The sequence below is a fragment of the Anser brachyrhynchus genome (genome assembly GCF_964034855.1).
Source record: "Anser brachyrhynchus genome assembly, chromosome: 2".
NCBI classification, from domain to species: domain Eukaryota; kingdom Metazoa; phylum Chordata; class Aves; order Anseriformes; family Anatidae; genus Anser; species Anser brachyrhynchus.
Window position 1 is genome coordinate 69,696,689 of NC_137695.1, and position 288,358 is coordinate 69,985,046.

General features: G+C 38.1%; 2 long non-coding RNA genes across 2 annotated transcripts; both read right to left on the bottom strand.

Annotated features, from left to right (window-relative positions):
• Positions 1 to 19,324: 19,324 nt before the first annotated feature.
• On the bottom strand, positions 19,325 to 175,031 carry LOC308189335. The gene is made up of 4 exons (XR_013946300.1): positions 173,138 to 175,031; positions 172,875 to 173,005; positions 34,549 to 34,642; positions 19,325 to 22,472 (listed from the first exon to the last, which is right to left on the bottom strand). It is a non-coding gene; the product is annotated as an uncharacterized lncRNA (long non-coding RNA).
• A 15,687-nt stretch (positions 175,032 to 190,718) lies between these two features.
• Positions 190,719 to 193,943, bottom strand: LOC308191048. The gene is made up of 3 exons (XR_013947675.1): positions 193,846 to 193,943; positions 193,239 to 193,343; positions 190,719 to 192,967 (listed from the first exon to the last, which is right to left on the bottom strand). It is a non-coding gene; the product is annotated as an uncharacterized lncRNA (long non-coding RNA).
• Positions 193,944 to 288,358: the final 94,415 nt, after the last annotated feature.

Consider the following 288,358-nt stretch of genomic DNA (forward strand, 5'->3'; position numbering starts at 1 on the left):
GAAAATATTGGTGAGAGTTGTTGTCATACCAAAAGCCTATTGGTGCTTTTCTGTGATGCTTATTGCCATCCAGTTATGAGGAAGTCCTGGGCGGGGCCCTTGTTGTAAGGAGTATGAGGGGACCAGATGACAGCTCTGAACCTGAAGTTCATGGTTGTCTTCACAAGACTGGTCACTGCAGACCCTGACAGAACATGTTGTTGGCTCCTTCTGCTCTGAGGGCTGCAGGGTGGTCACCGTCATCTGGCTGTGGTTGGAGAATGTGGCAGGCATCTCTCTGGGTACCAGCAGCCATGGTAGCAGTGCTGCTCACAGCCATGTACCAGGGATAACCCTGAAGTGGTCTACAAACTGTTACTACCAACTTGGCCAGCATTTATGTACGTCGTGGTTTGCAAATCTCGGGTGTTGTGAATTCCTTGAATGTTATGGGTAAAATCCAGCTGTGAGCCAGAGCTAAAGCATGGAGAAGGGGTATCTGTCAGGCTTGATTACCAGGAAAGAGATCCAAAGTAAGAACAAGCATGATCAACTACTACTGGTATTGCAGTCATGTGCCAGGTTCTTTCTGTGATACATGTGAAAAGCCCGTACAAACCCCAGACTTTCACTGATTTGATTTAATTCCTGAGGACTTGAAATGTTTATTTTAAATAGGATTTAAATCATCAAGAAGGTTAACTTGGTTTAAGTTGGCTGTTACTTTTGTTTGCATTTGTCCTTTTTTTCCCCCTTTAGAAAGCTTGACTTTTGTTGGTTGGTAAGCAGTAAAATATGTGGCTTACTTCACAGTAAGTTGCCCACTTCATGTGTTTGTCACTTATCAGAAAGATGCATTATATCTTTACCCATTTTCTTGTCAGCTTTTTAGTTTAATATAATTTAAGATTATTATTTTTTTTAACCTTTATATAATACTAGAATGTGGTGAGTGCAGTACCTCCTTTTTATTAGGTGAATAAAATTTTTATTTTGGTTGTGTTATAATTTATTTCTGTAGAACTTGCAACATCTTTACTACTGTAGGGAAAAATAATTTTAAAATAGTTCTCATTAAGCAAATCTATCTTAAACTTGATGAGCATGCAGAGTGAAAAACTAAATTCACTTGAACAGATTTTTTTCATTTAAAACAAGGATATTAAATAAAAGAAATAGTGTAATGACATACTTAAGCTAACTGTTCCTGTTCATAATATCCATCAAAGCCTTCAAACTGGTAGAGCTCAAGCTTTTAAATCTACTATGTACATCAGAGTTGAAAGACAAAACAAGCTCTTTTTTTTTTTTTTAAGTTTCTGATTGGTTTCTCAGTGTTGACCGAAGTATATATTGAACAGAACTGAGTTCATTGAAACAGAAAAAAAAATCCTGAAAACAAAATTACTGCACATTGTACAAAAGTACATTGGTGTTAAAACCAACTTTAGTTTATAGTCCTTTACCAGTGATTCCCCAAGACTGGTGTTTTGACTTGTTTTTAAAACCTAGAGTAAAACTAGCAGTGCTTATAATCACGTGGCATTGCAATGCTAAATGATAGAGAAAAGACAAGGCCCAACTGATAAAAACATAAGGTTTGTTTTTTTTTCTTTAGTTTGAAGTCTGCAGATCTGCAGTCTGGAAGTTTAAATCAGTGAAAATGGAGGATTACTGAATTTATCAAACGAAAGCAGAATTTACATTAGTTTGTGCTATTGCAGTCTTTCTTTAAATCAAAAGAAAAATGAAGAGATGGCACAGAATAAAGCAAATAGGAAATAAAGCAAATAGGAAATGGCTGGATTCAATGCTTCCCTCTCAGGAAAACATACCATTTATTACATTTGGTTTAAAATCTGAAAGCTAAAAGGTGTTCTGCCAGATATATGAATTATCAGTATGATAAAAGTTTGAATTGGTATTATATCAACAACTCTGTTGTTCCACAAGATGAAAACAGTGAAGCTACATCCACAAGATAACTGAAATGGGATGTGAAGAAATATATGAATATATTTGAACACGCAGGGATCAAGTAAACCTGTGTAGCATTAAGATGGTATTTTTGACAGATGGTTTATGATTACATGATATTGGAGGAGGTAAAGTGATCTGATTATTTTTTGTTAGGTTTTGAGATCACAAGTTCTTCTGGAAGGAAGGTAAAGGAAACAACCATGGGGTCTAAAATCTAAAGAAAGCTCATTCTTAAATTTTATTTTGCCACTAGATCACACCTCTGTTTTAATCTCTCTAGCCAGCTTCCTTGTTTATTTATGAACAGTCTGTGAACTTTTCCATACCTTAATTAGATAATTATCATAAACTCTCCTCCAAATGCAAGTGTATAGAGGACAGCAAACAGATTTCAGCTGCTTAAGCAAGCTGCCATGACCTCTGTGGATATTTTGCTGCAGGGAATTACACAGCCTTTCAGATGATGTCACAAGGAAGGTTGAAACGTGGCAAAACTTTATGCTTGGCATGTGCTTGAGAAATCTAGCTAGATACTTTTCTTTTGTTCCAAATCACAAACCACGCAAGCATCATAAACAAGAATGAGTCAGTCTTTCTGTTCCCAAACTCCAAATGTGTTAATCTTTTCCTTACTCTGTCGGTTTTGATTTACTTCTGGAGGAAAAGGAAGGTAAGAAAGCAGCCTGGATGAGGTTAGCTGTGTTCTCCTGTGAACCTCAAGAACAAAGGTACCTCTGTTTTCTAGCACTTTAGGTCTTGCCCACAAGGAAAGCAAAAGCAGATCAGCCTTTGCTCTAGCGTTCAGAAATGGTTGTTCCCACAAAGCCTGGGTGCCAGGCAAACTGCTGCTATATTAGCATGCTTTGACAACAGTTTGTCCAGCTGAGGGAAGGCATCAGAAATAAAATCACTCTACAGGCAACCTGGGACAAGCATGTAGCCAACTTTTTTTCTTTTTTTTTTTCCATGGTTGATAATCGTGTTCTGCTTGAACGCAAAATTTGTTACAACCCCAGTTGGTCAGAAGAGTGTTTAAAAACTGTTCTAAATACAGTTCCCTGTCCTAGATTTCAGCAGGATTATTCATATAGTTAAAGCTATGTGCTTGTTTAAGTACTAGACTGTGTTTATAGGTAAATTTTAGCTTTTAAACCCACCTTAATCTTTTGGATTTTTTTTTCCTTTTATTTTGTTTAATTAAGTAATTCTTATTTGTTGTATAAAAATCTTCACTTATATGTTAAAGGCTTACAGAGAAAACCACAGCCATGCTTGACAAATACATTAAAAACCCTAATAAAAAGAAACATCAAAATAAAAATAATACAGAAAGAGGTAAATCTAAGCTATGAAAAAGAAAAAGTAAGCTATGAAAAGCAAAGGTGTCTTACCTACATGCACATAGTTCAGGACAATGTTTTCTTTTTCTGAAAGAAAAATCTTAATATAGAGTATATGACATAATTCAAGTAAATATTGCCTGGAAGAAGAAATGTTATGTATTTTCAGCAGATTCACTTGAGAAAGTAAGGGTAAAAAGAAGATTAGCAAAGTGTGTCAGAAGTGCAAGTGTGAAAGCAGAAGGAAAAAAGAAAAGTTTTGTGAAGAATTAAAGGAAGGGATTGTACTGTCATTTTCTTCCTTATATGTAGCGATGGCTTGAAGGAGGAAAGGAAGATAGAAGCATGGATGTCCCTTGTGAAAGGCTTCTAATGTCATGAATTGATTCATTTATCGCTTCACATTTGTTGTTACAAGAGAAGCCATAAGTACAGGGAAATAAACCAGTCTGCATTCTGGAATAAGGGGAGAAACCCCCAAAATTCTGAGTTCCTACCATTAGCAACAGAAGAGATGCCTCATATAGTAAATCGACTGGAAGGATTAAATAACACTTTGGTCTTTGCATTATGAAAAGTAAAATGCCATCAGCTATGAGTTTGCTTCGTGTTTACAAATGACTTAGTTTGAATGAAGAATAGAATAAAGAGCTATCACGCATTCCGTTGAGCTAATGGAAAGCCCAACTGATGACGGTCCTCCATTGTAGGCAGGTCAGCAGTATGGCATTTATAAATGGCCATGGATACACTATTGATGTCTCTAAAGATAGCCCCATATATAGACATGCAGTTGGCCATCCCCAAGTTTTTCTGGTGATGTGAACTCCCTTCAAATATATATTTCCTTTTGCTGCATTCTGTCACGGTGATATAGTCTATCAGTTCATCATCAAATGATATTAGGACACATGACAATAGCCACCCAACTGGATAACCTCACTGTCAGCCTACTTTGATCTAGTTTAATAATTTCTGGTGATTCAGATGTATAAAGCAATTTCCAGGTAATGGCTGAGAAAATTGCTGATTGCATAGGTTACGTATGCATTTGGGAATACCAACTGCAGTGAACAACTGGCCAGCATGAGTCCATGTTGCAAAAAAGATTTAAATCATGCACCAGAAAATAAATTTTCTAAGACTATACTGCCTCTAATTACAAGTTTAAACATTTATTTTTCTCCAAGCTGTCTTGCTAAGGGGTCAAATTTGAAAATGTAACTCACAATTAAAGCATTAAAGGTAATAAGAGATCAGTCTAGCATCTTTCTTGTAATCAATGAGAAGGAAAGCTACCTGTGTACACATAATGAAGAGACAGAAATATAGTAATTATAGCCATGCTAACCTAAATTCTTCTGTGTTAGGACCTATGTACCTGTAATGTCAATAGATGTACGTGCACATTTACGACCATATGAATGAGAGCAAAATTTGTACTATTAAGACAAAGGAGGTAACAAGTGAGTAGTATTAGTTTTATATTTGGGTCTATATTATTTAAGCTATCTTCAGGAGTAGTTTGAGAGCAGAGGGACAGATTTGTATTTATACTAATAACATAATAACGTAAAATAAACTTAAGTAAGGATGTAAATTACATTTAACCTGCCCAACATGATACAAAAGGGACAGCAGTATAAATGAGAAGTTGTCTCAGAAGCTCTCCCCCTGCAAATTGATTAATATATCAATGCTAGCTGCAATCTAGTTATCCTCTAAACAAAAATGACCCAGTGTTGTAACAGAATGGGAGTTTCTTCTAAACTGCTTGACTTGAATACAGGGAAAAATAGTACATCTGTATTTCTTCTTCTCTTTATTTTTTATTTTATTTTTTATTTTATTTTTATTTTTCCAGTTGGTCAAATGGGAGGCATTGGTTTTCTCAACATACCTTCCTTCTGTTCTGTCTCTTTACACCAGCACAGCAACAAGATAAAAGTATCTATTCCATTTCAAAAATGTAGCAAAGGAGAAGGGAAAAATTTTAAAGTCATTTTTCCTTCCCTCTCTCTCTGTGATCCTCAAGTTCTTCTGTATTGCCCCTTTTTTCTGCCCTGCTTATAGGGAGGTTTATTTCTGCTACAGCAATACATTTTGGAGGTGGGTGGATCACAGTTGTGTGTTAAATCAAGAACAAAACCAATCTCTCTCCCTCTCCCTTTCTCCCCCTTTCTTGTTGTCTGTTCTTTTTACTTAAACATAGCTGGTAGGTTAATGATTCATTCTTCTAAAAGGCTGCTGTGCCTACCAGATTATACTGTAAAATCTGTCATTCTGTTTATGTTTAAAATACATGATTAAAGCAGTGGTCATGCTGAGGGAAATGGTTCTCACACAGAACAAGAAAGGATCAATCCATGTCTGCTGAATCCAGGCTGTTTTAGTAAAGGCTGCTGTTTTGGTGTGCTGCCAGACCCCAAAGAAATATGTGTGAGCTTTGAAACTTGGTAGCTGTTCTCACATTGAGCACAGCAAGGACCTAAAATAAGGCTTATCACATGTTAATGCACCTTTGAAAGTTACAGCAACCTAGCTGTCTGTAAATTGCAAGGAAAGCATGAGAAATAAATTATTCAGTCCTAATGGGAAGTGAAAAGGTAAAAAAATTTATTACCAGGTGGCCTGTATGGCACCTTTTAAAGTATTTGGGATCACTTTGGAATCATATATAGCCAAATTATCAGTGACACTAATGCCTCTTTATAGTGTCATGCATTATCATAAAGGAAAATCAGAGGCAATGTTAGTATATTCTTTTTGTTAACACAGTGTGACTTATTCACCAGATCAAATAGGTTGATCCATAAAAACTAGTTGGGTATGTAATGCCACTCAGATATTAGATATTAGATTTGAGACTTGCATACACTTGAAAATTTACAAAAATAGCTCATTTGAAATAATTGCTCTGGAACAGCTATTTGGGCATAAAGCTGTAGGGATATTTCTCAACCATTTTAGATTAGTTATCTCAGTAAATTTCTAAGTATAGTCACCCTCATGATGTGTCCTGCCAAATGAAGGTAGTTCTATTCAATTAGATCTCATTAAGACAAGCAGAGAAGGGTAAAAGAAGATTCTCATTAAGTATAAATTTTCATATTTATTAAACAGAAGTGAGAATATACAAATTCAATTTAACATTTAATTTTTACTCATTGAGTGAAGCGGACCTTCTAAAAAAGCGAGGAGTCTACTCACTTGAGACTTAAGAGTGTCTGAAAATGTTGCTAGGTGTTTGAGGGACCCACGATGTTGGGGACACTGCAGTTCTAGATGGGGGTTTGAATTATGCCTTTGAATCACAATTACAAATAGCTATTATTTGCAAGAAAGGTGGCAGTGGAAGCCTTTTTTTTTTTTTTTTTCCTTCTCAAAATTCCTAGCTCAATTTTTGAAGCCGATAAGAAGTATGTTTTAAATAAAAGGCAATCTTTTAAGAGGCAGGGAGTGATAGAACTGAAAAGGCTGTATATCAGATGTCAAATTCTCCATAAAAGCCAGAGTTGCTCCTGAAAACCTAACATCTTGTCTAACTGCAGGGTTTCAAGCAGTAGTGCATTTAAGCACCAAGCAAGTAGAGTTTAAGAAACTCAGACTTTCACCACTTAGACCTGTGATTAGAAAATGCCACTGTTATGTTTATAATACATACGCTTTTATTTTAGTCATTGGGGATAACCAGTGCAGTCCTCAGCATTCAAGCTGCTCTCTGTGTTTGCATTGCTGCCCATGACCTTTTGCTATTTCAGTATACTCTGTCTTAGAGGAAAAACTTCATAATTCCTTCTAAAATCCCATGACTAAAGAAATTGCTATATGCATATGGATTAAAAGCTAGACTGTTTATTATACATATTTAGATCCTAATTGGGCATAGATTACTACCCAGGTCAGACTAAACACTTTTAATTTACCAAACCACGGCTGACTATAAAGAGAAGGTGAAATAAATGTTTAATATATCCTATATCATCTTTCCCAAAATGGTTTCTATTTATCATTCAAGTACCTAATCAATGCAACTACATATAAAATCCACATATTTTATAGTGCAGTAATAAGTACATGCAAATTATGTTGTCATATAAGCATAAAGACTCAAAAAAGATGTATAATACCTATCAGACTAGTTAGCCATTATCTTAATTTTGAAAGGATTATCCTTATACAGGCAAGGCCACAATATAATAGGAGTTCTGAAATATGAGCAATTAATTGAGAATGCACTCACATTCTCATTTCACCTTTTCTACTTTTGTTGTTGTTGTTGTTGTTTGTTTGTTTTGTTAATGTTTATGTTTCCCTTTGTAAGCAGCAATATGGTACAGCATCACATCAAATGCACTATGAAAGCTCTGAAGAGCCATCCTAAGTATATCAATCCTCCATAAAAATAAATAAGCTATATGAGAGAGAGCATTTCTATAAGGCTAGAATGTTAGTACTGGCAGCTGGAGCATGAGGTGCTGAGATTGTGCGTGCCAACTCTGAGATTCATGCAAGAGAAAACTCTTTGTAGTATTTTTTCTGAGACAGGTTTTGTTGATGGATTTTATGTTATTTAAATTTTTTAATACTCTTAGTAAAGACTTTTCTGTAGTAAGGTTACTGTCTTTATCCCTCTTTCTGTGGGTGTTAAAAATGCCTTCTGAAGCTCGGGTAGAAGATGGTGAAGTCTGAAAGGGATCAGGTCACACAAGAAAGATATTTCACAGTTGGGACTTTGCAAATAAAAAATAGAAAAAGCAACAAATATAAGAAGCAAACACCCATCTCTTCCTAACATTACATTTTTTTCTGGTGTATTTTCTGAAAGCCGCCCAAGTATAACTATTTATTTTAACTAAAGTAATCAAGATTAATGTCAGCAGTTATGACACACGCTGTTTGCTAAAGAACACATAGAACAATTGCTCAAGGCAAGCTTCATTAAGAAATCAGATAAAATTAGTAAAACTGATTATATTTCAAAACTCAGCAGCGGCAGCAGCTCAAATTGCCATTCAGGAGTCTCCAATTAACACAATTGGTCTTGCTCACAATCAGCTTTGTAATCTCATTAGTTTATTATATTTTAATCATTGGGATAACTGCACAACAAAACTTATTTTATTTTTGCACTTACTGTAGCTGGCATAAGTGATCATGCAACATACTTTTTTGTTCTTCCCCCCCCCCCTCCCCTTTTTTCCTTCCCAGAGAACAATGCAGACTCCTTGGAGCATTAGGAGTTATCCTGGTTACAGGTTATTACCACACACTCCATCAGTGCTAGGGAATGCTGACAGCAGGCATCTAATTTGACATTAATTGGCATGGGACTAATTGCATAACTGACATTGCTAGTGATACTTAGAGAGTATGTAAGGTAGGGATGGTGCAAAGTATCAGAAAGGAGAGAGGGGAGAAAGAGAGAGCAAGCAAATGCCTGCAGACAGCTCTGTGGACACATGCATATAACTCGTTTGCCTCCTTGGTGTGCTGCCTTGTTTCATAAATGTGTTCCAGAGATATTGGCCCTTGTAAAAACACTAAGTCTTTTTGTCCTTTAGGTACTGGCAGTCTGCAAATACCTACAATACCAGTGTTTCATTGATATTGAGTATTGCCTGCTGCAATGAGATTATGTTCTATTGATGGGAACTGGGGTGTAACATAGCCATCTACAGAAAGCAATAGGTTGCCCTATTTTCAAGCTGAAAATGCTATGTATTTTATGAACTGCCTCTATCTTGCACACCAGGGATGTCTCTGTGGCTAAAGCCATAATAGGATTTTCCTAAATGATACAGAAATACAAATATTCTGACTGAGCACTTTTCTGGGCTCGTCTTATTTACCAGCAAGCTTTGATACAGTATTTTGCTTTCATCTTTTAAAGGACATTTTCAATTCCACTTTTCCCTTATGAGTGCTTCCTGTAAAGGTGTCAATAACCACTAATTGCGTTCTGCTTGGCCAGTCTGCAAATCAAAACAGCAGAGGCAGCAAGCCAATATGCATTCAAATACCGTTACTTGGCTGCCTCATTCTCAACTGGAAAGATATGAGAAGGCAAATATTCATACAATTGTGTGATGGGAAATTCAGAGTTGTTCCTGTGATCTCCAAAGATACCTATGCAGCTTCTCTTAATTTTCAGACTTTTATTTTAAGTGGGTTACTGCTAGGGATGCCTCAATGCTGTTTCTTTTATTTTCAGTCCAGGAAATTACATGTCTTAGACCAAAGCAAATGTAAAAGGAAATAGTCCTGCAATAAGAGCAGAGGGTATGTAATGATTAAATTAGGTGCCTGCTTGTACTGGCAGAGCAGTAGTAGAACATGGCAATTTTAATGTATTGGTGGCCTAAACTAATGATGGGATTTAGTTGCATTGAACATTGTACTGCAAAGTCATTGCTTTGATTAATTCTGCTCCTGTTTCTTGACTAATATGTCAGTAGAGTGCTGATTTTCTTAAATTGATTGTTCATGACAAAGTATTAGCTGACTAATATCTGTTTGTAATATTTTGCCTGGTGTTTGGTTGAGAGCAGTTTGTTGTCATCATTTGCTATTGCAGTTCCAACTGCTTTGATTTCAGACGTTTGAGTGGGCTATTTGCCTTTCCTGTTTTGAGGAATAAGCTTTCTGGGGTGGCTGTCCATGAGTGGAGATTTCAGAAACACTTTGTACAGATGTTTTCCCAATTTCACTTAAAATTTCAGCTTGGGCAAAAGTTTCCACCAGAGAAATTCATATACATAGGAAGGATCTCCAAGAGAGCTTGCTCAAGCAAGTAAGTGCCTACATGCAGGACAACACATTTACAAGTCTACTTGGTTCTTTGGGCAGCATCCCTAGAGGTATGGTCCCTGATACTTCTAACCACCACAGCCCAGCTTCAACCACACTTAGCTTGGATACCAGGTGGCCACAGGTCTTATATTCCTGGTAACTATAGGGATGACTCTTTCTGATGATGACGGAGGATCCCTGAATCATATTTTTTTTTTCTCTTGTGCCGACAGATCCAAAAGCAGCAATTTGTCCCTCTTCCATAAAACAGGTAATCAGGTGTATAGCTAGGTGGAGGAAGATTAGCATTGAAAGAGAGCATAGGAGGATCTTTCTTTCCATCTGCTAACTAGCATACCTGACTGCACTGATAATAAGCAGACATTTATAAAAGAAAAAAAAATCACCTTTTTGCGGAAGGCAGTAGTTGAATAGACAATGGATTGCATTATCGTTTTTACTTGAATAACCTCCACTGTTTGTTGCTTTTAGTTTAGTAAGCAATTTGTGACCATCTACCCTATTCTGCTTGTTTTCTAAGAAGGACAAAACACACAGAGAGGATGAGCAAGTGATACGATGCTTTTTCTCAAACTGAAAATTGTAAGGAGAGGGACATAAAATACCAGCTCAAGCTCTTTCTGAAAATCACAGACAGAATACAGTGGTACAGCAGCTAAAGGTGAGGCAAATCTGGCAGAATTTTGTTGTTGTGAGATATCAGTGAGATATTCATTGACATTTCGTTTGTTGTCATCCCACGTTTAAGAGTTGTTGTTGGCTTCTTTCTTCACACTGTGTTTTGCCGAGATCTTTGGATGGAAGCAGTTTCAGAAGGGCACTGATCTCTAGACTGTTGTGGCACATGGATGTAACTATTTCCCCCCCACCCCATATCCTGTGTGTTCTGCATTATTACTTGATTGCACAAACTGGTTGATGAGTTTTCTGCTTTCCTGTAAAGTTTTGCTAGGAGGGGAGCTGAGGCTGGCTCATTCCTCATTCTCAGTATTGAGTGATGCTGTTCTACGTAGATACTGCAGAGTGTCAGCCAAATCAAACTGATGCTATTTAATGCTATAAGTCATGGTTTCTGACAACTGCTGGCTTATTGGTGTATTTTGTTCACCAAGCATATTTTGCATGAGTTACAAAGGTGATGATATCAGTGGAAGTATGTAGAACTGCAATGGCAGGCAGAAATACACAGGCTGGCAGTAGATGCCAGGGCAGTGGAAAAGGTTTGGGTGAGGAAGAGTTGTTACAGTGTTTAGATGGAGCCGTGTTTTGCTTCAGAATCTGTAATTGAGCATTTCTGACCTGTAAAGGAGAGCTGCTGCTTCTGTCACTTACTCTGACCGTGCTCTTCCTTTGCTCTTGAAGCTTAACCTTGTTGACTTCAGTGCACCTTGGAGCAAGCTGCTTGCTAGCAGCTGCAGTCACAATGTGTGTGAATATACTCCCTCGCTGCATTGGGAGGGTGTGTGGGAAAATTGATGAGGTTATGCTTCCAACTCCTACATCCACCTACGAGACAAGTAAGCTCCTCCTGGGCAGTAGAATGAAGTACTCAAAGCAGTGCCTTCTTACAAACACATGCACCGTGACATGATGTTAAAAGTCACTGTGGAGTTAAAGGAGTTAAAGTGCATTTGCTATTTAGGTATTTTCTTAAGAAGATATTTGTGGCAATTATGAAAGGCTAGCACAGCTTTCTAAATATACTCAAAAACAATCATTCATAACACTAAAGAAAGAAGCATCTTTTTCCTTCATGATCAGGAATATTTATTAATTTGTTTCTTTGCCCCATAGTGAGGTGGTTCTCATTTTCTCTGTATCAGGTTCTTTGCAGCACCAGACAGGCATTTTAAGCCTAGGAACACAGTTAGTACATCGTGTATGGTCAAAGCCAGCTTTTAAAATGCTGCTCACACCTAGGGAGGATCTCCAGGTCTCTCCCTTACAGAGCATCTTCTCCCTTCAGACCTGTGGTGGTGGGGTGCAGTGCACCCTGCAGGCATGAGAAGCCATACGTGCGGTCTACCGTGCAAGCCTGGCTCTCCCACTGTGGTTGAGCCGCATGTGCTGTTCTTTGTGTCTGCCATTTTCCAGCCTTTCCCTAGCAGTCCAGGCACACAGTGACTCCAGAAGACCATACGCAAAGCAAATTAAAATGATGGGTCTTGGATTGTGCGCTGTTGGGTCTCAGTTCAGCTTCAGAAGTTCATTGTTAGTCTTTTGGTGCGATATCAGCTCCCTCAGCAGCTCAGACAACAGCAGCAGATGGGCCTTAGAGTTATGCTCCTGAGCATGCCTGCCCCTCCTTGCTTTTCCTGCCTGTCTGTGTGCTCATATTTTGTGTTGTAAAATCACACAGCATGTACCCCAACACCACCCCCAACAGCAACAACAGCAAAACACTGGGACTAGCAGAAAAGGCATCTGTGGGACTGAAAGATACCTCAGAATCCCAGGATCCTGCTTTCCACAGTCCCAGGTTGCATTCCCTAGTTAAGCACCATCAATATCAATACTTAATGGTATTCTCTAAGCTCAGGCAGTGAAGAAAATAGGGTTGTTATCTATCAAAGCACATTTTAGTTTTTGACAAGTAAAAAGCAGCATGGGGAATGCAGTAAGTCTGAAATGAAAGCCTAAAAGAAAACTCATATAACATCTGGTGTCATTTATCCCCTGTTGGCCTTTCATAGTGTGATATGATGAGCTTGTTCCGATTTAAGATCAGATGATGTGGTTTGAAAGAGGGGAGTGGGGGATGCAGCCAGTCTGGCAGCAAATTGGGATACAAAATCTGCTCAAATAATTGGAAACACGACAGATTTTCCTTAACTGATGCCAGTGGCATCTTAGTTTATCCATCTCTCTCAGCTGAATTTGTTAAGTGCATTATCTTATTGGTTTTAAAGTTTTCATCTCACTTATTTGCAGGGGAAAATGTGAGCAAATCAGTCATGATGGATTGCCTAATTTTCTGGGCTGAATAAACTGGTTTTATAAGACTGTTGATTCCTGGGTTATTAGTTAATAGAAACATTTATCAATTTCTTGATAGAGAAGGGAAAAAAAAAACTTTAACCAATGATTGCATTTTAAAACTTTCATTAATGTTTCCACATAATGGTTAGTGTTGGACATGAATATGATAATCATAGATTTAGGGTTGGCTTGAAGCAGAATTTTTTTGTCCTTCCTCCCTTCTCTCTCTCTCTTTTTTTTTTTTTTTTTCCTAGAGAAATGTAAAAAACTATAGTCAAAAGGATGTCATTAGCCTGGTAATTATTTTGAGTGTTCTTTGATCAAGAAAAGGGGAGAGGAAGAGAAAGATAATTTCCTAGATGGCAAATGTTGTTCCTGTTTCTATTACCAATTTCCTTCACAAAAATGGGGCCTGATTCTGTGCATTTGAACCCTAGTGACTTAGCAGTCTCTGTCTCCTTGGTGTACTCAAACGGCAGTCAGGGATCAACTTTGGCTTCCGTGTGACTTAAGGACATGCCTGAAGTTACCAGTTACCTATGGTTCCTTCAGTCCTTTAGGGTTCCTTAATCCTTAAAACAAACAAACAAACAAACAAACAAAAAAACTGCTTGTGTGGTTCACACACAACAGTGGAACCTCTGAAAATGTTGGTTTGTTGATAAAAATCCAAGTGACATAATCTATGAGGTGACCCTGTTAAAAAATAATAATAATAATACTGAAACAAACAACAACAACAGAAAAAAACCAAACACCTACACCCCAAAACTCAAATATTTTGCCTCTTAAAGACAAGGGTTCTCTTTTCAGTTTCAAAGTGTCAGGTCTGAGTCTTATCATGATTCATTTTAAAAACAAGATTTCCAAGCAGACAAAATGATATTGTAAAGGGAAGGGGGATGTGGCACTATTCACTGCCCCGTATGATGCACGCAGGGAAGAAAAAGGTCCTCTTCCCCTCATCCAGGGTGTATCTGTTCCCGTTATCAAGATGTTATAAAGCCCTTTGTGTAAAGGGTTTTAATGTAACTAAGGATCCTAGCACATTGATCAAACCAAAGTATCTTCAGCCTTAAAAAAGATATCAAGTTCAGAGCAAGAATGCATCATGTGTGAGCTGGTGAAAAATGAACTCATGATCTAGATGAGATGTAGTATGTCCATTAATTGTTTTAACAGCTCTATTTCAGACTCCATCTCCTTTTTAACATCTATGATACCTGTGTCTTGGTTCCAGAAGTGCAAAAGACACTTCCTTCAGAATAAGAAAGAAGGGAGTTAAAAAACTTTTATGCAAGTAGACTTTGCTGTGAAATGTTATCTTTTGTTAGTTCAAAGGTTTCTGAAGATATAAATTCTTCACAACTGCCCTGAGGTACTGAGAATGTAAATTGAATACTTTACAATTTGTAGACTGTTCCTGCAGTAATGTGTATCTCCTCTGTGAGTGAGTGTTTGGGGATTTTTCAATTACTGTAGTCTGAAAACTCCCTGAGATTCTTTAGGGTAGAAAAAGGCTTCCTTCTCCAAGTTGAGTCACTGATGTTCAAATTAGCTGCCAAAAGCATTATAATGATCTGTGTTCCAGATTTTGCTAAACAGGGGAAAAAAATGGCCCATTTCACCAGGGGAAAGAAAAAAAAAATCCCCCACTGTAAGTGTTCAAGGGTGGTTAGGCATCTTGCCAGGGTCAAGAGTGAGATGAATTATTGACAAGACGTGAACCTTTTTCAATAGGTCAAGGTCATTATTAAGGGATTCAAGGGAACTTCTTTACATTTCCAGGGCTGTAGCATATGTGTGGCCTCCAGGCTCACAGCGTTTAATAGCTTTTGTGAAACCATAAATTAAATGATAAATTGATTGAATATGTCTTTAAACTTAGTACATTTCAAAATCATGTACAGGACTTTCATGTTTTTATATACTGTGATCAAATGTATTTTACAGAGCATAGTGCAAATGGTGAGAAATACCCACATAGTACCAGCTGATTATGATTTAGCAGTGTTTACTGTAGACTACTCCCGCTACAGTTTATTGCTGCTAAGGTCAATAACTAATACAATTTAACAGCTATTGCATTTCTAATAAGTAAAACATCCTAGTGTATTTCTAAATGTGATGTGCACTGAAAATAGTGTGGTTAAAACCACCCAGATACTAAGGGCAAGGGAACTCCATAATATTAAGTAACTCCTTAGGACATCAGCAGTGCCTTCTGTGACAGCTAGTGGAGATGACCATCTTGCACCACCCGATTGCCCAGTGTTGAGCTGCTTTCTGGTGTAAGAGTGGGTGTCTGGGGTGTCTGTCCAGGCTGGATAATCTGCAGGATCTTCCCTTCACCAGTGTATCAGTCATCTGTCTCCAGATGCAGCGCTAACAGAATTAATTCCCAGATGAGTGGATGTGATTTGCTTGCCACGATTTGGGTTGCTTCCAGCATGCTGTTTTGGTATTGCAACTGGTCCCTTTGAGCCACTGCTGACTTCCAAAACAGGGAATGTTTTCTGAAATAAAAGGCAGCAGATGGAAATGTGATGAGAGGATGGTTGTGCTACAGGTAACTTGTGGAATTCATTGCTGCAGGGTAACATATTGTGAGAGCTGGGAAGTTAGAAATGAATGAGAAACTCAGTGATACTGGAAGACTGCTTCATTCTGCTGGTACCCTGGGGTACGTTCAGCCTGTCTGCTATCCTGACGTTGTTTGAAGCATAGCATTGTAGAAACAAGTATTTATCTCCAAAACAGTCTTTTTTCTAGCCCCTGAGAAAGTTGCTCTCTGGCAAACCTTGTTTTTATTCAGATCCTGCCTATCACAATCACTGTAGTGTCCTCAGAAGAGGAGATCTACTGAACAAGAGACCTACCAAAGATTCACCCTATTTCATTACAAACTAACACCAACACCAGTTTGCACCATCACTTGCACCACCACAAAGTCACCTTCGTGTGACTTCCTAGGGCATCCCAGAGACATTGTAGGCCATTTAAATTAAGCAAACCATGTTTGCTTTTCAAAAACAGTACACAGCCTCACCTTCTCGCCAGCTTCTGAAAGACTATAATTGTAAATGAGAATTGTGTCTTTACAGTGGGTAAATTCAGTTCACTGTTACCAGTAAACTTTGTCGCCCAATATGTGCTTCTCCTCTCCCTAACCCCAGTTCTGCAGGCAGCCCCTTTCTGCCCCGTTAGTGGGCCAGTGTGTTTTTGGCAATGCCAGAACTGACACCCACCCTTCTCAGCAGCTCTGCCAAGGGTCAGAAGGCACACAGTGCACACTTCTCAGCCCATCTGCACAATGCCTGGTTTTCAAGCTTGTGGTCCAGCAGGGTGGAGATTTGTCAGCACAGGAATTCTTCATGTGATGCAATGAATGCATAATTAAAGGAGATTTTAATTTTAAGTATCAGAAACATAACTTTGACCACCACGGCAGGGCTAAGGCATAACAGAAGCCTTTTGATGACTTAAAAAAAAAAGTCACAATTTATGAGCTTTCCCTAACTGATCACTTCTTAAACTCCTTGGATAATTCTCCATCAATAACATGGGTTTAAAGCAGGGAAATAAGGATGCTGACAATTAGGTTGTATGCTACAGGTGAATCCTGTGAGACTTAGGAAATATGGTGTCAAGAGCAGCTGGGTGAAGGCACTGCAGGCACAGCAATAATTTCTACAGGGGGTTCTCTGCAACCCAACTTTTTAACCTCAGCTCTTTGACTTTTCTCTAGCACTGTTTATTTGCACAAATTACCCTGGATACATGGAGCGACTGGGACAGATTATGCAGTTTGATGTGTTTATTTCTTGACAAGCTGTTTTTGGGTCCTGTTAACATCTACCAGCCGGGCTGTGGAAGCGCCAACTTTCTCCATCTCCTGAGCATGCCACTGTTTTTCCCGACTGGTCCCTCACCTGTGAGGAGGACATAAGTTGTCATTGGGCCTGTTTCCTGGCAACCATCCCATTTCTCAGCTCTTTCAGCTCCAGCTGAAAGCCCTGTCGAGTTGCCCTGAACATTTTCAGTGCATCAAACAGACACAGGCTAGAGTTAATCTTGTTAGCACAATGAGGCAGTTTTCAAACATCGCAGCAAATCAAATCATCCCTAAGGACCAGGAAGGAGGAGAGGGTGGAGGATAACCATCCAAGGTAGCATTAACACAGAGGGAGCCTGGGTGCTGCCAGAGAGCTCCTTGGCCAGGCACTACCAGGTCCCCAGTGCCACCTCCCTCTCTGCCCGTCCCCGCATGTGTGTCATGCTCTGTGCGAAGGCAGCAGTGGGCAGTGAGAGCGAGGGAGCTCATCTATCTGCAAGGAAAGAAGCAGCTTTGATGGTTCCCCAGTGGATGTAATTGTGCTCATTACTGCCCATTTACATTTCATCACTCGATTATTGCAAATGCCTCATTACTGTTGATAAGGGTTTGCTGTTGAACCACTTGCTAACTATTCATTCTTGAGCTTTGCTGTCATCAAGCAGACCCATGCAGAGCTGGGAGAGAGGGGGGAGCATGGGTTAGGCATGGCGGGGAGGAGAGACAGGAGGTGAGAAAGGTCTTCTATTGGATTTGATTAAAGGCTGTGATTTAAATCGATATTTAATAAAGTGGCTGCTGCCACATAATGTGTGCAATTCCCCATGCAGGCAGAATCATGAATCCGAGGTCCTTGCCGCCTGCTACATAACTCAATTGCGTTTTGTGCACTGGTCTGGCACCTGTGTCCCTGAGCACAGTGCCTCCGAGGTAATGGGTTTATGAGCCGATGAACAGAGCTGATAGGTTCTAAATGGATTAACTAGGTGTCTGCAGCCTAGTGATGAATACATCAGGAAAAAAAAAAAAGAGAGAGAGAGAGAGCAAGAGAGAGAGGGGAAAAAAATACGTCTGCATAAGTAGAGAGTGATAGAACATGTTGGCAGACACTCTGGCTACTGTGAGCCCCACAGGGTGAAATACTGCTCAGCTCCCGTTAGTCAAGTGCCCTCCAAATTACGGGTGCAGATATCAGGCAGTGCAGCTTTACAAGCCTGCAGGTGCCAGGTAGCATCACCCTGCTGCTCTGACAGCTGCTGCAAAAGGCTAAAGCAGGGCACGGCTCATCTCACAGCCATGGCTGGCTTGCAAGTTTGTTGAAGGCATTGCACATCTCTTCAGCTTGTGGGCCTGTCTTCCATGGCAGCTGAAACGCATGCTCAGGCCAACCTGTGTGTATATTTATATTGCTGGAAATAGATTATTGTTGCTATAACTGTGGTCTTGCAGTGGTTCCTCAAGCAGGGTTGGATTTCTGCAGTGCTGATCCCTGTGCACAGACATCCACTGTAGGGCACTTCCTGCCCTTAAGTGCTTTTTAAATGAATAAACCACAAGAGTGACAAAAGAAGTATTAACATCTTCCCAGTTAGGGGATAGGAACAGACAGATTAAATAATTTGCCCAAGATTCCATAGGAGAGCTGGAAATTGAACCAAAATCTCTTAAACTCAAGTCTAATACCCTAACTGTGAAGTCATCCTTCCTCCTGTGGAAAGGGCCATGAAGTCTCATCATCCGTGACTGATGTACAGAATATGTGGTAAGTGGAAAATGAAATCAGATAGACTTTAATGCTGACCTCTGTTTACTACTATTAAGCTACCAACAGTACAGTAGTAGGTTGGAGAATTTAGTGGAGTCTTACGTCTTGCCTACAGTGTTTCATATCGGATAACAAGATACGTGTTTTCCAAGTGCCATAATGTGCCATAGCACTACACAAAAAATATAAGTCATGCTATTATATGCAGACATTAAATAGGGATCATCTACTGTCACAGTTACACAGGAGTTAACTAGACTGGATTGAAGTAGGCAGCTGTTCTGTAGAATATGTTGACTCTTGACCAAAAATTGAAAACTGAACATTTTTTTCAAAAAATACTTCCACAGTGCTCATGGGAGTTACATTTTGGATCTTTATTCCACCATTGTTATTGCTGTGTGATGCTCCCTAAAAAGATTACCTAGTTTTCATAGTTTTCATCTCTTACTGAGCTGCTGCAATGAATTGCAGAATCCATTCATTTCCAGTGGGAACTGGAGTCTGAAATATCAGTATCCCAGATATTTCCAAATTGAAATTCTTAGTTTTAAAACAAACAAACAAAAACACAGACAGGCTCCTTTTGTGAGAAACATCAGATTTTCATTTTTATTGAAAAACTGAGTCCTTTTTAGCCTTACATATGTGTAACACAGAAGAGGGTAGGCATACCATTTAGCTATGCAAGATGTCGTTGCATATAAACCACAGTTTAAAACCATTGTCTGTTCATCTTAAGCCATGATTTCAAGAGTCTGCTCAATCTAGATGCCTTCAGGAGAGCAGATTCTCTGAGGATGCTGAACACCACCTGTTTATTTCTGGTATTGCCCAGCACTCACTGCTTGCTTTTGAAATTCTTGTCCTAAATTTTACTAAGTCTATTTCTAATCAGTGATATGAATTACTTTTTTCTACAACACAACATCTACAATGAAATTGCTTGCATTTAGAGTGGCTGAAATCACTCAGTATTATTCAGACCGTCTGTGTGAACTATAATGCCATTCTGCCTTTAGTAAACTGCATTCACAAGTACTAAGAAAAGAAGCAGGTTTTTCTGTAAGGGTGCATTTTGGGAAAGGAAAAGAAAGTTATGTGCATGAAGGCAAAAATATCCACCAGTGGTTGATCAAAAAATGGTTAGCTGTGCACAATATAATGCAAACAAGCCCCTTTCCTCCAATCATAATACTTATCTGACACACTGAATTTCCAGGGAATTACCTTCTCATTCTAAGTTCACCATGTGTAATTCAGTCAGTTGATCTCAGCCATACAGGCACCTTAAGACCTGGGACACAAACATTAATGAGTTCAGAAGTCTCTAAATGATGTCTGTGACTATTAATGACACAGTAGGTGCCATGGTTATATTTAATTTCATAGAAGGTTGCCTTAAATGGACAGCCATTAATTGCATCTTATTATGTCTGTATCTGTTATGAGTTTCTTCACATTGGTTAGTTCATTGCTATGAAAGCAGATTAAACTATAGAATTTCCAATTACTGTTTGGGGATTTTTCCCCCTGAAAGGAAAGTTGAGACAAAAAAGGGTGAACTATCCACTGGAAACAAAAGTTTGACCCATCAAAATGAAAAAGTACTTTTATATTGGAAATACCAGTGTGACAAACATGCAAGACATGGTAATGGACTCAACATGGAGGGATGTGGTGTGTCATGGCTCATAAACTGGCTGGGGAGCAAAGGCCTCAACATGAAAGTCTGAGGTTAACCTACAGTTTACAGTTCTCATCAGGTAAAGAGGTAATTTTGAAAGAAAGAGAGGCTTTGACTGGCCTCAAGGCCACCTTTTATTGAGACTTTCCTCAGGGAAAATGTCGTGAAAATTGATCATTTTTAATGGAAATTTTAAATTCTTGAAAATTCTGTTTGTTTTGCTTAAAATTCTACTTTCCTATTTGCTGTTATTCTCCTTCTTACTGATGAAGTTTCCTGCTTAATAATTATTCTCTTGAGATGTAATTTAATTCTGTAGATAGGTCACATGTACCAGCCTTAAAAAATGACCACTGCCAATGCTTAGGACATCAGTTCCTTAGTGGAAACTTCAGTACAGATAGAGTTGGAAAGATGGACACACTCAGGTCTGTGTACTCAGTGTGAGAAGAAAGTGTAGCTACTCCTGCTCAGCTAATTGGGAGAAACTGAAGTAAAACCTTAGAAACAAAATGAATCTTTTTGTTTCCTGACGCAATGTTGAAAATGTACAGAAATGCATTCTTAGTATTTTCATATTAGAATGATTAATTTAATTAAAACATCAGTGAAATATTCTTGTCCTGCCCCTTTGCCCCTTAAGAATAAAATTACCCTTCAGAATAAAAATACTTTTATGGAGGAAGAATAGTTGCCTCCTGGCATCAAAACATGGGCTCTGTGCACTCATCTGTTCAATGGAAATTAAAGAGCCTTGAGTTACACTTAGAGACTCAGAATTAGAGTGAGATGACCTTGAGAAACTCTCTGACAAGCCAACTCTGATGCTTTTGTTATGGTTTGTGATCCCTGATCACACCTCATCGTGCCTCCTGAAGGGCTTAATCTTTGTCCTCTGGAAAGTGCAGTCAGAAATAATTTCTTTGGGCACACCAGGTGGTAACGTACCATAGGGTGCACTTTGATTCTTCTTATTAAAGGTTCCTTTCCTTCTGTTTGCTGCTCTCTTTGGAGAGGGAGTTTTCCTTGGTCATCCTTGTATCATGATCACACCAGCTCAAGCTTACAAAGTTCTCTCAGATGTCTTAGCCAGCACTAGTTTCCTTTTGCTCTCCCATTCCTGCCAGGAGCATTCAAGACATGTCCTGTCTGGTCTCACCCCATGAAAAATGAGGGGCACATGTATATATATATGTGCACTGAGGAGTGGTTCACAAGCATTTCCTCTTTAGAAAAATTTTGCAACACTGAGATAAGAAAAATTGCAATAAAATGGTTTAAGGGGTACAACTGCCTATAAAATGGTTTAGGGTGCTGAGCTCTCACAGTCCTTATTGCAGGAAGAACAGTTCTCTGATTCTTGGCCACATGGTCAAATCATAGGAAAGATTTAGTCATACCTCAGCTGAGAAATATTTTGCAGATGCAGCTCAATGAAGGCATCTGGATCAAGGAAGATAATTAAACCAGGACAGAAACAAAGACAAACTCCTTTCATAACCTAAAGAATATTTGACCAATTGAGTTCTTTTGTTTGCATCAGCTAAACACTCATGCGCAGAAATCCAATGGTTAGAATAAACATTTTGTGCCTACTTGGTAATATTCACAAAATGCATTTACTTGTTTAGATTTTTCCAAATCTGCATACCTAAACTTCAAGCATATGTGCAATCAGCTTCAAATTTTCCAAACAAAAATAGATCAAGAAAGGGGGGCATCTGCTCCTGAGTTAATCAAACCACCCAGGGAGATTGTCCGTAAACACTGCAACTACCAGGTCCTCATGCTGCTTCTTATTCCTTACATGTCACACTGTGTAATGGTTTTTAACTGAAAGCAGATCATTGGAGATAGTTAAAAAGTATTTTCCAACCCTGGTTGGTACAGCAAACCCAGGTTTCGCTGTAGAGTCTCATACAGCTTAGTTTTCCAGCTAAGGCGGTTTGGACCAGACCAGAAGTCAATGTGAATGAGTTTAGCTCCTTTGAAATAACAGAAGTTATTCCTGATTACCGTAGGTGTGGTAGGAATGGCACTCATTTCCTTAGGATCAGTACAGCTGAGAATCTGGTTCAGAAGTAGTTTCTCCCCCTACAAAAAAAAAATAAAAAATAAAAAAGTACATCTGCACAAGGGTGAGCCCCTTCCAGTCTCACTGTTTGATCATCTCTAGACTTCTGTGCCACCACAGGACATGGCTGGGCCTGTTGTGGTGGGACACTGTTTCATTTTTTTCCTTTGCTTCTCACTGTCCAACTTTACTTTCACTGGTGATAAACTAAATTAACTTTCCCCAATTTGAGTCTGTTATGCCCAAGAGGGTAACTGATAAACAATCTCTCTGTCTTTATCTTGACCCATATACGTTCTCCCCGTCCTGTTGAGGAGGGAGAGTGACAGAGCTGCTGGGTGAGGCCAAGGTCAGCTCACCAGAGGAGGAAAGTCCTGACAGAAGGCAACGAGAGGATTTTGTTAGCAAGCAGAGCTTTAGTATTTTTGAATAGCAGGGTGCAATCTGTAAGCATATAACATAGTTTATAATAAAATAACTGGAACAAACTATCCAGTGTGTGTGTGCAAACTATTGTGTTGTGCTGAACAGAATGCCATCTCTTCCTGGCATACCTGCATATCGGCTAATAAGAGTTATCTGCCATCTTGTTTAATGAGTGCTTGTGCATTGTGAAAAAAAGGGGACTTCCATCTTTGTGCTGTTAGTGTGTAAGTACATGTTCAATGTTATTTTCTACTTAGAACAGTATTCCATATGGGACTAATGGGAAATTGACATTAAGAAACATGCCAACAGAGATAAAGATAAGGAAGAAGGGTGATGCAAAGGCTAGCTGTTTTATCTATTACAATTTCATATTACCGACAGCGATTTGTTAATTTTTGGTGTTTTGCTCCTTGCTTGTCTCTCAGATGGGGATCTCTCATGGCCTCATATAATACATAACAGTCTTTCAGCTGCATATATATATATTTTTATTTTATTTTTTCCCATCGAGTGGTCTTTCTGGCAGACATGTTACCATGTTAAAACCAGCAGAGGGAAAGGAATAGTCCTACATTGGAAAAGACTTAGCATAAGCAGGATGGAAAGTGGTTGGGGTAGGGCTAATGTGCATTTCACGATTGTAAATGCTGTTGGATCTGCTAGTGTGGTGGTTTTAATCGGGTGGGCAGCCGAGTTCCACCATGGCCACTCTCTCACTCCCCCTCCTCAAAGGGGAAGGGAGAAAATACAACACAAAGGGCTCAAGGGTTGAGGTTAGGACAGGGAGATAGCTCAACAATTATCGTAACGGGCAAAACAGACTCAGAGTAAGGAGACAGTAAGATTTATTGCCTATTACTTACAAACTAGAGAAGTGAGAAACAAAGGAAAGAAACCAAAAACACCTTCCCCCCCATCCACCCTTTTCCACCTCCTCCCCCCGAGCAGTGCAAGGGAACGGGGGAACAGGGGCTATGGTCAGTCTATAGCACTTTGTCTCTGCTGCTCCTTATCGGTTGCTCTCTGCCTCTGCTCCAGCTTGGGGTCGCTCCCACAGGATGCTGTCCTTCCCAAACTGATCCTGCAGGGGCTGCCCACAGGCAGCAGCTCGTCAAGAACCACTCCAGATATGGGTCCGTACCATGGGGTCCATCCTTCAGGAGCAAACTGCTCCAACCTGGGTCCCCCATGGGTGGCAGCTCCCCCCAGATCCCTTGCTCCTGCGTGGGCTCCTCTCCACGGGCTGCAGCTCCAGCCTGGGGCCTGCTCCTGCGGGGGCTCTCCATGGGCCGCAGCCTCCTCCAGGCCACATCCACTTGCTCCAACCGGGGGCTCCTCCACGGGCTGCAGTGTGGAACCCTGCTCCACCGTGGTACTCTGTGGGTTGCAGGGGGACAGCCTGCTTCACCATCATCCTCACCACAGGCCGCAGGGGACTTCTGCTCTGGTGTCTGGAGCACCTCTCCCCCTCCTCCTTCTTCACTGACCTTGGCACCGGCAAGGCTGTTTCTCACTCCTCTCTCTCCCAGCTGCTGTGTAAGAGCAGTGTTTTTTTTTTGTTTTTTTTTTTTTTTTTTTTTCCCCCTTTCTTAAATATGCTCTCATAGAGGTGCAAACAACATTGCCTACTGGCTTGGCTCTGGCCAGCAGCAGGGCCCTTACCTAACATGGGTCAGCTTCTGGATTCTTCTCGCAGAAGCCACCCCGATTGGCCACCCCACTACTAAAACATTGCCATGTAAATCCACTACAGCTAATCAGAAGAAAGCTTGTGCCAGTAAGCAAACAGTGATGGGGGGCAAGAACTACCACCTGTGGAGGCAAGGAGTTGCTTCCCTTCCTTGTACCGAAGGTGGTGCCAGCCATGTTGCAGCAGCCTTGAAACTGTGCACAGGAGTATTGCGTCACTTCACAGATTCTTCTTCTACATGATTGGGATGGGCCATTTTGCACTTTTTAATATGTGGGCTGCAAGGGGAGTTTGTTACTAAACAAGGCATTTTAGAGTGGAACCATCAAGTCACTCCTACCTTGAGCTGCAATATGCTGTAACACACAGTGGAGGTAGCTATATGTGTTTGTTTTTTTTTTTCCTCTGTTAATGCCATGCCACCTCCTGACTGTGAGCAGAGCTTAAAGCAGTAGCTAAGATGTGTAGAGAAATTACTTCAGATTTATTTACAGAGACTTATTTGCGTTGAACTAGCGGTTTCCTATTGTGTCAGCAATTCTCTATTTCATTTATTCATTACCGTGACATCAGGCAAGAGTACAATCCTATTAGACCTGTACATTACATTTCACAGAATTGTAAGCCTTTTCTGGTTCATGGAATGAAAAGAAATATGAATTCTTAGTGCTGAAAATTCCTGATACAGCACTCGAGAATAAAAATACAGTCACTCTTGGAGCAGAAGTTTTATTATTCTTTCATTTTATTGTTGTTTTATAAACCTGTGTGTTCTATAATAACTTCTAAAATACATTTTACTGTTCTGGTCCACATATCCAGATGATAAGGAAGACCCTGAGACTATTGTCAGTGAGGAATTATCACTCCATTCTTTTCAGCTGGCTTTATATTTAACAAGGGGTTTCTTTGTTTTTAGTTTACCTTCTGTCATTTGTTCTGCAGTTAGACTATTGATACAAGATTCCAAAAATCATCTGTTAAGAATTTGAGTTTAAAATCAGAATATCACTCTATCAACAATTTATATCTTATCTGCAACACATACCAGTACAATAAGTTATATCTATGTCCTTCGAAAAGTTATTTCTTTTCCCCTTAGTATGCTATGTAAGAAAGGAAGGAAAAGAAAAAGAGTTCTGATGAGTATTAGTTTTTTATTTTATTTTTTTTAATAAAATAAGTGTCTGCTCTAAATCTATACTTTGACATCTGAATGCAAAATTGTTTTACAGACATATGAATTGTCTGAGGCAAGTTCTCAGTTGTCACAGAGCTACATACTTCTATGAGAATGCAACAAGTTCCACCCATTAAAGATTTGGCCTGTTGTGTTTGTGTTAATAAAACTTTTACCTAAAAATACATTAATGTTAAATATTAGCAACAAGTCAATTTATTTTCTGTCATGCAGTTATCTAGTAACCTAGTTATCTAGTGATATTAAACTTACCAGCCTGAATATTTACATCTTTTTCTCAAGGGGTTTACTGTGACAAAATTATGTTTTGTACAGAATTGTTGAGTTGATTTGGTTGTCATTTTCTATTCCTTTATGAATGGATCATTATGCAAACTTAAATAAGTGAATATGTTTTCCCTATTATTCATTTTAATATTTTTCAAATGCTTAGACAGTTTGGAATTTCAGATCCCATATGGAATAAATAGTTATATCAACATGTAGATTATTTGCAAACTTGTCTGCTCTGAATCGTGTGCTAACATGATAATTGTTTCCATGTATTTGAATGGTTGGGATATTAAATGACTTTTGAAATCTTACCTGGTGACAAAGTTGAGGTTTGGGGAATTTTTGTCCTGTAAGAGCTAAACCAGGCTTATCAGATCTTAATGTGAAAGTCTAAGAAGACTCACAATTATTTGTTGGCTCTTCTTGAGGTAGCCAATATTTTTTGCTTTGGGCAACTATTCACATAAGGATTTACCTGTTTCTCTGCTTCTAATAGGGAGACTTTTATCCATCCTAACTCTCTAATGTGATGTATAAAGGTCTGGAGTAATGCTTTGAGTCCAGTTTCAGTGGATTTCCTTGGATGAAATTTCCCTGTGCAAGTGTAGATAGAGTCTAGAGGCAGCAGAAAGGAGGGCCAAGCAAAAAGTGGTTCCCCAGGGCAGAACCACTGACTTCTGAGGTGTCGAAAGCTCAGGCAATTCTGCAGCAGCCCAGTGAGACTTCCACAGCTGAGACAGGGTGAAGAGACTTGTCTAAAGCAAGGAAGGATTTTTGAGGCTCTTAAGCAATACACCAAGATCAGAAGGCCAGTTTTGACCGCTTTCTCCAGTGCGAGTTCAGAAAGACAGGGCAGAGTTTCCTGCTGGTACTTCAGAGTTCAGACTGAGGTTGGAAAGTGCTTCACATCTCAGCACGTTTTAAAAAAGTGAGTCATGGTTGCATATGCACAGCATGAGATGGCCAAAAGATGCCAGACTCACCAAGACTGAGCGTTTGGTTTTTTCAGCTGCAGCTGTGTCAAGCTAGTCAAGGAGCTTGAGTCTCAAGGACTCAAAGTCTCTAACCATGTTTGAAAGGGTAAAATTCATAATCTATAATCTGTATTATAATCTGTAGAAAAACAGGCATACTTTTCCAACCCATGATATACGTATCATGGCATCCTCAATTCCTTGCATAATACTCTGCATAGCCACCTTATTTTTCATGCATAGGAATATCTTCTTGAAGGAAGATATACTTAATGGTAGGTGACATTGTCAGGTTTCAGTTTATTAAGAAATGTTTTTAAGACTACTTTCTGTCATCTACATTTTTTGATTTGAAGAGGTGTTTAACTATTTTGCATTGCAGTATTTTACCACAGATGTCCTGGGTATTAATGCAAGTTACTTTGACTGTATTGTGTGTGTCTGTGAATAAACCTATACCATTCATCTATGGTCTGTTTGAAAATGCAAGCCTATATCACAGCAGCATACTTTCCCTTCATAGTAGAGCATATGAGTATTTCCATCAGTATTTGATACCATACATAGACAGCAGCTCACAGAAATGAGACACCCTAATACAGCCTTTTGTGAAATGGATCCTTACTCTTTTTCTTTCATGATTTAGCATGATTAAGCACTTGTACTTTTGTTAGGAAAAGTACAGGACAAGTTCATTGACTTCTACTGATGGTGAATCAGGAAGATATAGTGAAAGTTATATCTAGCATAAATCCATTAATATTTAAAATGTGACATAAGCTTATGATTTAGTTGTTTTTTGTTTGTTTGTTTGTTTGCTGGAGAGAGAGTTGGAGACCAGATGCAAATCTGTGTTTGCCTGATCTGTCATCTACCTCTCTCCACCAAATGTTGGGCTTATTTTTTTGAAGGGGTAGTTTTTTGTTTGTTTATAAATATGCTTGTTGTAATTTAAATGCTAAACATCATTCATCTGGGAAAATACCTAAAGAAAAAAATGTGTTACTTTCCAAGGAAAACCTGGTATTTTCTAGAAAGTCAAATTTGTTAGTTAAATGCTGATGAACAGAGAAATATAATGCAAAGTGTAGGGGGCCCTTGGGAAGACTGAGATGGCTGTAGTCTATGATTTTAATACAATAACCGATGTAATATAATTTTAAAATGTTTTGCAGAATTTCATAGCTGAGAGAAAAAAGAAATCAGGTCTCAGGGAAGACAGAATGTATCTTGTGGTACTGCAAAGTGTAATAAATCCAATTAATATACATGAATGTTAGAAATTCTGTTAACAAGTATTTTGTTTCCATTGGTAAAGAAGGGATAGCAGATCAGTTTTCTGAGATTTATAAAATAAAAAGACTTCTTAATTTTTTTTTCAGTACAAAATAATCTGTTAGAAGAAAAGCTAGAATTAAGAAATTTCCCAGACTTTCCTCTGATCCTTAGTATGTATTGGTCATCTGTAAAAGATCAGCTTTTACTAATAATTTTTTATGCAATAGCACTTGAGATCCAGAAATAACGCAACAGTTCAGAAACCACTCTGTGGTGACAGCTGGCAAACACCTCCTTTCTTAGTGGCAGTTCCAGTGATACATATTGAAACATATGCTGGAAGATGAAACAAATACTGTGAGGACAGCTCAGAAAACTCCCAGTTTATAATTTATTTTCCAAGATGAATTCAATTTGTTTGCTACATCAAAAATCGCCAAAAAGAATAGCATGAAACATAAAAGAAGTGGCCAACAATTGCAGTTTGGAAACAGCATAATTCCCCTGTGTATTGCTCTGAAAATTGTTCTTTTGAGAAAACAGTGTTTTATCAGCAGTCTCTATGGCATCACTGTAAAGTTTCTGAGACAAATGATACAGAGTGACTGTAGTTCAAAAGAGAGAATAAATGAGGTTATTGTAACGATGAGGCAGCATCAAAAAGACCCAGAAGGTTAAAATGATCTGTTGTATAATCACAGATCAACTCATCCTAAACTACCTCTTATAAGGTAATGTCAGCATTCTTTTTTTTCTTTACAGCATATCAGCCTTCCTATTTGTCAAAAAAGCCATGTGGAAACTGTATAAATATTGACATGTTTAAAGAATTTTCCAAAACTATGTCACAAAGGAAGGTATATAGCTGATAATTGGAATAATTTCTGTGCTGCAGACAATGCATCTCTCACTTATTTGTCCTGTGGATCTGAACAAAGGACATCAAAGGATTTCCTATGCTTATCACCTTTGTCCAGAGATATTTCTTTTTAGGGCACTTTGGACTATCTTTCAAGATCTGCATTAAATGGTATTTAATTCTTAGATGTATTTTCCCTACTCTATTTATTTTAATCCAAAATAGATACATGCATATATATATAAAGTTAAATATTATTAGCATATATATATAAACTTAAATATTATTAATTATAAACTAGTCTTTGTAGATGCATTTCAAAGTTTAGAATTCCCAAATAAAATAATATTCCCAGCAGTATTTTCCTAGTTTAAAATTATTCATACGCATTCTCCAGAGTACTGGGAAAGCAGATAGCAGAAGCTTTTTATATACAGCATATAATTGATGAAATCAGGTTCCTGGCATCCAGATGAAGAGGTGTCCCATTTCTGCTAGACACACTTTTTGAAAACTTATGTGGTGTTCTTTGATTCACCGTGGGCTGAATAAAGCAATGGCTTGTGAAGAGTTGGGATAATTCTGTGGAGGGAAGAGACTGGTATTTCAGGAAAAGTGATTACTTGGTGTCCAGAGATCTTCTGGGAATGAAGCAACAGAGAATGTGTGTGGTCTGAGTTCAAGTGTCCCCATTGTTCCATATAGTTTGTCTCTCAACAAGGAACTAGTCTTTCTGCAAGCTCTGCCTTTTTAACAGAGCCAAGAATAGGGAAAGGTTTTAAGAATGCATCTCACTGATGCTCACATTTGCCCTCTTTGAATTTCATATATGTTTTAGCATTGTTTTTGAAATGTTACCCACTTATTCTTACTGCTTTTGCCCTCTGAGAGACAGGCAAACCAGGGGAGGGACAAGTGCTTGCTGGGGAAGTACTGGCACATCCAGATCTTTAAATCTGAGGAAAGTATAGACTACTGAGCGTGATTTGCATGGTACTGTAAATAATAACTGCTCATTCTACTTCTGAGGCAACAGACACTATTTATCTGTTGTTGAATTAGGCTATGTGTAGGTTATCTTAAGATGATATTGTTAAAATTTTAATCTTCTAACATTATTTGCTGCTTTGGAGACACAGTGGGCTGTGGGTAGAATTATTTAACACTTTTTGCCAGACAATTTGGAACCACAATGGCTAGTTGGCTTAAATAGTTGGGGTATTTGAGGAGGTTTATTTATTTATTTATTTAATTTTCTGGAAAATGTTTAAAATCCAAAGTTAATGCTATTTCATAAATATTTTCCTTTCCTGAACAGTACTCTTAGAGGCTAGGTTCAGTTTCAAACATTACTTCGGGCAGTTCTCATAAATAAACGTTGGGACATGGTGGATGGGCTGATTTTCTTGGAATTGTTTCCTTTTGGGGAGACTTAATTCTAAAATTTTAATTTGAATATTAGAACTTGTCACCCTAAGGTCCTTGGACACATACACGCCTTCCAGAAGCAAAGAGGATAGCACATCTTTGTGTTTAATAGTTCTAATAGAATTTTCTTCTAGATAACAATCTAATTGCTCTTTTAACCCCTTTATTCTCTCTGGATCCATTATTTCCTGTAGTGATAAGCTCCATAGTTTAATTAAATGAAAAAGTATTTCCTCCTGTTTGCTTTAAACTGGCTGTAATAATTTCATGTTCTTATATATAGAGAACTAATGATAATCATTACCTATTCATTCTCTCTGTGCCATTGGCATTATGGTTTACTTTTCCGGTATCCTCATTTATTTCTTTCTGAAGCAGTGGAGTCCTAATCTGGTCTGACACAGAATGTCTACTACATTGCTGATTCACTGCATGCATTGTCCCTCTCTTTCTTGGAGAGAGAATGCCATGGTGAAATTCACTTACATGATCTTTGCATTGCCCTGGTCTGTGTTAACCTTGGAGTGGGGAGCAGAAGCATCCCATTTGATTTCAAGTGCTTTGATGCTACATAAGAATAAGGATAGTCCTGTATGTACTTTCTCCATACCTTTTAAGTTTTAATGCATTAGTGGAGTAAAATATTTGCGGTTTTCCAAAAAGAGTAGAGGTCTGATTCATACACGCCTGTCTGAACAGTGAGAGAGCAGCCACCTTCTGCAACCACAGCAGTTTTCCAGTCAGCTTCAAGGGAATCCTGACGATGAGCTAATTGTAATAATCTTGTCTGTGGAGAGTGTACGTAAGCAAGTGTAGGTTTATATTGCATATTTTATGCCAGATTCTGCTTAGTTTTAAGTGATGTCTGAGTAAAGGTGCATGAAAGGAGAGGGAGATCAGTATCAAGGAAGAGTGAAAACCTGGAGAAGTTTTTCCCTGTACCATGTTTCCCTGTGCAGGGACTGGGCTAGAGGTCCATTTGGGTCAGGCTGCCTGCTGAAGTACCTAGGCTTTGGTGGTGCACCCCTGATGTCTTGTACCCTGTTAAGACTTTGTATTAAGCAGACTGAAAGAGTAGGCAAGAGCTGAGTGATGAGCGGTAGGCTTCAACAGCAAGAACCACACACAGAAAAAGAAAGAGAAATACGACCTGGCAAACACCAATTTCACTACCGGTACAACCTGCTTCAGAACAGAATTTATGCTTGTATTAAAGCAAAAAAAAATAATAATAATAATAATAATGGTGTCTTTTTTTCATAGTTGCGTCTCTGAGTTAAACAGAAGGTAAAAATGCTTGGAACCTAAGAAAGCTTATTCAGTACTTCTTCTTAAGCAGGTGTTTTTAAGAACTGGATTCATAGTGATGTTATTTTCTCTTTGTACATTATTCAGGGTCATCATAGCTAATTGATATTACTAACTAGGTCCAACTGGTCAAGAATTCGTTGTATTCTCTGCTATGCACTTTAAGTGAAATAGAACCATCCATTCAAATATTTCTTTTGGAGAGTTAGATATTCTTTAAAATATAATACATGAATCATCTCTCATTCAGGTCTTTTCTCGATCATTTTCTTTTGGGGAAGCAGAAGGAGGTGAAGAGAGAAAGAAGAGGGAAAAATAATCAGAAGTTGAAAGTCAGTTTTCATTTTAATTAGGGAGGTGAAACAAGAACTTTAATAAAATTAAATTCTTCTGTCTTAAGGTTTAGTTTTAATTTGGGGCAGGACATTTTGCCTTTTGTCTTGATCTAAAGCAGTGAAATGGACCTAGTTCAAATCTCCTTACTTGACCACACTGATCATTAGGCAGATAGAAAATTGTACCTTGCCTGAAACCTTTGCCTGACTGAAAAAGTAAAGGATTGATCCCATTGACTGAGACAACTGTCTGAGTTTTTCTAGAGTTGTGGTTATTTGTAGTTTTGCATTGTATTTAATTTCTCCAGGCCATGCAGCAGACTAGACAGAACACAAGTAGCTCTGCTGGAATGCCACTATCTAAGGAAAAACACTGTAGGTCTGCCCCCTTCTGGGCAAGAGGGCTCCAGAGCCTCCTGTGACAACAGGTTTTTTGGTTTCCCTCATATCCTGTCACAGCCAGCTGTGTAAGATTTGAGAGTCAGTGCACTGCTATTGAGTAATCATGGTTACCACCAACCAGACCCCGTGCATTCTGCCACCTCCTCCTGTTTGTTTTCCCTATTGTCTCAAACTGTGATACAGCCATTCTCAAATCTATTACAAAATCACAGAATTCAGGAACTGAAGTGATACAAGAGGTCATCAGCTGTTAAGCTTGCTGGGAAAAATAATCTCTGCCCTTCTCCCTTGCGTGCTCCTGTGCTATGTGGAGTGCTCATCAGCAAATGCTTTGGGATATGGCTAACACAAATCCCAATCTCTCTGTGTTGAGTGTCCTGCACTGTAAACCTGATCCTGAATACCATAATACAGCAATTGGCAGATGTCTTCTCAAAGGTAACATGCATTTCTACATTAATCCTGGATCAGGATCAGAACGAAGAAAAAAAAAATCCAGAGAAGGAAATCTCAATTTAAAGACAACATATGGCAATAGTCTGTCTAATTATGAGGTGCAGTTTCACTGGACTATACACAACAGCATCCTGAAATCCAAAATGAGCATTTGCTCAGAGCCAATTAAAATTACTCTTCCTTTCTGTTCCATGGGTAAATGAACATGAAAATATTTCACTGTGTTGTTATTTCAGATCTTTCATTCAGTTGCTTTACACATTTGGATTCTCAATTGCAGCCATCTAAATCCTCAGTAGTTTCCTAAATATAAGGGGATATTTATGAACATTTTTCCTGCCTGGGACCACCAGACACTGGTACCACCTGGACCCAGTTGCATTTGTGTGGCTCTGCAGTTGATTTAGGGCACGTCCCATGCTGTGAAATGACATGGTCAGCCTCCCCGGGTTTGCTCGGAGGCACATTGTTTGGGGCCTGATTGCCGGATTATCCCAGCGTCTGTGAGGGATGTTGGGCATTCCAAATCATGGTCTCACATCTTGTTATAATCTACCTTACTTCTGCATGTGTCGTCAACATTTGGCAGTTTTCTTCTCGCAGAGGCAGTGTTTGTGTATCAGACCTCTGACTTAGTCTGGAACTAAGAACATTCCCACCCCTCATTTTGCTTTTGTGAAGCTCAGCTTTCATGGTCACTTTCCAGAAAGACAATTTGCATATTTCATCCATTGTTAGTAAACAGATTATAAGGCACTCGTTTGTGTGCTAAATCACAGCAAACTGTGCTTTGCGAATCTGATTCTCATCTTCCCTTCATTTTAACGTGGCTTAACTCCATTGATTTCAGTGGAATTACTGCTGATTTATGCTGTGAAAGTGAGAGGAGAATCCAATGAGCAAATTTCCCTTTTGCACATGAGCATGCCAAAAGAAGTCCTGATTTACCACCGTGAATTTCATCCAATATTATGCTAACTTAACATCTTTTGAGTTACTTCACTGGTATGCTACTGCAGTGAATCAGGCCCAGGATCCATATAATTCCCTTTTGTATGTTTCTTTTTTCTCTCTCTCTTTTTTTTTTTCTTTTCTCTTTTTTCTTTTTTTTGCCCCCCCCCCCCCCCCCCCCCCCCCACTTCTATGTATGTTTTCCTGCATTAAGACTGAACTTTACTGCCTGGTTTCCTGGTTTGCAGGTGTCTTGCATGTGATTCTACAAGAAAATCCATGTTTAAATCACAATGTCAGTTCAACAGCAAATGACTACTAGAAAGAATTCCAACACAACAAATCTTTCTGTTTCTGGTTATGTCATCTGTTAAGGTATCTCAGTGTGCGGTATAATTGCTGAACATTTTTGCTATAACACACGTTTGGTAATGACATTAAAATATTGTTCTGCCTATCCTTTTATCCTGAGAGGACAACATAATATATTTAAATAAGCGATAACTGCTTACCAGTGGACACTTGTATCCAGCCCTAACTGCACAAAATTTACTGTTCTCAGAAGTCTCCTCTGGTTCTTCTCTCTATATTTTTTGTGAATCCAGTCTGAAAATGAATATACCAATAAATTTAAAAATAAAATACAATAAAAATCAATCCAGCTTTTTAATATCTAAGTGAACTATACACACAAAGTGATTGATGCCATACTGAAATCAATACATGATATTGGTAAGAATAACTGACAGATTCATGTGTTATGAATCTTCTGTAGAATGGAGAATTTTCTGTTAGTATGAACAAATGATACCATTTTAACTCATGCTGTTTGTACTTACTCTAGGCAACTTACAAAAATAATACCTAAAATGAAAATCTTTGCAATAATTGAAGTTTCTTAAGTTTAGTAGTGGTTTTTGCACACTTGGCAGATCAGCAGGATTTGGATCCATAGCTTAGGATTTCACAGAACTGCAGCTTCCAAGGTCCCTCTTACTTCCTGTAAAAAAGGACTAGCTGAAGAATACGATGTTAAATTGGATCTCATTAACTTGATCATTACAACAGAGACACTAATGATTAAGAGGAAATCTGGAAACATGGAAAGCTGAAGACCATGCTCACCATGCGGGGGGGGGGGGGGGGGTGCAGGGTGTAGAGAAAAACGGGGAGGGAGAGAGAGAAAGGAAATGCCTGGATCTTTTATAACTAGACTATGAAAGTATCAGTTCTGTAGAATGTCAATGTTAACATTATTACAATGAAAAATAATTAAACTAGAGCAATTTTAAATCAACATTCTGCCTGAACACCACCTAGTGAGTAACTAAGGTCAGTATTGCACATTCTTAGTCAAGCTCCGCACACTAGAGCTATTGAAATATAATTTTCTTGTACCGCCCTGCAAGAACCACTACACCCCCCCCCCCCCCGCCAATGTTTTGCAGGAGATGGCAATGTGAATACCTTTAAGTTTTGAATCTATAATTGCATATGCTAAGGAGGGAGAATAAAAATATATTTGAAATGTTAAATACTCTTAAACATTTCCTAATTTAATATGTCAACATTATTTTAAATACTGGATCACATTTTCAAAGGAGCAGTAATGTGGTTTGTTGAGTTACACCCAACTTTGTACATTAGTATTTTCTCTCTCATGCACTCATAAATGCATCTGAATTCAAACCGGCATACCATGTTTTTATAGAAATGTGGATGGAGTAATATCTGGCTCCCTAAAAGGCCTGTATAAATAGTATGTTTGGAAAAGGAGTGGAGGAACACAATTAAAATGAAGATCCGATTGTTCCTAAAGAAAATAAACACTGTGGTGAAATTGCAGTATCAGTTGCAAAGTGATGTTAACTGTATGTGTTCAATGCCAGAACAACAACTACAGAAAATGATAAGAAAGAGAAGTACAATTCAGCACCATTTGGAAAAGTCTAGGCTGTCTTATGGTTCATTCCTGGAAGGTGCAGGGCAATGCTGTTCAATTTTGTCTGCTCCAGGACAGCATCTGTCACATTATAGGACTGGGCCATCAGTGCATACAGAGGATAAGCAAGAAGCAGTCCAAGAGAAATGAAATTGGTCTAATGCCAGATTGCAATGATTGAAAAGATTGAGCTACAGTGCAAATACAAAATCAAATACTAGGAACTGCTGTGGGACAACATGCAAAGCTGGAGGGTCAACTTACTCCCTCTTTACTAGAGGGAGTAATAGTACAGATATAGAGTAGGTTGTTAGTTTAACACGGTCACTTTCTGCTTGATATATTTACTAGCAGGAATATCAAATTATATTGTCCCCTAAAGTGTTTGCTGTACTACCCCTTGTGTTCCCTCTGTTCCAAGGCCAGTCATAATCAATCAACGCGATGAACGCAAGCATCTTTTCTCACTGCATCGGAGGCTTTACTGAGTATTTTACAAAGGAGAACAAAGCACGTAACAATAAACATGAAACAAATGACACACAGCAGAGTAAACAGGCAGTGGCATGGCAGGGAATTCATACCACCAACTTCATTCACATACTAAGTTAGGTAGTGAGGAGTCCCAAACTCTTTATGTAGTCAGTGGAGAGGGAGAAGTCCACTATAGGGCAATTCAGAGAAATTCTGAGAAAGTCTTCCGTCAATTCAATTGCTTGTACTAGGTAAATTCATTTAGCTGTCATGAATACTGTCTATAAAGGAGCAACAGGACCACTGCTGCAATGACTGGAACAGGGATCACAGCCCCACATTGTGTTGTTTTCCTTCTAAAGTAGGGAAGAAATACATTTTAGTCAGGGAGTGGTCCTAGATAGAGTAGAAAATTCTGGGAAAAAAATTCCCTAACAATGCTGTCGTAGATTCAGAAACACTGGACAAGTACAAGAAATTTTCAAATTGTTTGTGAACACTATTTCTAGGAAGAAAAGATATGTCTGCAGGAAGTCCATGGTGTTAAAACCAGAGCCTTGTGATAGCTGTAAGAAGAGCTTTAGAAGGCTTTAAGAAGAACAGAATACACCACAAAACTCAAATATTTTTGTAACTTAAATCACTAGTTTATCTTAAACTGAAACAGAAGGAGCCAGTTCCATGTTGGAACAGAATGGGAAAAGGGTTTTTGTTGTGCCCATTATATGCTGTCTTTATCAGACCTGCAATAACATTGTGACGAAAGAGAAAGGGAGGGATAAAAAGCCTGGATTTTAGAACTAATAAAAGGACAAGACAGTAGGAATATTGGTGCTGGCCTTGCAACATGACTGAGGGAATTTTCTCCAGCACTCATGCTTAGACTATAAGAAAAGTAATAAAAAAATAAAAAATAAAATAAAATAAAGGAGAAACTGGGAAAAAAAAAAAAAGCTTGTGCAGAAAGGCATCTAGTTTGGGGATGCAGCAGGAATTATGTAAGGAACAGCTTCAGTTCTTATTGTTAGGAAGTAATATTGGTAATAATCTATGTGACTGCCTATTTCTGCCAACCCTGCCTTCTATTCAGGCTACAATACTGGCCAGTGCTTTAATGGCACAATCTGTCCCAAGATGGGCATTGATTCAAAACAACCAACTCAGAAATGAAACTCAGAATACATGGAAAGGGAAAAAGCAAAACAAAACTCCATGTGAAAGGAAAAAGATCCAAACAACTGATGGTCTTTCTGATCCCTGAATAGATGCCAGTTGTCCTGAGGCACTGAAGTAGCCAGAAAATAATTCCAAACTTTGAAAGGCGTCCATATCACCACTCAGTCAGATAAGGGAAAAAGAAACAGCATATATATATATATATATAAAAAAAAAGGTTAAAAAATACCCCAGTTCCCTGTCAAAAACCTTTATAAAAATGCCACTTAAGATAAAATGGACCTCAGGATAGATTTCTCTTCTGTCTGCCAAAACCACATTTACCCACAAGCTCTGCTCAGCCCAAGTTTACCATCCCACAGCAATCCTCACGATCCAGGAGAGCTAACAACAACTAATGAAACTGCATTTTGGTAAACTGTGACAATGAGCACATGGGGCATACTCCACAGAGGAGTAAGTAGAGAGTTTGTAGTTGGCCACTTTGCATCTGTGTGCTTTTGGGGGAAAGAGGCATAATCATCCACATTTGCAAAAGGAGCAAACAAGCTTTCCAGATCAACTGGCTCCTTCATGACGAGAGCAGGACACGAGCCAGACACGTCACTCTCACTTTCTGCCTCTTTTATCTCTCGCCACAACTAGGGACTGCAGAGAGGAGATTGTTCTGGCTGGAAGCTGAGGGACACAGGTGGTACCAGCAGCTGCAAGCTCTTTAACTCTCGTTGGCTCCACTTATTAGAACATGCATTGTATGTTTAATACATTGCATTTCTTTGTGTGGGAACAAGGGTTGGAGGTTGGTGGTGCTGCACTACAGTCTCTTGTATTGGTGGGGAGGGAAGGGAAGGTGAAGGCTGCTCCTAGTTAGAGATAATTAGAATCTGGGGCTCCTGAAGAGAATTTGGTAACCCTGCAAGAAAACCAGCTGTCCTTGATTACAGTGAGATATTAGTCACTCTAAGATAGCTCTGCCAGTTTGTATTTTGCAAACAGAAAATAATGCAGTGATATTTTCAGGGTGGAAATATGTGGGGATCAAGCTTTATGCATGGTGAAGTCCTGAAATGGGCTAATTTGTATGCTTATTTATTTTTAAATTGCTGGTCATAAAGAACAAAGGATTTCTGGAGGTCTGGGTCAGGCATCTTCTATTTGCATTTTACATGGAAACATCACCATGTTTTTGCTCTTGCTAAACTTACTGTGTGTCACAATGCTATTCAGCTATGATGCTTATGGGGAACTTATTTCCAGAAATGTGATTTGATTCAATAAATTACCATGTGCCCAGATAGCTAACTAAAATTTTATGAACAGCTATTGACACCTGTGGGAAATTTTTCCATGCTGCTTATCTCAGGTAAACTCTTAACTGGAAAATTCTATTTACCCTAAATGGTTTCTTTATTATTATCATTTTAAAAACTAGTGGGCAGTGATTTGTAACTCTTATGCAAGATAGATTTTAAAACAGGAATCATAGAATGGCTCAGGTCGGAAGGGACCTTAAATACCAACTAGTTCCACCCCCCTGACTTGGGTAGGGACACCACCCACTATATCAGGTTGCCCAAAGCCCTATCCAACCTGGCCTTGAACGCTTCTAGGGCTGGGGTATCCACATCTTCTCTAGGCAACCTGTTCCACGGCCTCACCACCCTATGAGTGAAGATTTTCCTTCCAACGTTTAATCTAAATCTCCCCTCATTTAGTTTAAAACCATCCCTCCTTGTTCTATTATTATGTGCCTGAGTAAAAAGCTGCTCTTCCTCTTTTTAATACAAGTACTGAAAGGCTGCAATGAGGTCTTTGCAGAGCCTTCTCTTCTCCAGACTGAACAACCCCAACTCCCTCAGCCTGTCTTCATAGAAGTGCTTCAGCCCCTTGATCATCTTTGTGGCCCTCCTCTGGACTCTAACAGCTCTGCATCCTTCTTGTGCTGGGGTCCCCAGACCGGGATAAAGTACTCCAGGTTGGGATCTGGGTATCTACAAGCCTATTTGATTTTGCAGCACACAAGTCTTTGGAACACATTTTTGGAGAAAAGAATAATAAAGAATGGAAGCAAATGGGAAAAAAAAAAAAAAAGAGAGAGAGAAATGCACCACAGATTTATTGATTTTTATGGTTGTCAGACAGAAGTGATATTATTCTTTGGTAAGATTTTCTTAGACAAAAGAAGTGCAGGAGATTCTGTTTGTCTGTCTGGAATTTTGTGAAGCACTGCTATCATATCGATGGGAAATTACTGAGGCATAAAGGGAGGATTAGGTCAACAACTTTGAGGTAGGGCAGAACAAATCAAAGGGAATACGACAGTACTTTGTGCTGAAAGGACATGTATTTCAGTCACAAGTTCCTGCAGGCTAGGTCTTAGGACAGGTTTTACTTAATACTTTCATGATTGACCATGTCATAAAAAGCAGAAGAGTACTAATGAAACTTGTTGAGGTTTCCCTAACCTTGGGAAAGCCTTGTTAAGGTTGAGGAGAAATAGCATGCATACCAAAGAGGCAGAACTGGAGTCTTAGGCAATGCTGCACGAGAGAACAGCAGTAGCACAAAATGTTTGGTCATTCACACAAGAAGGAATAACAATTTCAGACATTTTGTTAGAGTTCATCATCTAGGAACATCTCAGAGGGGAAAGAGTTGGTTGTGTCACAAGAAGCAATCACATTGACGGCTAAGACCTATTAGGCTGATCCTGTGGAAAAGGGAAATGCAGTTCTAGGATGTATTGGCAGCTAAGTATATTCCAGCCTTTTATGCAGAAAATCCATACCTATGACAAGTATTTGAAAATCATTCCGATCTGTGGCAACATATTAAGCTTCAGTGACAACAAGATAAAATAACATCCAGGTTTCTAAAATGCTTAAAAATACCTATTTTCAAGACACCTTGTCAAAATAATCATTGACAATTTATTGGGATTGTTCTTCAGATTGCTAGATTTTGCTTAATCTTTCATTTTTCTGTTAAACTTGAGTACAGTCTTAAGCACTCCCTCATTTATCTTGCATAATTAGTATGAATTTCCCCCCAAACTGCTTTTTATTATAATTATAATTCTCTCTATATAGTTCTTGGTATATCTAACAGCAATGGTAGGCAGTTGGGCAGTTGAGGGGTGGAAAGGTGTACATAGATACTAAGAAGGAGCTGGTATTTGATATCAAAATGAAAATAAATTTGCCAAATGAAGTAGAACTCTTGATGGGAATTAGGAGAGTTTGTGCAGTGCCACATTACTTCCATGGTCACATAAACAAGACAACACACATCCCCTGAGCTTCTTTAGTCTCCCCACACCTCCCAGTAACAGTCAAACCACTTCTGCACTATACAGCATATCTGATTTTTGAAAGTGATGTGTAATTTTTGTAATTCACTGTGGCATAGTTAACAGTCTTGAGATCTAATGTATGCGTTTCGCTAGGAGACCTTGAGGAAACAGTACTTGAAAATTTACAGTTCACCTTAAATTATCACCATTATGATCCACCCTCATTATTAAATACTTCTGCTGCATTGAGTATCCTCCACAAGCAAAGTATTTTTCTCGTTGCCACAGTATACTAAAATATATACTGTCAGATTAGTGTACTTAAGTACAGCACAATACAAAACTCCCACATAAGTTACATCCAGCTTCGTTTACTTGCTGCAGGGTTTTGTTTGGTGTTTTCTAGTTTGTTTGTTTGTTTGTTTAGTACTGTTCCCATAGTGACCTAGAAGATAAAAATGCACACTTACCAGCTTTTCCATTATCTCTGTTAGCGTTCCCCAAATAGGAAACTAAAATGCAGACCTAACAGAAAAAAAAAAAAAAAAAAAAAAAGACAAGGAAACATGAAGTACTTTTACTTTTTACCCAATGTCAGTGGATCATATGGTCTCTAGAACCAAGCTTTCCATGTGCAGATTAATGTTTCCTGAGACATTAAGTCAAGTAATTCTGAACACAACTTGATTGCTAGATGTAATCAAAGCCAGGCTTGCTCTTTTGGACCAGTTTTTTCCAGCTAGAGTAAGCAGTGTTATTACCAAGTCTTGCTTTTCCTGGTTCTCATCTCGCTTACAGGCTGGAAAAACAGAAATGTCATAAGCAACTGAGGGAAAGCTAGGCTAAGTAGAAACTTGTCGTGAACTTGGCCTCATTGCACTCACACCCTTCCCCAATATTGAAAATAGACTCCCAAGAGCAAGCATCGATGCCATGCAAATCAAATTGGAAAAGTAATAAACAGAAACCTATATGGACAGTTTTCTTGTTGCTTATAACCCAGTAAGCAACCTAAACATCGATTGTGTTTCACTGAATCTCTGTCAACATGTTAAAAAAAAAAAAAAAAAAAAAAAAAAGGAAATATGGGGGGGCTGGGGGGGGTGTAGGAGTCTTGCATTTCTGACACCTCTAATATTCATATTTCCTGTCATTGATGGTAGTAATTAGAGAAACATTAGCTGGTATATGTCTGTAACTTTCTTGCATTTTCCCTTGGTCCTATTCCTGTGCTATTTTATTCCTATGGAAAAAAAAAATAGCAGTCTGTAGATCAAGTAATTATAATCATGAGGCCACAGCTTGATAGGGCCTATGGAGAAATGTCTACCTTTAAAAATGTGAGTATAATTACTACATTATGCCTTGGAATAAATGGGAGAGAGCAGGAGCTGTGGATGTCTGTCATGGCTAGTGAATCAAAATGAGAACAAAAGGAAACTTTATAAGTTAGCATAGAAATTAAGCAAAAATGAAGGTTTAAAATATTTGTGGGCCAGATCCTTTATCAGCTTTGGTTCATTACCTACCTTTAGTATTATTGCTATCATTTATGTCTTGTAGAGTTTTGTAAGAGGTGCAAGGCTAAGTGATTTTGCATCTCCATGTTCCAGCTAAGAAGCTTTACCGTTGCTGCAAAGCATAACAGTGCTGTGGCTTGCCCACAGATCCAAACAATTCAGCATGGGGGTGAAAACTTGTCTCTCTACTCCAATATTCCCCAGCTGTCTGGAGCCACCTGAGGTCTGAGCAAGAGGTTTAAGGTCCAACTCATTTATAGTTGATCCTCAGAAGTCTCTGTAAAGTTGAGACAGTTGGTTTTCTTTCTTCTGTAGATATAGTTATCTATCCTGATTTTCCTTATTTGTCTGAAGCCCTCTTTCTTCTGCTTTCTGTAGAAAAGGGAAATTTTCATGAAGTCTGAGGAATTTTACATCAAGTTGGTCAATTTGTAAGCCATCACTTATTTGTCTCCTCCTGGGGGAGACTTCCCCAAATTTAACTTTATCCCAAGAGGGGACTGTGTATAGATTTTGCTTTTTCATATGTGAAATAGATACAGAGATTTCCTTGCTGTAGATGCTGCTGCAGTTATGAACTCGCTAAAAAGCAGTTGACAACCAGCTGGCATATTTTCAGGCTTTAAAGGCACTCCTTGGAAACCTATACACCCACAAAATTATCCTCCTCTGATACCTGTAGCCTCAGCTGACCCCTCAGAAAAGGGAGGCAACTGAGGAAGCTGAAGTAGTGTAGGGACAGGAGAGACAGCACGGCAAATGAAGAGCAGGGGGAACCTGGAGTAAATACCCTTAGACATGAGTGCAGCCTGAGTTTCTCCTAAATCAAGGCAGAAAGATGGTTAGCCCATGGGTTGTGCATATGAAAATACCATAACTGGGGAAATACAGAAATGCTAGCTGCTGGAAGCGGGGAGGAGAATTTGCATGAAGTCATGCTTGAGATATTTACTGTTACTACTGCTGTTAATTTAATTAGTTCTCTTCCCTTTCTTCTGACTCGTTGGGTAACTTTAGACAAGGCATGTAATATGCTAAGGCCTCTGTTTACTCATTAGTGGAGTGGGTATAGTAGCATTACCTACCTCAGAAGTTAAATGATTGAAGCTTAATTAATGCTTTCTTCTGCAATCTCTATTGAATACTACACAACTGCAATACTCCTACTGCATTATTACAGTTCTTAAGTTTTATTATACCTTCCTAACCTTTAGACTTTGTTGTCGTCATGATCTCTTAGTATTTATTTTGCAAAAGCAACTTGAGAACTCTTTCAAAATAGGAGGGGAAAAAAAAAGTCATGTAGTAATAGAGGCAATAGCATTACAGAGGAAACACTCCCCTGTGGCAAATTCTAGCCAGATGTAGAGCCTTCCAAAGTGGGGCTTATGTGGGATGTGAGCAGTATGTAGCTCCCCGAGATGAGGAGAGGAGCTCCTGCTGTGCTGCCCATTTGTGCAAACACAAGACTAAAATCTCAGCTTTGTCTTGGATGTAAACATTTACAAGAAGGTTCATCTTTGGATACTTGTACAAAATTCCAAGCCATTGACACTCTGAGTCAGTAACTTGAAACCTGTTCTTGTTTTTGTCTTCTTTATATGGAATAGAGCAGAGCAATGGATAAATCTTTCAAGCCTTTGAGGGAGAAAAAAAAAAAAAAAAGACCATACTAGGTGGCTGGACTCAGTGGGATGAAATTTTGGATGTTTGCTTTACAGTCTTAAAAAGGGAAAGGGCTGTACACGACATGATCATTTATTTTCGTTTGTGATGGAATTGGAGGTGTATCTGTGCTGAATCAGCTAGACCTGGGCTTGACCATGCATTTCACTGCCACAAACCCTGTTCACAGGAGTGTCTCAGGACACCTTTGTGTCTTTCATTAGCGAATGAGGCCCATTGTTCCAGCAGGCACGGGACCATGGGCTGAGAGGTGAATGCCAGTAGACACTAGACAGAGAGTTACCTGCTGGAACTGTTTGTGGAGAAAGGTGTCTATAAGCCTTGCCTTTCTCCCACATCTGTGCATGAGCAAAGCTGCACTCTTGCCTGTCTGGCACCTGTAGCACAGCAGACTGCATGTTAGTGAAAGTTTACAGTGAGGAGGATCCATCACATAAAGAGAAAGTAAAATGAACGAGTGAAATCCTTCCTGCTGTACTGAAATTAATAATAATAACTGGCTAAAACCAAGTGGGAAGGAACATTATTATTCTATTAACTGTATTCATATTTATGTATTTTAGAGGATAACTCCATCTTGGAAACTAGATAGCTTGGATTGAACTGAAAAAAAATATTCTTAATTTCAAAGTAGGTTTGGAAAAAATTATGCCTCCAGATTTTGGACAGTGTTTTGCCACCAGTAGGAGCAGGTAAAATTAAAATAAATTTAATTTTTTGTTTTCTTTTATCTGTACCTTTGATTTCTGGAACATTTTTGTAAATGCTTTCTGGTTACTGATGATGCATGAGTCAAAGAATAGAGTGATTTTTCAGTCCTCAGTTGAGTTTGCATTGTGCTGACACTGAGCAAACACCTTCCTTTGAACCACAAATTGAGCAAATTTCATATAAGTAACTGAGACAGAATAAAGAGAGAACCCCACAGGGTCATTTTTCCCAGTCACTTCTCAGAATGTAAATGAACTTAAAGATTTCCAGAAACTAGACATTCATTGCTGCCATTTCTTTCTTTATGTTCCACAGCAATAAATAAATAAATAAATAAAACAAACCTAAAACTTATTCTTTTACAGTGAACCTATGTATTCAGCCTTCTGGTGATTATTTTATGATTAAGGTACTGATCTGAGACATGAGAGATCTATGTCAAATTTCTGGCCCTGCAACAGACTTCCTGTGTGACCTGGGGCAAACCGATTAATACTTCTGTGATTTCATTCTCTGACTGTTAAATGGAGATGATACTGCTTTTGCCTGTCTACAGGACTACATTGCCAACTACCTCTTTCCAGCAGCAGGGTAAAATTTTGGAAGGAAAATTGCTCTCCCCCTCATGTGCCTCCTCTTCCAGCCCTTTAGCTGTGTTAGTACAAGTATTTGCAGGATCTGGGAAAAAAAAATAAAAAATGTGTGTTAAAGCATTTAACCTGGATTAGATTGTTAAATTGATGGACACTGAGCAGAGAGGTCTTGGAAAGCCTCAACTCAGCATCTTTACCGAGAAAAAGATACATGGAGCTGTACTCTGTCTTCTAGTTGTGCATGAACCCCATCAGCACAGTTGTTATTTACATCACAGTAGCTAGACAGCCAAATTGATATTGGATTCAAATTGTGATAGACCCTAGAAATGTGAGCATTTGTTAAATGACTATTGTCCTGAAATGTTACTGTAGAATTAGATATGTTGAACAAAGGAAATATTATCTCTGTTTTCCAATTGGGATAGTGAGTACAGGCTAATGAAGTAATTTGTTGACAGTCAAAATTGCAGCAACACTAGGAAATGAAATCAGGTCCCTGAAATCCCTACTTAGTGTTTTTCTCGCAGGACTCTCTTTCCTCCCCGCCGGCTTAAAGAACGTGTGCATACTTAGAGGGGATTCAGACTCTACCTTTTATGGAATTCATAGCCATTTCTGCCAGATAAATAGATTTTCTGGGGTCCTGTTTTGGTGCACACCTTGTAATCTTACGCAAATCCAAATAGTAGTGATACTAATCAAAGTGTATGAGGTTATACTTAAAAGTCAGTGGAAATAAAGCTTAGCAGACCTATACAAGATAAGCGCTCCCACTCTGCAGGCTAACATGGCTTTTTCCAAGAGAGGGCAATAGCCATAAAGGCAGCTTTATCAGGATGGAAGTTTACAAGTTAAGCAATGAACAGCAGTCCACATTCAGAGGTTCTGGTGCTCCAGACCACGTGCCTCTGCCAAGATGTCTTGGTCCACACCAGGGCTGTGTCAGTCCTCTTGCCGCGCTGCTCAAGGGAACTTCATGGTTTCTGTAGCAGCAGAGGTACCAGCCCTTTCCACGTGTCCCCTTGGCGCTTGTCCTTGTGTGTTGGTCCAGGCAGCAGTAGCATGGTTTTGCAGGGATGCTGAGACCTGCACTTTCCCCCTCAGAGCCTGGCCATGATGATGCTCCTTTTCTTAGGCAGGTTGGCAAAACCCTCTGGGCCCCACCAGCAGCTGGGGAGCCAAGGAGTGGGCGATCGGCACCCTGAGGCACACACACCAAGTTAACTGCTTTGCTCATTGCTATCTGTAATTGAAGAAAGAGCTTTGTCAGTTGATTCCCAACATAATTACAGAGCGAGTGCATGGCACCTTCTCCTCTGGTGAAGAGCTAGAACCTACTCGCAGTGCTATTATTATTCGTGTATGGTTGTTTGCTGTCTTCTGGGGCAATTAGATTGCTTTAATTTAGGTCACTAATGATATTATAAGATAGTTTGGCGATGATGTAATTTCTTTTGATGTTGTTAATGGATATATCAGCTAGTTTTGTTACCGTAAAACACATTTCATGTCCTCCCAGGGAGGGGAAAGGGGAAGAAAGAGGTAGCAGGGAGGCAGTTAAGGAGGAGGAGAGTGGAGGAAAGGTAAGGGAAGTCATTCAGTGCTTGCCTGTTCTGCTATTTGGAGTGAATGATAATTTCTTAGTACAGCTAAGCTGGCAGCAGTGCTTTTGCTATCAGGGTTTTTCCTCTGCTTCTCTGCTTATCTCTCAGCATGACCACTGAAATCTGTGAGATCACACTATGAGCTGTGGCATCCTGTCAGGTTTGAAATTATTTCCGACAGGCTACAAAAACAATTGGGCCCTCACTTTGGCTGCTTTTACATTAGTTGAAGTCTAATTTATAAGATAGATCATTCGCTTCACTGGTTCTGTCCTTCTCTCCTTGATACTTCTCAGGCTGTGGCTGGTGTTGGTGACTTTTGTTTTGTGCTTCTTACAAATTATTATTTTTTTTTTTCCAGCTCATATCCCTATTTGGTAGGGACAACTTCTTCATCCAAACGCATTATTTCTATGCAAGTAGCTAGCTCATTGTTCATATCAGCTTTGACCTTCACAATACATCACAGTCTGCCTGAGCTGAGATTTATTTAATACTCTCTAGAAAGCTCTTGAGTTAGATTTTAATAGTTTTTGTTCTGCCTTTGTGCAGGAAATAAGAGAAAGCTTGTTTTCCCTTTAGACTGCAGGAAAATGTACAATTAAAGCTATGTACAGTTAAAACATTAGGCAGTAGCCATTTAAAGCTATAATATTGCTGAGCCCAGTTAAGCCTATCTAGTTTTTAAATCCCTTTTGGTAATGTAAAATCAAGTATTATATTTAAATCATATTTAATTTCTAGACAAACACATACTGAGAGTGGGCTTTGAAAATCCACTAACTGGAGTACTCTGCTCCCACTAAAATGCCTTTGAAAATCTGACCTTCCATCTCTAGAATGGAAGATGATGATGTTTTCACTAATAAATGAAAAGTTAAAACTTGCACCATGTTCAAGTTCCTTTTTGAATCAAAAATGTGTTAGATTTCTATGACTACGGAAACATAGCTATACTTATAAAATGTTCTCACTGCAGTGTGCAACGTTCTTGTTTTGCTGGTGATATTATCAACACTTGTCATGTCAGATAGTTGAGGAGTGACAACTGTTTGGGTAAAACAACTTTGATGAAATTAATATTCTATCTTCTTTGTACATATTATCATCTTCTGCTTTCTAAAAATCCAGGAGCCCATCCAAAATCCACAGGTCTGAATTCTTTGTACTTTGCGTCTTTCAAATGTTGTGCAGTCATGGCATCATTTTGGCTTCTGATCTTGCAAGCACTGAACCCTGCATTTAAATGAAACATCCCAGCAGCCTCCTCACAGCTCTTGGTATATGGAAGACTTGGTGGAAACAGCATTGTAGTCAGACTCAGAAGATGTAGGTTTCTTCCCTGATCCTGTGTTTGTTTTGTGGTTTTGTTGCATAGAAGACTGCTCCTCAAAGTGCCTTGTTATGTTTAATGGATTACTGCTATACCCCGATACTGTTCTAGAGTTTCTGATTTCTGTTCCATAAAACAAAGAAAATATTACTTAGCATTTTAGCAAAGTGCATGGACAATTTTTTGATGAACAGCATCACATAGTAGGTAGCTATTACTAAATGTTGGATAGATCACTGTGTACTACATAAAATACTCTGTATTGGCCTGCCTAAAATCAATGACAAAACACAGGACCTTGAATTTATTCTCTGCTAAAGAACTTTGCTTTAACATGGCCAGAATTTCTAGTGTTTAATGGGATGTAATCCAAAGTGTAGAAGATTCCATGAAGATACTGTTTACTACTTTTGCAAATATAACACAGATACCCAGAGACCATTCCTCTCACAGACAAAATTGTTCAGCATGACAGACATGAAATTTTTGTTTCTAGTCTTCTCTGTCTATAATATCTCAGGTTCCAAGGTGACAGACGACTGGGTGGCAGAATGTATGATGAATAGCTTGATTATTTTAACAATTAAATATGTAATGAAGAACTGGAAAGGTTCCATGTAAGTCTCATTTTCACCCTGGTTGAATATGGTGTGCATAATTAATTTTCAAATATGAAAGGGCTCCAGCAAGAAAAGAAATGAAAGAAAGCTGAAGAGATAGTGAATATTTTATTAAATGTCACTCATTCAAAACTCATTAATATACATAGTCCAAGAGTAATCATCTCATATAAAGTTAAACACAGTAGTGCTTATTTTCCTGGCAGATTATCTGGTTTATTGGTGAGTGTAATAGTTTAATAGGGGACACAAATCTCACCATTGGCCTTTTCCTAGCTAAAAACACCATCTCCTGTGTTTGTTCTTCAAACTGGATGTATCTGGAGACAGTGATTTCCTCATTTGCTTTCTGAGACCATGATTCATTCATGTAGCAACTGGTTAGAGGAGAGAGGGAAATGGTACAACACTCTGTCACACAGTTTTGGACTTAAAAGAGTTGATGAAAACTTCGATGTTAATCTTGAAGGAAATTCCATTACTTCAAAATTTATGTGTTCCAAATTACAATATTAAAAAAGCCTCTCCATGTTTTTTTTCACTATTTAGCCGAAGTTCTATGTTTTTAAAATTATTTTTACAGATTTTTCAGACAGTTTTTAATAATAAATGACTAAACATTCTATTTCAACTTGTTTGAACCAAATTTACACATTCCTTTTTGTTATTGTTCAATATTAATATGAATAACTCTGAGCTGTTTAGATGCTACAGGTGGACATACTGTGGTCCTCATCTGTTCCTGCAAGAACCAGGCTATTTTTTAAGCCCAAGTCCCCCAGATATTTAGATTCAAACATGAGCTAGTAGGAGCTATACCTCTCCACCCCATAAAATTGTAAAAAAATGTTTTCCTTTCAAAAAAAAAACAGAAGAGAAATTCTGGCTAGTTCTATAACCTAACTCATGAGCAAGGTGATTCATGATTAGAGAATGCTTTGAAGATGTAAAGTGTTATGCAAATGCAAAGACATTATTATTATTATAATTAGAATATTATTAACTATGGGAGGAGAGAAGATTAAACAATGAGGCTTCCTTACGAAATCCATTTGAATGAACTAAGGCTAAGGACACTTATTAAATGCAGTGCCATTCCACTGCAAAAGAATCCTTGCTCTTGCATGCAGCTTTCTGATCTTAGTGCACATCCTTACCCTTTTAACATGAAACAGATATGAGCAAGAAACCTAACATAAGGAGAAAAAAAAAAAAGAATGTAATAACAGAGGCACTATTGAAGTCTTGCTGCCAAAAAGAGCCTGTTTTTAGTCTCAATTACCCAATCATGGCTGGCTACCTACTTGCTAGATGCATTATACAAAAGATTCTGAGCTTCTCAGTTCAGCCGAAAGCAACATCCCGGTCCATCTGAAATATCAAGTGTAACTCTGCATGTTGAATTTTCCCTGTGTTATTTCTTCTCACCTGGCACTGCATACAACAACTTAAATTTTTCAAGAATACCTTTCTTTGATTTTCTGAATATTTGATATTGCAAGAGGCACGACTGGTTGTTATAATTGCTGTTTACTGATTTCATTTGCTGTGGTCCCTAGAAGCTCTAATAAAGCTCAGAACACCACTGTGCTATGTGCTGTTACGCTTTTATTTAGCATTTCCCCAAAGCCTAGATTAACTGGGAAGTATCTTTCAGATTGCAAGAAAACTGACCTTTACTACCTTGCTAAAATAGGGTTTCAAATTCAAGTTGGGGGAAGGGGTAATATCTCATTCCTTTGCAGTCACTGTCAGCCTAATTGTTATGGACTCCCTACCTTTGGCAGCTAACCACAGCTGTACAAAGTCACTGTCTGGAATAAGATTTCTTTTACATCTCTGGACACAGCTGACAGAAAAATGCAACTTCACTAAGAAGGTGTGCTGGAAAATACTACACTGACTCCCGCTAGTCAAAATTTACCCTCAGATGCACTGCTGTAGAAGACAGAAGAGTAAAGTAGACGGCCTTAAATGCTACTCCATTTTGTGTGGACAACTGTAACTGCATGAAATATGGCCCCTGTGGTAGTCAATGGCAGCCCTGTCATTGACTTCAATGGGCTATGATTTCGCCACAGTTGCTTATTGTGTCATATAGCCCAGACACTAATTGTCTGTGGCTGATGGACAAAGATCCAGGCTGGGTGTGGTGGGCCCAAAGGAGACAAAACTGGAAGGCAGTGTGTGGAGAGTCTGGTGGCTGGCTGGGCCTTGTAGCTTTTTCTTTTTAGTTTATGACAGTCTGTGGCTCCATACGTAGCGACAATAACTGCATCCAGGAAAGCAAACTGAGGTCTGAGGTTCTTTTGAAGTTGTGTTACTTATGTCATGCTTTAGATGGATAGTTTCCCTGGCATTTGTATGATGGGTTAGGTTCACTCCTTTTTTTTTTTTTTTTTTTTTTTCCTGTCCTTACAGGCCTTTTTATGTTCCTACTGAAGTAAATGGTGAAGCTTGTGTTGACTTCACAGACTGCACGGGCAAACTCCCGTCTAGTAGATGAGCAACTTATACTAGAAATTTGTATTCATTTTTGTCAAATTGTGTTACACAACAAATATTCTGTTGTCTCAGAGCAATTCCTGCTGAGGCGTCTGGCTTTGTATTTCCAGCACATTACTGAATCAGATATAAGGACTGAAGCATTTTGTGATCCTCCATGTATTTATCTAACATTCCTGAGGTGTTTCTCTATAGACCACTATTTTTGGCATACAGTATATTTTATCTAAAATTATGGTTTTATTATTTGGTACCCTGTTATTGTACAGAGAAAAATAAATCTTGTATGCATTTTTTGTTTTTATTCTTAAGAATATTAAGATATTCTTTAGAATAAAGATATTTTTTAAAGAACATCAAAGGATAATATTTAGAATATCTTAATAGGTGCTAAACTCCTCACAGTCAATTGAACACAAACACTTATTTATCTGTTTTCCTAAATGGGAATGAATTTATAGACAGGCTTGCTTGCTTCTTTAAGTTCAGGCCTAGTGAAATGGAAGTTTGGTCTTCCCTTTTTCGTCTTTTCCTCTCATGCAATTCTCCCAATTTTTACTATAAATAACACCAAGGATCATTTTGACTGTATCTGAAATTATGCCGCTTTGCAATATGATCGTAATTTCTGCTTCTCTGAAGTGAAGGGTTTTCCCAAACGTTTAAGTTGTATTTAAAAGTCCTCTCCAGCTCACTTCACATTGAGGATCCTGTACACTATTAAGAACAGAATGTATGATGTTACTTTAATTAGGGACAAAGAACAAAAGCCTTCAAAGACTTTATGTGAATTGATGGATGGGAAGATCTTATCTTTGCATGCCTTATAAACTATATTCCATTTACTGAAGACTTTAGAATTTACTTATCCACATTTGGTGTTTTTTTGTTTGTTTGTTTGATTTGTTTGTTTGTTTTTGCTTTAAACAAACAAAGAAACAAAACCTTCATGAAACTTGAATAAAAAAATATCAATAATACCACTGATCTCCAAGGAACAGCTTTGAACAATTGTTTCCCCACATTTGGTATGTGACAGTGACAACCATAATGAGAACTGTTAGCTTACACTTTCAGTAATATTTTGTTAGTTGTCACCATAGTTGTGTTGGAAAAGTCAGGTTAGGTTCTTTTTGCTTAAAATACTTTCTGGATCTTTGACTGCTCTACTCTAAAACTGATGTAACTTTACCATGCTCAGATAATGCCATTAGTTATGAGCAGGTATGCCTTGGGCTTCTGACATAGTTGCCAAATTGCAGTGGAGGCATAACTGGAGCATAATGAATCTGTTTAGAATTTCTCTAGAAATAAAATTTAGCAAACAGTTCTGTTGACTGAGAGTCTTCACCAACTCCAGCTTGCTCTCCTGGAGCTAAATGGACTTTGTTGTAAAATTAAAATAAAATAAATAAATCTCAATGTTGCCATTAGTTAAAGCAATCTGTAAAAGGAGCTAATTTCTCAAGGAAGATGGCACCATTTTTAAGCAGTATAATGTGCAGTCATAACAGTAAAAGACTGTTCAGCCACTGGCTGTTGATAAAATGGAGATCAGTGGCTTCCTGAGTCAAGGTCACAGATGACAAAATGCCAAAGGCCCAGAAGCAGGGACAGAACGCCTAAATGTCAGATCTGATTCTGTCTTTCAATAGCAAAATAATTTCAATATTTAACTTCCTTTTCTGCCAGAGCCTTTGAGGTCTACAGAGGGTAAAAAGTCACTCAAGTCATTGTCTTCGTCAGTTTTAAATCATTCCAAGAGATGCAAATCACTTCCTAACAGGGACCCCTCCTGAGCTTTGTTTGCATTTTGTGGAATAATAATAAGGATTTTTTAAAGCTTTCCATTTGGCAAGGGGGATAACATCTTCTGTTCTCTTTGTCAAGTGACTTTTGAAAGAATATGTGGTACCTTTTGAGCATTGAAATGAAAGAGAGAATCACTAACTCTGCAGGGATTTTGAAAACAAGATATTGCAGATTAAAAAGAGTGTCTTGAAAAAAATTGCTTATGTGAGACTATTACAAAACATCATCTTTACAGACCTTGGCTCATGTTAGAACCACTTTACAATTATTGATCAATTCCAACAATGTGTCTGGTTAGTTTGGTGGTTTTTCATCATTATTTTAAAAATATTCAGTTTGTGCCCAGTCTTGGCTTGCCAACTTTAGAATTGAATTGCCAATTCAAGTCTTGCCAACTTTGAGAATTCAGTTGGCATTTTTGACTAAACATACATTTTATGATTGTACCAGATAACAATAGGCAAACATTTGGGCTGAAGAAAGAAGTATACCTAGTAGTATGTTGAATGATGTATCTACTCTAGATTGCTTTTAAGTAACTATGTGTTTAATCACAATGACAAAATCCCAACTGTGTACTACTTACATACCTTTACTGAAATTGGCAGTGGAGGGATAGGATCCAATTAGCAAGAGTTTCCTTGTCTAATAGAATAACATAAAAATTCCAATAAAGAGTTTATTTTCCACCAGCATTTATACTAATCATAATAAGCCCTTTCCAACTGCATCCCAAAGACAAGATGGTTTGCCAAGCAGATGGTGGAGAAAAGTTAGGCTGGCCAAAAACCAACAAATTCCATTTAATGACAAATTTTGAGGTTTCAAGATCTGTTTTCATTCCAGTGCAGAATGAAACCAAAACCTTCAGGAAATTTCTCAGACACATACATGAGCACACACACACAAGCACACGCACGTACAAGAAATGACTCCACAGTACACTCTACTTTGCCCTTTAGGACTTTCACCTGAGATATGAGAAATAAAAGAAGTACAGAGTGTTAAAAAAAAGAAAAAAGAAAAAAAAAAAAGAGGAAACAGAAAACAGCGTAGCAATACTACAAAGAAGCAGACAGTGGTATCTCTCCCCATCCTATTCATCTGTCTGAGATTTGGTAGTATGTGACAACTTCTGAAAGAATTCTGGTCTCATACAGTAGTTATGAGCCTGAGGGTTAGTTTTTAAGAACTTGGTCCGGAATTCAGTTTCTATAGATTTTAAGATCTAAGCAGACACACCTGGCTTCACGATCTTGGTCTGTGACAGTATTTTAGTGGTATTTCCATTAAATGTATATTTTCTAATTAAAAATCAGTCTATGGAGCTTGAGGACACATCTAGGTGGCACCTTAGAGCCCACTTTTTAACCCGTGGTCTGCATAATCGTCATAAGCAGCAAGTCATATTTTCAGACATTTCTAATGATGAGCATCCTTGGAAATTCAAACAGAATGTTGCTGATGGCCTGCAAGGCCTAAAAACTTATGAACTATTGACTTAAAAATTTAAGTGCTATTATATATTTGTGCTTTCGTAACATCAGGTAAAAAATAGAATTTTTGGTGTTGTCTTAGAAAAATATACCCTCTAACTAGAAGAAAATAAAAAGGTTTTCTTCCATCACATTATCCATTATTACTATTTTTTGCTATGTATGTTGTAAATACTATGGTGTTGGGATTGTTTTTCCTCTAATCTCTGTAAAATGCTCATCGCAATATAATTCTAATCAAGGTCTAATGCCATAACTGATACCAAATGTGTGCATATAAATTTCTTGCATGAATGAAAATTCCCAAGTGAACATTCAGATTCTCAAATAAATTGTATGTATATAGGTATTGATACATGACTGAATATGCACTTATTTGCATCTGCATGCAAGTTGGAGATTTTTTTGGTACATATTTGGAGAAACAGTTATGCAAAAGAAATGTAGCAACATATTTCTGTCTTTGGTGGGAGCTATGCTGACAATTCAGAGAAGGAAAGGCAGGCACTTGGGTATCTTGCCTAGCTTAGAAGAGAAAAAAGTTTCAAAATAAACCATTGGCTCTGGGAGACTCAAAGGCTGCTGCAAATCAGAGGAATAAAGTGAATTTTAGAACTTGTCTAAAGCAAGACAATTCTCATTTAGTCAAAAGCCTTCTTCAGGATACCTATAATCCAAACATAGTTGTCTGTGGAGGAAGGCATCGTGTAATCTCACTTAGGACACCACCTGTAAAATACAGTTTGCTTGCTCACCACTGCCACTCCATAAACCGGAGGAGCAGAAGAGTGATTTGGCTGAGCAGAATCAAGAGGGTGAAAAAATAACTTAATAAAGTGGTTGACCAGCTGTCTTCACAGCATCTTGGTTTCTGTTGGCCCTGGTAGATTTAGGATACTGCAGTGCTCTACAAAACACTCCTTCATCTCAGTTTTAAAATGCTTCCTTGTGCCTTATCACATCAAAGCAAAGCATCTGCATGTTTCAGTCGTGGGGCATCATGTGTCTGGCTCCCCTCTGGCTCTCACTAATCCCCCGGATTATCACAGCTCTCTAAAGCAGCTCTTAAAAACCTTGTGAAAATAGGACTCCAAGTGGGTGTGTGAGAGGCAAATACTGAAGCAATAAGGCTGCCTGCCTCTGTGGAATTCATATCACCATGTTACTCAAAATAAGGTGTTGAAAAGTCTGCTTCTGCACCAGCTGATCCCAGACAATATTGGCTCCCAGTGAGACAAAACAGGATTGAGTCCAGTCCATTCATTTGCTGTGGCTCATCCAAATGCAGCTGCAAGATATAGCTCATGCTGAGCACACCCATGCATTGCTCCTGAATGATCTTCCGTCATTTAATTTTTTTGCTCTTCTGTCCAAGGAGCAAGGGAGTCCTGCAAGGTGGTGCTCCAGAGGGCTGTGGTGGTTCCCATGGGATGGGGGCCAGCTGGACTTAGTGCAGGCTGTGGAGGGTGAGGAACTGAGAAGACTTTGCCATGGTGCATGGCAAAGGTGGTGCATGACCCTTCCTGATTGTGAGAGGCTGTCCATTCAGTTCGGTAGGGAGGAGGTGGCCTCACAAGGTAGGGCAGCTATCCCAGCAGCTCAAGTACTGTCAGTCCAGCACCCTGCATAAGCCCCAAATTCACATCAGAGGAAAGGAGCAAAGTAAAAAACAGAAGGTGAAGGTTTTAATATGTAAAGAAGACATTTTAAAAGAAGTTTAAAAGAAGTTTATGCAGAGAATGCGGCGCTTCCTCTGCCTTAGTTCTGTTGGCATTCTCAAAGGAAAATGAAAATCCCCATGAAAGTCATGATATTGAGAGCTAAACAGTAGTAATACCTAAAATCTTCAGTAGTCCATGAGGTTTCTTTTTTTCCTTTTCTCTCATTTAAAAATAAAAAAGATTATGCATGTCTGACATTGACATAAAGTCTGGGGAACTGACCTGTAAAGTAATTAGAAGAGGAATTCACCCTCTTCTCTGCCCCCCTCCCCAACCTTTCCCATCTCAAAGCCAGATCAGATGAAAGGCAAGCTCTGTTTACTTCCTGATCTGTCTAATTTCAGTAACAAGGACCATCCCGACTTCATCTTCCTGCAGCTGCTAGAAGTGAAACTCAAGAGGCTGCCCCAGGCACTGCAGCACCTTCTCAGAACTGCTTGACCTTAATGGATTAGCTTTTCCCTGAGCAGGTGGCAGTTTAACAAGAGGAGACAAACTTTTTACACTTAGGAGACTTCTGGTGAATGGCATCAAATATCAGAAGATTGAAACAGAGCAGCGACTTATGATGCCTTCCCACCTTAACCCTGTGCCACCTTAACCCCCTTGCTATGCACATAAGTTACGGCTTTCCAGTTAGGATCCTAAGTCCATTTATTAAGGAATCAAAGTAAAAATGGCCTTATTTTCTTAACATGTCATACTCTCACAAATCCTATTGAATTAAAGGAGAGCAATTGGTGCTTTGATTTCAGTCTGCTTAGGTCTGAGTGTCTGAATAGGGTGTTAGGAGTATTACTTCAGGCTCTTCATTTTGTAAGTATGTGCCATAGTAAATACATCATAGTAAAATCAATAATAATATATTTTTGCTTATGAAGATGTTATGCTTATGAAGTTCTACCAAATAATTCACAATTTAAACCGTCAATGCCAAATGCATTGTAGTATACGCTTTCAGTAGGCATAAAAGTAAAACAAATTGCTGGTTTACATATATATATATATATATATAAAAATAAAAGCATAGTTGTTTATTGATTCCTCTTGCAGAAACATGCTCTAGCAACAGCCAAGTTTCTACATTGTTCGTGTGTTTCCACTGTCTACTATGATCTGTTTGTTTAAGGATTTATCATAATAATTACAAGTCAAAACTGTCAAACAGATGTCTAAAACCTGATAGCCAGGTGTCAGATACCATATCAAAACCTGAAGATAGAGATACTTTTACCAAGGATTCATTGTAGTAGGTCAGCATTTCCAGAGGAGCTTAGTACCTGCAGGTCTCATCGCGATGATTTAGAAGATGAGATTTTGTATATTTTGAAACACAACAGTGCCACATATGACTGCATTTTCTAATCAGCAGCTAAGAGATATGAGATTGGTTAAAAAAGACCAAGTGAAATGCAGTGATAAAATGTCTTGTTTGTTGTAAATGAACCTGCTGCTTTCTGAATAGTTTGTTATTGTCAGCTATAGGACTATTATAGACATATGCATACACATACATTGATGGTCAGACTTGATGATCTAGAAGGTCTTTTCCAACCTAAATGATTCTATGATTCTATATGCATATACATGTTCATATACGTGTTTTTCTATATGCATTTCTGTGTAGCGTTCCATACATTTAATGCATGCACTCAGTAAGTTCACTGATGATACCAGGTAATGATCTGCTTGAGGGTAGAAAGGTTTGCAGAGTGATCTGAATAGACTGGATCAACATTAACATTCAACATTAACAGTCAACAAGTCTAAATGCTGGGTACTGCACTTGGGTCATACCAAACCCATGCAGCGGTGTAAGATTGGGGAAGAGTGGCTGGGAAGTTGCGTAGCCAAAAACTGGGGGTTCTGGTCGATAGGCAGCTGAACATGAGCCCAGGTGTCCAAGAAGGCCAATGGCATCCTGGCCTGCATCAGAAATAGTCTGGCCAGCAGGAGTAGGGGCTTACTGTCCCCGTGTATGTAGCAGTGGTGAGACAGCACCTTGAATATTGTGTTCAGGTTTGGGCCCCTCGCTATATGAAGGATATTAAATTGCTTGAGTGTGTGCAGAAAACAGCAATAAGCTGGTGAAAACAAGACTTATGAGGAACAACTGAGGGAATTTTGGTTGTTTATTCTGTAGAAGAGGAAGCTGAGGGGAAACCTCATCGTTCTCTACAGCTGCCTGAAAAGAGGTTGCAGAGAGTAGGATGTCAGTCTCTTTTCTTAGGTGACAAGTGATAGGACATGAGGAAATGGTCTCAACTTACACCAGAAAGCATTAGAAGGGATATGTGGAAGAATTTCTGCCCAGAGAGGGTGGTCAAGCTGGCTGCCCAGGGAAGTGGTGGATTCTCCATCCCTGGAGGCGTTTAAGACATGTGGATGTGACACTAAGGGACATGGTTTAGTGATGGGACTTGGTAGGTCAAGTTGACGGTTGGACTTGGTGATCCTGAATGTCTTTTCCAACCTAGATGATTCTATGATTCTCTATACCTATACCTATTCGTGTATATACATGCATATTCATGTCTCTGTATATATCTGTAGGGGTGTGTTTGTGTGTGTATATACATACATACTGCTACCAGATATTTATTTCTGGGCTGCACTAGTTTAAGCATCTCTATCAGTGGAATATGTTTTGTGTGTTTTAAAGTTGTCATATGAAATTATTTCAGTGTGAAAGTGTTGACATACTGTTACTCTGCATTTGCTTAAAACCTGTAGTCATTCAAGATCAAGGACATTATCCCTATAAAAAAATAATGTCCTTGAGAAGCATTGCTTCCAGAAACACAGTCACGTGTTTGTCCAGTGATATCCAACTTTTCTGAACACATCTGGCTCTGTATTGTCTTGTCCCTAAAGAGCTGTATAGCTATTATACTGTTCATTAATATTAAAAGCACAGTTATACTTTTCACCCCCAGCATAGTTCATCTATTTTTACAGATCTGTATGTCAGCTGTTTTAACTGAGACTGTCTCCCTGACTAGTACATCACATATTCATATCGTATTTGCATGACTTTCTGGACACATCAAAATTGTAAAGCTGCATGTCCTACTTGCACACATTTGTGAAGATTTTTTTTTTTTTTTTAGTATGGTTGAATTCCCCAGGGCCTGTGCAAAACAACTGAAAGAAAGAAAGATCAGCAAAGATAGGATCAGTGGATTTCTCTCCCAACGTGGTGGGGGCCCCTTAGTCAGCACTTGCTGGTGTTGTGGCCATGCTGGTTTTGTGGGCAGTGATGTATAGCTTTGCAGGTATAACCACATTAAAATACCTCACATCCTCTAGTGCAAGAAAACTACTGTAGAACATACCAATAAAAAGGGCAGTGGATGCTTCATCTTTTCCTCAAATAGCTTTTTTTTTCCTCTCTTCACAGTAGATCTATGCTTGAGGGCTTCATGCCCTTAAAGACTGTTTTTGTGTACAACATAATTATTGCAGCCCCAGCCCAATGGGGTTCTTTTTCACAGAATATCACAGGTACTGCACATCTTGGGAGATGATGGGGGCTTAAAAAAAAAAACAAAACACTTCCTCTCCCACATACTCAGCGAACAAGACATTTTCTCTTTCAAAGTAGAGAAATTAAAAATATCTCTTTTCCTTAATTCAACCTAATTTGCAACAAAGCAGTGGTTTCCTATAAATTAGACAAGTTTCAAAAGTAACAAAATATAAGAAGGTCAAGATTATTTAGTCTTGTGTCACCTGAATAGTAACAAAAAAATACTGCCTTGAAAATACCCTGGAAAAATAAAATAAAATACTGTTTTAAGAAATTAAGGACATATACATAATATACATGCAGTTCTGGAATGAATTTAATTATAAATTTCCCCTGCACCTGTGAATCTGGACAAACCTCAGTCATGACAGACCAAAAAGCAATGCTGGAGTTTGCAATCAGTCAGTTTGCTTCTAACTTACAAGATGTCAAATCAGGCAAATAATCATTCCTTGAAAATTTTCAATGACTAATCCCTAAGATATCAATGATGCAAAACAATAACTTTTTATTTTTATTTTATTTTATTTATTTTATTTTATTTTTTAATTTTGAACGTCCAGCAATCTGAACAAGGGAGAGATTTTGTAGTAAAGTGAGAAGAATATCTTTTGGCTGCATCAGAAATTTCATATATATTCTAGCAAGATGTATTTGAGGAAATCCGGGAAATTTTTGACATTCCCTTAGTTTTTGTGATATATAGACTAATTAATGGGTGACATCATTTCTACAATACAACAGGTAGATTTTTTATTTGTGGCAAATATAATAATGATAGTTTCTTTCATTAACTTTTAGTAATAATCTTTATTTAATAATTAATACAAATATAATTTAATACAGTACAAATTAAAAGTATTATTCATTTCTCCGTAATGTTTCAGAAACCCCTGTCAGAAATGATAGTAATTGCTTACAAAATATATACATTAGTCAGATCATACATAGACATTGGCTTTGCAATACCTAAGGCCCTGATCCTGTCAACATTTTACAACACAGTTTACTATTCTTAATGCTTCCTCTGAATTTGTCAAAAAAAAAAAAGTCAGATTTAGTCCATGTCCTTGATGATTATAGCCTAAAACATCCTGCATTTATTTTTATTTGGTATTTTTCACTGAATTTCATACTAAGCTTTGGTTATATTTTACCCAGCAATCCTTCAACACTCACCATTTAAATGATGGTATTCATTTTACAGACTAAAATAATATATCAATGTTCCATAGTTAAACTATGAGACTTTTCCCATAATGAGCTAGACAGACAGTTCCCACCATCAAAAGCTCCGTTGACTAACACCTCACCATATTAAATTGGGCAGAGGTATTCCCTGAGCATCTCTGCAGTAGTTTTGAATTAACCCTGCACAGTCTTGTGGTACTTACATTAGCACAGTAGATAGCTCATTCTTTTGCTGTGAGACTGCAGCATCTTCCAGAAGTCAACCCTTTGCCAAAATGAAGCTTCTACCTTCAGTTAAAAACCTTCAGTTAAGTCAAAAGCCAATAACATTCAATATATAGTACAGCTGTTCTGACACCACCATTTAGTAAGGTCTATATACCTTTCCTTAAAATATGGTTTGGTACATAACTCATCTTCCAAAATCACTGTGCAATAGCAATTATGCTTTCCCAGTGGTTTATAATTTTAGTAGAGGAAAGATAAGATCATTACATATGGCCAAATCTTAGCATAAAGAAAATTAAATGTAGTTGCAGGTTCATTCCAGAAGTTAAAAAGGAAAATATTAGTACTTTTCCAGTCTTAATTTAAAATTCTCATTGTTCTGTCATATAAAGTTGTCTCAAGAGTAAGGTGTATGACTACACGTATAATATTAAGATGGGTCCTCCAGTGCAAGTGAGTACTTGATGTCTTTAAAAGTGCTAATTATTAAGGTGCACGTGTACTGGAATATTTGTTTTTCTCTGTAACCATTGGAGACCATGGCATTTTCAGTTTAGATGCTTCCTACCCACAGGAAAGGAGTAGCAAAGAGCACTGAGCTTTTAATAAAACAATAACAGCTTTTCATCTTCCTTAGTCAACAGTTGGAAATGACTGAAACATGAAGTATAAGGAAAAGATGAAGAAAGTCTAACAGGAAAAAAAAAAAAAAGTTTCTCTTTTCCTTTAGCTATCCCCTTATCAGGTGTTTTGTTTTCCAGTTTTAACTCCAAATCCACAAGCCCCAAATCTAGCTAGTAAGATGCTGATTTGGTACTAGAATAGAGGACCTTCTGTTGTAAGAGGATCTGCTGCTGGTTATACCCATTGCTTATCAGTGGGTATTAATTTCTCGGGCCTTTTGGATTTCAGTCCACAGGTTTTCACAGTTCTCACATTTCTCTAATGCTTGCTGTTTGGAGCAAATGAGAAAATTACAGAAAAGACTGGGTGCCTGTTATAAAATATCAATTCTGAAGTGGAAAAGAGATTGGTTATTATGACTATTTTTTTTTTCAGGACACTTGACTGTACTGGGTAAACTTCAAATGCTGCAAAGCAAGCTGTTACAATAACTCTCTGTGGGGAAAAGGTCTGAGTTGGAAAAAAAAATCAGAGAGAGAGTAAAAGCTCTGCAGAAAAATGTCTTTCCTCACCTTGGGATAGTTGCTTAATGTTACATAAGCCACTGGTTGCTACTCATACATGTTACACCATATTATGTATGCTTAAAACAAAAAATCCATTTGCATCATGTTGCTAAGAAACTTCATCCCAGGCCTGACAAAGTTAGCAGAATAACTCCTTTGACTCTTGCAGATGCTGTTACAGGGCTTCAAGATGATCAAGCTCGTGAATGCAACTCTCAGAGCTTAAAAATGAAAAAATACTCCTGAACTTTTAATCCTAGAAATCTTCACTCGTGTCAGCAAGAAGCTGAGTATTTTTATAAGGGACTTATCTCTTCAGATGATGGAAAAACCACCTAGTTGAGATATATATAAGAAACAACAACAGCAAAATAAAAATAAAAATAAATAAATAAATAAACAACTCGATAATTTGATATTTATCCAAAATAAACACAAACCCTGAAGGACTTGTCATTGGTGGGTGTATCAGGCATTAAAATACTGCAGCTTAAAATGTTATCTTCTGTAAACCTCATGACATTTTGGGTTGTTTGACATGTTTACAGAAGTAAGATACTCTCTTATGGTTTTGGTATTCCCCCCCCCTCACCACCACCACCATTCTGCTGCTTTTGGAAAACGTTCAAATAACTTCATAATTTTCTGCCTCCCAAAACTCCCTCCAAATTTCCAGTTGCCTGTAATATTCTGCTTTATTTCCTACCTTAACTACTGTATAATTCTGTCATGCTCTGTTGAACAGCCACTGAACTTGCACTTGTTTCTGTTCATTGATAAAGACAACAGTATTCTATACTAGATCTGGTCCTGCAGAGTGCTGATCACATCCTTGCATTTAGACATAGTGATCAAGTTTCTCACTTTCCAAAACATCCGCTGAGAAATTTGTACTGCCTAATAATCTGGTTTTATATATCTCACCTGGCATTTCATTTGTAAAGTGGTTTGAGAAAAAAAAATAATATTGTAGAGAACCTGTCACTTAATGGACTAAAACACCTTCAAGACCCTTTTTCCTCCTCTTTTTAAAAAATAATTCTCTGTTGATTTAAACTCAGCTTGTCTAAGGCTTCTGAGCACATGGCGAAACTTGTTTTAAAGAGATTTTGCTTGCCTTGGGTTTCTCAAACTCTTGACTCCATCTCTGACTCATTCCATGTGGGAGTATTTGCAAAATTCTTAGGCTCACCCAGTCTTTGACTGACATCACCATTGTTTCCTTGCTATTTATATCTACCTTGTCAGGGCTAGCAAGTACAGCACAGCGTGTCAATTTGGAGTCAATTTTTCATCAATGTTATGCAGCTTGAAGGTTTTAGTGATGTCTTTAAAGCTGCTTAGTTGATCTTTATATGGAAGATTAAATAAATGCTACTTGAATTAGAACTGGCAAATCTGAAAGATTTCTAGTCCTCCTTCTTCACCACCTTACCAGCAGTAAGTTGCTTTCCAGAATTTCAGCCAATGCCTACACATCATGTATTCACTGATATTCTCATGATTCACCCCAGAAGAGGGAGGGTGGCAGGGAAATTTTGAGAAAAGTATGGACTAATAGAACTGTACCTTGCCACAGTTTTTATGTATAACCTTGTGCAAATCATTCACTCTTTCCATCCTTGCAGTCCATGTCTGTAGCTGGAGATTCAGAATGCATTTCTCTCTGACTTGCAGAACTCAGTTAATGACTGATGTAGTGGTGGAACAAGAGCAAAGTTCAAACAAATCCTGAGGGAGAACCTGAAAAGTGGAGTTAACCTCTATTCTGTTGCTGTCATCAAAAAGGGACAAGTAAATATATAGGTTACTATTATGTTTAATTAACTCTTGAAGGCTCTAGGCACTATGGCCCAAATCCAGCTTCCACCTCTGCAGGCTTTGAAGTGCTGTAGGAAGCATGTTCTATGGTAGCGTAATCAATTTATTCTCATAAGGTGAGAGTATTTTAATGAAGGAAAGGATGATCAACGGATGTTTGCCAGCGTGCTTGGCTTTGCTTCCCAAATGTTCTCATTGCTGGCTTTAAACCAAGCCAAAATATCCATTTATCCACCCAAATACTCCTTACTCATGGTGGGAGGTAAAAGAAGATGGTAGAATGAGCAATAAAGATCATGTTTCCTCAGTTTTCCATCCCATCTTATGTCCTATTCCATTCCCTAGAGTACAGGTCTCACCAAAACTTCACAATTTGTTGTTGTTGTTGAATTCTCTTTGCTCATTCCACAGCCAAACCTACTTGTGTTCTAGTGCTCTGGCAAGCAGTTGCAGCATTTTGTCCCAAAAATAGAGCTGCTATCACAGTCCGTGGGATCTGATGTATGGAGTAGTCTAAAACAGCTCAGTAACCACTTGTTGAAATTCTTGCTTGGACAGCTGGTTGGTGCCTCAGTCAGCTGCTGATTGCTACTTCAACCCTATTCCCTGCTTATACATGGACGACTTCCTATTAGACAGTTTTATGTTCTTGGCACAAGAACCAAATGCTGGAGCAAATCTCTCCCAACCGATCATACTACACTTAACAACTTCCGCTCCTTGATTACTGAGGAAATTATTAGAAGAAGAAAGTCTGTAGATCTTTCATCATGCCTGCCTTAACTTAAGGGAGGTCAGTAATGGTAAGGGGAGGAGAGGTTTGAACAGCCATTTAACTTTCTTAAAAGCTCTTATTCCACTGTTTTCTCTATCTTGCTTATTGTCTGCTACCTAATTCCATATCAAGTTCTTCAACACAGCATGCAACCTCCCACAGGCTTTTAAAACTTTGTACAAGTCTGCATCTGGAAGCTGCATTTGTTAGACCTCGTTTTCCCCTTTCACAAACCTGGAGTATTTCATTTTCAAAATCAAATGCATTGCTGCTAAGACTTTCATCCGCACTTTATGTTCTCTACTCTTTTCCCACTGATGTGAATGAAACTGCATAGTATGCTCAGGTTTACTACAAACACAACTCTTTTCTGAGTCCACCCTAAAATATATGAAACTACAATTACCAGAGAGGGTTTAGGTCATTTCAGGTACTGTTGTGACTTTGGTATTGGTAGTATACAAAGTGAGAAGTAGTTTAAAAAGTATTGTTTGATAGGGAATGAAGAAGCCCCTAAACTAAAGCAGTGAAAACACCTTTCTCATACCTGCAATAGAACATATTACTTCTATTCTTTGGAGTGGATTTCCGATGCAAAGAAATACAAGTTTCACTTACTATATTTTAAATCAATTACTTAAAAACAACAACAACAACAACAAAAACAACAAACACAACATATGGACAGTGAAGTTGCTGTTACCGTGGAAATAACAAGTCTTAAACTGCACATAGTGGGGAGAAAACCTCTTTGGCAAGGATTCAGATAATCTCTTATTTGGCGCTGAATTTAGACACTAGCATTGAAAGAAACAAATATGGAAACAGTTATAATCAATGCCCATTTCCAATACAGTTAATATTTCACATAAAAGCATTTCTCGGGACAAATAAGTAGGGTTTAGAACCATATTTTAAAATACATTTTGCTTTAGCTTCCCATGCCTCTGTCTTCAACCTGTATATATAGGCAAAGGCTCTGTTTCCGGAAGGCTCTTTCAGGTATCAGAGCCTAATCTTGTACATGCAGTTTTGTGCTCACTATTCAGTGCAGGCACCACCAGGAGATCTAACATTTGGAAGTGAAAAAAATCTTTATACATGCAAATCAAGCAGTTTGATATCTAAATGCCAACAATTGTATTTGTAACTGCTGATACCCACATTCCTTTAGGCTAAGACTGACAGATCAAGCCTTTAGGCTACAATTTTCAAAAGCTTAGGGATTTATATGCATAATTCCCAGCATCAGAAAAGTAAACTAGGCACCCAGGTCCTTTAGTCAACTTCAAAGATACTAGCTTTTCCCAAAATCCACTCAACCTCTTCCTTGTCCTATCAGCATAGAGAATGAGTGGACAAATTTAGGAAACAATTCCTCTGAAAGAATGGCCATTTGAAATAAACAGCATGCTTAGATGAATGAACCTGTCTGGCCAGAGGAAGAAAGAGAAATTGTTCTCAGATCTTAAAGTAAGGAAAAAGGCTGATTCTGAGGAAGAAGAAATGACAGAATAAGGCTGACAGGGTTCTCTCCAACTCCCAAATACAAGCTAAATATGATTATCTGCCTCACGGCCCTAGAGGACTTCCAGTAGTTTCAAGGAGAGTATATCTGTTGTTTCTTTTCTCTGCAGCAAAGTTTTTCAATAGTGTGAATAATGCCCTATCAATGTGGTGTTTTTTTCTCTTTCTTTTTTTTTTTTTTTTTTCTCCTGACTATTGGCTATTGCAATATTCCATTTTATTTCATATTTTCTGTGCCATGTAATTTGGGCCTTGTACACAGTGTTAATACATGCAATAATTATAATTCTCCTTGACTGCATCATATTTAAAGGTGTAAGCTTCTCAATCCATCTCCTTGAGGCAAGATTACCCAGGAGACAACCCGCACATTACAGATGGAGCTGCTCTGATCCCATTAACTGAACAGTGAGGGGAGCATTTGAATCACAGACTCCAGGGCCTAGTGAAACCCTGATCTCATTAAAAGCAAAGCTGGCAAGACTGTACCATTGGGGTGCTACTTTGGGTGTACCTTTGAACTTAAGGCTGCGTCCAATGCGTAAGCTTTGAGTGAAGGTAGGACTGAGACATTGGGGTGGGGTCCCTCACACCATATCCACCTGTGCCTGTGAACTTCTGATGCTTCCTGCCAGACACCTCTCAGCAATTTCTGAAGGTGCCAGGGGGCTCAAACCACCAAAGTAAGGCACAGAAGGAAAATAAAAGAGCAGACAACTTAAAGCCAAGTGGATTAATTAAATAATCTATATATTTACCAGTGATAATTCTACTGCAAAAACCTCTAGGGTTAGACATTTTATAGGGATTTTAATTTCTTAATTTGGAGGATTTGGAGGCCTGGAGATTCCCGTTTTTTTTTGTTTTGTTTTGTTTTTGTTTTGTTATTATTATTATTTTGATGGAATTGTCATGGTGCAGGCTTTGTCTTTTGGGCTGTTTACTGTCAATACAAACATCTGTCAAGGACAAACTGTAAGACAGTCCCATCACGTATACATCCCTCTGCCATATTACATCATGCAGTTCATTGATTTTGGTCGTGCTTAAGAAATTTGGTTTATATCTGTGATTTTACCAATGATACTTCCCTTTTCCATAACTAATACAAGAGACTTTTTTTTTTAGCAAAGTTTGCAATTTGTTGTGTGATCTGCTATGGGGAAAAATATTCTATACAAGAATTATAGAATCATAGAATCATAGAATCATAGAATCATAGAATCATAGAATGGCCTGGGTTGAAAAGGACCTTAAAGACCATCTAGTTTCAACTCCCCTGCTCTAGACAGTGTTGCCAACCACTAGAGCAGGCTGTCCAGAGCTGCATCAAGCCTGGCCTTGAATGCCTCCAGGGAAGGGGCATCCACAAGCTCTCTGGGCAACCCGTTCCAGTGCCTCACCACCCTCTGAGTGGAAAACTTCCTCCTAATATCTAACCTAAATCTCCCGTCTTAGTTTAAAACCATTCCCCCTTGTGCTATCACTATCAACACATATAAACAGGCATTCCCCCTCCTGTTTATACACTCCCTTCAAGTACTGGAAGGCCGCAATGAGGTCTCCCTGGAGCCTTCTCTTCTCCAAGCTGAACAATCCCAGTTCCCTCAGCCTTTCTGCATAGGAGAGGTGCTCCAGCCCTCTGATCATCTTAGTGGCCCTCCTCTGGACCTGTTCTAAGAGCTCCACATCCTTCTTGTGTTGGGGACCCCAGGCCTGCACACTGTATTCCAGGTGGGCTCTCACAAGAGCAGAGTAGAGGGGGACAATCACCTCCCTCTCCCTGCTGGCCATCCCTTTTTTAATGCAGCTCAGGACACAGTTGGCAGTTGGCCTTCCGGGCTGCAAGCATGCACTGCCGGCTCATGTCCAGCTTCTCGTCCATCAGGACCCCCAAGTCCTTCTCCACAGGGCTGCTCTCAAGTTCTCCTTCTCGCAGTCTATATAAATACCTGGGATTGCCCCAGCCCAAGGGCAATACCTTGCACTTGGCCTTGTTGAACCTCATTAGGTTCTCATGGGCCCACTTCTCCAGCTCCCTCTGGATTGCATCTCTTCCCTGTATTGTATCAACTGCACCGCTCAGCTTGGTGTCATCTGTAAACTTGCTGAGGGGGCACTCGATTCCGTCATCTATGTTGTTGATAAAGATGCTGAAGAGCACCGGTTCCAAGACCAACCCCTGAGGGACACCATTTGTGACCGGCCTCCACCCAGACATAGAACCATTGCTCACAACACTTTGACTGCGACCAGTCAACCAATTCTTTATCCACCTAACAGTCCATCCTTCAAATCCATACCTCTCCAATTTAGAAAGAAGAATGTGGTGAGGGACCATATCAAAGGCTTTGCTCAAGTCCAGGTAGATGATATCCATCGCCCTTCCTTTGTCCACCGATGCCGTCACTCCATCATAAAAGGCCACCAGATTGGTTAGACAAGATCTGCCTTTGGTGAAGCTGTGCTGGCTGTCTCTGATCACCTCTTTATCTTGTGCATGCCTTAACATGTCTCCTAGGAGGATCTGCTATTCTCACAACTGCATTTTCCTGGAATTAGACAGAAACTTTTTCCTTACAATTATATTCTCTTTTGACAGAAACAATACAGTGATATCATGTGGGTCAGAAGTAGCAGAACATGTCAGTATGCCTGCATACTTTGAAAATACCTGCTATTTGATTAAATCCAGTTTATTGCAGGGGTAAAAATAATACTTATGGAGGAGTATTTTGAAAAAGGCAAGGATAAGTCATTGCTCACAGCAATGTTTTAGCATTTATCCAGACAGTCAATGTATGTCGGAGAGATCTGAGGCAAAGAAAACATCTCAAATTTCTCTCTACTTAGGTTGCAAAATTTTAGAAAAAGACTGCCTAGATCCACCCTTAGCACATCAGCAACTCTGGGATGTCCATATCTGCATAATGTGTTGTTTTATTTTTTATTTTTATTTTTATTTTTTTTCCTCAGGGAAATACTACAGAGCTAGATGAGAACAATGTATACTGCACTGCTACTCCCCATATCCCAGGCAGTTTCTCAGTTTAGACACAGTCTCAAGAGTCTTTACTGAGATCGTCAATGTTACAGAGCAGAGCTGCTGCAGAGCTGATGACTTCTGTGCATGGGAGGGTTGAGTTTTGTGGAAAGAGGGTACTTCCCTTTATGCAGGAGAATGGACAGTCTGGGCCAGTAATAGCATGCATCCATAGTACAGCATGAAAGAGGTTTCTTGACAAAGAGTATTGCTTGTTTTCCTTTGTGTCTTCTCAGCTGTCAAATGCTGACTTCTGCCTCTTCTCTCTCATCACCAGCTCCCACTCAGTGTGCCTCCTTAACATGCTCTGTGATGGTGACACACACTACATTGAACCCTACTGGAGTCTGAAATTCCCCAACATGAGACAAATAAACAGCCTTTTTTTTTTCTTCTTTTTTTTTTTTTTTTTTGGTCTCATTTCATTTCCCAGACTGACATGCTGTAAAATAAAATAAACAAGAATTTTGAAACTTACGTTGAACAACACTGGTGTGGTATGCAGAAAATATGTTGTGAAACAAATGCTTTGAATTAGGACAAATGCAAAGGCTTAGGGGTGATTAATAGCTACTGCAGTCAAAGACTTCTGAGATATTTTTTTTTGGTGCCGTGGGCCAGAATAAAATTTCAAACATATTAATTAACAATAATGTGCATGTTTGTTGCTGAACCATTAAGCAAAGGAAAGTAAGTGCTAGAACAAGCCAAGAAACACTTTCGGATACTCTGTCACAAAGAAATCAAAGCAAGAGTACCACTGTCAGCCTCTGAATTAATTGGTCTGTAGGAGTGGATAACTTTGAAGATAGGGAGGAATGAAAGACTGATAGACTAAGGATAGATTTCATTTGCTAGTCATGTACCAATATTTGATTGATAAATTGATCCAGCTTGACTGATGAAAAGCTGTATCAGCCCCATGTGGAATCAAGATACAAACATGTCCAATCTGGTAAAAATTTTCATCTGCACAAAATAACCAAGCTAGAAGTATGTGAATAGGATCTCTACAACTGGGAGAATTCCTCTTTGTACAAATAATCACTTCCTTGTGGTGAATTTTTGCACATATATTTGAGATTTTTTTTTAATTTATTTATTTTAATCAGTCTATCTATTAGGAATGGGTTGTACAGTTAGCCTTTTTACCTCCTTGTTGACCTGAAATTTCATACGATGAAGACAGAGATAATAGAAATTTATTGACCTTCTTTTATCATCTGTTCACACAAAGTTCCTTGAAGGTAAGGAATTGGCTACCACCCAGAAAAATCACCTGCCCTTGTGAGCTGGTAATTAAGTAACTGTTTGTTTGACAAAAAAGTCTGGCAATTACCAAGGAAAAGGTCTCTTGTCATCTCATTATTGACAGGAAAAAGTGCTCAGCTACCTCAGTGGTTCCAGGAGAAAGATGGGATGCCAGGTGGTAAAGTGAAATCCATATAAGTTTTTAGACAAGGAGAAAGGCAAGAATCTGAATAGATTCAGATAAATAGGGAGAAAATTCAGGTAAATGAGTGAATATGCTTATTTCGGTATCTGCTTGGGCTCTATTCGTCTTTTATCGTAAACTCTGGGTTAGTGGCATAAAAAGTTTTTGAAAAGCTGTTCTGTTACTTGCTTCACAGCACCTACGAAGAGGAAGAGGTAGATTATACATCAGATCTATTACAAAGGTGGTGAAAAATGATGAGTTTAAAAGCAACTGGGCTATAGAGAGGGAACAGTGCTGATCCCATTGGCCACACTTGGAGTAATATTCTCCTCTTTACTTTGTATATGCCAAAAGACTGGGACCAAAGAGCCCAAATTGAAAGAGTAACAAAACATACTCTAATCAAGAGAAGTAGAAAAGCATGAATGTCCAGTATGGTGAGACCCACCACTATAGACTTGAAAGTGACAAGGGACAGTTAGTTATTAATTAGTCCCTTGTTTCCCTAATGTTGACAGTACCAAGGAGTTTCTCCATCCATTTTCTCTCTTGTATGGAGCAGAAGCAGGTATTTAGATGTCCTCTGAAATTTCTTGAACTCTAATTCAGAGCAGGAGACTCATGCTGGGGAGTGAAAAGGATGCCTATGAAACTGCTCTGCAAGGAAATGGGAAGCCTGAGGAAATATCTTCAGTTCTGTCCCCACATTGTTGCTTGGTCTGGGTAATTCTCTAATAGCTCACAGCAGTAAGAAACCTATCTTTTGCCTTCCCTGGGAGAAAAGAATCCAGGAACAAAGATACTGACTGCTTCAAACCAAGGGTGGTAAGAGAGGCAGAAGTTACTAAAGATACATCCAGAAATTGTATTGTTTAAGTTCCGTCTTTTGGAGTCATTAAATTATGCAAAGCATCCATGGCTTACTTTTTTAGAGCATGTTTGAAGTGACAAGTTGGAAGCGGGATCAGCAGCTATAAAGCACAAGAGAAACAAAGGAAACTCCTGGGTTCATTGGCTGGTGGGATTTAAATCCCCTGATTTGGGTAAGGGGCTAGTGGGGCATTCAGGAATGCTTTTCTTTAGCAATATTGAGCACTTCCTCTAGAGGTCTTCTCTGGCAAGCCCTAGCATCAACTCTGATGATGCTGTTCCCTTGCTATTGTGATACAGTTTTGCTTCGTACCAAGACTGTGTGAATGACTAGGAGGTCATACTTCAGAGATATTATTCCAAAGCCAGTAGAGCCCTGTGGCACAAGACTGAACTTGACCACATGATGCCATTATTGCTGGAAAAAAACGCTGCCCGAGAATTCACCTCTTCACTTCTGGTCCCTTTTGGAAACCAGACGAAGAGCCTTAGCTGTCAAGGCCTTTCCAGCCACAGCCTGCTCCTGGAAAACCTCAGCTATGCAGTATACATGTCCATTACCACCAATGTGATGCTGTCACACAGACCAGCCCTTTGGTTCTAAGTCCCAAGCGCCAAGCATTTTGTGTCACTTAACACCACACCTTTCTTTCAGGAAAGTGGAAGACAACCTGTGATTACTCCAGTGCTTAAAAGATAATGTTGGGTCTCTGTAAGTAAGATCAAAGTGGTAATGAGATCTTAAGTAGCACTTGAGGAAGTTACAGTTTTAAAATAACAATGGAGGTTTCTCATATTCTCTGCTTTAATTGGTATGCGACGTACAGCTGGCTTGTGGCTGTTGGTTTCTTAAAGCTTTCCTTGATAAACAAATGAAATGCTGCATTTTCTTGTTGTCCAGTAACAATTTATAATCAAGAAGCAAGATATCAGCATCCTAATCAGACCCCCGCACACACTTTTTTTTCCATGTTTTTTGAAGGGTGATTGCAAATACAGTGTTTTGCTTTCTAAGCTATAAAAGCATTTTTAAAAGTTCAAATATACTTAATCCATAAAACTAATTTACAGCTGTGCAAGTGTGAAAAACAAAGGTCACCAATTAATGGCTTGAGTTATTTAAAAATAACTGAGGTAGGCACTTTTCCTCATGATTTTTGATGACTTTTCACATGCAAATGTTGGCCTACATTGTACAGGAGCTTACAAAAAGTAGACTCATGCAGATATGGAAATCCTTGCCCAGTGTTGTAAAGAGAAATTTAATATGCACTCTGACTACACTGTAATGCTGTCATAACCTAAAGTACATCTGTTATGCATGAGCATTATCCTAAGCATGTGAATGGCTGTGAAAAGTCTTGAGAAAAATTCTGGAACTAGTGAAATAAATGCCCAAACTTCCCATTGACTTTGGATGAGAAACAGGTTTCTACTGACTTGTAATATTTAACAACTGTTACTACCAATGTTAGATAGACCAAGAGCTGTTTTATTTAATCAAACATTGTTACTTCATCCACCTGAAGTGGTAGTTTGTTTCTTGTTGTTTCATTAAACAGAGTAATTTTTCCCATATGATATCTAATAAACATGTTATTTGTTAAAGACAGTTTAGTACTACACTTACATGCATGCTTAATAGCAAAGCTCACTGAAACCCATTTGCTGAATTGAAAATTCAAAAATATTTTTTATTGAATTAGGCACATACCTTATGATTTGACTGGATCATAGCCTTAGCTATCATATCAGTGACAGGGCATAATAGTGTGTTTATTTGATTATGTTTCCTTGATTGTCACTGAAATTCACCTAAAACGTCTGGTTCTACAGAGATGTACAGAACAACCATGTTGGGGAACACACATTCTGGAAAAAAGTCTAAGGTAGAGCAGTGGTGGGAAAACTGTGCCACCCATGCCCTTCTGGAAGTTGTGTTCATAGAAGGAAGACAGTTACACCACAGAGTAGTCAGCAATAGGACATGTCCTGAAATGGGAAAATAAATGCTTGCTAACAGGGTTTCCTAGACGTACTCGAGAATAACATATGTGGTCCCAGAGAGAAGGTTAAGCCCTGCCCAAGCACCGCATTTTATGTGAATAATATCAAAGACTTTAATCGTGATCTGGTAATACTAGCTCAATTGTATCTGTGCAGATACTATAGCTTTATTAGGTACACTCAACTATAGATCATAGCCCAGGAAAGGGAGGGGGAAAGGGGTGAAGAGCTGCTGATTATTCACATCTTTAAAGGAATCCCTTATGAAAAGTTTAAGACATTATATTAAGGGAGGAGAAATTATCTGTTCCCCAAAAGGTTCAATGCAGAGTAGACGAGCATTTTAATTGGTTGAAATAATGCTTCTTTTTCTTCCTTCCTTCCTTCCTTCCTTCCTTCCTTCCTTCCTTCCTTCCTTCCTTCCTTCCTTCCTTCCTTCCTTCCTTCCTTCCTTCCTTCCTTTCTCTTTCTTGCCTTTCTCCCTTTCTTTCTCTCCTATCTTTTCTCTCTTCTTTCTTTTCTTTCTCTTCTTTCTTTTCTTTCTTCTTTCTTCTTTGCCCTTTTCTCTTTTTATCTCTCCGTTTCTCTCATTCTTTTTTTTTCCTGCCTTCCCCCTTCCCTTTCTTCTTTTTTTTTTTTCCTTTTCTTTATTCTGCCTTTCTGCCTCACACAGGTTTGTTGTTGTTGTTGTTGTTGTTATTTTCCTACACCTCACTAAAAAATCTCAAAATATTCTGGATGGACTGCAGCTTCACAAAGAGAATAATAGGCATAATAACTATCATACAGTTAGAGAGGAAAAGAGGCATTCTGGGTATATCTGTCTCCCTATAGATGTTGTTCCATTTTTATTCAAGTGGAAATTGCAAGAGTTGTGTAGATGGGTCCTCTGAAGATCTCTGAATCAAGCCAATTTTAATTAATCTTATCAATCATTTCAGAATAATCAAATTAATGTAAAAAATGTGGTTGACTGATTCCAGCAGCAGCTCCATTTTATCATATGAAAAAATGGCTTTTTCCTGTGTATTTTAAATGACTAAAAATTGAAAAATAGATTTGTTAACTTCATAAAGGGCAGTAAATGTTATTACAAAAGTGGTTGGTTAACTTGTCACTGTTCTGTTCTGAGGCTTGGAGTAACACCCACAATGGGATTATTGATATAAATAGTGTCTTTTTAGGAGGAGGAAGGCAACATGCTCCTTTGCAGTGGTTCATTTATTAAAACTTCAAGTAATCTTCACCCTTTCAAAAGATGGTAGCTCCCTGAAAATAAAGGGTATATTAATGAGGGGAATATAACTCATTGAGCTTGGAGATAGTATATCACTCTTTAGGATATAACTATGGATTTTTGATGGAGTCAGGTGTGTGGGCAAGAGCCCTGGTAGCTGTGTGGTACTCTGCAAAAGCAATGGGAGTACCTAGACCATCTGCTAACTGCAATTTAATAGCTTGAATTCTGGCACATTGCTGGCAGAAAGTGACAAGCACTGCTTTATACACTGAGCAATGTACACTCTACACTAGTTCCATTTTATTTAGATAGTGAACTCCTTGGGGCAAGGTATCTTTGTGTGCTGTGTGTGTCACGTACTTTGCACGGTGGGGCTCTGCTTTGTGACTAGATTATTTTACATTGTGCAGAGATGCCCAGGCCAGCAGCACCTGAGATCCTGCTGGGAGCAGAGGCAGCCCAGCTACAGCAGCATAATGCTGTGCCTGCATTCCTAAAAAAAACAAGTGCAGGCCTCTTGCAGGCTTCTGGCAAGCACCACCTGCCAGATCGGTGCACTGCCATGTCAGTGCCATCATGCTGCTTTGGGATCCATTCCATTTTGGTGCAGTCATATGGCATGGAACTGTGTCACATGGATTTTGCCAGTTTAGGACTCCACTAGTTCAGGGACCTCTGCACCATGGTTCATAGTCCAGACCAGAAGAGAATACATATCCAAGGCATTGCGGTAATGCTGCTAATAAATACAGCCCTGCAGACAGCTCTCTCTCTGACTGGGATACCGAGCAAGTGTGCATGAGTGGATCCTTCTGCTGGACTTCTCCAAGCCATACCAGATCTCCTGCCTGCTTGGGACTTGGTTCTACCATGTGCCTGATCTTTCTAAACTCTTAGGCATGGAAGTAGCAAGCTATTTCCTAGTAAGCCTTAATGATGTGCTAATACTACAGCAACACTTGTGGCATTAGTCTTGCATCCTGCTCTTTTTCTGGCATTTATGTTTTTCCACCTCTGGCTCTCACCATTCACATTATCTTTGTATTTATTCCTCTGGAGCTGGGACGCTGCTACTTGCACTTCTCCCCAGTGAAAAAAGCAGCAGAGGAGAGGATGGAGACAGGCACATGCTCCTTCTCTCTGAATGGCTCCTCAGCTGTGCCAATTTTGGGCTGTTGATGGCTTGTAGAAATAGAGCAGGTGAGGGAAGAGGGCCATGCTAGGGTGGGAAATCCTGTGCCACAAGGGACTTGGGCAGAGACAAGGGTCCAGGTATCTCCGGTAACAACTTGCTAACATCCTTTCCAGTGAAGGATGCAAGAGCTCAGTACTGAAGTTGAACATTTATTATTTTTTTTTTCTAAAAGGCTCTAATATAGCTTAGAAACAAAATGCCACACAAATATCAAACAAAAGTAAAATAAATATTTTTGCCATTTCCAGTCATCCTAATTGAATGTGAAGTCTGTGTATAGAACTGTAATTCTGTCCAGAGGCTGCTTGTCAAGTCATGTTTTTATTGTAATTACCTGATTTGTTCAGCTTTAATCGTATTTACTTTTGAAGGTCAGCTGTCCTGCTCTGAAATGGTTAGTGAAGGCTGTGAGAATATGCAACACCCATAGGGAGAAAAGCAGAGAGAACATAAGCTCTTTTAATTTGGACTTCACAGCAATGGAGGTAGTATTTCATTTCACTCCTTAGCAGTTCATATTTCCTCATCAATATTATTTGTTATTTGTTTTGTAATAACTCTTAGAAGTGCTGCTTTAGACTGTGCTCCAGTGCACAGTATACATCCATAATAAGTCAACCCATACCTCAAAGACCTTGTAATCTAAAGCAGCAAATCAAAGCATGAGAGAAACAGTATCATTCTCTTCATAACACTGATAAATCACTGAAGCCACAGAAGTTTGCGCTTTAGCCTCCCAACTCTGTTCCACACCGTAATCACGGAGTTGTCTGTTCTGTCTACATCAGAGGAGCACATAGGTGAGTACATCATGTTCAGTCCTCCTGTCCTAGCAAGACACTTAAAAATGCTGAGTCTCCTTACTCCAAAACCATTTCTACAGAATGAAAGAAGACAAGTAAGCCTTAGAAAGGAAATTATAAGCAATCAAATATACACTATGTGTTTCCAAAGATGCTCTGAGATTTATTTCATTTGTTTGCAGTATGGTAATGTCATGAAGTTACCTGTCTGAAAAAACACATATTTTTTTTTATGAAAAATAAAATAGACCTATTTCCCTGGGAAGATAAGAGTTGTTATGCCTCCATCTCAAAAACAGTTTCAGGTTTAGAGTTAAACTCTGAGGCTCAAACCCTTGGTGTTTAGATGCCCTGCAGGGTAGACCTTTGCGACTCAACTTCCACATGGTATGGAGAAGGGAGAGTAGTTTGAACCTTTCTTTCTAAAACAAAACTACAAAAACATAACAAAACAAAACAAACAAACTACAGGCTAGCCAGCTCATTATTTTCTCTGTTCAGCAGTCCTAGTTTCTAAACTTTGGGCATTCAATGGAAGACCACAACTGTGAGGAGGTCTTAGTGGCTCGTAACTTTTTCCATGCAACAGCCATTTTGTGTACAGCCTGCTGATTAACTGTGCTACAACATAAATCCACAAGAGGAAAATCCCCACATAACAAAATAACCTAAATAATAAAAAGAAGAGCAGACTCCTAAGTACACATTATTATTTTTAAAGTCCTCATATTCCTTACAAATTGAGAGGAACATTAATATATTCATAAGGACTAAGCTTAAGTTGGTGCTGCATGCTCAAGCATAAATTCTATTATCAGTGGATCTACTGCAATTCTCAGAAGAGGGGAAGTTGCTGAGTACTAACATTGTTGGCAGCTTCTTGTTGAATATAAACACCTTCCTAGAGCTCACCTAAAGGGAATGTCTTTGTAACTCTTTTCTCTCCTTCGTTACCTAGACTACCCTTTCCTATATCTTAACCATATTGAATATTTGTTTTTAAATTAAAGATTCTAAAAACCTTTATATTTCTACATTATTTATTTAATTTTATTATTTAATTTTATTTCTAATTTCTTTAAAATTAGAGTACAATAATTTTCCCAAGAAAACATTCTGTATTCCATTAGTTTTGCAGTGAGCTTTTTTACCTCCAAAGTATGTCAGATTAGGATAAAATTTCTAGCTGGTCATTCAGCTCATGTAGCTGGACAGTATAGTGGTAAATGAAGAAATGGCAAAAATGGGATTAATCACTCTTCTGCCCATCTTAGTTAGAAACAACTGAAATTTTTTTTTTTTTTTGTGTGTGTGTGTGTTCACCTTTGACTGCACTACTTGTACATTTCTGGAAACTTAAAAAATCCTATTATAGTTTCTCCATTTCTAGGCTTGCAACAGCCTCATGGCCTCTCTGTTCTTGAAGATATGTTTCCAGTTTCTTTTCTAATTAGATTCTTAGAGGACTGGAATAAGGATTTTGTACATCGTCAATTTGCTTTAACAAAGCTGGGCAGAGGAAATGACACCACATCCGCCTATACAAAGTATATTACATATCCATGTAACTGTGGGCACACCTTAACAGCATCAAAGAATAATCTAAAAATGAGAGGAACTGTGTGGACCAGGGAGAATTAGATCCATTAAGGGCTTATCCTGGTTCCCCCAGGTACTGGCAGAGACTCCCTAGAGCATCTCGAGGTCTAGCAGTACAGCGACTCCTGCAGCACAAGCCTTACCACATACTGTTGGCTCAAAATATGACTAAAACAGTCCTAAAGGAGACAATAACAATGGAAAACATGTAAAAGAGGATAGAGTGATTCATCTCAACTGTGGTCTCTCCCCACACAGCCAAAATGTACCCTAGCCAACCACTGGACTCTTACCTTACATGAAATACACATGAAAGGAAAATTTACATAAAATGTAAAGCCTGAATTATTGCTGTTAGCTTTGCTTAGTGTCATTTTATCATCAGCCCAAAGTATTCAGTAAAATGATACCAGTAAGTGATTCCATAATAAACAGAGCTAATCATGACAAATAAGGGCTTTTCCTTTCACCAAAATGAAAGAATAATGCATGACCTACACTAAAAAAAAAAGGAAAAAAAAAAAAGACTTTTCAAATCAGAATAGAGGTTTGTTTGTTTGTTTTTTAATTCATTATCTGATTTTTTTTTTCAGTAAAATCCCTTTGCTAATTTGACCTGTATTTACTAACAGTGCAAATAGTGACAGTGCTACAAACACTCCACTTTCTGACAGGTGTGCCTTTCATCCACAAATCTGACCCATTTGTATGCTTTTACATGTGAATAAACAGGGTCTTCCATGTCAACTGCTCCATAGGTCATCTGTTTTCAACTCTAACTTTTTTTAGAAAGGATACTATGTAATGACATGCTCACGTATGGGATTATAGGGTTAAATTAGGCAAGCCTTTTTTTTTTTTTTTAAAAAAAAAAAGCTATTGTAGACATTTCCACAATTTGTTATCTTCCTTTTAAATTCTAACCTTATATTCTGTTTTCAGGCTTGGAACTCTCACTGTTTGTTATATTATATGGTTAATTTCAGGTTGTACCATGTTTCGTTTCTCATTTAGAAATCTTTTGTTCACTGCTTCATCACTATTTGCATGTAGAGACAGGTAATCATAGTCTGTAGGCTACAGTAATAATATCACACTAGATAAAATCACCAAATCAGTTAAATGCCAAAAACATGTTTAAATTTTCCATGCTTCATTACTATTAGTAAGCTAGGTAATATTACGAGTATTAGGAAACTCTTCTTCATTACAATGGATCTAGATATGCCAAGAAAAAATAGCACATACAACAAATAAATGTGGATGTCTGCTTCTTTTTCTTGCATTTTACACCTTTTAAATAGCATGTTACTTCGTGGCCCCTTATTACTCTCCAAGTATGCCTGCTCTGCATGGAGAACTTAACACATTAAATATTTTAAAAAGGGACTGGAAGAGATAAAACATGGGAGCAGAACAAAGTAGTGGCAACATGAAATTAGGCAAAAAAAAGGAAGGAAGTACGTAGTCATGCTGCTGATCACTTCAGAAGGCAGGATTTTGTGGCTATTTTGGCTTTTTTTTTTTTTTTAAGGTAAGAACTAACTGATTTTTATAGAATGTGAATGGAACCGGATTATTACACAGAATTCATAGGAAGTTCACACAGGCCAAAATTCTGGAGACCTTAAGTCATGTATTCACTGAGTATGAGGTCAGAAAGGTCTCTAGAAAATTGATCCTGATTTCTTCCATTTCCTAGGCTCTTGCAATCCACATGCAATTCTTGTATCAAGATCAATTACTTGTGTTTGATTCAATCAAGCACATCTTCCAAAAAGACATAAGGTCTTGATTTGAAGATCCCCCAAAACATTGCTTTGGTAAGGCAATTTATTTCACCCCTACACTGCTGTTAAAGATGTGCACCTTATTTTCTGTCTGAATGGATGTAGTTTCAGCTATTGATTATAGCTATGCTTCCCCCCCCCTTCTTGTTTAAGTAGCACCAAACATTTCTCAAAAACTTTTTTGACCGAATCAAGTACCATCCTTTTGATAAACAAAACAGCTTGTTCACAAATGTGACACATTTGTTCTCAGATAATTCTTGTGTTTCTTTCTGTACCTTTTCCAATATTTCAGTGTCCTGTTCCCACCCCTCCTTTTTTTTTTTTTTAATCAAAAAGCATGGCCATGAGAACTCTAGGTGTCTCTAAACCCACTTGCCAAAGCCATATGTAAACATGAGATCACTTTCCTATGCGTTTTCACTGTTCCTTTCCCTTATACAAGGATGGCAGTTGTTTCTTCAACCTTCCAGTCATTTTGGAAGTTTGCTGAGAGCTATTTGTCTTGTGTGCTCTATTTTAGTTTCAGTGTTTTCCAGGCTATGGTCTTCCCTTGCTCTCACCCTTGTGTAGTCACCTTGGGCACTATTTTTCTTCTTAGATAAGAATAATTAGCTGTATTCAAAACAGCTCATTTGAATAAGCTTAGCTACGACTGATCCAGATGATTTTGTGTGCCCGCCTCCATGATTTCTCTGTTACCTAGAACATTCTACAGCTGCAATTCATTATTTCCCAATCACAGATGAAAATGCTGAACAATACTGGCCCTGCATTGATCCTTATGGTAACCTCCCACCACAGGGGCACAACTACTCAACAGCAACTCAACATTGATCGTCGACGACTGCAGTTTTGTGAGATGTCATTTGGGCACTTCTTAATACATTTAACATGGTCCTTATTGATGTTGCATAGCATTTACTGTGTGACCAGAGTACTATGCACTACTGATTCAAAAGGTCTTACTAAAATTTGTTACTTTTACAGAACATCCTGTCAATGAAACCTGCAAAGTGAGAATTGAAATCATTCTTTCTCCCCGAAATTTAAAATATGCTTATTTTCTAGGAGCTGTTGTTTCTATTCTACTAGCAATAAAGAAGGCTGGTAACACACCTCAGCATCTTCATCAAACAGAATGATATCATTCCCCTTATTTCCAAATGCAGGAACAGAAACATTTGTTGAACATTTCTGTGCATCAGTTGTTGCACCTTGAACAATACGGCTCCACCCCATTTAGTATGTTTTGTGCTAAGCTTGATGGGAAAAACCTTCCCAAAAATGACAGCTATGCATTTCTTCCTAATGTTTTTAGCTCATTAAGAGACATTACTTTAAAATATTTGTAATTTATTTGTCCTTTATTCTGACATATCTGTTTGCCTTATTTCTAATTCCCATCTTTGCTTAGTATAGCTATATCTACTCTTGCATCAGACCACAATTTCTGGCCATGTATTTTTTTCAGAGAATTCCAAATTGCCATTCATATGTTTCTTTCTAGATTTTATTTAGGATTTTACCAGCTATGGAATTTTCTCCTTTCAATCATGATCTATTTGTGTGCATATAGACATTATCATCATCATTGTCAATGTGAGAGTTAGCGGTGTGATAAACCAAATCTCTTCCAGTTGTCTGTTAATCTTGTTACCTGATTGACTGAATATTGGAAAAATTGGTATGCAAGAGACCTGAAATATATGGAGCATGTAGTTAAAATGACAGTCCCACAAAAGACATTGAGGATGTATGAAAGACAGAAGCACACAAACTGGGCAAGGGACACAGAGGAGCTAACAGACCTAAGGATCATTGTGGCTTTTAATTGCTGCTGTCAAGAGAGTACTTTGAAGTTTTATAGGTTCTCTACCAGACCCTGTTCTTACTTCTGTATATGGCTGTTCTCCATATAATTTCCTCCAGATTTTTTTTTTCCTTATTTGCTTTCAAGCTGAGCCTTCAATTCATAATGAGCCTTGGTCTGACTTCACCATATCTAATATTTTCTGAAAATCTCATTCATGTGAATCATCTTGACTAAGGCTATACACATAAATGAGTTCTTCACTTATTGGAACTTATGTTCCTTCTAGGAATCCTGTGTTATTCTTCCTGTCAGAGACACAGTCCCCTGCCCAAAGCTCGTAATTCCTCTATGAATGAGGCAAGCAGTAGTTGTAATTAATTAACCTCCTGTCAATTTTAATTTCACTTTCTGGTGCCTCCTCATGGTCATTTGTGTTATGATACTAAAGAAATAAAGCAAGAACAAACCTTACCCCTTTCTGGAGTAGAAATCTTTTTTTTTTTTTTTTTTCACACAGTAACATGTCAAGTAAACACGTAAAGTATCAACTAAATATGGTGGACATCCCCTCTAAAGTCAAAATGTTTCCTAGAAATCAAATGATTTAAAATCAACTAAACAAACATACAAGTGGCAATATTCTAGCTTCTCTTGATCTCTTGTGCCCCTTCTAGGTCTGACCAATATGCGTTTGAAAGATGTTTTTTAATTCTGCTTATCTTTGGCCTTCACCGATCTTTTTTTTTTTTTTTTTTTAATGTGATAACTGAAGAAACTCTTGTGCACTCCTCCTAGTTGACTTCCTGTGGTACCAGAATGTCAGAATGTGTATTGATCCTACCTAGTAATCTCATTTCATCATATGTAGTATAACTATGCTTTGGACTGAGGCCACTCTATGTTCCATGTAATCAGATCGGGTTCCCTGATCCTTAGACAACCACTGGTAGTCCCAATCAGCAAAGAATTAATTGCTTTGTTATAATGAAATTTAGATTATAGTTTACAACAAAAGCATTTGGAAATATTTGCAATGAACATCCCTTGACTACAATGGAACCAAGATTTTTTCTCTGACAAACATTTTTGTTTCCATTTGGAAATGCTGAAGAATGGATAATCCATCATTACTGTCTACACAGTTCAAGAACTATTGTCAGGACATATAAAATATGTCTGAAATCTGAAGGCCTGACACAATGCACATTCATGTCAATAACAGAGCATTTTTCTACAGAAGTCATGGACTTTGGATCAGATTTCATCACAAAGGAAATGATAAAATGCTCAAGAACTCAATTCCTGTTCTGTTAAATTAAATGAAGTTGCTCTAGATCAAAGGAAAGCCCAAACAGTTAGCATGGAGAAACAATAGGATCATGCATTCTTAAAGAAAATGGAAAACAGTAATCATATTCAGAAGAAAAATGCAATAAAGAAAACAATTTGACGTAATATTCTGTTGGCAAAAAAGATATCTCAATTTCAATTTAATATTAAAAAATTGCTCACATTAATTCTCTTCAGTTTTCCAATATACATGTATGAGCTGCATATTGAGCTGTGCAATTCATCATAAGTGTTATTTGCCAATATAATGTCCAGAATACTGACTCTGACATAAGAGAACAACTTACTTGATACTTTACATCCTTTGTATTCTGAGTTCCTTACTCCTTATGTATGTTACAGTGTAGTAATGTTATTTAGTTCAATTTTAAAAATACAATAAAAGGTATATAGCACTGCTCATAGTGCCTGCCAGTGTATTTTACAAGCAGTAGTGGAAGAATTTTATATATATAATAAATATATATATATATATGTATATATATGTGTGTGTGTGTATATATATAGCATGGAGAAACATATATATGTATATACTTATATGTTTCTCCATGGATACTGTTTGGACTTTCCTTTGATCTAGAGCAATTTCATTTAATTTAACAGAATAGGCGTTGAGTTCTCAATTTAAGTCCAAAGTGAGGGAATAGGGTAGACTTGAAGTAATGTAAATTAAATGTTACACTATGGATGCATGTCATTCCATGAAATATGTAATATATGTGGTTTTCAGTTAATTTCATATCTTTTATGAAATAGTTCACTTACTAGTATTGTGCAAATAGGATGACAAAGTGGAAATACTGCTTTGAAATAGATTAGACAAACATGTCAGGAATGGTTCAGGTAGATCTGATTCTCTGCCCAGACAGAATAACATGGACAGCAATCTCTTCATCATCTACAGCTGTCCAGGATGTCTTTTATCCTCAGTTTTCATGCAGAATCCAGGATGTCTTTTATCCTCAGTTTTCATGCAGAATCCAGATTCCCATAATCCCAGCTCAACTCCTGATTTTCTGTCTGTATACTTGCAGATGTGGGGGAAAGCTTGAATTGAACATGGATATTAAAAGCACACTGTACAGAGTGCTGAGATCCAATTTCAATGGGAATCCTGCACATTGCCATATGACAAACTCATATTATCGTTCATAATAGGAACAGGATACTTGGTAGAGATGATATTACAAGACCTTTGTTTTCTTTTGGTGTTCTATTGTGTATTTGCTGTTCACAGCCTTGCTGCTTCTCACCTGCCCTCCCCATGTGTTTTTTAAGCTAAAGTGATCACACAAGTTGATGGATGATACTTTAGGGGAGCAAATGCAACAATTTTAAAAAGTATTTTCATTAAAGTGGGAAAGATATTTGAGGCTATGTTTTTGCTGTGGAACAATGTGTAACAAGATCTGAGGCTCCACAGAATGCAAGGTAAATCTAGGGTTGGCCTTGTTTTTTGTTTGCTTTTTTTTTTTTTTTAATTATTATTTTATTTATTCATTTATTTATTTATTCGTTTGTTTGTTTATTTGTTCTGTGTGTGGGTTTTTTTTTTTTTTCAGTCTAGTACAGTCTTTTTTTGGCAGAACCATGTTTTGGGCTTAGCCCACCCATATTACAAGCAATACAGTGGCAACACAAATATTGGCCTGTTGCAGTAAATACCACAATAAATAGTATTAAATGGGGGTACAAAAAGTCTGTTCGATTCCTTAAGTCAAGAAGGAGGACACGTTCTAGACACAGGAAAAAAAAACAAACAGTTTCACAGGGAAGAAGGCTGCTAAGCGTAGCAAAATGACAGAGCCCCACCACCAGTTTTTGCCTGCACCTCTACAGAAAGCCAGGTTGGCTGCTGCTGCCCACTGAGAAGCAGCAGCCCAATTTCTGGAGTGGCACTGTGATCCGCCTGCTTCTTTTGCCCAGGTCTCAGTTTTCCTTTCTTGCAGACAGACTGGTTGCTCCTACTCCTCACTTCTGTGTCAGTGAAACTAATTTTCTGCTTACTCTATTGAGAAGCCTTTAGCTGGCTCTGCCACCATTTTAGTTCTTACCACTTCAAATTATGAATATATGGGCATATAACCCAGGCTAGAGCCTGAATAGCAATTTTTATTATTATTATTATTTTAAAAGTAAGTAAATACCAAAGAGATTTTTTTCTGTCCCTGTTTGTGCCATATGCAGGCTTTTCATACACAAAACAATTTACTGGAAATAGAACTTTTTTTCTTTTTTTTTTTTTAATATATATAAATCTTTTTATTCTTTACATTAGCCATAAATTAATCAGAATAAGTGGGAGTGTACTACGTTACCAGAATAATCCTGGAAAGCACTCAGAAAATGGGAACTACACAGGAGGTCTCCTCTAAAATGTTACCACTACAAGGGAACATTTCCTTTTTGCTAGCTTTTTATTTTTTAACCTGTTTGTTTCTCAGGTCATCTTCATCAGCCAATACTATGTGAGAAGTATTAGAAGCTCAAAATCATAACTATAATACTAAAATAGGCCAATTTTCACATTACATAACTTAGTGGGAAATGAAGGAAAAAAAGATATTGGATGAAATTAATGTAGCTGAAGACCACTGTAGTGAGAATAATTCATTTGCCCTCATCTTGTGTATGATCTAAAAGGAAGAGGGTGTTTTATTTTTTCTTAATGGATCCATCTGCAAGTAATTGTGAAGGAACTATGTGGAATCAGCAATGATGGTCTGGGAAAGAAGTAAATGTTGTTTGTTTCTTTCTTTCTGGAAAGAAATGAAATAACCAAATGTTTCAGAATTTAAGACAGTCAGACTCCGTAAACACAGCATTCTTGCCATGTATTTGCTAAGATTTCATAACCCAGAGGGTCAGTTCTCCTTTAGACCTCTGAAGGTGGACATACAGAAAGGTTAACTCAAGCCTTAGCATGACCGATCACCTCCAGCATCCCCCAAGTCACTGGAAAAAGACAGCTTCTTTCTGAGGGTTGTACAGAATAGGAACCTAATCTGTTTGCTCTGATTCAAATCCTAGGGTATCCCGTGTCTCTCCACTGCTGGCATTTCCCCCATTAGTTTATCTCTGGTGACTATAGCTCCCCCTTCCCCTTCAACTGCTGCGGAAATGAATCCCGATGAACCTCATATAAACCTTCCAGTTTATGCATAAAAACACTCCTGGATTTTAAAGGAACAGATAATAAAATCAGGTAGGAACTTCAAGCAATAGCTACTAAGGCCCAAATCTAGGAACCAAAGCATCTCCTGGCTGAATTTGCAAGCCTGTAAAGAATTGAAATGACCTGTTATTCTAACAGAGATCCCTGGCTATTCAGGCAACTGTTCTCCAGCATATCATTTTCGTGTACCTAAATCCTGTTGGGATCCACAGATTAGGCAATTATCTCCCAGTGTGGGCAGTCTTAGAGGACACTTAACCCGTCCCTCCACAATACATTGACATGGAGAGGGGGAAAAAAAGAAGTTGATTAATTCTCCCCTGAAACTGAAGAACATTGCTCCTTTTACCCCTCCAACATTTCAACATGCATGGAGTGATTTACTGCATCAACCTATCCTTAAGGACCACGGTAATCATGTTGCTCTTTAGTAAAATGGAACTGTTGCCTCTCCTCCACTGTCTTGTAATATAGTGCTAGCTAAAACCTAAATTCTGGAGAGGGTTTATGGCTGCAAACCTCGTGGTGTAGCATTAAGTGCCTAACTCTCAATGAAATAATCAGTTGCTTCTTCAATACACCAGCCACCTCAGAACATTTCTTGCTGATTGTCACTTGCCCTCTTTGTTGCAAGGCAATGATATGACTTTAAGCATGAGTAATCCCACTGATGGCAGGACTGTTCAACTACTTGTTCTGTTCAATCTCTTTGCAGATCTGGGCTTCTTGGAATCCATACAGTAGATCCATGATTTTCTTTTTAAAGTGAAAAGGAGGGAGAGAAAAGGAAAGAAAGGGATAATAATGGCAGATTAATTTCCTACCAAAGAATAAAGATTATAAAGGGTGATGTTCACTGTACCTTTGCAAATGTACCTCTGTGTAGAAGTTTGAATGTAAAGTACCAAGAGGAAATACAAACTATTAAGAAATATTTTTCTGTTCAGTCTGATTGTTCAGAAGGGACATTTTTGATTCTTTAAGAGGAAAAATGTATTCACCTTGGAGATAATTCTTTCTACTCTAAAATTAGAAAATTACAGAAATGAAACCCTGCAGTGTCGCTACAATAGCACTCATCAGTACAGCTTTCATATCTCTTTGTCCATTTTAATCAATAATAGCGCAGAAGAATAAAGAAGTCAGGCATCAATTAGGTATGGCCACATTGAAACTAAATGTGGAGAAAAATAAGTTGTTCAACTGCAATATGTTATGGGTATGTCTAGTTGTATAATCATGTTCTATCCAACATGTAAAGCAGCTGTTTTCCAAATGCTACATTGCTAAAAAGAGTACTGAATGTGTTATTGTGTTCCTGTGATAAAAAGTAGGAATTTCGCTGTATCAAATTCAGTATCCAAATATGAGAAATACAATAAATGGCAAAACAATTTGCAGGTGATTTATTCTGTGAATTGCAACTCTATGTGAGAACTGTCAACTGCTAACTGTCAATACCAGAGTTTTGATTTTCTTTCATATATTACCTATTGGAAACATTCTGATGTCATTTTTAGTCTGCCATTTGGCCAGTATTAGTTCATTACAAATACTCGGTGCTCTAAATTAGAACTGATTTAATTGGACTTCAGCTCATATTTCATGTTTCTTTACAGTAACAGGTTGATTCCAAGTTAAGCTATGGTTTATAATGCAGGTACCTATTACTAGGAATTACTAATTTCACTGCTTTTGCAAATGACCTAAAGTACTTCCTTAAAATTTGGCCAAACATTCCTGCCAATAAATCATTCATTAAAATGATCAGATAAAGTGTACATGAAATACATATGAATGCAGTTGAAATAAGTTTATTTAAAAGCTGGAATGGGTATTTGTAGAAAGCTTTCTGAAGCATTCATCCAACACTATTGAAAATGGCACAATTATTGAATAAAAAGAAATGACACCTGATAAGTGTAGGGCTGACAGCACATTGGAAAAAACTACAGAAGATATTACAGGGATGGCAAAACTTCTCACAGGAGGAAAAAAATAAAACAAACCACCAAACAATTAATTCTTCATTGCATATCCCATGCTGAGAATGTTCGTACTTGTCTGGGCAGACATAAACTTGTGTTTTTAAAAGGGGAGTTAAAATCAGAAGGAAAAACACATGGTGGAGTCATCATAAACGCCAGCAATTCAAAATGGGAAGATGGAAGATTGTTTGATAGAATTGTAAATTACCAGGGTGTGTTCCAAAGAAGATTTATTCAGTCATTGGTTCTTAATACTTACTCTACAGCAGCACTGATTTCACATTCAACTTGTTCACTCTTGCTTCTGGGGGGGGGGGGGAGGATGAGGGTAAAGCTTTTCTATATTTTAAGGCTTTTTACATATGTTATTATTTATATATTTCACCACTGGATTTGTCATATTCCTCCTTTCCAAAAATTACTCAGTATCTTGGTGAGGCTTCAAAATATTTTACAGACATTAGCTAGTTAAATTTTGCAACACTCTGAGGCAGAAAATTAAGTATTAAAGTTCCCATTTGTTGGATAAGGAAACTTAGGGACAAAGGTTAAGTGATTTACTGAGGCCACAGGAAACGCTATAAGCAGTGTAGTAAGGAGCTCCTCCAGCCCATTCCTGTGGCCAGTAAGATACTGGGACATGCATGAGATGAAGTTGAAAAATTTTACACTCTGCATCTATAGTCTATCTATCTTTTTAATTCTTTCTTCTCTCCACACAAATTGCTACTTCCGTCATCATTTTAGTTCAAACTAAACAATGTTCTACAGTCTTGTTTAAAATGCCACACTATCTTATAGGCAAGCTTGTCTTTCTCTCAGGAATATAAAGTGCCAGAGGATACTGAAAACATGGCCACTACTGAAGTGTCCAAGAGCCACACTAACATAGACCACTAGTGATGGCTCCACAGCTTCCTTGGAGCCTTTCGAATAATGCAGACCAGGTAATAAGTTTAAACAAGTGGTATTTTTCAAATGTAAAATGTCATTTCATTGAAAATAGCTTCTGGGGAAAAAAAAATACTATGAATTTTTTTTTCCAAGTATTTTAGATTGCAAAGTGTGAAATTCGATTATAATTCTGTTTTCTATCTGAAAAGGTTTATTATGGATTAAAGAACAACATTAATGTTTCCTTTTATTTTCTCCACTTATCTTTGACAGGATAGCAATAAAATAGGTAAGTCCTGGATATATTTATGTTACTCTTTCTTTCACCTATCTCCCTCCCTTTTTATTTTTATGTGTCCCATTACATTTTCAAATCTTACTTGCCTTTAAAAGACAGAGGAAAAGTAAAATAGTGTCAATATGCTATCACATTATCCTGAAACTTTGAGAAAAACAGGAAAAATGATAAAGATAGAGAGAAGACAAAGTAGTTGACATTTCATAAGTTAAAGAAGAACGTTCTGGGTTACAGTAACTTAAAATAAAAATATCTCTTCTAAGCAAATTTGAAATTAATGACTTATTTTATTTTATTTTATTTTATTTTATTTTATTTTATTTTATTTGGTACTGCAAAGTCACTTTCAAACTTTATTGAATAGGAAGAGGTGAAGGATATTTTGGGTAGCCTTTTCCATACAGAAGCCTGAGATTTTAGTTAAACGTGGTATTACGTGGATTATAAATGAAGAGAAACTTCACAACACCGCTTAGAACACCTTATTCTCACCTCTGATCACTTTCAGTTTTTCTGTATTCAGCTAGCTTAGTTTGTTTATGTACAGCACGTCAAGAAAAAGCAGTTGTCAAGAAGTTAATTGTCCTATAGTCTTTATATAAACTTGCTCTAACAGGCCTAGTACACTTGAAAATTTTTTCCCTTTTCTGGAGGCACCTTTAAAATACAAACTTAGTGTAAGCAATGTGCTTTGTTAGATGATTAAAGCTGCCTGTAAGAAGTTTTTTCTGAGAAGGAGCTCAAGACGGACCATAACTGGATGCAAATTACACCAAGACACTCGAACCACTCTATGAGATAGTGCCATGTGATAAAGCACAGCAAACTCAGGATGCGATTGAGAGGAGCTAAAGACAGAGATCCTGGCAATCCCCAGAAGCACAGTTGGACTTGCACACATTTCAGCAGTAGTCAGAGTTGCCCTCATACATCCAGGGACTTGTTGGGGCCTGACTTCTCTGAGAACATCTCATAGGGACCATAACCCCTCAGCTCCTTCTCCCAGAGCTTCTGAAAGGTACTGGATGCCACTCACATCTGAGGCCATTTCTTCAGTTTGTCTTGGATATACACAGATCTATCAAAAATAAAGAAAAAAAATATCTACCAAGAAAAAGTTTTTTTTTTTTTCACAGAAAATTCCATTTTATTTCAGTTCATTTGAAAAGCTATTTCTTGAATATGCTACCAGTGCAATAAGCCAAATGGGACATAAAACTTTCTGTACTTGATGAAGCTTCTCTGCCATGTGATTCACAACAATGTACTTTAAATAATAGCAAATTTCTGTCAAAAGCAGATTTATTTAGATTATAACACTAACAGAACATCCACACGCAAGAATTACCTGAAGTTCACATAAAGCACTTGCTAATGCATGTGTTGGTTTAATCCAAAGACATAGGTTAGTTTTAAAAGGTAATTGGAACAGCATGCAACAAATACCAGAAAAATGCAGCAGGCTTCCATCCATATTTTCTTCAGTCTGCTAACATTCAATGGACTTTCACATGACCATCCTGACCTATCAAGAACTCCTGATGACTTTCAAGATTGACAGTAATGCCAGGGAGAAGTCAGGGCAAATCTGCTAAGGCACATAAACCTCTTTTTCAATAGTGCTGTAAGCATTTAGGCAGAGATCTCAGACGGAGTATTAGTACTATATTTTTGAAAGGCCACAGCCCCAATGCCTAAATTGCCTGACTTTTGAAATAACCTACCCTGCCAAGGTTGTTAAGAGTCTAAACGATAAACAAGCTTAATGGGCTTTGAGATCCACAGACAGAGTGTGACATATAGGTATAAACCACAAATACACGTTTCCCTGACAGATCACAGAATCACAGAATCACAGAATTGAAGGGATTGGAAGGGACCTCGAAAGATCATCGGGTCCAAGCCCCCTGCCAAAGCAGGTTCCTTAGAGCAGGCTGCCCAGGTAGGCGTCCAGACGGGCCTTGAATCTCTCCAGAGAAGGAGACTCCACAGCCTCCCTGGGCAGCCTGTTCCAGTGCTCCGTCACCATCACCATGAAGAAGTTATTTCGCAGGTTTGTGCGGAACTTCCTGTGCTCTATCTTGTGGCCATTACCCCTTGTCCTGTCTCCAGAAACCACTGAAAAGAGGTTGGCCAAATCCCTCTGTCTCCCACACCTCGGGTATTTATACACATTGATGAGATCCCCTCTCAGCCTTCTCTTCTCAAGGCTGAACAGACCCAGGTCTCAGCCTTTCGTCATAGGGAAGATGCTCCAGGCCCCGTATCATCTTTGTGGCCCTCCGCTGGACTCTTTCCAGGAAATCCCTGTCTTTTTTGTACCAGGGAGCCCAGAACTGGACACAGTACTCCCGGTGAGGCCTGACCAGGGCAGAGTAGAGGGGGAGGATCACCTCCCTTGACCTGCTGGCCACACTCCTTTTAATGCACGCCAGGATCCCATTGGCTCTCTTGGCCAACAGGGCACACTGCTGGCTCATGGTCAACCTGTTGTCCACCAGAACCCCCCAGGTCCTTCTCCTCAGAGCTCCTCTCCAGCAGGTCATCCCCCAGCCTGTACTGATATGTCCGGTTTTTCCTTCCCAGGTGCAGGACTCTACACTTACTCTTATTAAACCTCATTTGGTTTCCTCCTGCCCATCTCTCCAGCCGGTCCAGGTCTCGTTGAATGGCAGCACAGCCTTCTGGCGTGTCGGCCACTCCTCCCAGCTTCGTGTCATCGGCGTACTTGCTGAGGGCAGACACTATTCCCTCATCAAGGTCATCAATGAAGATGTTGAACAAGACCGGATCCAGCACCGACCCCTGGGTAACGCAGCTAGTCACAGGTCTCCAGCCGGACTCTACGCTGCCGATCACCACCCTCTGAGCTTGGCCAGTCAGCCAGTTCTCAAGCCACCTTACTGTCCACTCCTCTATCCCACACTTTCTCAGCTTTGCTATCAGGGTGTCATGGGAGACAGTATTGAAAGCCTTGCTAAAGTAAAGGTAGATGACGTCCACTGCTCTCCCCCCATCTACGCAGCTGGTGATGACATCATAGAAGGCAAGGAGGTTGGTCGAGCACGACTTCCCCTTGGTGAATCCATTCTGACTACTCCTCATAACATTCTTCTCTTCCAATTGCTTGGAGATGGCATCCAGAACAAGCTGTTCCAACACTTTTCCAGGGACAGAGGTGAGACTGACATGTTTCCTTGACGGATCCCAAAAGCATTCTAAAATACTTTATGTAATAAAGTGCAGAAAACTTAGGACTTACTGAGAAGTGCTTATAACTTACAGAAAATGGACAGTGAACATAGGGAGAAGGGAAGCAAAGACTGCAGTAGTAAGGCTGTGGAGCTTTTTGTTTTTGTTGGGGGGGGAGGGGGATTGTAAGCGTAATATTCTTTGTGATGGCCTTCAGCTGAACTGCTTTGTGTCCTTATAGACAAAAAAACAAGTAACTCACTACTGTGGAATTATTATTCCCACGGCATCATGGAGTTAGTGTGGTGAGTCAAGAGCAGTGACCGTGCTACCAAAGCTTTAAAGCTGTCTCTCAGTTGTTCACGCTTCCACTAGACCACTCACAAATGAGTCTTATAATTGGAAGTCTCTAAGAAAAGTCTTAGATGTATTTAATCTGCCATGAATGCATCCCAGGAGCAGGGCCACTATGTTTTAACTAAACATTTCACTTATGAATGCCTCTGCAGTTATCTAAGTTGTTAAGATCATGTTGAGGAGGGAACCCAGGGGAATGAAGTGAGTAGAGAACAAGACAAGAATGCAGAAATAATGGTGAGAGATAAAAAGGAGAATATTAGAACTGAAGAGAGAAATCTAATGGCAGAAGCTAAACAGGGATAAAGTATACCTGGAAAGGGGCAAGTCACACAAAGCTCGAAGAGGGAGGTTATTTTGGAAGAGTGCATTGAACCCACCTCCATTTCTATTTACAAGCTGATTCAGCAGTGCCTGTCATTCAGATCATGTCTCAACTGCAAAGGCACTGTTGTGAGAAGCAAATTGTATAACCAACAGGTGCAGAGAACATGCTGCTGTTGCTACATTTTAAAAAAATAATAAAACAATACAGGCCTTACATTTAACATTAGCTACAAAAAGTTGAGTTGCAAGAAATTGCTTAAGTACAAAAGCAAGTAAGCAAGCAAGCACATATCCCTACAGTTTTTGTTGTTGTTGTTGTTGGAGTTTTTGTTGTTGATGTTGTTTTTTTCCTCAGCACACTTTCTTTCCATGCAGGATCTGTGCATGTGTGTTTGCATTATGTGCACATTTGCTTTATTATTATTTTTTTTTTTCCTGTTATTCTAGCATTCTCCACCCTATTTCTCACTGCTTTCTCTAATGAAAGGTTTACTTCTAAAAGATAGAATCTGCCTTCTTTCTCTCATTATTATAAATTGTATTTCATGAGCTGTCTAGAGACTTCCTGGCCACAAGTGGTCTATTCATTAAAAATATTATTATTTTACATTAATAAAAATATGAATGCTGTGACTGAAAATGCTGAGTGCCTCAGCCCACACATTCAGGGCACATTTGCAACTGTGTGCGAGGGAGAGCAGTTAACCTCGTTAACTAGCACAGCTTTAGCCTTTCCTACTGCAAACCGGTACAGATTTTATGTGAGCTGTGCTTCTCCAGCATCAATAACAGCAGCCAGCAGGTGCCAAAATACCACCACCCCAGGCCTCCCCACCCTTTCCCTGTGCTCCCCAGCAAGCACCCACATGCCCGCCTGTACATGTACCCCTGCAGGCGAGGGGCAGAGGACTCTTGGAAGAGCCCAGGAGCCAGTTCCAGAGGTAACACAGCAAGGGTAAACCTCTCAGGAACTGTAGTTAGCCAATTGCCATATGCCCTGACAAAGCTACCAACAGCAGCAGTGAGCCCAGGGAGTGCTTTTATCATTAGCCCCTCACCCAGCAGTGGAGGAAACTCATTTAGCCCCATGCTGGACTTTCATTAGGAGAGACTTGCATCAGATGGTTGTAGTGTTCTGGCACCAGTGTTGCTTGGTCCATTGCTGGAGACATGACCATATCTCACCCCAGCAGGAATCCCCAGATTGGAGCGCTCTTCATCGACAGATGCCAAGACAGCAGCAGCAGTGACAAAGGCAGCTTGGCTTGATGCTATCTGTCTTTTATGCTGGCAAGTTGCAGCCATGAAACTTTTCCAAGGCGGCTTTTTAAAAAACACCTATTCCTGTTAAATATAAGATAGAAAGGTAGACAGCATGTGTGGATGAGGAGAAATAAAGCAAAATAAAATATTCCTGAAATTATCACTTGAAACTAAAGCAAGCAGCAAAAAAAGCTGTCACTGACAATCTTTATTTCTAACCTTGGGACCGTAATAAAAAATCAATGAAGCAAGAGAGGTAAACACTCTAATAACAAAGATGCAAAACCACTACCTTCCCCTCCTAATATTCTAAGTACCTATGTTAAAAGCATACAAAAGTAGAAGGCTAGGTATGACAAACAAAACATTTTCTTCTTTCCTGAAGTAACCCATCATTTTGGGATGACTGTATTGCTCACAGAAGAGGATTTTTGAGAAGAGGTGGACTGGAGCATAGGTTTTTTTGACACTGAGCTGTGATTCTGTCAAATGTGACTGAAAATGAGCAAACAACAGAGTTAGTAGAGCAGTAATTCTACTGTTATCCTGCCATCTTCTCAAAATGGGTATTTGGTATTTAAATCCCTTACATCTTTTGCAACAGGCTGCACTGTACAGGTCTGCACTGTCCAGATACTTTATAAACTGATATGGGCTACCAAAGAAACCTCTTAAATAAATCTTTTGATTTTATCAATGTGTATGAGTGTGAACTTCTGTGTTTAATAAAAAATAAATACTCAAAAAGTAGAAAGTTAGCTTTTAAAAACATGTTTCCTTCCCTTACTTTTCCTATCACCATAGTAGAAGGTTGTCCCACACTGTTCAGTAGGTTTGCCTTACAACAGTTTTTGGGGAAGTCAAAATAGCAGTAATTCCCTTTTATAGACATGGAAGAAAACAGGTCAGAGCTGAAATTATGTCTCTCTGAGTTAAAACTACAGCCCTTACTTAGGTCCCTTGGTTACACACAGATGTGGATGTATTGTGTGTAAAAGTTGGGTACTGTGGGACACAGGAGGCAGTCAGGAAGCTGAGATGTGATCTGTGGAGAAGGATCTTGCTTGTGTTAGCTAAACTCAGTGCCTAACTCTTCCCCTACTTCAGGTGGGGACCCACAGCCCAGCACACTCTACTGAAGCTACAGCTATTCTCCTTCCCCATACAACTCCCAGCCACTTTGTAGCAAAGTTCATGTGAGTGAGCAGGACTAAATCTGTGGTCGTTTGCATCCAAGGCAGGTGCTCTAACACTGTCATCCGCCTTGCCTTTAGGCTTGGGTGCCACTTTGTGACTGCCACCAGAGCTCTGCACATCCCACTGATATATGGAGCCCTTCCTTTGCTGTGCAGTACAGTGTTGTATGGCCGAAGGGTCAAGAATAAACTTAACAGAATAATGGAGGATGTTTTCTCTTTGTTTTAATGTGCAAGCTGCTTCTTTACCACTTATTTCAAAAAGGGAGAGATTCACCATTCCATTGAACCAGTTTTATGCCAGCATAGCACAACTATGCCTGGCATGTAAACTCAGCTGATGTGAAAATGCGGCACAAGAGCAGCTCTGATGAGAACGCAGCGACCTAAACTGACCAGTGACTGTAGCTGGGCAAACAAGAGTCAGGCCCTGCTGATCAGAGACAAGTCTGCTACATAAAACTAAAACTGAGGTGGAAAAAGGACAGAAAGCTAAACATGATGTAGAGATGTAAGACATTTTTAATTAACTGGTTTTGTTTGTTTGTTTGTTTGTTTTGGCAGCTTTTCTGTAACCAGAAGCCCATTAGGCCAGGGCCAGCAGTGTACAGGCAGCAGTGTACACCAGGGCTGCCTTTCGCAGGCCTTCCTGCAAGGCCTCTCCACTGGCCACTTCTCTTTTCAGAGTATATCTCCCTCAAGTATCAACCAGCATCTCTTCTCATCCTTTTTTAATTTTTATTTATGTTTTTAAGTAAAGGGCAGTCGTGAGTGATGTGGACAACCAGGTGAAGGAGAGCACAATGCCCCACCCCCACCCCTGCAGCCACACTACAGGCTTTTGTTCGATCTGGCTGGCGGCCCCCTGTACCCAAGCGGGATACAAGTGCGAAATGAATGACAACCACGGGAAAATAAATAAATAAATACATACATACATACATAAATACATAAATAAATAAATAATCGACGCCGAAAACGCGGCGATTAACGGCCAACGGTGCCGCCGGTGGGCTCCGCCGCAACCGCCGGCGGCCCCGTGGAGGTGGGCGGTGTTGAGGCGCCACCTACAGGCCTGCAGGCAGCGAGCCTGTGGGGGCGGGCGTGTGAGGGGGACGTGTACAAATACATGTACGTGCACGCATATATAGACAGATATACGGAAGGTTAAATAAAATCACGCTTATTTCCTCAGAAAAGCCTCAGCCCTCCCAAGCCACTGCCTTGCGGCAGGGCAATACCACGCTGCTGTGAGGATTCATGGCCTCCTCTTGGCCTGTCTTCCCCTGGAGCGGGTGAGAGGCCCAGAGCAGATGACGGAATGTGAAATGGCAAAGGTTGGATTATTTTACACCAGCAATGTTGCAGCGTTACAGGCTGGGCAGTGGAGAGGTCTGCGGAAGGATTCCTAGTTTTAATTGCTTCCATTTGTCCTCCGCCTTGATTGAGAACGAAATAGATTTAAGCAAATGTGTCCTGACCACAGGAAGGAACAATGTTAAACATTTTAATTATACAGGGAGTAAAACAAAGTAAAAGCAGAACAATGAAGACAAAATATAAAGAAAAGAAAGCTAATTAATGGAACATTAACATAAGAATTTAATGTAACCAGGCTGGATCTGGTTTGTAGAAACAAAAGAAGGAAAAGAGCGCTATTGTCCTTAAAAGAAGTGAGCGCAACCCTGAACTCAGTGTTTTGTGTACAGCAAAACTGCCATGGCCTTGAAGTGGGTTGCTTCCACTGAAAAGACAGTTTATGATTTGGATTCAACATCTTTAGGAAGCTGTGAAACAACTTATTTAGGCTTGAAACCAGTCGAAATGCCAAGCACACAGTAATTCAACATAATGATTCCAGCTCCATAAGCAAAATGTAGCTATGGATACCTTCAAAACTAATTTTTAAGTAAGAACAATTGCTATGTACCTGAGTGTGAAATATGACATTTTGTCATGGGCCAACCAGTTGCCAAACACATATATTTTTTCCACATATATTTTCCACATATATATTCCACATATATTCCACATTTCCATATATATTCCACATATAGTTTTCCGCATATATTGCCCTGTACCTCAAATGTAATCACTTTGCTCAGTGCAAGGGGTCCAGCTGCCCCCAGGAGGAATTCTTTTGGGTGAATTCTTCCTTATTCGGAGTATAATACCTCTTTGGTTTCCCCACACTAGCAAGAGGAAATATAATGTATGAGCAAAAGAGATAGAGGTCATGTTAAGAATTCTTTGATTGGTTGGCCCGAATGGTGTCTCAGCTTGTGTGATGGTGTTACAATGAAGTTTTCATTACATTCCCTGAACTTTAGCCAAGATTCCGGACGTGTTGATGATGCTTAAGTAAATACAAAGCAATCAATACATTTTCAGGGGAAAGTGTTCACACGTTGTGAGTTATATATTTTAAGCAGGAACTTGTGGGTCTTAGCAGGCTGTCTGGTTTAGTTAAACTTCCATAAATCAAACCAAAATTCAGAGAGTAACTGCCTCAGAAACTTATCAGAATTCCACAGCTAGGTATGCCAGTGTGTGACAGATCTGGCCAAAATTTGCAAAATAGATCAAGAAAAATAGATCACTCAGTATTTAGGACTTAATCTAAGTCATGGTCATCCTAGTGTTTTTTGTTTGTTTATTTATTTTATTTTGTTTTGCTTTGCCATTGCCTATCACAGGAGACAAAGCTTTCTTGAAGAGAGGCAGAAAACAAGAATCACCCTTAGAATAAGAGCAAATAGCAAATACAGGGTATGATAATAAATTGATAATGTAGTGTCTTGAAATCGTATTTTTTTGTTTGTTATTTTTTAAAACAACTAACTACCTAGCCACATTAAGTAGGTATACAAACAAGTCAATAGAGCAAATAATATATTATAGCATGATTGTTTTTTAATCACCTTAATATGTATTTATGCTATGTATGTACATAGTAAAGGCACTACAGATTTGAAAAAGTACTGCTAGTAAACAATGAGATGGTAAATCATAGGTGTATCTGTTTAAAATTATATTGTACTTTTCCATACTTCATTGTGATGTTTAGATCTAAATGTTTCATACAGAATAGTAAAAGCTGTTATTAATGCCACTTCAGGAATAAATGTTAGGGTGTTTCTGCAATGGATAGTCCAAAACCAGAATGATGACCATGAACTATACCTGACTCTTGTTGCATACCTGAATTAGGTCAGGGTCAAACTACTCTCAAATCTACAAGTCTTGCAGCCTAAAAGCTGACTAACACCACACTTTATAAAAATTTAAGTCCAGAAACATACGTAGTTCTGAATCCTTCAGTGTTATCATTCTAATGCAGTGTGTCTTGGAAATGGGAGGAATCTAAGCAGTGGAGACCGATTTCATTATTTTTTTTGTGTCTTCCGTCTTGTAGTTTATTTCATCATAAATACCCGCGTTGTATTGCATTCTATGTAAAACTCAATAAACTTGATTAAAATAAGCCATTGATCAGGCAAACCAGAGGTAACACAGATGGCCAGATTTTTGTGTTTCTACTGGAAATTTTAGTCCACTAATATTAATGCACTTTCACAGAAGGCCTACTGCTCCATATCTTTCAACTCTATCAAAAGGACATTTCAGAAATAAGACTAATTGACATAGCCCATATCTTTTGCTTTCCATTATCTGAATGAATAAGGGAGTGTGTATGAAACTATCTGCAATTTTGGCCATGTCAGGAACATTTCTTTGACTCAGTACTAAGAGGATATGAGTGTGAAAACAGCTTTCAAATGAGCAGAGCTTGGAAACACGTTCTTCAGAGGTCTGCCAGCTTCACCTTCCACTCTCCCATTATCCATAAGCTCTCCCTATAAGCCGCCCAATGGAAGGTTGCACCCTTCTCTTCCAATCACACTAGAGAAGACTCCAGAAGGACAGACTGTCCTGATGGCAGCAGGAGAAAAATCCCACTTCTTCTCGGAGGATCTGGGTCTACTGGATGTTAGCAAATAGCTAATATAAGACAAGCTGTCTTATAAGATCATATGAAAAAATCACACTATGCAACAATGACTAAAAGTCAGAATAGATCAATGTGGCAAGCATATAAAGATGGTGTTCACTGAAGTCCAAATGGGAGCACATCTGTAATTGAAATGCATTCATAGAATCATAGAATCATTAAGGTTGCAAAAGACCTCCAAGACCATCTGGTCCAACCATCACCTTACTACCAATGTCACCCACTAAACCATGTCTCTAAACACCATGTCCAACCTTTCCTTGAACACCCCCAGGGACAGCGACAGTAAAAGAAAGGTACTGAGAAATAGTATAAATACTCAATATCAGGTGTGTGAGTAACTGCAATAAGATTTTTGCAAATCCATTTTACCATCTCACACCTTTTAAAGGTCAGGAAGAAATATAAGCTGTGCACTGAAGACTAACATATTGTTGATACTTTTTATTTTTATGAATGAAGTATAGCAATGAGACGTGTGTGTGTGTATTTGCATGAGGTATCTATAAACTATATGTTCAAAAAGGACTTACTGAATGGGCTTTCCAAAATCTTGAAATAATTCATTACGGTATAAAGCTCCAAAACACCAAGTGATCATCACAGATACAGATTCCAACCTTTTCCTTCCTTCCTTCCTTCCTTCCTTCCTTCCTTCCTTCCTTCCTTCCTTCCTTCCTTCCTTCCTTCCTTCCTTCCTTCCTTCCTTCCTTCCTTCCTTCCTTCCTTCCTTCCTTCCTTCCTTTCTCTTTCTTTCTTTCTTTCTTTCTTTCTTTCTTTCTTTCTTTCTTTCTTTCTTTCTTTCTTTCTTTCTTTCTTTCTTTCTTTCTTTCTTTCTTTCTTTCTTTCTTTCTTTCTTTCTTTCTTTCTTTCTTTCTTTCTTTCTTTCTTTCTCTTTCTTTCTTTCTTTCTTTCTTTCTTTCTTTCTTTCTTTCTTTCTTTCTTTCTTTCTTTCATCATTTAATTTGTGTACTTTACAGATAAATCAGGGTGTAATGAAGACCTTCCCAAAATGGTTCTAATTTAACAGTTCCTGGAATTTATTTATAGAAATCTGGAAGGATTTTGACTGCAATTTGGTTTTGTCAGAGCAAATAAGGGTATATCTTAAGTGATATTTGGCAGCTAGCATCAGCCAAATTTGCCTATGATTAATGATTTAGAGAAGTTGGATGGATGGGAAAAGGGAAGGGAAGGGAAGAATAAACGAAACGAAGAGAAGAGAAGAGAAGAGAAGAGAAGAGAAGAGAAGAGAAGAGAAGAGAAGAGAAGAGAAGAGAAGAGAAGAGAAGAGAAGAGAAGAGAAGAAGAGAAGAGAAGAGAAGAGAAGAGAAGAGAAGAGAAGAGAAGAGAAGAGAAGAGAAGAGAAGAGAAGAGAAGAGAAGAGAAGAGAAGAGAAGAGAAGAGAAGAGAAGAGAAGAGAAGAGAAGAGAAGAGAAGAGAAGAGAAGAGAGAAAAGAAAAGAAAAGAAAAGAAAAGAAAAGAAAAGAAAAGAAAAGAAAAGAAAAGAAAAGAAAAGAAAAGAAAAGAAAAGAAAAGAAAAGAAAAGAAAAGAAAAGAAAAGAAAAGAAAAGAAAAGAAAAGAAAAGAAAAGAAAAGAAAAGAAAAAAGAAAAGAAGAAAAAGAGGAAAGAAAAAAGAGGTAAGAGGAAAAGACAAAGCCTACAAATTTTGGTCATAGTTGAATTTTTTCCTTTATTGTAAAAGTGGTAGGAAAAGGAGAAAGAATGTGGAGAAAAACATGTATAGATTGCATGTAAATTCAGGACACAGTGATGAAAGTATCTCTGCACGATTTTACATGGTTCTAACGAAAAACAGTTGCTAATAAGAAGTGAGTGGTTAAATTGTGCCAATGACCAGTACCATTCTGCATGTTCTGCCAGGCACCCTCTGAGGAGAGCTGGAGCTCAGCCAGAATGAAATGACCATGGTAAGGTCATAGGTCCTCATATGCCAAGTAGTGCAGTCTGGTTCCTAATCTTTACAAACTCCCCTTTTCCATGGGGAAGCAAACTGCAATATACTCAGCTGTACATGTTAGTATTTTTAATCCTTATCTCCTTTTGGTGTAAAAATAAAGCTAGTAGTTATTTTTTTGTTTAGTTATTAAGCCCTTGATTTTTACAAGGATTTCAGAACGTGGCCTAGATTAGAAACAAAAATAGTAAGAGCTCTTTTTCACAAGAAACAAGATTTAAAGGTATTAGGGGGTATATGCCCTCCTTATTAGCAATCAGTACAGGGAGATTTTTTATTTTTTTTTTCTACCCTGAATAAAAAAAAACAAAACACAATACAATAGCTCAAATCATTTTTTCCCCATTTTTCTAAATACTGTTTGTAGTAACATTCCACTAACAGACACAGAAGAGAGTTATGTCCTTTCACGGCTTTTTTTGCTGGCTAAAATTGGACTTACTATGAATAGTTGGTGTGCAGCCCAGTGCAGGGGGATTGGACTGAATGCTGAGACAGGTGTATTTTTGGCTCAGCTTCAGCCCCAGTATGCAATTGTGGTCTCTTTCATTAGTTTTCCCTCCTACCCTAGTTTTTCTGTTCTACTTAAATAAAATCCTTGAATTTTAAAACATGAGATCTTACTATGTATTTATAAGTAACAATACCCAAAATATTGCTTTGTGCTTGAATCCTTCTGTTCTGTTAGGATTAAAATAACAGTGGCCTTTCAATGGTTGCCTCTTCAGAGGAGTTGGGCAGCTTTGACATCATGCTTTATTCTTAAATTGAGCTTTGTTTGGAGCTGTAGCAGTCAGGGACAAACTATTATGTGTGGGCATGTGAATGCAGGAGCAAATGGAAATGGCTACACCAGGAGTCTGGAAATCGTTATGTTACTGCCATCACAGGCAGCCACATTGTACAATTCTTTCCAGAATCAGGGCCTCAGCTTGAACCACCACTAGGCTCTCCAGCTTTTGCAGAAAATGAGACAGAGACAGAGTCAGATAATGAGACAGTGCTATTTTCACTTGGTTCTCCCATCCCCATTGTCTCACCTAACTGACAGTATTTTTGGAAACAGATGAAGTGCCAAAAAACATCAGATCTGCTGCTCAACTACTCTAGCACCTGCTCTCTGGCATTCTGACATGGGTGTAGTTCTCAGTCTATTAGTTAGGAGCATAGAATGGCTTGATTGGAAGGGACCTTAAAGATCACCTAACTAAACGTTCATACCCAGCTTTGTGTTGTTTAATCTGTCTTTCAGAAGAAAAGGGCAATAACTTTGCATATTCTTATTACTGTTCATGAGGCTGGATCATTTCACAGGGAATGCCTCTCTTCTGCTCCTTGTCCTCCTCTGTATTCTGGGAGCAGGGGACAAAGGCAACGAAAGGACTCCTTGTCCCAGACAGCACAAGGCCTGCATGCCCACAAAAGACCAATGAGTTACAAAACAAAACAAAAACAATCAAAACAAAACAAACAAACAAACAAACAAAAACCAAAGAAAACTTGCTTCCAGAAAGGATGCCAGGTGAGCCAGTTATTTAGGAAATAGCCAGCTGTGTCAAGTCAAGGAACCACCATCTATAAACACCAGAGATGGAGTTTCCAATCTGGTCCATGCTATAACTGTAGCATGCATTTGCAAAAATTCCTTTCAGAAGAGCTGGCCAAGTGCACTACCTGTGGCAATACTTGTCATGACCAGCTTTCCTCGATCTAGAGCACATTATATTTTTGGTATCTCTCCCTCATTAGTACCCCTTACAAAATGCAGCTTTTTTAATGAATTCAACCAATCACAGCAAATAAATTCTCTCTCTTCTTTATCCACTCTCATCTCATAGCTCTGCTGATTCACAAGTAAATAAAGTAATTCCAACTACAATGGCTACTGCTGCCTTTTCATTCCTTCCTAGATTTTGACAGCTTAAGGGACCATTTGCTCACCTTACCTTGACATGAAAAAGAGCCATGTAAATTGCCTGAAGTTCACAAAAGACAGTAAAAAAGCAAATATATATATATATAAAATAAAAATAAAAATAAATAAATAACAGAAAGACTAGTTTGTCAGTAAGTTGGAAGAGAAAAGGCAGCTACTTTACTTTTATACCGAAAAAGTGTACCTGCTTTCTGAACAGACAATTTAACCTGCTCTTGAACTTCCCCAAAATCTTCACATGCCCTGCAGACACGTGAAAGATTCTGGTTCCATCAGATTTGAATTCCTGAGAATAAGCTTTGGTCTTCTGGGACAACAATGCTCAAGCCCAGAAGCCTGGCATTCTCTATCTTGCCATGTCGACATAAAAAGCAACTGGGTCTCCAGTCTTGCACTGGAGACTCTTAACTGTTCTGCATTCATGGAAAAGTGAGTCCCAGAAGCCAAGGTGATGGAAAAAACCTACACTGCCAACTGTGCATATGAGCTTAATGCACAGTCAAATGTATGGTGTGGGTGCCTGCCTGTCTACAGAACACGAGCTTGAGAGCTGTAGACCTCAACAATAAAAAGGAAAATAGTTAAACAAGAAAAGTGTTTCAAGCCTCAGTTTTTTTCATAACCTTAATGTAGTTGGTTTCTCTAGAGAAGCAGAGCAATTTGCCTCTGCTTCTCAATGGTTAAAACTACATTTCTTGGGAAAGACTAATAAACTGAACAATAGAACCCCGGAGCCTGCAGAGATTGGGTCCAGTTTGTACAAAGAAAAAAAAAAAAAAAAGGCCTTCTTTTTAAATTCACCATAACAACCTCATGACTAGAACCACAGGAGAAGGCCCACACATAGTTTGGCAGACAGAGTTGTGGACCATTCTGAGTCACTTCTTGCTTTCCCTGTCTCTTTTTAGGGACTGGCAGACCCTGGACTTATTTCTGGAATTTCCTGAGCATTTTCCATTAAGTGCTGACTTGCAGTTGGCAGACTGTATCAGAGCAGTATTCAACATCACAAAGAATCAGATCTCATAGCTGAAATCCAGCCAAGCTGACTTGCAACTTGTCAGCAGTGATCCACTATGAGCAGGGGGACAGAGTACCAGGGATCAGAGTGGCTGGATAGTCTGCATGTGTCCCACATTTTGTGGGCACAAGTATGACCATGTGTCACAGTAACACACTCTGACTTAGTCTGAAGGTAAAAAACTATCAGCCTTATTCAATCCATTCATTGTAGCTGAATGCTCATTGATCATATGTGGGAGTGCAAATCAGCTGTTTGTTAGACATGAGACACTAACTTAGCTCTCTGTATTGTCAAATACAATATTAGCTAATTTACAGTAGAGAATCTTTACGACCAATACGTGCATTGAATCTCATCTGAACCTATTTCACACCCATATCACAACTCAGCTTGCTCTGCATAATAGGTAGTGATGTGTTTTAACTAGAAAGAACTGCTCTTGATTTTCATAAATACGGTTAGCTTCCAAAAGTGGCAATGAAAACAAACAAACAAAAAAACACCTAATTTTAATTTCTTATTGGTAAATGCAATGTATTTCTCATTGATTAATAAAGACACAATACCCACAAAATCATTTTTCAATCGTGTTTCCAAAAATAAATTTGTTTTAGTACTTATTGTTAGAAGAGGATCAAAATCAGACATGAATTCCTAGAAATCTTAAAGCACCAAATCTCAATTTCTCTAAAGGGATTTCATCTCAGTTTCATATTCAGCATTATTTATCACTGGTTTCTTTGGTGCAGATAAAAGTATTAAATCATTGCCATGCTTAATGTAAAGAGTGGTGAGTAGCTGGATTTTAAACCAACTTGTAATTGGTGAAAGCATAAGGGCCACTTCTTCAATAGTCATTGAAATCAGTAGTTAAAAAATGACAGATATATAGCAAACAAGCAGTTGGGAAAAGCATTCCTTATGTCAATGAAACAAGTAATGTCACCTCCCTGTGAGGACAGTGCTTATCACCTTTAAAGTAATCACTCAGATTTTTCAAGATTAAACATAAGACGTGTGAAAGGCTGTATCTTCCCTTTTCCATCTAGGTGCCACAGGATATGGGAACCTACTCAGGCTTCACAGGTAGAGAAAGATTCAGATCAGCTGGAGAGAGGTCAGGCAACCCGAATGGCAAGAAACCCAGAGCTCGTGCACCATAAGGGAAGGCTGAAAATCTAGTAGTGGTCAAAAACAAGTAAGAGAGACTTGGGTTTAGACTTCAGGGAAAATAATTTCTCATGATGCGAGTAATGAAATGCTGGGGTAGATTGCCAGCTGAAATTGTTGATTTACACCTATCAATGGAGAATTTTAAGAACACATTGCGCAGATACCATCATGAATAGTGTACATATTGTTTTTCCCATCAGAAAGGCAGACAGACAGCGTCCTTCTGAAATACAGAATCCTGAGGTGAAACCTATTTCCTTTGCTTCTGTTATGGCCATTGTTTTTATGGTCTAGGAATTAAGTAATCAGCTGTAGACCTTTAGGATTTTGGGGGAACAAATCTTACTTTTTTTTTTTTCCCTTAATTTAATTTTATTTTTTTCTCCTCTCTCTTTCCGTTTTGGTTCACTTGAAATGGAAACACTTTGTCCTACTGCTAGCTCAGCCGTCCATAACCCTTCTTCCAAATCTGTGCAAGGTATGCTCTTATTTTTTTTTTCTTATGTGTTTCCAGAGTGTGTCCCTGCAAAGTTATGTGAAATCCATGCTGGATTCTGCATTAGAATTATCCACCTTGCAGTGGTGGAAACAATTCTCTTCCTGCAGAAGATGTCAAGATTCTTCACCTCTGAGCTTCCGATCCCCAAATTAGCAAAAGCAAAACTTTTATTATATTCAGCCTCAGCCACCATCAACTTGGCAGTTAGTGTATTCTCTCTTCCTGAACTGCTGTAGATCCTATTAAAAATCAGGCATATACCAAAACTTGAAGTTATCTGATACTCCTCCAAAAGACTCCACAAGTTTCATTATACATTTCAGTAGCAGTAGGACTACTTCATTGTACTGGGAAAAGATTATTTAGCTTTTTTTTTCCTTTCTTTTTTTTTTTTTTTTTCCCCTTTGCATGACAGTTCTCATAGAATACTGAATAATGCCAGCAGGATTTTAAATTGAATTCAGAATTATTTTAATTACCTTAAATGTTTTACTTTTTTCAAGCTAAATGCATAAATAGGATCTGCTCAAACATGTCTAGCAGGATGCATTTAAATACTTCATGCAGATAGTCTGTTCCCTGCTTCCTTGTTTGGTTTGTTTTTCCCTTTTTGTTTTTTTTTAAATCTAGTAGTGAATGAATGAAAAATAATTATGCAAATATGCTAAATCCAGTTGACAGGCAGGATGCAGGCAATGCTAAAGCAAAGCTGGTAAGATGAGGGCAACATCTACATTTCATTATTTATCAGGGGTCAGATCTGAAAAGGCATTTAGGCACCCAGGGAGACAGTCAGGCAGTCAGGCAGTAATACTTACAGAAACACATAAGGGAATCAGGTGTGTTATTCCTGTACAATTATAATGATGGCAACGTGGGTGAATTAGTGGGTGAAATTAGTAAGCAGGGGCACTCTACACTAATCTACTACATGATTTAGCAATCCTGTGCCTTTCTCTGAGAGCAAATCACAAGTGCAAAACAAGTGCCATATTTATGCATACACCTACACTTTGTAAGATTATTGCATGCTGTATCAAAGGAAATAACATTTTGTACTGTATATGGAAACTCTACCAATAATGATTTTAACTGTTCTTATTGAAATGCTATGGGAAATTATGGATTGTGAACTATAAATTTAGTTGTAAAAACAAAAACATTTCCAAGCCTCTCTGCAAAGGTGTGTCATAAACCAGGGCAAAAAGAATATGAGAAAGGATTCTGTAGTCAGCATTTTTCTCCTGGAAGAGCCGGAAGAAAAAAGTAAAAAGAACAAGCAATGACATTATTATTTCTGTATACAATTTATGAAAGACATATGGTTTTTGACACAGCTATTTATGGGTGCTGACGTTCATAAAGGGATTTAGACATGAGAATTACACTGTAAGGAAATATGTATTCATGTGTTGAGGTAGGATGGTAATTGTGAATGAATGAAGTAGTTGAAGGATTCCAATCAAAACAGATCCTTAACTCTGTCATTTTCAGTAGTTTGCTATAAAACTCACACAACAAATTTATGCTAGGTCCGGTCTACTGAATAGTCACTTTACTGACTTGGACAATGGATTAAGGACAACACATAACACTGGCAGATGGCATCTTTTTAGGAGGGATTCCAAGCACTTGGGAGGACAAGGTTAACACTTACAGAGATCCTAAAATGTTACTGAAATAATCCAAAACCAACAACATAAAATTCTAAAGAGAGATATCCTTGGGAATGAAGAAAACCAACACAAAATGTAGGAAACCTAACCAGTAAAAAATCTAGCAGTAATAGGGAATTTAAAATCTGATAGGATCAAACACTATGCTGAGTAAAAAGGCCAGTATCATTCTGGAGTGTGTTAAATGGTGGGTCATAAGGAAGGCATGGAGGTCCTTATTCTGTCCTATGCGGCAGTAGTAGTGTTTTGTGCATGGCAACTGAAGAAAAGATGCATACAAATAAGGGTCCAGGCAAGAACAGAAACAGTGCTAAGAAGTTTAAAAACATGACAGAAAATCAAAAGGATTGGATTGTTTAGTTTGGAAAAAAGAATGAGGACAAATTTTGTAAGTATCTCCTAGTATGTAAAAAGTAAGTTATGAAGAGAATGATCATCAGTTACTCTCCATGTTCACCCAATGTAGGAAAGAAATCACTGGTTTAAATTTTGAAAAGGGAGAAAGAGATTATATTCAATTAAATAAGATTAGATTAGATTAGATTAGATTAGATTAGATTAGATTAGACATAAAGAAACTCTTTCCAGCTGTAAGGATTGTTAAAGCTGGAAGAGGCTGCCTACAGAAGTTATTTAACCTCATAATTGAATGCTTCTGTGAACAGATCAGACAAAGATGGGATAGATGGTCAGAGTACATTAGACCTTCTCTCAGAGCAGGAAGACTGAATAGATGACATTTAAAGATGCCTTTCAGTCCCACATTACTATCACTTAAAAACTATATTAACTATGTTCTTAAATTATCTTAAATCCACAGTTAGTTATTTAACTAACTCACTTTGAAAATATTTAATGCATTCAGCAGCTCTTATTGATCATGTCAATATCAGATAACACATTTGATGTTTTGTGTTCCAGTTTGGAAGCCTTCATTTAAAAACAAAAAAAAAAAAAACAAAATACTACATAAACAGAAAAAAAAAAGAGAGAGAGAGAGAGCTCCCTTTGAAATTAAAGGCATGATTTGTGTTGATTGCAAGATGACATTCTGTGTTGTTCAGGATTTAGATTTTTTATGGTCCATCATGGAGAAATGTACTTGAATTCTCATCAGATTTTTGAAAATTTCAAGTCAATGTTAGTGGGACTGGCTAAGGAAATACCTACTACATACATACACCATTATGTGTCTGCCAGTTAAATGTCCATTTTAAATATTGTGCTACACAGGTGGAGTGCTATCAAACTAATTTGTTTGCATATAGAATTTTCAGAGGTATTTCTAGAGGGACTATATATAACCTTGCCATTATATCCTCTTAAAGTCACGCAGTGGAACAGCATTTTCAGCTACACAAATTCTTGGACATGCACTGGTTTTGACTGCTAATGCCTAACATTCTGCTAAGAAAGTAGCCTTATCTGAACCTTCATGCCAGGACAGACACTTTGCTGAGATTAAAGACGGCAATCTACATACAAGACTTTCACTTTGAAAGCAGTAGGATTTACAGAAGTAAACTTTTTCCAGGTGACAACGTGATTTAAATAAACTTTCATAGGTAACGTGTTGTAAATGTTACAATTATGCACATTTCAAAGGGAGAAAAATACCTTTTCATTTTAACACTCAGCCAAGTTAATTCTTCCTAAAATTAAAAACAAATCTGGCTGCTCTTCAGACACCAAAAAGATCCACAATGTGGATACCAATAGGCAGCTACAAATGGATAACAATAGCACCATGCAGATTCCTGGCAAGAGATACAGCAGTCTGCTAAAAAATAGTTTTTATGTCTGTGGCTTTTTTTGGATCAAGAGTTGTCTCTCCCTCCTTTCTCCCTGTCTTCTCCTTCTCATAGCTGCTGCATTCAAATACCTTCTATAATAACGATGCTCTCATTGTGTGCATGTGTTTGAGACCTTACTTATACCTTATAGGCTAATGATTGGCTTTTCCCCTCCGAACATGGAGTTGTCAGTAGGTATTAATAATACTGTAAAAGAGATAACAGTATTTCCATATATTGACCTTCTCTGATGATGACTTCACCCCATTTTCTTCAGTTCGGTTTAATGACTTGAAGAGTGCTCGGTGATGAAACCATTCCCAAGCATGAATTATTCACCGCAGGAAAAAAAAAAAAAAAAAAAAGAAGTTCCATTTCACTCTTTTCCATCAGTAACTGAGCCTCTGTAGGTGAATTTTCTGTAGAGGCAGAACAATCCTTCTGACCCTCATAAACTAATTCACTTAAAAATGAGATAACTAATAAACATAGGAGCAAATTATAGCTTGTATTGCTAAAAGTAAAAATACATCCCATCTACATGTTAATATTTGTATATTTGGTAGTAGCCCTTAAGCTGAATTTCTGAAAGGATGATTTTTCTAATATCTGCCCATTTCTTGTGTTATCAAAACATCAAAATTAGAATTCACTGTAGGGAAAAAATCTCAGTTGTTCACAGGAAGAATTTTCCACCTGCCACAAGTGGGTATCTACTCCTTTTCCCTGGTGTTGCTTTTGACCACTTTGATGACTTCTTGGGTCTGCTGAAGGTGCTGGGGTAGAGCCAGCCTGCTGCTGGAAGGTATTGTCTGCCAGTGTATCATTTTGCTTGCACTGTAAGACGATCTAAATGTGCTCTGTGGTGAGCCACAAATTCTCAGCCAGCAAATGAAAATGTGCACCATACAGGGAAGCCTGTCTGCAGCTCTGAAAGATCTTCGCCACAAAGGGATGTCTGTTTTCTGATTATTATTTTTTTTTTGATATACATCACAGCCTTACCAGATTAAAAGTGTGTGCCTTTGGGGATACTGCAAGGTCTGCTTAAGAGTATATATACACTGCCATGAATGAAAAATAGGTTTGAATTTATACCATGTATGAGGTCAGAAAGCAGAGTTTTGTTTTTATCAGCGCAACTTCTTCTTATGATAATAAACCATTATAGGATGAAAATTTTGCAGAGATTTTTGTAAATTACTTTCCCACTTAGGTACATTAAAACATCAAAACATTTCCTTCCCTTTTAAGATGTATCCTTTCAAAGATATCCTTTTCCCTAGTGTTATTAGGACTCTCACTGTTAAGCCACAAGACAGAAAAAGCCATGACATGCAGAAATAAAAGGAAAGTTGTTGTATATATGCATCATAATCTTCTGATATTGGAGAGAGCATAATCCGATATTAGGAACTACCTGTCTGTTCCAAGAGTTCCCAAATTATGAAGATCTAAATCAAGTCTAGTAGACCATCATATTTTAGCAATTTGATGTATTTCCTCTTGCCTTTTACCATTACTACTGTGTAACCACACAGAAGTTGTAATTCCTGAAGAGTCCCAGAATGGTAAATGCAGTTCAGGTCTGGGCACTTGCTGGTTTCTGCACTTTGAAAAGTAATTGAATAGGAACAAGTACAAGTGCAATTGAATATGTAGGCTAGAGGCACTAAGTTGCAGCCTCAAAGAGGTCATGCTGAAATGAATTTTTAAAAAGGACTATAAAATTGCATCTAAGATAGATGGGGTGCAAAAGCAATATTTAAATGAAATTGTTATGGGTATAAGTCACTTGCCAGGCATTCTAACTATTTCCAACATAAAATATGTTTTCACTTCATGTATAAAACATTGTTATTATTCACATCCCGTGTCATGTTAACATATTAAAACTTAAATGTTTAATGCATATATTAAAATTTTGTGTCATCATTAACACCGCTGATGAATACCCTTTAACAAAAATAATGGAAAAGATATGTCAAGGCAGATAATTTTTACAATTAGAATGAAAATATGTAACTTAAAGTGTGATAAGATAAAACCGTTCAATTCAAAGTTTCACAATCTCCTCTCCTTGCTCGTAGGAATCCAACTGCCATTTGTTTTCCTATTAAATGACATTTCAAATACTTTATTATAAACATAAATCACATCTCCTTTTGAGAAGGAAAATGACAAACTAAATTTGAGGTCTGACTTGCATTTCTATGCTCTACCCCAGACTAAATAGATGAGCAGTTGCTTTATAGATTGTATTTGATAGATAAACAAAGAGAGGCAGTAGGTTATGGAAAACATGTCACTTGGAACTGACATCTGCCCTCATAATTCATGAGTGTCTTACCTGCTGTGTCACCTCAGCAGACGTCAGTTCCCCCATCCTGCCTTGCAACATCCTAGGTGAGAAATTTGGTCTTTTTTAGAGTAAAGCTACCTCTTGTAAAATTCATACATTCCCTTAAGGGGTGAATGTTCTGTTTCATGTGGTCAGGCAGGCAGTGAGAAATGCCCTTGGTACTGGTATGGGGGGGGGGGGGGGAGGGGGTACAGAATGGCATATAGAAGCTTGGTAAAGTGAGTGCATAGGCACAGAGATGCGATCAGAGGAAGTATGCTCAGGGTGTCCTTTGTATGGGAATGCCATCGTCTGGGTGAGACTACTCGAGTGAGTGAGGTACCACTTGGTATGAGGATGCACTACATGTCAGACATTGGAGAGCTGATGTGTGCTGGCTTTGCCTTCCCTTTGACCTACCTTTGGTTGTGCTAGGCAATTTCCCAATCAGAAATAATCAGGCATGGGTGAAACACCACCCAGTCCCAGCTTCTTGGCCATTGGGCTTGTTTAAATTGAACCTTCCAGAGAAAATTTTTTCCATCGCCAGTGATTTCCTTTCCCAGGCAAAGCACACCTGCCTGACACGTGGGAGATGCTGGTGATTGCAGTCCCATCAACATTTCTCCCGTAAACCCACATAGAGTGAATGCACACACACGTGTGTGAATGCAAAAATCAGATTGATCATCTCCAGCTGGGTGATAAATCCAGGCTAGAAATTTTAAAACTTTGACAAGGCTAGGTTTGATTGTGTCATTTTTAGAGATGTTTTTGGGTTCCACTGAATTTACTTGAATTCAAGAAGTGAGTGTTCACAGTAATGATGGCTTTACAAGTGGAGAAAGGAAATCAGTAATCCTGAAATAGTTGAAACTTACATGATGCAACATCTTTACTGGGAAGTCTCTATTGTTTGTACCAAAGAATTTCTAGCTTTTCCATTTTTATTACCAGTTTTATGAGGATTGGTGTGTTTCGGTATTTTTTTAACTTAAAGACAAAATCTGATAGTTGAGTGGTTAAAAGATAATTTCTGCTTTCCTGTTAATGTGGTGCATTTCTTGACCATGCAGCTGCAGAGCAAAATTTAAGGATATGGCTCATAAAATTTCAATCAAAACAATAAACAAATGAAACTTTAAGCATCTATATTTTCTGCTAACTTCTTGGATTTTAATCCAGTTTTAGTATTTTGTGGTCTGACTCAAGATTTTTGAAAGCCTGGTGTGGGCGATATCAATGCTCTTGTGGTGTAAAGATACTGTCAGTACATATTTGGAATGAACTGCATAATTCATTCATGAGTAATACATTCAGCCCAAACACATACTGAGACAAAATATTGTACCACATCATTCATTTTTATTTAGGTGATATGTGCTTGTAAACTGTAATGAAGAAACACTAGTGTCTCTCCATCTTGCAAGAGCATAATATCCCTTAGTGTTTCACCTGTAATTGTGGGTGACAAAATTAGTTTATGCTGATTACTTGCCAAATTAATTGCAATAGTAAGGAGAGTGTCCTGAAATTAATTGCAATTGTAAGGAGAGTGTCCTGATAAAATGGAAAGAACAAACTTAATCTCACTGCTTTTGTGATGCAAAGCAATTAATAGTTATTAAATATTTGCTTTCTGCCTAATGTTTTTCTATCTTTCACTAGCACAAGATGACTTAGGAACAGCTGTTTAATGATACTTGTTTCAGACAAGTGGATCATATTTGTTTCTGAGAGAGGGAGAGACAGAGAGATTTATAGGACTTCAAAAATTCCTATTATACAAATTCACTTTTAAAAAGCTTTCCCTTAATACCTTTTAATCTTTCCTCTATTACTTGAAGACCTTTTTTTTTTTTTTTTCCAATTGCATCTTTCTTAGGAAAGAATCTTGGAATGTATTTGTTGTTGATGTAGGTGGTAGGAACATCAGGAATATTAGATTTGTGCTGGTGATATTGTACTTAAAAATAGGTATTCAAAGTCAGTTGGTGTGATGGTGATGTTCATAGTACCTTAAAAGCCAAGCGACAGCAACAGCTAAACAAAAAGTACATAGGTTTTTCCTCATCTTTTCTGGGATCAGTTGGTTTAGTGGTAGTTAATATGAGGGGAAAAAAAATCCTATTGACCAGAGATGGAAACCATTTTGAAATAAGCTTTCTTCTGAAGGAATTCTGCAATATAGATGAGTGTGCACCAGTAAGTAGGAAAAGAAGAATATTTGTTTCTAATAGCTAATGCCAGGATATGTTTACAACACCCCAATGTAATATAAAATATCAGATTCTAGTGAATCCTGATTACATGTACAGTGTAATACATAATTTTCTGAAACAAACTGTTCATGATAAAAAGCTACTTTCTATAAAAATAGATTTTGTAAATATATTTTTTTAATCAATTATGCATAAATTATTTTTTTAAAAAGAAATTTGTTAGAAAATATTCTTAGGGTTTGCAATACAAGTGTTTTTCCTATAACATTTTTTCTGCAAGTTAGTTAAATCATAGTTGTCTTTTACCCTGTAATATATCTAAAAAACAATGTCTAAAATGTAATGTAAATGTTTACAATATGTAAAAATAATATCTAAGAGAGTTATGCCAGATTAAATCAAGTTATGGTCATACAAAAGAACATGCAGAAAATATGACTGTAATTTTCACTTAAGTATTAGAATCTATATTCTAGAAACAAAAAAAAATGTATTAAAATGCCAATTAAAAAAAAGAAAAAAAAAAGATGGAGCTTATAATCATGATGTCATCATAAAAATTGGGCAATTATATCATAAATAAAAGTTAACTATTACACAATTTCACATCTATTTAGGAAAAAGACCTTTACTTGAAATACAGAGGTACACATCAATAATGTCACGAAATGTTAATAGGGCAACTTTAAAAAGAAATCAGATAATGTTTCATTATAAATATTTTTCTGGAGTGTTTACATACTAAAGCAAAAAAATATTCTAGAAGTTGCCTTACAAGAAGAGCGAGATACAATCACCATATTTTATTGAATTGGGTTATGTATTCCCTTAGATTTATCTTGGAAAATCCCAGTGTACTTGATCAATACAAATTAAAACAACTGCTGTTTTACACATTCCACTATGAACAGATACATGCTGTAGCCAGCACTGACTATCTAAGTTGTCAGTTTGACAAACCAGGGCAATGGAGTTCATGTGTTTTTTTCCTGTTCTCAGGATGCAGCTTTATAGTGTTTCACAAATCACTGCTCTGTAACTGTTTTCTACTGCTGAATTTCAAAACCACCTTCCGCATTCATGTGTATATATCTTTACAGAACCAGGCACATATAAATCAGCACACTACAAATCTGAGCTTCTGTCTCATTACAGCAGCCCTGAGCACCTGGCAGCTTCCACCACTGCTGGTGACAGCGACTGAATCATCTGTGCAACTTCTGAGTCAGCTTGGGTACCGACATGGGCAGCCTCTACACCAGTACTTTTGAAAGACCGGGTACCATTCTCTGGCAACGACATCAACAAACATAAAACAGCCCCTCTCACCTGGTATAATACCTAGACTCTCTTTTCCCCTAAAATGGAATAGCTAAATGCAGACAGCCTACTGGAAATGGTCAATGCCCTCAAAAAGCTCCCAAAGCAAGCCTAGGAATTGCTTGGGACAACACTAACTGATAGTGCTAGCTAGTCCCAGCCATGCCACAGCCTGTGTTGACAATTCAATAGCACACAGGATTTCCCTGACAGTTTTTAGTTCAACAGTATGAACAGTATGAAAACCACCTTTACCTATTTTTATGAAAATATTAATCCTTTTTTTTTTTTTTTTTTTTTTTTTTTTAGCGGCCCAGTAAAGCAAAAAAGAGAAAATATTTAGGTAATGTGAAAAGCTGTCTTTCAGTTCCTGATGATAACATACATCAGACTATCTCAAAGCTGTTTCCAGACTCTACAAATTTTACTTACATTTTAGGCAGGCCAGTGTTTCTATGGCAAAGCTCTAACCAAACACCTGGGAGTAAACTGTCAAATATAGCCATTTGTGTTTATTTATATATGAATGTTCACTCAACTAATGCACTACAAATTATTGTTTAATCATGAAAGCATGCCACAAAGTCCCAAATGCCATCAAAATAGAAAATAAGGAAGGAAAGTCACAGAACACTCTTTCTAATGGGACAGAAAGTAAAATATACAGTAGCTTCAGCTATTTAACAGTAATCAAAGCCAACAGGCTGAGCTGCTGGAAACATCCACAAACTGGGGAGAGAAAAGTGCCTTCATGTGACTTTTGATGTTCCTGAAGCTGATAATCTAATGCCAGTGCTAGAAGAAAGTGTGCCAAAGTATGCCTTTTGCTATATTTTGGTGAACATTAATTCTGGTCATGAGAGTCTCATGTGTTTGGTGTGACTGTTGTTTTAAGAGGTTGAGCTCAGATACTCAATTTCAAAGTTCAGATTGTTTCTGTCATTCCAGAAGAGCAGTCCATGTCCTTTATTTTCTTGGGGGTGGGTGCCAAGCCCTTCTTGGCTGAGTCAGCATTCCTCTCTAGAAGGTTTTGCACTGAAAAGTAGGCTGACCACCCTAATAACTTTCTACTTCTACTTCTACTTCTACTTCTACTTCCATTGCTTGCAGTGAGGAAATTCAGCTTGATTTAGCACAGGGGGCCCTCTCCTGATTTCCACTGATTGCAGTAGTAAGCTATGACATGAATGGGGGAAGTAGAAGACATCCTCAGGCACTAAGGGGAAAGTACTTTGGGGGAGGTTGAAGAAGGCTAAAGGGATGGATCTGAAGGGACTATGAGAAGAGTGCATGAAAATGAGGAATAGGCAACAGTTGTTGAAAAACAAACAGTATGTGAGTGTATAATAAAAGAGAGTTTGAAATGTCCAGGCAGAATATGAGATGCAGCGAGTAGACTGAAAAAGAATTGCACTGCAAAGCCTCAAAAAATCATGAGGTGTTAATGTATATTAATTGCTAATACGTACAGATATATGTAGGCACCCTTATAAAGTGTACTTATAAATGCTATATTACTAGGTAATACATATAAACTGCTTAATGAATAACTTCTTTATATATATTTATAGTTCATGATTTGGACGTTTCAGCAGTACAAGGTGTTAGGACATCAGAACTGATCTACTCTTCCTCCATCACCCCCTAAACAAACATAAAGAAAGCTCTGCACTCTGACTGTCAGAACAACAAAAAAAAAGAGCAACAATGGAGTTAACAAAGTATGTCTTTCTCTAAGCCAAATGGAAATGAAAGTCTCTCCTCTCAAATTTGAAGGGTTTTCAAGGACCTGCTGCAGGTCTTGCAGTAAAAGGTGGAAGATGCCTGTAGCTTAAAAAAGCTGCCTGACCTGGGGACAGGGCAGTCATTTCACCCCAGTACAACCTGGAGTACTGGCTTTTTCACACACAGGAATGTGAGTTGTCTGGAGGTCCCAAAATGTAAAATGCAGTGCAGGCAGGTAAGCATTTTCCTTGTGTCCACAGGCCTTTAATCCAATCATATACCTTTGTATAGCCACAAGCAGCATATAACCACATACAGCATATACGTATAGTTCGCGTAATGCCTGCCAAGCTTGAGTACACATACATATACAAAGTATTTATTGAGGGAACTACTGCCTCTTTTTCTCCTTTCACATTTTAATAATACAAGCCTTTCTTACTGAAGTAACTAATTACATAGAACATATTAGTAAGTCTCACACATTTTACTCTAAATTAACAAAACAGAATACAGATTGCTGTTAGATTGCACTGACCAGGAAGACCTTAAAAATGTTCCCCCAACCACCATCATTTCAATTCGTTTTTATTTTTCTTTGCTAGAAATTGTCTTTGTAACTCACGGTGCTGGGCAACATGCCCTGCTGTGACATGAGACGTCGGGTTCTGTCAGTCACATCAACTGATGTGATGTGATGGAGCCTAATGTGATGTGACCAATGCCCTGCTGAATGTGTACTGTGTCACTCTGGTATTCAGAGCCTGGTTCATCTCGGAAGAAATGCAGTGAAGGAAGCCAGGCTTCTGATGACAAGTAAACTAAACAATTTTGTAAATGAAAGTGCAATCAGGTGATTGCTGCTTATGGATGTACAGATAGCATTTGGGGGTTATTTTTCTATTTTTTGAGATCTAGTCATGAATTTTGCACAAGGTGTCTGTCTCTCCTACTTGAACCCTACCATAGGGTTTATATGAGAGTGGGACTCGTGCCTCCTGGAATGTTGTTCTTCTGACAAATGCAGTTTCTGGAAGGCTTCCTTACTGCTCCCTGGTGGATGCCATGGCACAGATTTGAAGGTCTCCTCCTGCTATCCCTCCATGTTCAGAGCCACCATAGCTGTTTTTACTAGCAGCTTTTCACACCAACCTACCTTACTCCCCCAGACCTCAGCAAAAAAACTGCTTGAGGTAGCTTGTCCTACTTATAATTCCTTTCAGAAGGTAAACAAGAAGCTAGACAAAAGCACCATAAAGTTGACTCTGATCATAAAAATCTTCTCAGAAGAATTCCAAGGAATGAACCTAGTAATCATCCATTAACCCATTAAATTTAACAGAAAGTTTGGCTTTTAGGTCATGGATTTTTCCACTCTCTTGGTGGTGCCAGATCTCAGTACCTTGTTGCTACTAGCAGTCCTCCCACATGAGGTAGCCACAAGGGCTGGTGAAGCCCAGAGAAGAAAGCAAGTCAGTCCTGTCCTCATAACCTGCTAGTGGTACAGCTCTGAGTGAAACTGGACGGATAATTAGAGTAAATTTTCTCAAGATGACGCCAGGTGGTAGCTCAAGCAAGTATTATTTATATCTTTAGGCTAAGTGATCCACTGTGCAAAATGTTGGCCATTCCCACACTGCATTATCGCTGGTTTCACAGTAGCAATCTTAAAGAATTGCTCTGTCATGCAGCTATTTCAGTTTAAGATAAAGTCGATTTTATGACAATTTTTTTAATGGCTTTGTTCACACAGGTCACCTAAATCAAAATGAAATTGCTAATTAACTTTTCATTTTAAAAAGACAGAGTTTCTGTGCATGCTGGTTGTGGTAAAATGTACTGCTGTTTATTATTCTCAGAATGGAGTACCCCAGTAAGTAACTTGCAGCAATAGGTGCAACATTTTTGTTCCAGAGCCCACAAATGTATTGGAAGATGGCATAGGTCTTCTGGCACAATTCCTCAGAAACATGTCAGGCTTGTTGCTGTTACACAAAGGCTTGTTTTCAAAATAAATAAATAAATATAGCCAAACAATCAATTTAATGATTTATTAACTCACAGTTAAATATCTCATAAGTACTCCATTTTCCATCACTATTTATTTATTTATTTATTTATTTATTTATTTATTTCAAAACTACCATCTTAGAGCAATCTGGGCCAGGTATTCTGTAAGAGAAAAGTAACTCCAATAAGCTTGCTTTTCAAACAAACAGCATTAGGCTGGTTGCTAGTACAAAAGCTGTTATCTTGGTAGAAAACAGAAAGAAAGCTGGGTGGAGAAGCAGGGAGTGAAAGAAAGAAATAAGCAAACTTAACAGGAGCTTGGGAAGGGCCTGGAACATATCCATTTCCATGAGCAAAATTCACAAAGCCAAGTCAAGTTCCACATACAGCAAATGGGAAAAGCCACGGGACCAGCAAAGCCAGTCCCAACAGTCCCAACATTGACCTGAGTGGCACAGGGGTTATCAAAACCAAGTTAATAACAAACACTGCATAGAGCATATGCATGAAGCCTTCCTTCACTGCTGTGTGTAGCTGCCAATATGCAGACTTGAATTAAGTAGCTTTTTAAAGCTCTTACTTGAAGCCAAGAAACAATTTCTTGTACTTAGGACCATAAATTGGTCTTTTGAATATAGATGACTGTCTCATTTCTCCTTATGGGAAGATGAGCCAGCGGGAATGGCATTCCTCCTGGGAAGAAAGTTAAAACAGTTTCCAAATGGGGCCAAGGCTCAGGTTTCCTAGTCATGCACAAGAATTCCAACCTATTCATCAAATCTCATTTTCTAAAAGGCAGACTTTCCTTTTTACTCTCCACCCCACCCCTCTCTCCTCAGAACTTCACACCACGTTTCCGAATGACAGTAACTGTGCTCTGGGGTAATGACGGAGCTGCTGGGTGCACACCTACCTCTTGGGGCCCATCACAAGGTTCAGGTGTTGGCATGGTTAGGCTGTGAAGCCCTTGAAGGCTTAGGCTCTGTGATGCTCAGTCCAACTAAGATGAGAGCAACTCTGCATGCATGAAGTAACTTTACTTTAAGGCTATAAAGAAGCTTTGTGGTGTAAATATAGGTTCCCGAACAGCCTCTCCTACCCCTAATTGTTAAGCAAGATAGTTTTTATTTATTTTTTAATCATTCTCTTTGATTTAATTGCCTATATGTTCCCTAGGGTGCATTTTAATTGCCAGACAGCTATTTTGGATCTTGGCTAAGTACTTAAACATAAAAATGAGTCTTGATGTTCAGGAAAAAAATGAGTTCTTCAGTGCTGGACAACAACTGGCAATGGCCCATAATTTACAATTCAGAATTGACAAGGAGGTATAGGAATGAAATGCTCTCTTTCACAAGGTACTGATTTATATGGGGGTGGGAAGAAGTTTAAGAGCGCTACCAACATCTTATGATATCTACCTATTTCCTCCTTCTGCATCAATAAGCACAGATGGATGTGGTGCTCATGCTCTGGCATGCATGACACAGGGTAGCTATGATGCACCAGACAAGGAAGAGAGTGAAGAAAGGCCACTTTCCAGCTGCTTTTCTACATCAGTTCCTGGAAAGAGACCAGCTTACAGGCAGAGACTGGCAGGACAGCACTGTCACTGCTTGCACAAAGGCAGCACAGCTCCTTGCTCTCATACTCCAGCTTTGGAAAGGGAGATGGCAACTCCGTACGCAGATCACCGACAGAGCGTCGTCAGGCTGACTGGAGAGTGAGGCAATATTTCTGCTTTGGTCACCATCTCTGACGAGGTGCAATGCAATCTGCATCATCTGAAATGGCTGAAATAGCTCTGGGAGAGGCCTAGAAGGAGGGTCATTGGAGGGAATGGCTGTGTCTTGGCAAGGAGATGAATTGCATGATCTAATAGGTGTCTTCCACCTCCAGTATTTATGACTCCCTGATTATTGGTAAGGAATGAGGTAGAAGAAGAGACAGCAGTTGATGGATTAGGATGCTACTTAATTTTCATTACATGTCTCTTCAGCCAGAAAATGAGGCCTTTTAGCCATCCCCATGCAAACTCCCCATTAGAAGATCCATTGTGGGTTCAGTAAAAATGATGTTGTTTAGGCACTTAAGCATACTTCCTCACATTTCGCGTGAGTGGCAGTTAAATGGTGCTATTATGTTTATATCTAGCAGTTAAGCAGTTGTATTCTGCTTTTGTCAAGAGATCAGGAGCCTTGATGTGATAGGCTGTACTGCATGCAGGCAGCAGTAAAGATGTTTCTCTCTGTGTAGCTTGACCGATCTCTGTTTACAGCAGGGTGGCAACTATAGCCATAATTTTTGAGGGGCAAATATAAAAAATTACAAGTCAGTTACATTTTTGCAAGGAAAAGGATTCCATAGCTTGACTGGTTAAAAGGCCTTCTCAACTAAAATATAAATATATTTTTTTCTTTTTACTCTTAATTTCTAAGACTCTTGATGCTATGTTACAAGTGATAGAACAACTTCGGGTCTTACTATGATATCCATTCATTCTGAATATTTTTTTCCAGCCTCTTGATATGTGATTCCTTCAATAGTTTCAATCTTGAAGCAATGTGTTACAATAGAATTAAATTTACTTTCTTTAGTCCTTCTGTGTGCATACAGGCCCAAAATGCTTTGAGGAGGAAGTGACAATATTGTTTTGTCTATGACTCCTAACAGGCAAAAGAAAAAGTACAAATGATTATGTTTAAAGTGTGGACATTGTACATAAAATAATTACATTTCATGGCTTTTCCTTTTGGGGGAAAAATTGCTGTTATAAAAGTAGTTTCCATGGGGGTGAAATTTTCAAAAGGGCCAAGCATCCAAAATTGGGACCAGATTTCTAGAAGCCCTTAGCTCTGGCATAGAAATAAATGGCCAGATGTCCAAAGAGCTCTAAACATTAGATTCTGAGCATTTATAAAAATCTGGACTGTATTTAAGACCATAAATGGGAGCTGAGCTCTTTGGAAAATCTAGCTCCCATGCTGGGTGTTGAACTGGCTTGAAAAAAGTCTGGGTCTGAGGCTGTTTTGGTGGGGGGATACTTTTGTTTTGTTTTGTTTTGTTTGGGATTTTTGTCATTTTTGAAAGAAAACTGATCTTGCATGTCATTAAGTTGTTTACTGGTTTTATGGAGCTTTTCACATCTAAGCACATACTTTAGTTTTGCCATCCAAATAATCCAGTTGCCTTTGAGCAATACTGATGGGCTTAAAATTAAGTATGTGCTTTGCTGAGCTGAAGACTAAATTTACCATATGAAATCCCACCCAGTTTAGCTGTGAAATGGAAACTGTCTTTACCAACAGACCACATGCTTGAAGGAGGAGTGATTGAATGGTGGCTTTTCACTGTAAGCAAGAGTTATCTAAATGTCTGTGACTACACCTCTAAAGTTTGGCAGCATTACTGTGATGGTGCCCTTACAATAAGCTCTCCTGATAATTTCTGAATACTGCAGTTGAGACAGAAATAACATGAGGAAGTTCTTTTAGCTAACGTATGTTAGCTAAATCTAACATGTTAGATTATGTTAACTAATCTTCCAGGACTGACTTGAACTACAAGAGGTCAGCAATGAAAATTCAGTTTTACTGATATCATTATTTTTCACACTTTTAGGAAGCATTTGATGGAGGTGGGATTGGACAAAGGTTCTGGGTGGTTCTTTTCATTTCTGAGCAAAGCTCAGCATTACCTGAGATTAGAGTTTAGTGGAAAGCTAGGCTGTGTACTCTATAGCCTGTATTCTGAGAAGGTTTCCAAATTGTTTCATCCCAAAATAAAGTTCCAGCATTTTGCTCTGGGCCTCCTTGGAACATTTGCGTGGCTCTGATGATGATTGTTTGTCTGAAAACTATGGTATTTCTCAGTCTTGGGGAAGATATTCGTATGCATATATGTAGCACAACACTGCTTCAGATGTCATTGGGTTGAGAGAGTATGAGAGTACTATATAATGTATAGTAAACCCCTTTTAAAGATGTGAAGATGAATTCAATCCTTTCAGTAATCATATGTGATAAACGCATTCATCCTGATGAAATGGTCTTCTGGCAATAAAGAAAATTTTACCTGCAGGAAAACTTAGGCACCCCTTCATTATATATGAAGATAAGATCTAGAGAATGTATAGTGTACCGATTTTGCCTAATCCTTTAATATATTAGTCTGAAAACAATCACAAAATAGTTGGAATAAAATAAACTATGTTATAAGTTACAGGCTTCCTTTCTGCTCAACCTCTGGAGGCCAGTTAATATCAGAGATGGACCCAACTCAGGATTCAAGAAGGTTTCTGTTTACATAAAAATATGGATTTCTATCATGGGACACTCTACCACATTGAATCCACATGCCTCCAGATTGCAGAGTTGGATCCATTCATGGATGTGTGCCTTTGAAAGCATTCCCCTTCCATGGCTCCACTGGAGTCACAGGAACAGACAGACTGCCCATCTGCCCATCATTTCCTATTAAGAGAAACTAACGTCCAATACTTGTCCATTGCTTTACCTTGTCACATTATCACACTGCTGCCCATGCCCACCCACAGTGGATCCATACCAAAAGAAACAGGGGTACCCATATCGGAGAAAATTATTATTCAGTCTGTGAAGTCTTTTCAGATAGTTGTTCTAATGAACAATAAAATGGGCAGCCTTCTTCCCCTGTGAAGCAGAAGTGTTGGTTAGAGCTTTGAAGGGTAAGGTAGTATATCTTCTACTTCTTTTGGAGGAATATATATCTACTTTAGATATCAATTCTGCTCCGGAGAATAATTTAATCATACTTGTAAATGGCATTCCAAGAAAAAAAAAGAAAAAAAAAGTCATCAGATCTGACAGCATTGCATTGACTTATGGAAGACTAAGGCTAACTTGCAGGTGTTAAAAAGGTTAATCCTTTTCCAGGAGTTGCAGATGCCAGGAATCTGCTACAAGTTGCCATGAAGCTGGAGGGAGATAGGGACATATAATTGCCTATAGGATAGGCAGTTCTTTCAGAACATCACTGCAAAGTTTGCTTGGAATATTAAATCATGTATAGAAGCCTGAAACTGTTACTATACTGTAAAGCCATGGACAACTCCTAGTGTACAAGACTGAAGGGATTTCAATTCAGGTGATCTCAACGCTAGCCGATGGATAAGATAAACACCTCTCATCACTGTGCTGGATCAATCCTTAGTTAAGTGCTAGATTTATGACTGCTCCATCCATTTTCAGATTCTTGCATTGTTTCTGCTTTGACTCAGGGCCAAATCAAGTGTTTCTACTATAAGTCAAGGTTTAGAGCTCCAGGTCCTGGAGTAGATAGCAATTTCACAACTTCTGCTCTCCATTAAAAGAAAATACTAATTTTGTGAATTCAGTGTTTGTCAGTGTACAGCATATACTGCCTTCACATGTGAAATCCCAGCTCTCATGGCTTTCAAACAATGGATCACTGTAACATGTTACTCCAAATAGAATATTTTCTAGAGCTGACATGACCTGATTTTTAATTCTAATTCCCCTGACCCCCAAATTGTGACAGAAATGCAAGAAAGGGAGAAGTGTGGTTCTGTCACTGGTATCCTGTTATGTGTTCTATGGCTGATGCTACCCATCGCACAGGCTCCATAACATTTGAAAGAGTTTTAGTGTATTCCTTCCACTGAAAAAAATGAAATTTCATAAGGTACCGAGAATCTGAGTCAGTAGGCAGCTACTGTGTCAGAACATCACCCAGCTGGGGCTGTAACCAAGAGATCAGCACCACCAAACTGTTTCAGATATCCCAATCTCAGATCTCTCTTTTTCTATAAAAACAGATTTTTTATTTTTCCAACAGAAAGTTGTTAAGCATTTCCACACAGCTTTATTTTCTGTCTGTCAGTGTCACAGTGCAGTCAGAGTGCCTTGTCAGGCAGCTACCATGAAAGCATTCCTTGGAAGCCCATGAGGGCTTTTTCCCATAGGGAGAGTGTTCAGTTCTGCAGAAGGTATTGAACAACTCAGTAGGTCCTGCCAGAACATTTCCTTGTACATTTATTTAGCAATGCATGAAGTAGCTATTCCTCTAGCATTTATCTATACCTATTCAGAAACTGTCTTATGTTTTTGAAATATATCGTCAGCTGTGAATTAAAATGACTAAAAGTGTTGTTTAGTCTAGCTCCTACTAGAACAGCTTCCAACAGAAAGCATATGCAAAAGTAATCCAGTCCAGCACTGACAGCTGGTCTAATCACCATAAAGTTATTAAGCACATAAGTCTTTTAGTAGATGGGTTAATAGAGCATCTCAACACACTTCTTTTAATGCTGTGTATCACAGAATTTATGTCCATGCTGACCTTCTCTGGCTTGGTATGAAAAAAACATGGAAATTTCACTGGGTGGAACAGCAGAAAACTCCCTGTTTGTACATGTAGGTCCAGTGAACTCCCTCAAAAAAATGTCTGTAATTAGACAGGTAACCGTTACTGTGAGCTCACAGACAGAAACAGAACCTTTTCAAGCAATGCTTTGCAACTCCAAAACATGCATTGAAGTAGGAGAGTTAGTCTTCTCTGCCTCTCTTACTTAATTCCTTGCACAAAACAATTACAGTGGGCAAAGTGAACTGCAATCACTAGTTCTGAATTCAATAGAATTTCCAAATCCAGAGGAAAGTAGTTCTGCTCTCAGGATAAGAGCCTGGTAATCTCCATTAAAGAAAAATCTTGATCCTGCAAAGGTCTGTGAACAGTACAGAAACTGAAAATTGTCCAGAGTTATTAGTTTCCCGTCCAAAACCATAGATTCATTGGTATAAAAATACTTTGAAAGACAACAACATAATGTGTCAACACAATAATGCAAAACAAAATACTTAATTCACCACAATATAAAGGATTTTGATAAGGTCAAATAAATTTCAAAAATGACATTTATAGGAGGTTTCAAAATGGGATTTTAATTTCTGTGAGATTTATCTGGGATCTCAATCAAATGTCCCAATTTGGGTTGAAGGAAAATTTCAAAAGATTAGTCCTGCATGGAATTTTCAGACTAAATTCTTGACACTAAGAATCACTGATGGAAATACAGTTATTTCTATGTGTAGCTTTGCAGCTCTGGGGCCTGCCTTCTACAGCATGCTAGAAAACAACAGAAATGAAACATCTCAATGCTTCTATAGATTACAAGCTCTTTGGAGGGGGGAACTCCCCTCTTTCTCCTGTGGTTTAATCTGCCATTGCCTTTAAAGATGTTTTAAGACTGAATATATATACATAATGATCATGTAATGGACTGAATAGGTAGTCACTTACTAGGTGCAGTCTGTACACACACTTCTAGCTGGGATGCTGGTCCTGAGTATTTGAATTTCCTCTTTTGCCTTTCACCCGCTTCTTCTCTGCCAAGATGTAATTTCCATGTTGGGCTGTGTTAACAGTGGTTGGAATAACGCTTCTAACTGTATCTCCACTTCTATTAAAAACAAACATTTCTACATAAAGCTGCTAATGTAAGGCATGGTATTCCTTACATTTTTTCCCTGTTAATGATGAAAACAAATGAGTAAGATTTATCTCTTTGACAAGTCATGTGGGTGTGAATCTGTAATTAGCATATAACAGGTTTAGACTTCAAGTCCCTATAGGCGTGGGAATCACTTAAAGAAGAAAATCCCACTTGGTAAATCTCTGGCTCAGAAAGCCAAGAACGTTATTTTAAGAGATACCTGTAAAGTTGAAGATTGCAATCTTTGTGCATGTCAAGGTAAAAAAGTAAGCCATTTCATCTCCCAGAAACTCGGTGACCATACTTTGATGACAAGCCAGATGGCAGCTGTTCCCCAAGCCTGGTGCCAAGAAAGATGATTGGAGCTGCAATTTACCTTCCGTGGTGAAGCTCAGTGCTGGAGCATACCACAGCTGTGAATTTGGCTGCTGCCAGTAGGTGTGTGCACAGTTGGTTTCCTCCCAGTTTGGATTCATCAGGTAAGAGGCTGTATCAGTACCCAGCAATTATGAAATTGGCATGCATTGGATTGTTTACTCACAGTAATATTCCTACTGGACTTTATTAAAACACCATCTGTTGTCAGTGCAGACAAAGAATCAAACCAGAAATATCCACGGAGAGAGGGAGTGTGTGTGTGTGTTCAGCCATGTTGCAAGATCAGGTCACATCTCTTTTCTTCCCTCTTTTTGCCCTACAGGTAACATTTCATAATGCGCCTACATTCTTAATCAGTATTGCCCCTCTCTTAATTCCACCTAGAAAAAAAAAATTACAATGGAAAAAAAAAAGTATTCAAATGAAGTTGTGTATGTGTAAGTCATGCTGGAATGGAAACAAATGAGTGTCTGCATATGGGTGGAACTCAACAACATTACTACAAATTAAAGCTGAAATGAATGAAGAAAAAGTCATCTGACTGAATGATGCTCAGTTCGAACAAACTTCTGAGTTAATGCGTAGTATATAGGGTGAGTAATAAAGGGTATCTGCCAATAATAATATCTTTAGGGCTTGAGAAAAAAAGGGACTAGTGTTTACACTCAGCTGTTTTCTCTTTCTTTATTTCCTTTTTTTTTTTAATCTTTCAGATGGAGATCAGATATTCCTAATACACAGCTGGTCTCTACAAATGGCCAAGTATAATTTTTCATATACCAGCATATAATTCCAGATGAAATTAATTAGTTGGAATTCTTCATCAGGTAACACACTAATAAAATATGATGCAAGTAATTAAAAATTCAAATACAGGGAAGAGAGCAGTAAAACTCAGATGTCATTTCAGTTCTACAAAAAGGCATCTGTCAATTTAGAACGTTAGTGCCTGCACTCATACACACACACAAAACAACAACAACAACAACAAACTTTAAAAATAGAAATGTAAACAAGTCCCAGTTCACATCGTAAAATTAAAGCTGTGATAAAGGGAGAGAATACAAGCCAAGAACACCCCCTGGGAGAAGAAGGAAAGTGTGTTAAAATGCCTGGGTTGTTTATGAACTAAGTGTAGATCTCTCAGCACTGAATGAAGGAGTTGGGGTATTTTAGAGGACCCACAGGGAGGTTGTTTACTACTACAGGGAGTCACTAGAGCCTATTTTGTTCAGTATATCCAGCCATCAGAAAGAAAACATTAGTCCTGATATAAGCGATTGCAATGTACCACCTGCAATGGGATTGTGCATAGTCAAGAGAGAGAGGATTTGCCCTAGATATCAGCCTGTCTTTTTCGCATTATTTAATTTCATCTACAAATGAGGCTAAGTTCTTTCCTAAGTTTAATGCACAAAAACTTACATTGCAAAAGTTCAACTTTAGGCACAATTTCTATGACTAAAGTGTAATTTCTTGTCCTCTCTTTTCCTCCACATCATCACTGTTTCTCTACCAAATGACTTAAATTACGAGCCATGCATGTGCACTCTTGTAGTCTACTCTGTCTAGACTTGGATGAACCCAATGCCTTAAAGCAGCAATTTCTCCAACAATGTATCCCCAAAATCTAAGCTCTTGTTCTTTATAAACCATAGATGACTAATGTCTTCAAGTTAATACCAAAGTTCCTCAAATCAAAAGGTTACAGAATTTTACTTTTGTCCTTTGTTTTATTTATTCCCATTATTCTCTTAATGGGAAGAACATAATACAGAAAGACTTACCATAGAATGGTTGAGATGGGAATGTGCTCCAGTCCCTTGATCATCTTGGTGGCCCTACATGAGACTCTTTCCAGTATGCCCATGCCTCTCTTCCAATGGGAGGCCCAGAACTGGACACAGTACCAGGTGTGGCCTCAACAACTCTGAGCAGAGGGGAAAGATTAGTTCTCTCAGTCTGCTGGTGATACTTTGCCTAATGTAGCCAAGAATTCCACAAGCCTTCTTAGAGGCAGGGGCACATTGCTGACTGTTCAACTTGGTATTTAAGTTGATTTGTATCCCGTGAAGAACTTTTTTTTTTTTTTTTTTAATCCTCTTGTTCCTTGCACCCTTTAGCACATCCAAGGAACAGATTTGTATTTTTAATTTTGCACATTTCATCTGGTGTAAATAAGATGTGAGCTTTTCCTCTCTTCTCACGTTGGTAATTTTGGCCAATATAACGTGCTACTCACCATACACATAATCCATTCTACTGTATGGCTTGGAAACATGGAGTTTTGCCTCACATAAGGGCAAGGCTAGCTCCACAGGCGGCATGACCAGCTGCACTAGGAGATATGCAGACATGGACTACCTCTGAGGGACCATCCATTAGAAGGTCAAAGCTCCTCTTCCATGGAGGAGGCCTTCCAAAGAGACAGAGACCAGAATGATTTTGTACGTGTTCAAGCTGAACCACAAGGTAGAGCTCTGATTTAGGTTTCACAGCTCTGATATATGCTTGAAAGGAATACCAAATAGTGACTCATATCGGACTTTCTCACACAAAACAGGTAAAATAAGGAAAAGTGACAGGATTCATATCTATCACCAACACCTTACCCTTCTCAGCCTCAGATATTCAAGGTGTATAAAGTGGCATCACTGAGAAAAAGGAGACACATGGATCAGTACTGCACCAGTTAGACCAGACGGACTCCCACCATCCACTGCATCATGAAACATCCAATATATTTAAGCTACTTCTGTTGAATCTCTTAGAGGGAACGTAGCACTCACAATCTGACCTACCAATGGCTTATTTTTCACAAATACCAACATTTGAAATGTGGTCTTAATTGATTTTGAAGTCTTCAGGTGCTCTGATAACACTTAAAAGCAAAAGGCAAACTTCCCAATAATGCCAACTTCTCTGAAGGAGAAAGATGGTTCCCACTGCAAACTACATTTTTATTCTGTGGATCCATTCAGCCTTCAAGCCTCTTCTGTGTGGGTAGTAGGTTTGGGGGAAAGAGAAAAATAAAATAAATACATAAAAAGAAGCTGCCAACTGTTCCACAATGGAAAGGTTTTTATGATGCCCAAGTCCATGAGGAATTCAACAGAAGCAACTAATTATGTGAATTAAACAATCCCCACCCCAAAATGCAACATACAGAAATGACCTGTTAGACAGACAGATTCCAAAATTGTTTACCAGCAGCAGGGCCAGGGTTTGTCCTATGCTGGAGCTGGAAGGCCACTGCTGGCACAGGCACTGCCTCTCACTCTACCTGTGCATTGACACTTCCAGAATAGTCTGCCACGCTGTGCAATGCAAACATGCTGAGTCTATATAACATCTGTGCCAGCAATTCTGCATCCTTATAAATCATTTCCCAGCTCTTTCTGGGGCAACAAGAAAGTGTTGGCATTTAAATGTAAATCACTGTATGTCCTCTGGAATAGAATAATAATTGTGTTGATTTACCAGCCATGCACTGTTCCTAGGGATGGATTGGAAGTATTGGCAAAGAAAGTTCTTACTTCCAGCAAAAGAACGGAGTTACTGAACTACACAAAAGGGTTTGGAATAATCAGAGTGGCTTCTGAAATTTGTTTCCTGTTAGACTGAGCATGAGGGCTTCACCTCATTGCAGGTTGAAATATAATTACTTAACCTCTGGTCATGTCTAAAATAAAAGTGTACAGGGACATTTTTGAATCAGTTACATGGTGAGCATATAAGGGCATTTTTTTTTCCTCATATGTGGGGATGTGGACACCTCTGAAGTCACTGGTTGCGTTCATTCCCAGGCAGAACTGAAACATTCAGAGATACTGAACAAAATATGCGAATGTTCCAAAATTTCAAAAGCATTGTCCCAAATAAGGAATTCACCACATTGAATAACTTACAGATTACTTACTTTTCCTGCCTTAAAACCCAGGTTGGAATGCTCGGTTGAAGTCAAAGATAAAACCCTCACTGGGACCAAGATTTCTCCCATCAAATGTACTGTCACTTTGTGATTACAGTTGTGAAGCAGATGACCCACTCCACAGGGGGTTGCAATTTTTTTTTCTCTCAAATTTTTATTTAAAACAAGCACACTATCATGTAGTCTCTCGTCACCAACAAATTTATTACCAGAAGAATAGAATTATCCTAGCATACAATAACAGCATAAATCTAAAGCCACACCAGTGGAATGAAGTGCACACCAGTCAATTCATGATTTCTCATTACCTTCCATTGAGAACACTCTGTTTAATTTTTCAGTATCATATTTACAACTATAAAACATGTAGAGTGATTTTACAAATGTCTCAGGATTTTGTGGGACTTCTTCATGCTAATAATTATTATCAAGACATACACTGATATTTCCTAATAATATTGTATTCTTCAATTTTTGTCTTTATTCTGCACCCCTATTTTATGAGCAAACAATCACTCAAACACACAGTCTAGTATGTTTCATCATATTATCTGTTCCAGTTGTACTACTGAAGGTGAAAACCTCTCAAGAGTGACCATACACCAGAGGTTGAATTCACAGTCCTCATATTCTAGCACAAACAGAACTGTATGAAAAATCACAATACCATTGTTTTGTTGTAGTGCATCAAGACTGCAGTTTAAAAATATGTATAAGTACCATCTATGAAATAGCATATTATATTTCAATACTATTATGTATTTCAATACAATATTGTAGCATTAGTCTGAATACTTTGAAAGTATGTTTATTGGTATTACCTGTACATATATGCCAGATATTTTGTAGACTTTTAAGTCCCCCCCCTTTTTTTTTCTGTTTATGTAACCTTTTATTGTAAAAGACCCAGACACTTTGTACCTTTCAAGTGTTTATACTGCAGAAGATAATAATGTACCAGATCAAAATTCCAAATGATATAGAAGTCAATAAGATTTTTTGTCAAATCTACATCAAACAAAACCTGTGAAAGCAGGTATTATGTTTGGTAGCAACATTTCCAGAATTATATACAGAGAACAATATATATGTTATATACTGTTTCATTATTATATATTTCTTTACCCTACATTATTCTACTACCTTATGTATTTTATGATTACATATCTTTATTACATATTATCTTGTAATCAACCAGTACCTTATTGTGAAGAAGATCACTAAAGTCCAATAAAATCAAGGAGAAAAAAAAATAGACAAAGTCAAACATAAGAATCTATTTTTACAAGGAGAAAAGTGCCAGAGTAACTCTAAGTTATAGCATCCTTATTTTTCATACCTCAGGTGACCAATAACCCACAGTAAATTACACAGCAATCAGTGTATTCAGAATGATAAAAAGATTGCCTCATATTTCACAAAGTTAAACCTTAAGCTTTCCAACACATCTCAGACCTAAAAATATTCTTCTTACCTAACAAGGCACTTGAATGCCCATCAACTAGCCTAAGCAAGTTACAGAAGATGAATTGCAGGATGGGGTGAGTCATCTTGTTGCAATGCCAGCTTTCTCTTCAGGAGAACAGGGCAACTTGCTTAGGCTAGAAATTATTACAACCAAAATTTCTCCAGACAGTCTGTTAGGATGCATTTGGGGACATAAGCAAAGGATTCTACAAAAGTAACCGTGCTGTTTACTGGTAAGCTAGCCAAATATGACAAAGTTTGTTTTCAGAAGGCCTGTTCAACATGACAAAGACAATACAGCTTGCAGTTTGCAGATTCATATTCCCAAATTAAGCAGATTTTTTTTTTTTAAGCGTCTGACAGGTACATGTCCATGAACACAGGATCCATGAATTAATTTAGCACAGTCAGAAAAACAGAAGCTAAATATATGGATTTTCACTATTACTACATCACAGAAGATTGAATGACTAATACCAATCAAGGACCATCTTTTCCCAAAGGAAGAAGTATTTCCTGCTTTTCCTGAAGTGCACTTATTGATGGTAACAACTACATCCACCTATCCATCACTCGACAAAAAAAAGGTATTCAGTACAAACAGCTTCACAACTATCACTCAGGCTTCAAACTCTGTTTCCTAATAAGAAACAAGAATAAGAAAAGAAAAACACCAGTGCCGTTTGGCACTTCACTGATGTCTGAAAGCTCTGGCATGCAGATTTGGAACCAGCGCTCAGGGATTTAGCTCCACACATTCTGTGCAACACACTTAACATTGCCTGTCATCTAACAACATTCTTCTGCCTCTAATACTGTCTTCTTCTACGTCCAAAAGAAAACAGAGATGAACAGAAATGAACTTAACAGCCTCATATCTTTCCTACCAGATCAAACTCACCAGCATACTGAAGTCAGATAGGTCTTCATCACCAAGGCAGTCATTAGCAAATTTCCAGTTGAAACTTTCTTCGATACCCTATTACCATTTTATCTTTGACATGAAATCATGACACAAGCTGGTGAGGTAATATATGCAGAAGTTATAGCAGTACACTGTCTTTGTTTTGGATGTAAATAACATCATCTCCCAAAATTCACTTAAAACCATAGCAAAGCAATGCCTAGATGAAGGCCAGCTGGTTAAAGCAATTCTCATATCCACGCAAATAAACTAAACCCTACATATACTCATTAAGATACTTCTCCCAAACTCCATTAAAATAAATAAAAAATGGAATAAAAGAAAGAACGACAGATTATTCTTAGTTGTTGTTATTCTATCTATTAAAAAAAAATCTTGGGATACACTCAGACAAAAAGGTGCTAGGGGACACACAAAAAGAGAAGGCAAGAGAGAGAAAGAAAATACTGCCTTTTTGGAAATAAGAGTTACTTTACTGAATAAAGATTTACTATATAAGGCAAAATGTTAATAACTGCAGTTTACATAAAAGCTCTGCCAACAGAGTCTGAATAAGAGATGCTTCTCTAACTTCTGCTTTTTCCTTGCTCTTTCTTTTCTTTTACTGGTAGGAAAACAAAAATAAAACAAGCAAACAAAAAATAAAGGTGGGCAGTAAGGTAGTTAGGAATTGTAAGCTAAGGAATAAAAGATTTGTCCATATTTAAAATATATATATTTTAAGGCAATCACACAACAAGCCCATCCATTACTTGACCACAATCTCAGCAATTATAAATGTATTTGACTCTGTTGAAAGAACTGTGCTGGGATCTCTCAGTAAAAGACCTAATTCTGAAGTTTAATATTCAGATTTGCTGCAGTTCTTCATGGTGTTCTGATATGGATTCCTGGTGTTATCACTTCCATCTCTATAGGCATAATGTGGTAGACTACCACAATTGCAATGCATTTAGGTTCATTATTTTGGTGGGGAGTTCAGACTTTTGCATTAAAAGACATATTTTGTATTTTAAAAACTATTTTTCAGTACCCCATTTTTTCTTCTGTCAATTCTCATTCTAATCCCTTGTTTTGATCATTTATGGTATCTTGCCTGATGCACTAAGTCTGAGTAGTGGAAGTACTTAATGTTTGTTAATGTTTGTTTGTACAGACCCTAGAATAATGGGAAGCTCGGTTTTACATTCTCTAATTTATAAATATTTAGACAATTATTGTAACAAAATGTGGATGTATGGTATAGCTTAAGGAATGCATCAGTAAATGTTGGAAATGTGGTAGAGGTGTGTACATTCACTCATTAATTATCAACTAAAAATCTAGAAACTTTCACATGAAAATACAACAACAGAGGACAGTTACATTACTCCAGACTTAGTGCTTTCTCTCCTTCAGCATCTTCAATTTTAATTAAAAATCTTTTAATGGGGGGTAAATCCTGGTCAGCATTTGAAAATACTGCTTTGCAGATGATTTATTCTGATTCTGCTACCTCCAGCCATCAATTTTAATTCTGAAGTACAACTGAGTTTAGCAGTGCTACCATGATTCATTTTCTTTGAGGAAAACAAAACATCCTGAACAGAAACAAATAACTGTGCTATTTTGCGGCTTTGTACCAAGCAGGCACCTAAGTTCATCACTTCTGGTGCAAAAAGAGAATTTACCCATACTGTGGATGCAGCATACTGATTGTGAAGCAGACTTTCATATTGGACATTGGTCAGGGAGATTGCAAAGCTGCTTGGATCCTGACATTTAATGATAGGTCCTTTGCCTTGAATAATTACAAATCGTATATGGCTGACATGTCTTAATTCATGAGATCTTGGTGAGTATAATTAGATAGAAGTATGAACTTGATTACATACTAGTGAACTTGCTTTCCAGAGGGGGAAAAAAAAAAAAAAAAGTGATAACAGGCTTCTTTGTCATCAAAGGGTAAAGAAATGTGACAATCTGGGAACCAGTTTTAGGACCCCATCTGCTAAACCAGAGAGAAATCAAGATTTTACAGTTCTATAAATATTTTAGTGTATGCCATCATTTATGAACTCTGGCAGCTATCATAAAATCTCTCTGACTTTTGTTACAACTGCATATAAGGCCAGAAAATTGCATCTCATGGTAAACCATAAAAACCTAAGTAAAAGCACCATTCCTTTCAGTATATTCTAAAAATATACAACCTCCCTGTCAGTACATGGCAGAGTAGTTACCATCCCAAGATGCCTGTTTCTCTCTCTTTTTTTTTTTTTTTTTTAATCTGATCTTACCCTGGTCTTTTCAAACCCTTTTGTATTTCAGTATCCTTTTATGTTCCATAAATAACAGCCATCACAATAAAACAGCTGAAATAGCTTTTACTTTGTCAAAACGTAGTGCAAGCAAGAGACACTTGGGTGATGATAATGCAATGGATACAGGAAGAATTTATGCTGACTTTTTGTCTAATTGTTCCTGAAATGATTTTCATTCAATAGTGAGTTTCTTTCAAGTGCTGAAAGGGAGCTAGCCTCAGAGCAGACTCTGATGCCTTAATCAACAGCAGAAAAACCTCTGTAGAAAAAAAAATATAAAAAGAGTTATTCCAAGATCAACAATGTCCCATTTAAACTTAAACCCTCAGTCCTGTTCTGTGTTAAATGATATCTCTAAAAGACACAGAGATCATGTGTCATTAAGTTTGTGATCACAGGATATTCTGATGTTCTAGATAAGATCTGATCTGCACACCTTGAATTATAAAGCAATACTGGCTGAAATGACCTGCCAGTATGACTAAAAACCATTTATAGTTTACCTCTGCAAAGTTCCTAGAATACATTTCCTTGAACAATTCTTAGGGTGGCTGGAGGTGGGGGGAGAAACAAACAAGCAAAGAGATGATCATTCTATTAAAAATGAACACAGAAGTCAAAAGATTATCAAAGACTCTAAGCTCAGCAAAGAAATTTACCAAATTTAAGGCTATATTTAAGAAGATGTTTAGACAACACAAGATATAAAAATCTCTGTCAACTCATTTGCATCGGCAGCATAGAAAGCCGATCATTAAAGTGATGTTTTGCAACTATTTGCAAAATAAATGCACAGGTCAGGTTTCTGATGTACTGGTTGCACACCTGAGATGGACACATGCCTTTGCAAAGGCAATTGGCTAGAATACTGGACATGTTTTTACCCAGTGTAGGACTTTCTGTTAGTGTTACTGTGTCTTAGGGCTTGCATTTGTGTTTATCAAATATATGGTTTAATCCTTCATTAAAAAATACAGAGACCTCTTGCATATGTATATTATATATATACACACACATTATGTATGATATAAATCAATATATGCAATATTTATAGATGGAAACAAATAAATACTTATTATTTCTTTCTTTCAATTTTTCTTTCTTTTCTAGTACATGCAACTTGATGCTAATTCATTTGTTGTGTCTTCCTTAAAAAAATAAAAATAAAAAATTGAATGCCTGGACAATTCCTGGAAAAATGAATATGGAAAGTCATCCTTGAGATAACAACTCCATTGACCTCACCATATTTACCAGAGAGGTTATTTTAGTGACTGGTGTCTAAGCAAATGTAAGAGATTTCAGTAATTTTTGAAAGGTCATGCTCCATTCAATACCAGTTGTGCTTCTTCCTAAAGAATTATTTTTCCATGATGAGCATACTAATTCCTATATACATTGTGGTCACTTAGGATAACTTTAAAGCATTTTGAAGTCTTTTTTTGAATAAAAATGATCTCTTATCAGCTGTAGGGATGGTTTTGCTCTTTGTGTTACTTTTCCTCGTCTCAGCTCCATTAGCTCATCTAGGTGATAGAGGCAAAAAAGAATGTGCCCCCTCAGACGAATCTTTATCACTGTAGACTTTTTCACACAGAATTGCATTTCAGGTTATTGTCTCCAGCTTTAGATGTTCTAAAACAAACTGATTTGGATTAAAGGATAGATGTGGGTCCTGTTTTGTGCCTGCAATCAAATTCAATCATTGGCTGTTTTGATCTGCTCAAGCTAATGCGCATTTCTCAAAATTTTGTTAATTTCACTTTTAGGCAAGGTTTCCCTGAGAACCCATGTATTGCTTGGAAATGATGTGTGGTTTGCAAAATTCTGAAGATACCAGGTAATGATGTTCTCAGGAAAATAATTAATTCTTAGTTCTTCTTTTACTTCAAAAAGCAAGAAGCAAGCAAAACTTCTGCTACAATAAAACACCTAGGCAGTAAACATAGCCCACATGGGATGTGTAATTGAAGTCTTACTGTGTTACAGTCCTCGAGATGTTGCACCTTCAGACAAACATATAGTTTTTTTCCGTTTCTGGCTTCCAGGTTGCTTCTCTCCCAAGCATTATTATTTTATTTTTTTTTTTACTGAAGCTCTACAGAAATGGCTTTTCTATCAATTTAACATAATGCTTTTTCCCCTGTGTCACTTCCTGAGAATAATAAAAAAGTCTATAACTTAATCCACTTTTTATTTACACCTCTGCAATTTTGTTGATGACACCAGTGTTTAGTCAAATTTATGGTGGTAAATGAAGCCCAGAGTCTCTCAGCCTTTTCAGAAGCAGGATCTGAGCTAAACTCTGTGAAATCATTGGGAACTTTTCCATGGATTTCAATGATCTCTGCATCAGGGTTGTAAGGTGGACTCCGATGGCCTTGATACCAGCAGCAGCTGATTTCAGGAAAAGTTACACAGCAGTGAGAAAAATTATCTCAACGAGTGCACAAGGACCTGTTGAATTTTCATTGGATTTTCTCAGTTGAAATTCATTGAGTGAAATCCTGCCTCCAGAATATGGCAGATCTCCTAACATCAACACAGATGGAATTTCACCCACCATTTGAGTACAAATACACAGCTTAAGTTTCACTTAGTACAAGCATCTGTAGAAACAAAACTCTGTGGCTCTGGGACACACAGGAAGCAAGCACGGAAACCATAAGATTGTGTACATTTTGTAGCATATTTTTACAACATCACAAAAATCTGAAATCTAATGAAAGATAGAGAGGAAAAAGTTAAATGTAGGGGCTAAGAGGAACAACCCTAAGAGGTAAAGAGGCAAACACCATAGCTGTAAAATAGGACGCTGCAACACGTTCCATCTTGCAGGATGGGAGCCTCTGCTCCCTCTTCAGCAAAATGCAACAAACAGTAGCCCCTCCAAGGGCAAATGGCTACAGAGTGCATAAGTAACACTGATAATACATCTTAATGGTGATCAGAAGGAAAATAATTAATAGCTTCACTTAATATTTTCAGGCTTTTTTTATAGGCTGTTAAAGATACAACACTCATTTCTTTAAATGGAAAAATTTCTTAAGAATCAAACTTTCCATCATCTCTCACTCCAGCCTTTAAAATTAAATTCAAACAAATATAATGTGAGCACAAACAAGCTCTCAAATGTACTTTTTTCAGAGGAAAAAAAAAAAAAAAAAACCAGCAAATACCAGTTTTCCAGGTGGAATTGGTTTCTGCAGTTTCCCAGACTGTTGATACATCACGTGTATTCTGCTGAGTGTGTCCAGGGAAGAAAGTGAACTGTTTAGCCCTCCAGTTGTGACTTGTGGTTTTTGCTTAATTGGTTAAAAGGGCATATTTGAGTTTTGTTTGTTTAATTATATGAATTAGTCACACTTGTTTCTACACATGTTTTGGAAAGCCAATGAGAGCATCTTTGGACAGGGAGAAATTTGTTCAGTTGTACTTTAGCAAGACACTCACCTCCCAACTCTCTTCCCTACTGCATTGTCACATCTCTGCAGAAAAAAATGCGGATATATTTTGGAAGAATATAAGAAACAGCAGGCCACGTATCAGCTCAGAGCAACCACTGTTAACAGGCAAGTACTGTTAGGCTTGCATGGAAATATTAGACTGTGAACTGATGCTGAGGCCTAGGAATACCTGCTGGGGGAATATCTGCAACCTCAGCCTGGAAGTGAAGCTGTCACCTCAGTCAGAAACTGTGCACTGGATGGATGTGAGCCAAAGCCTTCCGTACGTGCAAATAGGTCAGTACTGATTTACAGCTGGTGAGGTGCTGCCTTTGATTCTCATCCTTGTTTCTAATGGTACTCCTACACGTGTTTAATATTAGTCCGTGATTAAGTTTTACAGAGCTCACTCAAGCAATTGATTAAAATTAAACAGATATTTCAGGGCTCCCCTCAGTTTCATCCTTCACCTTGCAACAAACAAGTCCAAATTAATAGGTCTGCTGCCAGTCCAGGGATAATCTTCTCACAAAGGGTATCTTCTGTCTTCAGCTTCCCAACAGAGTAACTGCACACACATCTATCACACCACACTCTTCCTTCCCTGTACAAACAGGCAGAGTTGTTACTGATAAGGGGCACAAGATGATAAGTTACTTCCCAAGCAGGAAGCGCAGCTGAGCAGAATCAGACTAAAGCTAGGTGCATTGTCACAAGCAAATTCACAACTGTGTTTACTCAAAGGGCTCTGGTAAGTCATCACCACTCAGAGCACAGCTCACAACACCAGGAGTCAGCAGCAGGATCCCACATCAAAATGTCACAGCAGCGTTTGACTTCCTGTGGTAAACTGCTGTGCAGGTGGTCAGAAATGAAAAGGAGACACAATAACTACAGTTGCTTTTAGGCCTCTCAACTGGACTAAAAGATCTGTAGGTCAGATCTGAATATTCCTGAGAGGCAACATGGTTTGTAGTTAAGGTAATTGATGAAGGCTTAGGACACCTGAGTCCTCTGCTCAGCTGCAGTGCAGGTTCCCTGAGAATCACCAGGCAAGCAGATCAGCACAGATCCTTACAGCTTTCCTGTCCCACAGATATCAGGCACCTCCCCAGCACAGGGATGCAAACTGGCAATGCAAATGTATCTAAGGGCTATGGTTAGCCCCCAGTTGTCAGTGTATTTAGTTGGCTATGTGCACAGATGTAGCCTTTGCCAGGAACAGCTGAGTAGCTTAAGCTTCTCACCCTGCCTCCCTCTGTGTCATGGCTTGGCCATCCAAGCCCATGTAGATCGACTGAGACAACCTACTTGGCAATTGATATCTTGATATGTTCAAGTGTTTACATCATGCTAATAGTGCAGAGTTATGGGAGTGGTCAAGCCTGAAAGGTGTGAAGTGTAATCTCCAGAGGCAGTTAAAAATATCTCAAACAGAAATAAGTAAAAAGATCGAAGTTTTACCAGCTGGGGAGAAGCTATATCAAAGATAACTATACACTTGTGAAGCAGATGCTATACCAAAGCTTGTCTAAAAATGACAAGCATCATCTAAAAAGGCAGAAACCACTATCAGAAGTCCTTCCATACTCACAACAGAGACAAAAGTCAGAGAAAAAAATGATAGAGAGCTCATCCCTTCTGCTCACAGGATGGTATTGAGGAAAAGGGCCAATAGCATTTAGCATCTGTCAATGAAGCCGGCATTGGTGCCAACAGTAGGTGAACTGGGGGTCAGCAGAGACTTTGCTAGGTCTTTAACAATAGGCCACATGTGGCTCATTGTACATATGGCTGTGACGGCTGTGTACACCACAGTACTCCTCAGCCTGGATACTCTGGGTTCTGTGTTGAGGCATCTTATTCACAAGGTTTGTCTGAGACTGTGCTGTGCTTTGTTACGTTCTTTGGTCGACAATCACTCAGTGATACTCTGCTTGATGATCTTTTGCTGGAATGGGAGCTTGTATTGAAATCTCAGAAAGATGTGTATCGCTGTAAGTCGTGTTTCATACTGACAGGCTTTCAAGAGGTTTGGCCTATTCAGACCTGCCTAATTAAAATGTCTCTTTTCAATCATCATTTGACTGTTGACATCAATATACTTTTTTAAAAGACTGATTAATTTTCCTAGTTTTGCTTGGCATGAGTTTTGATTTTTTGTTAATTTATTTCCACACTTTTAGGGACACATCTCCCACTGGTATTAACTTGGTATGCAGAGGAGCTATCCCTTTACAGTAGAAGTTCATTCTATTTTATGTTTTTTTGCAATCCATTCAGCTGAGGACAAAATTCAGTATAAAACTCCATCTTTTTGATCCTTCTGTGGAGACTAAGTATATAGACTTGCAGAGCATTCAGCTGACTGCTGCAACAAGCTCTGTCACGTGAGAATATTGAGATTACAAAACTCAAGCCAGAAAAAAATTGCCCCTTTTTATTGCTAAATCAATGACAGAACTTTTTTTTTTAAAAACAGATTCTATTTAACCATTAAACACACTTTTCACAAGTTTTCATGCTACCATTTTTTATTTGAAATTGTTTCAGAAATTATATTAGAAATAGTTTCAGAAATTAATCTTTTAAACAACACATTTATCAAAATATTTCAGTAAAGATGTAAACATTTCAGTCAGTGTAACTAAATCATTCAACCAGGATGAAGAAAATGTACTTCTAATATTTAAGGTAAAGAAAATTAATATAGCATGTCACCTGATTAATTACAGCTGTTCACAGTTCCTTATAAAGCCACCAAGAATGTCAGTAATCCACATTTTATCATTTCGAAGTATAGATCTAAAAGGCAAAATCTTACCCTGAAATTCAAGAAGACCTCCTAATAAAGCAACAAGAACTGATGAAAATCAAAGACAGATTGCATTTTAGAGAATTATTCACACCGATCTTCCTGAAATTGACAAAAATTTTCCCTAGATGTCTATTCTTCAAGTTAAGCTGAAATTTCCAATCATGACTCCTATTGACTGAAAGCAATGGGAGCCTTCTCATTATTTTGGAGTAGTGGATCAAATCCTCATTTTTTCAAGTCTGTTCTCCACACCAGACCTGAAATCCAACGATTGCATAGATTAAAAAAATAAATAAAAATAAAAAAATACTTTATTCTTGATACTGGCAATATGTGCTTCCATTAACATATGCTGACAGTCTGAAACTACTGGGGAGGGTGTGAGAGTGAAAAGCAGTTTGAAAAAGAGTGTATAGAAAATACTCAAATTTCATCAAAAATGAAAGCTCTTCTTTGCTTAAAACCACAAATGGCCTTGAAACAATTAAAAATTAGACATCTGACATCTCATATTAAACTATTACACTTGGAAGGTACAAAAACACAGTAGTGAAACCTCTCTCAGCAACAGCTTAGAATCACAGACTTACAAAGATTTCCAGCAGGAAGAAATTTCTGTATTCATGTGATCATGAGGCAGGACCTGGCTGAAACAGAGCTGACAGTTTTCCTGGTGGTGTTAAACCCCTTTCCTATACTCCCCACCTCTGTATCACTCATCCAACTTGGTTGTTTGGATTCTTTATTTTTAATATAGAAGCAGAGAGAATCTCTAGACAGGCCCTCACTCTGCACTGCTAGATAGCCTCATCATGTACCCTCAATGTTCAGGTGATTTATAGCCACACAGTACTCCCACCTCAGCTGTTAGTTCCCACCTGAGTCTTATTTCATTTTGTACTGGTTTTACTCTAGGTAGTTACGTCCCATGTCATATACAAGCTGCAACTTGCACCTCTTGGTGCTGTAGCTCCTTTTCATTTCAGTACATCAGTGGTCCTTATGCTGCCCATTTCCTCTTTACACTGTTAATATCTCTAGACCCTCATTACACCCTATGGTTGATATATTGTTATTTAGGGGAATTCTCTACCTTCCTTCTTTTCCAATTTCTATTCACATGTTATCTGTTCCTTCCTCCAGATTGTTAGAAAAGATGCTGAAAAACTGGGCCTTATGCTAATTCCTGCAAAAAATGCTTCAAACTTCCCACATCAGAAACCTGTTGACATTCATCCTAACTTTTCCTTTAGAAAAAAATGGTAATTTTCAGCCAATATACCATGTTCCAGCTCATGATAATCGGTCTTGTTTCTCAAAGGTGATTTTTTTAAGCTATATTCAAAGGTGAAAAGCAAAGGTGATTTTGTTATCGCTATATTCTGCTAGTTTGTGCATTTAATTTTCTCAAGTATTTACTTACCTGCTTTTATCAACAACCATAACAGCTAAGACCTTCATTGCTCCTTACTTGCCCATACTCTTTTATTTCCCTTAGATACAAAATACAGATACAAAAAAAGCTGCTTAGTGGTTCAGTCATTAAAATCATAATTGATTTTGCCTGACTCCTCCTTTATTAATGGACTTACAACTACCTTCTCACTAATAAACTTCCCAGTAATGAGTTTAGTCCACAGAGGATATATTTCCACCTCAACAAACCACCAAGCAATTTAGGACAGTTGGTAGTCTCTGCTTAAGGGAGTCCAAAAACTGGAATAGAAATTTATGCAGGCCATAATTAAAGTACTTTTACAGAGCTGTGTGGGGAGTTTACTGACATTCTCTGCACCGTGCCTATCTGTGGTCAGTGTAATTAATCCTTCACTCCTAATCCAATAAGATCTAATTTTCATTGACAATATTTAACAAAGAGGAAGTTTCAAATACTAATGCTATGATCAAACTCTGGTCATTTTTTTCCTATGAACAGAAAAGGTTTGTGAAGGTGGTGGGGTCCATATTCTGCTTGGAGCTGCTCATTGCTGGGGAAAGTGTGAAGACAACTAAAAAGCCATTCACTGGGATCACTGGTCTTCCATATGTGTGGAAAGCTCAGCACACATAGAATAAATCAGAAGCATGACTTTGCCAATTCACAGTCACTAGTGGAAGAAGATTATCTCACTGAAGTAAACTGCTGGTTATATTTTCTACTGGAGTTACTTAAATGAAAGCACAGTTATATACTTGAGGGAGGGAAGCTTGTTGGTCTGAGTGAAAATAGATTGAGAGACAAGTCAAAACGCTTAGATTGCCAAGGTTCAATCACACCCCTTTCTGCATTTAAGGACAAATCCCACATGGCCTCCTTTTCCTCCAAGACTGTAAGCATTTAGCGGCAAGAAATTTATTTGCCCAGTGCCTGAAACAATAAGGTCACGGTACAGGATGGGGGTTCTCATAAAGCTAAACATTGTAGGACTGCCTAACAAGAAACTCCTGCAACAGTGCTAGTCTCTCCTGTCCTTGCACACAATTACTTAGAGACAAGAGAAAAAGGACACTGAGAGGGCTCTTTCTCCCAGATCTGTCACAGTTCCTTTTGGGGCTGATAGGATGTTGAGGGGAAGAAAATATGCCAAACTGGGGAAGAAGGGGGTCCTTCTGGATCTCTCCTTTGGGGATCTTTAGATTACTCTGGTATAATGAGCAATATTTTTGAGAGCTCTGGGATGGAAAACGTGTATTTCTCCTATTGGCATTTTATTACTGTTTCACACACATAAGTACATACACTAAAGAAAGATTGGTCCAAGGCTTTACAGTCCTTTACATGCAAGTAACCCACATAGAGTTTAACCATAGCAATGCATCACTGATAGATAATTAACACACAAACACAAATGCAGGTGCCAACCAATCAGAATGGCAGCAAATTCAACTCCCTTTGCATTGAGATAAACAATTCTACTAAGTGAAAAGGAATGTAAAATCTGGGAGGGGAACACAGGAAAGTGCAGCTTTTCTAATAACATTTCTATCTGTCATTAAACATGGTCAGGGTTTCCAAAGCTAAAATACATGTTAACACATTCCAAAAGACCTCTATTAAAATATTTTTTCAGTACTTCAGTACAGCAAATGATGCAAAGCCAACATTCCCCAGACAATGCACAGAACATTAGAGAATTAGTTTAACATTCTGACAACCCTGCAATTTTATTTAAACAAGTTCTTCCCTACCCAATTCCCTGCAGAGAAGTATTGTACCCTTTTGTTGATTGTAGTGGACATATTGCAGATCTCCGATTACCTTCCCAAAGGACCACCCACTGCAAGAAGTTTTTGTGTTGCAAGCACAGCTTAGCTCATTCCTCTCCTCCTCCCATTCACTTTCTTTTTTCTTTTCTTCGTTCTTCTTCTTTCTTTTTTTTTTTTTCTTTTTTTTTTTTTTTCTTCCCCCAACCCTTTAATTTTCCTAGCATTCTCATATGCTGTGGATGAGCTGACAGACTAGCCTGCCATCTGTTCTTTCATGACATGGTGCTACCTAACCAATTATCCCCAAACCACTTTGGAGTAAATAAAATGTCTACAATAATAATAATTAGTCAGTTAAAAAGAAAACAATATCATGCACTCCTGGTGGGAATTAGGTGGATTTCAGAACACAGCATTTTATTAACTGAGACTATTAGACCAAGAGATGACAACTTTGGGATTAAAAAAAAAAAAAAAGTCACCTTCATTAATTTACTCTGAGACTTGAGTATAAGGGAGCACCCCTAGATTTTGGGCATCTTTGACCCATTGTAACCAGTGATTCCAGGTTCAGGTAAATTTGCCAGTGATGGGTTTCTAAGATTTTGCTCTTAATAGGCATGTTAGCATAAATGTGAGAATTTACATTATGATTAGGACTGTATTAAAATAACAAGAAATATTAAAAAAGAAGCAATGACCAGTAGATGACATTTATATAGTGTGAAGAGACATATACATCTCTTCAAACATACATAAAAGGCCTGACATTTCTTCAGGGTGAGATTTGTCTACAAAAAAACAGCATGAGTGAAAATACCCCAAGTAAGAGGGGGTTACACATGCACCCACTTCAACAGGCAAAAAGCAGAAATACTAGCTGCTAAAAACAGAAACCAGGTCTGCAATTAGGAATTAAGAAAATTGGGAAGATTGCAATTAGTATTATTGGACACCCGAGATCACACAGAGCTGATACTTACAAAGTTATTCAGACCATTGTTTTACACACTGCAAACAACTTTTTGCTGTTAATTCTATGACATTGATTTAGTCAGATTACAGTAGAAGTTATTGCTGGGCATTTAAAATATATCTTAGCAACTGAGTGACATCTTCAGCATCTTTTACTTTTGCAACATAAAGGAAGCCAAGAATAAATCGGAAAGATTCAGTGTTCCAGTGAGAGCATCAGCAAATAGACAACTAAAATTCTGGTCAAGGGATCGATACAATCTCACTGCATAGATCACACTGACAGAGTAGGGGGAAGAATTTTCTCATCACTCTCTTTATTTTGAATCCAAATGGATGTAATGCACATTCTTTATTTTGTGTCCTGAAAGAAGTTAACATGTATAGCTGTGCTACCAAATAGCACTTTTAACCAGTAAGCTGTAAAAAATGTTTCCGTGCCATGTTTCTCAATATTAAGGACATGGCAGTAAGTAAAATAACTTCATGTGTATAGGTAATGTCACCAGTCTTCTCTAAACTGTACGTACTTCACATTCTTTAATTATTGTCCACTGGATTTACTAGCAATTTAAAAGACAACATAACAACGTGAGTCTGAACTTTCTACACAAAACCCAATTGTCTGATCATCCTGAGACAAAGGAAACTATTTCCTGTGAAGTCTGCAGCAAGAAAAATTGTGTGAACCATCTTAGCAGCTATGACATATAGAAATATTAGACCACCTACTGCAGTATTCTGAAGTCTACATAGTTCTAAAAGATAAGGTAAAATATGGAGTACAATGAATGTGCAGATTCGTTTTCATGGTGACTCATCTTGACTGGTGGGAGACCAAGACAACTACCCATAAAGGATAATGCACAGCAGCAAGAAATCATATACTTTATGATGCTCTTCTTCACAGGCTAGATTGTGTCTGTCCTTAAACTTCTATAGTTAGGCATGAGGCAGACAAGTTTAAGTACTTCTGGCCTTGTTGAAAGTTCGGGTAAAACCATAAACTATCAGGTGGGAACATACAGAGAGGATGGAGAAAAATCTCTACTATGATGCAGGCTAGTGAAGATAAAGCAATGAATCAAATGAGATCTTCATCGGTCCCTCCATTATTGCTCCATTGTGATTTCTGTGACATGTATGTATCAACATATTTGCCTGTTTATGTTCTCATACCACTCCTCCTCCTGCAGTAGCCAAACGCTTCTGGCATCCTGACAATATGTTTCATTTCCAATTATCTAGGTACTTCAAAGAAGTATTCACCTTTCATTGCAGCCACTAACCTCTTGCAACTGTGTGTTTCTCCATGTTTTACTATCCACTTCAAAAAAGGGCTAGCAATTATTTGCCTGATGTTTCTCTAACTTTGACCACCTTGAAATGTGATTTTATGATTTTTGTTGAAATGTAGGACATGGATCCCTTGCAGGCTTTTACAAACATGAGAGTTCCCATGTGTCGTTGACACTGATGAATTGCTAGAACAGTACAGAAGAACTCGGAAGTGGCAACAGAGCTGGCTCTACCAGAGTTAACTTGAGCTCCTGAGAGGAACCGGAGGGGGTTTTGATGTTTTTTATTACATGATATCAATTAAGCATTTAATAAGTAACAATAGAAAGCAACTTTCCAATGGAATTTTTAACACAATGGAAACAAATTACCTTTGAGATGGTTATCATTTGAAATCTTGAGTAGAATAAAAATAAGACAAATGCCAACACATATTCATCCAGATTGCCCAAAACAATTTTCCAGGCATCCCTGTTTCAAATCAAGTAAATCTGTGCAGCTTCTCTTTGACAGCAACACAAAATCCCCCATGAAACATACTGAGTAGCACAGCTGATATAGAAGGCTAGCAGAATATACTGCACCAAGCAGCTTTTGTTTTGAAGTGGGTACTTCTCTTATGCAATTCTCTTAGAATTTGCTTCTTTCAAAGAATGAAAGAAAAAAAAAAAGCCTCAGCAAACAAAACCACAATTCCCATACATTTCTCAACTCAGATTATATTTCCACACTTAGGCACAGTTTATTCAACAACAACACTAAAATTCTAGCGCTGGCACAGAAACTGTATTTGTATCCCTTGGCTGGAGTAAAGGACCAAATGTTGCATGATGAGTGGGGTGAAGGTGTTCAGTAAAAGAGAATTATCCACTCACTAAACAAAAATGATGACAATAATTAAAAAATAGTATAATACCAGCAATGTGCTGATTAGGCATGCTAGTAGCTTTAACAATTCCCTTCTATTTTGAGCCTTTTTATAGTAACCAGGAACTTGATGCAAACTACCGTGAACAATGTTAGTGGTGTAAGACTATGGACCAGACCTAGCTGTACTGAAGGGCAAACACTGAATTACAAGCTTATGACGCTGTCCCTGTACATATAGCCAAGGAGAGACAAATCTAAGCTTAATAATAAAAACTTCTGAGCAATTCAACAAAGACTCATTTGAGTGACAGGTACCAGGGAGAGTGCAAGCGGTCACCCCCTCTTTACACTTCTCACACAAAAGATGTTTTTTTTCGCACTCTCAGGCTATCAGAATGAGCAGCATATTTTGCTCTTTTTGCCACTGAGAGAAGGAGGGACACAGCGGAGAGAAGATGAAGTGTTGGTGTGTTTGCTGTCCAGGCAGGTATGCAAAAACAAACCAGACTACAAGGGAAAGAACAGACAGCATTACTCTGAAGAGCAGTATAGGCCCTACAGGCCACCTGTTCAGAAGGGAGAAATGGTCCCTTACTGAGCTCTCCCACGTTTGTACAATGTCTGACATCACCCCTTTGCAACCTCACTCCGCATATCTCTACATATGTTTTCTCACCAGTGTACACAAAGTTGCGGACACTGTTCCTCCTCCCCCGGGCAAGAAGATCCTTTAATTTTTCCAAGACATGCTGTCACATCCACAGATTCCTGCTGCTTATTTCTGGTGTGATTTCCATATGCACAACACTTCTATTGCTGCGTGGCCTTCTCTACAGTACAGACAGAGAGAATATCATCTTTGTCCCCTCCCATGGCCAGCCCTCCCTCAACACCACATTAGCGCTTACTTTCTTGCTTGTCCCATCTTTTCCCTGAAGTGCTTGCAGAGTGTGTCCAATACAGCACAGACCAAGTGTTTGCTTGGTGCTTCCCCAGACACGTTAGCAGCTTTAACATCTTGCACTCTCCCCTACTTTTTCTGTGATTTTCTCAGCACCTTAGAAACTTTCAGGAGGATATGAAAGAAAACCTCAAGTGCTCCACACTCACATGTGGACTTTCCCTTCCATTGTGCACAAGTTCAGTTACATGCTTTTCAGCCTTTGATTTTCTTTAATCAGAAGAAGGAAGTCGGCTGAGGAAGGAGGATATGAGCTGCCTTTCATGCTTATTCTACTTCTTAGGTCCAATAAAGAGGACAGCACAAGGCTGCTCAGGGAATTAAGTGCAAGATAATCAAATAAATGACTCAGAGGGGTCTGCACCCTGCTAGCTAACCTGAGCTTTCCCCCTCATGTGCCTGAGCTTTGGGGAAGGAGTGTTTCTCGTTAACAGGAGTTAGTGACTTTGCTCGCCTGCCCTCTCCTCTACCACCTCATGCTCATCTTTATTAGCTTTTTCACACTACACAGTCCTCTCATCGATTACAAGGGCCAGCACAAAGCAACCTAATGATGGGTCAGTCTTAATGAGAAAAGCGGCTGCTCTTGAAGTGGTGCGGCTTCGTCCTGCACCCTGCCGAGCAATGGCATGTAGAGCTCTGTCTCCTTTTAGAGAGCAGAGCCATGGAAAATCAACAGTGAACAGCCTGGTGCCTCTGAACAGAGAGGGACATGTGCATGGCTATTTAGTGCTGTAAAGGAGAGAGCATTTGCACAGACAGGAGTGAACATAAGGAGGCCTTCAGAGAAGAATGGGGCCTTGGCAAATTTATAGACTCCCCTGAAAGAAAGTGATTACAGATCATTATCCAATTGAGGCAGATTGATGGGTTAGGGTCAAAGTAATACTGCAGAGCTCACTGGAGGGACAATGCCTGCTTGTCAGTTCTGTCCGAGAAAAGAAAGAGAAGGGAAACTGCCACACAGAGAGGAAAGACTTAAGCTTTTCCAGTCTCTATCTGAAAAATCTTTACTTATTGTGAACATGTGTTCCTAAAAAACAAAAATAAAAAAAAAAATTGCAGGAGCAGTATCACCAAGTTAAAACTGGACTTTCAGAATTGCAAGTAATTGTGCAAATACTGTGCAAACAGTATGCGTAAAAAGCCTTGTGACCGCTACTCTCAGAGATCTCAATGAGTATTAGTATTAACAACATAGAAATCACATCTTTATTTCATTAAAAAAAGAAGCCAAAGACATCTTCTAAAATAAATGTGTGTATATATATATATATGTATATACATTTTGGTGAAAGAAGGACGGTTTTGTTAACAGCTACGGTTGAACAGATTTGAAACCCTGCAACATCTGGTCAAGCAAAACTCAGCAATAGGGACATCAAATAAAACAAGAATAAATGTGCTTCTATTGTTTCTTCTGTATTGATTTTTAGACTGTTTAAAAGTGCTTTGAATTCATACACTTTTCAAACAGCCATAGAAATAGAAACAACATGGCCCAAAAAGCAGCTCACAGCATTTATTGGGCATTTGCCTCCCATTTTCCTGTATGATTTTGGAATGTAAAGAATTTGAGCAAAGAGGGAAGACAATTCATTCATGAGAGACCTGATTTGCCTTTTAATTGTGTTTATTTATTAACTTCTCTGTTGTTCCCAATGTCTCAGAAGCAGAGCACCACACACACTTTAATGGATCTGCTGTCCCAGGGGATAGCAGAGCAGCACTGGCCCTGTTTCAAATAAAGGCTCAGTAGGGCAGTTTGCCTTGGGGCCATTGTCTTGAGAGTTTAGCAGGGGTTCCCTTCAGTTCCATTATACAACCATCACAGATATGGAAGTTACAGTCTCAGCATTAGCTGTGGCTTTCCAGGCACCTTGGTGCATTCTTGCAGAGGCTGTTCAGTCACAAAAGGGTCTATCCTGACTCAGAGCCTGTTGAAAAGCATACAGTAATTCAACTGTATGCTACAAGTGACTTCAACCCAGGCACATGGTAGTCCTGCCAGAGTTACCTGAAAAAACTGTGAGAATACCAGGTACAGATACTGGTTTCTCAACTCCCATTCTCTGATCTTTTACAGCCATAAAAAGATCTGTCCCAAAGCCATTAGATAAACTCGGGCTCAGCCTTGCAAAGAACTCCCGATATACTCAGTCTTGCTTGTTCTCACTTAGTGCAGTAAGGATAACAAAGGAAACACCAACATTTACCAACATTTCTGGCTTCACACTCATCTGCAACTTCTAAAACTGCTAAAAGCTTCAGGATAGACTCCCAGATTCTTACAACATGCAGTACTTCTGTACAGCACACGTTTCTTTACATTTAGTTGGTAACATTGGTAGCATCCTAGATGCAGGATGACCATATTCCTTCTACTGAGTGCTTATAAAAAGGGATCTTTAATACCTTTGCTGGAAAGAAAGAGACCATTCACCAAATTCCTAGTCTGGGTACATCCCCTGGACTCTTAACTTTTTTTTTTTTTTTGTCTCTTATGATTCTCAAAACACTAATTCTCAAAACTCTGTATTTTTGGTGTAACTGAGAGCCCTTCTCCACTGCCCCGAGGCTGTTTGTCATCTCACCTTCCATCTATAAAGAACCCCAAATGACATTCATCCCAGAAAAATGACTAGAAAGAGACGTGGGGGGCTGTTCAATAATATTTCACACAAGCCATTTTCCCCCACCTCAGCATCTAGTGAACTGGGGATACGTTGCATGGTAGAAAACAAGTCTGTGGTTGTTTGCCTACCTCACTCAGTTTGCTAGACTGGAGTTTTAAATTACACATGTATTCCCTGAACTAGACTTGACACTTTGAATCTTTCCATGTTTTCCTCATTCATCATTTCATTATTGGGTGTGACATAGAATCCTCTATGTCACATGACATAGAATTCTCTAAGTCACATATTCTTGAATCTTTTAGCATGCAATAGAGTTGTAACTGAAACAGGATACCAAGTATGAGCCAACACACACTGTGATAACAGTCACTTGAGGTGTTTTTGGGGGGGGGCTTTCCTTCCACCTTTTCTCTGCTTTGGTCCAGCTGCACATGTTAAAAGGCAGCTTGTAGCTACTCGTTACCTTGCTGATTGCACTTGTTTTCACTTGCCTCCCCTAGTTCTGCAGGAGATGTGCATATGTGCAGGACTCCATATGTTTTCAGAGATAGTCTGCTTTTTACTACCAGTAAGAATAATCTTGAGTACATATTGCACTGTCACAACATATTTTCTATATGAATCAGAAGGTAAAACTGGTGCATTGGAAAAGCAGACCATATTTTTAACAGGCAAATTCATAAACCATGCTTTTATGAACAGAGCAAGCTGCGGGGTGGGGGCTGGGGAGATCACAGGAAAACAGATGTGTGCTTATGATCTGAACTTTCTGTCCAACCAACATCATGTTACATTGGGGTTGATCCACGGATCCTCCTTTTAATGGAGTCTGGGTGATAAACTGTCCATACTATTTCAGTGAAATCAGTGTGAGCACACAGACTAGAAATCAGCACAGAGGAAGGTCAAAGGGGCAAAAATGGCTTTCCCTTCCATTTCAGTCAAGAAAACTATCAGCTATCCATGAAAAACACAAGTTCTACAAGCACTCAGCTGGGAATAAGTGAAGGAAAAGAGTGTTTCTCTCAAGGACACTTTCTGCTCTATTTATAGCTATAGTTATATGGCATTTAATGCTTGACCCACAGGGTCATAGGTAAGTAAGAATACACATCTGTGCATTTCTAAGAGTTATATTTCATCCATATGTGCAAAACAGTCACAGGAGAGCTGCAGAAAACTACACACTTGAGGTAGCAACCTTCTTAGTCCAGGGACAATCTCTGAATCATGTTAAGTCTGTCCTCTGGCAAATTTTGAGTTTCTATGACAATTCTGCTTGAGTGAAAACTCAGAGCAAAAATCCTGAGGCATTCAGTGTTGGTGGAAGTTTTGTCACTGAATTCTTAGGATCCAGGAGTTTAGCCTGAGAAAAACCTTGCTTTTGTATTCATTTTATAACGCTGACAAACAACACTACAGTCACAAAGGAATGAAGATGCAATCTTCCCTCAGAGAGTATACTTGTATAGCTTCCTATTCAGGCTTGTGAGAGAGTGAGAAACCAAATCATTTCATGTGTTCCAGTATCCTAGAAAAGTTGCCTTAAAATTAAGTTTTTAAGGCAAAAGAAAAAAAATCTGCCTAATATAGCGTTGTTGTTGTTGTTGATTAGTTTTTTTTTCTTTTTAAACAAGGGAGGCATCTTGACTCCATGGGTGAATTGGACTCACTAAAATATGTTTCCGCCTGCTGAGTTTTATCATAACAGTACACAATGTTCTTTGTGTTGATATACCATCCCCTCTACATAGAGCTGGAAGAACACTGACAAAAATTTCAGATGCGTTATTTATGAGAAAATGCCAAAATTGTTCTGTATTATCCATTACCATTTTCTCAATTCTGCCTACAAACAGTTTGAATTACAAAACAATTTTTATGGTCTAATGCTTTTTTTTTTTTTTTTTTAAACTGGAAGAACACCTTCTCCATGCTCTCAGGTGGGTTCTCTCTCAGGGATGTCTACATAGTGGGCATCACACTCACTATGTAGACAGGGATCACTACACAGTGCAAAGCTCCCTAAAGATCTACTGAAGCCTCCTCCCTACCAACAGAGCCAACTCTGTTACTTCAGTTGTACTGAGCTACTGTTTTTGATTTACCAAAATATATAACCTTGTGTTGCATTACATATGGGTAGCATTACTATTGTAGCTGTAAATCCTAAGAACACGAGCAACATCAGGTTTATATGGCTTACATATACTTTCTATTTAAAACAACATAAGAAAGGCCAATATTTTAGGAGATATTGATCAAATAAAATGTATTACCTTTCTACAGAAACATTAATTTTTGCATAAAACCATGAGTAAAAGGACATTTAATTTTACCAGTGAAGGGAACATGAAGACTCCCATCTGTCTATAAAATCCTTCATATTCTTTATTACTTTTCTGTCCCTAAAGACAGGTTTGACCATTGTGATCATCACTTTATGCACAGTGAAAAGTTGCCAAACCTCTCTGCCCCAGGTCACTCCCTCCAATCAAATCCAGGTCTGAAAGTTGTTACTGCATTCCTGCTGTTCACAGGTCTGCGGAGAGGACAAGGTAGAGAAACTGCAGCAGGTAGACAGGCTATAACAGGCTAATAAAAATACTAAGGAAACAGATTCAGCAAAACAGTACTGAATACAAAGGATGAATTATTCCTGGTGCTTTTCCAAGTGGTCCTGCTCTACTGAGACTGAGGTACATGAGTGATGAAGATACTGAAGGCTGTGCTTTTGAACATATTTTAACTATTCTATGAATAGAACAAGACTCTTGTATTTTGCAAGTCAGTTCAACACAGTGAAAGACTAGGCCCAGTTCCTTAGACCTACCCAAATAAACTGCAGGCAAAAATGTTGCTCAACTGCCCCACAGGGGACCTAGTATATTTTAGTCCACAAATACATGTGGTCTAATCAAAACTGCCATATAACAAGAAGCTAGCCAAGAAACCCAGACAGTTTGGTTAATGAGACAAACAGCAGCTTCGTATTCATTCCCTCCTAAACAAAGATCTGAGGAAGGGGTATGGGCTGAGGGGGGAGAGAGCACAAGGAGTACAGAGAGCCCACAAAGAGCAGCACAAGCAGACGGTCAATTAGGCAATGCTTCCAACTCTGATCTGAAGACCCATGGTAAACAGAGCAGCCATTCATGCACTAAGACATGCAAGTCAATAGAACTGATCACATGCTTGCCTGGTACTTACAGCTATGTTCACGAAACATCACATGGCAACATATGACGAAACTCAGCCTCTCATCACAAACTATAGTGGCAAAATGAAAAATGTCTTTGAATTCTTTTTTTTTTTAATCAACATTGTTTTTTAATTCAAAACATTTTTCTGCTGAAATCTCATCAGTCATTGAAGTGAATTTTAAAGAACTCGCAATATCTCAGGCTCCATTTCTCAAGTGTTTCTTTCTCTGATTATCTGACGATTTTTATCTTCCAGAAAAATATATCAAGCTCGTTCGTGAAAACCATACATGCTACTATTCTTAAACACAAGACAATTACATTGTTTGTTTCAAGACACACATTGATCAAAACAAATGTCAGAAAATAATTTTCATTCCTATTTGGTGTTACTTCCCATTTGGCAAAATGTATTATGTTGTTTGCCTTTGTTGTTTCTAAAGCATCTGCTAGCAGTTACTGCCAGAAATGTGATAATGACCATGGTCGACCAGTAGCTTGGGCTGGTGGATCCTGTGCTCTGAGCCTCAGATTAAGCAAATTGCAGATACTGCTTTCACTTACACAAGCAGTACATGTCAGCAAGCACAGTGGAAATTTGGGCTCTATTTTCCTCCACAAGGAGGAGACCAGGCCCATATATAGCACATCAGAAAGCCACAGAATGGAAGTAATCCAGGCTAACGGTATTGCAGTAAATAATCATACTATGATGGCTTGTATCTCTTTCTTTGAAAGCTGAATTAAGCCGTTCAGCTTGCTAGCAAGTTTGGGCAAGGAGGTTGCTCACAGACCAAGCCCTAAGAGCTTACAAGCAACTCTGTAACCTCCGAGCTGTTTTGCAAGGCTGTGTTAAAAAAATAAAATAAAATTAAAAAAAAAAAAAGTAGCATTCTGCTGGCAGGGTTTTGGAAGCATTTGTATGGCTGGCTGAGCAAGAAGTTGTGGAATTACATAGTTCTCTTTAGAAGGCGAGTCTAACACACAACCTTGAATGTAGAATGAGATTTCTGTTCTTTATTCTGTGCCCACCTCCCAATATGTGGTATGTTTGGCATCAAGAGACAAAACAAAGAAAATGAGAAGAAATTGTAGCATGAATCATCAGTTTTAAATGGGCAAATTTTTCAGTGTTTGTTTTTCCTAGCAATACACCTTGAAGGAAAGACAATGAAACCTTCAACAGATCCCAAGAACTCTATTTCCTGCCAATGGCTTATGAAGGCAAGAGGAATAGATATTAGGAGCATAAATGTGATAGTTGCAAAAGTGAGGCTACTAAACTGTGTTAACAGAAAGGAGGAAAAAAAGAAGGATACAGTGAGACCTAACTTGTTAAATCTACATCAAATCTACATCAAATCTACACCAATCTACATTTTGTACATCAAAAACAGTTCAGTTATATCTGAAGAATAAATGGTCTATCACAGAAAAATTTAGGACTGCTGGTGTAAAAAAAAATCCACAAATAAAATATACCATCAAGTGTGCCTTTCATTTTGGTCTGTAGGACTCCTCAAAAACTGTAAAAGAATTTGCGCATGTCTCTCATCATTCTGAAATACACATGATTAGAAATCTGCTAGAATTAAGCTGCCAGAGGCAGCAGTCCTGTTACATACTGTTGGCCTGTGTGTCTGACATGTGACATTTCCCTAAATCCTGTCAGGGATAATCTATCATGTAACCACCTTTTGGATTATACTTTGAGACTGTGGTCTTTTAGCACAAAGAAATATGCTTCAAATTATGATGCTCCCCATTAGGAAGCTAATCGCTGTCCTTGTGCAAGGGAAAATATTACGATATAGCCAAATACATACTAAACACCAGTGCAAAGTATCAGGAGTGAACAGAAGCATAAGCCAGCCCTAATGCTGAGACGCTGTAGTGCCTATTGCCTAAAAAGATTTTGTCTCCTCTGCTTGTGCTCCAGAAATGAAGGTTTTCTGCATTTGCATCTATTTTAATATCCATAGGTCTGATGGAAGGGCAGTATCCTATGGCATCTGTACTACAAACTGGTCTGTAGGAAATATCCAGATGACAATCTGGAAAGACACAGGTACTCCAGAATGCTATTATTTCCTTTACTATCAAATGAGAAGGTCTTTTACTGAGTTCTTTTCAATCACCTCTCTGTCACCCTATCCTCCCTCAAACCAATTAATCTTCATTGAGTTTTGCATAGTGCCATACATACGGGAAATTTGCCTTGGTTTATTCTGAAGCCCAAAGTCTCCTGATTCTGAACTTCCCTGTGAAAATGAAATAGCAGACAATGAACATATGGTAGATGCACAACAGAATGGCTTGGCATAGAAGAAATTGGTCAACAGGAATATGGCCTGATATTAATGCATTAGGAAAATATGCTGACTGGTACTCTACCCCTCCTGGAATTGTGAGTTGCTCTGGATGAACCAGATGGATAGGAGACACCAAACATACTACTAGGAAAGCTGTCACCACCAGTCAAAAGATAGGAGCTGTGGAAATGAACAAGGAGCTTAGAGCCAACACAGAATGAATAAATATTAAAGATTTAGCAGAATAATTTAAAGTGGAACAACTTGTAAAGTAGACCATTATGGCAATGATGAGTAGTTTATATGCTCTATAGTGAATTATTTAATTTTATTTTATCCTCAGAGAAAATTCATTGTATTTCAGTAGTATGACCACAATACATGGAACTCACCAGGATCCCATTGGTGATATTCTGAGACATCTGTTTTTCAACCTAGTCATGAATGATTTGGAAGACAGGCTGAATGATGAGGTGACTAAGTTTGGTGTTGATACAAAATCATCTGTGGTCAAACTGACTGAGAACAGCTGCAGAAAGATATCATGGTATTCAGTGACTGGGTAAAAATATGGCAGATGGGATGCCCTAGAAATAAGTTCAAAATAATGCACATGCAAAAACCATGTGCCACTGTATATAACTGCTGTGTCCAATACTGCATCTGTTTCTAGATACCCCCACACCTCAGAAGAGATGCAGAAGAGATGGAACAGTGGAGAGAAGAGCAGAAAAGATGATCAGATGTGTGAAAAAGCTTCTTTACATGGAGATATTAAATAATCTAGGGCACTTTGCCTGTGAGAGTCACTTAAAATGGAAAAATATGATCCAAGTCCCTAAGATTATAGATGTTGAGAAGAAAATGAATACAGTGTTTTCCCCTTATGTTAGTTATATGTATGATGTGTGTACCCATTATTTTCCATAACCTAAAAAGTAAGAACCACAACTGAAACCAGCACCTTTAGAAAAAATGAAAGGAAGTGTTTGTTCTCAAGAGACATAGCCTTACCAATGGCATACTTGGTATGTCAAAAGTATAAATGAGTTCAAAACATCATTAAATGCGTTCATGAAGGAAAGGTCTATTGGGACATATTAAACACAAAGACAGAAATACAATACCTAGCTCAGGAAATCCCTGAAGGGCAGGTTTTTAGACCTGGTAGGCTACTCCAGAGGCAATGTCTCTGCACTTGCCCCACTGCCACCCTCATTCCTAGGCTCCTGTTACTGACCACAGTCAGACACAGTTGCACTTACATTACACCAGCGAGGAAAGCCTCATCTATATTTGTACACCTCTGAGGAACTTATATATAATTCTAAGTGCAACTAAAAAGTTAGATATTTTTTACAGTCAACTCCAGATTTCTTACTGTAATGTCAACTAATTATTGTATCCATCAACTTTTAATAATGATATTTGTAGTTTATTCCTCTGCTTTAGTAAATACCTTCCCAAGCTCTCCAAGTCTGTGAATACAGACACATGGCTTACACAAGTAAGCCAGGAGTGGACACGCTTGGTTGCCTGTCTGTTTAATTAGAAACTGAAACGAAAGGCATCCTGCCGCAGGGAGACAACCAGGCTGCAGACTGTGACACTGCCATAGCCTTGCTCTGTCTCTCTTTAGCCTTAAGCAAATCTGATCTTGGGCACCCTGACCCTGACTAATTGCAGACTGTTTCCTGTGATGCTGAGAAGCTCTTTCCACCCATTGCAGGACTATTAAGCTTCTCTTCTCTGGCTGATAATTAAGCAGCAGAATGCCAAACTTTTTTTTGTTGTTGTTCCTGTTGGTTTTTGTTTTTCACATCCGTCTTCCCTCCTCCTTTCCAATCCCCTGCTATACAAAGGCCAGCTGGATGCATTCGTTTGTCATTTTGTCACACTGTTCAGAGACAAAGATGTCATATCACCTTTCAGAAGGTGATAAATGCACTAACTTGAGAGACAAAGTGTCAGGACACTAATGAAAATCTCTAGTGACTAGACAGCAAGGATAACCTCATTTTAAGTGAGTCTGTAAAGAAAAGACAACTTTATCAGCCTATGCAAATGTCAAGCCTGAAGTACACTGGTTTAATGTGGCAGAATATTTTTCTGTCAGGAACAACGTGCATTATACAGAGTTATTTCCAAATAACTATGTAAACAAATTAAAATGTCATGCGTAAAATAAATGAAATACTCGTCTCTTCTAGCTGTTATCTTGATATCTAGCTTTACAAAACAATGTGGAGGATTTGCTTTTCAGATTTTTTTTTTTCATTTTTTAATTGAATACAAATCATGCAGGAGAATTACGTGTATTTTTGATATCCTAATGAAAATGGCAACTAAAATTATTCATCAAAACTTTACCAGCCATAAAGGCTTCACTAGGTCATTATATTAGTTTATTAGGTAAAATTAAATAAAATAAAAAAAAGACTTTAAACAAATTATAACCAGCTTGCAAAATAACAAATATATTGTGTATGAGAAAATTAACTCTGAGTGCACCAGCTACCATATGTAAAATGCCCATTATTTGTCCGTCCCTTTGAAAATCATTTTATTGGAATGTATCAGTTAAACTAAAACACATGACCCTCCTTCTTGTGACATGAAAGAAACCACTGAAGAGAAGTCTTCCCCCTACCCCACCCCAACTCATGTGAACTTTCTGGGGGGAAAAACAGCAGCTTCAAGGATTTTTATCAATGTCTGCATAATGACAAGTGCATCACATGCATCCTGAACTATTAGCTGCCTACATCTGAAAGAATTTGGTCAACATTTAGGAATTCGCTTAATGAAAGGCTGGCCTATTAAAGCTCTGCTAGCTTTGGAAGTTGATTGAGCCTTTCTTTTCAACTTCCTGCATCATTGTAAATGATGTTATGCAGTGCCCTCATGTGATATAGTCTAGACAACAAGCTTGCATTGTAACACCAAAAAAAATCCAAGTACCAGGTGATACGTTTCCGCTTGGAGATGCAACTATGTAATACAAGGCTCTTTACAAATCCCTATGTGAAATCCAGATTGAAAAATTAACAGCTCCAAAAGGCATCTACTTATACTCTAGAGAGATAAAGGGACAACATTTCCCCTCGTATGTTCACATGACGTTTGAATCAACAGTTACAGAAACAAACAGTAAATGAGTAGAAAATTAAAAGCTAATGGGCTATATTTCCTCTGTCAGACCACTGAAATCAACTGAGACCAGTATTAGGCTGCTTAAGCTCTGGCTTTAATTTTTAGCTGAAACATGAATTTGCCTTTTCTACAACTTCCTTTTCTATGACTTTACTCTCTTGATGCTTTGAGACCAGCGTGAAATGGACTGCAAGAGCAGCAGGTGCTGCACTGGGCAGGCATTGCTACTTTGTGATACCTGTTGATGAACATAATGCCTGATGTGGAGGAACACGCAACAGGATGGCATTAAAGGAAGAAGCAGTTAGCATAAGGAGGACATGTCAGCAGGGGATCCCACCAGTTGGTAGAGCACTCACCTTCATCCCAAAGACAGCTATGTTGTCGGGTTTATGTGACAAGAAAGACACGTTTTCTCACAATTGCACAGAAACAGGTTTTCTTTTGATATGACCTCATTTTCTTTCCATGGCTTTTGTGTGTGTCAGCACTACAAAACAATGTCAGATGGGTGGTGGCACTGGAGACTGGAATCATTATCAAAAATGTCTGATCTTGTCAATTTTGGATTCGTAGGCAGAGTGCCCACAAATGAGGATGGGAGTGGACTCCAACTCCATAGGATAGGTAAAGCACAAGGAACAACATGCAAGAGTTATTCACCTTCTGAGGCTTGGGAAAAGAGTTGTGTCACATGCATTTGGCACAGGGTCCCTCAATGAGACACCTGATGAATAGCTTATGAAATTACATTTATGAAATTAAATTTAATTTTAGAACAAAAGTACAGACAGCATGCATTCCAGCTAATTTTTCTTTAGGCTCCAAGAACTGACTTTTTTTCCCCCTCTATTTTGTTTCCCAAACTGATTACCTACTTAACTCTTCAAATAATTACCCCTGTTGACTTTGATCTATAGTTACTAGTGGAATAACACCTTCTTCTGGGAGGGCAGGGTGCCAGCTTCCTTCAAATAAAAGGTCTGGGTTTATGAATTCATTTCTTGATGATCTCACCAATTACCTTCTTGTCTCTGATCTTCCCTTTTGGGTAAGGTTATTGGAAAAGCTGAGCAAGGTAACTAGTCTCAGGACAAATTTATCCTCATCTATTGTAACTTGCCTTCAAAACTGGATGCAGCACAGAGACTTTATTGCTCCCAGTGTGGAAGAGCTCAACATAATGACACACAAGAGACAGGGCAAACATAGATGTTTAAGCACAGGCAAATGACAGCTTTTATATCAATGATCAGAAGATTTCCTCGTGACTTGTACAAGAATTTATGGGGAGGTAATGTCATAGTGTTCTTGATTTGTTCTGCACCTCTCATTCAAAAGAAATCAATAAAATAACTACTAGTATCTGTCTAAACATCACCAGAAGCAGAGCTTCTCCAAGATAAACTCCGTTCAGCACACACAAGACCAATGACAAAGGATTTAAAGCACGCATCATGTTCACAGAATTATGCCCGTATTACCAGAGCTAGGCTGCCAGTGGAATGCAGAAATTGCTACTCATAAAACCCAGCAAACATCCAGCCTGTGATTTGGGGGTGAGAGGGTGTGGTAGCTAAAAATAGTGCAAGCACTAATAATGGCTGGAATTGGACACCGGAGGGAGACACAGCCGCACACACTAAGCCAAAGACACTCTTGTCCTTTCTTGAATGAATATTGAGTGCATGCCCTCAGAAGGAAGCATGGAAGCCCCATTTTATCTGCCCACACCAGTAAGGAAGGAAATACAAAAAGAATGCTTTGGCCAGTTAATGAATCATAAAGCCCTACACTTTGTTGTTGGGGGAGAAGAAGAATGCAATTCCTGAATAAAGCCTGCAGGAATTCAGCATCAATGGTGTGGAACTTTTTTTGAATCAAGCCCTGAGAACCCATCATGATTTGCATTCATGTAAACACCTACATTTTTTCGTTAACTGAACTGATTTAACTGCTAATTAAAACTAGTCAGTAAACACAATGCAAAATTAAACCATTTACTGGGTAGATGCAAATGAGGCAAAGTTACAGCTTGGACACAACCAAAATAAGTAGAAGTACTACTCATCATCTGGCAAAATAGATCTTGAGGTAAATACTTTCCCCAGAGATGATGTAAAGCAATAATAAATAATAAAAAAAAAAATACTGCTGACTACATATGATCTTTTATTGACAAAATATGCTGGAATCCAGCTTCTTCTCTTTGAAAGAGTGACAAATTGAGCTCTGTGGATTTAAAAAACACTCTCCCATACAAGAAACATTTCAGAGGAAAGTCTGGATCTCAATTCACTCCTCTCCTCAGATATGTAGAGTTGCTCCTGTCTGTCAACGTCAATAATTTTGCCTCAGTCTGGACCATATATTTTTGATGGCTGTTTCTATGGCTTTACATTTTTGCGGGGGAAAGTATCTCCTTGGAGAACTACATTGTCTAATGTTAGGTGGAAGTAGTATTTTCTGACAGAAAAGGCCAGAAATGTGTGGCTCTGTCTGCAGTATGCCCATTCTCTACTTCCCCTTTCCACAGTACCCATGTGCTTTACAATCCCGACTGTATTTATTATCCTAAGACTCCCCTAGGACAGGGACACACAGAGTCATCCAAATTGAATTAACTTTGAACTGAAATAGGTAAAATAAGCATCGGACCCTACAAAAGAGCCAAGACAGCCCATGGTGTGGTCCTCCTACACCTATTTTGTGGAAGCCTGGACCCATGGACAAGTCCAGTTCTATTGAGTCACCTGGGCTCCTGGCCTGGTGCTTGGTAGCACTCAGGAGAGTTTCCTTAGGCAGGTTTGGATACGTAACAGGTATCTCATTGAGGCATAACTCAGAGCTAAGTCAGATGCCTCCTATTAGACAGTAAACTGTCCTTCTGCTCTTTACCTTCTTTCACCGCTCCACAGAAATGCACTTGAGGACCCTCAGGCCAACGACAACATCCATCTCTGTGGCTCTGTAGCCCCATCTGAGGCCATTGGGTGAGGAAGGACAGTTCTGAGCTGTGGATCCTGCTCCCAGGACCTGATCCCGAATTTGTTTCCCCAACAGCTATCAAGCTGAGCCCTGGAAGGACTTCCCAAGCAAAACACATAACTCCTGACTTCCCAGCAGTTAGGTGTGGACTGGCCAGGAAGTCCAAGGCATTTCTAACAAAGAGCAAAGCCTGACCTGTCAGCATCTGGAGATAGTTAAGATGAAGTAAAGCACCCATGGAGTTTAGAGACTGCAGGAGCAGACAGTTTGCACTTCAGTCTGATCTAAAGCAACATGCCTGAGGCCTTGCAGAGAAGCAGGAAATGGCCCCCAGGCCTTCTGCCTCACCCACAGCCCCCCAAACCCTCTGCTGTCAGTTTAGCCATCGCTGGTCTCCCCTGAACAGCAAGATGCAGCTGAGCACAGGGGGACTGCAACCTGCCACACCTGAACAAGTGGGGCTGGGTCCCCCACAGATAGGTAGATAACCAGCCCTACTGCTGGCCCTAAAGCACCATGCAAAGCATCATCCAGATCATTTTGCTATCTGTATTACTAAATTGTTTTAACCCAGTAGGAAAAACTGAAAACAATAGCTTATTTATTTTAGCTAAGAAGTCTGCCAGCCCCACAACTGATTGTTAGTTGGTTTGCATTTAATAAGTCTTCTGTTTCAGAGGCTACCACATCCATTCTCGTTACCATCACTTTTATGACCCTCTATCTAAGAAGTCTTTTGTTTTCTTCATATTTTTCTCAGGCACCCTCAGATTCTTTTTGGCCTTTAACTGCTTCCATTCTAACGCAAAAAAAAACACATGTCAAGAGGAGAAAAAGTGAACAAATAAGCACACTCTCCCTTCCTCAGACAATCCTGTAGAGGGACCAGGACCGGGTCAGGTCATTATTTTAATATTCCCCTTGCCTTTCATGGCTTCCATTAATAACACATATACCCCACTCCTCAGGTGTTACAGGCAGTGTGCTGTTCATCATGATATGTTTCTCCTACTTCCACATAAACCACTAGGAGCCATGGGAGACGATATGCTGAAGAGCATGTGGAGCTTCTGCTAGAACAGCAACTCTTACACAAGACACCTGTTATAGCTGTTGTGTACTAGGTTGGCTGACTGTTAGCTTTGAGGCAAACCAAAAGTAGTTATACTGTCAAAGGTATGGTACTTATCTGCATACTAAAAAGATGGAACTAATGCAAGCCAAAATCATTTTTCATTTCTTTCTGTAAGTACCATTACTAATATATTTCACTTGGTTAAAAATGCATTATATCCAGAGCTACTTCTTTAAATGTGTGTGCATAAATTTAGCTTGGATACTGTTAAATATAATTTCAAGCAGCAGAAACAAAATGGCATTTTGAAAAAAAAAAGGCATTTAAGCAGAAACAAAGTCATTACAGTTAAAGTTTCACGAACACTGATAAGATTGCTTGGTAAAGCAGCTTAATAAAAACAAAAACAGAAACAAAGGACTGTATACATAAGCTATGGCTGTGGGAGACAGCTTCAGCCTGTAAATTCCCCACTGTAGGGAATACTTACCTAAGAACTGCCCCTTCTGAATGAAGAGGGCCACAAGGCAGAGCAGAGCTATACAGGTAGAAGAAGTTGGCTAGGGATGCTGAGGTGCAGCTGGTATCCCAGTTGTGGCATGATACAGTGTTCTGGAGAGCTACCTGGAGAGTAAGTGCTGAAAAACCTAGTTCAAATATCAAAAACAAGCTTCCCCCTGGCCCTGCTGCAGCAACAAAGCACATAGCTGTCTAAGGCAGAAGGTTGCTGGAACCAGCCCAGTGGCTGCTTATTTAGCCTGTGTGTCCAGTCTCCAGAAACCCAGGCTGCTGCTGCCACCACCACTGAAGGCAGAATCAGCATGCATGGGGTTTTCAGGACACCAAGATCACCATCCCCATAGCAAATGTTATTTTCTTCACTCTTCCCAACACATCCCACAGGCTGATACAGTAATCCATCCTGGCTCTGCTGTTTTCCCTTCTTTGTGCCTGTTGCCTCTAGATGGCCCCTTCTTGCTTTTGCTTACACAGCTGAGATGGATCTAGGAAGCTGAAGACATTAACTCCGGCTAAATCCCACACCACTGTGGTTGTTCTAGGGTTCAAGCTAATGCAACAGGGCTGCACATCACTGCATTGTGCTATGTAGATATATGCACTGAATTTGTCACATCATTATCTGCGAGGAACAGGGCTGTGACAGCCATTTGAGCAACTGCCTTTCTACCAACCCAAAATATGTATTATTTAGTTCAAAGGTCCTTTGAAGTAAGGATTGTCCTCTATTGTATACCTGCATGGTGCCCTGCTGAATAGAGACTGGCTTTTGGTCACTGCCTCAAGGTAGTTCTGTAACACAAACGATTATTCATAATAAAATAAATATAATGGCTCACATCAAATGTCTTAATGATACTGTTCAGGGGATCCTGGGGTTGTTTCTAAAATGTGTTCTTATCATATTAAAAATGTAGGATCTGGGTATAATTTCATTCCCTTTTACAGTATTTTAGATGACCAAGAGGCTATTTTCTCCTTGTTCTATCCACTTACAATCCTAGGAGTATTGCAGAGGGAACAAATAAAGACCAAAAGCCGTACCTATGATTATATGAATCTACATTTTATTACAAACACCCCTATCTCCATCCCTCTCCCTTTGCCAGAATAGTATTATGTGGCTTGCAAAATCAAGCATTCAGAAATGAGGAAGTTCAGATTGTCTCCACAGATCTAATTCAGTCACACTATTTATATGTATTACAACAGCATGCAAGTAATTACAGACTATTATTATCAAGTGAATTTCACCTTATCCAGAGCAGACTGGATGGTACGCATTTAATGAGTGACTTTGCAATGCTCTTTCTCCTCAGTGTGTGGTCCGCAACTCTATGGTTGGCACCCTATCTAGATCTTCAAATGATTTCTTCAGAGTCTTTCCGGTACCTTCATCATTATTGTACCCCAGTGCTTTACAGGTATCAATGTATTTATTTTCACAGCATCCTGGTGTGATAGCAATTGATTATCTCAATTTTACAAATGAGGAAGTGGGACACAGTATGATTGAAATCAAAAGCGTAACCTCATTCCAGATACCCAGTCTGAGATGCCACTGTTTTTTACAGATCTTTTCAAGTGCAGAGTACTGCCATTTACATGTCTAAGCACAACATGCTTCTTCTTGACCTCTACTCTTGGGTAGACAAAAGAAGAAAGACACTGTGATCAGAAATTGATCAGAAATCATCCCCAAAAACAACTTGCTTGAGGTCGTAAGAAAATCTGGTAGTAAGAGTAGAGAAGAAACCCCCATGATCCAGGCAAAGTTTAAGTGCTTTTACTATGAGAATAATGTCTTCCACCTGCAACACTTGCGTCCTTTAGACCTATCAGACACACTATGGAGCAAGGGTTCCCCAGACAACTGTCTCCTCCATTACACAACCTTGATTCAGTCCCATCCCACTAGGAAGTAACTTAAATAATGAAAAGCCCTACCACCCCACCCATAATTATGAAGCAAACTTCCACATATAGTCTCAAACACAGGGGCTTATGGAATGTTACTGAGGCATACAAAACAAGTTCAAGTTAAAATACTGACAAATTTATTTGCTCCAGAAGAAAAAACAAGCCATGTTCACTAAATTTAATACAAGACAGTAGAAAACAGAAAGGTTGACTATGGAACATATAAAAGGAATAATCACTATATAAGGTTTTCTCACTGGCCCATCTTCTGTGGAAAACAGAAGATGTGCATTAGAGAGAATACAACTCAAAACATCGTCACTTTTCTCATTGTATGTAGCAGTAAGATATTCATATCAAAATCATTTAACATACATTTTGCAGTGAAGCTATGTGTGTTTTTGCTTTGAAATGTGTCTACATCTGCTATTTCTTGGAGTGCAGAGCATTGCATCTGAAAGCTGGTACTGGGTCCCCATGCCATTAGAGAGGCTTGGACCCCCACAAGGCAGGAGCAACAAAGATCTCCAGCAGGGTGGTAAATGTGCCTGAGCTGTGCCATCTGCTGCCAGCACTGCCACCCAGCTCCGTGGTGCCCTGGCACCACAGGGTCTCACTACGGCTGTACACCCACAGCAGTCAATAAGTCTGTCTGCACTACCTGTGTGATAAACTACACTGGCAACTTTTAATTACCTTCATATGGGGTGGGAATGTGTGGGGAAGTTGCTGTCTTATAGAAGAAATCATATCCTCCTCTTCCTTTTTCCCTTTCACGCCTGAGGTGACTAAGTCTGGCTACTGACTACATTAGGTCCAGGATTTCCTAAGCCTACTATTGGGGACCACTCCTGAAAATTATGTACATTTTAGCAATATTTTGGATAGATTTCTTCCAGTTTGGGGCCCTCAACTTCGATCAAACATTCTACATATGTTGGCTCAATGGAAAGTGTTAAATTGATGTGGGATCAGACCCGTCACTAAGCGCAGCAGTGGTTTTCTTCTTCTGCCCACTCAACAATGTATTTTTGTTTAGTCTAATACCATCAGGCTTTCTGAAGAAAAATCTAACTGCCTACTCAATTCAGTGAAAGAAGAATAATAAAAAAATGCACTAAGAGGGAATAGGATTTTTTTTTCCCTAGAGATAGATTTTTTTTTCAGTCTACACAATATTCTAATTTTTTAAAACTTAGAATCACAGACAAATTGCAGCAGTTGACAGAGGACTGAAGAACTATAGAAGCAACAGAGTCCAAGGCCTCATTGTGGACAATGTTAAGTGCACAGGTAACATTTTTTTTAAAGTCAGGATCTCTCCACGATAAGCTATATTGAATGTTCATCTGCATTTATCATTTCAGAAAATTTGAACAGCTAGTCATTGTTAGAAGTATGTGGCTAACTTGCACAATACCAAAAAAAAATCAGTGAAATCTTTAAAAAAATATTTTGGTACCATTAAATTCTATACTGAACCCAAACTTTCTCTTTATGGAAAAAAGTGTATTTTACTAGTACTGCAATTAATGAATGCCAGTTTATCAAGTATACTTCCATTACACACCGGACTGCTGATAGCCCAGTTCTGCCTTGTCATAAAAGTTCAGCCTTTTATGATCCTACCACCTACATGCCTGCCTAACTCAATTTCATGCCCATCTTCCGGATATTTTTCTCTCTCTATTTCCTATCTTCACCCAACCTTATCAGCTAAACAGAGGATGCATGTGGCCTATTTTCTCTGTAAACTGGCCGCCACCTCTTTGCTGGCCAGCTAGTCTCTGTTTCTCAAACAGCCAAATGCATTGAGCTAAATATGCCATGATATTTTTCTGGGTAGAGGACCTGACACAGTTATTCTCTGCTACCTAGCCTCAGTTTTCATAATGCATTGGTTCCTCTCTGCAATTTGGTTGATGTCCTGACTCTCAAGTTCAACAGTCTCTACAGGAGTGATTGATGGATGCAGAGGATTTGGAGCTCCTTAAGGAGCCAAGCCACAAACATAAACTGCCAGGCAAACTACATGTTAATAAGAAGTATTAGGATCAAAAACTTGCAAATATCTGAAACTGGAGAAAATACGTACCCAAAAGCACAGCAGAGCCAGTATACTGAAACAACATATGCAATTGCTGAAGTATATACCAAGAGGAGAGAATTTTGTATACCATTTAGGGTACACCATAAAAAAATAATTAAATAAAAAACTTTCTGAAAAAAAATCCTTTTAGTTTCCATGACACTAAAAATTTGCCATCTGTTATATGGAATTTTGTTTTTCCCTTTCATTGTAATTAACTTTTTATTGAATTAATTACTCCAGGTGAGCTGGAAGCAGCTGTTCTACCTCACCTGGTGTGGTGTACCCACCCCCAGCCTTGCCATTCACCATTCAGATGCAAATTGTCCCACTCCCCACATGAAATCATTGGCGTTCACCCAAAAAAGCCTGCTAGCTACAAAAAACAATAGCATGGCAGGCAGCTGCTGCCACACAGAAGGAAAAAAAGTTTTAGAAAAAAAAAAAAGGACATATTCCCTGCTTGGTCATTTAAAGATGCGTATTCTACTGAATAAAGCAGGTGAGAAGATATCCTAGATAAACACAGAGTGAATTTTAAATAAATTAGACATGGTACCTACAGGTCACTGACCCTTTTCGTACGTGAGAATGAATATTTTAGCTACCTTGATTCATTATACATGCATGCATTTTTCTGAATAGATGTATACATAAATGCACGAACAATGAATCAAACCTATCAGGAAATTAGGATAAAAGTAGTGAGCTGAACTGGATTATCAAGAAGTTCTTATAATCGCTATAACATCATAATCAAGCATACAGAAAAGGTAGGAGTCCTCATTAAAGTATCCTCAATTTGGAGATCATGAATGAATTCCATGCATGTTTTTAAAAAGTAGGACACAAAAAGTAAAAAAAAAAAAAAAATAGATGAAAGCTTCTATAAGATAAAACAACATATTGCATACACTATTCTCTCCCCATAAGAAAGCAAAAAAAGAATAATCTGTTTTTAAGTTTCAGTCACTTAATCTATTTATTAAGTGTTCCATTGGTAAAAGATCAGTAGAATAGAAAAGAAGTGAATCAAATCAAATGGAGTGGTGAGCATGGTAATGGAAGCCAGATCCTTATGGACAGATGATTACCATATCACATCACACAATCTATATTTATTAAGAGTGTATTGAGATACTGTGGCAGCTTTTCACAACAAGGATGGCTTCCACCTCTCAGTGGTACCCAGGTATGTGCAGAGCCCACTACAGCAATGTGGCCTTCATTATCCTTGAGACAGCACACGCTGTTCCTTTTTCTGCAGTACCTACAAAGTCAGTAACTGTTCATGTGTTTTTCCCTTTTATAGCTTTGATGTATTTTTCCCCCTCCTCTTTACAAACCTGTTCAAAGCCTAGGTTAAATCTCACCCTGCTGAGAGACAGATGCAGGGATGAGGTCCCTATTATCTGAAGTACTGAGTTGTTCATAGACAGCAACAGAAGCAACAAAATAGGATTGTGCAGCACAGGCATACGTGTCATTGCTGTTAGTAAAGTAATTACAGATTTGGCACTAGGCAAGCTTTCTGCTTGCCAAGACACTGGATGGAAGTTTAAGAAGCAAATGATTATCCCTACTCAGGGCAAAGCTGGTCAGTCAATCTGATATCAATTCCTCTGATGCAGCAGCACAAGACTGTGGTTGACTTCTGTGAGAGCACGCAGGTTTCACTTAGCTGAAACCCATTTCTGAGCATATCTATCCTGAAACTGCATGACTCTTACAGGCAGTCAGCTCCAGTGACTCACTAGTAACAGTAACTTCATAACAAGATACTTTTCTGGTCAGAATGCAGAAGGCAAAAAAAATCTCAAAATACAGTCACGAGAAGCTCTAATTCAAACAGTCTACATACAGTATTAGTACTGCCAACCACATTTCTGGATAACTTGTATGCTTTTATGAGTGCTGTTGTGGAGCTCAGGTTTTACAAGGTATTGTCCTAGTCACCATTTCCTTTATTTGGTGCTTTGACATTGACAGTAGAACAACAGCTGCCCCAAATTTGCCTTTGGGAAAAGAGTTTTATATTGATCCCATTATATTTCAGAACATCAGTAAATCCACATATAGTAATAAGATGTTGTTTTTATTGCTGCTATTATTTGTACTACAGTAGGACCTGAGACGAGTGTCAATCATGGGCCAGGAGTCAGCCATTCTCAGTAGGCTAAGAGCAAGAAAATATGTTCTTATACCTAAAAACTTACAGTTACTCTCACTTCCTGCATATGACAATAGTACTACAGTGTATTTTGAAAGTTCTTGTTACTGACTAGAAGGTTCTTTCTTGTTACTGGCTGGAACTTTTTTACATTTTTGAGGCATTTAACATGTGATCAGAAATCAGAAACATACATGAGTAACGAAGACCAAATCTGTGACAGAAAATATATTGAAGAGATATCAGATATGAAGTAGAACTGTAGACAGCTTGACTGTGGAATAACACTAATGCAATATACTGTTGCTGGAAGCCAAGCCAGTATCTCAAACACTGTAATGCGCAGTGTGGACATAGCAGCTCAGGGCAGAAGCAATTGCACCACATCAGTTACTCACGTGAGCTGTCCTTTGCCTCCTGTCCGTTACTGTTGTGGTTTAACCCGGCTGGCAGCTAAACACCACACAGCCGTTCGCTCACCCTCCCAACTCCCTCTCTGGGATGGGGGAGAGAAACGGGAAAGTGAAGCCTGTGAGTTGAGATAAAGACAGTTTATTAAGACAGGAATATAATAATAACAATAACAACAATAGTGATAATGATAATAGTATTAATAATAATAATGTGTAAGAAACAAGTGATGCACAGTGCAATTGCTCACCACCCGCTGACCGATGCCCAGCCTATCCCCGAGCAGCCAGCCCCCCACCCCGGCCAGCCACCCCTATATATTGTTTAGCATGACGTCAGATGGTATGGAATACCCCTTTGGCCAGTTTGGGTCAGCTGTCCTGCGTCTGTCCCCTCCCAGCTCCTGCTGCACCCCTAGCCTGCTCGCTGGCAGGACAGAGCGAGAAGCCGAAAAGTCCTTGGCCTGGTGTAAACACTGCTCTGCAACAATTAAAACATCAGCATGTTATCAGCGCTCTTCTCATCCTAATCCAAAACATAGTACCCTACCAGCTACTAGGAGGAAAATTAACTCTGTCCTAACTGGAACCAGGACAGTTACCATATGCAATTTAGTGATGTACAGAGTGTAGTGGGTTTACTTGGCAAGGTTTTGGTAGCGGGGGGCTGTGGGGTTGGCTTCTGCAAGAAGAATCCAGAAGCTGACCCATGTTAGATAAGGGCCCTGCTGCTGACCAGAGCCGAGCCAATAAGCGGTATTGTTCGCACCTCTGTGAGAGCATATTTAAGAAAAAGAAAAAAAGAAGAAAAAAACACCAAACTGCTGCTACACAGCAGCTGGGAGAGTGAGAGGAGTGAGAAACAGCCTTGCAGGCACCAAGGTCAGTGCAGAAGGAGGGGGAGAGGTGCGCCAGGCGCCAGAGCAGAAGTCCCCTGTGGCCTGTGGTGAGGACCATGGTGAAGCAGGCTGTCCCCCTGCAGCCCATGGAGTACCAAGGCAGAGTAGATCTCCATGCTGCAGCCCGTGGAGGAGCCCCTGGTGGAGCAGGTGGATGTGGCCTGGAGGAGGCTGCTGCCCGTGGAGAAACCCCGGAGGAGCAGTCCCCGGGCCAGAGCTACAGCCTGTGGAGAGGAGCCCATGCAGGAGCAGGGGGTCTGAAGGGAGCTGCTGCCTGTGGGGGACCCATGCTGGAGCAGTTTGCTCCTGGGGGATGGACCCCATGGTACGGAACCATGTGGGAGCAGTTCTTGACGAGCTGCTGCCTGTGGGTAGTCCACGCAGGATCAGTTCGGGAAGGACTGCATCCCGTGCGAGGGATGCCACGTTGGAGCAGGGGAAGAGAGTGACTGAGAAGGAACAGCGGTGACAAAGTGGTATAGACTGACTGCAAGCCCCATTCCCCCATCCCTCGGTGCCACTCGGGGGGAGGAGGTGGAAGAGGGTGGATGGGGGGAAGGTGTTTTTGGTTTCTTTCCTTTGTTTCTCACTTCTCTAGTTTGTAAGTAATAGGCAATAAATCTTACTGTCTCCTTACTCTGAGTCTGTTTTGCCCGTTACGATAATTGTTGAATAATCTCCATTATCTCTACCCTTGAGCCCTTTGTGTCATATTTTCTCCCCCTTCCCCTTTGAGGAGGGGGAGGGAGAGAGCGGCCGTGGTGGAACTTGGCTGCCCATCCAAGTAAAACCATCACACAGAGTTGTTTGATAAGTTTCAGGTGGCCCATAAATTATATCACAGTGATAAATGTAAGGCACACATACAGTAAGGATAACTGAAATGCTCTTTTTGAAGAGCAAAGTGTACAGACTGTAAAGAAATATTGTTCTTCTCAAATCTTACCTTCTAGAAATTTCTGCTAATTTTAACTACTAGCTCTAGCTGAAAAGCAGAGAGTAAAGAGGAGCAGGGCTATGATGAGCACAACTGCACGTTTAAATGAGCATTATTTTTTTCCAGTTATTAAAAACACATACATGCTTACAGTAGTCTTCATTCATATAGAGGGATCTCAATGAAATGTGTTTACATATTATTTCCCTAGTGACATACTTCAAAAAAAACAAAAACACAGCAATGACCCTTTAAGTAAATAAACGATTTGCTAGAACTGCACATGAACAGTATTATTACTGTGGCAAAATCCACTGATCCCTGGAAAGCCACTAGAGATGATTTCTGATATGCAGGGTTTATGGGAGTAGATGCAGGTATATCCCAGAAGGTTGCTAAGGAACTAGTCAGATCTGCAGAAAATGCATGTATCTGCGTATAAAATATACCCCTATTTTTTGGATTAGGCAAACTAAGAAAGCTATGTGAAATGAGATATTCACATCAAGTTCTCCTTACTTTCCTTAATCGAGAAACCCCTGAGAACTGTAACTACGAATAATTCAATCTTTCACTAACATTTGGTGCAATTAATAACAGTATTTTAAAGCTGCTAGCTTTGTATATCTTTCCATGCATAATTAAATGGTGTTGATAAATAAGTTTTCAGCCAAGGAGCAAGCTAGGTTTGGTTTTAATGGCAGCAGCTTCTCCTGGCTTCACTACAATATGATAACCTGACATTGCCCCATCTCCATACACCCAGCAGTTAGCTTTCTTTTCTGCCACCACTCCCGCACTTTCTTAATTGTGCTGGAATTTTATGCTCTGTCTGAATCAGTAGCAGCCTGTCTGCTTCCTTCTCCCTGCCACACGTGTTAGCTGTTTGAAGCTGCGGTCAGAACACCTCATTTTCTTACAAGTACTAGTCACATAAGGCATGGTTTTTGCAATGCGATTTTCTGTTTCATGCTTTCAAACAATTCCAAATGGAAATGCAAAATAAAGAAATCTAAAAAACAGAGAGGTACTAATGCATTAGATTTTCTGCTCCTGTGACTAAACGAGCCCCAGCTTTGAAGTCACAAAAGAAGTCCAGAGAAATTCCCCTTCTTAAACACATGCTCCAAATTTCTGTGGTGGCACTACATGCTTTGTCATTTCAGTTTCCTTTTATCTCATTAGAGAGTTCCTCTAGCACATTACTTTATTGCATTTGCCAAAAAGAAACCCTATGACAAGGGCTCTTGTTATGGATTTCACGTAATTTTCCACTTTTTCTAATGTTTTTATTAAAAAAAAAGATTTAATTTCCAGCACTTTCTGGTAAATAGGAAAAATTTTAAGTTATGAACCAAAAAATTTGTATGAGTGATTTGTATTTCTCAATTAGATCATAAATAAAAATACTGAACTCCAGGTTTTAAAGAACACAAAGACATCCATTTTTTTTGGCGTGTGTGTGTGTAATTTAGCTGGATTTTTAACACAGGGCCCTTTACATATTTTGAAGTGGCATACATGGATGCATCACCATTTTAAGTCCCACCTATCTATCTATCTCTCTATATATGAAAACTATTATCTCTTATAGTTTTTCAGACTTTTAAATTCAGCTGAAGAAAGGCAAAAGTAGAAACGTGGTTACTTTTCATCAAAATGCTAGACTGCTGCTACCACCCCACAGCCTTGAAACAAGCTCTGCTCCTAGAGATAGAACAAGAACAAACTTTCTAGTTGTAGTCTCAACCTGCTTTCTCTTTTGATAACAAACTTCAGTCTGGGCTAAGTTGGTTAACTGCATTCAGTAACCTCTCATTTTCTTGTGAGAGAATGATTTGTAAAGGAAAAATAATTACAGATATCAGGGTTAGCAGCTTAGGGGCTATAGCACACTTACATTATTCACCCTCTCAGTTTTCCTCATTCAAGTTTTCCTGTTTTTCTTGTGATCGCACAGCCCACGTTCCTGAAAGCTCAAAGTATCTCAGAGGTTTGCAGACCACCAAGCAGTCTCAGACAATTTGATAGAGACTTTCTCAGTAATAGTGGAATAAGCTGAAGAAGGGAACTTGGTATTTTTTTGCAGATCTGGTCTGGATTTGTGCTTCAGGAGAGCTGACTGAACGGAGAAATAACATTTTGTTTTCACTCATTATGTTCATATTCTGAGCTAAGTTTGGAGAGAGAAGCCTACATCCAAGTAGTTAAATCCATAGTTATGAACCTTGAAAGATCTTTAAAGGGCTTGAATACCTGTGAGCTTTGGGCACTGAAAATCAATGTTAACATGTGACATTAAAAAGTGACAGTGTAATGCACAAGCCAAAGTCTGAGTTGCAAAATGGCATCAGACCAGAAACTGAAAAAAAGGTTGGGTACCCAGACACCTTTAAAACTCTGAGTCCCTAGATGGGCTAAGATGATGGACTTCTGAGGGTGCCTTGATTCTCAAATGCCTGAGCAACTTCTGATTTAGGTTCTAGAGGTCACTTAGCCACCTTGGAATACTTTTCTCCCAGATACTAACTATGTGATTAAAGAGTCAGCTGCCTGTAAGGCTAATGGCTTGTTTCCCCAAACCAGGAAGGGCTAAAATCATGCCAAAACCTTTTTCAGGCTTTTACCTCTGGCTCACTTTATTAATTCAGGGAAAAAAAAATGAAAAAAAAATAAAAAACAGTCAACCAACAAGAACCATGTCTTACAAAATATGGGGTTCAGGTGACCATTTTCACACGCTTCTTCTCTCCCTGCACTAAAGTCAACTTATCTCCTGTAGTTCTTCTTCTTAATGGGCTTTGTCAGCTCTTGGTACCAGAATGCTTGGCTCAAGCACTGACAGATCCAAATAAGTCAGGGAACCGGCAGAAGTTTTGGACTCTGAGGCCCTTCCCTCTTAAAGTGGCTGCCTTCCCCTGCAGGAGTGCTTGACCTCAAACTTCAGGACTAGCATCAAACCCTTTAAGAAATCAGCCCAGTAAAAACGTAGTTAAGCACCTACTTGGATATTTGATTTCTAGCTTCCATTTTTTAAAATATGCCTGCTGTTTTGAAAGCCCATTGCTGAAAGGCACTGCAGGACATGGTTGTTGTTAGCATTAAATGTCTGCATTCTTAATTCATTGTGGAAAGGAAAAAGTGAGTGAGGCACTACTCTCATAATAAAAGCAAGGTGCCCATATAGGGACCTTAGCTTGCTTAGCAATGGACACCTACAGCTGTTTTGGGACTGACGTGCTATTTAATGTTGTCCCTGTCTCTGTTGTAACATTTCTACTAACATTCCCTAAGCAGAATAATAATTGGCAAATTTGTTCAAACCATGGCCCCAGAAAAAAAGACCACTCTATTACAGTGAGCCACAGTCCAGCACTCTGTCACTAAATAACATGAAGCACAACGATGGATGTCATTTATGTACTAGCATGTGCAGAACAAAGTCCCCATTCTATGAATGGCCAATAGTGCACACAGCTTAAAGATAAATGCTTAAAGTCTTTATAAAACGTGGAGGGGGAAAAGGACAAAGAAGGGAAATACAATGCTGCGCAGGGCAACCTTGAGTAGAAATGATCAGGAGCTATTTGCCTCTTTAAAATCTTCCAGGCTTCTTTCTCCCCAGTCCTACCTGATCTCAGACATTCTCGAAAGAAAAAATTTCAGAATCAGGAACTCTGAGTCACCCTTACAGACTGATAACCCATATCTTTTGGCCTAACGCCATATATATAAGAAAGTATTTAATGTTAAATAAAACTCTATGTCTTTTAACTCAGGGGAAGGGTGGTGTTTTTTTTCCCCTTTGTTGTTTTGATCTTGTTTTGCTGCCATTGAGGTTAATGGGAGGGGAAATTTTAACACAGTTCAAAGCAGCTCTTTTTTAAAGCAGGCATAAGAGCACAGAGAATGTAGCCTAAGCAGTCATTAGCTTTTAGCTAGTACAACCAGGAAGGTTTGATCAGATTGTAATTAATTTAACAGGGCAAAAGAGAGAAAGGAGACAAAAAGATGAACAAGAGGGGAGAAAGAAAGAAAAAAGACGTTAATGGTATTGCTTTAATTCATTCCTACATGTGTCTCCACAAGTCCAGTGATAACAAATGGCTACTCTACCCTCCCTGCTCACACTGTAAATTTTATTTTTTGCGTCATCTGACAACTGTTACTGTCACTTAATCATTGCTAGAGTACTTTAGGTGGAAGTGGCACCTCACAAACCATTTGAAAAGACAGACTCCACCTGCCCCAAATGATCTATAATCCAGGGCCAAATCTTTATAAATCCTGTGGCTCTGCAACTCACATTTATTCCACAAGAGCTCAGGAGCTCTCAGGAGTCAGCACTATTCAGCTGGATCATTCTCTGAATGAAGTCAATGGGAATTTTGCCAATGACTTCATTAGTTGAAGGCGCAAGCTATAATTCAGTGAGCTAGGATGTCAGAGCCAGCAGATCAAGCTTAGAAGAGAAACTCATGAAAATGAAAACTTGGCAGCATGCATAACTCTTCTGTTTGAGGTGGAACTTCAGCACTTCGGTAGATAATAACCTGGAACAGGGGTAGGACTGTAGGAACAAATCCATCTTGTGCTACTCCCATGAATATCTGCATTGATTTCAGTGGGAGTTACTGGCCTGAGTAAGGTGAGGATTTAGAGGTACATGTTCCTACACAGTGCAACGCATGAACTGTAGACATTTACAAGCATTTCAGGACTAACACCCAGCCCATTAAAAACAGCAAATTAGCCACTTGGGATTAACCCTGCAGTATGATATTCATTATTCACCAGCACAGCAATCCAGCAGAAACTAACTACGAAGTCTGATATTCATTAAACCACAGTACAGCATCTCTGCAGTGGTCTGTCTTTCAGCCCTGTGTGTGTGCAGTTGTGTGTCTGTGCTTATGTACATGTACTACAAAATATGATGACAAGAGGGGGGGACATATTTTATAAAGGACACCAATTCAGCACAAGCAGTGGCTGGCCTCACAGGGATCTCTAGTAAATACGCCAAGTAACGTTTGGCTTCCAGGTCAGACAATTTTTTTTAATCCTAAATCTACTCATGCAAAGACACAGCTTATAGCTTGCAGATGGCTCATTCTGCTGATCTGCCAGTATTCCCACTCAGACTGTGGAATTATATCACATGAGCAAGGGGATTGCTGTCTTTTTTCATGGCTTTGTTATTGCAGGCAAATAAATATATAAATAAATATAGCTTAACAGAAAATAAGAAGAAGGATCCTGAATTCATATTTTGGTGGAGAGTCTTAAATTTAATTTAAGACAAAAATAAAGGCAAACATGAGCTTCCCATCAAACATTATCTCTTATTCATATGTTTATCAAGGCAGCCAGAAACTGAGGATGGAGTATATATTCTAAATAAAGGACGCACTAAAATTTATAGGCAGAAGTTTCTTTTTTTCTCTCACTACAGGGTTTACCTGTGTTTTCCATTGCTTTGCAAAATCTTAATACCATTTCCCCTAACAATGCCAATAATTAATAATGATTACCGTTATAAATACCAGGAGCTTCAAACTCATGAATACCACAAAGAATGATAAATGAGTATGAAAGCTTAAAATCAAATCCAGCTAAGGATAAACAAACTATTTACATGATATTAATATCAACTAAAAAATTTCAGTAGCATTGCACCTTTTTAAAGCAGGGACAATTATATTAATTCATTGAAATTGTTTACAGATTGTAACAATAAGTACAGAAAGCCTGACCTGTGAAATCTGCAGTCAGAAAAAAAAAATCCATTGATGCAATTGGAGCTAAGAAAAAAGAAAAAGTTTTTGTTTTTTCCTTTGGAAAATAATTTGGGTTGATAAAAGGTATTGACATATTTTTGATGCAATCAGATGGTTTCAACTGAAAAATCTACTTCTTAATAAATGAAGGGCTAAGTGTTTCACAACGATTCCAGGATGAGAGAGAGAGAGTGGAGAGACCCCACTGGGAAGGGCCCAAAAACGGGCCTTGAAGATGATTAAGGGACTGGAGCATCTCTTCTATGAAGAAAGGCTGAGAGCCAGGACTACTCAGCCTGGAGAAGAGAAGACTGGTGCGTGGGGGATCTCAGTGTGTGGAGCCAGACTCTTTTTGGTGATACCCAGTGCCAGGACAAGAGGCAGTGGGCACAACCTGAAACACAGGAGGTGCCATCTGAACATCAGGAAACACTTCCTTAGTGGGAAGGAGACTGAGCACTGGCACAGGTTGCCCAGAGAGGTTGTGGAGTTGCCCTCTTTGGAAATATTCAGAAGCTATCTGGACAACCTACTCTAGCTGTCCCTGATAGAGCAGGGAGGTTGGACCAGATGACATCCAGACATACCTTTCTACCTCAACCAATCTGTGATGCATCACGTGAAAGATGACGTCATTAACCTCAAATGAATTCTCTTTCATTTGGGTGAGGAAAGTGAAATAAATCTGGGTTAACCCGAATTATTTTTCCTCTCTTTCCTCCATTCATCCAGTAAACTGGAAAACTGACAGCCCTACTTTCAGCACAACCAATCTGGTGCCATTCCTGGTTCAGTTTTCCTTCTGACAATGATCCTAAAATAATTGGTACTAGGTGACCCCCTATTTGACCTATTCGCCTTTTTTCTGGCTGTACTGCCATGTTCTCATCCCTGAATATATATCCACAGCAATTAATTTAACTGAGCTTTTATGCTCAGCTTGAGTGTAAGTGAACTTTGCAGCACAGAGTGACCTAAAATGAATAAAAGGAACCTGTTATCAGTGCAGTGGCCCTGTTCCCTTTGCCCTGTTTCTCACATCATAACAGTCCTAAGGAGCCTATTAGGAATTATCTTGCAAGAGATCTTTGCATGTAACATAATAAGAAAAATAAAATGTTAGCTTGACTAATAAAGACGGGAACTTATTCAGACAGCTTTCTGTTGTTTTGTCACATGGCATGTGAGAAATAGAGTGGTTGAATTAACTCTATAAATTTGAGGTTTTGGGATAAATAGACATCCAGATGTTTGGTTCCAGATCATGAGAACTGGAGCACTGGACAACTGACCACAGTGACATTACTTTTTACTTGTGTTACCAAAGTGTTTAAGAGAACCAGTCCTAGAGTGAGATCTCCATGGCAATCAACACTTTACAAAAATTAATAAGAGCTGCAAGAGATTATAATTGAAATGTAAAGAAAGTTGTTAATGGATAACAAATGGCTAGCCCACGAATAAAAGGGAACAAGAAGAAAATACTGATGAGTGAGTGGACAATATGCTTAAGGTTGTCAAACCTGGGGAAGTTTAGAAAGGCAATGAGAATTTTAAGGGAGACTCTGGAAGTTAGGCAATGGAGTGGACCTGAATGTTTCTGTGGAATTCCTCCTAAAAAATGAGTAAGAGAAACCACAGAGACATTTGAAAATTACAAAACCAGTAGAATATAAGCTAAGAAACCTTGAAAGTAAACATACCCATTCAAGTAATGTAAATAAAAGGAGTGTCACAGTTTAATTAAAGGGCTAGAAAATTGATATTTGCAGCATTATCTGAAAGGATGTAGTAGAACAGAAGTGTATCTATCCAGGAAAAAAAAAAAAACTACCAGATCATCATGTGATAAGAACACATATTAATTAACAGTTTTGATTTAGAATATTCAGCTAAGAAAAAAAAGAAGGGAACTAGGTTCCAGGAAGTGTCTTCCATGGAAAGACAATGATGATGATAGAGCAGAGAATGTAGAATAGCAGATAGGAGGGAAATAGAAAAGGTAATTAGGAATTCATGCAATTGGTAAACACATCACATTAAAGCAAATAAAATCCACAAGGTATTTTTCTAACACTACTTTCTTTAAAAGCTGTGGCTGTTGTTTCTACGATTTTGCTAAGAGATCTTGAATAGGGAGAAGCTGGTAATGCACATGCTTGTAAAACTGTTAGAGTACTGCCTAGTATACAAAAATATCCTGGAGCTTCTGCTCCACAAGAAGAAAATTATGCTATGCAATGTATAAGGGCAAACTATCTGGAGAGCATTTTGATACATCTCCTGCCTAGGAAAGAAAGCAGTCACAACAGTACAATCATTTTCAAATCTCATAAAAAGTTCAGTGCACATTTCAAGAGAGTATTGGGTCCCTCTTTTTTCCCCCCACTTTTATCAATGCCAGATTACCAATCCCTAAAGTGGATAATAGTTTCTACAGCCCTCCTTTGGGAGATTTCAGCTAGGTGTGGCCTAATTGCGAGATGTGCTGCCACATGAAAGCTTCTGCAGGGCAAGGAACAGAGATTTTATTCACATTTAAATCAATCTGTGGTAGGCAAAACAGAAGGATTTGTAGCCTGTTATGGTTGCAGGACCCTTCCAATTAGGGTTTAAGCGACGCCGTCAAGTTGGGATACGCAGAATAAGGAAAATGCATCAAATAATACATGTGGAAAATCATGTCAAAATATCCTTAACTCCAGTTTTGAAAACTCTTCAGAAGCCTATAGATTGAGTAAGGATCTAACAGATCTATGGAAAATAATCAGTGAAGGCAATGGAACAGCCTGATACAGAGTTGGATTTATGATCTGCAACTAGTTACTGTCACTGACTCGTGACCTTCTTTGCCCATCAGTAAAAATAATGGACAATATTATTTTACAGGGTGGAGGTTGTGAACCTTAATCTATTAACATTTTAAAAAGAATTGTGAGATCCTGAGATGAAGGCGCCAAATTTAATACTCATTGTTTAGGTTTTAGCCTGTCTGTGCTCAGACAGAACTCCCACTGAGACTGGGAGCTGAACAACAATTCCAGAAGTCAGTCCATTTTTCCTAGGAAAATGAGACAGTTGCAAAGTACAGTTTGCTGCATTCATTCAGTACCCTGGAGATACAGCATTATGGTTAGTTACACATCTCAGAAAGCTTCTTCAGCAATATTGCAAAGGCTTTGAATTCTTACAAGGCTATGCTGTCCAAGTAAAAAAAAAAAGCTGCTGACAAAAGTAATAAGCCAGCACACCACACCTGACTAAACAGCATTGTTTTTTAGTCTAGAACCATGCCAAGTTCTCAAGCCAATGTAGTTACACAGTATCCCAGAACTGTATAAAATGCAGGTTTTACCACTACAGCAGCGAGCAACTTGCTGGGTGAGAAGGTATGCCCCAAACTGTCTTTTAGCTCAGCAATTTTCAGGAATCAACCTCCTCCCCCCACAAGAAACAACTCATCCTCAAATCCTAAAGGTGCTGGAATGTAAATAAGGTAAACTGAGACCTTAAATGATCTGCACATGCATACATTACCTACAGCATTTTTGGTTGCTAACTGTAAGCAGCTGCCAATTTCTCTCTAATTCTCAGACAACTTGCTAACTGATCTGCTAGTCCCAAAAGCATGTTATCTTTAATGTGCCTCTAATTTTGCTAAAAGCCTCTTATTTATAGTGTGCCTTTTATTTACTTATTTACCTTCAACTAATTAAAGCTATCATATAAAAAAAATGCAGAAAAACAAAGGCACACGTGTATGTGTCCTTGGTGAAAGGAGAAAAACTAATCTGTTCACTTAACTGGATGAACGTTGCAAAAGTTCTATTTTGCTTGGAAAAGCAATGCATGAGCAAAAGCTCCAAAACCTAGCATTATTATCTCTAATTACAATTGGCAATATGTGGCAATCATAATTATTCATTTATGCAAAATAGCTTACAGTGTCTCATTTTTTATTCCCTGTTAAAGGAAGGCTCAACAAAAGAAGAAAAAAGATTAAAGTGCTGAACATAATTGTGCTAAATGCTCAGTCATTTTGTTTTAAAAAAATACTACAAAACTAAACTGCTATTTCTGCAGAGACAGAAAATAATTTAACAAAGATGTATAGTATACTCTGCAGGTGGCAATGCATCCGGAAAACATTTCCCTGAAAAGGGGAGATATTTCACAACAAAATTGAAAACCATAATTTTTGCCATTTTTGATAGGTGGAAAGAAAGAAAGGCGGAAAGAAAGAAACCTCCCTGTTTTAATCTAGCGTATGCTTTCTATGTTAGCAAAATGGTAATTTGCAAATAGTCAGAGGAGAGACCATGACCATAATAACTTGTTATGGTTCTGCAATACGATGCTATTCTATTTCAATTCTACCACAGTACACCAGCCAATTGAATAAGATCAAGTGCACTTCATAACAAGAAAACAAAAAGTAAGGGGCTGTTCATGCTACTCGCAGAAGTAATCTCTGTTTATGCATGTATTTCTACTGGAATATCCCTCTAACTGAGGCCTGCACAACCGAGCCTGTAAGAAGCCATGGCTCATAAGAGTTGTTAGTCATCCTCCTGTCAGGTGCTGAGGGTTGGGCACTGCACAGGACCACCTCCCAAAATAAACGAAGACTCAAACTCAGGACACCAGAGGCCAAAAAGCAAGTCTCAAGAAAATGTATGCCAAAAAGCTACTCATTAGGGAAAAACAAACAAACAAACAAAAAAAAGCTACTCCAAAACCTTGCTGAAACACACAGAACACACAGGGAGGCTTTGATTCTGACATGCAGCACGAGATGAGCAATCTTTATTCTTGGGTCCAAACTTACACAAGCTGATGAAACAATGCTCCCTACATCACACTTGTTCCAGTCTAAGAGGAAAACTGAAGGCAATGGAGCAATTTCTGTGAGAAGGATCTCTTGTGAAACCAATGTTTTTCTAGATGGATAGGCATTAAAAAACTATTTCAAAGTGTCTTAAAATTATAAAAATGTAGAAAACTTTAAAATCAAATAGGAAGCAGATTTTTTTTTCCCCTCTGCTGATGGTGTTGATTAGAGCAGAGGAAATGGAGATCACCTTTGGAATGCATGGGAAAAGCCAGGCTTCCAAAATAGTATGATAAGTTGCACGATATATTAAAAATATATATATATACACACACACACACACAGGTAAGCCTTATGTAGTGGTTGAGACAGTGGAATTTGTCTCCTGAATTAGTAAACGATGGCAGAAAACAAGGAAAATATGTCTGATCAGTGTACACAGAAACTTTACAGCAAACAAAATATATATCTGGAAGAAAAAAATACAGCATTGCTATTACTTTCCACTTTGCTTTGGTCATCAGACACAAATAAATGATTAACATGCAAGTTTGTGTCTCTTTTTCTCTCAAGAGCATACAGTTAGGCTGCAGGAGATACTAACTAGGTCCAGCAGTAATTTTTTACTGTAATTAATTCATTGTGTCTTGGTCCGTTACCATTAAAACACTTCTACCCTTCACACAGCACCAGGAGAAAGATCCCATTCCCATTAAAGTCAATGGCAAAATTCCTTTTTTTTTTTTTTTAAATGGGAAAACAGGATTAGGTCCTGTGTCAGCAGTACATATTTTAGCAGATATCTGAGCATTGCATTAGCGGGGTTATCTGGGTTTGCTACCACACTTAGCAGAGTGTTTGCTCAACTTACTGCATTACAACATTTCCACACGTGAGATATTCTGATTACAAAATGGGATTGCATTATTGTTTTATACTACAGAACGCAATGATATGATTCTAAACACATCTTTGGGGCAATGCATTATTAAAAGGAAAGCATTATTATCTTGTTTGGCAGATAAAGAAGCAAATGGAGGCCATTGGGATGGATCTACAAAGTATGTATTTTAGTGAGGAAGGCATTCACTTGGGATAGCTGAGACCAGCCCTTTTTCCAGTGAAGGGAGATATACAAATACTAATACAAATTGTTGAAGTGTGCAGACGACCAGAGATGAAAAGAATCGCCTGTCCTTCCCACTTGATTGAAGACACTAATTATTCTGACCTTACAACTATTGTCTTACATTATTCAGAAATGTAGTTTGTATTATTTAGAAAGTTAAATTTTATATTATACAAAATGCAGAAATTTTACTTTTTTTTTTTTCTCCCCTCCCCTCTATGTCTTCTTAATAGATCTTCTATCAATATGCCCCCAGCATTCCTGTTTTTAAAGAGGACTGGTAAGGTAGTTCTCTCTATCATGCAGATGTTTTTCAGAAATCTTAAGTGATATTTCTCCCTAGTTTTCCATGGTATTATATTTACTATTTGCAAAATGCAATCTGCATATAAACTAATTCATCCTCTGGCTGAGAATTAACTTGTCTTATCTCAGTTTTTCATATGTGGAAAAAAATATATAAAAAGACAATACTATCAGAAGTGAGGAACATTAGATGAAATTCATAGGGTCTTGCTATGCTGTATTAGGAAAGGCATAAGGATTATGTTAACTTTAAAGTGATTCCAAAGCCCACAGAGATGATCTATAGTACAAATCCTTGAGTTTTATCCATAGTGGCCAAACAACCTAAGCCTAAGCAATCTGCTGCATGTTCAGTTTTGAAGTCTAACTCATTCACACTCCTCTCCTAGCTCTCCAGAAACTATTTAGCTCCTTTGGAAATAAGCAGTGCCCATCATAACTCAAGCATAGGAAATCCTTTATTACTTCTTACAACCACTGAGCAGCATACCAAGGAATAACAAATTAAAGAAAGGTTAGGAACTTTTCCAAAATATAACTTATGTATTTCTTGCAGATAAACAGCACATAATGAAATAATATCAAATTTACTGATTACTTTCCCAAAATATTTTACCTTGGTAGAAAATCCTGCCAAAGGAATAGCAAGTAGCTTGATTTAGTTGTGCAAAACTTAGCTCTTGGAGAGTAAAGACCAAAGTTACAACAGAAACTTATAATAAAAACATGGATGCCTCAATGGCAGGTTCTCTTGAATATTTATATCATAATTTTCTTATCTCATCCTTCAAAATCTGACTTGGAAAGTGAAAAGAGGGTGTACTCTGGGACTGGACCACTCAACATGTGTAGTCCTAATGTCCTGCTTCCAGGAAACCCCGCAATGCACTCACACTGGACAGAAATGGGTATCACAGGACAGGTAGGTGCAATAGTGTCCCACTAAGTCAATGGCAAAACTCCCACTGACTTCAGCAGGGCCACCCTTTCTATCACTCACTGTCCAATTCAATAAGTACATATGCCTTTTCTTCTAAGAGGAAACAGGTTGTCTTCAGGATCAGTAGTTTTAAGATTATATAAGAATGGGTATGTTTGCAATTATTCAGCTTGAACTGTACACTGAGGACTAATAAACAGTTACTAACCTGGCTTAACAGTTTTCTAGAACACTAAAATAGGTTCTGAAGAATCAGAGGTTACCCAGGGAAACACGACTGCGTAATTCACTGGGAAGTGTACAATTTCTTTGGTTTCAAGTTTGAAAACAAAGCAAAACAATGATTTGTCATGTTTCATATTTCCAAACCAATATGCCTACACTCATGTGGTTTCCATCTTAGGCAGAGTGTAAAGAGGAAGTAAAATGTCAAGTTGTTTATTTCTGTGCAATTTGCTTATCTCAAAATAACACAGAGTTTGCTAAATCAGATCTGTCTTTAATAATAGTCACAGGAATTCCTTTGCTGGGCACTGTCGCTTTTACATAAATCTTATGATCTGGAAACAGAGGAGTTAAACCCCTTTTGACAATTTTGTCAAAACTAAAAATATTATCTGAAACAGCAGCCTTGTTTTCTAAGGAAATAAAGAAATTGGTTTCCTTTAGTTCAATCTGTCTACTACTTTTTCTTATTCTTTTGTCCTTTTTTAAGTTCTTCTATTGCAGATGAAAACAAAGGCAGAGACAGGCAAAGGACACCTAGAAGTTGACTCTTTATGATCATAAGCTTTCACTTAGCGGCATGCAAAAAATGAGTATGCTTACATCAGCAAGTTGTTCTTTACCTCCACAGAACAATCTTCATTGTCAAGCACATGATCAAACTTCTAAAAGTTGAAAAGTCAACTGTTTTTATGAGACACCTTAGGCCTGATTTCAAAATATAAGCAACTCAGATATATGTTTCTTTTTGAAAATATTTCAGCTTCTAAGCAAGTGCTTCTGCCTCATGCCCTTTTAACTGTCCATTTAACAGACTAATGAAAAGAATATGGTCTAAGTTCTCCATATTTCCATAGAGAAAAGACCATTTCCAAACATATCAAATCCTTAGTTGGCATATTTAAACATTCTAATCTGTGCATACCTACATGTATTTTCAAATGCATCTAAAAGTACCCATCTCCCTCATCCTCTACTCAGAAAAGAGGGAGATTCAGTTGCAGTGGCATGGAGACACAACAGTCTCAAGGAAATATTAGAAATTATTCCCTGTTGTTCCACTTTGCTTCCAGATTGCCCACCCATGGCACTCAATCTCCCATTCTACCCACATCATACACATGGACTAGGAGAGTTTGTGTCTATCCCTGCAATTGCCTTCAAACTTAAGGGTAACATTGGTTTTCTGCTCAGATTACGGTACTAGACTGTAGCATAAAACTAGATTGTTTATTGACTGTCTTGAACTGACAAACATATCCCTACCCATTGAATGTAATTCTCCCAGAGCCATCAGCAGTTGGTCTCTTATGGTTGCTCCACACACTTGCTTTATAACACAAGACTCTCCAAACTGCGACTCAGGATATTGCACACATTCACTTCACTGCCAATTAGATTTATTATTATTATTATTTACTTTTTCCTTAATAAGGGTTAAGGAATTAACCCAAAAACGTTGGTTTTATAATCACATTATAGCTTATGTTGGGCAGTTATACTATTGTACTTATTGGCTCATATAAAAGAGTCCACCTTATACAGAGAAGAGGAATAAATCTCTTGTTATAGCTGGTAATTTAGTCTAAAACCCCAGGATGAAGGAAAAACTTCATAGATAAAACTTCAGAGAAAACCAGCTTAGATACTCCTTTTTTGTTTGTCTGTGTTTTATTTTTTTGCACTCCTACCCTTCTTGCAGAGGCAGTTTTAAATGATTCAAGATTGGTTTGTTTGCAGAAAAGAGCTGAACACAAATGTCACTGCTCACATTTAATGTCATTTAACATTCAGTTCAAAGATATTGAATCTATGTAAAGCACTGATTTCTTCAAACACTTCCATCAAGAATATTTTAGATTAAACGTATGTGTTTATGTTTCATTCTTTTCTATATTTATATCAGTAGGGCTAACAGAAAATGAAAGTGCTTCCCCTTGCAGACATGCGATATACTTTGATATCTGAAGGCCAAATTATCCAGTTGGTTCCTACATGTTAAGACTGAAAAGCCTATGATGTTAACAAACCAACTTTAGCAAAACACCCACAACCATCCTGACCATATGTCCGTACTATCATCCCTTACATGGATTCTTCTCACTGAACACAGACAAATAAGGCATAAGACCCATAGTGAAGTGTGTTTTTTTTTTTCTTAAACTTTTCTTTAGCTGCTTAAAAGTTAAGCAACTAGTTTAGACTAGACATCCAGGCTCCCTTGGTATCAATGACTGCAGAGACAGGCACCTGCAGGGGGTGATTCATCTTCAGAGATAGGGGTCTAAAATGGGACGTGTGAGCTGCCTTCTGGAGGTGCCTATCTCTCAACATTGACTACAGAGGGAGCCTAGATGACTAGCTTAGATTAGATGCCTAATTTTTAGGCAGATGAATTGTCTTGCCTGAGGTTACGTGATAAATTTGTGGCAGAACTAGGATTTGAAACCAAGTGTTCTGTATACAGCTGGTAGGGAATTATTTAGTCAAATCTAGCACTTTTATTACGAAGGCTTTGCATGTCCAAAAGTAGGCTATTATACAAGGCACACACACATCTGATAAATTGGCAATTAGTCACCAATCTCCTACATAACTGAGTATATGAGAGAGCTAGTTTAAAAGTCTAAAACAGGCAATAAGAGATGTTACCTGTGGTCTGTGACCTTCTCAGTAAGTGTCCTAAACCACAGCTATTCTCAGCTATCATAAAGACTCTTCTGAGAATTCTGCAATATAGACTGAATAACTTACGATTTATGAAGATGGCAAAAAAGAGGGACAGACTCTATATCAACACTTGAAAATGAAGTGATAAGCAATTTTTTAGGAAGAATTACATGAAATACAGCTAACTCCTTGCTGATCAAAAAATAAAATAAAAATCCTAGTTCAGTGGTGCTTTTTCAGACTAAACAAACTCAGAAATATCCAGCTACTTCAGAAGGAACCACTTTAATACTCCACTCAGATTTCTCATGATTTTTGCCAGCAGAGAATACAAAATATTATAATGAAAAAAACAAAACCAAATGAAAAGATGGCTACATTTGTCTGACATGCTTAGACTGAATTCTTACGGTTTGAAGAATTCAGTAGAATCCACAGGGATTAATATAAATGCAGCCATCCAAACTCCAGTCGCAACTGGATTGTGAGCAGATAGCCAGACACAGAAACATTTATTCACATAAAGCTGAAATCCTCTGTAAAAACAACTGCATTTGTCAAATGCTTACATCACAGAGGAATTATATATATTTATATATATCTATATAGCAGCATATATATATAACTAGCAGCATATATTATATTGTCTACATTCTTTCTCAGCTACTTTCTCCATCTCATCAAACATGATGTCCCCTTGGAGAATTAATTGTGTGATAAAATGAGACAATTTATAATTCAAATATTCAATTATGATTCAACAATATTTTTTACTTCTTAAATATCAACATTTTCATGCTTTTGTAAATCATAAATAGGTTCATCATCTCCTTCCATTTTTTTCTTTTCTTTTTTTTCTTTTTTTTAATTGCCTAAAAAACTGAGAATAAGAAGATATATTTCAATCTAAAAGTTACATTGGGGGAAAACTTACAACCTCCTCAGAACAAATCTTTGTGGAATGAAAGGGCATTCACATATGTAACCAGAATTTAAAATTTTTTGTCATGGAACAAGGCAGCTCTTGTGTGATACATTAATAATGCTGAAGTATACATAACTTGGAATAATTCACATGGATCCATTTAGTGAAGGCTTTGTCATTTTGATAATTTTCTACTTTTGAGATGGAGCAAGTGCCAGGGCACAAAGCGTCTTCAAGAGGAAAAAAAAATATACAGAAGGAAAAAAAAAAAATTCTTCTCTTGAAGTCTAGCCCCATCACACTAGGAACTAACAAAATACTTTAAGAGTGGATAACACAAACAGTCTGCTCTCAAAGTCCAGTCCACACCAATAGGAGGTAATGTTTTAAATGATGTAAATATTCATTTGATACTTTTTCCATAGCATAAACATTTTATAACTACTCTGAGGCTTCCAAAATACTAAGAGGATTTATTTACTTCCTGTAAAACAACAGAAATTCATAAACCTATTAACATATTATAGAACTGATTAGGGAGGGGAAGGGAGAAGGAAGGGAAGAGAAAGGAGAAGGAAAAAAAATGATCGAAAGAGGGAAAGGAAAAGCGAAAAGAACAGGGAAGGGGGAAAGGAAAGGAATGAAAGAGGGATTCCAGTTCTTTGTGAAATGCTGCCATCTATGGAGTTTCTGTTGATATTGCTTCTACGCCAATGTCAAGGGAAACCATAGGGCTGATTACCTCACAACGTGGTTAATTCAGTAAATAAAGCAGTTCTTGGGCAGTAAACAAGAATATAGATTATAGGTCTGGCTATAACATTAAGTTGGCATTAGCTTCTATCACAATTATTTCTTGGAAATATAAGCAGCATTGGTAGTTATCTATTGCAACATTTGATCATGGCTTTCTTGTGTTTAGTTTTGTTGAGGAATGTATTGTTTTGGTAGGTTGTGTTTTCTTATTTTCACATGCAGAGTTTTCCTAAATTTCAGGGCACACAGCACCAATTGTTTGTGCCGTTCCCTGTGCACACATCCCCAAGCACACTGTTGCTTGCATTCTCAAAGTAACCAGACAAATAAGCAACTAATCACACCAGCCTAGTTTAACTCTATGATCCCTAAAAAGTCATTTGAAGCTTTAAAAATATGACACGTGCACCCACACCCATCACTTCTTGTTAATATTTCTGCTAACGATAAGGTAGGAGCTTCACTTGTGGATAATATAAGTAGATAGAAACACTGTAACTTTAAAGAAGTATTTAAAGAAATAGAAGTAGTAGGAATATTTGTCGCTTATAACAAATGATAACTATTTCAAAAATTCCAGTTTGGAAGCTGTTCATCTCTTCAGGCAGAAATGGTCCACATTCAGAAACACAAAAATCCAGAAATGTTGTTATCATGCTCACTAGAGGACTACCTCTAGTAGTCTGCAAACCAAAAGCAGAAATAATTTTACTTATTTAACTTGTGATTAAGAAGTGATATTTAGTCAGTAAGATAGGCTTGAGTGTAGACAGCAGTAATTCTAGAACTAAAAAATAAAAATAAAATAAAAAAATAATATGAATCCCCAAAGCTATGTGTTATCTAAAATCTGGGGTGTGAAAACAAAAGAAAAGTAGCTTGTAGGATTTCTGAAAGACACTTCTTCCAGACAGTGCTGCTCAAGTTTGTTTTCAGAAATCATTCCTCCCTTACCATACATTCACCTTGCCACCAGCTCCCAATAGTAAGTTGTCACCTGCTGAGGTTCTTCTCATGGCAGGAAATACATAGCAGAAAAAGCCCTCATTCATGCCTGCACTGAAATATAGGTCCAGTTCAGTTCTCATAAATAAGTATCAGCCATATCAAGGAGAAGTACATCAGTGGAATGGAAAGTAAACCCAACCTTACGTTCACTAATAAACAGCAGCTGTATATGTAAGAAAATATTTGCTTTCACATTCTCTTCTTCTATCCAAAGAGCTCAGTACTAGTAAATCATTATTATTCTAACAATGACTAAAGCTACCTACAGAAAAGCTATTGCCTCTCCCACTTTAAAAAGTAAGTGACTGAAAGGAGTCTAAGCGTTTCTGAAATTCATACGCTGTAATGACTATGGAGAGTGATATTTACCTAGCAATCTGTGACAGAATAATCACCCCTTGAGCATAAGCATCAATGGACAAAGTTATTAAACACCTGTCCCCTCTGCATGTCATTCAAGAGGAAGATGCTGAAATCAGCAGAACTTCATTAACAACAAATTGCATTATAAAAAAAAAAAAAAAATAAGACTCTAAACAAAGTTAAAATTTACCTCCTTGAGAAATCTCCAGACAGGTCAAAGATGAGACACTTCTGGACAACGCCCAAAGGCAAGGGTTGTTTTAAAATATTCATTCTCCATGTTTGACTTCCCACTCCCAAATACATACCCTTCCCCTTTTCTTTAGAAGAGGGACAGTGGCCAAAGGTTGATCATCAGCAGCTGCAGCAAGCATCTAAATGCTTTCTTCATTACACAGCTGGTGAGGCAGCCAGATTTACCTGTAGTGCCTAATAAGGAGTGGCAGTTCTACTTGTATGCCTTTTGGTGACCAATTTTAAAAGATAGGCCTTCTGGGTTTTCCTATTTGCCAACACACAACATAATCATGTACAATAATCCCCTACTGCTTTTGGAATTATGTTGTTTGCATTTAATTCAAACTCATCTAAACAACATTGGCTCCAATATTGCTGCCTGTATTGCAGCGTTTCATTAGGAGTCTTGGAAGAGCCCCATCTTGATGCATGTCACAAAGGAACAGCTTTCTCCTCCCATGCCCGTGCAGAGATGGGCCATGGCACATGGTAATGCTGCAGCAGCAGAGCTGCAGGGATGGACTGCAGGCTCCACAACTTTGCAGACATAGGACCTCAGGCTTTGCTGAGCAAGAAAGTCTGAGCACTGTAGTTGCTCTCCCACCTGCTACACGCAGAATGACAGCAAACAGGCTGACAGCAGGAGCCTCAAGCAGGAGAAGAGGATGGAGAGTGAGCCAGTGGTTTCCTTTGCTGAGATGTAGCATCAGTTCAGAATTACGGCCAGGTTCATAAGCACAGCTGGCCAAATGCAGCTGAGACAGCATTTGCCTGAGATTGCTCAGCCACAGTCACCTCCCCTGTCTTTCTCTGCCGAAATAAAGTCAGCTGATCTGCTGAGTGGTGGGGACCATATGATGACCACATACAGCCCTGGAGGTGTAGAGGCTGCATCCTCACCCACCACCCTGAAATGGATAATATATTTAAATGGGGGGAGGGGGGGAACATGTCTCATTGCACTCATGGGCAAATAGGAATATCCCTTCATGAATGAGAACATGCACTATTCATGTCATGCTATTAATTCATGTATTTGCTGCATTAATTATTTGGCTCTTACAAGATTTTCCATCACAAGAGCAGACAGCCAGAACAAACTGTTACTGAGGAAACCAATCACAACAAATTAGACAAAGTGAACAGACCACAGAAAACTTGCAGGTCGGGAGAGAGCATCTAAATATTTGTTGAACAATTGTATACAAGGAATCACAGATGACCATTATCTCAACAAGAAGAAAAACACCATATTTATCAGTTAATGCAGTTGGAACATTATTTGGCCATTCTGATGAATCTGTGACACTTGCCCTTAACAAAAAGCATCCTTCCCACGCCCTATTTCCCCTGTAATGCAATGAGAGTATCATTTCTCTGCTTTCTTGGAAAGATTTGGGTTCGCATTTCCATGTAAGCTGGATTTCCTACCTGACAAATCTCTCTCAGTCACTGTGGATAATGCCCTATTTCCAGCCTGAACCAGTGAAGCTCCCATTGTTGAAGGTACTGTAAGATACAGTATATGTCTTACTTGAGAATTCAGATGTCACCCACCTGCCATTAGGCACAATGCACACCTTTTTATAGTCAGCACAGCTGCCTGGAAGGCAGAACAAGAGATGAATAACCATTTTCTAGCACATTTTATTTGCCTGTGAGTCTTCTACATTGCTGAACTGCTTCAGATATTAAGATAGAATAACTAAGACCAGATCATATATATGAGATAGCATCAAATGGCAATACTAAGTAGCAACATACATGAATAAAAAGTGATTACAATAAATATGAGTCAAATAAATTAATATTTTGTGTTAGATAGGATTCTTTATGTTTGGAAGTATTGCTTGTGCTGATTATATAATACATGCTGACACCAAATATCAATTCTAGGTAAATCCAATTAAGCCCAGAAGCAAAACAGCTGGATTAGCAGTTCACTGAATAAATTATTTTTCTTCCATTTACTTTGTCTTCTTGCAAATGAGCCTTTTAACATAAAAAAATTTAGCTCTCAAGTTCCCCTTTGCTTATTAATTCCAGAAGCCTAAAATGAAGAAAAAAAAATATTTTCTTCCTTTGTTGCTTATGTGCATTTGCTGTTCAGCTCCCTAGTGTAGTCTCCCCAGATTGTAGGTAGCTTTCCTTCTTCTGTGAATAAATCACTCACACTGCATTTATTATGGCATCGACAAAGACTTTTTTTTTTTTAATATTTTCAGAAGATGCATGCATGTATAACTATTTTATATTTTATCTCTGTTTTCTGATACTAAATAAAATGAATGTAAAATTGGTAAGGCTGGAGTTCAACACATGCTCTCCACTGCTTTCATTCAGTTTCAGCAACACAGACTGTACAACAGTTTTATTTTATTTCCTTTTAGCTTATTGTTTTCCTTCATTATATGGCTGCAGCATAAAGGGCAATGTAGAGATTAGGAATCAATATGTGGTACTCCTGTAAATACGCAAATAATCACAAATTGTAATTGATTGATTTTCAGTAGTGACACATTGGGTGGAAGGGACTCTGATCTCAGTTGTGCTAGGGAAAATCTAGAACAGTGATTCACTGCAGGAATAATAATAAAGGGCTGCCTCAGAAATGCGTAATTTCAATGAAACATGTAACATGTCTTTGATAAAAAGTCTTTTCCCATCTGCTCATGATCAGGGTTGAGAGCAGCAAACATGCAAGGGGCAGAGCAGTGCTTGAGGCTCCAAAGCTGAATGTTGTTAGCTCTGAAGGTGGGAGAAGGTGATGATAAATACTGCAAGCGGCATGAACAGCAGGGCTCTGTTCATGTTCACTTACCCTACAGCCCACAACAAACACACTAGTCTTGGTATTAACCCCACCCTATCCGCTTTTCCAGTCCCCTAAAAACATAGTGGTTTGAGATTCCTTTCCACTTAAATCCACAGGCTCTGTTTTCATCGATCTAAGATCCTTAAATTACATATTTTTCCAGACTGATCACTTTCATGCACAGGAGCCTAACGCCCAACTTTTGGGATATACAGGTCACACATGGATATCTGCAGGCCACATCCAGTTCAGGAAGTCACAGTCCAGACAACTAAATCCATATATAAATCCATATATATATTATATTAATATGCAAACATTATTATTTAAGTATATAAATATTATTTAATATATATATATATCAGGGCTAAATTACTTCTTCTGTTGTGACGTGTTTTAAAAAAAAATATTTATAACGTCTGTCATTAGACAAATTGTAAAGCTAGCAAGTGTTCCTCAGTATCTTTCACAAAATGCCAGAAAAATAAATAAATAAATAAATAAATAAATAAATAAAGTCTTTTCACTTAAGACACAAATACGTAAGAAGCTATTTGGGGAAATATGGTACTATGCACAATGCCATATGACACTGGTAACAATAATACTGCTAAGCTGTGCAGCTTGAAAGGCGTGCGATCTGGTAACTGAAATCTAGAAATAGAGAAATAATGACATTTGTCCTTGCAGTGGTGGCAAACAGTTGCAATTTCAGAGACAATTATCAATATTGTATGCTTTTTTCTCAGTTCCAACAAAGACAATTTGCATAATGAACCAAACACTTGTGTTTATGTATGAAACACAAGAGTGCCTTGTGAGCTTACCACTAGTGTACTGAACAAGGATCTCAAAGATGTTCCCCAGCATCCCTTCCAAACACTTAAAAGTATTTACATTGCAAATTAGCCAACACTGTGAGTACGTTTCATCTATAAGAACTACGATTTTATTTCATTGCAAGCTCCAACATAGCAATTCTCACTTTTTACAGTCTTCAAAAGACACCCTCCCCTTGAAGAATGAGGGATTTCTTTCATAGCTGTGATTTAGCCCATCATGAAATATATATCCCCATGGTTTCCAGTCTTAATTTCTTAAGAATACTCCTACTTTAGGCTACATTAACCACTCATCTTTATATTTCAATAAATCCTAAATGGGTAACAGCTGGTGATCTTTGATTTATTTTAAAACATCTTCTTGACTACTTTCTGAAAGTGTGAGTACTTGATGTTTTTGCAAATGGATTCAGCAATTATTATTTCATTTACAGATACTCAAAGGAAAGATTTTTTGTCTCCAGATTCACCACAATATTCACACAGGAGCTACCTTGGATCTGTAGGACAAACTTAGATGGGCCTGCAGAATTACTAACCAGGACAGGAAATAACCAGAAGATGATTGGTAACAAATAATGTTACCAATATTCAATCTCTTTTTCCCTTCTGACAAACATCTGAAACAATTCTCAACTACCTTTACATTGAACCTTACTTGACTACGTCTGTAGCAACTTCTGCACTGTTTTTTGTTCCACCAGAGCAGTCTGGATCCATCTCTAGTTGAAATTTGCTTTATTCTCTCTCCTCAGCTTCAGTGATTGTTCCTAAAACCAGATAATCAGATAAAAACAGATTAAATGGCCAAATCTTAGCAATAGCTTCTTAGCAACAGCTACCATTTACTGGTTCCTTTTATGCCATGACTCATCACTCAGAATGCAAAACTATTAAACAAACCTCTCCCTCTGACATATATGTGCAAATATGTATATATATATATATTCGTGCTTTTATATTTCACAGTTTTTCAGCATTATAAATCTATTAAGTTACAACTATTAAGTAAGAATGGAGGTTTTAGTATGCCCTAACTGTGCTATTTAGAAACTTAAACTTACTGCAAGATTTAGTTCATTTATATTAATTTCTCAAGAAAAATGTTTTCACTTTTAATGGTAAGTAATCATAATGCTACCTGTTGTTAATAAGTTTGAAAGTCCATTTATCACGTCCATCAAGAAACAGTCAGCAGATATGCTAACTCATAATTCTGAAAAACTGTTGCAATGGGCCTTTTATTTACAATATCTAAATAACCTATATGTATTTGAATTGGACACAGATAATAGCACTTTTATGTATTTAAATAAAATTGGCAGCACATGATTAAATTGAATTTTCTGTAACTCTCACTGTGTTAAACAATATTCACAATGTACTCCACAACCTAAGTTTTGGAAAAGAATTAAAAAGTATGAGATACTAATGAAAATATAGCTTTCCAGGTTTTTATGTCACCAATGCTACAAGTACTGTACTGCAATATTATGAAGTATTTTTAATACTAATTTAGATGAATCAAAACTGCTTAAGAAGTTTTTGAAAGCTGATAACCTATGTAAACCCCCACGCTGAGTTATTTACAAGGTCTCATCATTGTGAACTGAGCATTAAAATATAATAAATGAAGTAATCCTGTGGAGTCATTTTCCCTGTTTCTTTCGGTTTTATGCTTGCTTTATGCATTAGCAAAATATTGAAGTCCTACACCAGTCTGTTTTACTGACATGCTATTCAAAGTCAAGTTACACAGCTGACATCAGTAAGACCAGAACTTTAGCCATTGAGATCAATAGATATTTGGAGACAAAGCACAGACCAAATTACTGAGGTCATCAGAATTTGGCTTCTTGATACAATTTGGAAAAAAGAAAAGGATCTTAACCAATTGCCTACATCATGAAGTTCCACAGTTAGCTTCTGAAAAACTCACTGCAAAATAAAGTCAGACAATGTGATTAACAGGAAGCAGAAGAGATCTTAGCACATTAAAGAGAAGATGAAAACTTTCTTTGGAAAGGTTCAACACAGTACATAGAGTTTTCAGAGGGTATTTTTTCAGGAGGAAAAGAAAGAATCCAAACAAGATTGGCTAAGTTTTCACTGCTGTATTAATAACTTTTCTTTAGATCTTATTTATCTAGAATTATATTATTTTTATGTCCCAATGCCAAGAAATCTGGTTACTAAAATGCCAGATTATTTTATTTGATTTTATTTGATTTCATTAGGGACCATCAGCCTAGCTGCTTAAGTGCCCGACTACTGTTTGCAGTTAAACATTCATTAGGGAATCCCCAGTGGGTTCATTCATTTCACTGAGGTCCAATTACAGTGCCACAAAAGCAGTTTTTGCAGCAATTAGCTGATTTTTCCTGTTTATGTTCTGTCTCTTTAGGAAGAGGACTATTTTGTGGAGGTCAGATTTTTAATTAGGCGCAATTTAGGGCCAATAAGAAAACTGATAATTTACTAAATGGCTGTGGTGGACTTAACTGCTCAGAGCAGAGGTAAATAACACAACAGGGACACAAGGAATAAGCTCTCCTCGTGTGCATAGCTCTGAGCCCTATAGTGTAAGGAATAGATTACATGTTAAATGGCTGTCAGGGCCCTCATTGCACTGCCTGTATCACCAGTTGACCTAACCTCAAGAGCCATCACATTATTAGCAATGGGTACAGGGAAGCCAGTCTGAAACAGGTTCTGCAGAGAGCTGATGGCTTCAGGTAGTTGTAAAAAGATCTCAGAGTGAAAGAAAATAACAAAGAAATCAGATTCCACTTCCCAAATTTTGCAGCAACTTTCTCAGCTGCTGTGTTCTGTGAAGCCAAGGATATTAAAGTATTTGTGAAAGTCCTCACAATCACTCTTTTACTATAATGGATTACCATATGTTAACTTGTATTTCTGTGGTCTAAGTTTTCTGCTCTTAAACTAGGCATTATATTTTCTAAGCAACATGTGGACATTACCCTACACCTTGGGAAACTAAGAACCATGACAGCTGATGAACAGTACACATTTAGAGGAAGTAGGATCTTAATCTTGCAATCTCTGTTGTTACCTACGGAGGTTAAGCAGACTTGCCACCTAAGAATTTTCTCATCTAAAAACCACAATATTTGAGTTTCAGACATCGTATCACAACAAGATTGCTGAAGAGACTCACAGCTGGTTGAAATGTTGCTCTCTTACAGGAAATGGGTAAGGAAAGGCCAGAAGGTAATTTCATTTTTTTCAGCAACCTTTGACCCAGCACTCAATTGCACAGTCATAGCCAAGCACATAAAAAAAGTACCAAAAGGAAGCATTAGTTATGAAGATAGATATCTTGTTGCCAGTTCTGGCAGTATTTATAAAAACACAACAAAGACCAGAGCAGAAACTCATGTACTATATGGAATAAAATGTTCAATTCAGCTGTAAAAGTGCACAGAAAATATATGATAGTCTTCCATCTAAGTGCACACAAAAATGTAACAACAGAATAATTCTAGAAAACCTGTTACCCTAATTAAAATGCAGTAGACACATGAGAGCTATTAGCCAAACTTTAATGAGACCAGTACCTTTTGAAAGTTATTGCTCTACATCACCATTCTTGTCCTTTCCATCAAAACTCTCTACACTAGCATTGAGTCATATGGTCCACAACCAGGGCTATGGTTCTTTATTCTCAAAAAACAATCAACCAAAAAAAAAAAAACAAAACAAACAAACAAGCAAACAAACTCTGGAGATAACATAAGGTTTCATAAATCTTTAAAACATGAAAAACTGTTATTCCCTTCCCTAATCCTTTAGATTGACAAAAAATCATCACTATTTTTGTCAATTCATCAGTTTTCCTTGCATAGAGAAACAGGATTGAAAGATGCTGGCAAAAAAAGAAATTAAGCAGCTGTATTTTGAGAACCTGAAACCAAATTTCCAATCACTGGTGGGCCAAAGACCATCTCTGTAAGACAGTATAAAAGGAATCTATGCTACAGGTGTGTAGATTGTGACTATGGTCTAAGTTACCTGATAAAGTGTAAACTCTGTTCAAAATTGTATCCTACTTTTGGTGAGGACTCTTAAAACAATAAAGTAGTAGAATGAAGGGAATGTCATTTGGATTCTTTGATATCTTTTTTTTTTTTTTTTCCATCTAGGATTGAGAAAAACCTTTCTTTTTTCTAATACATTTTAAATACTTTTCCCATTTTAGAGTTAGGTTCAGAGGTTTTAAAGCAAATGAACAAGACTTTTTCAATGTTATTGCAAGAGCACAACAGGCAACATATATTGCAACATTAACTCCTAATTACTTTGGAAACCAAATTTCATTTGTAGTCCAGCCTGACTTGCAAAGAATTCAGAATAGCAATTAATAATAATCAGCCACTGAAGTAACTTTGTATAAATAATGTGCTGAACCACGTCCCAACAGGGCTAATACAAACACATGGACTTTAGAATGAACTCAGCCAAATGAAAAAAATATCTCACGAGTGACTGAATTTCCTACTTTTTTCTGCTTAGCTATTCCCGCAGCTGTATTACCCATCATATCTCAATGTCCAGGTTTGTTGTCATTAACATAATCAGAAGAGCAATTTTCTTAGCAGAAATCATATGTACAATGGGGTGATGGCAGGTAGGTGATAGGTGTCATTCACATCAGGTAGTTCTTTTGTAAAGACAGATACAATTAAGTGACAAGGAAGTACTACTATTACTGTGAGAATAACTTCCAAATACATGTGATAAAGAGACATTTTCATATCTCAGAGAGGCATGTCAGCTCATGCTATCAAATATTCTGTTGTTTCACCAATTCACATCCCTCTGCATAGGAAAAATAGTAAAGGAGTAGGAGCTAGACATAGATAGAGACAGAAATGAACTATTAGACCATAGGATCAGGAGTTAGTTCAGGTTGAAAGGGACTAAATTTAACTTCCTGTCAAAGTAGGGTCAGACTCACTTCATTCTCTTCTGACAGCATATAAATAAACTAATTCAGCTAAAATAATATATATGTGTATACTAATTACAGCTATTAAAAAGTTATAAAAGTTAACCCTGGCGTCTTAAAGAAATGAATAGTGGGATAATGGGATCATAAACCGTGTTTATTCTTAGGTATTGGCCCTTTTCATACATATTTTGCAGAAGACTTAAGGTGATCCACACAGAGGAAAGATATCACGAACAGCCCAACCGTAGCAAAAACTTCAAACAAAACTTAGACCTTAGTAGAGCCAGAACAAGCCAAATATCAAACAAAATGGCACTGAAAACCCGTCCTCATGTACTACCTATACTGTTTTCTTGCTTTCTTTCAAATTCTCCATCTCTTCCTTAGATGCAGATGTAAAACATCAGAGCAAGCGTGGAGAAGGCAAGCACTCAACCTTTTACATTTATCTAGAAGCAAAAAGCACTGGAAATCCCATTAGAAAGGGGATTTTCTAGTACTTACAGCTTAGTTTGACAACTTGAGGTGTTCTCAATTAGTCTATTTTAAGGACCTTTTTGGGCTTCCCAACTTTCTTTCCTTCTGTATATCAACCTCCAAGTGAGTCAGGTGCTTAGTGGATAGTCAAGAGGCCAAAGAAGGCAGCTTAACTGAAAGCTACACTTCTTGATCCAGCTTGGCTCCCAGTAAAAACAAAACAACAGTCCCAAACACTTCAACCTGAGAGGGAGCAAGTCCTGGGAAGCAGTGTTGAAACAATTGCACAAGCAAGTGGTTAACTGCTTTTGGCAGGAACCTCTTCTATGTTGCTGTACTGCTATTGAAATCCCCAACATAGCATCAAGGTTGCTACCTGCCCATCTGTGTTCAGCTGTCCAGCTTTTGCCATCTGACAGAATTTTAGTTAAGGGAATTTTAAAACTGTTTAGGTACCAATACTGCATGCAGCCCTTATAAAAATTCTTCATAAAAGGCTTCAGCTACATTTAAAATGATATTTGGCAGATTGTTGGACGAGAATCCTGGTTGAAGTCATCCAATATTTAGAAACAAAATGAAAATAGCCAACTGCTTTATAAATTGTAACTGTACACTTCAAAACTGACTGGTAGGCATCCACACACCACAAGAGATGTATAAGGTGTACATCTTTATTAGCAATATATCTGCAACCTTGTAGAGAAATACAAGAGAACAAATACAGAATCATTTTTAACATAGTAATAGCCTTTGAAGGTTCTTCTGACTTCAAGTGACAGAGACAAGAATTAATTAATTCATTAATTAATAATGAATAATATAATCACATAAAATAACACGTTATGTTGAAGTATATTGCAGATACGTACAATGGTATGTGTGTATGAACGACAGTGGTGATGGTTTTCCACAGAACGTTCTCATATGTAAGAATTTAATGCTAGATGTGTATAGTTAAGCACCTAAAGAATTTAATGAGAAGTAACAGTTCTTAATTATAGGATACCTGTATATGGTTTTGGCAAAGCCAGAACATTCGTTTTTACTTAAAGAATTTTTGCCACCTTATTTTTCATAGGGAAAGAAAGAAAAAGAAGAATTTCCTTTCCCTTGCCATCTTACTGTCATTGCATGAATAGTAGTTACCACATTCTTGTTACTGATTTTCACATTAAAACAAAACAAAAAAAAAAGATGGTCAAATATGCATGCATGCTCAAGTAGTCAATTTGCAAATATGATTAATTTGCCTGATTCAATTTTCTAAAATTGCCAGCTGACCTTAGTCCTCGTTCTGGGCTAACAATCAGTATTTTCTTTAATGAACCTGTTTTCAATAATGGAAGAATTAAGGGGAAAGAACAGAGGGGAATTGAAAAAAAATTAGTTTAGCTGATCTGCTAAATTTTGAAAGAAAGAAAAGAAGTACAGTCCAAGGTATAATAGCCTTTAGATACATGCAAGCCAGAGCAGTATTTTGCACCTGAACCATAAAACCATGTACTGAAAACTAACTTCAGTGCCAAGTTACATGCCATGAAACCATTCTAGATTTAATGAAATCACATGGGATGTAAATAAGTCCAGAAATTTGACCTTGGTTTTAATTTGACACTGAAAAAAAAAAAAAAAAGCTCTAAAGAAGCACAGCTGCTATGTAATACCATGCTATACTGTGCATTTATTTATCATAACTATTATAATCATCACCTGGGCTGTTTCATCCCAGTCTTTTTTCTTTTTTTTTTTTTTTTTCTGAAATTGTTTCATCTGTTGTTTCCAAATCTAAGTATGAACACAATTATAGATTCAACAACACAAAGCAATTCAACATCCTGTCTATAAATTCCCCTTAGAAAAGAAAGAGAGGCCACAAAATTATCTAACATCTAGGTACCAGATAGCCTTTAGAGGTTACGCTGTTCTCCATAAACTCCAAGTGCAGCAGAGTTGACAGAAGGAATCAAATATTCAGGTGGTTTACCTGACCACTGTTTTTCATGATTTTTTTTATAAAAGGAAATGGGAAGAGGACTGACTTACTCAACAGTCGGCTTACTTCCAAAAGCAAATTTTTCTCCACCAGAAGGAGTTATTTTGCAAAACTCATGCTCAGTTATTTCAAACACACAACAGAGCAGCAGTCTCACAAAAAAGTGATAAACCATGTCTTTCCTGTAAAACTTTTCTCTGATATTTTCAATACCAGTAGAAGAGGATGAAAAGAGAATAAGTTTTGCAATGTGTCATATAGGAATTGCTTGTTCACTGGTAGTTTAACAAACATACTATGAGAGTCCTCCTAGGTCATCTGCAGAGATAATCTATACTCTGTTGATTTGCTCCAAATGCTCTGAATGTCACACATTAAATACCTTCATAACATTTAACTTCTATACTCAATGCACACCACGTTGAGCTTGGTACTGATATAACAAACACATACAGCATCTCCTTAAAGGCATCTTTAGCAATTGACCCATCATAAAAGCACTTATATCACACTCAAAAAGGTGTTTCTCCATTCATCAGTTGTAATGAGTCAACATATTGTGAGTCTGGGACATGTGAGGTTCCAGAAGAGTGAAGAAAGGTAGGACAGCAACCAATATCACAGTGCTGTGCGCTCTTTACACCTCAAGATTATGTGACGTGGACTAAGCAAAGGCCCTCCTCTATCATGTATCCAAGCATATCGAAGTAACTGGAAGAATATCAACCTTGATTTGCCTGTCATGCCTGTCATGGACCAGATACACCACCTACAGACAGGACCAAATGTGGATGACAAATAGTTCTTTGGAATACCTTCTAATCACTGTCATCTTGGTGAGACACTGGCAGATATAACTTCTTGGTGTGACAGTTTCCATGCAAAAATCTATCTATGCCAATACAAGCAAAGTCTTCCTTGCCTTCTTCCTCAAAGCAACAAGACTGGTAACACCAATGCCTCTGCCAGGCTTCTGTATCTTTTGAATACTTCCCCTCTTCCTCTTTCAAACTATTCTCCATCTTCATCAACAGTTCAGTGCCTCTCTCTTTTGACAAAAAAAACTGCAGGCCATAATGGAGTTGTCAGTGCCATTACTTTCAAATCTTATTTCAGAAAAAGTCGTCCCTTCCTGCAGTCTTTTCTCTCTGGTACCAATGGGACAGATCCACCCTGACCGTGGCACTGGCCTTTCCCACCCATGCAACGTGCTCCCACAGCACATTAGTCCATGAGTCAGTGGAGTATGTAGGGGGTTGTTCATAGTCTTGGTGCCATTATTATTTCTGAAGGCTCCTACAGGAAAAATGCAGCATGACACAAGTTCTCACCTAGCCCTCATTCCCACAGGTATCCCAGCCTTGTCTTATTCCACAAACCATGATGTAGCAGTCATGACACAGGTTACAGAGGAGCATGTGACTAACCAATTTTACAAAGATTTCCGCCTTAGAGGAGGATTTTGCCACTGTTTTCTGCAGTCAAATGCAGAATCCTACAGCCAGGTTTCACATATTTGCTTTTTGTCTTCTCTTTATCTTATGCCAGCCCTGAACCCTGGTGGTGTCCACTGCCTTGTGAAAGAATCTCAATTTGAATTCAGGGACTGGAAAAAGCCAGCTTTGTTATGCTTATGCAGAAAGGATGCACCTTGTCAAAATGAAGCCAGTTTCTCCCTGAGGACAAGGAAAACCCCTTCCTCTGAAGCCAGGTGGTAGCCCCTAGCTGCCAGCTCCTGGCTTCCAGCTAGCAGGCCTAGACATTACAGACATTAGTACAATACAAATAGCTAGAAAACGGACTACTCAGGAGAGCTGCCCAGGAGGCTGTAACAGAATAAAGTAGACACAGCTGTGAGATCTATGACGTTTGACATCAGTTTTGCCACTGAACCAGACAGGAGTAACTGTGCTTTCTTGATTTTAAACAGAGAAATGTTTTTCCTGCTCTAGGAAGAGAGAGTAGATACAACTGTATGATACCCTGTGTTTACAACTAGACCATATCTTTGTTTTGCTTCTTATAGTGAGAAAAATAATGTGTCCATTACAAAACCATCTTTCCTCTCCAGTTCTATCTCTCGTCTCCATCTGGTGGCATAGTCTGAATTGTCAGGTTGTTTCTGGGATAGTGACCAATCTAACAGCATCTTCGCTGAAAAATGTCCTAAGTAGCTTGCCTTAGACTATCCCCTTTTTACTCAACTTCTGCTTTTTTTTTTTTTTTTTTGATGCAACGAAAAGTCAATGGAGGAGGGTTTTGTCAGTGGCAAATAAACCAGGTGTATGCATTTTCTCAGTGGCAGCAGTTTTGCTACAAAGCAGTGGCTCCACCATTCAGCAGAGGGAAGTTCCTGTAGCAAACCTAAATCCTGCTTGGAGCAAATGCTATATTCATAGCTGCTCAGGTTTGCAATCTACTCTCTACCAGAATGCAATATACATCAGCTTATTGCAGAGTAGCCCCCAAATTTGCTAATTATGGTGACAGTGTGTTTATTTAGACACAGCTTTTCTTTCACCAGGAAATCCCTTAGTTAGCTATCGTCTGCCCAATTTGAGATCTCTGTTCCTAGGGATACATCCAGGGTGCTATGCAGGACTAGAGCGACAGGCTGGACTTTCACAGAATTTTCTTTACCTGGCTGTAATTGAGCATGATTAACTCTGTCCTTGAATCTGGCCTTTTTCCTCCTTTCCACCCAATCGACCTAGCAGTGTTAGAAACTGATATTCCTGTGAAGAGTCTCCCTCCTGAAAAATGTGGCTAGTTACCAATTACTGCAAAGATATTCAAGAGTTTCATTTCACAAGCCATTACACAAACTAACCCTGTAGACTTTGAACAGCCCCTAGTGACAAGTCACTACTTTCCTCTGCATGTATGACATTAAATAAGACCAGTGCCTGCTAGAAATACAAGAAAGAAATGCACTGCTGAATATTCATTGGAGCCATATACTAACCCGCAGAAGTAAGCAACGTCTCCCAAAGTGCAAGTCCACAGCAATTTCTACCAATTAAACAAAACTAGAATATGTATACTGGCAACTGCACAAAGCTTGGATGCATGTTTTATTTTATTACCACAGTGAGAGTGCTTGGGATAAGAAACAATTATAAGAGTAAAGAGAGAAATTTGGGAAATAGGCAATATGAATTGCTGTCAGTTCCCCACCCACTTCATCTTTCTCTACCAAAGATTAGCACTTCTTATTACTTGCATCCAAACTGCTATCTGAAATTTTGTCTTTTTGACAGGGAAAATAATGCTGAAGGAAACACGAGGAGAGAGGAATCTCATTATTTCAATATTGTGTATAATGTTGGAATACTTTCGTTCTTGTTCCTCAGATTGTTATATTTCATCTGAGTCACCTATGTGGCAACTACTTCAAACGACCATGACCACTAGCAAATATCCATGCAGAAAGTGACAACTGCGGGGATGAGGAGAAATAAAGCACAGCCTTGAGTGAAAAGTAAAACAATCCCACTGCATGAAACTATGTAGATAAAAGAAAGCTTTCAGATGAACAGGCAGTTATTGATCAGTAGCCCTGACACTGACTTACGTCATCCAATAAGTAGTTCATCAGCCAGTTTACATAAACATATCACACAATCACAGCATGGTGAAGGTGGGAAGGGTCCTCTGGAGGCCATATGGTCCAAGCCCCTACTCACCCTCACAGTAAGAAATTCAATCATTGGATCAGTTCGAAAACATTCTTGGAAGCAGGTCTGTTGAGGGCGCGAGTGAGTCATGAAAGATATATATATATGTGCATGCATGCATGTTCATGTTTGTGCATGCATGTTTGTGTGTGCGGTCTTGTGTTTGTGGAGCTTCTGGCTGAAGCCCATGAAAGCAGTCTGGGGAAACAGTTTGCAGGTACTTTCTTCTGAAATGTTTTTCTTTCTCACTGGTTTCAAACATGCTCAGCGTATCAGTGAAACAAGAGGTAAACATAGAGCTGTCTCAGATTACATCTGTTCCCCAGGCCATCTCCAAAGCAAACATTGGTCTCCCAATGAAAAATACAACTATTACCCATTATTGGACATATCCAGTCACTGCCTGACCACTGAGTTGCACATTTAATGAATCTACTCATTTCTAATAAAAATAAACCAGACAGAGGAAGTGATCAGCTAAAGCTGAACTTGAGTAGAAGAAGAAAAGGGATTTAATAAAAAATTCTTGAGGTTGACATTTCTTTTTTATTTGAAACATGCCTTTCTTGGGAATGACATGATCACAAAGATACTATTAGAAAGCCACACACTGGTGCCAGATTTTAAGACCTCTACCCATATGACTTAATTTGGGAAGCAGGGAAATTCCTCTGGTCCTGTTATTTCACAGTTCAAGCTTCAAATTAAAGTATTTCAAAACAGAGCATAAGAGCATATCAGTCAAAATGAACCAAGCTACTTCTTATAGCACTAGCAGAAACAATATTTTGAGATTGTATCTGTATTCCCAATTCCCTTCCCATCCATTCAAGTTATTTAGGAATCAAGTCAGTTTATATAAAGCAGTGATCAAGAAAAGCTCCAGCAGAAATTATCTGCAAACCACATTTTTAAAGAGAAACCTCACAAGAAATATCATATTTTTCCAGAGAAAAAGTCAGCTGACACAGAGAAGATTCCCTCCAAATTAGAGCATTTATTCTTAGCTCTGAATCAACATTTTAACCAAACATAATTTCAGGTATTCTAAACTTAAAATAAGTTAATAAAGTAACTCTTAATTACTCAAAATCTACACAAAATTATTTCCAAGTGAAAGGGTGAAGCAACATCTTTCCTTCTGATTCTCTTTACAGAATTCCCTAAAACTGTCAGGCATTGACCTCTCTTTTCTTTTGAATTTTGGTTATGCAAACTTTTTTTTATTATTATTATTATTTTTAGCAAGAAAACTTTCAACGGATAATTTCCTGACAGAAAATTCCCTGTCTTGCAAGAAGTGCTGAAAAACTACAGCAGCATTATGCTTTCATTACATTTTTCCACAAAGAAAAACCCTACATACTTTCAGTTTAAACATTATTTTTGACTGACATAAGGAAAACAGGACGGGACAAGTACAAAGGAGAAACAGAGAACGCAATTCACTATTTCCTTCTGAAGATTCTGATTTGTGTTCTTCAGCAATGACCTTAATGTCCCATGAATGAATTTACCAAATACATTCAAAAACTTGAACTGATTTTCCATCTTGCAAAAATGGGCATGTTCTGTGCTGAGAGCCTATATAGTGAAAATAAGTTAAGAACTATTAAACAACAACAACACAACAACAACAACAACAACAACAACAACAACAACATTGTGGCTTTTCTCAGAGGTCTGAAATGAATTTAGGATTATAAAATTTCACACTACGTCTTTAGCTTCATTTGAAGCAAAACCTCTTGAACATAAGGCACGGTTCATTGGTTATATTATCAGTTAACAGCCTGACAACCCTTTCTTCCTCAGCTGACCTGACTGATGGCAAGGCAACCAGGCAACACCAAACCCACAACCTGATGCCATAAATAAGAAGTAGTTGTCATGCTAAAGAACAGCCACTCTCACCCTCCAACCCCTCTGTATCCAGCTCCAAAAACATTCCATGTCAACTAAATACAACACTGGTAATACAGAAAAAGGATGTGATTTGGAGGTGTCGGACCTTAACAAATGTCTTTTCTTCTGTCACGGATTGTTCTGGTAAGCCCTGAAAAAAATATTAAATCAAGCCAGTGTTACCAGTATGTCCTTGATTTGTATTAATTTTTCAATGTATGAATGAATGTATGTTCCCCTTACAAAAACCTTATTTGGGCAACTTGAATTTTATTGAAACTGAGCCCTGAAACTTAAATCCTAGGGCCTTCTATTCTGTGTCAGTACAGCTGAGCAAGCTGTGACTGGTCTAAAAGTCTTTTTTTCCAGAGAAAATTAAGGTATTTTGGCTTTCTTCTTCATTTTTTCTCTTCTGATATGTATATGAAGAGATGTAATTCTTTTTATTTATTCCCGAAACAGTCTGGGAATGAACAGACTCTCCAGTCCTTGCTACACCTCTGTCTCAGCTCTGGCTGCTAGCAGTAGAAATTGATGCAATTTAGAGAAAATGGGAGAAGGAAATTGCTTTTCTGTATGGGTGTGATTCCAGTTATGTTTTGTAACAAAAAGACAAGACACAAAAACACTGTACTGACATACAGAATTAGCTTTGTCTCCAGCAGGAGTGTGACTCCACTTTTGAAAATAAGCCCCCCGCAGTCTATCTAGCAACCTGCTGCACACATTAGAGAAAAATTAGAGAAATGTTTCTTTTTTCAGAAAGGCACTAGAACAACAAGCAGGAATAAGCCCTGTGAGTGACTAAACAATTAGATAGGAATATGCCTTGTCAGGAATAAGACAGGACAAGACAGTCAGAAGCTGGATTTTTATTCCTGACTCTGGCACTCAGAGATTTATGCTGTATGACATTTGTGAAATCATCAGGTTCACAAATATGTGTATGATGAACTTCTAGGATTTCAGGCCTCAAGCAGAATCATCATTGCCCTAAGCATTGAAGACAAATGTGATAAGAAACATGGTTTAGGGTTCTTTGCTTAGGCCAAACCTCATCTTGATGGAGCACACCATCCTGTTGCAGGAATGGAGGCTGCTTTCCCAGGGCACAGAGGGATAAGGATGCCCAGGAACAGATGCACCCCAAGCAGTGTGCAGATCTGAAATCTGCTCACAGTCCCCATAGAAGCCAGAACACGAGCTGGTGAACTTCAGCATCAGGGAGTGACTGATGGCTCACAACAAGCTCTGGTTCTAGGGAACTAGTGGGTCCTTAGAGTAGGCTGGTATGCCTAAATTCAAAGAAAACTGTCCTGAGGTCTCTGAATCTGCTTCTGGCCTGCTCTTCCTTCCCCTTCAAAGCCCCTGATGTCTTATATTATGCCTTGTTCTGTATGTCTTGGCAGTTTTTTGTCTTCCTAAAAGGCAATCTATATATGACACATAATGGCAATAATATTGCTTACCTGTTATTATTTGGTGCAGCAAGTTTCTTCCTACACCTGAGTCCTCACACTATAAGTGCAAAAGCAAAAATAAAAGCAACACCTGTTTACAACAAAAACACAGAATTATTTTGTTTTGGAGAAGATACTATGCGGCATAGAGTAATGCAGTGCGGGCTTCTCAGTATCTGTACACAAGCATGCTACATACCCAGCTGCTGGGTCATTAGTTTTTCTGCCCCATAAAAAGATCTGACTGCTGCACCAAAGAGTTTCTCATAGACAAAGCACAGTGCCAATGTCTGGGAAATGAATTTTGTTTCTTTTTCTCCCTTCAAAATAGTGTCTATGTTATTATATTTGTATAGGTAATGTATGTTCTTCCTCTTCTCCCTCTCTCTTTTCCATGAATTCTGAGGTTTTCTTTCTGTTTTCAACTCTTCATAAGCACTAACTTTAAAAATATGAGCAAGGTTAACAGCTGACTTCAATAGAACCATTACAAGGAGGTTGAGTCCAAGACAGTGTTTTTATATACAGTCATCATCAGCAAAATATATTGTAGTTTTGTATCATTCAAATCTAACTACCTCTTTGTCTTACCTTCTTCAGCAAATTAACATATAAAACATAAATGATTGGCAAAAATTAACTGTACATTTCTATGTTAGCTGAAAAATTTACATGACATTAGAGGGGGGGAAGAATAATTTTTCAAGTTATAAACATGCACTATTTTGAAATCTTTGGCCTGTAACTGAAAGATAACAGTTTTAATTTGCAGTCAAATAAAGCAAATCTCTCAATGTAAAAGACTTTTTATAGTTCCCATAAACCAGAAACAGATTAAAGTGTAGACAGTGTAAGTACAGGAGAATAAATCAACCAGACAAACAAGATGATCCAAAAAAAAAAAAAAAAGGAAAAATAATGCTCCACACTTTGTTAGCTTCACTAATTCTATGCACCACACAAAAGTGTCTATGCTCTCTCCAGGTTTCTGTCATTGAAGTGTTGGCTTTAGCTTAGATGACAAAGACATTTAGGGACACCAAGCCTGTGAGACTTGGATGTACTCTGACTTTCTTCTGGTAATGCTAAATTGTTTTATTAGGAGGCACTGCATGTCTACCAGGAAAAACTAAAATACCATCAGCTCCTTAGTCCAAGTTTTTACAAATATCCCAGTTTTATACTTCTCCTGTAGCACATGCAACATGAAACAGATGATTTTCTGTTTTGGAAAGTGCAACATTCCCATGGTCTCCTCTGAAATCAGCAAGGATTTGTCCTGGAGCTCTGAAAAGACCTGCCAGTTTTTTTCCCCTGAGGCAACGCATTGGAACAAAAAATATTGCTCAAAACTATTTTTGCTTTTTAGTTTGCTATAGTTTAATGTAATGCACTTGAGCACCTCCAAGAACAGGGATCAGGAACACAGGACACCCATCTACAGCTAAGTAACCAAAGCATACAAGATAAATAACCATAGTCTCATAACTTGCTTCATATGAGCCAGAATTCTGAGTTTTGCCCAGACTGTGTTCACTGCGCCATACCACCTGAAAGGTCAAGCTGTTGTTTTTTTTTTCCCTCACAACCTGGGATTTAAGGCATTCACATGTTTATGCACCTCCTTTGGGAGGAGGGGAATACAGAGTCTTTGCCTCTGGATGAGTACATTAATCACATGGCTAATTTACATAAGGTTTGTTTTACTTGCTGGCTATATTTTATGTGTTATCCCAGCGTAGACTTCTGAAAAAAAATATTTATAGGCCCTTACCTAGGGTGCCAGAAAGGGTGCCAGTCTGTGGGTCTTATACAGGTGATACAGACACCTCAGCTCTGCAGAGCAACAGGATTTAAAACTAATACTTTGTTAAGAATTTTATTCTGGTTAGATGTAGGCACCTTCCTCCTTTTGCCTTTCTTCTGCCCTTTGGAGGAACCCATCTCTTCCCAGGAGCTATACAGGAACTGCAGGTAGTTAACCTGGGAACTTGGACTCCACTTGGAGCAACTGCTGCCCAAAAGTTTAACACCGTACCTGTAGAACTAGTTGGGCTTAGGGTTAGATGCAAGTAATTAATGTCTTTCAAGTTTCAACATAAGGGAAGTGAAGGTCTTAAAGTGACAACTAATTTGAGAATTCTACTTAGTGCTAATTTGTTACAGTGCAAAGAGTCTTGATACTCAGGGCCATCTCCATGAAACCTCATTCTATTTATCAGCATAAACATATATACCTAATAAATGGATAATTTACAATGATGCAGTTATTAATTAACTTTTACGTCTGTATGTTCAAAGGTATACACTTTCTTGGCAGGACTGGAATTTCATTACGCTGCAAAGAGAAGAGTGGAATTGATCTGCACTGACTGAGCTTGGGACATCACTTGTGTGACTGAGATCTTCTACCAATGTAAATATGCTTCAGGATGACTTCTGAATTATATGCTCCAGAACAACAAATTTTAAGTGAAATCATGTAAGGATAGGGCTCAATGTATTTTGTCTGGCTTCCTCTCTCAGTTGAATGGGTTTTTATTTATTTATTTATTCTTTTAAATACAGCACACATTGGAAGAGAAGCCTAATCAAAAAGTCTTGAGAATTCTAAAACTCTTTTTTTCCCCTAAAGGCATATACTCCCATCTCTCATTGTTATCAAGGACTGAATTTGGCCTCAAACCATGGTGTCATCACCTGTGACAATAAAGACTGAGGCAGTGTTGTGCCTTCTGTAATGCATGTTTCAACACAATGAACAAAAACGTAGCAGTTAGTTCTTTTTGTAACAAAAGATCTTAAACTGCGTTAGAAACCTTTCTGAAGCAAAAATTAGAAAGTTTGATCTTCTTAAGCATTTATTCTATAAGAAATTGTGTGCCTTTTAATTAGAATGGAGAGGCTTGGTGGTTTTGTGGTGTTCTGAATAATTTTGAGCTAATAAAAGGCAGAAGTTTCATGAAAGCATACAAGTCAAAAACAGTTTTCTGTCCTGTCACTACCTGATTATGTGCATTAGAAAAACACATTTAAGAACATTTGTCATGAAAAACACTAAAAATATTTGGTATTATATCATTTGGACTTGCACCATTATGAAAATGCTGTATTTTTATTCTAAGAGTATGTCTGTCTCTCTCTCTCCCTCCCCTCTTTTGCTCTCTCCCTCTCTCTCTAGTTGTGTGTGTATGTGTATATATATATACACATATATATATATGATATTTATTTTAGAACCTGTTACAATGTTCTAAAGAAAAACTTTCTAAAGGAACAAGCATAATTGTCAAATTCTTCCTGTTTCTGGAAGACGCTGGATTTGAGGACTGTATACTGAATGGACAAAACAAATTTTTCTCTCCATAGTTTTGTGAGTAACACATTCATTGACTTAAAGCAGAAAATGGCAGTTTTTAAAATGGAAGGGAAATAGCAACCGAAGTGGCAGAACTGTCACAGTACCTAGTCTCCTGTATGCTTACTACTAAGGGCGATGTTATTTCTCATGTCTTCAAAGTTAACTGCTTTGATGACTGAGACTACACAGCACATCTTGGCTTTCTGTAAGAAACTGTTCCCAAATTTCATACAGAAAATTAGTCCTGTTCTTTGTACACCTACAGCATAAGAAATTAAGCAAATTGAGGATAAGATTGGTACTTAAAAGTAAAGAACAGATGGTGAGGGCAGGAGGAGAAAAACAGAAACAGACTTGAAAAAGAGAAGAAGTAAGTATTTTTTGGTGTCCCAGAGGAACATTCTTCTACTTCAGATAGAAAAAAAAAAATCTAAATATCTCATCCAGTCATGTTAACATGCATACAAATGCAAATGAATGAAACAAAATGGAAATAAATTTAAAAAATGTTCAGCCTCTTATTCAACTAATGCCATCCTGACATTCTGAACAAGATCAATATCGAATTTCTCTCTCAGTATGTAAGTTGTTTCTCTACAGCACAGGGCACAATGGGGAAAAAAGAAAAAAAAAGTGTCAGGATACAGCTCACTGCAAATACAAGCAAAAATGCATCTTGTTTGGAAAATAGAATGCCTTTCTTCATATAAGTAGAAAAATCTAATCATGTAAATGTGGCTCTAAGGCTGTTGTGTGTTACACATTATTAAAAATGTAAGAATGAAATACAATCCAAAAACTAGGTTCACTTTTAAAAACATTACAGCAATGCAGAATGGACTGTTACTTAGATTTCTAGATATAAGGCAATAAAATCTGAAGGCCCCATCTGTCATTACACCTGAGTGGCCTTCACAGAGTGCGCACACAATTGCAGAGGGCGAAATTCAGCACTGGCATAACTGGGTGAAACTGCAGTGAAACAGTTTATCCGATGCCAGTTGCAAACTCAGCCCACAATGTTCAGAAGGAAAGGTTTTATAAAACAAAATAGAATCTGATGATATGAGTCCCTTGAAAATCAATGACTGGAAACCTTTGAAGGAACAGAACAGATGAGTTCCTCAGTGGCCTTTTACAATAGTCACTCCACTAATGAACATCTGGAGTTCTTATTGCTGTTTTACTTTTATGCTGTCTAATCCATTTGTATTAGACCTTTATACATTCATGATAAAGTGGCAGCGAAGGTTGCCTTAAATAGAAAGAGAGGATGAAGACAATTTTTCCATTAACAATACCTTTTCCTTTGGAGTCTGAGGTACATTATTGGTTTGTTCTGAGTGTAGAAACCCCAAGTAAACTTCCTTATATTTGTGAAACATTATTATTATAGCTTCTACCTAGAGATTTTTCTTGAAACAAAAACCACTAAATTATTCCTGTACACAAATTAAACTAAGATACCACATACAAACATAGGACCACCATAAGCTATCCTGAAAAAAAGAAAAAAAAAAAAAAAGATTTGAATACAATACTTGGTTAGAGGTGTGCAGTTCCCATTGATTTGTCAATCAGTTGCTCCTAAAAGCGGTGCTGTTAAAGTTGAGTCCTTCTGCAGGAAGCAAGGTATGAAAGAGTAACCGCCTGGCTTTATACATTGTACTTTATACCCTGTTGGGAGAAAGTAGTGACTGCAAGCCACACTCCAACCTGCTCGCAGTGGTTGAACCACACAATTTATTGATACTTATAGTCTCAGAGCAGTCAAACAGAGAAGACTGCTTCTTCTGTCAGAGCTTTAACTTTAAACATTTCTATCCTTTTTATTTAATATCATCTTGCAAACATGGCCTGATTGCTAGGCCATTCCTCCAAAACACCAAAGCAACACCTACAAAAATTATTCTACAAACATGCTCTGCTTTCCTGTTGCTGCCCCCAAAGTCCATCAGCAAGAAGGCAGCAGCTGCTGTCTTTCCCTCACAGCCTCAGGATCCTTCCCCAACACTTGTGCATCTCCCTGAGACCCTTGATTTCTTCATCAGCAATTCACCCGCAGCAATCTGGTGACACTCACCTCTTTGAATCACTGTTTATGCTCTTTCTTTCCAACAATGATGCTATAAATAAAAATCTACTCAAATGCTCATTAATCAGAAAAATAAAGAGCTTGTAAATCTGGTGACGCCAAGCTGAAGATTTTGTTTGCAAGGACATTACTGAAACCTTTTATTTGCTGCATTCAGCCAAGCCATTTTAAAACTCTTTGCTCATTATTTTCTGTTTTTAGTTTACAGGTATTGATTCCAAAACTCTACTTTTAAATTCCAATCTCTTTCAATTGTTTAAGCATTTCACTTTTCCCTTCAGCCTGATCTTCATGAGTTTCTCCACAGATTTTCATATCTGTCCTTCTGAAGCTCATCACCACTGCGATACCTGTTCATTACAGTTAGATCTTTCATGCTCCTCTGGACATCCCAGGTCTAATCCTCAGAGTGGTCTAAGTGCCACTGGTTGTCACAGACCAGTGCCCCTTCACTCCAGCCAAGAGCCCTAGGGTTTCGATATTTCATCAAAGATTTCTCCATTGTTCACAATAATCAGGCCTTTTGAGTTTCAATAAGGGTCTAAGAAAAGTCTCCTGACTAACTTTCTATATATATATTCCTATATATATATATATATATATATATATATAATTTAGCTGGCAAAGTAGAGTTGTTGTGAGTCCTCTACTGTAAAGCACAGAGGAAGAAAACCTTGCTCTGTATGGGGTAATGCTGGGCTGGGCTGCAGCTCAGAGTCTTAGCTCTGATGGTAAGGAAGAGAGCACATTAGTGGTGTATCTCTCTGCTCCTGCTTTTCTTCTTGGCAAGAACTGCTACTCTGAGCCAGCAGGTGTTTAATGCTATTAAATTTATGAGTAGTGAAAGCTGTTGAATTTTAAAACATCTGGGTAACATAAATTATCAGAACTTTGTTGCAATATAAGACTGAAAAATGGTTTTGAAATCTGCAGAAAAGCATTAGCGGCATTGACAAAAATGTATTTATATTTGAACACTTGACCATATGACTTTGGGATCCCGCAAGTATCCTCATGTTCGCAGCTACAGTGCCCACAGCATGTGAATCAGGAAATATGATGAAGGCAGACAGCTGCAAATCTCACCAACATTCACATTTTTCAATGGGTTCCAGATGGATCACCTAGTCAGCCAGAAAGTATCAAAAACCATCGTTATTTCTCACATTGTGTGCACTCTCCTGGACCTCATTCTGCAAGGTCTGATCCATGCTATTCTTCCTTGCATAGATCTGGCTGTGCTCTGTTGCAAATTCTCTGTGAGAAACAAGCACTGATTCATAGAATCACAGAATCATTAAGGCTGGAAAAGAACAACTGGTCCAAGCAGTCCAATCTGGTCCAACCATCCCCCTACCACCAGTATCACTCACTAAACCATGTCCCTAAGTACCAGGTTCAACCTTTCCTTAAACACACACATGGATGATGACCACCACCTCCCTGGGCAACCCATTCCAATGCCTGGCTACTCTTTCTGAGAAGAAATTTCTCCTAATTTCCAACCTGACCTGACCTACAAACTTATAGGCTGTCTGGTACAGACTGAGAACTGTTAATGTTTTTCCATCATCCTGAAGTTGCTATCACTTAGAGGAGGCACTCTTCAGGCTCTGAACATACAAGCATGACTTGACAACTTTTGTTAGAGAAGAATCAAGTATCACTGAGTTGCCCAATCACTCTAGGTGTGTGGTCTGCACAGAGTGGGAGACAACAAATTTACATCTGCCAAGAAGCACAGAAGATGAAACATGAGGTCCACACCCAAGCTAGAAAAATAACTGCCATGGCCTGTCTCTTAATGCTGTGCTTTCTTCTCTAGGATAACTCTCTTCTGCCACCTATTTCCTTAGTGACCCTTATTTTCACTACCATTTTTTCCCTTCCTCAAGATTTTACTAAAGCTTAGAACTGATCATGTCTATGAGAACTTTTAAGCCCATAAATTTAATACACAGAAGAAATACTGCAGTGGTTTGTTAACAACTAAAATAATCAGTGCATGAGAAAAAAGAACCAAGGAAATAAATGTTTTCCATAAATGCTTTTTTTTTTTCTTTTAATAATTGTTATTTTAAGCTTTGCCACACTAAAGTAGCTTGTGTAAACTATAAAGATAGATTTCCGTCATGGGTAGTCAGAGTGGTCTGGTCTACACTAGCAATAACATAGGAGATAAGAGAAGGAAGAAGGAAGACTTAAGCACAATGCAATATGCATATGATAAACACTATCATTAAGAGCACATACCACACATACAACTAAATATTTTCTCTACACGACTGTAAAAGTAACCTATGCTTCAAGTAACCTATGCTTTATGCTAAAAGTAACCTATGATTCAGGGGAAGGTCAGATGCAAATAAGTGTGTGATGTCTGGCCTCTAGCTTTATGTACTTGTTCAGGATAAAACTGATGTGAAATAATAAACTGTGGACAAGGAGCAGGCTGAAAGACAGGCTAGGTACATTACCTCCTGATCACCCTCAATCACATTATGGCTCTGATTTCTGTTGTCCATGAAAGAGCAAAAAATATCATATAAGCCTGAGACTTTCCAGGTCATCTTGGTTTGAATGCCAGTTAATGGACCTGAGCATTTCCTCTCTGCAGCTTTGAAAATCTCAGCTGAACACTTTCCCCACATGACCACGTTTCCCTCAATGAAACAGCGCATTCTGTCTACTCTGCTGCAGCTGTGGAACATCTGGGTGGTAAGATCCTTTGGCCCCAGGACTCCCCAGAGCACAGTGTGGTTACTCGAGTGGTGCACAGGGAGTATGATTTGCCTTTCTACATTTTCTGTTGTGAAATTTTAACTTACTCTGATTGTTTGTTTTTATATGACTGCCAAGCTATTGGAAGTTGTCCTCCTCCTATCCTCACCTTCCCTGGATGTCGCGCACACAAATGCATATGCATGCACATGCATTATTAGAGTTATACTTTCAAATCATTAAAACATATGCCTTGCAATCAAATATCTCCACTTCTCTCAAGAGCTGTGGAAATGCTAAAGGTTTAGGATCATACACAAAGGGTTAGCTTCATGCACTATCAAAATCTCCAATTAAATGAGTTTTTACTTTTCAAATTTAAAATTACTTTTAACCGAAAGCAAAACAAACACAGGCAGTTACTGTTGGCACATACCCTGAACTTTTTTCAGCAGTTTTGTTACCAGCCATCCCCTTAAGCTACATTTCAAATACATAGCTTATTTTTCCTCCAGTACAAGAGAAAAGATTCTATAGGTCATTTTCACAACTACATAAGGATATCTATCATCATTTTTTCTAAGCAACTACTTCCCTTCATTCATCCCCAAATCCATCTCTACTGCTAAATATAGTGTAATATAGGACAAAAACCTATACAATAGAGTGGTTACCTCATCTCAAAATCAGTTTTCTTCATTAACTACTGATTTTCCACTACTTTCACTGCCTGAATAATACCTTCAGAGCCCATGGCTAAAGAAAGTACTTGGAAGAACAATTCTACTTATTAAAAAACAAACACTCCCAAATTATTCAATGAACAAAATAGAAAAATATTAGGCTGCACACCATAAGCTTACTTTCTTATACATTCCTTTCAACCTCCCAATTCACAAATAAATCTGCAATACTAAAACTTCAGTGAGCATTCATCATATAAAATCTAAACCTTCTAAAACAGCAAACAGTCCTCTTTTCCCTTTCTTTTCCAGATTGTAGGACACAAACTGCAGAGCTATCTGACTGAGAATCCCACACGAGTGTTGCACATTTTGTGGCAAACCTCCACAACCCTACAATATTGCTTCAGTCCTGAACAGAATATAAGCAAGGACAGGTTAGTCAGTATAGCATTGAGGTTTTCCTCATGATACATAGCATATATGCCCTTTGTGAAATGTTACGTATATGCAGTATATGCAGTAGTGTTTTTTATATTTGGATGTAGCCATGCTCATGGAGGAATGAGCTGCTAGCAACACAATTATTTAAAATAGCAGGCTGTGTCAAAATACCTCACTCTTCCAGCATCTAGGCCCTAGCTTTGCAAGGCTACCACTGTTTAGGGTTCAGGATGCTTGGAAAAGGTGAGAGAAATACTCACTTCAGCCCTCCAAAGACACCAGCAGAGTACCAGCAACCCAGAAGAGGGGCTGAAAAGACTAACTTGTTCTCAAGGACTGTTTTGATATAGCAAGATTTAGCAGTTTGGCTCGACAGTTAATCTTAAATCAGCTCTTTAATCAGAGGATGGTACAGCTGAGAAACTGAGGCACAGATGCACAGGACACTAGAATAGATGCAATTCAATCCTATCACAGAGACAATTAAAGAGTAGGGAATTTAGGAATCTAATAACCCGTATTGGAATTCAGCCAAGATGCTGAAGCAAACGCACAAAGCTGTTGCACTGATGCTTTGTGTATTCTTTATCATTTTAATATCTTATGTTATACCATATGCTCCCACATTTCAATCATTGCAATATAAGTCACAAAAGAGGTAAAAGAAAATGTTGACAAAACATTTAAGGAGATTAAATTCCCTAAGAATCTGTTGGATCTGGGATTTTACAGACATTCCATTTTCAACATGTTGCTAGACTTAAATAATCCTAGGGAAATATTCCTTTCTCCAGGGAACGGTTGGAAACACAAGCCACAGACTTTGCCCAGAAATGCAGGGAAGTCCACAGACCAAAGACAATTAGGAAACATTAAAAAAAAAAAATCTCATGAGAAGGCTTGTGGCAAGAAAAAGAAATATTCAGAGCATGGGACACCAGGCCAGGAAAGAGAATGGCCAGGAGATGCAGCCAGGAGAGCTACCACACAGCTGTTTCCTATCCTGCCCCCTCTTGTAGTGCTTTGTCCTTTAGCTGACTCTGGTTCTGTCTGCTTCAGCAGGCTTCCTGCTCTTGGTAAATTTAAACAATACTTTATTTGTTTATATACTTTTGGCTGTTTGCTTTGCAAAATGTCTTTTAGTATCCCCACATTTCTGTCTCACATTTACCTGCCATAAATTATAATCCATTTCACAAGCTGAGTTCTTCCCTTCCTGTAAAGAGACATGTTCAGCTTTTCCAGAATTTTGCCTTTACCTATACCTATTAATTTGCAACCCTGCTCTTTGAGTTGCTCATTTTTAATTTTTTTTATATTTTTTATATTTTTTATATTTTTTATTTTTTTTCCTAGGGGTATTCATTTATTACTCTTTTAATGGAATGTTTAAGTAGCTCCCATGCTGAGCTGCAACACTTTAATTTCCTCACTTTTCACCTTAACATCTTTTTTACCAGCTTGCTCATTTTTAAGCCTTCAATTTAGTGCTCAATTTAGCATCAGTATACTGGCTCTCAGTACAATTCATCCTCTGAGGACACTACTTGGAATTATATTATTACTTAAGTACATCTACATTAATGTCACTTTTGTGTGACTGCATCACAGCGCAGAGATACGTGAGCTTGCTGCATGCCGGCCAGCTCAGGCCAAACTACCACTGATCAGGCTATGGCAGCAAGAATTGAATGCAAAATTTGCTCTGAGTTTAGAGGGGTCACTGGGAACTTTGCCCCCAAAACAGCGTGTCCAGATATGCAGCTTTACACACAATGTATCAGGATGTTTCTGATACAGAAAACTTGTCCACTGACTGTGCGTGGAAGGGGTTGTGGTGGTGAAGGTTAGGAGCTATATTTGGTTTTTTGTTTGTTTGTTTGTTTTTGTTTTTTTTTTTTCAATTTCATAGCTGCATGTGTGTTCTGTTCAGTTTTCAGTTTGCATTTGTATGGATATAAACCTACAAGAACACTTAAGAAAGCAAAATGAGATCCCATTTTTTAAGCTATAAGGAAAGATGAAAGGAAAGGGGAGGATGAGGCAGGTGACTGCAAAGCCTTTCTCATGGAGACTACAGGTATATCAAGAAAGTGTAAAAGAGAATCGTGCAAAAATTCAGGGATGCCAATAGCTCTGATTGAGGGCTTGTACCACACTGCATATGAACAACAAGTCTCATGACATCAAATCTTGATAAAATTTGGTGTCTTCCATGGAAAATAGTGATTTGCTTAAAACCAAAATTTCTGATTAATTTTTTTTTTCATCATAACTACATCTGTGCTCTCTTTAGGGGCACAGCCTTCGTTTGTGGGATCATATGCAGTGCCTCATAAAATGGCATTAATCTCTGTTCAGTGCCACAGTTTTATCCTAATTTTGGGTTTTAAGCAATCAGCTTTTTCAGTTTTAGTCCTGCATCTTTTTGCAGGCACTTTTGCTTTTAGATAAGGAGGAAAAGTCACCTGAGCACTGAAAAATAAAGAAAAAGGGGTATCACACCTCATGGTTTGTTCCTCAGACTGTACTGTTGCCCAGCAAAGCAACTTTATTTTTTGAGTCCAAACCACCTGAAAGTTCAGATATGCATTTATCCTAGCGATGGAAAAAACTAATTGACTTATTTTCCTTTTCATGAAGTCATTACCAAGAATGTTGACTTGGAATCCCAGGGATTTGGAAGCAGCCAGATTTAGAACAGTAACAAAAACATTAGGACTTTTCAGCAATAAAAGAGTGAACTTGAAGCTAGGAAGGAAAAAAAAAAAAAAAAAAAGAGAGAGAGAGAGCACCAAAAGCAGCCATAGAATTGAGGCTGATGACTGTTCAATTGGAAATAACACAGTTATGAAGTTATCAACAGACCTGGAAAATAATTTAGACTCACTGAAAGCGTTAACAGTGGATTCTCCTTCTACGTATGAATAGGGAAGGACCAAAGCTGCGAGGAAGACTAATTCCCATTTTCTTTGGTAGGAATAAGGTTAAAGTGTGAGTGGCAGAGCAGAAAAAAAAAGGCAAAATTACAGTTTTGTTTGATCCAGACTTTTTTAAACCCCAATACCAAGCAAATGTGAGACATCTTATAAAGCTTACCATATGGATAAAGTATATTTTCACTCCTGTTGGTGTAACAGTTGCTGTTAACTGTGACTGGGCCTATGTTACCAAAGGCTGTAGGGAAGGGAATTGCCATCTCTACCCCGGTCCTTCCTAGAGCAGCAAGCAGCCAAAGGTGAGATGGCAAAAACCAGCACAGTGACCATACAGAACATACAGGAGCCTTGAGAATTAAGCCTGTGTAACCTGCCTGAGTGACAAGACCTGGCATGCAGGACAGTGGAAAGGGCTGCCTCCCCCACCTTCACCTTCCTTACCCCCAGCACCAGCTGCCCCAGCTCCCCGCCAAAGGACAAGGTGAGCCCTGAATCAGCCTCTGCTAGTCTGACCACAACTGCTCCTTGGTTACTGGGCTGTTGCCGCCTTTCCAGCTACACACTGAAGAGGTTTTTCAGCTTCTATAAGTAAGAAAAGAGCATATTCTAGTGATGTAGTCTTCTAGAGTGATACTCTTCCCTCTTCAAAATATTCAACAGGAAGCTAGAAATGTGAAGCCATTTCCTGTCCAGTAATCTCCTTAAAAGGACATCCCAGACCTAGTTGCTTTACAGCGCTTCTGGTAACACACAGCAATAGACAGCTATACAATTATGTTCAAAACCCTATCCAAAAATGTGCCATAATCAATTTTTTTAGCTCATAGGAGATTCAAAATTCAATCGACTGGAAGCCTAGGAAGGAGAAAGCTATGTTTAAACATCATCCCCTGTGTGCCTGCAGAGTATAATACTTTTCAAAAGCTCATTTGACATATAGAAAAACATTTCACTATCCATAAACACAGTAGCTGAGTGTATAAAAGAGCAGGTAAATTAAACTATCTGAATGAAAAAAGAACTGAATAATGGGAGCAAAAATCAGCTGAATTGAAATGAGCAAAAGTTGAAGCTATTTGTATCAAATATGAAGAGTGAGGCAGGAAAAGAAATTCCCACTGAAATATTCATGTTCTGAAAACACACTAAGTATATACATATAAATCCCAGTTTTTCACTGTTATCGTGTCATGACTTAATCCTTGGATAGGTACATTCTGACCAAATAGTTCTCATTGTAGGATCAGGGCTTAAAAGACCTATTTGGATCTTAGAACAAGCTACTCTGGGGAGTAGCGCTGGGCTCTCTGAAGCATCTGTCTTCCTTAATGGAAAGGCACTTCCTATTTGTTTACCTGCAATAGGCTGCAAGTGCCATTACAATTGTGCTCAGGCCAATTTCAGTGTCATGTCCTGAGATATAAAATTTTTTTTGATTTTCTACATTGGTTTCAGTCAGGAATTTTCAACCTACTTTCATTTTCCTCTATTCTGTTCACTAAATATTAACAGTAGGAAACCTAAAACATCCCCAGTGTTACTAAACTTGTGAAAAAAGGAGATACCCAGCTTACTGAATTATTTCCAAATACTACATTAGTTCTCTGTGCATCTCTAGTATAAAGGGGAAAAAAGTGAAACCTAATCATTAAAAGAAAACCTGTTTGGATTGTTTGAAGTATGAAGGTCTTGTGTTTTGTAGTTAGAAGCTATACTTCCTTACATGTTCTTAATCTGATGCAGGATTTTCTGTTTTTTTTTTTTTTTTTTTTTTTCCTTCTTGCTTTTAATTTGACATGCCAGTCAAAGTTAACATTAGGGAAAACAGCAAATATAAACCTTGTAATTTATATGCCTTCATGTTGTACACCATAATAGCTCTCATCTTGGCAAAAGTTAGCAGATTGTTCTCTGCTCTCAGGAGGAAATAGCATTCATTTTAGGATTTAATGGAGCTTTAGGGTTATCGTAACTCAAATTAAACTAAATCATCATGAATTATTTCTGAATCCCATGCTGTGTGTTCTCTTTTTTTCCCTTTGTTGGCTTATGACCGTGTGAGTTTCAGATATCGGCAACTAAAAACTTGTGTGCTATATAGCACACACCCACAGTTTGAAGGGGAAGAGCAACACCTCCAGCTGTGCTTGCAATGACAGGAAGCCTGTCCTAGCACCAACAACACAAATGTATATCTGTTACGGTCCAGGAAGATGATGGTGTGGGCTCAGGGAACTGTTTCATCTCCGATACAATAGCTACAAGTGTGAATTCTCATGCAGAGGTACTTCCACCAGAATACAACTGTATCAGTGTCATGCCTCATAAACATAGGAGAGGAGAAACTAGCTGTAAAGTTTGGAAGAGTATTCCAAAATTATTTTAGAATAGTTTTTCAACAATTTAAAGAGATAAACATTCAGATCTATCGATAGAAATTTTCAGGTCATGTTTCCCCATTTATTTAAAACCTCCTGTTTCAATCAGGAATGGGAATGAACAGACTGTCAGCTACATTGTCATGATAGTGCAGAAATGTGTACATTCATATGAAAAATTATTTTAAAACTTAAATTACCATTACATTAGTCATAGTGACCCCAAAAGAAATCTTATTTTAATATTTTTCTCATGAGGCTGTCCTTTTAAAGGTACCTTCCAAAAAGACTTGTGTGTACTTGTGCTAGTCCATCTGAGAGCTATACAGATCTGTAGTATTTCTAGATGACGTAGTCAGACTACACTAGTCTAATGAGACTACATAAACTTTACTTTTTCTGAAGAACTGCAGAGCCTAGCAATACATCACATGGTTGGGGAATTACTTCTGATCCAGACAATTCATAATTTCTGTATCCCTGCCCTTGTGAGGCTCACGGTTCTTCAGATTTTGAAATTTTAGCAGTATGTTTTGAATAGTGTATAACAGTTGTGAGAAGTCAGTGTCATTTCTTCCCTGGTAATTGCTAAATGTTTATTTTAAACTAGAGCACATGTACTTACAGGTTCAGATTTTGCCACCAATTTAACTTGTGTTTCACAGGTGATTTTTGTGAATGTATGTTCTAGATTAAAAGCCATTTAGGGTGAATAAGAAACAGGATAAATAACTTTTAGGTTATCTACATTTGAGATGTTGTATTTGTTATATAATTATCTATGGAAACACAAAGGGAGAACAAAATACATGTTAAGTAGCAAGTTATTTATTGCTGTGGATATTCAGCTACTTGGCATTACCTATGTACATAAAAAACCATTTATGGATAAGGAAGAACTATTGGCTTCCTATCAGAAACACAGCTTTTGTGCACTCAGCATAGCTTCTCACATGGAATGAACTCTTGCCAGAATTACAGTGTAGTTTTGGATAAAGAAAATCCAGACAGTTTGGAAAGCCAGTAAGGAGGTATGCGTTCATACCACATCTGGCATGGGAGCAACTGTAAATGCACAGACGAGAAGAAATACAGTTTTTACAATCTTTGCATAAATCTATCAATGTAACTTGGCAAAATGTGATACTACAATGGCAGTGATGTTTTTAACTCTCTGGCTCACTCCCATTGCCCTCCTACATAACTGTATCTTCTGCTGGCTAATGATAATATGTTTTTACCTTGAAGGATGCTGTGACTGAAGCTACTTGCCTCACACTTAGTAGGATCTCTTGATATGAGAAAGAATATTAATGGGAGGAAAGGCAGGTGCACAGCATAAATTAACAACCACTAAAAAAGACAAAGATACTAAACAAATATGTTGGCTTATGATCTCACTTTCTGAAGGAAAAAACATTTATGCAATCCTAGACCTAAGAAGGAAAATCAAATTGAATTCTGGAGAGGAAAAAAAAAAAAAAAGTTGAATTCTGCATTTCTTTAATGCTTACTGACATACTCTGGAGGTTAATGTCTGTACATGAAAGATGCTGGACAAAAGGATTATGGAAGTCTGAGGAATGCCTTGGAATGAAGGAACGTGTAAAATGAAAATAAGGAAATCTGAGGAAGGCCTTGAAGTGAAAGGGCATGGTAAAATGAACTTTGCTGTGCCATGTGTTTTTGGATATATCAGAACACACTCAAAATTAAGGGGGCCAAATACACATGCACTTCCTTCTCTTCCTCCCCACTACTTCATTTCTGCTTTAAGCATGAACTCATTTTTACCTCCTAATCTTAAACATCATAACCATGGCTCCCTTTTCTGTTCCGTTCTCTTTTTTCCTCATACAAAGATAAAGGTTTCTACTACCCATACTCTTACTGGTCCTTTTTTCCAACACAGTATTTTCCAAGTCCACCCCTTTTCCTTTCCTTTCCTTTCCTTTCCTTTCCTTTGCTTTCCTTTCCCAAAAGATTTAATTATCTCAACCAAGTTTCTCAAATAATCCTCCCATAAACCAAGATACTAAAATGCAAGAGTTGGCCCCATTATGATTATTTTACACACAGAGAGAAGAGAAAACCTGTATGATAGGAAAAATATCAAAAGGGAAAAAATAAAATAAAACTAACACTTGCAGTGATTTCAGCCCCAGTGGAAAACACACATTTATTGGGAAGAATTCTCAGCAGTAATGCTGGAAATCTAACATTTTCTAGTTCAATTACAACATCGGATCCTAGATATTGGTAAGAGGCTTGTTTCTCAGAACTTTGATACTGAATCAATACCTTGCTAACTTGTGATGCATTAAAACAGTGCAGGAGGTGTCCAAATGTTATTAATAGTTTCATCGCCTTCCCATATATTCTTCCAGACATACTTAGTTATTGTTTAAATTACTGTTTTATTGAAATAAAAACAAGCATGTTATAGGGTTACATGAAGTTGCACTTTGAAAGACAGCCTAGCAAATGCTAGAGAGTCTGGTTGCACTCTTCCTTCACTGGGCACCGTGACGACAGGAGTCATAAGGTTTTACTTGAAACGTGGTCTGCTTTTGGATAATAGAAGAAATGGTCACCCCCCCAAAAAAAACACTACCATATTTATGGCCTGGTGCAGGTTCAATGACATTTAAGAATATGATACTTGAAAGAATTGCCTTGGTGAAGTCCCCATCTATGACAAGCAAGCTTTTCAGTGATGGGATTCATCACCTCTACCTTCACAGGTCTGCAGTGGAGGTGTCTACATCCCCTATCATGAAGGTTCCCTTTGTACTCAGTAGAGAAAAATAAGCACTTGTAGAGCACAGTTCACCTGCTGTTTCTTAAATGAGGAAAAACAGCGCAAAGAAGAAATTGCTTTTCTTCACTCACTTGCAAAGAGACAAGGTAAATAAAGCAGATGACGACATGGGTGCTGTTGACTCCTACATTTGGCCAAACAACTCCAAGCCATGGTGCATACACTGAATAGTACAGATGGTCCCTTCAGCATCCTGTACTGGAGCTATTCCATCTCCTTTGATCCTCGTAGAAGCTTTCTACAATGACAACTATATTCTTTACATCAGTGTCTTAACAGCTACTTCATTGGAGTAGCTTCTATCATATTTAACAGCTAATACAGCCGATTCATTTCCCTCCTCACAATCCCCAGTTCATAGAAGAAATTTTTATAGTCTCTCAATGTTTATCTGAACTAGAAAATCCCATCTCACACTTGTCCCTTTAAAATTCTCACCTCTGTTTCCCTGTCTACTTATGTAGCAGTAGGCTCCATTCAGAGCCTATAGCAACATAAATTAGTTTACTGTCATGACAGAGAAGTTTTGGGTTTATTTTTAAAATGTGGACTATTCTTTGTTGGGACCTAGATGTTGACCTAATAAATTATTTTTCTTCCCCACATAGGCCACTAATGCAACACTGGAATGCATCATATTTGACTGGATAAGCTGGTGAAATTGCCTACATCCACTTTTGTGTGTAGCTGCCATTAGGCTGACTATCCAATACACAAGTCAAAGTTTCTTCAGATGTTGATTGAACATCAGGAAAATATCAGAATTTTTGGCCAATTATATGATTAGAGGAAGGAAATTTATAATGAAAATACCAATATAAACAGAAATAATTGATTTTAAGGAAGGAAGACCTACATAATCTTCATATTGTTAAAAGAAAACACAACCAATTAGCCGTTCTGCTCATCTCCTAATAATTCATAGTTGAATACCATTTTCTTCTGTAGGACTATTGCTAATGAGGTTGTAAATTTAAAATATAATGCACCAGTGTTTTCAAAAGCTACATTCCATTATGAAATAAATTAATAATTCACCTATGATGGTTATGAAACTCAGTGAGGTTTTTCCTTTCCTCCTTTCTTAATCCTTGGATTTTACCTATAGCCTGCATGGAAGTAATGCACATTAGTCAATTAATAGGCTGTTAAATGACAACAGTTCCGGGCAATTTAATTACTGTTGGTAAAATAAAAAATTAATTTTTGCATGTCAGTAACTAATTTGAGCTCCTATCCTTGGAACAAATCAACTTTGAACATGATGGCTTACTTAGAAAAAAATGATTACTTCCTTGCAAATGCAAATTTCTGAGTCATTTCTTGGAAAAAAAATGTAAATGACTCTTCAAAACCTTCTCCCATTCCCTCCTAGTGCCAGGCAAAGTTTATTTAAAAAGTATGTTACTGTTTCTGCAACAAAATACATTCAAAAATAGAGTATGAACCTAAATAAAGAAAAAGAACATGTAAGCCAGAATGCTCTTCTATTTCAGCCATCCTTTATGTGTATATAATAAATATATTAAAATGAATGATCTTTAACCATCAATTAAAATATGTAATTCTATAGTTAAACAGATATCTTTGCTATAGCTGATGATATTACAAGGTGGTTTGTGCAAGAGATAGCAATGTCATTTTCTTAATTGTGCATTTCTTTTCTTTTCTGAAGTATCAAGAAATCATTTAGTATGGATAAAAACGGCCAGCAGAACAATTTATAATCCTAGATTTTATCAGCCCCATATAATATAACAACATGACCAGAACAATTTATTATGTGCTATTCTCAAAAGACATCAGCATCACTTACAATCTCTTCTGGCACATCCTATTTAGGAAAATTTCCTATTTATTTCACTATTTAATACCAAAAAGAAGTCATGTAGTGGCATCCCAGTGGTTCCACCTCCCTGGTGTACATTCCACCACATTTCTGAAGTGAGTTAGCCCCACCATGACTGTATGACCAGAGAACATCTTTCTCAGAAAACTTATTTTACTGCTCTGTGATGTTTTTTCTGTGTAGTAATGATCTGTAATCATCTGAATTACATGACTGTTAAAGCAGAGAGTTCTGAGATACTTTCATTTTTCTGTCCTCGTGTCTGTGTGGACTGTAGTAACAGTCTCTTGAATGCCTAGAAGACGGGAAAAAATATTGGAAATGTTATTTTGGTTTACAGCACATTTTGTACTTTCTCACTATTGAGACTTTGTGTTTGACTAAGAGCTCCTCACTACAAATAAGGAGAGCACAGGTTGGTTTCATACATAATTGAAAGGTTGTGTCAATAAATGTGACACCAGTGAACACCATTGTTTTTCTCTGTAATCCTCCCAAAATATACTTCATAAAACAGAAGTTGCAACCTTTTCTTGAAAATTGGAGGAAAGTTACATAACAATAAATCTGCATCAGTTCTTAAAGGATGCAGTCAGGTAAGTGAGTAAAAAGAAAACAGCTTTATATCAAAGATTAAAAACCGAGCCAGTCCAAAAATCTTAAATGTAACAGTATTCACTAGAGAATCACCTGTTCAAGAAAGCTGCTTAAACTCAATTATAAATTCAAAGTTGTGAAAACAAACAAAGAAAAAGACCCTACTCCCATGTAGTCTAGGAAAAGTTAAGCTTTCACACTTATAAAGTTGTTATTAATATTTTCATATATCATGGACCTCAGTTGTGTCCAAAATCCTTGTTACATGTACCTCCATCAGTTAAAACCCAATGTATATTAGGGCATTGAAACCAACTTTTTAGTCTGGCCTCAATAGTCAGCTATAAAATAGCTAGAAAAGGGGTTAGATAAGAACTTCCATTTTCATCTTCCCCACCAAGCACTAGCTCCTCACTATGTAATAATATATACAGATCCTTTAATTATGAAATTGAATTTGATTCCCAAATTGAGAGACCCAGATCTGCAAACTCACACAAGTCATGATAGGAAGGACTGGCTGAGCAAGAACATTCAACAGATTTTCCAGCAGGACAGTGAAGAGGTCCTTGCTTCTTGTGTCTTGCTTCTGTGCCCTTTACTGGAATGACAGATTTTTGACTGTGATGACAAATTACAAGTCTTTTCAAATAGATCATTTTGTGCCACTTGACTTTTGATTGACAGAAGTCCCAGAATTACTGGCAACTTCAAAAATGTCAGCTACATTAGGATGGGAGAGAATCTCTATACCATACTCAGATGAAAATACTTGAGGCTATTCTAAGAAGGTCAGAATTTTTATCTCCTTTTTCATTGCCCACCCTCTGGATTCTATGCCCTTCTTTTCCCTGTTAAATGCATCCCCATATTCTATTGCTGTAGCAACCACCTATTCTAGACTACCTGTGAAGCACCACTTGGTCCTGCAACTCTGACGGACTACGAAATGGAAGAACTGTTGTGTTGTACTGCAAATCACGCCATACACAAACCCAGGAAACCTGAGAGCTGCTTCTGCTTTTGTATTTATTTTACTGTACTCTTCTGTTCCATACTGTACTTTACATTTTTATTGACACTTTTAAGTGAAAATGAATACACACTAAGAGCACAAACAAAATTAAAATGCATGGTTACCAGTAAGTACTACTTGTATGACACAGATATCAACAGTAGCTTTACTGCAGGTAAACTCTAAGCAAGCTCTCCAAAAATATATACTAAAATCGCAAGGAGATAGAATTACCGTATTCACTTTACTAATCTCAAGACCATCCGAAACAGTGATTTCCTAGAAAAACTCAACAATCCTCTTTTGCATGATAGCACCAACAAGTTAATAATCGGGAACATTTCAGCACATAGAATCACTTCACTAGTAAAACAATACAAATTTCTATTCAGCAGTTTCCCTAATAGTTCATTCTTTGATGTGATGATCTACTGCTTATGCTCTAGATGTAGACAAAAGGCAGACAAGAGATACTTCCTTACTCTGGACAAGCATTGCTACATTTCTGTTCATGATTTTGTGGACACAAATAGTTCTGCTTTAGTTGCACTGTGCAGTAAAATGTATATGGTATGTTAGGATTCACCTGTCTTAACAAGAAATGCATGAGCAACAAGCCAGGTCCAGAAACATCAACTCTACTGTGCAAACATGGTGACTGTGTGATGTATGCAGTTAGCTCAGTGCTTTCTAAGACTTATTGCACAAGGCTAGGCTGCAGAGAGTTCATGTACATTACCTAAAACTAACCTGCTATAGTCATGTCCAACATATTCACATAAACAGCAGCACATACAGATTCACCCCACCTGTTAGTCTGTCTGAGCAGACTACTTGAAAATCCGTCAAAATCTGCTGAGACTATCAGCTTTGATCAAACCAATTCAGCTTCTCCAGCCTAAGCTTAGATTAATCCCTGGCCCAGACAACAGGAATCTGTGGTCTATTGCTTAAAGCCCATGCTACTAATCAACTACACAAATGCATTTTTCAGTAACAAGACCCTCAACCATCATAATACAGAAACTTTTGAGTGTCATAATGATCACTAACTAAGCAAAGATACTGGTTTTGATCTTTGCCAGTTGTACAGATCACTGTGGACATTGATAGAAAAAGTAAAGAAGCGTTTTAATTTTTATGGCAAAGAATAACATAATATACTAACTCGCTCCAATACAAAACAAATCCATCTCTCCTCCACCCAATCCAGTTATGTCATGATTAAGGCAATTACCGCATACCATAAACATTCTTCAGTACTCCCCAACAACTCCAAGAGCTGGAACCACATTTATGAGAATACGCTTTGTCAGAGATAACCTTGCTATGTTTATTTCTTCTTGCAATGCACAGGCACCAGGAAAGCAATTGTGATACCTTCCTGGTATGCTCTGAACACTGTCTCCCCTTTTACTTCTTTCATAAAGAATCAAGAGCTTCTTTAAGGCAATTTTGCTAATGACCTGGCTGAAACCCTTCCATCCAGAGAGGAGAGTTCTGTCACCCTGGAGTATAGTATATCCCCTTTTCTTCAGGAATGTGCTCTGCTCTCAGTTGTCTAGCATTTTCTCTTGGGTTGGTAAGTCTCCATATGTTTATATGGCAAATGCCAACAGCTGAAATAATAAACAAAGCAAGCAAGCAGGGGTCATAATAAGAAAACTATGGACAGACATACAGTTCGTGCCACACTGCATCATCTACTTATTACAATCTACTTAGTAACAAACAAAAACAGCCAAAAGCATCCATAAGGATGAGTAGCAACCTACCTACAGAACAGAAGCAAGAAATGGTGCAAGAACTATCAAAAAAAAAAAAAAGAAAGAAAGAAAAAAAAGAAAGAAAAATTATTTCAGAGAACTTCTTTTCATAGGCACTATTTACTACCTTTCCACTTCTCTCACTAAATGACTCATAATAGAAAGTACAGGGTGAAATATCTCCTCAGGGCACAGCCTATCCATTATGTGCTATTTCAAGAAATAGGAGGCATGATTTCACAGGGGCATTAGCAAGAACTCTTAATATTGAAGAAGGGACTTTGCATCCAAAAGGCAGCCAGAAGGAGTTTTAGGAAGTACTTGATTCTCGCCATTCTTCGAAAATCCAGCAAAGCACTCTCAAGCTTCTCTTAGATGCTCCTCTTCTGATGTCTGTCCCTTCATCTTTTCTTAAGTTAGCAATAGCATAAGGAATTATTGTATCAGAATGCTTTCAATATCAGACTATAAAAAAAAAAAAATCTATCAGGAATTTTACAATGTAAATACATCTTTCCAGGACTTGCAGAGCAAATGAATCTAGGAGTTATTGTCCCTTCATCCTTTGACCTCCCATCTTCCAAAGCCTCAGGCACATCTACCATTTTCCTTACGCATTAGCTATTAAAGTAGAAGATTTCAGAAATGCTTTCCAAGGAAACTCACATTCAATCCCCCATTTATAATAGAGATTTACAATTTAGTTATCTACTGTGAATAATTAGTCTCCTAGAAATTACTGTGGTAATATTTAACATGACATGGGTTCTCTGCTCTGTTCTTATTCCATATTTCAATGTTTTATATTGTATCTCTTTTGACAAACCCTACTAACCAAACCTTCCAGTCTTTACTGAAAATGTCAGGCTATAGAAAACAGATAACAATTGTCATTCTGCAGTGCTAGCAGAGGGCTGCTGACTTGAACATGGCAATGCTTTACTAAAGCTATAACTCACTGGGCAAGAGAAGCAACAGAGTCAATTGTCAGGGCAATGACAAAGTGAAAATGGCAAGATGTTTTACAGTTTGCTGTGGTCTGCAGTTAACAGCTATCTTCATTTTCTCTGAAAAATCCACTGAAATTAGACTCTTCAAATAAGGCAACGATGAACAGAGTAAGATTAAAGAAGTGTCTGAATTGCAATGCAATGCCCAGTACAGGATCCAATATTTCAAAACTGATTTGATTGAAAAATTACTTGCTAAACCAGCATTTTTAAAAAAATGCATATAAGATTTCTGTAGCTTTATATGTGGAAGTGTTTTGTTAATTCCATCAATAACTAAGATGAAGTAAGGAATATGACTGCATTTAGTATATGTCATCTAATTTCAATATTTTAAGGATTCCATGTGTAAGGATTATAAGACTTTTTGTGCAATTTGAAAATCTGTGGCCCTATAGAGGAAATAAAAAATGCATTTTCTACACAACAATGAAAAATCAGAATTTAGAATTATGCCATGTGGATATCTGCTTCATGTTGTTCTGTTCATAAGACTAGGTCTTGGAAACACAGCTCCTAGTCTCATTACTGCCTATGAGGTTGTTCTACACTGGGATCCCAAACAGCAGCAGCCTCTTGTTTTGGCTTCCCAAAGTTCAGCATTTCAAAAAAGCAGATACCTAGTATACTAACTCATTGAAGCAGTATTCCAAACATCTTACAGGGAGAGCCTGTTTTATCTAAGTACCAACCATGGCAGGCAAGCAGACAGACTACACATAGAGCATTCAAAATCACAAAAGATTTTTTAGGTGCCTCCCTCCCACTCCCAGTCATTTCACTTCTCTAATATGCTTTGGTAAATCCTAGGTATCCAGCTGCATCCTCAAACATGCAAATTAGGCTATAGAAACAAACTGACACAGACTACCACTACCACCATTACTTGCTTTGTCTGTGCTGGAAAGACAAGCTGGCTCCCACCTCTGAGAGAGGTCAGAAAGCTGTTTCTTGAGGGGACCCTGGAGTCACCAAACCAGCAACTTTGCCTTCCTCTCAGCAACGTGAACAAGTCTGGAGTGGCAGGTCTTTCATCTCGACCTTGTATCCCATTTCTGACTCCTGCAGAAGGTGCTGCCCATCATCGGGGTGGCAGGCAACTGCTTTTACTGCTGCTGAAAGGGCTCCTCACACCTCATCTGCCGCCACACCCTCATTTCTCCCTGAAATCCCCTAAACGAGCTATCATTGAACAGGACCTGCAATTTTCAGCCATATAATTTTAAGCAGTTTAAGAGCTTAAAACTGAGGTCTTAGTCATCTTTAATTGCCCTGCAGAACAACCACACTGTGTCTTAGGAAGTGGACCTAAAATAAAGTAACAAGGCTTTACCTCCAACCAAGAACTCTTGCTAACAAATGCTACATTACACCCAGTGAAGCCAGGAGTCCCACATCTAAATGTTGCTATGAATAAGTCATCTCTTTCTAAAGGCAGTTCAAAAGCAAGAAAACATCGCAATTGCCAAAAAGATTGTTGCTTGGACCGCCATATTCAAAACATCTTCCAACCCTTATAAACTAGGCCAGATGATCAAAACCAAAGTCCTTATCTTTCCTAAAAGTTGGTGTCAGCAGCTGCACTTCCCACTAAGACCTAGCACCTATTCCTTGTGTGATGGTAAATGATTATAGGCAGACATCTGCTGCTTCATTTTAATCAGTTACTTAATCAGCTTGCTTAGAATGAACTGGTTTGGCTCAACTGACTGAGTGACAAAACATGTCAAAGCAGAGGGCATAATAAAAATGTACTGATAAATCATGGAAAAGTGATAGCATCATTCTTTTTATTTACCCTTTTGTTTCTATCTGAGCAAGTTAACCTCAGCTCCTTTCATTCATCTTTTGCTGTTATTGCTAGGAAATTTAGTATTTAGCTCAAGATGTTTCGCATGATGAATTATTAAAAATCTTTAACTGTTGGACAACCTTCTAGAGGTATAAGATTTAAAAATATATATATATATCCCTCATTTTGCTGTGAGGGGAGACTGCTAATGAAAAATGGTCCAGAATTATTGTGAAACAATTGTCTGTAGTGTAATCAAGTCTGCTTCTGCCCTCCAACTACTCCAAGATATAATGATACATGTATCATTAAGCAGCTGCTATGGATGCCTGAGGAAACTGGTAGAAATTTGTACCTATTGTTTTTCTTTCTCCACTTCAATCTGCTCTGTTACACTCCTTCCACCCACTTCCCATTGCACTTTTTAAATGCTTATAGACAGAGGTTTATATACACTTTGTGTTTGATTCTGCCATGGGCTACACTAGTATAACCCTTCACCTGAAGTCATGTCTGGAGTCTCTGGTAAAGAAGGATTTTGATGTCCCTGGACTAACTGGCTGCTTAATTGTGGAATCTTTAAAGCAAGCTCTTTTAGGGTTGTGATTTTTAGCACAGCAAATAGAAGGTAAGGGAGAGCATGTGACTAATGATTAATTTGATAAGTTTTGAAATTAAACAATTCTGTTTTTTTTTTTTTTGGTTTGTTTTAATGGTTGCTAAATGCTGTGTAGTACTAAAGGCTTTAATTCTGGAGTATGGGATTCTCTACCTCTGTCCCCAGCCCCACACACATGGTCTGTGGTTAGCAAGCTACCTTAAACAAGGCTTAAGGCATGCTCTCTGCAATAGGCTCTTGATAACGTCCTTAGGAAAAAAAAAACTTAAAAAAAAAAATTAGGGGTGACATTTTCCCCAGTGGTCTATTCAGTACAGAGCACATTTTTGTGACTATCTAATAATAGTTAATGACAAGCCACAATTTTGCCAATGAAAAAAGTCATTGTGGTCTATACGCAACATACATTTTGATTCCTCTTCAAGCAAGTGGTCTCTTCCAGTAAGAGGCCACAGCAAAAGATGTAGGAAGAAACAAAGTACTAGGAGTATTTACTGAGTAGGAGAAGACAGAAATGAAGCATTTTCCTGAGCTTTTTACAAAAATAATTTAAATCTGGCTTATATACATATATATATATATATTTATTTTTTTCCAGAATGAATGATCTCAGTCTCCAGGGTGCCTGCCAGCAGAAATTTATTTCTGGCATATGTTTTAGAATGATATCCTGCATTTTAGTCATCAGCAAAGACACTAATGCAATCATGCCAGCACAGAGGTATTCCAGAAGGTGAACACTGATGAGTGGGTGTCACAGAAATCACTGCTGAGACACCTCTTCAATTTGTAGAGGTTTATTTGCACATGGCAGAAATCCACAACAGTCTGATTTTTCTAAGAGGAAAACAAACAAGCAAACAAAACAAAGCAGTTCTCAAGTACATTTCTGTGTGCTGGGAAAAAAAAAAATAATAATAAATAGGGAGGCAACAGGGTAAAGGTGCATTAAATGCTTCTCCTGAAACAATGCTAAATCAAATGGAAATGAGCCTCCAGGATTCAGTGAAGCTCTGCAATAATTTCAAGCCAGGAGATTTCTCTTCGATTTTGACTCTGTTTAAGAGCAGACAGGGCACTGAGTCTCCAATTCTATACCTACTGGCCAGACACCTGATCAAGAGCCCCAGAGACCTCAGGGTTTCCCAAGCAACCAGCTTTACTCTAAATCTGCTACTGATTCAGTGATGGAAAGCTTTTCAAAAATTCCAGCTCAGAGGATCCCTTTACATAAAACAAAGAAAATACTAGATCTTTCCAAGTCTAAATGGACTAGGAATCAATAAATAAGAGTCAGCACAAGCATCCAGTCAATATGGCCAGGATTCTGGCAGCAAAAATCGTATCTGAGGGACATCCTCTCCAAAAACTTCTGGAGATTACTGCTTTAATGACTACGACCCTCATGAGCCTACCAGGCTAGGTAGACTCCTTCTCCTTTAGGACTTAACCATCCCATGAGCACCAGTAGGAAAGAATGTATTTGCCCAGTTTGCTCAGCTAATTTTATTTTACATGGTGATGAAGACGGGACTGTGTTATTTCACCAGACTCAGAATGGGGCATCTAAGGCACAGATACTTGTTACGTTCTGCTTTCTCCTTCAGAGAGCATGGAGAAAGGAGACAGAAACAGCTGAAGTCAGCAACCTCCCAGTGAGGTTCACCACACGATGTCAGAGGTCCTTCTACCCTGTCACAGGCAATTATGACTGTTACTGAAGAAAGGAAGGAGGACTACCTTTTTTTCACATGTTCATGGCATCAAAGATCATTGCACTAGCTCTGCCACAACAGAAACCAGATCTATTCTGATAGATATACTTGACTTCAACTTTGTAAATACTTCTTCAAAGAGGATTTTGCCAACTGGATGTTAGCAAAAAAATATTTTCCAAAACATCATTCATTTAAAAACAATGCAGCAGCAATCTTTAAAACATTAGTAGTGTGAAAGTCTTATGATGCTCTCGTATTTTTTTCATGAATTAGTTACAAAAAAAGTCTATTTTTAAAATTATTGATTTTGCTTGTCCATATCACTTCAATTTTGACCCATGAGATTTTTCTCTTCTGTAAGATCAATACAAAGCATTGGACCTTGCAGGATACAATTTTTCACATCCTTTAGTTGACATGCTCAAGATTCATATTTTGGTCAGAACTTTCCCTTTGCGGTCAGGCAGTAGTGATTTTGCAATCTAGCATAGTAATAAAAGAGAAATCACAGTTAAGACTAGCGAATGATAACTTCACCTCTCTTTGGTTGCGGAAGGAGAGAAGACTTTTTGGTTTTCTGTTCTGTGCAAATTTTACATCCTGTTGAAAGATTTCTGACGGATAAGAAGTAAAGCATGTCTTCAAAAGGGTCAGTTTCAAAGCAGCTGAGGAGGTGATATACAAGACAGTACAAGACAGTCACTTGTACTGTTTAGGAAGTGACAAAAGAGAGGAAATGGGGATGAGTAAGGCATAACCCTTCACAGGGATGATCTTCAAACATCAACGCAGCCTACAACACACCACATACTTACAGGCTATTTCTGTGCTCACAGACTATACAGTCCCTGAACTTTGAGGTAGTTCTTGATGCCAACTCCTCTCCAAATCAAAGAGTTGTCAGATCAAAGATGTGTACTGTCCCACCTTTTCAATAAATGCAATGAGAGTCACCTATTCAAAAGTTTCAAGTCAGACTCAAGGCCCAAAATGGGAGAAACCAAAAGATTGTTGCTCCTTCCCTATTGCCCATGTTGAGTTTATAGCGTGGAGAAAGCTCTAAGCAGCACAATTGTTCTACTTATGAACTCTGTGCTTATTTTGAGAATTCTTCAATAAACAACGCTAAAATGATGACAGGAAGCTTTCAAACCTCTTGCCCCTCAAAAAGAAACCAGTTAAAGAGCTTTCCTCCCAGACAAATTATTTTCTTATTTTAAGAATGGTTACACAAGAATTTCAGTCTTACCTAGACAAGGAACCCTGTTTTGCCTTTTTTTTTTTTTATTACTTTCCAAATAATCAATAAAAGTTGTGGGAAGCATAACTTTGGACTGCATATTAATCTTGCATTCAGTCCTTCTTGCCAGTTTTCAACAGGACCTCTCCATCTTTCTGAGTTTATAGGAGTGATTTGTTTCATCTGTACACTCCATGCACTGCTAAATATAAAACCAACTTCTGTTTAACAAAGTGGATAGCAGTGTGAGGCCCTTCCTGATAGCCTGGACCGTTTGGGATGCTATCAGTTTGGGACAGTGTCTTGGTTTATGGCACAAACCACACAAGAGCAGACCAGTTTTGAAAACACTTTTGAGCAACTCCACAGATATTTTATAGACCTTCTATGACTGAAGATACTTATATGAAGTCATGGTGGCACCAAAGACTAAGGATAGCAAGGCTGCATCAGACCACAGGTCCATTTAGCACAGCATCCTGTACCTGACAATGACCAAAAATGGATGCAGACATAACCATTTAATATGAAAAGCTGCTTATAAGTGTACTTTCCCAAAATACTCTCCCAGATTTTATCAATCCACACTTCAACAAGTTTCTGTGTCTGTCATAATTATTGCAGTTTTTATCCATAAACTTACACAGTTCTTGAACAAACTTTTAGTACTCATAGAAACCTGTGACAAGCAGTTTCAGTGCATTGCTGCTTCTGTTGTGAGGAACCACTGGTTTTTGTTTGACTTGAACCAGCCACTCTGGCTTCATCTAATAACCCCTATCTCCTGTATTGAGCTGCAGATCTGTATTTATCCATGCCTCCCCCTGCTTTCCTCTCTATCTTGTGCTCAAGCACCCTGGTTTATCTCACCATTTCTCCAGCAGAAGCTGACCCATGCCTCTAATATCCTTGTCCTCTTTCCCCTAACTCTTTTCCAGTCCTGCCCCCTGCCTGTTGAGATGCTGGGAAAGGAATGGCACATGTCACCTGAGTTTCTTCATAAGCCTGAGGGGAAAAGGAACCTATGTGCTGGCAAGCTGAAGGAGGAGAGACTTTGAGGGGATGACCTGTAAGGGTAGTCCCATGCCTTTCCCTTGGTTCAGCTTGGCTGTGAAAGAGAGCATCAGCAAGAGGAAGGAAAGACAGACCATGGCTACAGCCCCCATAACACTAACAATCCCTTGCTCAAAAGGTTTAAAATCAATGCAGTGCTTTTAAAGTACTTGGTTGTACTGTAATTCTTGTAGGTTAGCAGCACTGTTAAGGAATAAGACTTTCCTGGGCACCCTTTGTTTCATCCAAGTTGTTCCTCTTCTCGCTGTGTGTTTGAGGTGTGGTTATCACAGAGCAACTCTGAACTTTGCGGGGGCCTTAGTACGTTACTGTACCTTAGATTTAACTATGGCTCTCATCAGTAAAACCAGCCACAGGAGAAGCAGTGAATGCCTCAGCTTTCCACTTGGAAAACTCATTTCTGAGAACTACTCAGGAGCTTTGTTGCTTAATGAGGCATACATTCAAACAGAACTGCATATAATGTCAACAGGAAAGATGTTCTAGGACTGACCAGAGTGGCATTCGGGGTAGGTGAGACTCAAAGGGTCCAGCTTGCTTTTTCCACTCACTGCCCAGGAAACGCGAGAAGGAGAAGAGCACAATATAGTATCCACACTCTGCAGGTGAAGAAAAGGTTCCATTTTGTCCAGTGTGATCTTTTGGAGAATACAGAATACAAATCAAGCAACTTTTAGTGATTTGTGACTCTTGTGGTTTGTACTAGTGCTATGGAATATACAGTTAGACAAAATTAATGACAAATGAAATTGATCATGTTTGGGTGTTTTCTAAGCACAGACCAACAAACAGAAGTCTACTTCTTTGTTATCAAATGCTCACCAGTATATCATTTAAAGTGGTGAAAGTAAAATTAGGGAAGGCATTCAGGTCATTTTTCATAGAAATGTATATATACAGTTTTACTAAGCTATGATGTTTTCAAACAAGTTAAATCAGTCTTAATACTGGAGATAAAATTTGAGACTAAGGAAGGGGAATGGGAATATACTTATATTTAATAAGTCACAAAAAAATATGGACATGGAAAAAGAAAACCTGACAAACAAAAATCCTCTTTTTAATAAACTTCTAGGATAAATTATCTAAATTTTCAGGGAATCAAAGGAGAGAAAATTTAATTCCTTACTTTTTCCTTACTACTTCAAAGGCCTGATTTCTTATGCACAACATTAAAGGAGAATTTTATCAAAGAATAGCTATATGTATCCCACAGAACAGAGAAATTTAAATGTTTTTTCTCCCATAAGTTTCAGCAATATTTAATACTGTCCACAAGCTCTTCTTAACATTAAACAGAGCTTTAATGTACCATACAAAATTTTCTGGCTTCTACTGTATTCTAATGGGTGCATTTCAAGAAAGAGTAAAGAATTTGTCTCTGTGGTCTACATAATTAGCACTTACATTCTCAGGGTGATTTCAGACCTACTTGGGAAGTTAAAAAACAAACAAAAAACACCACAGTAATATTCATTTCATATATCATCAAGAATCACTGACACATAGTAATACGTAACAATACTAAAATCTGACTGCAGCCCACAATAATATTGATGATCAGTGCTATACCAGTATAACAATTACAAAAGTAATTAGTATGTCATCTTTTCTTCTGACAGCCAAATAATCAAATCAGAAGCAGAAAGTAAGAGAAATAAAGTGGAATGCAAATAGTCCTAAACAGCTTTTTCTAGCTATTGGTAATACATGGCTGATGGTATGTTTCTTCAGGGTCCCTGATGAAAACCACAGAAGCATAAACAAATTCAGAAGGCTAAACAGAAGGCTATATTTTTAGAACTGTCAAATAGTCTGAGTCAGCTCACAACAGTGAGGTCAGGTCTAAGTAGCATGGCTTTGCACCTTATAATCATCACAGTGGTGGAAAGGGCTACTCAGAAAGATACCTGTTGTGTCAGTATAGGGAACTATACTTCCTGAGTCAAAACCAAACCAAAAAAAAAAAAGTTATTTTATATAGAAGATACTGCACAGGGTGCCTAGCATTTTGTGCAAATTCTTGCAATGCTTGCAGGTATCATGAGGCACTGCAGTTGAAACACAGCCCCAGAGGAGCCAGTGGCAAAGCTCTCATTTAGTTGAACAATGCCAAAACACTACCCTCTGTATTTACAGGTGGAAGCTCAAGTTACTTCTACCATTTCTATACCCTCAGTGCTTGGAAAAATGTTATTTTTGTTTCTGAAAGCAGCTGAAGGTTGTAGCAGGTGAGCTGTTCCCATCAGATTCAGGATTTCTGGTTCTCATACCAGCCCAGGAAGATGCCCCCTAGACTGAAGAGGAGTTGGACAGATTAAATAAGCAGTGATTAAATGCGGGATAATCCTTTGCTGTGAGGGGACTCTCGTGGTTCCTTCCTGGAGATGGAAGGATGGATGCAGAGCTACCATGGACATCTGAGTAGCTGACTTTGCTTTACTGAAACTACCACAGGACTTCTGGGGGGGGATTTCCAGATGTGCAGTCCCCATAAAGTCTCAGTAACATAATTAGAACTGGGATTTATTTAGCGCTATTCAACATGTTTTCAGCAGGGCTGATTATGTGCCGTTCCCTTAGGAGTCCTGTTATAATTTGGAGCTTCCTCAGAGCTGCAGGGATCTGAAGGGGGGGGGGGGGGGGGGGGGGGGGGGGGGGATGGAGGGGTGCAGACTTAAATAGCATTACATTTGTACTGCTGAGGTATTCCTTTTGGGCCACAGGTAGCTTAGCCTCCTACCATGCCCACAAGATTTTCTTCCTGTCAACACATCTACAGTTGATAATTTGAAGTATTTTTCAGGGAGCTTGATGGAGTTATGCCTCCCAACAGTTGTTATTCAAACATGTTACGGATATTTGGGCATTTTGGCAGAGAGTGGTTTGATGTAATTAGGATCAGTTTCTGGTTATGGTCTTGCCAGGCCAGAGGCAGAGGGCACTTCTTAGAGTGGGAAGAGGAAAAGCCAAAGGCAACAATTAAAACAGAGTATTATACACTTTTGAGTGAACATGTGGAATCAATAGCAAAACATTAGCAGATGTGCTCAGCTGTAGAAAAGCCTGCAGTCTTACTGTAACCAATAAAAATAAATTATGGACTGAAAGGGAGGATGGAAAAAATGGTGGGGAAACCAGAGCAGCATTCAAAGAAAAAATGCAACATCAACATCGAAAATATTTTCTAACCTGAAACAGTGTGTTTGTCTTGTCTTATGTTTGTTTGTATATAACGTTCGCAAGTTGAAAACGTGCCTTAATTATCAGGCTCCATGACAACCGGTACTATAACAGTAACATCCCATGAGCTACGTAAGTGAAAACAGAGAAAGCGATAATCAAGTAGGCAAATGCTGAATGTTGCACTGTGTTTTCCTAATAAAATGAAATGAGACCTTATCCTGACTTTTAGTCTGGAAGAAATATGAGCAAGGAAAACCTTAGACCTGAGAATTTTTCTTGGTGTAAAAGCGATACACAGTGAGTGCGCTGATAAATAGAAAGCATCAGGTCACTCAGAAAGAAGGTAAAGATCTAACTTGTTGGTTACAACCAAAAAACAAGGATATTTTCTGTTAAGATACAGAATACGACTTCGGGTTAATAACCAAGTGCAAGACTTCATTTCAAAATTTAATAACCACAATACAAAGCTAAATGTTAATTTATGTGATTTGTGCAGACAATAACGTTTGATCAGTGTAATGTATTAGCCAATAAGATGGAGACATGCTTGGAAGATAAATCCATTAGGTAGATACTATAAGGTAAAAAAGGTGTAATTTTTCTGTGACATTTACATTTCTTCCTCCTATTTAGGCCTGTTACCCTGCCAAAGTAAAAAAGGGTTAACAGATTAAAGCTCTGAAAAAAGTGCTGTGATTTAGTAAAAATGAGAAACTTAATTCTGCATCTTAGTTTCCACTTAAATAAACTTAAGACTTTCAGTGACAATTTCAGCGTGCCTGGTCAGAAATGAAGCTAACAAAATTACAAGCATTAATTGACCCATATTATTTTTAATCTAATCTGATGGTCAGGAGTGACTAATTAACTTTACAGAACAAATGAACCCTTTGTTAAATATCTAATTTCTACATACTTTCAGTTTTTATGTTAGAGCCCATGAGAAACATCTCAAACGATGCCAAGACATCTCTAAACAAAATACTGAAGACCAGAATGTATATTCATAGGCTTCATAAGGAAAGAAAAGAAAAGGGGGAAATACAAAGATAAAGGATTTAACCAAACAAAAAAAACAAATCAGGTGGTGGTTACGTTTAACACTGGTCTGGGTTCATCATGCAGTCACAAATTTTTATAGGAACAACGTCTATGTAGATAAGATAAGGTAGGAGAAATTTTCTTTATTAGAAAAAGAACAAAGATAGTGAGAGATGACTTGCTGACCACCACAAAGAAACTGAGATAAAATCAGACATTATACTTTTACTAGGGCAAGGTCTTAAATGTTCTTCCCCTCCCACAGAAGTTTTCACATTTTGAAAATGATTCCATCCATTTTTGGAACAAAACTTCGAGTTCACCAAAATTTCATGCAAGACAAGTCAGAAACAACCTTTACTGCCCCAGAGCAGCTACTAACCTGGAAGACAGGAGACACAGATTCCAGGTCCTTTCCTGCTTGATTCAGAAAAACAGATACAAACCTCATCACATCCTAGACACATCCTAGGCTGCTGCTAATAAACAGTTTTTATTTAAGAATTATTTTAGAATGAGTGCTTCTCTTTGTTAACAGAATTTCTGCTTAAAATTAGACACTTCCATACAAAACAATGTCTTTTTCCCCCAAATTTAAGGAGTTCCTTAACCAAAATTTGGCTTTTGAAGGAAATTTTGTTCAAAAATTTCTGATCTGTTGTAGTCACCAGAGTCCAACTCCAGGACCAAAAGCACATTATCATTTATTTCTCTATTTGCTATTATTAGTTTCTTTTCTGATGTTTCATTAGAAACCTATCAAGATAAGTCATGTCTGGGTAAATTAGGATATTCTGCAATAATGCTTTAAATGTATATATCACCTCTTAACCCACAGAACACAAACAAACAAACAAACACCCCCTTCAGAGAATCATACCATGTTTTACACCACCAGAGTCATTTCGTGGGTATTTAATGCATACAGATGGATGTAATTGGTGCAAGATCATGAGGCTGAACCCATTTGTATTACAAAATGCAGCTACCACACTGAAGGCTTTCAGTTGCATGTGCCTGGGCTGGCAGCTGCAACAAGCAACCTGAAGGAAACTTAAGTCCCTCTCAGGGAGGGAGGAGAAAGAGATAAGAAAGTTTTGCTGCCTTTGAAATAGTGGGTTCAGGAACAGTAACTATTTCAAGTGGAAAGCTGAGACCACTATGTAATCTCCCGCAGCAGAGGTTGAGAGCTTCATTAGATACTGTTTTCTCATTTTCTTTCAAAATCATTATTTCCACAGATGTAGCACAAGCTTGTGGTCTGCATTTTGCACCACAGATTGCTCTCTTTCCCCCTTCTTTACATATTCTGAGAATCCCTTGCTCTCTTCAGCCTCTGTGGAAGCAAGAAGCCTAGCCTATGCAAAAGAGAAGTTCTCCTTATTCTCCATTAATTGCTATGCATATATGCATACTTTTGTGTCTCCACATTGCAGGGAGGATATAGTAACTCTGACTCATACAGAAAACTGTACAAATTTCTGTAATTCTCACAGGAAGCATGTAAATAAAAAAAACACCTCTCCATTCTAGTATGAATCCTAAGTGATTTTTTCAAAGTCCTTCAATAAATGAATGTCTAGCTCAAGGAAAAAACTCACAGGTCCTTCCTAATCTGCCTCAGAACATAATTCACTCTACCTCATTGTCTCAGTTTTCTTCCATGGGCTCAATAACTTTCTGCATGTTTTCAACTGTAGATCTTGGTTCACTTCACAATGCCTGAACGCATGAGTAATCCCTCTGAGATAACATAATTAATGCACCTATGATACCTGAAAATCTGTGCTCCCCCTGCACAGTCCCAAACCATTTTTTTCCTTTATCAGTTTTTAATTAATTATCCATGGTTGCACCCCTTCATCCTCATGTTGGCTGAACTGAAAAGCCCAGCTTCCTCTGTCTGCAGAGTTAGAGTGGTACCTTTAACTAAATCCAGCTCCCTCATCTTCTGTTTATTAAGCTATTGCTTGAAAAGATGATCTAAAACAGAGCTTCTTCTTTCACAAGGTCCTCAGTTTCAGGAGGTGCTGAAAATACAGGTTTAGTTTTACTAGAACCACAAAATACATAGAAATACACTGAAAAGTAAATTGCATGCTTATGATTGAGGATCCACTGGGGAGATTTTCTCGATAATACCAAGAACACATCCGGATTATAGGATTTTGAACTTCTCCCTTTTTCAGCCTATCTGTCCCGCAGGCTTAGACAGTGGAATAGCTTCAAATGACTTCATAAAAATAAATGAGTAATCCTGCATTTTTGTATGCCCAACTCAATTTATTTGGGATAATATGCAACTTGAAAGACACTGAAGTCCGGCACAAAGATAGTATCAATGTCTTCCTAGTTGTCCTTTGTTCTCAAAATTGTAAGAAAAACTAAGTGCTCTTATCTTTGCCATGTTATCTATGCTAGCAACTCCATTAAAGACCAGGCTAGCCTCTCAGAAACTTCTTTTACTCTATCAATGACCTCGTTTCCATGGCAGGCTAACACAAGGTGCCATTGATGACGACTTGATTTCCTTTCACATCTGAAGTGGAAAAGGAGAAGACAGACTAAATGAAATCCCATCCATCTTAATGAAATACAATTATATTCTCCTTAGTAATCATTTAAAAATCAATATGTCTCTTCTTGGCAAACCCCGCCAGAATTTGTCATTCTATGCCAGGCCTCAATACATCTTGTCCTGTAGTGATTTTTATAAGTTGTCACCTGTTTCCCAGGGTAAATAACAGTGTTTCTTTGTGCTGTGATGAGAGCAAAGAATGGCACTGTCAAGAAGGCTTAAAAGACAGTCTACAAATTTTTATCAGTGAAAAATAAATATAAAAAATCCTTCCTGCATACATTTTTAAATGAACATGATTAATTATTAAAAACAAACAAACAGTTTTAGATAAAAAACAAAAACTGCAGAACAAATGATATGTGCAGTTTTGTATGGAGCATTATTTACATTACCATTATCTACATTACCATTAAGATATACCCAAATGAGTGATCTTACACATTGTGTGGGATTGTACTAACTGTATAAACTTACTTGCAAGTTTCAAGGCCTGAAAGGAAAGCGTGAGTAAATCTTCCTACTCTAGTTTCTGCTAACTTGCAGACAAACTGTATACAAAAATTTCCTTTAATCTACTTTAGATACAATAAAATTTTAAATCTTTATCAATTGCACCATGTATAATCTCAAAATAAAATGAAAGTATTCATTGAGAAGAGTTTTGTGAGAGGCTATTATAGTCCTGTAATGATGTTACAAACAAGTATGTGTATTCTGAGAAAGGGGTCTATATGTCAGAGGATACTGCAATGCTTGCTAATACTTGATGCAAGTGGTTGAAATTCCACCTTTTTTTTTTTTTTCTCAAGAAAGCCTCAGAACTCATGGAAAAGGGTTTAATAAAAGCAATTACTGAGAAATCATCCTATTTTGAAACTAGCATTCTTAAAGGTGCTACCTCAGCCAATCATTCACATATGGATATTCTCATGAGCATGTCATTAATGAGTCTCCAGTGGGTGAAAAAAAAAAGGACTCACCATAGCACCAGGATGAAACCTCGTTTCTGTTGGCTCCAGCCATGGCATGGGGGAGTTGTGCTCTGTGACACAGAGTCCTGTTCTTCCTATTACCTATATTGAGATAGCTTGTGGGAATCTCTGTAGAGTGCATCACCTTCCCCAACAACATTTCACATTGGCGATGAAAGTTATGATTTCACCAGTGGTGTGTAACTGAGAAAAAAAAAAAAAAAAGCCAAAAAGAAAAGAAAAAGAAATGAAATAACTGTCAGGGAAAAGAACTCGGAAACAAGTTTGACAAGATTACATAAGCACCCTCCCAAGTCCTCTTCATCTCTATGAGGCTTGTGACACTATAAAGTTTGCTTTGTATAACTATGCAAAACATTCACTACTTGCAGAAGGGACATGCAGTTATTTCTGTTACCATTTACCATTGGTGTTGATTTCCTCTCTTTGTTCTATTAACCTCCTCTGTTTTACATTCCAAAATGGAGTCAAATACCTTTCATGACAATTCAATCTTTACCTGCCCAAAGTAAATAAGAGATCTCTAAAGACCTACATTCAATATGTATCAAGTTTCTAATAAATCCTGTTTGCGCACAGAAATACAGAACTTGCCAGGATGGATGATATTTCAAAACTATTCAGTCCAATATTCTGCCCTAGTAAACAGCATCATGGTACTTTAGAGGAAGGTACAAGAAATTCAGCAGTAAGTTTTTAAATAGAAATATACTTCAGGTTGGAAGGGGCTTCTGGAGGCCATCTGGCCCAAACCCCATCCAAAGCAACAGCCTTTTTCAAGTCAGATTTGCTCTAAAGAATACACGCAAGTAGGGCCCAAGATACGATGGGCACACAAGTCTTCACATGCTCTGGTATTACTGTGTGAGGTTTAGCATGCCATCAGGTATTTGGTATACCTGTGACGAGTGATATGTGGAGGCCCACAAATATCCATACTCCTCATACACACAAGGATATGTGAACACATGTGAGCATTCATACAACATTTGCAACCATTTCCAGGAGTACTCCTAAGAGCTCTGAAGTGCTCTTCTACATATATTCCTTATAGTAAATAAAATAAAACGTTACGACCTGAAAAATAGTTTTAGCAGGCAATAGCAAAGTGCTAGTGCAGACACAACGTTCTGGTACACACTGCCACAAGTGGTCATCAGAAAAGCTAGGCATTCTCTGCTACATGATTTGTACCCATTGTAAATATGTGCTAGCTAGCAATGAGTTCTCCCTTAGGAACAACATTCCAGCAGTTTGTAGCCAGTGCAATAAAGTCAAATGATGGGGAGTTAAAGAATTTTTTATACCTATGGCATGCTTGAATTTGTTTTTCTTATCTCCTACTTCAGATTACACGATTTGAACATCCTAGTACCAGTTTACAACATTTTAGAGAAAGCTGGAATAAAAATTTCCCACAAATGTACATAATATATGTGTTTGCCCAGTCCTGCGGCCTCTGCTATCCCAATATGCACAATCTGAAAAGTCTGAAATGGTCCATTTGGGTTCAAAAATGGAAAACAAAAGGATAGCTGCAGTAGTCCCTAATTCTTGCTCTCAAAAAGGTTTTTCACCTATGTTACATATAAGCTTTTTGTGGGAATTTTTTGTTAAAATATTAATAGGCACATCCTCACAACAATAACAACAACAAAAAACAACAATAGAAAGCCTTTTTTTGTTTGTTTGTTTTAATTAATCTAGTATTTTACTGTGCTGCCTGGAAAAATAGGACTGGTGTCTTTTGCCACTCAAGTTTCTTCTCAAGTCCCTAGGCTTTAGCTCAGGGATGAAATTTTACATCTTGTTGTATAGGACCTGTATTTCACTTAGGGTCTTCAGAAGCTGTATTAACTCCAGTTATCAGTAACTAATCAAAAGATAGGAAAATGTTAATGAATCTACTGACAACATGGTCAGGAGGTATCTGTTGTCACAGAAAAGGTTGTCACACAAAAGACTGATACTGATGACCAGTTACCAATTGTAGTTGTGATACCAGCTCAAATGACAGCGGTGTGCACCTTCACAGCATTCATCCCATCTTACTGATGGACATCAAAAAGATTGGTACCTCTACCAACAGAAAAAGCAACACAATGGCCATCTCCAGGAGAGAACTCATCCCAGCCTAAGACAGGGGTCTGGGCAACAGGCCTGGACCTGATGCCTAATATTTAGATACTGAGTGTACATCAGAATAAATTTTTGCTGTCCTTTAGGAAATATTGATGACAATACCTCCCATAAACTATGGCATCATCAGGGGCAGGAGTTGAAGGAAGAGAGACAGTTAGAAAAGCCAGTTTCAGGATGACCACTAGTCACCACTGAATCCTTGAGTGTAGTAAGTATATATTATCCCAGGGTGCATCAGGTTCAATATTCCCAGCAATAAGGAGAGGGGGGAGAAGGAAAAAAAAAAAAAAAAAGGCCCTTTTTAAAGCATTTGTGAGGGAGGACTCACAGACCACTATGCCCCATATCATCAGAGGGAGAATAGTTTAAAGGGTAGGTGCTGAACCAAAATAACTAAAGGAAAGGAGCACCTGTTTTACTAGAGGAGACTAACAGAGCACTGCATGTTTAACAGAGCAGAACAAAGGTTAAGAGGTGCCATGACTGCTGTCTATAAATGTATCAGGGGGTAAACAGCAGGGAGTAAAAAAGCTATTCACATTGAAGGACAGTGCTGACACAAAACAAATAGGTGTAAACCAGCCACAATTATGCTGGAAATTACAAGAGGATTTCTAACCATCTGAGCAGTGCAATATTTCCTAATAGGAACAGGGGGCAGAAAACCACAATGATTTTAATTCTAGAGCTTGATGTGTGTATGAATGGGATTAGAGTTTGTGTTTATCCTCCACGTTCAAGTCCTAGTTTAATGATTAAAGAAGTCCCCTCCTTCTTTCATTCTAGGTATTTAGCAGTTTACTGCCTCAATATAATAGAATTATGGTCCTTTGCTTTTAGCCCATTGTAACACTCAGTTATCTACATAAGTTTTATCCCAGCATTCAATATTTAGTGAATAAGAAACAACAGTTATTTGTTTATATAAGAAAAAGATCACATGGAGCCTGTTCTTTCCTTTCCTCACAGTGTGCTCTCACAATTTTCTCATACAGTTTTTCATATTACTTATCTTTAAGTTGCTCAGAAACACTGATGCTATTTGTGCAAGTACATACTATGCAATGATCTCACCACTTCTGTCCTATAAGCCTTTCTGTAGAATCTGTTCCAAATAGGTGCAGATGATTTGCTTTCATAAAAAATCTTTAGTTTATTCAAACCGGTTTATTATCCTCTCCTTTGTCTTTTAATCTCACGTTTCAATTTACATTCAATGCCCTACTTTCTTTCCACACTCTCCCTTGTTGTCCAAACTCAAAATTGGTAGAAAGTTAAATTGTTTAGGGCAAAAACAAAGCCATTTTTCAAATGTCAATGAAAGAAAGCAGGATTATTGCACTTTGATGTTAATACCATGTCTTTTGTAATTTTCCTGTTTGTTTGTTTTCATCTTCCCCTACTGTCAACAGTGCACTGGATTTTCTAGGCAGTGTAACACAGAGCAGATGCTGATTAAAGGAAATGCGGTTTTGAGCGTGACATTTTAAAAAATATCACTTACTGTAGTCTAAATGCTATATTCCTAATGAGTTTTATTTTATTAACTGTTGTGTGAAAATACAATGATCTTATATTTAATTGAACCAGAAGTTTTTACAGCTAACTTGATGGACTGTGACTAGGCAGTTACGATTGACCAGAATGCTTCTGCTGTCTACCCTGAAATTCAAGGTGTGGGCGCACATGGCAATTCGGTCCCATGCATCCACATGGCTGGACCAGGGTGACTGCTTTGCTTCCTGACCCATACTGACACTCCCCCTGCTACAGCTCTCTTGTTTTCTGAATTTTCTCCCTTTTCTTCCCTCCCAGTTTCATCAATTCCATTTAATATAAGCTCCAGAGGGCAGAGAGGTTGGCTATTTTTAGTTTAATATAAATGAATCTTAATTCCAACCAGAGACACTACCTCACTGGGCATTTACTGTTCTTGCTCTATGTACTGTGTGCCTGTAGAGCACTTGCTTTACGCCTTTTATATACATGGAAAACATACATAGCCTAAAACACTGGTAGCCTGAACAGACATTGCAAATGAAAGTCAAGGAGCATTGAGAGAAGTTACATGTGAAATAAAACTTAATAGTAGTAAAAAAAGATGTTTATGCATGATGATTTTTATGACACTGTGTAACATGTCTGTTTACTTTGGCTTAAAATCTATTCGGTAGTTTGGACAAAAGACAGTTAATTTTACCTGAGCTGTAGGTGGAAGACGTGAATGTTTCATTATGTTTTAATTTTTGGATTAAGCTCCCATATAACACAATGTTGGGCAGGCTGCTCAGAGTTACATACTTCAAAGGAACTACTGGAACAGGCAACTTCAGGCCCAATCCTGGTATGACATAACTTAGTAAAACTACTACTGAATTTGAGATGACCGTGATCCGATACTCCCACCCGAAAAGGAGTGACACCATTCAAACCTTTCCATAATGAAACGTGATATACTTTTCCCGCTATGTCATTTAAATTGTACTATGTACAACAAGTAGTGACAAAGGGTTCTTTTCTTATTACTATGACTTCAATAAGATCTGCATACATAAAGCAATGTGCAAACACAGATGAAGTAATTCAGAGGTTAAATTTCTGAATTTCTATGTGTACCCATAGCTTTTATTGGAAAAGCAGGAAGCACAACCCCAACATTACATATTATTTGCACCTCTGGTCAAGAATATTTGCAATAATGTACACAGAATAATAAAAAGACATTCAAAATCCTTTTGACCTGTAAAATCTAAACTTCAGTTCATCTGACTTCCAAATCATTTCACTAGTTAAACTATCTTTTCATTGCACAACAGTAGTAGCTCATAAATTATTTTCACCATTGCACACCAGATCAGGATGTCAGAGAAGACTGACCTTGAGGGATGAAAGTGCTTTGGTGAAATAATATGCAAGGTACTTTCATATTGGGTATACAATAACTCTTGGCTACAAACTAGTATTGTGTTAGCATATCAGGTAACTGGCTTGAGAATTCATTGCCTGGTAGACCTCATTAGTGGAAAGTAATTGTTACTTGACTTCAACAAAAAAAAAGCCAAGAAACTAAATTTTTGTGTCCCTCTTAACAGCCCTCCGTTACGCAGCAAATCTTGGACTACTTATTTTCAAAGGAAAACCTCAAGTAGCAGTAGGAAAATTATGTGTAATTGGTATTGAGGTAGAGAAAGCAATTCAGAAAGGGCCATACATTGCACAAAAACCCACAAAACCCACATGAGCCTTTTAAGTTAAAAAACTTTTAAGTTAAAAAGTTAAGTGGACCAGATGGTGGAAGTTCACAGAAAGATCTAACCACTAGGTCTATCATGGAGGGACAAAAAGTACTTGAATCAGGCTTATAAACCTCACTTGCATGCTTGTGTGAGGACATTTGTAATTTCCCATTCCTTTTTCTTGAAGGTGAAACCCAAGCAGGCAGTGCACACACACCAACCTTTGGGAAGACCACTACAGTGCTTGACAGACATCCCTTGTCCAGAAAGGAGATTGCCTTTAAAACTCAGGTAAGCTTGTCTCTTCACTGTCCCTCAGGATCCTCCAACCCCACCCTATTCCCACAGAACGCCACCTTTCAAACCTGCCCAGATCAGTAACTCTAGTTGCTGCTGATCTTCCTCAGTGACCTTCCCTAGTGGGACAGCAGCCATAGCACTGCAGGGCAGACAAACAGACTGGGGGAAGGGATGGCACGTAAACTTAGCAATGTTTGTATCACCCACAGTTAGGATCTGTGAAAACAATGACAGTGTCCCACTGAGGATTCACACATCATTACTAAGGACAACTCACTCAACATCTAACTTAAGTGTGCCCATGGTTGCCAACACATGTAAAATGTTAGCAGCTGTCTGAGACCTCCTTCCTGCAGTATTTCACAATGCATCCTTCACCTAGTGACTCCAAATGCTATAAAAGAACCAACATAGATGGGTGAAGAATCTCAGAATTTCAGGAGATTTGATGTGTTAAGCATGTTTTCAAGTTGTCTGCTTTCAGGTTACTTCACTGTCACAAAAATAAACATTTATTGTGACTGATTGATGAGGGAGAGGGGAGGGCATGGCACAGATGTCCAAAGAATTACATTTCCAGTCACATTTTCCTGGCATTGAAAGGAAAGATGTATCTCACTCTTGACACGCTGCTCATTTTGAAGCTTGGGGTTCTCTGCTCTGTAGTAATTCCTAGACTATGGTTGGATATTAGCAAGTCCTATGAGGTCAAGACTGTCTTAGGCATGCAGCTGTATATCAAAAGGAAAACAAATGAAGACTGGTTCTCATTAAATTATTATCCATGCATCAACATACAACAAGCCATAGCAAGTTATAATTCATATGATTTTTGCCACAGCTGGCAGTTTATGGCTATCACAGGGCTTGGTCCTGACTTGTTCCGTCTTCCTACAGAAAGCAGATACAGCTTCTGTGAAGCATATTTGTTTGCCTGACACCTTCTCTTTCTCAAGGTCCAAAATATAATTACTATTAGCTTTTTCTGTATCTTTTGTGATCTTTGGGATCTCACCTCCTCAATACTATTGTCAAAATTCTCCTTCTAACTGAACCCCCCGATAGGCACTTTAGCAGCTAATGTATGTGATTACAACTATTTCAACTGTTGTCAACTATACAATTACAGACAATCCAATTTTTCCTTGTCTGATGTCTCAGTTGTCTGGAAGTTCCCTGGCAGGAATGGATGAGCACTACCAAAACCAAAACAAAAGAAAAACAAGAACAAAATACATGGCACAATACCAAGTTACTTCAATGTAACAGAGTTAAAAAAACTAAAGATAAATTTACAAAAATAGAAAATATCTAAAGTGAAAATTTTAAATCAAGGAGATAGTAATAATTCTGGGGACATATCCTGTAGCTGAGTCAATGAAAAGGCTGATCTCATTTAGTTTAGATGTCTGTATTAGAAGAACAAAAACTTCTACCTATAATAAATTAGGAGACAGAAGAAGCAATTACCTCACCAGTCCCTCTAGGTTTTTAAGATGTCCTAGTGATGCAGCATTTTCATAGTCCTTACCTGCAACAGCAGAGGGACCAAGGTTTCTCAGCCTGGGATTTCTTTTAGTCAGGCATCTTTCATCTTGCTGGAGGGAAAGATGGTACATATAGACGCCAAAGACATCCAGAAAGCTGGTTTTGATAAGGAAAAGGTTAAACAGTGTTGGATAAAAGGTGAAAAAAAAAATGTTTCCTACGATCAAAGGGAATAAATTTTCTATATTCGTGCAATTATTGCCAAGTATGTAAGGAAGGATTTATAAATGTATACCCTACACAAGGGCTATTTAAATGTCGGATCCATTTAAGATCTGGGTTGTGAATACAGTCTGCCCAGACTATGCTGAAGTCCCAGATGTGTGACAAACCCTGCATTCCTCTTTCATATACCTCACCTTTCTTCAGGCTTTTAGGGACCAAATATAGAGCAAGGCCCAGCCGTAGCGGTAGTGCATTTGGAGCAACAAATCATGTTTTTAGAGATACAGAGCCAAGAAGAAATGATTGGCTTCAAGGCAAGTCCTCCAGCCTGGATATTTTCTTGCAAGCAGCTTTTCTCTTCCGAGACTCACCCTGGTCCACGCACATATCCCTATTCTTAGTTTGTTTAAATAACTGTAGCTCTGTTGATGTCAGCAAAACTATGTCAACTTAGACCAGCAGAGGATAAAATACAAGCTCTGTATGACATAAGTAGAGACAGACAGGAGGGGGAAAAAAAGGAAATACCCTTAACCACAAAACAATAAAAATACTGCAAAACGTTACATTTTATAAGCTTGTAGCCAAATTAAATGACACCATACTGGATAACTTAAGAAACACAATGTGCATTTGCAGGGAAAGCAAGCAGCATAATTTTGTGCCAGTTTTATGCCCACTGTTCATAACACTGGGGGAAAGATGGAGCAAGACACTAATGGAAACTAAGGCTTATGCAATTGATATTTCTTTACAAATTGTTCCTTAGTTATTACAGCGTAATCCTCATAAGTCCCTGGTTCCAGTTGTGCAAACACAATACATTACTTTAGGTTAATTTTCTGGGGAAACCATACATACGCATTTTTTCATTCATGTTTGTGTGTGTGTCTAAAGCTTTGGATACTGCAGGCTAATTCCAACCAAATTTGCCAGAAAGAATAGACTCAAATGTATCAGAGGAGCACATATAAAGAATACAAACAAATTTCATGGAAAGGGGTAAATACAGGAAAGAGATGAAATAAGGGCCTTGACTAAGGTAAAGATGACAGCACTAGCAACTGCATTGTTAGATACCAGAGCATACACACTGGAGCTAGCCATAGATTTCACAAGCTCATTGCTCACAGAACAGTTTCCTGGTTTTTGTCCTCTTATCTAGCATGGATATCTTTTCCTCACTTGCTTCACAGAAGGTCATAATACTTCAAAATTTTGGTATCAGAGAGGAAATAAGACTTCAAAGCCCAGCTCATGTTCAGACTCATACGTTGCAGACAGACCTTATCTTCCAAATACACCATCCCCGGACTAGGAGGTGTGAACAACCTCAAACTTAACTGTTCAAAATCTAGATACAGCAGTCCAGAATGAGGATTTCTGCAGTAACAAAGCCAAATAGCTACATAGTTTGTTAACTTTAGCTATTGTGAAAAAGGTGAAACTGAGCCCCTGCTTAAAAAAAAACAAAAACAAAAATAATTTTGATGTCTTGTGGAAGAATGGGACTGAAGTCCAGCTGCACCTGGAACAAGACTGAGATGAAATGCCTTCACAAAAAGTTTTGGGAAAAAAATCTGAAATTTTCTCATTAGTTTATGCTGTTTCATGTGCAGACAACAACTCTTCACACCATGGTGTCCTTGTGTATGGGTTGGGATTCTCTCACGTTACAGCAATTCAATTCTTGTTTTCTTGTTGAAGATTAATAATAACATGGAAATGTGTAAAATTCAGTGGTTAAGCACAGAGCAAAGACTTTGGATAAATTTTCTTCAAATCCACAATGAAAGAAAAAGGCAAGGTTATACTGTGGAAAAAAATCAACTCCAAAACATTTCATTAGATCCCCCAAGAACAGTGCAACATAACATATAGTAATATACAAAAAATGATACAGACTTAAAATAAAACAGGAAGGCTGAGAAAGTAGCATTTGTATTTCTTTACCATGGTTGAAGCACTGAAGATCTATGACAGACAGCAGCGCTAAGAATATACTTTGCTTTCCCCAGAATTGATCTTCTATTTTTGATCTCAGTCCAGCTTCTGTGTATCATCTTGTGTTAATTTCTTCCTTGGCCATGGATTATCACTATCAAGGTAATACAAAAGCCCAAAACAAGTGAGTTTATTGTTTTCAATATTTTCATTTAGTCACTTTAATCAATATCTGCCAAGACAATTAAAGGACTCAAATTGTTTCCCAGAGGAATTTTTCCTTCAGAGCAGACCTCTTTTTTTTCTTTTACTTTGTATTTATTCCCCTATTTATTTTAACACTAACAAAAGAGTTAACACCATTTCTCCAAATTCGTCCACTATTCTGATTCTTGTTTTATAAAGGAAATGAAATTTGTCATGCTGCTATACATCATTTGCACTGCAGTACAATGTCCCATCTGTGTGTCAAGTACAAAACAAAAGCATTTTGTGAAAAATTGCTAAAGTAGTAATGATTTTTGTCCTCAACTCTTTGTTTTGCCTTTCAATAAAGAAGGTGACATGTGCCACAAATGATATATTGTTGTTTAAGTACAACCCTAGTAACACAGTGCATAACCAAAACCATGTTTCACAGCAGAGAAACTATAGTTTACTGCCCCTATGGCTCTGATGAGAATATAATGTTCTACAGTTTATAAATGCTTTGAGGTCAACACATGATTTACTTCAGCTTGTTCATCCAATGAGCAGGAGGTCCAAAAATATATCAAGCTATTAGACAGCCCACTGGAAGCTTGGCGGAGGCTCCCAGTGATGGAAAGCATGCCATGGAAGCCTCTCTGTCAACCAGAGATGAGATAATTAGATCCAGGTAATACATTGGAGCCCCATCAGGGAACAGGACAGCATACATGTCATCTTTACGACTTTTTCTCATCCTCCACAGCAACACTGACCTGAGATAGTAAAAAGTGTGAAGGATTCATCAGTTTCAAGCAAAAGCACAGCAGCGGGATAATCAAGCTATCATCTCTCCATCATCCTCATTATCCAGAGACCTGTTGGTCTGTATAAACAGCAAAACAAAACCAACAATAGACTGAGGAGTTGTACCAGTCAAACCCAGCTTTTGTTTTATGTTCCAGGGTAACATCACATGACTCTGTTGGGCTGGAATCTCGTAACATCCAAAAAAACTATGAGTGTTCACATTTAAGTTACAAAACATCTACAAGGGGAATCCCTGTGCATTAACATAGTATTCCCTTTGCAAGAGGAAGGTAATTGAAAAATACCCATCCATACACTAGTACAAAAAAATGTGTTTCAGATAAGTTCGAAACCTAGAAGAAACTTATGCTTGCCTGGATACATGTGTACTCTTAAAAAAAAAAAAAAATTATTTAGGAAAGTTGTGGTCAAAACTCAAAACTTTGAATACAGTGAGTGTATTCTAAAAAGGTCAAATTTTCCATGTTCCAGATTTTTATGTCTGTGCTAGTACCTGTGTTTGTAGAAAAAGTGTTAGGACAGTTTCAATCATGAAGAATTTTATGTTAAAAAATATTATCTTGTATGTTCATGTTGCTTATTGCTAACACCTAACTTCTTAGAAATTTTAGTATTTTTCACATGATATGTAAAGTATTCTTGTGAGACCCCACCTGAAGAATTGTGTTTGACTCTGGGGCCCCCAGCAAAAGAAAGACATGCACCTGATGAATTGGGTCCAGAGGTGGGCCACAAAGATAATCACAGGACTGGAGCACCTCTCCTGTGAAGAGAGGCTGAGAGAGCTGAGGCTGTTTAGCCTAGAGAAGAGAAGGTTCCACAGAGATCTTATAGTGGCCTTCCAGTATTTTAAAGGGTGCCTACAGGAAAGATGGGGAAGAATTCTTGATATAGAATTATAGCGATAATTCTGTATAGCAATAGTACAAGGGGTAAAGGTTTTAAACTAGAACAGGGCAGATTTAGATTAGATTTAAGGAAGAAATCCTTTACCGAGGATGGTGGGGCTCTGGAATTGGTTGCCCAGAAAAGTTGTGCATGCCCCATCCCTGGAAGTGTTCAAGGCCAAGTCAAATGGGGCATTGGGCAGCCTGGTCTAGTGGAAGGTGTCCCTACCTATGGCAGGGGCGTTGGAACTAGATGGTCTTTGAGGTCTCTTCGCACCCAAATCATTCTACGTTTCTGTGTTTACCTACTGCAGAGGTACCGATATCACTACATTTGTCAGTGCTTTTGAATCTATTTTCACAGTACCTTGGTGCCTTAGTAGACACTGGGAATATTATTTTAATATGGGAATATTAAAAAACTTTATATATAGTACTATTCCTTTTCCCCCGAACACATAGAGGTTGACTTTTGGTTTGTTTTCTGACCTGATAGCTGACATGTAGAAACATCTTTCTTCTCCTTTCTTCCATTCACACGGTGAAAATAAATAAGGACAAAAGGTTACAGAAAAAAAAAAAAAAAGAAAAAAAAGAATCAGTTATCCCAAATGCAGAAACCATCTGAAGCTCCACTAGTAATGGTAGCACAGTCCCTCACTAGGGGAACTGATGGACTAATTCTATGTGCATTATTTACATATGCACTAACTTCCTATATTTTCTTGAACATATATTCTGTCAACACATCAGGAAAGGAAAACAGGAGGTGGCTCCTACATGTTAGGAATGGATTATCTGCATTTCACACTTCAGTCTTAAAAGCAATCTTAAAGTTTAAGCCTGGAAAAAACAGGATCCTCATGATCAAGTATATGGCTTAATCATGCAAAAGTTGGAATGAAATTTAAAATAAAGCTGTTGAAATAAATATGACTGAGATTCATGCCTCAGTGAACATTTACTGTCAAGATACACACCCACCATTGATTGTAACTCTCTTCTGAGAAAATATGAACAAGTCCTTAAAGAAAAGACATTGAGAGAACCACCAATATGAGGTAGGTTCAAAAAAGAATCAGAAAAATCAGATTCCAGACAGCACTACATCTTGTCATATAATATACCTCTGAATAAAACATCCTGAAATAAAATGTAGGAGAAAAAAAATATTTTTTCCACCTGTCGTCAAAGTAAAATTTATTTTTCTAATCTTTCCTTTATGGGAATAACACTGTGTATCTTCATGGAGGTCCAGGACCTTAAAAGAGAAGTTGTGGCAACCATTTTTGATGTCACCAAAGGTGAGTAAATTTAAGCTACTGAAAACACTAAAAGAGGAAATATACACATCTTATAAAAGAAGTACTAAGATTAAAAATGAAAAAGCAGGGCAGGCTAGATAAAATCAATATGAGTTTTCCCAGGGTGTTCTTTTAAAAACATTATTTTGTTTCTTCCTTGACCACAATATATACAGAAAATAGGCATTTCTATGATTCATAATCCCAAAATTTTTACCTCCATGAAGTTGTTCTTGAAGACTCAGAAGCTGAATGGATTTAATACTAGAACATTTATAATGGCAAATCACACATCTTTAGCATCACAGAGTTAGGGAAGCATTTAGCACTGCCTATAAATACTACTAAAGGCAAAACCATGAATTACTCTTATAGTTACGGAAAACAAATTTAAATTCTGCAGTAGTACTCATGAAGAAAGCTTTGCAGTATAGCTCTTAGCAACCAGTGTTAGCATGGATCTGGCTCTTGGACACTGGATAAATTACAGAAATGACACAGTGAAGGCATGGAAAAAATGTAGAATATATGCAGATAAAAATAATAGAAACAAAACTGTAGGCTGAATAGGACAAGCCTTAAGATTTAAAATTGGACTTTATCTACCTCTAGCACTAGGAGAAGAATATAAAGATGATCCTTTTTTTCCCCCCTTTTTCTTTCTTCATTTGCTCCTGTAATGTACAACATTTACCTCAAGTTGTCTAAACTCAGGAAAAAGTCATCCCCATGGATAACATATATTTGCAGGCATGACACAGGAAAAGCCTTTGTAGGAACTTCTCAGGAGCAACAGCCATGCAGGAAAGCAAGACACACAATAGAAGCTGACCATTCTTATGACTTAAATCAGAAAAGAGAGATATCTAAGAATTTGCTACCAATTAAATCTGGAATGCATGCCAGCTTTTACACATGCAAAAAAAATGGCACAGTGAAGGAAAAAAATTGCAAGCTAAACTGAAATTGGGAGATTGCAATAAAACAGAATCAAGACTTGAGGCAATTGCATATTATGGGACTTATTTAGAACAAGAGGAGCGAAATAATTCCAGAAGGCACAGGAACAAATATACAAATTAAAGGAAGTAAAAGGATTTTAAGAACATACAGAGATTCAACATGTCAGTGAAGTGCATGATGAGTGAATGCTTAAAGCATGTTTGGACAAAATCTGTATATCCGGAGACAGTACTACAGAAAAGAAGCAGAACCCAACTGACAAGTAGACCCTGCCCTTCTATTGAGGGTCATCATGACACCATAAAACAAAATTATTTTTTTTCTTTATATGATTTCAAGTTGAAGATAAAAGCAAAAAAAAAAAAGCAAACAAAAAAAGACAAATAATAAAAACACACGCAAAAAAAAAAAAACCACACAAATTAATTTAATTTGCTCCCAGAATCTTCTTAATATTTTCCAATAATTAATTACTCACATGCAGCCTGACTTCCAGATTTCCATCTCAAGACACAGTTTTTACAACTCTTTTATAAGCCAGCATGACTGAAGAGACAGACACAGTCCACCCTGCTGGGCTGTGGTCCTAGATGGGATTTGCTGTCTTTACCCCCAGTAAAAACTGATGTAATCAAAGGCTGAGAATCTTCTGAATGCCAGGGAGACTCTGAAATAAACTACCTCTTTATTTCAATGAGATGGGCTACTACACACCTACCATTTTGCCCAGTAGAAAGAAGAGCGAAGGCTCTTCTGCCAGTGGGAGCAACTTGTTTTCACTCTGGAGTCTCCCATCCAAGTTCAATAGCATTTGATTTTCTAATGACAGTTTAAGATGATATAAACACACATGCATACAGAGCATTGTGTGCTTTATGTAATAACAAACTTCATTTCTTCTTTAAAACAAAAGACTTTTTTTAAAAAAGTTAACTAGCTTAGTGAGTCTTCACATCATAACTTTAAAGCTTTTAAGAAACTTCTCATCATGCTTCACCCCACCAAATGAACAAATATGAAAAAACAACACCCAAAAGAACAGCCAAACAAAAGGAACCTTCACTCAAGATTGTTACAGAAGTTCAGAAGGGCAGAGTGTTTTTTCTTAGGTATACAACACCCTCTGTGAAACTACCTCAGCCAAGTGTGAAAAGCTGTCTCACTTATAAGTAACCCAGAGGAAGAACAAACAAACAAGCAAACAAACAAACAAAAACCAGTGAAATTATCAGAAATGGTATCTTGCAAGTGGCAACAATTATGTTGTTGGCATCCTTTCACAAAGAACAGCATGAAAAAACAAAACAAAAAAAAAACACCTTTAAATGAAAAGTGAGCACTTAGAAATTAGAGCATTGTCATGTAGGATATCTGTGAATCAGGCTGCAAAAAAAAATTAAGCAGGTGAGTGTTACTGTCAATCACCAATGATGTGCAATATCACTATAGGAATCTATATTAATATTACCTACTGTGTGCTGAACTGATAATGACAAATAATAAAGTCCATCTATCTGCTAAACAGTACAAAAAACTCCCCCAAAATAACAGATTTAATTTTGTAAAGAATAGTGATGATAGAAGAAATCAAACAAATCAATCACGTTTACTCTAAGCAATAATCGTTTACTGATGACAACTGGATCTTACAATATATACTATAAAAATTTCATACAAGTTACCTTCAAGCATTCATTAGGTCATCTGAATTTAACAGCAATTTCCAAAAATCATAGAATAAATTTTATTCTGTACCTTTTCCACAAATTAATATGTATGTACTTTTTGAGGTGTAGTATAGATAATGAAGAGCAGAGCTTCCCACAAAGGTGGAGAAAATTCATTCTAGAATAATAATTTATTACCTTTGTCTTTGTTGATCTAATAATGTTTAATAGTACGTATACTTTTACACTGACGTCTTACAATGAGAGGGTCAAATCAGCTCAACAAAGCTGGAAGACTAGCACAAGTGTCTGTTCTTGTCTATAAATATTACATAGCAGACTTTTCACGAGTGAGAATGTGAATGGATATTCCTGAAAAGGAATGCAAATTTACCATGAGGGAAAACATCAGAAAATTGAAAAAGCTATATGAGTTCAAACACCTATGAGTGTAAAAAGTAAAACTTAAATCAGGGAGATGTCAACACTTTATATTTCAATATGGTTCAGAAGAATATAACCAGAAAACAAATCACATACATATATGAAGTGTCTTAAACAGATGTTTTTATCAAAAACTGTATGGATTATTACAAGACAGTTATTATATTTGTGAAGCATTTGTTAAGTGCTCACATAAAATGCAGATTAGGCATTTGATTAGTTTCCCACACTTCTCTGAACTCTCTCCAAAACCCTAACAACATCTTGTAGATGGCATACTCTTTATGACACAGCTGAAAAGAGATAATAAATAATATGGCAAGATGGAAAGTATTACAAAGTTAAAACTGAGTCTTTGGATTGTGTCATGTATTTTCCTGTGTTTCCGAAAGTACATACCATTGGATGCAATGGCATATTGGTGTTCTTGCACCCCAGAATCTTCTGGTACTAACCACTAGTGAAGATAGGCTACCAAGCTATTGTTCTTAAGGTCTGACATACTTATGAGCCTGTCATTTTTGCATATGCCAGACCACCTCCAAAGACAGATTACTTCCTCTAAATCTAAATCTCTTCAGCCCAAAAAGATGTTACCAACTCCCTCCTCCTAACAGTAAGTCTGTTTTTTAGCTGAACTAGCAGAGACCTATTGTGATTGTTGTCTCTGTCACAGAACTTCACTGAAATTGCATCTTGCCAAAAGACAAGACACTCTTTATCAATATTCACTAATAATTGTAATGTTTAAGCTCCACATTCAAAGTACTTTACACAGGCTACATAGCTTTGCCAATATTTCCCAATATAATCGTAATTTTGCATGTGGCAAAAACCAGTCGGAGAAAGTAAGCTATTTGCTTATTATCAAAGAGCTGAATTCTGGATCAGAGGCAATGCACAAGTTCCTGCTTTTGAGTGATGGGGAACATTTGCTCACATTCAGTAGTTTGACAGACAAAGTGTTACAGTGCATCCCAGATGTGGTCTGCTGCTGGCTACAAATAAGTGGCAGTGACTTTGCAAACTTTGCAGACATCCATGGCAAAAAGAAACAGGCGTATGAGTGTTTTCACACAAAGATCAAGCACCCTGTTGACAAATGCTCTGTAGCAAAGATGGCCTCTGGGTGGCCCAGCCACCCACTACACTAATGCATCAGGGACAATTTCTCTTTGCAGACACAGGATCATGCCAGCATGAAAAGGAAGGAGACTATTGCCTCTTCATGAGCTCTCACATCGTGGTCACCTCTCAATCCATCAAACAGATGTGAACAGAAAGCTGCCAAAAACAGTAGTGTGCTATTGCTGTAAGTCTGCTAATTCCCTATGCACTGTTTAATTATATGAACAGCTCAGGATACTAATCAACATTTCACATCATGATGATGCTGTTATAAATGTAATTATGAAAGCAACGTGAATAATTTCATTAACTACCATATTTCAAACTGTCTAGTTCTCTCCACTCCCGCTGGTGGCAACATACTATGGGGCTGCTCAGCACTTCTGGCAATTAGGCCACTTATATATGACATGTTTGTACTTAAAAGCAGAATCCTGCAAACCTGAATCAAGTAGAAACTAACTCTGATATCAGTTGTAGTTTTGCCAGAATTAGGACTGCAATATTTAAGCCACTGTGTGCTGAGGTTTCTTAACAGAAATATTTGCAATATTTGATTTTGAAATTGTGAATCCGTTAGCCAAATGGCAGGAAGTAAGTCTGCCAGTGGCCCTATACACACAGTGTCAATAACTATCCATTCTTTCTTTCTGCTTCTCACTATTTGCAATCCAGTGGTATTTGGCAGGCTACAAAAGGGAGAGTAGCCACGTCAGCTATGTGCTTTACAAATAAGGGAAAAAGAGAGGCTGGGTCTCAGACAATACATAATCTAGAATTATGGAAGGAAAAGACAGGAGGTGAGAGGTTATATAGACAATATAACAATATAAGCTCCTCCACTGGAGAAAAAAAAAAAAAAGTAAAATAAAAAAAGTCATGGGTTAGAGTTGTTTTCAACAGTACCAGTGAAATCAGATTTTAAAAACTGCCTCCCTTTTGCTTCCTTGTCCTGGTACCCAAACCAGTATGTTCCTGCTCCTCCTTTCTCCCCACTTGTCTACCCTCTCCTCTGTTCAGGCTGTGCCTTTGTCATTGTTGATTTCAGCTTCACAGTAGATGACACAAGTGAAGGCAAGCAGAAGCCCACCAGAGCAAGTGGTTTTAAATAATATTTAAATAATAGTTATGACTCAGTGCTAACCACAGATTGACTACTGACATCGTGTGTCGGGTGATGTGAGCAGTCCTCAGGCTGTGCATGTCGCTTATCTGTGCATGTTGTTTGTTCACCACACTGAAACCCTCAGGCCATGTCAATGCAATGCTGAAAAAGAGGGAGGGGAGGGGAGGGGAGGGGAGGGGAGGGGAGGGGAGGGGAGGGGAGAGAAAAGGGAAAGGGAAAGGGAAAGGGAAAGGGAAAGGGAAAGGGAAAGGGAAAGGGAAAGGGAAAGGGAAAGAGAAAGGGAAAGGGAAAGGGAAAGGGAAAGGGAAAGGGAAAGGGAAAGGGAAAGGGAAAGGGAAAGGGAAAGGGAAAGGGGAAAGGGAAAGGGAAAGGGAAAGGGAAAAGGGAAAAGGGAAAAGGGAAAAGGGAAAGGGAAAGGGAAAGGGAAAGGGAAAGGGAAAGGGAAAGGGAAAGGGAAAGGGAAAGGGAAAGGGAAAGGGAAAGGGAAAGGGAAAGGGAAAGGGAAAGGGAAAGGGAAAGGGAAAGGGAAAGGGAAAAGGGAAAGGGAAAGGGAAAGGGAAAGGGAAAGGGAAAAGGGAAAAGGGAAAGGGAAAAGGGAAAGGGAAAGGGAAAGGGAAAGGGAAAGGGAAAGGGAAAGGGAAAAGGGAAAGGGAAAGGGAAAGGGAAAGGGAAAGGGAAAGGGAAAGGGAAAGGGAAAGGGAAAGGGAAAGGGAAAGGGAAAGGGAAAGGGAAAGGGAAAGGGAAAGGGAAAGGGAAAGGGAAAGGGAAAGGGAAAGGGAAAGGGAAAGGGAAAGGGAAAGGGAAAGGGAAAGGGAAAGGGAAAGGGAAAGGGAAAGGGAAAGGAAGACGAGACGAGAAAAGAAAAAGAACCCTGAGCTCAAATCCGTCCCCCAGCATGCTCCTACATATTAAGATGTGTCCAGAGTGTGGTTAGCTGTTTAAATGCAACCATCATCGTACACAACAGCAGTAAAGGACATTTGTGGTCTGATTCAGGTGCCTAGGAGCCCACCTGTACAATTTACCGGGTGTTTTAAAATCTTGTGAACACTGCACTTATAAATAATAAAATCTCAGAACATTCCCACCAGCTACTGTTTCTATTTAAAACTGATGGAGTTTTGCTGAGCTAAAACCCACGGTGTCATTTCTTTACTAGTTTTATGTATTGCATTTTCATGTGCACATTCTACAGCAAATATAAATTAAGAAGTTTAAGTAAATATATTATGCAGATGAAAAATAAAATCCATGAGAAAAAACAGAAGAAGAAGAAGAAGAAGAAGAAGAATGACTGGCATATTGTGCTTGACTCAGGCTATCACTATGAGTTGTATAAAGATATTAACAAAAATTTTAATTCAGAGATCCCACAAGGGAAGTACACAGAAGCTGGCTTTTTAAATAAGAACTATATTAAGCTCATGAACATCTTTGAATCCTTTTTTATATTTATATCCAATATAATGACAATTTTCTGAGTTACGAATGACCTTAAAACAGGAAGCCTGAATTACACATATAGCTGGGGGATAAGATTCAGATGAATCTTAAAGAAGCATGAACTTACGACTAAATTAAAATAAACACATCATTAAATGTATGAAAACAGCCTATTTCATTGAAGTACAACTTTTCTTGAAGGTAGATTTGGTTTGGAGCAGAAGCAAAAAAAAAAAAAAAAAGAAAAGAAAACTAATTGTATTTTTTAATGAAATATATGATTTCAGAATCATGTCAGGGAGTTTGTAATATATGAGTATGACTTATACTTCTTATAGCTACACGTGTTGATTAGCCTTACGATTATAAATCTTATTCTTATTTTTATGATTCCTAACTATGTGTAAAGTTTCACAGCACTGCAGAAGCTGTCAATGGGAGATCTCACCTTGATAGTGCACTATCAGTTTTTTGCCCTGTTTTTAAACTTTAAAATGCTTTTAAAGAAAGTTAGGCTATGATTAAGTGGAAGGGAGGCAACAATTAAAAGTCTATCATTCCCATGTTCTTTCTGCTGTTGTGTAACAAATAAAGAATTTATGGGTGTGATTCTCAGTTTTATGTTAGTGAAACTGCAGTGATTCCAGTGGAGTTATTTTGAGTTACAGCCACAGTGAAAGGAGAATCGGGACCTATTGTACTAAATAAATTTAATACACAATACACAGTCCCACTAGATTCAGCTTTAAAGAGAAATAACACAAAAAAAAAAAAAAAAAAAGAAGCAAAGTGAACATCCACAAGAGTTCTGCAATAACTTTTAGCAAACAAATATTATTCTGAATTTCCACATTTCCTTGACATTCATGAAAAACTCTACTGAAAAACTCAAAGTATAAAAAGTGAGTGGTATCTTAGCCTCATAAGGGCAACAGGGAAGTCAAACTTTGCAATGTATGGATGACTGTATACAGGATCAAAGAAAACACAGAAATGTTTCTTGCTTAAACAATAGAACCAAGCAGATTTTCTTAAGGCTTGTACGATTAAAATTAGCACTTTTGAATTTTTATACTTAATAGCAGGTTTCATTACTCCTTTTCCTTAGCAGGAGTAGTAACAATAACATTGAACTGCTTTTAAATAACAATGGTCTTAATGTTAACACTGTTCCATCACACCAAGCACTGGCATTGTGCAGACCTCAGAAGAATGCGCGTTATTATACAGGCTTGTTATTTTCTCACGCTTTGGTTCAATGAGATTATTTATTTATTGGTCAAGGCAAGAAAGCCTGTGTACAATTCTTAATATAAGCAATGTTTTACCTGTTCCGGGTTACCCTTGTGAAGCTCTTTTGTTTCCACAGGAACAGCTCTAGATTAGATAGATCTAGATTGGATTGGATTGGATTGGATTGGATTGGATTGGATTGGATTGGATTAGATTAGATTAGATAGAACCGTACCTGCTGATGCTGAATGTGGCTGAGGAAAGGATCTTAGACTTGGGACTTCAAGTCTCCACATTCATTGTCAATGGTGCGATGCCAACAACCTGACCAAACAAGTGCTATGCTCCACACACGGTACATGTAATCCCTCTCTCTTTCACAAGCCATATGACATCAGCCTGTCATGGGAAATGAAGGAATACTGTACGTTGAAGCTTCAGAGAATAAAGCTACTGTTACCTTCAGCCACATCAGAAATTCTGCTTGCATGTATCAGAAGGTGGTGGGCAGATATGGAGTAAAGCAAAGCTCACCAGTCCAGGTAAGCATTTATTTGGGAATGGCTGGTCATTCACACATACCTAAATTCAAGGAGAAATCCACAGATGAACAAGACTGCATAGGGCACTAGACTCAGCATTTATAAAGGAACCATAACACTACAATATATCAAACCGTGTCCTTGTAAAGTCAGCTTCTTTGCTGAAGAGAATTTAATTTAACCATAAACAGTAGAGAGAGAAGACTTTGCTTTTCTAGTAAGCTCTACCACAATGTGAAAGGAAAAGTGAAATGAGAGAAAAGTTTGTGTGGCATTTCTGTTTTATATCAATGTGGTTTTTATGAGAGAAACATGAAAACGTGTACTTATTTCACTCGCTTTTAGTCTGATCAATCTCATTCACCATTTCTGCAGGTTAAACTTTAAAAAACTGTTTTAACTGAACTTTACAAACAAGTAGAGACTGTCAGGTTGTGAAACCCATAGCCCTTTTCTTAATTTCACTCTCATGTTTGTGACAGATAGGGAGAAAGCTCAAGTAATTTCAACCGGACATCATTTTCTGTGGGAGAAATACAGAACAGGTGATGTAAACAGAGCAGCCTCATTTTTTTTATCTGACTACAAAGATCAGGATATAGGGATTCTCAAATTGCGTTATTTTAAATTTGGAAGAACCACACTGACAACACAGAGCATTTTAGTCATAACTAAAAATTATGTACTAACATAGCTCTAATAAATCATTTAACAAATGTTTAAACATTTTAGACAATACAAATTGGTATTTAATACGTAGCTAAAAATAAAGGCCTCCATCCAGAAAAGGAAATTTAACTGCTCAGAAGATATTGAGCTCACAGAGTTTGTTTTTAAGCTGAAGATATCAGCCAATGACATGTGATTCCATGGAAGGACCTTTCTTGAAAAGTTGGATCCAATCAGATTGCTTCCCTGAAATATCCAGAAATAGAGTATCTGAATTCAAGCTGCCTCAGCTTATTCCCAACATTTGTAAACAGCTTGAAGCATTTGGATAAATTTAGTTCTATGCAATCATCATCAAAATTGCAATGGCAAAAATTTGGCTGGCTGAACATAATGCCTCAGGTACATGAGCCCTTTTTCTTCTCCAAGCTGTGATCCCTTTCTTGCTTAATTGAAATGAGCAGTCAGAATAAATATGAAGAATATTTTGTGGCTGAATGCAGAAAATATTGAACATTAAAAATAATACATACATTGTCTAGATTCTCCTGAGTAGCTCTCCAGGTTTCATTGCAGCTTTTGAATGTAAAGTCCACAGTGTAGAAATGCTGAAGTTTAATATGCTTTTATAGAAGCTCCTTGTCACCTTCTGCTGAACAAATTCTGGAAAACAACATTCTTGAATATTTCCCTAGTCTCACAATAAAATCAGTAAATAAATAAATATATGTAAATTTGCATCATAGGCAAGCACAACCCTTTATATAACGTTCCCACCAATATTTTGGTATGCGTCCCTCTTAAGAATACTTTAAAAAGTGAAAGAGTTTGTGATATAAGCAAATACGTTCACACAAAAATTTGCCCATGGGATGACTGGCCTAAAACCTGTTTGCAAAAGTCGTTAAGTAATCTGGGGGAAAGTAACAATGCCTCGCGAGCAAGGTGATCTATCAAAAACTGCAAACAAATAAGTAGATGAAGACACACTCAAAAGAGTTTGCAAAACAATTGCAGGCTTTAATGCATGTTTCCATGCAGGTTTTCTAATCAATTTCAAGCTAAGATTCATTTCAAACCACTCCTCCTCCCTCCAAAACAAAAAATGGGGTAAATTCACCAGATGCATTACTTACCACATCTGTCACCTTGCTGTCAACTCCTAACACTTTTCTTTCCCCAGTGCTATCAAAAAGTTCAAAAGGGAAGATCATCTGATTTTTCTTGACAATCCTTTTTCTATTTCCTAATCTGCAAGCACATATATTTGACGTATTTAGCTCTGGCTGGTTTATTTCGGGTTTTATACTTTTCAGAGGTTTACTGTATGTGTGTTACCATATATGTCTCAATATGTACTTAAAAAAAAAAAAAGGAAAGAAAGAAAGGGGAAAAAATCATTCTGTTTCAAATAATGAGCATGTGCACCTTTTTGCCTCAGGCCTTTATACACAATTTAGCCAGAAAGCCAGGGCAGATCATGATTTAGCATTTGACATCTCTTGCCTTCAGGCCAGGGGAGACTAATACAGATTTCTGACTCTGAGCACACCATGGAAAAAAAAAAGTGTGAGAGAGAGGCCTTTTATTGACTAAATGATAAAGAGGTTTGTAATGATAAATAACAGTCATTTTATTGTGGAATTCCCCAGAAAAGATGCATTCTGCAGTGTCTGAAGAAGCCTAAAAGCCGAAGCTGGTTCCCTGTGGATCCAAACCTGTTAAGCTCCAATCTTTCTGGGCAGAAATAGAGGTCGCAAATTGCATAGGACCTGCACTATTAAAACTGTATAAGCATGATACATAATCACTGCTGCATCCAGGACGGTTAGCACTAAGAGGATTAGCTGAAGGCTGCTTCTGGTTCTCTCTCCCCCAGCCTGCATCTAAAACAAGCCTGGTGCAAACCCAGCCTGCTTGAGAATTTTCTGCCAGCTTTGATCGATAGTTTAATTGTAAACTTTGGGAGCAATAATGGATAATTCGGCTTGAACCGTCCATTATAAGCACTGCTGCTGAGGATGCAGCCTTCAAAATTAAACAAGAGTTGTGTAATATTATTACATTTGTACCGCTCACCTACAGTTAAATTCCATTTACAAATACTGTCTTGACAATGTATGGAGTTCAATAAACATAGGCCCAGGTGGGTTGAGTGGGGAAAGGAAAGAAGAAAGAAGTTGAAGACAATTATTTGCCATCTATTCTGGAAATATTTTTATTTTGACTTCACATACTAAAACACACAGAAATGGAAATAGAGAGACAAGGCAGATACAATTTCAAGGATAGAGCTTAGCTGTGGTTACTGTTTCGACTGCTGCAACGTGATGGCGATGTACTTAAATCCCGTCAAATGAGGTAGCTCTGGGGAGATCCTGGAATGACAGTACTGCTGGGAAAATAGTCTGGAGAGGTGGTAAATATGCATTGCTCAGACCACATTGCCCATGTAGACATAACCAAATTTTTATTAGTACCTAAACCAGTTCATTGATCTAGACTGGATAAAGCTGTGCTAGTATATGGGTCATTTTCTATAACACAAGAAGGCACAACAGCATTCTGTGGTTTAAAAATATATACATAATAGTAATAATAATAATAAAAACACCCTGCCTTGGAAGATGAATAGACAAAATGGACAGGAATTTAGCTATCAAGCTTTCTGGCAGTATTATATATGCAGACTTCTTCATGCCCGGCTAGTATACAGCTAAACGCAGAGCATTCTCACTGCCTTTCTTACCACATGGTAAGATACTGGACAGAAAACTATCTAACATGCAAAAATGAGCAAAAAAACAAGAGGCTTATGTTTGTTTGGAAGTCTAAAGCTCCACTTGAAAAATGAACTGAGGAGAAAACAAAATGTAGCAGTTCAATAGGTAGGATCTTCAGGCCAGGAAGTTACTGAGCTTGGCACATGAAGCCAAATAGCATTAATCCCTGCAACAGCACAGCACTTGCTCTGTGAGCAAGCCATGCCTTCACAATGGCTCTAATTTTCATCTCATCAGAAGTTTTCAAGGAAATCTTCATCACATTTTACTCCTTTTTCTTTTACAACAAAGATATATTTGTTCCATCTGTAATAACTTTATAAAATGATGCAGATGTTGGCATCATAAAGGAACTGCAGGTTTTTAGCCTTTTACTGTGGTTTTCTCTTTTGGGAGAATGAAGTAAATTAAGGTTTTCTTTGCTCATCATCAGTTTATAATGCTACCGTAATGCTGCCAACTCCAACAGAGAACCGTGCAAACACAAAGTTACATCAGCAAAGAATCCTAGGTGGTAAAACAGACCAGAGTTTGCAAATGTGAACTGCATTGCAGGGAATCTAGGAACTACCTATGGATCTAATGGTGTATGCTCAAAGAGAATCAAAACTAATATCAACTGATATCATCAATACAAGTTCAGGACTCTAAGGTCAGGTATTTTGGGATGGACAGAAAGCAGAATCTGTAACTAACGCATAATTTGTACTTTGCATTCACATGCAAATCTCAAGTACAAGCATGCACTTCCCCAAAGGAAGGATTACAGGTTAGGAAATGGTACAGACCAGAATCTGACATTCTATTGGATTCTTCATGTTTTGTAGGCCACCCCTCTAAATTTCATGTATTGTCATATTGAATAATGTACTAATCAACGTAAATTGATCAGTGCTACACTCTGTAAGCTATTTAGAGTTATTTATCTCAACCTTAGAGTTGAGACAGCTTTGCACTGAGAAGTATGGATCTGAGTCCTTGTGGTCTCTCTCTCTATGGGAAAAAAAAATAAAAATTAAAATTAAAAAAAAAAAAAGCAGTATCTTAACCCTTCAAAGTTTTTGCTAAAGACCTCCTGCTAGACTGTGGAAAAGTTTCCATCTCCCTGTGTCTCAGTCAACTTGTTGTTAGCACAGCATACACAACAATTTCGTGTTTCTAGCAGAGCAGTAGTGATAATAAACAACATTAAAAATTGCACTTTGATGTGCCGTTCAGTTTAATTTGAAATAATGAAAATGCCCCATGTAAAATGTCATGCCTGCGATAAATCCCTACCTTCTACCATTTTCCTGCTTCAACTTCCACAGGTGGTTTAACCTTCACATTTCCACCTTAACTTATTTTACACTAAGCCCTCAAATATATAAACATGTACAAACTGGGATTTGCACCAAGCTAATAATACATTGGTTTATAGCTGGTTAAGCAAAACTTGGATTCATTTAAGAGTGCTATTTGTTTTTTCTATTTAGACATTTTTTTGCCACATCTTTAACCTGATCAAGAAAATTTTAAGACAATGTGACATAGTTATTTATCAACAAATGCAAGCCAGTTTACGAGCAATTCCACTTGGCAAAGGATGCTTTACAGTTAAAAGTGTAAATGTACTGGGGTTGACGATATGCAGCTGTTTAGCAGAACACTGTGGCTGCATAATAAATAGAATTAAAACTAAGAGAGTCCAAAGTGTTTTCCAGCTTTTGTGGGTCCTTCACACAAAAAGAGATTAAAGCAGAACTCTTTGTGAGAAAATAAGGTGGAAGTTCTGCTTGGCCTAGTTACCGTGGTGACTGACACAGTTCAATCTATTAAATTGTGTCCTGTGGTCATAAGCTATCAACCTGTGCTCAACAAACAAGGATAAGTAGTTAGCATCCCTCAGAATGGAGACAATGTTATCCTATTTAGTGATTTAGTAAATGCTGGAGATTTCCTCATCCCCTTCCCGAGAAACTGATTCAGGACAATGTGTAACGTTTGAAGGGGAAAAAGTAAGCTATGTAATAAGTTAAGTCCTTTCAGTCATTTAAGTATCAGAATAGTTCATTTTTTTAGGATTCTTCAGCTTTGCTTAGAACAGAACATAACCAACATAAGCCAACTGAAAGATCATGATTCCCTTTAATGACTCTCCCTCTTTTTTCTGCTTCTTGAGGGGAGCCATCACCCTCAAGACTGTCCCCTCCCCTTTCCTCTTCTGTTTTTCCTGGTTTGCCAAATTCCTGCAATTTACTTTTATCAGAAAGCTCAACTGAGTTGTAATAAAAAGACATACAAAACCAATTTGACAAAGATAACCACAGATAAGTATTCAGTGCATATAGGCTCACTCCATATAGGAGAAGACCTATCATCACCCAAAGCTCTGGGTTAGTTGAGATCTGGATGAGATCTGATTCTTCAAAGCCTTCATCTCTCACACTTGGTTCATAGGGAATGTCAGCATGCCCTCTTTCAGTCAAAGCTGGGTATTGGAGGGGTTACAAAAACATTTCAGAGGGACAAGTGTTCTGCTCTTTCTCAGTAGTCTCACATTCATGTGAAATGAACTAAACTACCATTTGCAATTGTGGAGTTTCTTATTCCCAATTCTCCTTGGATCTCAATAGCATTTTTCTCAAGACTAATTTCATCTCAGTAAATCTGATAAGAGATTTAAAGAAATACACATTTTTGGTAGAGATAGAGTATTCATGCAGGCATCCAGCCATCACTTTCAGAAAAAAAAAATATATATATATATATATATATAATTTTCTGCAAGCTCTTCAGTTTTCTGTTTGTAGAAAAACTTCTTGGCAGATGCTGGTTAATTGATATGCACACTTCCAAGGTCACTTTTTACAGTGAAATAAATATTTCTCTCTATTCCCTTTCTAAATCCCTGTGTTTCCCACATGCTGATATCTATGAGAACAGGACCGTGTGTTTGAAGCATGGGGTGACACTCAAATTTTCTCCAGCATACACCTTTCCTTGAAAAAGCTTTTTCCTAGCTAGACAGCAGTTCACTTCGACAGCACGCACACATGGAAGAATGAAGAGCTTGGGAAAAAAATGTTGCAGAAATCTGGCTCGAAGAACAGATTCTGGTTTGGAAAGAGCCTCACTTGCTGGTAACAAGGTTTATAACCACAAGAAAACCATCACTAAAAAATACTAGCCTTGTGATTCACTGTTTAGGAGGATCTTGTTCCATAGCCCCCAGCTCTGGCTGAGCTCCACTGTCTTTATAAACCCCTGATAAAACTCCGCTTGATTTTAACAGCATGAGGTATGCCAGTAATACTGTCTGCTTTTAAGCCCCCTCCCAGAGTGCCATTATATCCAGATCAGATATACACAATCAGCTGGATTTACTTGGTTACTTACTGTCCTTCAAAGTTTTGTAGCTTTGTTAGAAGAGTCTCATCTTTGGCTCTGGCTTCTCCAGCGCTCCTGCTTCCAATCACATGGTGGTGCTACAGGAGAAGCAGAAGGGGCCAGTCCTTGTCGGGATGGGGAGCTTGTTTTCTGGAAATTATTAATGAAAAGGATAATCTAGAAATATATTTAGGCCAATCATACAGAAGTGCTGAGAGACAACAATACTTGACCAAACACTTTACTCACAATCCAGCACTTCATACCAACTCCATCATTTTTAGCATCAGTTCAAGTACAAAAGAATAACTGTGTAAAAGCCATGAAGACGCCTTTAAATATCTACCTTTAAAAGTGAAACGGGCTGTAACTTTTAGATTCAAGCATTTACTGCTATCTTACCCCAGAAAAAGGCAGGCACATCAACTCAGTTTTGTGTTGATGCACATTAAACGAGATATTCCAAACCCTGAAGATCTTAAAGTTACACAACAAAAGAAGGTGGGTCGTAGAAGAAACAAACATCCTGGTAAACAAAAAATTTACATTTAACATCAGCTCCAAGAAGGGAGGTAGATCACCGCCACAGTTCTGCCAGACCTTTCTCAGAAATTCATAAAAGACTCATTAGTAGAGGCAGCAATGAAACATGTTTAAAAGTTCTGAGCCAGGGCTTTGCCACATCTTTACCAGATCTTGTCAGTCACTTAAGAGAAGTCCTACAGAAATTAACCATCAAGGAGCATTTACATACATTCTGAAAAAATGTGAAGAGATAAAGAAGCAGTTAAATAACTTGCAGTGGAATTACATGGGATAAATCAAAACCATATAGATAGGCTATCTTTTGTTATATAGCATGTGTTGGTAAATTGTTTTCCATTGAAAAGTCTCTAAGATACTAGTTTTGGTACAGCTGATGTTCAAGTCTTGGTTAAATCACAGTGGGGAAGAATTCAGAGCAGATTCTCCCTCTTGACATTTACCTCTCTGATTAAGCACTAAACAGTGAAGTGAGTCTTAGGAAAGCTGAGAAGACTGTTGTGCTAACACGTATGTGGGAGTCAGTATCCCAGTTTGAATGCTGAAACCTGCTGTATGCACACATGCACTCTAAGGCCAATTTTCTTTGCATAATGCTTTATGAAGATCAGTAACTGAAAGAAACAAATGTTGCTCTAAGCTCTGGCAATGCCTAGTCAAAAATCCTTTAGCAAAGAACTACTCACAAAAAACAGACAATAATTCCCTCATGCTGACATCCACTTCCAGTCCTTACTGTAGTGGCAATTCACCTTCACATCTCTAAACATATTTCCACCTGTGGGCTGCCAAAAACTAGCATTTACTTTTGAGCAAACATGAACTGACTTTAGAGCACAATAGAACTGTTTTTTCCCTTTCTGTGTGGGTGTTTCTTTACTTGAAAGAAAGCTAATGTATAAAACACAAGGAAAGTATCTTTGATGTTTATGTGCCATTTTTAAATAAAGGCTCCCTCTCACATACTCAGAATTTTACCAAGAAGCAGCAATTACAGGATTATCTGTTACTTCAAACATGAATTCTTTGGACGCTGTTCTTTGCCTTACTCTGTCACGTTAATAATTATGTTTTAAGCAGTTATGTTTTTTGTATATATACACTGTAGTTCGGTATTAAATGTGCAATCACAGAGTTGCTCACCAAAAGGGAAGTTTGCTTTATGTCCTGTTATAACAAGTTTTAGCAGGTATCTGATTAATGTAAAAATATTTCTTAAGTTCCTTTTCAGGAAGAAAGAGAGTAGACACAAGTGATGAATCTCTTAATGAGGTTTTGGTTTTGGCTTTCTCAAAGACCTGATGAATAAGCATGTTTACTCCTCCATAAAAATTTGCATTTGGAATTTGGAAAAGCTGTTTTCAAGGCATTCAGAAAACCATGCAAGCACAAAGTAATTCTTATCAGGAAAACCACCAGCCTTTATTAGCATTCATGCCTTGATCAAAAAGATATGTATTTTTATCCATATATCTAATTGCAGCCTAACCATAGCTCAGAATCAAGGCATCTGGAGGCTGTCAGAAAAGCTAATGGTGCTGGCAGTGCTGGGGGATGGAACTATGGCTGGTGGTGATCTGCGCAAAGGGACAGCACAGGCAGCCTGCATGGCTGGAGCTGAACGGTACAGTAAAAGGCTCGAGTTGCCTTTGAGGTGCCCTATATATACATTGGGATAATGACATGCTCTAAGCCCAGTACTCTAGAAAAAAGTTGCATTCCTGTCATGTAACACAGAAGAAACTGGCCGTTTATGTGATTTCATGGAAAGGGAGACACATTAAATCCAAATATCTATAAATAAGACTGAAGTCCAAAGGCTGCAAAGGTACTTTGTCACCCCAGTCCTCTTTTGATCACCTTGGTAAGTTGGTCGCTGTATCTTTCAAATAATTTTGCTGTTAGAACAAACACACACATGGTTTCAAATGAAAAAAGTATGGGGGGTGTAGCAGGAGTAATCGAACATGTTAAACAATACGTTTTTCCCCCTGTGATAGAGATATTTCAGAAATGCCAAGAGTTCCACTGTCTGAAATGCAAAAGACATTTGCTTCAACATTCTCTAAAAAAAGCTGTTCTTCCTAGAAGGACAGCTTTCATTTTAAAATGGGCCTAAAATAAACAATATATGAATAAATTAATAGATAAATTAAATAAATAGATAAGCTTACAAGTAAAATGGGACAACTCAGTATTTGCTGGGTATAGCACACTGGTTCACTGGAAACTTCAATCCATGAAAAACAAAATATCCTTTATTCACACCAACAGTCGTAACACCTGTGCAAGGCGCAGAAATAGTATTGTTCTCTCCTTGAAGAAGCTGAGTACACAATAGTCCAGCGACTTACCCAAGATCACAGAAGGAGTCAATATTGTTGCAAAGAATTATTCCGTTCCCCTTTCCGTGTTAGTAGAAACTATTAACAGGGCCATGAGAAAAAGCTGTCATCTCATCCTGCTGTTCTCTGCAAACAAAAGAAAAATGCCCAAGTGAAACTAGAAATGGAGGTTCATCCTGTCAGAGCCATCTTGCATGCGTCACACTTACAATTTTGCATTCTGAGAGTGTTTTCTTGGTGGTGCTGCTGAGGATTTCTTAAACCTATGAAAGCATCAAGCATAGTCTTAATATCAAAACATTCCCTTGCTTAGGGACATGGTTTAGTGGTAGACATGGTAGTGCTAGGTTAGCAGCTGGATGATGATCTTGGCAGTCTAAGTGATTCGATGATGCAGCAATACTTTACAACAGATGGAAGATTCCTTTTTACTCTGACATGTGATATTTCCTTCTGAGATTTCCAGAGACATATTCAGTCTAAAATAAACAATTCCACCTACATGTGATCACACCTGTTTATATCACATCAAAACGACCAGTATCAAAGCAAATAACTACTCTTCAACAGTAGCACATCCTGTAAAAACATTTCTTGGCAAAACAGGGAGATCAGGGTACCAGCAAAGACCTCCTTGAGATGATCAAATGTGCACAAAGAGTTTCAGTGTGCCAATGATACACGCCTCTGTCTCTCTGCTGTAGTTCATCCTGCACACTAAATCTCTGCCCTGTAGGAATATTTGAAGGATAGTGACAGAAGGAGGCCTCTGAACTATTTCATCCTCTATCTAGGAAAAAAAGAAAATCATACTATTGGGTAAAACTGTGCTTGATTTGCCAAGATCACTGTTTTTGCTGCTAAACAGCCCAGCTTCATTGTTTCCCTTGGATCACTATTTTCACTTAAGCTCATGCAATATGATTTCAGGTACCTGAGAGGCACAAACCCTGTCTTAATTTCACATACGTGTACCATGTACCATCCTGAGATCTTAGTCTGTCCCTGGACTCCTGCATCCAACTACAGTCTCAGCAAGAAGGAGGAACAAATCTTACTTAGTTAAAAAGAAAGAGGATATCCCTCATTCTCCACCAAAAAAAAAAAAAGTCCACCATGCCTCACAAGTAGTTTGAGTAAGCTTCTCAGATTGACCAAGAGGGAAATAGTAATTTCAGCTTTCATAATTTTGTACATACGTCCCAGAAACATTCCAGTTCTACCCTGACCACAGAAACCCCTTGCTTTCCAACTACAGGCCTGAGTTAGCAAAGTCTGCACAGAAACAGGACTAAAATGAGACCACAACATTCATTTTTATCTTTGACTCTTGGCACTGCAACACAGGTCTGTAGAGATGCCACAATGCCATTTTGAAAATATTTTCCAGAGGACAAACTAAAATCTCTGCTTGACTGCTCTTTGTCCTGCAGACAGATTGATAGAGATAGCCTCTGTTCTTCAGTGTTTACAGACTATGCAGAGGAAGCAGACATAATTTGCCTATAAAAGTATGAAAAAGTGATGGCAAAGTGAGGAGCTGATGATGTTCTTCCAGGGTTCCATACAGATTAGCACAGAATATGTAGCACATTTTTATTTGCATGAATATTTTGCCTGCAACAAGTAGCTCTGTTGAGGTAACTCAAAATGAGTGAAGACTGAAATGCACTCTTTTAAGGGGGAGAGCATCCCTTCAGAAAATATCAACAGTGGCACAGCCAGAGATCACCCTTTAGAAAAAAATCCCAAACAAAGATCCTCCCACACAGTTCTTGTATGGAGAGTACAGCCCTGTGTTTATGTCGGAATCTCCTTTTTATGAAGAGCTTTCTTGTGCAGAAATAGGAGACTGAGCTTCAGAATTAGGAAACTGAGCTTCGGGTGTCCTGGGAAAGCAAATGTGCACGACACTTGGTTTTATTTCCCCAAAACAACCTACGTATCAGTAAGATGATACTGTGTAAACCTGCATACTGTGCTGGACCATAGTAAAGAACAAGACCCAAGCTACTGCTACTGAAACTACCTCAGGAATGGCAGCCAGCAGTCAGAGCAGAACATCACTGGCCTCCACACAGAGCTGCATGGGGTGTAAAACACCATGGGTTGAATGTATGAGGTGAGCAGAGCTGCTCAGAAAACTTTGCAAAACAAATTAGTATCATAGCCAACTCCTCACAGCTCATGGTTCAGTCTTCCGTTTTGCCTGAGCTGGGCTGATCTAGTCTACTCTAAACCAGGCACGTACGCTCAAGAAGACTTTACATGGTTTACTTTTCATTACCAGTAATGAAAAGAATGTCTAGTTCTAAGAATAGGCATGAAACAAGAATGTCCTCCCAAGTCAGCTTTTGTTGTAGCTTCATCCTAATTATTCCCTGCCTGTTGTCTGATTCTAAACAGCAAGTAATAAGTAATTCATGACATATTTGATGCATGCTTTGAGAATGTTGAAAAATGATGTTCACAAGTATCAGACAGTTTTTAAAGGAAGAATCAAGGAATCTTTTCTGAGAACTTCTGTGGTTCATCAGTTCCCTGTCAGACTTCCTGTCACAGTCAAATGAATTGACAAAAAATCCCATTACAACATGCAGAAAAGCAGTTTCTTCCTGCAATCATAGTTTGTAAGTATTAAATCCAGACTACACAAAGCAATTTGTCTGCAATAAATTCAATAGAGACACATAATGGTTGTAATAGATTATAGTTATGATAAAAAGTTATAGTAAAATGATAATTTCTAATTAAGTTATAATTCTATACCACAGGTTTCCATTTTCACTTTTTGATGTTAGGCAGTAACACTATATACTCTATGGCAAATTCACACACATTGTCCATCTGTGAAAGAATCCTAATAACTATATATCAAATCATAATTAATGTGAGTAAACAAAAGCTATCTCTAGCAGTGGGCGTACTTCGTGGCACAGCCTTGGTCTTGGTTATTCAGTCATCCAGAACTGTTCATTAGGAATTCCTTTTGGCCTGCATCCCTCAGTTTCCTTATTATGAAAATCAGCAGGCCTACCAAGGGTGCAAGAAGGAAGATGTTGTGTGCCAGACCTTGGAAAGATACAGGATTCGAATTTTGCCTGAGGCACACATCTTGCCTCAGGACTCAGAAGTGCCTACTGCTTTAGATGTAGCCATAAAGACTAACCATAAGATCACACAGAAAAACAAGAGGCCACCAACCCCAATACTTGATTGGAAGTATTCCCCCCTCTTGAGAATGCAAGAAGGCCCTTCTTTCACAGTAAACAAGTCTTTTCCAGCAATCACACTAATGGAAAGAAAAAAGTCCCATATTTTTGTGGGAGCTGAAAAACATTTCAAATCTTACAGCCATGGTCTGGGGGAAAAAAAAAAAATATCCCAACAAAGTTCTGCCCACACAAGGCCTGCAGCCTCAAAGCAAGATCACTTAATGTTGAAGACCACACGAATCAGGGACTGAAGAGATCTGCTAGCCTTGTCCCTTGCAGATATATCACATGACAATAACAGTAGGTGACCCATAATTTAGCAATATGGAAAAAAATTCAAAGATTACAATGTCACAACATGAAATGCTGAAAAAACATAATGATTTAAATCAGACGTCAAAGGCATCCAGCATTGTTTAGCCGAAAGTTTAAAGAGATATTTCAATGGAAGGATTAGAGGCCCCCCAAGGTGTCTTCACACCCAGTTCTAAGTCAAAGCAAAGGCTCCTAAGTGACTTGAAAAGTTGTTGAAAAATTCACCACAATTGCCCAAGTTATTAATAAAAATGCAGTTAGATGATACTGATAGTTTACAAAAGATTTCAAAAATGAATAGACAACATAGCAAAAAACAAGGAGCCTGTTTACGGAAAATATGAAGAAAAATGGTTACATGTACTCACGTGGTAACAAAGTATGATTTACAAGCAGTATATTGAATAGTGTTGATCTATTCAATAATTTATTAGTACTTATTGGGCAATGATTAACTTACACTAATAATTGTGTCAATATATTTTTTTATATGAAATGTGAATGAAAAGGTGCTAGCAGTAACCCTCGGTATGAGAATAACTCAGTTAACAGGCTGATGCAAAAATACAAGATCTACAAGACAAGTTGTTGAACATAAATTCTATTATGTAAACATGATTTATCAATGCATTAGGACTACTCAACAGGGTCAAATATAAATTAAAAAAAAAAAGTAAAAAATAAAAAATAAGAGAAAAGACATTTGGTGAAACAATACATCCAAAGAAAAAGTTCTGATAAAACTCAAGAGGTAAACAAAGTAAGAGATTAAAGGAATGTCTTCTTATGATTTAGAAATTAGCAGTTTTTAGTTTGGGAAGAAATAGAATTTGGATCCAACAGGCTATTAAAGACGTATGTGATGGAGGAAAGTAAGGTAGCAGTGGGGTGGGAAAATGTTCTAAACTACATGAGCTAACCAAAATTAAAGAATGTTAATAGGAGACTTAAAAGGTCCCAGCAAACCTAGGATATCATGCATTTGAAATTCAACACAGAAAATTAATGTTAACTTCCTCTGAAAGGGGGAAGAAAAGAGTTAGTGCCACGCATGTATAAGTAGCTACTCCAGATCAGTGAAAAAAAAAGAAGAGAAAACCTAGGACACAGCAACAATATAAGGAAAACAATCTGGACGGCTATATGAAGATATATTACTGACCACCTGCATACATGAAAACTGACAACAGGTTCCATTTAGGGAAAAATATTGACCGTGAAATGGTAATAATTTAAATTGATTATGTTTCTTTACTTCTAGCACTAACTTCATTTTGATACACTCCATCTCAAGGAAAATGTAATAGAGAAATGGTAGAGAAATTATTAGTGGTACTGCAAAACTTCCCCAGAAGTAGAAATATAAAAGTTTAGCACTATTCCGTCTAGTGAAAAAACATGAAAAGAGTTAATACAATAGGGGAAAGAACGGGTACAGACAGGCAATTGAGAGTGTAGCTATTAGCTTAGTGTAGCTATGCCTTCCTTTTCATCGGACTCAGGGGAAATGCAATCTTCATTCTCAACTTGTTCACATACAAGTGCTTGTGCCTACCTTACAAGAGGCCATAATGTGTTAAGGTCTGTCCTTCCCTCTTAACCACACATGCTTCCAACTATTCCTGGTTCACTGATGTGCTGTGAGACTGCTGACAATCTTAGATGTATGCTTCTGCCTCTTTTGTATTGCAATTTTTGAACACTGTCATACTGTCCAAACAGAATGGACAGGCTTCTTTCTTTTATACCATCTTGTAAAATATCTGAGCACATGTACATTGATAGAAAGTATATATATGTTATCTGTTTTTATTATCTATTTCATAAACAGTATAATTGTTGTTCAGAATATATTTATTATCTTTTCATTTTCTATTATTAATTGAAACCATTCTCAAAGTCACTATGGTATCCTTATTCAGCCAAAGCTACAGGAATTTCTGAATGAATATGATGCAGGGACCAAAAGAGCTGGGTCACAAGAAACATTTTTTTACTTTCAAAGCAAGCTTCTTTTACTGTGGGCACTGATTCAAGCCTTGTGTTAACAGGCAAGAAATGATGAGTGAGTTAACAGAACAGAATTGCCATGCTGAAAGACAAGGGGAACTGTTCAGTGCAGGTGCAAAATTCTGGGGGCTTGAGGCACATAAAGTCAATTTTCATAAGTAATCATCTTCTAACACTGTTATTATTTCAGGTGCTCATCACTATTTACATGGAAAACAGTTGTCATTATTTCCTCATCTGGCCACTTCAGAGAACTCTGTAGGATTTAGATAATGCTTTCAAAAAAAACTGCGTGGATTATTGAATTAAATCAAATTGATTTGTTGGCTTGAGGAGGGGGTAGAAGAAAGAAGAACCTTCTTGCCATTACTCAATAAATTAATTACAGACTGCTCACCAAAAAAAATAAAAAAATAAAAAATAAAATAAAAATACATGGTTTACTTGTATGTTGTGTGGCAAACTTGAAAACACAAGTGTTTACATGTGCTGCACGCATATACTTTGGGGTTTTAATAGCTGGTTGACAAGAGATTAAAGGCAGAAATATGGCATTTTATTAAAGCAAACATATCAGTATGCCTACCATGATAAAATGATCTAGTTTTCTTCAGACACAAAAGTTTCTGTTGAGTGATACCTTTGAAATTCCTTGAGGGCACCCTATTATTCACTTTCCTCAGCAGAGAGCAGCTGCAAATGGTCTCCAATTTTCAAAGAGTATTGCCTGGTCATTCTTTACTGTCAAAATGAAGAAGAGCATAAAAGTTAAGTCAATAAAGTAATATGAAATACTTAATATAAAAATTCAAGAATGAATGATTAACCATTAAAAACTTACAGTAGCTATTTCAGCTAGGAAAAAAAATTAACATTTCCCTTGAAACCTATTAACACTCCTTGTAAACAATATTCTTTCTTGAAATATATGACCTTTCCTAATGCTCTCCATACACATGGCATTTTTCTTATATCCACTTTACCTTCACTGATATTCAGCTGAATTCCTCAGGAGAGGGTGTTTAGAGCCCCTTCCTCCGATGCACTGAAAAAATGTATTCCTTTATTGCATTCCCCCCTCACAAATACACCTAATCTTCAGCTTTAGATCTTAAAATCCTGTCCTGATCTGAGAGTCACGTGGTCTGTTGTAGTTGTTGACATTCCACCACCATTCCAGCCACAGTCAAGTGTTGAACATAAAATTGATTTCATTCATTTGAGCCAGTCAGAGCTAAATCTATGTACAGCAGATGAAATAACAGGCTTTCCTGCTGCATTTACCAGAACAGTACATTTAAAAATCACACAATTATCTCAACATCTTAGCCTTAATCAAAGACAGGCTGACTGCTTATACTGAATGCTGTCTGCACATCCTGCTGCACAGAAGATAGGGAATACGATACAAGTTTTTAGGATAATGGCAATTCTCATTCCTGGGTTGCTTAGCCACTCACTTTTCCTTAAGTACTGAATGTCTAGGGATGGTTTTGCACAGGAGACCATGGGGAGAAAAAAAAAAATAAGAAGAAAAAGATACAGAAGCTGTCCATATTTGTGTATTCAAGACTGCCAGATGTATTGATCTAAAGCTACGAAAATATGACTTCAGGTGGACACACTGGACACGCTGAGTAAGAATCTGAGACTCCAGAAGCTACATAGTAACTATACAAGCCAAAGCAGGACAAAAAGTGATTTGTAACTTGCTTGAAGTACTTATTATTAGAAAGAGTTATGACTAAAATTATTCAAATGTACAATGGCGGAATTAGAAGGTGACCGGCAAAAGAGAGCAACCTATGCTGTGGCAAGTCATAGCATAAGCCCTCAACTGAAACAGATCGTACATGAAGAGAAGGATGACAGACAGTGTTAGCTCACTACCTCACTCATATAGTACCCAGGTAACTCTTGTGGTGACCGTAACTTCTTCAGCTTCTTGTTCTTACTAGCATTTATGAGAAGAGATCAACGAGCAAGGATTCTGTAGGCAAGGCAGTATGTCACAGTGCCTATGATTGCAGCTGACCTTCATTTCTTATCTACTGGACTT